The sequence below is a fragment of the Musca autumnalis genome, unplaced genomic scaffold (assembly GCF_047663935.1).
Source record: "Musca autumnalis isolate F117 unplaced genomic scaffold, ASM4766393v1 scaffold_3, whole genome shotgun sequence".
Taxonomy (NCBI): Eukaryota; Metazoa; Arthropoda; class Insecta; order Diptera; family Muscidae; genus Musca; species Musca autumnalis.
Genome location: NW_027411866.1, coordinates 122,884,000 through 123,127,792, shown reverse-complemented (window position 1 = coordinate 123,127,792; position 243,793 = coordinate 122,884,000). Strand labels below are relative to the sequence as shown.

At 34.9% G+C, this 243,793-nt stretch overlaps 1 protein-coding gene across 20 annotated transcripts; it reads right to left on the bottom strand.

Annotated features, from left to right (window-relative positions):
* Window positions 1-3,323: 3,323 nt before the first annotated feature.
* Pkcdelta (Protein kinase C delta) lies at window positions 3,324-239,404 on the bottom strand. 20 transcript variants are annotated; one of them, XM_073974260.1, is made up of 16 exons: window positions 239,108-239,400; window positions 238,009-238,521; window positions 144,848-145,590; window positions 129,727-130,136; window positions 129,550-129,665; window positions 117,857-117,942; window positions 117,648-117,777; window positions 37,560-37,661; window positions 33,240-33,329; window positions 32,950-33,086; window positions 32,703-32,876; window positions 15,555-15,709; window positions 15,326-15,473; window positions 4,838-5,017; window positions 4,624-4,764; window positions 3,324-4,562 (listed from the first exon to the last, which is right to left on the bottom strand). In XM_073974260.1, the coding sequence occupies exons 3-16, from the start codon at window positions 144,962-144,964 to the stop codon at window positions 4,410-4,412; spliced, it is 2,139 nt and encodes a 712-aa protein (XP_073830361.1). In that variant the 5' UTR covers window positions 144,965-145,590; window positions 238,009-238,521; window positions 239,108-239,400; the 3' UTR covers window positions 3,324-4,409. The 20 variants fall into 20 exon arrangements, with proteins under 20 accessions (XP_073830361.1, XP_073830360.1, XP_073830362.1 ...); XM_073974259.1 differs by having other exon boundaries at window positions 239,092-239,330; XM_073974261.1 differs by having other exon boundaries at window positions 238,009-238,322; window positions 239,092-239,330.
* Window positions 239,405-243,793: the final 4,389 nt, after the last annotated feature.

Below are 243,793 nucleotides of genomic sequence, written 5' to 3'. Positions count from 1 at the left end.
CAAACATACACACATTGTCTTTGATATATAAGATTTCACCCAAATTTTTGGTCCATTAAACCCGCTAATAATTATCTGATCACCATGTTAAATTGCAAGCTTATTCTTTGTCTTCAACGCAAATCATTCTTAAAATTTCGCTCCGATCGGAATATTACTGCGATCTACAGGACAGCTACAAAGTCGGGTAAAAATTGTGGGTTTGGTCCATTTCACACCTTTCGATCATAACCAACATCTAATGGGGTCACTTTTGGTCGGAACCCGACCTCTCCACAAAATTTCGTGACGATCGGTCCAAAATTGAGGCCTGGAGTTTTATTACAATTGTTAATGGATGGACGGACACACATAGCTAGATCGCTTTATCTCGTCAAGATATGAAACAATGGCAAGGGGAGGGGGTTTACGACAAATACTTCGCGATGTTACACGAATATTGGACAAAACAAACTTATAATAGCCTTTCCACATTGTTTTGTAAAGTATAAATATTTTTTTTAAACGTCCGTAAATTGTGGGAAAAAGTCGTAAGTCCCTACAAAAATACAAAACTGTACAAGGAAAAGGTCGTAAGTCCAAAGACATCTAATTATCTCCCAAACGCGACGGAATTTTATCAAACAAAGTACAGGTATTTAAGCGGAATAAATAAACGAAGAATACTGCCTTTACCACCATAATAAAATCTTTAACACAGAAAGCGCTGGAATGTTTTTTCTTCCTCCTGAAAAATTTATTGAGAGGGACTTACGACCTTTTCCGACGGAGCAGACGATATGTATATTCTTGATCAGCATAAAATTCTTAGTCGATTTAACCATTTGAGCTGTATCTTGATTTGATTCGCACTTTTTAGGATAGGGCTTTATAATTTGGTACAGAAGTTTTTTTTACTCCTAGTATGTTTGTTATTGAAAATGGACTATATCGGTTCACGTTTTGATATTGACCCCCACAGACCGGTACTTTCCGAGTTTCGGTATTTTGGATGTTTTAGCCTCACGATTACTCCGAAATGGCTGAAATTTAATATATAGTCTTTGTTAGGGGTATAAAACCCTCCAACTGAAACTTGTCGGTATAAGTCCACACCTTCATATAGCCCCCATAGAAAGGTACCTCCCGATTTTCGGTATTTTGAAGGTTGTGGCATTAATATCCCATCGAAATGACTGACATTTGGTTTTTATTATTCGTTATGGGTATAGGTCCACGTCTTTATTTAGCCCCCATAAAACGGTACCTCCCGATGTTTGGTAGATTGTGACCTCAATTTACATATCAAAGTATCGTAATCGCGAGTACTTTGATCCTATTATTTTTTTTTTTTTTGAAGTAGCCGAATGCGCGTCCCAGTTAAATCAAAAACAGAAAAAAACGTAAAACCAAAATGTCAGCATTTTGAAAATCTTCACTTTGTATTTTGCTACTTTTAATTTGGACAGATGTCCGTCATTTATATGGTTTAACCAGCAACCGAATTACAACGTAAAACCCTCTTTAGCTTCATGGTGTTTTTACAAATTTTTATTCATAACTTTCAGCAAATTAAATTTTTTGTCATATTTTTGAACATTGTTCAAAAAGCTTAATTTAATTAAGCAATAGTCATACTACAATAGTTTCCATATTATAAAAGTGCAAACCTTGGCTTCATGCTACTACTTTTTTGACTTTTACTCATATATAAGTTTATATAAAAGCACAAAACCGTGTGCATTATTAAGCATAAGTATGGCACGAGTGCACAATTTTTGGACGATAGATCTTCAATAATTTCACAATTATCCGTTTGACATTTTGATATAGCGTTCGAGTGTTCAGTAGCAGAAGGTGCTAAACAATGTCAGTTTTCCAATTTGAGAAGATTAGATTTATTAGAAATGTATGATATATTTAATTGTTGCACAAACATAAGGCCACATCAATTTTTCAACCTCACAGTAATGTTGGCGACATTTTCTGAGTATTTCAGCCATGTAAAACTTCTCTACAAGTGGTATCTTTGGACACGCCGTTCGTACTCGGCGATAAACTGTAGGTCCCATATCATTGAACCAATATGAATCGGGGTGTTGATTTGAGAGAAGACCCAAGGAATATTTTATTTTTTCACTATTAATAAAATATTCCTTGTTTTTTTTTATCAAACTAAATTAGCTTTCAACGAATCAAAATTCCTTTATGGAACAAATTCTCTTCTTTTCTCTCAAATTAAATTAAATTAAACAATTTTTTCCAAAATATGTCTTTTTAATTTTTTGTATTTTTATATTTTTTTATTGGTGTTTGACCTTTTTAAAATAGTTTGAAAATGTGAAAAACTTAAAAGCAGTCATATTTTGATACAAAATTTGAAAAAAATCAGATATTTAACTTTGAACTTGGATTCTTCTGAAAAATACGCATCTTCCCAAAATTTCCTAGGATCCTAGAGTGATTACATACATATGTACGTACGGACGGATACGCATAGTGGTGGAGCATATACAAATCATACATTGTTGTAAAATAATTCAGCTAAATCTCGGGTTTTGTTGTTTTTAAATTTTAAAACAACAAGTTTTATTTAAAGTGGGATGTAGTTAAAATTGATTTAATTTCGGGAAAGGCAAAGAATACTAGTTTCGTCCAACGCCACTTGGACTCATCAGTTCTCTTAGTTCTTTGTATTGAAACAAGGAACTCTTCCCCAATTTTATGACGACCAGAGCTCAAGAATAAACGTAACCGATGAATTCGTTTAAATGCGAATTCATCAGAAATATTTAAAAAATCTCTTAGCCGCATATGTAATCCAGGTAACTACTTCCCACTGTTATGGCCTTTGCATTGCAAAGAAACGCATAACAAATTTTGATGGTTTGTTGTAAACAACAACAAACTATCGTCACCGTGCTGTGTGTCTATTTTTAGATTCACTTTTGGCAGTTTTGTTGAGATGTGTATTATTTTATTGTCGTAAAATAATTTAGCTAAATCTCGGGTTTTGTTGTTTTTAAATTTTAAAACAACAAGTTTTATTTAAAGTGGGATGTAGTTAAAATTGATTTAATTTCGGGAAAGGCAAAGAATATAAATAAAACTTGTTGTTTTAAAATTTAAAAACAACAAAACCCGAGATTTAGCTGAATTATTTTACAACAATAAAATAATACACATCTCAACAAAACTGCCAAAAATGAATCTAAAAATCATAAATTTTTCACGTTTCGCTCCCAAATTGTGTCCAGTGGCCCAACGGAAATAAACATCATACGAGTGCCCCCGTAGCATTTCTTACATCTTCATTTATTGCTACTAAATAAAAATGCCAAAAATAATTTTTTGTATTTTTTATTTTCGCTATTATTTGTTGGATTCGATAAATTTATATGTATGTATATGATTGCTTATAGTAATTTTATTATTTTCAGTACACTTTTTCATCGATTGACAAATTGTTTGAATATTTTTTCACAAAAACTACAATAGCAAATAATTTTTTGTAAAACATTTCATTAACAATATTGCCAATGCATGAAAACTGTTCAAAAGACTTAGATTTAAACTAGATAAGGAATTGAAGTTACAGTTTTTTGGTTGTTGTTATTAACTTATAAATAAATTAAAAATTTAACTTAATAATAAATCTATACACTAAAAAATATAAGAAATAAATAGAGAGTGAGTGAATAAAATAATAAATTTTGGATTTTTTGTGTTTTAGTTTTAGTTTTTCTGTTTGTAATAAGTTCAACAAATTCTAAATAAGAACAGACAAATTGTTATAAAATACTGGTTTTTATACAAATATTAAAATATTCATAACGATTTTTATAAAGGAAATTGTTTTTCACACACACAAAGAAAAAATATGGAAAATTTACAAAAAATAGGGCTTTTGAATAGGAATTTCCAATAAAGTGTGAAGGCCAATGCATATGAGTTGTACAACAAGTAGCCGTCTTCTGTTGACCACTATGAGAGTCTACTACCCTGGCCTTTCACCATTAAAAACATATCTATAATCAAATAAAAAATAAACACTATTTGAAACCTTTAAGGGTTCCAATACAAAACATGAATATTTTATCTTCTTCTTTTGAGGGGGAAAAAGAGAGGTAGCGGATTATAGTTGCATAAATCCATTCAAAACAAATCACAAAATGGTTTTAATTTATAGCATAACTGATAATCACCAGTTATTATTCTCTTGCCAAAAATATAGCCAATCAGGTGGGATAAACTTCAACAAAAATAAGTCGTTTTCCTATCACCTTAACAAAAAATATATGTATATGTTGAGGGATTTCGATTTTTAAATAAAATCATTTCTCGATAATGTTTGTGGGGAGCGGGAGATACCAAACTCTTGTTTATATTCATATATGTATGTATATGTACGTATTTAGAACAACTATTCATCAATCATCTAACGTTATATGAGGATTTGTATATGTAAAACCTAGGAACTGTTTCTGATCCATGGATTGTAGAATATCCTTATCGATGGGCGTTAAACGTACACGTTCTCTTGTAAATACACGATCAAAGTATTGTGTATCGAGAGGGTGTTTCTGAAAAAGGTATTAATTTTCGTCACAAACGTTATTTAAACAATATTTTAGGGATACTCACCACTTGTGGTCTAAATGGTGGCTCTATTAGCCGTTTCTCCAATAGATTCCAGTCAATGGGTCTGAAGAATATATGTTCTACAACATCTCCAGCTGGACTGTATTGATTACCAATACGTTTTGTGTGATCTTTTTCTAAAAGCTGTAAATAAATCGTTATCGTAAAATAAATTTAAAATAATTTTTGTAATGTTCACTTTTGTTCTATAACTTACCCCTTTCAGTATGCTCGTTGCCTCCGCTGATATATAAACTGGGAACCATGGAATTTCATTGCATATTGACCAAAATAGTTCGTCTTCATCACAACCGCTAAACGGTGATTGTCCAATTAGCATTTCATATAATAAAACGCCAAAGGACCACCAGTCGACATTTTGATTATAATTTTCGCCCTGAAATAAAACAAAACAAAAACAATTCAGTTTTAATTAATTGAGCTATTATCACCTAACACGGTGCTCCTGAACTAACTTTAAATGGAAGGTGTTTACACCTTATAAAACAATTACCAATTCATAAAACAAAACATTTTTGTGAAAAACGACTACCTACGAAACACTGTTTTTGAAAAAACGGTGTTCACTATAGGTCGAGAAGGACTGTACCGATCATTATATATTTTTGTGGGCTTATTGAGCACAACACCGCCCAACCCTCACTTGCCGCTTCTGGGATGTTTGTGGAACAATTATACCATATTATTAAGTACATAAACAAATGAAAATGCAAACAACTTCTAGTGGGCATTTTCTGAAAGTACATATTGAGACTAAAAAACCCCTAGTTGGGTTTCGTGTTTTTAGATCGGGTTTTGATTTTATGGCCTTATCTATACCGGGCTAAAATGACAATTTTTTCCATTGTTCCGGGCTTTATTTCCGAAACTAATAAGAACTTTGCTTTGCGGTCTTCAGCAATATTGTAGTCCTAAAGTAGTAGAATTTAAGTGTCAAATATACGAACTAGAAGAAACCGCACCTAGCGCATCAAAATTGTTAAAATATATGAAAGTTTACATAATTTCTGGAATTATGGTCAGTTACCGCCAAACTATTGAGAGTTGAAACAAGTAACCTTTCGCAAAAATTTGCCAAATAATGTGCTCAGCAATTCTTTAGAACATTATGAAACTGTAAAACACTTATTTCATGTTGTTTAGGCGGTATTTTATATCATACTTTCTACTAAACATATTTCAAATAACGTTCACACAGGCTGTTTATTCTCATATTTGAAATTTCAATGTATTTTTGATATACATATTTGTCAAATTGTAGTTGAAAAATATGCTAGAAACAACGCGATAGAGGCGCTTTAGAACAATGATATGTTCTGAAGAGTTGTGTATTACATTCCAGTGAATATTTTTGGTAAAAATAACATTAAGAAACATTTAACCGTTTTTGAGATACGCTGCGAAATATATACAATTTACGGAATTTTTAGATATATTATAAAATTTGAGGCAATAAATGATTTTATTCATCATCATTATTTATCCAAATACTTTCTTCTTGTTGTTATCTACAAGTTTGCTGCGGATGTCATATAATGACTAGCATTAGTTTCAAAGATATATCCTCGATTTGCTTTAAAAAGTCAATATTTTACCATGTTTAGATAGGGCTATAAAAGCCGAACCCGATTTAACAAAACAAACCCCAAAGACGGTTTTTATATATTAAGTCTGTACATTCATAAAAACAGCATTAGAAGTTGTTTGCACAAAATTACCTTGAAAATGATGCACAGTGTTATTAGATACTTAATAAGCCAATGAAAATATGTGATAATACGTCCAGTCGTTTTCGAGAGATATAGGGGATACCGCTGGTAGATGGCAATTTGCCACACAAAACTATGCAATATTTTTCAATAAAAAATTACCGAAGGTAGATCAAAATGCGCCTTTCCTCATGAAAAAATATCCGTTAAAAAAGTCTGGTACTTTTCTTCGAAAAAAATCATAAAAAATTATGTTTTTTGAGCCGCACGACTAGGTGTTACCCTTTAAACAAAACTAATACAAATATAGTTTTAAAAGGTTAATTAATAGCCTGTTTATATCATAGGGATTTTTCGGGTTAATCTACTTTATGAGGATTTTTTTGACGTATACACAATGAAATTGGCATTTAAATCCCAGTGGCTTTAATAAATTCTGTTATATATAAACGTACTATTATAATAAGGTGATAGATTTATGTAGAGTTGTCTTTCACAATATTCACACAAAACGCAAATTTTATGTGAAAAAGTTGCCATTACTTAAATTCGGCGTTTTATTGGTAAAAATCGTGAAATCGGCTTAGAACCAGGGGTGCCAAGTTGCTGGTTTTCCCGCTACTTGTGGTGATTTTTGACGTACAAAAACCACTGTTTTGGCAGGAATGTCAACTGTTTTAAGGTAAAAATCGCTACAGACCGATGGTGCGTATGTGGCTGTAGCGATTTTAAAGTATGTAAATTATAGATCAGGATACAATTCTAGGACGATCTAACCATGTCCGTCTGTTGTTCCATAGGCGTTAAAAGATTTTCCGCCCAAATCGGCTCCAATTTGGCACTTGGAGTTTCAAGAGGTCAAAAAATTCTGCACCAAAAATTGCGAAGATAGTACCACGTTTTGGTATAGGCCGCATATAACCCTACCACCCAATTTAAAGTATTTTGTGGATTTTAGTTACATTTTTTGACCGAATTACCTGAAATTTGATAATTAAGGTTCTCATTGACCAAATAACTTCTCCACTAAAATTTTCAAGATAGGTCCATGTTTGAGTATAGCCCCCATAAAACGGTACCTCCCGATTTAAGACATTTAAGGCTTTTAGCTACATTTTCTGGCCGAATTAGCTGAAATTTGACATTTTATGTTCCCCATATAATGGTCAAGAGGTCAAAAATTTCTGCATTTTGAACCGAACTAGCTGTAATTTGACATTTGAGGTTCTCAGTGGTCACGAAACTTCTCCACCACAAGTCACAAATCTTGGTATAGCCCCCATATAAGGGTACCCCCGATTTTCGGTATTTTGAGGATTTCAGCTACAGTTTTTGACCGAACTAGCTATAACTTAACGCTTGAAGTTTTCAGAGGTAACGAAACTTCTCAACAAAAATTGTCTACCCAGCATCAGAAATAGGTATCCAGTTGAAGATCATCAGCATGGATTCGATAAGAAGCACAGAACTGAAGCATCGCTGCACGCCATCTCCACTTTTATTAGCCGAGGAAGGCTCAACTAGAACTAGCCATGCGGCAGAACAGTGGTGCTAGCCCTCGACTTATCAAAATTCTTTAATACTGTCAAGCACTTCACATTTTTTGAGGTCAAAGAGCAGTCTACCCTTCGGCCAAATTTGAAACGTTTTCTAAACAATTTTTTATATGTGTGGACGCCAGTCGTAAGTGGAATTCAGGAACAGAAATCGAAGTCCCGTAGGGTGATATCTCCAGATCTGAACATCAAAATTTACGGCTTACATTATTTCAGCCATGTATAACTCCTCCACATGAGTTGTCGCAAAACAAGTCATTCGATAAACAAGTAAGAAAAGCGTTAAGTTCGGCCGGGCCGAACTTTTTATACCCTCCACCACAAATTTCAGCCATTTCGGTGGATTAATGTGACCACAACCTTCAAAAAACCGAAATTCGGAAGGTACCGTTCTATGGGGGCTATATGATGGCGTGGACCTATACCTACAAATTTCTGGGGGAAAGTTTTATAAGCTTAAAGAAGACTAAATACCAAATTTCAGCCATCTCGGTGTGATAATGAGGCTAAAACCTTCAAAATATCGAAAATCGGGAGATATCGTATTATGGGGGCTATATCAACACGTGGACCTATATAAACATTTTATGGTAGAAATGTTTCTTAGATTCTGGAAACACAAATACAAAGTTACAACCGATTCTTTGGTCAAATGGGTCTGATACATTCAAAATATATTAAAATGACGCGTACTTTATAAGGGGCCTTATTGGGGGGCTATACCAAAACGTGAACCTATATAACCCAACTTTGGTAGGAATGTTTTCTGGCCTCTGAAGACACAAAGTACCAAATTACAACCAATTCCGTGGTCAAATGGGTCTAATACGTTCAAAATATATTAAAATGACGCGTACTTTATATGGTGCCTTATATGGGGGCTATACCAAAACGTGGACCTATATAACCTAACTTTGGTAGGAATTTTTTTTGGCCTCTGGAGACACAAAATACCAAATTACAGCCAATTCTGTGGTCAAATGGGTCTAATACATTCAAAATATATTAAAATGACGCGTACTTTATATGGGGCCTTATATGGGCGCTATACCAAAACGTTGACCTATATAACGCAACTTTGGTAGGAATGTTTTTTGGCCTCTGGAGACACAAAGTACCAAATTACAACCAATTCGGCGGTAAAATGGGACAAATGTCTTAAAAAATCCTTAAAACGACGACGCGTCACGCGTCATTTTGTATGGGGGCTATACGAAAGCGTGGACCTACATAGCCCGCTTTCAATACCAAAAGTCCTACGTACATATAATATATTTTCCCAAAGTTTCATCAACCTACGTCAATCCGTTCGGACGCTAGAGTGATTTCCACAGACGGACGAACATGGCTATATCGATGTAGAATTGCACGCTGATCAAGAATATATATACTTTGTGGGGTCTACAATGAGCATTTCGAGTAGTTACAAACGTAGTGACAAACTTAATATACCCCCATCCTATGGTGGAGGGTATAAAAAGTAGCTGCCACGTCATTAAGCCAATATGAATCGGTGTACACTAATTAATATGAGAGAAGTCTCCCTTGTCCCATCGGGGATAATGTGGGAACATATGTATGTATGCCTGTCTCGCTACTGGAGCTACATAAAGGTTAATCGTACAGAGCGATATCGCTTTTGTCGCCCGTAGAAAAGGCTTTTGAGACTTTAAAACTACCTAGCATCAGGAATAGCTATTCGGGTTCTATTTTGGGTTCTCAGGCCAAATTTTTGTATGCCCTTTTGTATGTTACCTTAACCAGAGATGGTAGGCGCCCATATTTAGAGCTATACATCGCAAGATTAGGAATAAAGCTATGAAAATTAGGTGGTGACAGATTGACCTAAGAATTCAAGGCCCTTTTGGGGGTTTGCCTAATACCATTACCTTCATTTCGGACCGTGGACGTGGTAGTTAACGAAAATGCCAAATTAGAGCCTAACCAATGGAAACATCTGGTTAATACTCTCGGAATATGTAAAATCTGGTGATACCTATACCTACGATAAAAGGTATAATAAAAGGTATTAAAGAAAGTCGAAGTCCCGTAGCGTGAAACACGGACTTCGCCGAAGAGGGGTGATATCTCCCGCTCTGTTAAACCTCTATCTTTTTTGTCTTCCATCACCCCCAGACGGAACTGAAATTGTTAAATATGCGGCATCGGGTACCTTCCCTAATGTCATTTGTGAAAGTCTGAACTCTTATTTGATCGACAATGGCAAGCTCTCGTTGCAGTACTTGCTCGAGCGTTGAGAATCATCTTAATCACCGCATGGTAGTAAAGGCATGCCAAGAGGGATTTTCATGATCTCTAGATAGAGCAAGACTACTAAGCATCCACACAGATGGAGTCTCATATGTCATAAACAACTATCGTGTAAAACGGTCCTCGGTGTATATTCCGAAATTATCGCAGCTGAAGAATGATAGCTGTCACGACAAACCAGATTAGTTTTGGCTCAACTACGTTCGGGATGGAGCAGATGTTTAAATTCATATAGAGCAAGGGTTTCATTTTGAGCATCATTAAAAACAACCACAACTAGCATATAGCCTGCGTGAAGAATTTCCGTTACAAATGTTTTCAGCAGTACCACGGTGCTCTTGAATCAAATTTAAATGGGAGGTGCTTACACCTGTGAAGTTTTTGCGGATTTCTAAACTACAATGTTCATAGATAGAAAAATCAAAAAAAAAAAAAAAATCACCGGAGGGGTTGTTTAGGTTTTTGCGATTTTGCTTGGAAACAGCAAATCCTATCAAAATGGGAATAAACAAAATGTTGCAGCTATCAAAATTCTCTACAAGATTGACTTTAATGATATTTTCGAAGGTTTTACAACTTTTGAGATATAGAAGTTGAAATTTGAAGAATTCAAATTCAATTCAATTCTGTGTCGTCTTCTTATAAAACAATATCATGACTGCAATTTCCCAACTTAAATTTATGTATCTAAAAAATAGTACAACCTAGGAAAAATTAAATAAGCCAGTCTTGAAGACAATTTTCATAGCTATAAGATTTTCTCAGGTCCCATGCCGATAAGACTTGCCGTATTCAAGCAAAATCGCGAAACCATAACAAATAAACCTAAAAATGTAAACTGAACTTCTTTATCTCAAAAATGGTGCAGCCTGAGATCAAGTCATAAACGTCAACTTGAATCGCGATTTATTTAAAAACGATCCGGCGTTTTTTTTTTGTTTTTTGATTTTTCTCATCTATGAACATAGTAGTTTTAGAATCCGCAAAAACTTCCCAGGTGTAAGCACCTTCCATTTAAATTTGATTCAAGAGCACCGTGGTACTGAACGTTTTATAAACAATTAAAAAGTATCAGTCGACTTTGCCGACAGATATATACCTTCAGTAGGCCGGGGCGATTTGTATTGAAGGAAAAAACTTTAATGGACCTTCCGCGTTTCTGATTCCTGGGATTGAACTGAGTAAAAAAGTCCACTAGACCGTAGGTCTACTGTGAAAATCGACCATCCCGATTTTGACTTTAAGTTTTTTATCCACGTTTTTTTGGACATTTTGACATATAACAGCCAAACCATTGAGATTTTCAATCCAAGACAAAAATTGTAGCCAAGGCAGCAATTAAGAACTCTCTAATACATCGGAAAAGCATTGGAATGCTCCTCCAGGCAGTTTTGGCCTTGAGAATGTTCAAACTTTCGAACAAGTTATTTTTTTAATTGGTTAACAAATGACTATGTTATAGTGGTTTAAATCTGAAAACCCCCACAAAAAACTATAACTGAATTTCTCACAAACAAAACAAAAAAAAAACATTAATTATATTTTTGAAAATTATGAGAAATTCAGTTATAATTTTTTTGTGAGGTTTTTCAGTTTTAAACCACTATAACAAAGCCGTTTGTTAACCGATTTAAAAAATAATAACTTGTTCGAAAGATATTTTTCACCCCTTTAAAAGGAAGAAGGATCAATAGAAATCCGTTGTGAAAAAAGAAGATATGCCCGTTTAAATTTTAAAATGTAAGAAACCCAGATTTTCACTACTTTTACCGTTGTAAAAAATAAAACGAATTGACCCAAACGAACTAATAGCATTTTCGTTGTGCATGGATCCCAACACGATAGAATTTTTCATCGGAACGCTTGAATATTTTTCTGGTCAACTTTTGTAGCACAGTGCCATTTATCGACATTTTCCGAAAAGTTTGCACCTTCTCAAGGCCAAAACTGCATGAAGGAGCGTTTCAATGCTTTTGCAACGTATTAAAGAGTTCTTAATTACACTCTTGGCTACAATTTTTGTTTTTGTGTCGTATCGAAGATCTCAATGGTTTGGCCGTTATATGCCAAAATGTCCAAAAAAACTTGAATAAAAAACTTAAAGTCAAAATCGGGAGGCTCAATTTTCACCGTAGACCTATGGTCCAGTAGACTGTTTTGCTCAGTTCAATCCCAGGAATCAGAAACGCGAAGGGCCCTTTAAGGTTTTCAAATCGCCCCGGTGCACACTGGTCGAAACCACTGATCTAGCGGCGCGAAAGCCAAAAAATCGAACTATAAAATTGCGAAATATTTTCCATTGTATCGATTACAGACATTTCGCAGACAAAGATTTTGTTATTTAATTTTTGTTGTTGCAAATATTTACTCAGTTATTCACTATCGAATACAAGAGTTTTTGTTGCATCAGATTTTAAAAAATTGTTGCAAAAAAAATAAATTCATATTTGTTTAAATGTTAAATGCATTCGTAATGAAACTGGACAAGATTTATTTTTAATTAATAGCAGAGGGTGAGATTTAAATTATAAAAATTAGTTTGGGGTCTGGAAGTACTTAGTTATATAGCAATAAATTTTCAAAAAATTCATTTTTTTTGTGTTTTTATGGGTTGTACGCGCTTGTTCCATAGAGTGCATCTTGTAAACTTGGCCGAACTTACGTTCGATTATTTTGTGGGGAATGAAATTGGACTCTCTGGATACGGAATAACCACATTAGGGCTGCAAATATTTGCAAGTCTTTTGATGATTGCACTTTTAAAATAAGGGATTTTGCATGAAATTCATACAAATTTAGCTGTGCATTTGTATGGGAGCTAAATCAAAATATGGACCTATCTTGAGAAATGTTTGCAAGAAAGATTTCTACCCCCCGGAGACACTATAATTCCATATTTTAGCTAAATATGGGATAACAAGCAAAAATTCAAGGAATCGGGGGTACCAAAAAAGGGATACATCGAAACATAAATCCGTGTTGAAAATGTTTTGTAAGAAGATTTTACACGCAGTGAGAACACGGAATACAAAATTACAGCCAAGTTGGTTAAAAATGTGGTCATGATATTCAAAATACCTTAAATTGGGAGGTACGGTTACATGGGGGATATATCAAAACGTGCACCTATGTCCATAATTTTTGGTGAAAATATTTTGTGACCACTAGGAACCCTAAGTACCAAATTACAGGTAATTTGCTACGAAATTGTGGCTTAAATCCTTAAAATACCGAAAATCTTAAGGTATCGTTATATGGGGTCTATACCAAAACATCAGCCGATATTGTTAATATTTGGCCCATTATTACCCACAGGTACAAGCTGAGTTTGTGCCAAATTTCACTGACGTATCTCAATTCGTTTGCAAGTTATTAATTTCGCGCCGCTAGATCAGTGCTTTCGACCACCGTGCGGTGTAACCTTCATCCTATGTGAATTGATACTTTCATGTATGTAAAATATAGAATCGAATACCGACTATGCAACCAAAATACAGACGTATGAACTTGCCAAAAAAATATATATTTGGATTGAAACTCAAAAGTGTTGCTGAGGAGGTACCTGAAGGTATGGATCGACATAGTCCATTTTTGTAGGGTGTTTTATTTTAGGAGTCGTTTCAGTTGGTCACCGTATAACTTAGAGGTTTTGGAGCAATACATCAGGAAGCATGGACTTGCCCACGAAAAGATAATATTGCAGGACCACAAGTAGTAGCATCAGTATGAATTTCCAAAGGATTTCGAACTGTCCCTAAATTGCACGTAAACAATAATCTCGAACATTTGTGGGGGAGGTACCCAAAGGAGAAGACCAGTATGAACGATTTTCGAAGTTAAACTAAGTTTGGACAAAATTTTACAAAGCAAAATTTGGAACGAATTAGCTGATACGTTCGAAAGCTACCATGAGCTCCAGCCAATACACGTGGTGCGGTAGGGTTTTTTTCAGATTTCAAGCGATTTTCTCAGAAAGTATGGACTTGTCCCTGAAAAAACTTGTACCGTCTTAATGTATCGAATACAAATATGTACAACTAAAATTTGAGAGGATTCGAGAGCAGATCTTATACTGCAATTTTCGAAATTTTTTTGTGTATAGTACATATTCCAACCTGATATATTTCTTCTAGAAATAAGTATGGAACCAACTCGGTTACTGCCTTCGACAATTATCGTGCATACTACGGATAGTTAACGGAAAGCAATAATCGATTTTTCGATTTTGGACTAAAACTAAAAAGGCGATTTTTCGGTCTGGCGATTATTTCAGTTGTCCAAAAACTTGACTTTCGATTTTTTCATAAAACCAAGTAAAATCAAGTCAACAATCAACTGGCAAACTCGAAAATCGATCACAAGATAATCGATTATGCGATTTTCCCTCCTGACAAAAGTCGACTACGATTTTTAACTTTTGACTGCAAAAAGTCGATTAATCAAATAATTGAAAGTCGTGATATGTTTTGAACTTTTTTGGGGGAGGTACCCAAAGGAGAAGACCAATATGAACGATTTTCGAACTTAAACTAAGTTTAGACAAAATTTTACGAAGCAAAATTTGGCACGAATTAGCTGATCCGTTCGAGAGTTATCATACGCTCCAGCCACTACACATGGTGCTTTAGGGGTTTTTATAGGTATCGGGTCATTTTCTCATGAAGTATGGACTAGCCCCGGAAAAAAACTTTTACTGTCACAATTGCGGTAGCGAATACGAGGTGTTTGCAAAAAAAACTATCTAACTGCACTTTTCCGAAATTTTGTGTGGGAGGTACCTGAAGTTGTGGGCTGATTTAGTCCATATTCTAACCTCATCTATGTCTGAAAGAAATATTACAATGTGCACAATATTAACCAAATCGATTGCTTCCTCTGAGAGTTATCGTGTGCACAATTTTAGCCGAGTAGGTTAAGCCGTTCGAGAGTTATCGTGCGAGCTAGCCAACAGACGGATGGACATGGATAAATCGGCTCCAAATTGTATGAAACAAATTTCGTCCAAATATACTTGGGGTCTAAAACCATTATTTCGATGAGGCACAGTTTTGGTCGTATCAAAGTGTATATAACCTCATTAGCCTAAAGACTGAGGGTATAAAAAGTGTTCTAAATATTTCGACACTTTTGGCCGCAACCCTAACTTACCTTAATTATTTCAGGCGCCATATAATCCGGTGTACCACAGAAACTATCAGCTGTTTTATCCAAATATATTTGTAATTTACACATACCAAAATCGGCAATTCGTACATGTCCTTCGTAATCCAGCAAAACATTATCCAATTTGAGATCTCTGTAGGTAAGGGAAGGCAGAATGAGAGAGAGAGAATATTATAGTATGCTTTTATATTGATTTAATTAAGTCTTTATTTACCTATATATAATGCCCTTTTTATGCAAAAATTTCAGACCCGATATAATTTCAGCACCATAAAAGCGTGCACGTTCTTCTGTAAAACGTCCACTTTCCTGTATGTGAAACATTAGATCACCACCATTTAGATATTCCATAACAAAGAATAGATGGCTCTGGAAATAAAAAAATTAAGATTGCTTTAAAATATACATACATACAAATATGATCTAAGTACATATAAATAATACTACTAAATATAAATTTTACTATTACTTTAGATATAAATATTTCTTGTATATCCATTTTCTAAACTTTTTAAAAATCTACAATATTTCATTCAGGAATTTGCAAAATTCGTTATTATTTTATACTCAGTATTTTTGAAAAGGATTAAATAAAGCTTACTGTCACATTGTAAACATAGCCACATTTTTTTGATGTTTTAATTCTTGGTCTAGCAGATTCTTTTTATTCGAAACATTCATTGCAATATTTATATTAGTGACTCAGAATGTTTTAAATCCTTGAGTGGCATTTCCCTAATATAATGAACATCGTGAATCATCCATCTTAATGTATTTTTGGCCTAGATATTTTTAAATACTGAGATATTTATTTCTGGTAACATAAACACTTCTCATTGATGAATGTCATGACATCTTTGTTATTGATTTGTATCCAATCGCTTTTCCTTTTCTTGTCCGTTCATTATAATTGTTCGTTCTTTCGTCTTCTCAAGGATTTGTGGGTATTATCTGTGTTATATACCTGTGCACTTGACTTAATTTTCACCTACAATGTCATACACAATTAAAATGTTCTGTTTGTTCTCTTTTCTCGTTTTGCTCTATGACATTTAGTGCGTAAAAATATATGTCAATGCGAGCACGTTTCAATTGTTTTCTTAAATGTGAATGAAAATGTAGTTAGAAAAGAAAACTCACAAGAGAGACGCTATTGGCGGCATCATTAGTGCGTGGATGTCGTATGTAAGGAAGTTGAATTAGACACACGATTGATGGAAATTAATTGTTTTTTCATTGATAATTATTCTTAACGAAAATAAATTTCTATTAAATAACAATATTAAAATATTATTATTTGTAAGTTCTTCTTCTGGGTGTCCTTATAGCATTATACATACTTTCCATTCGCAGACGTTTGCAAGAAAGTATCTTTTTTGATTCCGACATAAAAATGTTCATATTAATCAAAGTCAGACGAAGTTCAATATATTGCAGATTCAGGTAGTGATTAAGACCGCAATAGACTCATAGTAACAGCAACTAAACCGTAGCGTTAATCCCTATCAATGGGATGACATGTTAAGGGTCACCCCCATTGTAGACCCCATATTTATACTCTCCGCCATAGGATGGAGGGTGTATTTAGTTTGTTTTTCAGTTTGTAACGCATTGGAGTAATAACTTGCGGCGCTATAAAGTATATGGGGATTTCTAAGTGAAATCGGAAACTTTTTCAAAATCAGGTTTTTGATTTCCTTTTTTGCTGCTCATCAGCAAAACATTTCAGTATATTTTCAGATTTTTTTTACTAACGGTTCCAGAGATATTAAGTTGTATCGCCTTAAAAAAAGTCGAATTCTGTAAAAACTATGTGCAAAGAAATACTCACAACTTCTTTAATATGGCAAAGAGGAAGCTTGCAATTTGAGATGGTGATCAGAAAATATTTAGAGGGTTAAACGGACCACAACTTATGTGTGAAAATAGTGAACATTTTTAATATACAGCTTATATCTTTATTAGAGTGGGGCGATTTGAACACCATCACGGGCGCCTCGAGTTTCTGATTCTTGGGATTGTACTGAGCAAAAAAGTCAACAAGACCATATGTCTACGGTGAAAATCGAGCCCCCGGATTTTGACTTGAAGTGTTTTTCAAAGGATTTTTGGATATTTTGGAATATAACAACCAAACCACTGAGATTTTCGATCCAAAACAAAGACAACAATTGTAGCCAAGACAATAATAAAGAATTCTCTAGTACGTCGCAAAAGCATTGGAACGCTCCTTCAGGTAGTTATGGCCTCGAGAAGGTGCATATTTTTCGGAAAATATAGATAAACGACACTGTGCTACAAAATGGAACTCAAAGTCAGTGGGTGGAAAATTTCTTCTGGAGATGAAAGCCCTTGGTGAGTGTACTGAGAACCCAAAAGGAAATTTTCACCATAGGTCAAGTTTCCGAGATATTGCGTGATTAATGGTTTAATTTTGGTCCCTTAATTTGTGAACAAATAGCTTTATATCTCTCTAAAGCGATATTGTAGCTTAATTTTGACATTACATGTCTTCAGTCAAATCGAATGGTGAATCTTTTTGTAGAATATTTCATCCCTCTAACTCAATTCCTTTCATGTCCTCTTCGTCCTTTATTTTTTGAACCGTAGTAAAAGTACCACAAGGCGAGATTTTACAGCATCCAAATATTCCACAATAATGTTGTTCAGAAGATTTTAGGTACGGTTCTCATTGATGACCAATCGACATTTCCCCGTTTTCATGATCCTTTTTGACATTTTACCGGTTTTTGTTCAGAAAACTATGTTTTGTTTTTATGTATATTCGTTATTGAAATACTGAAATACTTACCATAAAAAGCTCTTGTAATGACGAACACGTTAATAACAAATTTTATTGGAGGAAAGATCCGGTTATCTAAATTTTTTAACCGGATATTCTGATATTAAAACCGATTTTGGAACCGGTTTTAAGTAACCAATAAACCGATTATGTATATCATTAGAAAGCTAATAAAATGGTGAATCAATTGACAGCCAGTAGCTGATTACAACTATGTTGGTTACGAAGCTTTTCAAAATAAATATTGAACAAAACAAAAAACATTATAGTTTTGGATAAAATGTAGGAAAAATAAGAAATAGAACATTTTATAATTCTGCGCTATGGAAAAATGAAAAAATGAGTTATGGCGAAATTAATTCGTTCTTGATGAACTTTAAGTGCATGATAAAAAAACAACATAACACAAATTCATCTCGCCATAACTCAGAAGTTTGACCTATGACATAAATGCCTTTCCAGATTTATAATATTATCTTAATCGACTTTCATCGCCAAAAAGAACCCAGTGATATTTTACATCAAAATCGGTTTAAGAACGCGGTTTTTTGTTTTAACTTCGTAACCAACAAAGTTGTAATCAGCTACTTGCTGTCATTTGATTGACCATTTTATTAGCTTTCTAATGATATACATATACGGTTAATCGGATACTTAAAACCGGTTCCAAAATCGGTTTTAATATCAGAATATCCGGTTCAAAAATTTAGATAACCGGATCTTTCCTCCAATAAAATTTGTTATTAACGTGTTCGTCATTACAAGAGTTATTTATGGTAATTATTTCAGAAGCACCACAGACCAATAACGAATATGCATAAAAACAAAGCACAGTTTTCTGAACAAAAACCGGGTAAATGTCAAAAAGAACCATGAAAACGGGGAAATATCGATTGGTCATCAATGAGAACCGTACCTAAAATCTTCTGAGCAACATTTTTGTAGAATATTTGGATGCTGTAAAATCTCGCCTTGTGGTACTTTTACTACGGTTCAAAAAATAAAGGACGAAAAGGACATGAAAGGAATTAAGTTAGAGGGATGAAATATTCTACAAAAAGATTTACCATTCGATTTGACTGAAGACATGTAATGTCAAAATGAAGCTACAATATCGCTTTAGAGAGATATAAAGCTATTTGTTCACAAATTAAGGGACCAAAATTATACCATTAATCACGCAATATCTCGGAAACTTGACCTATGGTGAAAATTTCTTTTGGGTTCTCAGTACACTCACCAAGGGCTTTCATCTCTAAAAGAAATTTTCCACCCACTGACTTTGAGTTCCATTTTGTAGCACAGTGTCGTTTATCTATATTTTCCGAAAAATATGCACATTTTCGAGGCCATAACTACCTGAAGGAGCGTTCCAATGCTTTTGCGATGTACTAGAGAATTTTTTATTATTGTCTTGGCTACAATTGTTGTCTTTGTTTTGGATCGAAAATCTCAGTGGTTTGGTTGTTATATTCCAAAATATCCAAAAATCCTTGAAAAAAAACTTCAAGTCAAAATCCGGGGGCTCGATTTTCACCGTAGACATATGGTCTAGTTGACTTTTTTGCTCAGTACAATCCCAAAAATCAGAATCTCCAGGCGCCCGATAACACTTTTTTCCTTCCATACAAATCGCCCCGGCCTAATCTTTATTCCTCGAAGACACATTTCGCCCACGTGATTTATTTTGACAGTTTTTTCGGCTTTGACACTTCTGTGCCACTTTTTTATTTTGATACCAAATGCACCACTTTGTGAAATATTATGTCACTATTTTTAAATTAAATATATTGTAACATAAACTCTCTACATAAATCACAAAGAGGAGTAAAAAAATCAAACTACACAATTTTGCAGCACGGTTTTAAAGTACGTGCGGTATGTTTTTGTGTCAGGTTGTTTTTAAGTGGTATTTGCATCTGTAAAAGCATTTTTTCGTTTTGAAGGAATGAGCTATAGTCAGACAGTTTGATCTGCGTAACGGCTACACTCAAGACTCTTTCCTATCAAGTGAAGATATTTACAATGTTATCCTATCTACATTAGAACAACACACAGTGTTGCCGCGTGGACAAAAATCAAAAAATGTGATGTTAACTTTTACATATGTTTATGTTTTTTTTTCTTACCGTAAACACATCCGATACAACGAATCTGAAAGAATCTTGTCGATATGTGCATCCATAATGAAGTTATAGCTCTTTAAATATGAACAAATAAAAAAGTATCAGCCGGCTTTGCCGACAGAGATATACTCTCAGCCTGTATATATTAAAACAATTTTTTCCCAAAAAACGTATGTATTTTGGGGTTTTTAAAAATTTGAACCGACAAAAATGTTCATTAGTATTAAAGATCAAAAGTTTTTGCGGAGGAGATACTAAAAGGAATGGATTTACATTGACCATTAAGTGGATCTCCAACCACTACATATGGTGCCATAGAGGGTTTTTACACCATTCGGGATGTCTGCTCAAGAAGTATGGACTTGCCCCTGAAAAAACGTTTACCATCGTAATTGAGGCAGCGAATGCAAGTTGCTTCAACAAAAATCAAAGTGATTGGATGGCAGGTCTTAAAGTGAACTTATCCGAAATTTTGTGTGGGAGGTACCGGATGGAGTGGAAAAATATAGTCCATATTTGAACCTGATCTATATCTAGTAGATATTTTAGGATGTGTAAAGTATGGACCAATTCGGCCACCCTCTTCAAGAGTTACCGTATGAACAAATTTTCCGAACATTTTTCAACTTTTGTGGGGGAGGTACCTGAAGGAGTGGACCGATATGGCTTATCTTCAAACTTGAACTATGTTTGAACAAAATATTAGTAAGGCCAAATTTTGGACCGAATCGGCAGATCCGTTCTAGAGTTATCTTGCGCTCCAACAACCTCTCACGGTGTCATAGGTTTTTTGCAACTTTCAGGCTATTTTCTCAGGAAGTATAGACTTGCCCCTAATGAAACTTGTACCGTCGTATGGAGGGCAGTGAATAAAAGTTGCTAAAACAAAAATCAGAGCGATTCGAGGGATGGCCCCAAACTGAACTTTCCCGTACGAAAGCGTATATACCCTCGTTAGCATAAATGCTGAGGGTATAAAAATATTTCCCAGGTAATCTAAAGCGATGATCATATGAAAATTAGACAACATTTAAAATACATAACATTTTCTGAAAAGTTTGTTGGGGTGATGGGTGGGCTACAGATATAAAATTTTAGTACAAAAAGTTGACATCAACTGCACATGGGCAAAGTACCGTTATCAAGAATTAAAAATTTAACATTGGTAAAAAAAATATATATTCTTAATATTTGTTAGAGTATATCTTTTGATTGCCACCTATTGCCACCTTGATTTCCGTGAATTGGACATATCTTCCGAAGCCATATGTGTAAAAACATTCAGCCCATCCCTGCAACCTTCTGAGATATATCGGTTCAGACTTTATATAGCCCCCATATATATATTTTCCCGATTTTGCTACAACTTGTTCAATTTTGATCGGATAGCAATCAAATTTGGTACGTGTTATTTTCTTAGGCCCCTGAAGAGCTACACCGATTTTCACCAAAATCGGTTCAGATTTCGATATAGCCCCCATATATATCTATCCCCGATTTTGTTATAACTCGGTCAATTTTAATCGAATAGTCTTCAAATTTTATGCGTGATATTTTCATAGGCCCCTGAATAGATTCACCGATTTTCGTAAAACTCGGTTCAGATTTGGATATAGCCCTCATATATATCTTCCCCCGATTTTGCTATAATTCGCTCAATTTTTGATGAATAGCCTTCAAAGTTCATAACATAACATTCCGTGGAAGAATTTTGTGGGAATTTCTACGGATAATGCACTTAGGGCCATTCTTAAATCTTGTATTTAAAGTACATTAAACCAATGAAACAGCAAATAATTTTTTTTTACTTCTACATGTATAGGATAAGCGCTAGTGTCCGAAATTTCGAACACCATTTTCCGGGAAAACGAAAAATTGCACATTTTGTTGAGTATATTTTTGACATCAATTGGTAATTTTTATTAAAAACTAAATAAAAAATTGTCTCGAAATGGGTTAAAAACATCTTAAAAACAAAATGACAGTTTTTAAGTTTTTAAAAGTCTGATTTTTTATTTATTTTTGTAAAATAATAAATCCTTCACACTGGAATAAAGGAAAATTTGAATTGACAAATTTAAAAAAAAAATGTTAAGAAAAAATGATAATCTAACTACCAAAAAGGACTTAAAATTTTTGTAATTAATCGTAGTTAAATACAAAAAAATTTCAAGAAAATATAAAAGTACAATCATTGTTAAAAATTGTTTTTAAATATTAAATAGAGAAAATTACATCCAAGCCCACTGTCCATTTTTTTCTATTTTGTATTAAATACCTGATGAAACAACAATACATACAAAAACGATAAAGACGTTATGTGTATTTCTTTGCATATAATTTTTTACAGAATTCGACTTTTTCAAGGCGCGATATCTCTGTTAGTCAAAAATCTTAAAATATGCTAAAATGTTTTGCTGATGTGCCGCATCACCATAGCAAAAAATAAAGGATATCAAAAACCTCATATTGAAAAAGTGTCCGATTTCACCCAGAAATCCCCATATATTCTTGATCAGGTTGTAATCACTCTACCGTTCACAATATTTAAGCTAGAACGCTATATTTTGGCACCAGAGTATCCTTTTGCCATAGGCGTTTTGGTGTAGCCCCCATATAACGGTACTTCCCAGAATCCGCAAAAACTTCCCAGGCTTAAGCACGTTCCAATTAAAGTTGGTTCAGGCACACCGTACATTTCAGGCCAATCCTAAAAGAGTCTTTAAAGTGCACTTGTTCCAAAAATTTTGAAAATTGGTGTGGGAGGAACCAGAATGAGTGGACCATATTCGAATCTGTACTATGTGTAGAGGAAATATAAAGACGTGCAAAGTTTGGCAGCATTTTAGCGGAAAAAGAACTTTAGTGTGGGAGGTAGCCGAAGGAGTGGACCGATATGGACCATCTTCGAATTTGATCTATTCAGGGGTCGGAATGGGCACATAACGTTTGTGGTGAAAAAGACAAGGTTTTACTCTAATGTGTATATCTCCGCCTCTATTACGAGCATTCCAAAAGAAGACTTCGATGGAAGATGGAATTATTACATTTACAATGATGCATAGGTGGTCAAACAACGGAGATATCGCAATAGTCTTTAATGAATTCCAGTTTTCCAGGTCGCAATTTTGAACAGATCGGAACAGGAAGAAGCCTATTGACTTTGGTGATGGTTGCATAATATTCATGAATGGGCAAAAAACTAATGTGGAGCAAAATTCAACGTTTTATTCTTCTAATCTAAAGGAAAGTCTGTCTGTCTATTCCAAAAGGAAAGCCTGTCAATGGATGAAGAAAATATCACTTTTATAATAATGCAAGATATGTTGGTGTACATCCCATATTTGCATTTGTATAGCCTAATCGGTTGCTACGTCTATGAGAAATCGCGAATACCATTGTAGCGAATATTTCCGAACTTTTGTGGGGGAGGTACCGAAAAGAGTGGACCTATAAGCACCACCTTCGAATTTCATCTAATATTCGAAGAAATATTACTATATCCAAAGTGTGAACGATCGCAGTATTCGGTTCGAGCTCTCCAGCCACTATATGTATATGGTGTCATAGGGTTTTTTTACAACTTTCGGACTGTTTTCTCAAGAAGTATGGACTTGCCCCTGAAAAAAACTTTTACTGCCGTAATTGAGTCAGCGAATGCAAGTTGCCTCAACAAAAATTAAAGTGGTTCGAAAGCAGGTCTTAAAGAGAATTTATTCAAAATTTTGTGTGGGAGGTACCCGAAGGGGTGAACAAATATAGTCCATATTCGAACATGATCTATATCTGGTAGATATATAAGGATGTGTAAGGTATGGACCAAATCGGTCACTCCCATCAAGAGTTATCGTGCGCACAAATTTTCCGAACATTTTTGAACTTTTGTGGGGGAGGTACTTGAAGGAGTGGACCGATATGGAACTTAAACTAAGTTTGTACAAAATATTACGAAGGTCACATTTTGGATCAAATCGGCAGATCCGTTCGAGAGTTATCTTGCGCTCCAACCACTACACACGGTGTCATATGGTTTTTTGGACATTTCAGGCTATTTTCTCAAGAAGTATGGACTTGCCACTGATGAAACTTATACCGTCGTATGAGGGGCAGTGAATACAAGGTGCTACAACAAAAATCGAAGCGATTCGAGAGCTGGTCCTAAACTGAACTATTCCGAAATTTTGTATGGGAGGTACCCGAAGTAGTGGACCGATTGAGTCCATATTGGAACCTCATCTAACTCTGGTAGTAATTTCACGATGTGCAAAGTATGGACCAAATCGGTTACTTCCTTCAAGAATTATCGTGCGCATAAATTTTCCGAACATTTCTGAACTTTTGTGGGGAGGTATCGGAAGAAGTGGACCGATATAACCCATCTTCGAACTTAAACTAAGTTTGGACAAAATATATTGAATCCAAATTTTGGACCGAATCGGTTGATCCGTTCGAGAGTTATCGCGCGCTTCAGCCAGCCAGACAGACAGACGGACGGACATGGCTAAATCAACTCCAAATTGTCTGAAACACATTTCGTCCAAACATACTTGGGGTTTAAACCCATTATTTCGATGAGGCACATTTTGCCTGTATGAAAGTGTACCCTCATGAGCATAAATGCTGATGATATAATTAGTTATTTTTGTTCTGTATGTTTGTATTTTTAAGTACATTCCTTAGAATGTTATTCCTAAATGTTTAGTGTTTATTATGACGAAACAAATTGTTTTCATCGACCGGGTTGTTAAGTTCCTTTCTCCCTTGCTAAATGAAATGTTGCCCTTATTATTTGCCACCGTTGGAGATTACTTTTCCTTGCATGGGATGAATACCTTAAGTCCGATTAATATTCAAATTACAAATTATCTATGGAAATTGATGAAAACAGAGTAATTTATTTTTTCGGAAGAAGGTCAATCGCATCAAAAATAACCCAATTTCCTACTAACACCTGCAGATAACATTTTATCATTGAAATCAATTTAATTAATCACTCGCATTTATTTTCCTATTTTTCACACTGATAATTTGTGGAAATACGCAGTTCAATTAAATTTAATTGGATACCAAATAAAATCTATGCCAAGAAGAGGGACCAACATGCGGATATCACAATGCATTTAAAATGTGTATAAAACACAGGGTCGTCGCCATTTATTAATAGCTTCTTTCATTAGCACGTAAACACTAAAGGTTTTCGCCATGTACCGCCCCCGCAGAGAGGCGTGCGCTATTCTATTTTTTGTTCGGTTGGTTAATGCGACTTGTGATCTTTTTTTTTTTGATAAGTACGCATAAAAATAACCACAACAAAAGAAACAACAATTTTTCATAAAACAATTCTAAAATAAAACATAGAATTTTATGTAAAAGATACATGCGAACAAATCACTTATATTAACTGTCTGTCTAACGTTTGCCTGCCTGCCTGCTTGTTCGTTTATATTATTGTTTGCTTGTATAAGTATGTTTGATTTGAACGTAATGATGATATATTTTAGCATAGCTTTTCGGTTACGCTATTATATTATGTGCTATACAAAACCTCCCCCATGGCGACGGTGATCGGCGATGATACTAATGCTTTGGCTGCGGTATAACAAACAAAAAACACTTTTGTAGGTGGAAATCAACATATTTTGTTCACAAATCATATGGTATGGCACCGGACGAATTGTACGGAACGGTATGTGTGAGCGAGTAAATTAAGAATTTACTTTAGCATACTTGTCTCTAAGTGCGTGCGTTTGTGTGTGCATGTTTGTCTAGGTGTATTCGTCTGATCCCATTACGAATCTAGTTCAATTTTGCTTGATAGATACCCTGATCCATAAAATGGTCATTGGCACTTGAATGGCGGTAGAGCTGTAGCCGCATCACCCTTATACCTGGCTATAATGAATTGGCGACTGCAACGAACAACAAATGAATGAGTCTCCGCTGTTTGTAGGCAGAGGTGGTTTGTCGAGTTCGGTTTTTTTCGTTGCAAACAAAAAATAGTTTCAATGATGGCCATTTTATTATAAAATTAGATTATTTTACCTTTATTTTTGGGGTCTTTCATTATATTTTTATGTATGTATGTAAATTGATGTTTTATATACTAAGTGGTACAAGCTTGAGACGCGTGTCAAGCGAACACGAAACAGATGGAAGGGAAACGCTATAAAAGTTAATTTGACTATTTTATTTGTTTGTTTATTAATTTAATTCGTTTTTTTATTGGTATTGTTATATGACGTATCTTTAATGACGTAGATTTTCTAAAAAATAATGCGCCTCTGGACATGATGATTACATCCACCACATGCAAACATTTTTAAGTTTTAATACATTTTCAAATAACAGGCATTTCAGACTTTACTCCGGACTTTCTCACTGGGGAGATGATTTGTCGACTTTTTTCTCACAAAAAAATGTTTCTAAATGAACCATGGTGCAAGAAAGAAGGTGATACAGTAATACCAACTGATGTCTTCATTTGCTGTCAAAACATATTTTTAATCAGAAATAAACAACAAATATTTCGCTTATATAAATAATGTCTGTATACAACATCTTTATTTAAGCATCGCGAATAATATTTTGCCGTTTTCTTCAAAATTTTGTGGATATTTCGCGCAAAAAAATTCGACATCAAATGAAGACTACGGCCTGAATTCGCCCGAATTCGCCTTTTGGATCACCTTATTAAATTCGCCTTGGAATGAACTATAAATGACTTGTAACTTGTGTTCCATTTAAATATGGAAAAGGATCACACTCAAACCACGACAACATCATATTTATACCCTCAGCCTTTAGGCTAAGGAGGGTATATATACTTTGATACGATGAAAATGTGCCTCATCGAAATAATGGTTTTAGACCCCAAGTATGTTTGGACGAAATGTGTTTCAGACAATTTGGAGTCGAGCCATGCCCGTCCGTCTGTCTGTCTGTCCTGCTGGCTGGAGCGCACGATAACTCTCGAACGGATGAACCGATTCGGTTCAAATTTTGGCTTTCGTAATATTTTGCGCAAACTTAGTTCAAGTTCGAAGATGAGCTACATAGGTCCACTCCTTCCGGTACCTCCCCCACGAAAGTTCGAAAATGTTCGGAAAGTTTGTGCGCACGATAACTCTTGAAGGGAGTGACCGATTTTGTCCATGCTTTGTACAGCGTAAACTTTCTACCAGAGTAATATGAGGTTCCAATATGGTCTCAATAGGTCCACTCCTTCGGGTACCTCCCACACAAAATTTCGGAAAAGTTCAATTTAGGGCCATCTCTCGAATCGCTTTGATTTTTGTTTTAGCTACTTTTATTCCCTGCCCTCCACACGGCGGTACAAGTTTCATCAGGGGCAAGTCCATACTTCCTGAGAAAATAGCATGAAAGTTGCAAAAAACCCCTATGACTCTGAGTGAGGTGGTTGAAGCGCAAGATAACTCTGAACGGATCTGCCAATTCGGTCCAAAATATGGCCTGAAGATCAGCCAGATCTGTCCACTCCTGCAGGTACCTCCCCCACAAAAGTTCAAAAATGTTCGGAACAATTGTTCGTGCGGTAACTCTTGAAGGGAGTGGCCGAATTGGTCTACACTTTACACATCCTAATATATCTACCAGATATAGATCAGGTTCAAATATGGACTATATTTGTCCACTCCATCTGGTACCACACACACAAAATTTCGGATAAGTTCACTTTAAGACCTGATATTGAATCACTTTGATTTTTGTTGAGACAACTTGCATTCGTTGGCTCAATTACGATGGTAAAAGTTTTTTTAGGGGCAAGTCCATACTTCTTGAGCAAACAGTCCGAAGAGTGTAAAAACCCCCTATGGCTCCATCTGTTGTGGCTGGAGATCCACTTCCATTACGGTCAATGTCGATCCATTCCTCTTAGTATCTCCTCCGCAAAACTTTTGATATTTAATCCTAATCAACATTTTTGTCTGTTCAAACGCCCAACATTTTTAAAACCCCCTAAATACATACGTATTTTGGGAAAAAAATTGTTTCAATATACACAGGCTGAGGGTATATCTCTGTCGGCAAAGCCGACTGATACTTTTTTACTTGTTTTGTAAAAAAAAATTAAATTTTTTTTAAATGACAAATAAATAAAATCGAAAACGGAAAAATAGTTTGAAGTCTTACAAGTTTCACGAAAAGTTCATAGGTAAGCAAAATCAGATATGTATTTATCATACAAATCGATGAATATCTTTCCTTTTTATTTAAGTGAAGGTAGCTCATTTTGAATCGGATAGATCTGTTTGGAAAAAAACGTTGGCGATTTCTTTATGATTCTCGGTCTGGCTGAACTTAACGTCAAACATCCTAGGAGAAATGGAAGCTCCTGTACCAAATTTAAAAGCTCTATCTTAAAAAGTAAGAGCTACATCTTGATTTCAACAGACAGACGGAAGGACATGTGTTTCGGGTTGTGAAAAGAATAAATACCTATAGATATTGGTGATGATCGTAAAAAATTTTGTGGATGAAATGGATGAAGTACATAATTTTTATCCGATTTTATAGTTGCTCTGTTGGACGCAATCCGAACGCTTATATATTTAAATATAATTTGGGTTTATAATAGAGAAAAAAATGCGACGTAGAGGATGGTAGATACCAAAGAACGGTCCTGACCGGCTTTAACATGGCAAAGCCCAGAATTTATCTTGGTCCCTCTTTCATCTCAAGTGGACACTGACCTCCCCGTGGTGTCACCAGGGGAACAGCCTTTAACATCCGTTAAAGTTAGTGAGCTAACATGTGCCGCGTGTTCACCCATAAGCACGTTAAAAACTTTGGTTTGGGCGTCGGGTAAGTAACGCTCCCCAAAAAAAGCAGCCTACTATGAAAAATCGAAAGAAAAGAAAAACATATCCCCATTGTTGTTGTGAAAAACAAAACAAAAGCATTTGAAAGAAGAAAAGTTCGAGGACAGAGAAGCCGCTCGACGTCCGATATGTCTGTGCAGCCTTTACCAAAGGCGAAACATGTCATGTCACATAGTGGTGGGTTCGAACCGTCGGCTTTCCTTTTTCACTTGCATTATTGATTGATCATCCAGCTCGATTCCAACGAGAAATTAATTAAAAATTAATACTAAAAATGATCTTCGCCAAAAAGGCAAAATTTTGTAATAAAAATAAAATCAGCTGAGCCAGGTTCAAAGTCAAACTCATTACTTTCAAAGGCAGCACTAAGCGTTTGTCATGAAAGCACCAATAAATGGGTAAATCTCCATTGTTGTTGTAAAAAACAAAACAAAATGCATTTGAAAGAAGAAAAGTTCGAGGACAGCGAAGCCGCTCCACATCCGATATGTCTGAGGAGCCTTTACCAAAGGCGAAACATGTCATGCCATGGGTTCGAATCGTCGGCTTTCCTTTTTCACTTGCATTATTGATTGATCATCCAGTTAAAGTTGACGATCTCCGCAAACGTTTTAAGGACCATGATCTGCGAATCTGCACCTGGAATGTTCGCACTCTTTATAGAAAAGGTGCAGTTTACGCATTGGCAGATGTACTTGAAAGTACAAGGCCGACATTACTGCCATACAGGAAATACGATGGATAGGGAAAGGCGTGACAACAACACCTAAAGGTGACGCACTGTATTATAGCTGCCATGACACAAAGCATGAATTTGGTTGCGGATTTGTAGTTGGTCGGAGGTTAAAACATCTGGTCTCCAGCTTCACCACAGTAAATGAAAGACTCGCTGCAATTCGATTAAAAGCAAAATGCTCCCACTGAAGACAAGGGCGAACAGACCAATGACGTATTTTACGAGCGCTTAGAAGAATTTTATGACCGTTGCCCTGCCCATGATATTAAAATTCTTTTAGGGGATTTTAATGCCAAAATTGGAAAGGAAAATATCTTTGGCCCAACAGTTGGGAAACTTAGTCTTCACAGTGAAACATCTTACAATGGTATGTAGCTGATAGACTTTGCAGCTTCAAAAAACATGGTAGTTAGCAGTACCAGATTTAAGCATCTCGATATTCATAAGGGTACCTGGCTGTCTCCAGATCAAAGAAGAAGAAATCAATTCCGAGGAGCAAACATAGATTCGGACCACTACATTGTTGCAGCAAAGGTATGTACCCGTCTAAACGTTGCAAATAAAGCACGAACAGATACAACGCGGAAGTTGGACAACGGTAAGCTGCAAACACAACAGATAGATACAGCATATTCCACTCAACTAGCCCAATTGCTTAATGAAAGCACTCCTCGTCCCGATAACATATCAGCACAATGGCAAAATATTGCCCACTCCATGCAAATAGCCACAAAATCCATACTTGGATACCAGAAACCTCCACCAAGGAATCCATGGTATGACCAGGAGTGTCGTGCTGCTGCCGAAGAGAAAAATGCATATAGGGCTACTCTACAATCAGTAGCAACGCGTAGAGCACGAGAGAGTTATCAGGAGAAAAGGAGAGAGGAGAAACGTCTTTTCCGCAGGAAAAAGAGAGAAATGGAAAGGCGGGAGTGTGAAAAAATCGAGATGTACAGGAGCCAGAATGAAGTCCGAAAGTTCTACCAAAGAGTAAAACATCAAACTGATGGCTCTGATACAGGCACATCCTTCTGTCGAGACCAGCAAGGTAATTTGGTAACTGATACCGATAGTGTGCTCAGGATATGGAAAGAACATTTTTCCAAACTGTTCGAAGATACCACCGATCCAATCCCAGAAGGTGGTATTGGATGGCCCGGCCAAGATAAGTTAAAGACAGCAATAAATCGCCTGATGAATAATAAGGCAGTAGTAGCCGATGACCGAGCTGTTCAAAAACGGAGACGACACGCTGGTAAGGTGTATGCATCAGCTAGTTAGCACCATCTGGCAGGAAGAACGCGTACCTGACGATTGGAACGTGAGCATCCTATGTCCTGTCCACGAGAAGGGAGATAAGACTGTGTTCTCCAATTACGGCTATTGTAGAATGACATTAACTGATACTCGCTCCTCAGTTAAAATAGGAAAGAACCTCTTCGAAGAATTTATTGCCAAAAGAGGTTTCAGACAAGGAGACAGCCTGTCGTGTGATCTGTTCAACATCCTGTTGGAGAAGGTCATACGAGACGCGAAGGTCAAATGAAGTGGAACAATATACACGAACAGCCATATATTACTTGCTTATGTCGACGACATTGACATCATGGGTCGATCGGTAAAGGAAGTAACTGACACCTTTGCAAAAGTCGAAAGGGAATCTGCTAAAGTGGATCTGGCAGTAAACGGCGAGAAGACCAAGTTGATGGTGTCGACGCGCAATGCGTCCATAGAGATCAAGCCAACTGTTGACGTTGGTTCCTATAATTTTGAGGTAGTAAAGGACTTTGTCTACCTCGGCACCGCCGTAAACACAACCAACAACATCAGTTGTGAAATACGACGAAGAATAGTGTTGGCCAACAGATGCTACTTCAGAAGTTTAGGAATAAAGCCACATCTCGTCAAACAAAAATAACACTTTACAAAACACTGATACTACCCGTGCTGATTTATGGTTCCGAAGCCTAGGTACTTGCGCAAGCAGGCAAGGTGTGTTTGAAATAAAAATTCTTCGAAAGATCTATGGACCGAACAACGAGCTGTATCTGCTATACAACGACATCAGTATAGATAAACGTATAAAGATACAACGATTGCCATGGCTAGGCTATATCATAAGAATGAGCGATGATGAGCCCGCTAAAAAGGAGTATAAATTCGAGCCACATGGCGGAGATTGTGCAAACAAGTGGATGAAGAGATGAAAAGGAGTGGTATTCCAGAAAGCGAAGTAGCAAACAGCATTGGTGAAAATTACTTGGTTTTGTTCACGAGTAATGTAATATCTCGAAATATTGGTCCTTTAAGTATACTGGTTTTTATACCTTGAGAAGATAAAACAATCTAGATTTGTATGTCCGTTGGTCCGTATGTTCAGTACAAAATTTTAATGAAACCGCAATTATAGACTGATCGTCATAACATTTTATTATTTATTTATAATATGGCTTAAATCATAAACTGTTGAGGATGTAGAATTTTTCTAACTTAATGTCCAAAAGTAGTGGTGTAGGGTCGGTCCCGTCCAACTATAGCCCTCGTTTCGTTGTCAATTAACGACAACTCTATCGGAAACATGTGGACTTACTTTACCGAACTACTACTACTACTGAACACCGTTACTTACACACATAACTTTTAAAAAGATTGATTAAAGGTTAAATAAGACGTGTGTGTGTTATGGCAATTAAATTGTATCCTACATTAATCTTATGCCATTAGTTTCTCTAAATATATTTTTAATTTCCTATAATACTAAATTTGTTGTAGTTTTATAGATATTTAGCTACAAAAAACACATGCAAATAGATTTCTTTTAATTGTCTATAATATGCAAATGTTAGACACTCACCTCTGTTTGAAATGTACAAAACAGGTGACACAAATACGGATGTTTTGTGCCCAAGGCCAAAACTTTACGTTCTATCAGCGTTGAATCGACATCATCATCTTCGAGGACAACATCTTTTTTCAAACATTTAACTGCATAATAATAAGTTGTATCACGTAGTTCAGCTAATAGTACCTAAAAATAACAAACCAAAATCAGGTTAAGGGGTAATGAAAATTATAAATTATCATCGTCATTGGTAACTCACTTTGCCAAAGCTGCCTTTACCTAGCACAGCTAGGAAATGAAAATCATCAACTGAATAATTCTTAAATCTAGGTATAACTGTGGCTGGCGGTGTAAAACGTCCGGACTTTTGGAATTGTGAATATGTATATGAAGTTTCTAAGGAAAAAATAATATTACAAATTAGTTAATATTCAATATAGTTTATAATTTTAAGATCAATATAATCGAAGATATTTTTTACAAAATTGTGATCACTTTTTGGCTGTGAAATTATTAGTTTACAGCATTTTTAAATATTTTTGTCCATACCATCATCTTCTTGTTCCTCATTTGGTTCTATTTTGTATGCAGGATTTGAACTGGGAGGCGTACTTGGTGAATCTCTTGTTTCACGAGCACCTGTTTTAAAAAAATATATATTTAAAAAAAATATTCCTGTGGTTGTCTAGAAAATGTCACGTAAACATTTTTTTTTTAAAAATATGAACATCACATTATTTATGGATTGAGAGACATGTACGTGTTCAAGGTAAGTCATTTGGGTAATTAGAGTAAACTAATTATGTTAGTTCGATTATCGATTATTGAAGGATTCTTGTCAATTGACGTCAACAGTTTATGAGGTTAACGCCACCAAATGTTACTGATGCCAGACAAACACATTTGAAAATTTGGTCAAGGTTTTAGTGATCATTTTTCAATCATATGTCATGAAATTTCCAAAAACTAAATTTTTTGTATGTGTGTTTGTCTAGGATAAATGTATGTATGTACCCATAGCTGAGTTTCAATGTTGGGTTATTGATAATAGTAATTTCCAACAAATGATTATAAAAAGAAATTAAGGGGTTATCCCCATCATTTTATCGTTTTTCATGAATTTTTCAAGGAAACTATCTTCATGTAAGTATGTTGGTGGGCGTTTTAAGCACCTAATAATTTTGTCTTAAAGCGACGCAGAATTTAAAAATACGTATCTACTTTAAAAAAACAGTAAACTGTCAAAATAAAAATTTAAACTTTAACAAAAATTTGCTGTTTTTTAAATTTAGGAAAAATAATTAAAAAATTAATTATTTTTTATTCCCTCCACCATAATATGGACGATATAATTAAACTTGTCATTCCGTTTGTAACACATCGAAATATTCATCGGAGACCCTATAAAGTACATATATTCGTGATCAGGGTAAAATTTTTAGTCGATATAACCATGCCCGTCTGCTGAAATTTGGTCTTTGTAATTCGGTATAGAAGTTTCTATTACTCCTAGGATGTTTGGTATTGCATATGGGCTATATCGGTCTACGTTTTGATATAGCCCCCATAGAACGGCACAACCCGATATTCGGTATTTTGAAGGTTTTAGCTTCATTATCACACCGAAATGACTGAAATTTGGTACTTAGTATTCATTTGGTGTATAGAACTTTCCCTGAGAATTCCATCGACATGGCTGAAATTTGGTATTTAGTCTTCATTTGGGATATACAACTTTCCATATGAAATTTGTCGGTATAGGTCCACGTTTCGATATAGCGCCCATAGAATGATACCTCCCGATTTTCGTAATTCTGAAGGTTTTGACGTCAATATCCCACCGGAATTACTGAAATTTGTTATTTAGTTTTCCATGGGCTTATAAAAAATTCCGGAAGAGAATTATCATTATAGGTCTACGTCTTCCTATATCCCCCATAGCGTCGTATCTCTTGGTTTTCGGTATTTTTTACGTTTTAGCCACATTATCTTACCGAAATATCGGAAATTTGTTATTTAGTCTTCTTTCAGTCTAAAAACTTTCCACCAGAAATTTGTCGGTATAATGTTAGTGAGCTTACATGTGCGGCGCTTTCACCCATAAGAAAGATAAAAACTTGGGATGGGCTTTGGGCTAGTAAAAAAAAAGAAAGAACAAATATGAATGGTGTTAAGTTCGGCTCGGCCGACATTTTTATAACCTCCACTACGGATTGTATTGAAGATAAGAGGCACAATTAGTTTCCTTTCGGGTTTTCTAGTTTTTCCTCTACGTGCTTAATCGTTGGAGGTGTAGAATATCATCACTGATGAAAATCACTTTATATAGATAAAAAATACCAAGTTACATTTACTTCAGAAGGAACATGTAGAAAGACTTGTGTTTTCCGATTTGAGCTCTTATAAAAGTTATAATAAATTGTGGACTGCCAAATTTCAGTCATTTCTGTGGGATATTGACACCACAGCCTTCAAAATACCGAAAATCGGAAGGGACCGTTCTATGAGGCTAGATGAAGACGTAGACCTAAACCTATAAAATTGTGTATCCCAAACGAAGATTAAATACCTTAATTTAAACCATTTGGTTGGATATTGAGTCAAAAACCTTCAAGATTCCGAAAATCGGGAGGTATCGTTCTATGGGGACCATATAAAGACATGGACCTATACCGAAAAATTTCAGGTGAAAAGTTCTTTATCCCCAACGAAAACTAAATGCCAAATTTTAGCCATTTCGGTTGGATTGAGCCCACAACCTGCAAAATACCGAAAATCGGGAGGTACAGCTCTATGGAGACTAAACGTGAAACTTCTATACCAAATTATAAAGCTGTACCTTAAATATTGCGAGCTGTTTCTTTCAACAGACAGACGAACGGACAGACGGAAATAGTTATATGGACTTAGAAGATTTTCTAATCACTTTATTTATCCTTATACTTTATTGACACTCCGACGAATATTTCGATGCGTTACAAACGGAATGACAAATTTAATTATATAGTGGAGGGGTAAAATCTGAACAAAAAATTTAAAATTGGGCCATTTTTTTCCTTTATTGTTCCTCTTGGGAGCATAGGGCTTCTACAAGAAAATTATATCTTTTTTTATCGATACATATTGTTTTTCAATCATTGATTGATTTATTAATTCGTGATAATTCATTTTGGATTGTTCTGCACCATGTGTTTTTTGGACGTCCTGGACGTCGAGATCCTTGAGGGTTCCATTCAAGAGCAGCACGAGAAATACTGGTGACCGGCTTTCTTAAAGTGTGTCCAATCCATCTCCACTTCCGTCTAGCGATTTGCTTTGTAATAGATTCTTCTCTCATCCTGGTATGTAAATCTATGTTTGAAATAGTGTTTGGCCAAAATATGCCACAGATTATTGGGAGACATTTGTTGATGAAGCTTTGCAGTTTTTGGGCTAACGTTTTTGACATGAGCCATGTTTCACTGCCATAAAGAAGTGTTGACTGCACGCATGAGTTGAAGATTTTAATCAGATTTTGTTTAATCGGCCAAATGCTGACCTGGCTTTCTTCAGCCGGTTGTCAATATCGTCGTCAACACCGTTGTTAATCGACATCATGCTACCCAGATAACAAAAACTTTTGACAAACTCTGAGCTATAGCTTATGCTACTGGATTTGAAAAAAACTCGCCAATTTTAGTTAAAAGCACAAAAAATGGTATGAAATAAATTTGTGTTGACCGGTGTAATCAATTCTATTAATTTTTATGGCCCGATTATTTATTCCTTGCCAAAAATTGGTATCAATTGTGTTCATACATACAATATACATACATATGATCCCCCAACAACCCCAAAGGTACAAGGGACACTTCTCTTATATCAATGAATGCGCCGATTCATATTGGCTTAATGTTATGAGATCTACATTTTATCGCTGAGTCCGAACGGCGTGAAATTCTCGGGAAATATAAGCCAGTATTACACTGAGGGGATTTGGCACCGCCGACTATTTCCATCCAAGTGCAAGGCAAGCGTTCTTACCAATGCGCCACATACTATATAGTCTGTCCATAATTTTACACCGATTTGTCTAACTTACTTTGCTCTGTTTCCTTTAATTTTTCAAGTCATTAAACTCGACATACTTTATTTGTATTTACTTTAATGTAATAAATAAATAAAATAATTTATTTGTAGTCTTTCCTTCTGATTCCATAGACATTCCGATTATTTTACGAACACGAACTTTTATCCATTCTTCTGAAATGTAGAGCGATCCTTTAACTCATTTTTTTAATTAGCGACAAAAATTGGTAAAATTAAAACGCACTCTTGCTGCCGGTAGAACTTAACGACTATTTTTTATTGGTCGCTAACTTACCGTAAAATATCGATAGTTACCAAAATTATAAGCATTTTAATATTACCGTTTTTTGTCGGTAACTCAGAAAATTAGTTAGAGAAAGTTTGACATGATTTGAAGAGCTTATTTCTCTCTGTATTACGAGTACACACCCAAAAAGTTAGTCTTCTTTTACATGACAAACAACATAACTATTTTTATAATCTTTCATATCCATTATTAAATATTACTTAATGGTAATCATAAAATATTTAAAAACACGAAAAATATTTCAAATATTATAAGTTGGATAATACGGTGTCTCTTCATATTCAATAAATCATGTGACGTTCATATTTTGGTGGAATGTTTTTTTGTTTTTCTGTTTGTTTTTTTTTTCGTTTTGAGACTTCTTTATCCAGTTGATGATGAAAGTAAAGTATGTATATTTGTCTATCTGCAGACATACAAATTTATTTATTTTATTTTCTTGTACTTCCATCATCTTTTTTTTGTTTTCAATTCTGTTTTGAATTTTCTTTTACCTCTTTTTACGTTGGCCAAAGCTTCAACAATTAATTTCTGATTGACGCCACACAAATTGGCCGTAAGACGTTCACATTTTTTGTGACAATTAACGTCACACTCTGGAAGAAACAAAAAATCCAATCCAAACAAAGTAAGACAGAAGAAAAAGGAAGAAAAAACTTTGATCAGTATTTGGTTGGGGGTGAGTGGTTTGTTTTGCTGGATGGTGGTGGTCAGACAATTGGTTGGTCAAAACTGCCACCATCATCCATACATGACCAGCTATGTTTGTAGTTGTAGTTTTAATTTTTGTTTAAATTTTAACAATTTATATAGAATTTTAAATATACAAATAATGAATTAATTGAATACACGTTTTCTTTCTTTTTGTTGCGAAGATTGGAAGTGTGGGGAATTTTTTCTTGTTATTATTTGTTTAAGTATGTTGTATGTGAAAATGAACACATAACAGATTATGTGTTCTATTCTTTTAGTTTAGAAATAGTAATTAAAAAAGTTCTTACATTTAGTTGATGTAGGACAAAGCATTATAGTATTATGTTGGACAATGAATAAAGTTAATTTGAAAAGAAACATTTATTCATGTCGTTTATATGTATTTTGTTAAATGAAACCTCAATTGGCGATAAAGAGTAAGATTAATAAGTAAGATTAATGTTATATGTTAATATTTTAATGTTATATTTAGCTTTTGGAATAGTCAAGGGCCTAATTGGGGTCCAATTCCCATTTTCTATACATATTGAACGATTTTTGAAAACAACTCGATATAGAATGTCTGGTTTCGCAGCAATGGGATAAGGTAGTGAATCTTCGCATATCGAAGTCCATTTCCAAATTGTAACTTTAACACAAGGAATGGAGTGTACACGATGAAGAATTGGAACCTTATACTTCTGATAATTCCGTTTCCACCAGGGGTTCAGAGTCGAGAAATTTCTGATTGGATTCCGACTCAAACTTCGGATTCGGATGGAAACCAAATTCCACAAAATTAATAAAAATATGTACAAGTTAGTTGGAGTATCCATAATCTGTTCTTTGAACTATCTTAGATCGGAAAGTAGCAAACATACGAAAATGTTCTCCTGTTGATCACTTTAAAAAAGAGTACAAGTAAAACCTAAGTTATATGAAATAAATTACATCGAATGGGCGAACTTTGTACACCTTCCCCAAGACAACTGTTTATACCAGACGTGACCAAAAAGAGAACAGCACAAAATGTGAATGTATTCAAACTATTGGCAACTTATGACTGTGTGTAAGTGTGTTTTTACGCACGCACGCTACAAAAAAAAAAAAAAAAAAAAAAAAGACAAATCAAAACATTATATCGCTCATTTACTCAAAGAGTGACATATTTCAAAAAATTCAGTTTCGAGAAAAACGCGTTTTAATTTGCCGATTGAAATTTGACTTCCCAACTTAAAAACACAAAAACTAAAAGAATTACTTGGACCATACTTTGCAAACAGCTAGCCCGATATTACTGCTAAATTTCTGTGCAAGATCAAGCATGATTTGAAGTGTTTTAGTGCTTCATAAATTCAAAAAACATTTTTGTTGATTTATGCCAAACTCTTAGTAAATGAGCTGCAACTCATTGAGTTTTAGAGATATCAACATGAAAAATTGACACAAGATAAAATAGAAGTCGTAGAAAAAATAGAAACTGCTAACTCAGAAAACGCATTTTTTGACTTATGCCACTCTTTGAGTAAATGAGCGATATCTTTTTCGTACGCTCTTTCTATGCATTCGGGTCGTATGTGTGTAAATTGCCGAAAAACTTCGGCACCGCTGTGTCAAAGAAGAACACATTTGGTTTATACCCTCCACCACCACTGTACTGAAGTAAATATGAACAATTAGTTACTACTAAGCTCTTTCTCTACGTTAAGTATAATTCCTTGGTGGAGAATAAAATCTTAACTGATGATAATCACTTTACTTACTTACTTACTTACTTAGCTGGCCCATTACAGAACATTTGTTCTATAGGCCGAACTAAGAAGAGATCTCCATTCCTCTCTATTTGTTGCTTTGCACACTGGAATACCGCGCCTTGTCATCTCATCATCCACTTGTTTGCACCATCTATTCCTTGGCCTGCCAATTCTGCGTGCACCGCCATGTGGCATGTATTCATACGCCTTTTTAGCGGGTTCATCATCGCTCATTCTTATGATATGGCCTAGCCAACGCAATCGCTGCATCTCGATACGTTTAACAATATTCATGTCGTTGTATAGCAGATACAGCTCGTGGTTCATGCGACGTCGATATTCACCGTCAACGCAGATTGGTCCATAGATCTTTCGAAGAATTTTTCTCTCAAACACACCAAGCACTGCCATGTCTGCTTGCGCAAGTACCCAGGCTTCGGAGCCATACATCAGCACGGGTAGTATCAGTGTTTTGTAGAGCGTTATTTTTGTTTGACGAGATGTGGCTTTGTTTTTAAACTGCTTACTTAATCCAAAGTAGCATCTGTTGGCCAATACAATTCTTCTTTTTATTTCACAACTGATGTCGTTTGTTGTGTTGACGGAGGTGCCGAGGTAGACGAAGTCTTTTACTACCTCAATATTATAGGAACCAACTTCCACAGTCGGTCCGAGCTCAATGGACGCATTGCGCGTCGACACCATCAACTTGGTCTTCTCACCGTTTACCGCCAGACCCACTTTAGCAGATTCTCCTTCGACCTTTATAAAGGTATCAGTTACTTCTTTTACTGATCGACCCATGATGTCTATATCATCAGCATAAGCAAGTAACATGTGACTGTTGGTGTAGATTGTGCCACTTCTTTTGACGTTTGCCTCTCGTATAACCTTTTCTAGCAGGATGTTGAAGAGGTCACACGAAAGGCTGTCTCCTTGTCTGAAACCTCTTTTGGTACCAAACTCTTCGGAGAGGTTCTTTCCTATTTTAACTGAGGACCTCGTGTCAGTTAAAGTCATTTTACAAAGCCGGATGAGCTTTGCGGGAATACCAAATTCAGACATGGCTTGGAATACCTTTGAGCGCAGCGGACTGTCGAAGGCTGCTTTATAATCGACAAAAAGGTGGTAGGTGTCGATCTGCATCTCTTGGGTCTTCTCCAGGATTTGCCGCAGGGTAAATATCTGGTCAATGGTGGACTTGCCAGGTCTAAAGCCGCATTGGTATGGTCCAATAATCTCGTTGACCATTGGCTTTAGTCGTTCGCACAATATCCCTGACACGATCTTGTAGGCAATAGGGAGTAGACTTATGCCCCTATAGTTAGAGCATACAGTCTTATCTCCCTTCTTGTGGACGGGGCACAGGATACTCAGGTTCCAATCGTCGGGTACTCGTTCTTCCTGCCAGATGGTGCTAACTAGCTGATGAATACACCTTATCAGCGTGTCGCCTCCGGTTTTGAACAGCTCGGCTGGTAAGCCATCGGCCCCTGCTGCCTTATTATTCTTCAGCCGATTTATTGCTGTCTTTACCTCATCTTGGCTGGGCGGTATACATTCAATACCATCTTCTGGGATTGGGACTGTGGTATCTTCGTCGTCTTCGCTGCTATTGGATACCAACATATTTGAAAAATGTTCTTTCCATATCCTGAGTACACTATCTGTATCAGTTACCAAATTACCTTGCTGGTCTCTACAGGAGGATGTGCCTGTACCAAAGCCATCAGTTTGATGCTTGACTCTTTGGTAGAATTTTCGGACTTCATTCTGGCTCCTGTACATCTCGATTTTTTCACACTCCCGCTTTTCCATCTCTCTCTTTTTCCTGCGGAAAAGACGTTTCTCCTCTCTCCTTTTCTCCCTGTATCTCTCTCGTGCGCTACGCGTTGCTACAGATTGTAAAGTAGCCTTATATGCCGCATTTTTCTCTTCGGTGGCAGCACGACACTCCTCATCATACCATGGATTCCTTGGTGGAGGTCTCTGGTATCCAAGTATGGATTTTGCGGCTGTTTGCATGGAGTGGGCAATGCTTTGCCATTGCGCTGATATGTTATCGGGATGAGGAGGGCTTTGATTAAGCAATTGGGCTAGTTGAGTGGAATATGCTGTGGCTATCTGTTGTGATTGCAGCTTACCGATGTCTAACTTTCGTGTTGTGTCTGTTCGTACTTTGTTTGCTACGTTTAAGCGGGTGCGTACCTTTGCTGCAACAAGGTAGTGGTCCGAATCAATGTTTGCGCCTCGGAACGATCGTACATCCAACACGCTCGATGAATGTCTTCCATCTATCACAACATGATCAATTTGGTTTCTTGTTTTCTGATCTGGAGACAGCCAGGTGCCCTTATGAATATCGAGATGATTAAATCTGGTACTGCTAACTACCATGTTTTTTGCAGCTTCAAAGTCTATCAGTCTCATACCATTGTCAGATGTTTCACTGTGGAGACTGAATTTCCCGACTGTTGGGCCAAAGATATTCTCCTTTCCAATTTTGGCATTAAAATCGCCTAGAATGATTTTAATGTCATGGGCAGGGCAACGGTCATATGTTTCTTCTAAGCGCTCGTAAAATATATCTTTGGTCTGTTCATCCTTTTCTTCAGTGGGAGCATGAGCGCAGATAAAGCTGATGTTGAAGAATTTAGCTTTTATTCGAATTGCAGCAAGTCTTTCATTCACTGGAGTGAAGCTGGATACAAGATGTTTTAGTCTCCGACTAACTACGAATCCACAACCAAACTCATGCTTTACGTCATGGCAGCTATAATACAGTGCGTCACCTTTAGGTGTTGTTGTGACGCCTTTCCCAATCCATCGTATTTCCTGTATGGCAGTAATATCGGTCTTGTACTTTTCAAGTACGTCTGCCAATGCGAAGACTGCACCTTCTCTATAAAGAGTGCGAACATTCCAGGTGCAGATTTGCAGATCATGGTCCTTAAAACGTTTGCGGGGTTCGTCAACTTTAGAGGGGTTTGTTTTTCTTTTCTTTCGTTTTTTCATAGTAGGCTGTTTTTTCTAGGGGAGGGTTACTAACCCGACGCCCAAACCCAAGTTTTTAACGTTCTTATGGGTGAACGCGCGGCACATGTTAGCTCACTACCTTTAACGGGTGTTAAAGGCAGTTCCCCAGGTGACACCACGGGGAGGTCAGTGTCCACTTGGGATGAAAGAGGGACCAAGATAAATCCTGGGCTTTGCCATGTTAAAACCGGTCAGGACCGTTCCTTGGTATCTTCCATCCCCTACGTCACCACTTTATACTATTAATTTTCTGTTTGGAGGTCCACTGAGATTTCAAAATACCAGATTACATCCACTTCAGAAGGAAAATGTTGCAAAATTCTTTGAAAGAAATCATCGTTGTTCTTTCTATCTTCTGACTAAACACAATACCAAATTACTGCGATCTCGGTTCAAAAATTTGACAAAAACCCCTCGAAATTCATAAATTTGGGCAATACCAGTCCATGGGGCTTGGACTAAAACCTATATAAATGTATATGGATTATGCCGGGCGATTTGTATGGAAGGAAAAACACCCTATTGGACCCATCGCGTTTCTGATTCCTAGGATTGTACTGTGAAAAAAGCCCGTTAGGCTATATGTCTACGGTAAAAATCCAGCCTCCCGATTTTGACTTGAAGTTTTTTATCCACAAGGCCAAAACAATGTACAAGATAGTTCTTAATTATTGGCTATAATTTCTGTCTTAGTGTTGGATCGAAAATCTCAATATATTGCCTGTTATATGCCAAAATATCCAAAAACGTGGATAAAAAACTTCAAAATCGATTTTCACCGTAGACATATTGTCTAGTGGACATTTTTCTCAATACAATCCCAGGAATCAGAAACGCGAAGGGTCCAATAAGGTGTTCAAATAGCCCCACCCTAATTTGGATAGTTTTGTGTGAATAAATTTTCTATCTTCTGGGAACACCAAATTCCAATTAACAAACAATTCGGTAGGAAAATGTAACTAAAATCTTCAAAAAAATCTATAATTGTGTGGTATCCTTAGATGGGGCCTTTGGCAAAACGTGGACGTGATTTTTTGCAAGGATTATTTTGTACCTGTTATAATGATTGGTACCCCTTGCTAAAACTTTCAAAATATCGAAAATCCGTGAGTGTCGTTCTATGGGGGCTATGTAAAGACCTATACAGTCAAATTGCTGGTGCAAAGTTTTTTACTTCCAACGAAGACTAAATACCAAATTTCAGCCATTTCGCTAATTCGAAATCCTCGATAATTAGAAAATGGACGGTCCCTTGGATTACGAATTATCGAAGATCTACTGTACCCAAAATCCGGAGGTACCGTTCTTTGAGAGTAAATTAAGACAAATTTCTGTTGGAAAGTTTTGTACCCTAAACGAAGACCAAATTTTATCGCCATTTCGGGGCGATATTGAGGTCACAACTATTTTTGGTTGTCGCAGACAAAATTTATCGCGGTTTTACTTCTGCTTTTAAGAAAAAATTATTAAAAACGTTAATTATTTTGATGAGCACAATTGTCACTAGAAGGTTATCACGAAGAGACGTCAGTGAGTAGATTGCATAATATTTGTAAAATGTTACTCTGTATTCACGGAATTTACAAAAAAATGGACAAAATGTTAAATGCAATCCGACTTTTTTCAAAACATAGGTCCATTTACCCCTCAAAAAATACAAAAAAATAGTTTTAAATCTAAACTTCACAGGCAGTCGAATGAGACCATAATTATTATAATCGGGATAATAGTAGCCAATAGCCAAAAAAAAACACATATTTGGTTAAAAAATAAATTTTCGTTTGAAGAAATAGTTTTCACATAAGTTGAAAATAACAAAAAACATTTTTCCACAACATCCCATACGGGACAAAGGAGACTTCTCTCATATCAATGAGTACACCCCCATTCATATTTAGCTCAATGATGTGGGACCTACTGTTTATCGCCGAGTCCGAACGGCGTGTCTTAAGACACCACTTGTGGAGAAGTTTTTCAAGGCTGAAATACTCAGGAAATGTCGCCAACATTACTGAGGGGTATTTTGCCACCGTTGAAAATTGTTGATGTTGTCTGGCCGGGGAATCGAACCCACGACCTTCTGCGTGCAAGGTAGTTTTTACCGTTATTGAGATTGGGACAATGCATTGACTGCATCGCCTCCTTATAAAACAATGTCATGACTGCAATTTCCCAACTTAAACTTATATATATCGAAAATGGTACAACCTAGGAAAAAATTACGAAAGCCAATCTTGTAGAGAATTTACAAAGCTAAAAGATTCTCTCTAGTCCCATTTCGATAAGACTTACCGCTTTCAAGCAAATCCTGAAAACCTAACAAAAAAGCTGAAAATGTTACCTGAACATCTATATATCTCAAAAATGGTAAAACATAGGAAGAAATCATAACGGTCACTCCTCTAGAGAATTTTCACAGCTAGAACATTTTCGTTAGCTCCATTTCGATAGGCAAAATCGCGAAAAATTAAAATAAACCTAAAACCGCGATTTATTTAAAAATTCCTCCAGCAATTTTTTTTGTTTTTGGATTTTGCTCACCTATGAACATTGCTGTTTCAATTTCCACACAATCTTCCCAGGTGTAAGCGGTTTTCACTTAAAGTTAATTAAGGCGTACCATGTATGACATTGTTTTATAAGGTAGCGATACAGTCAATGCATTGTCCCAATTTGAACTTCTATATCTCAATAACGGTAAAACCTACGAAATTATGGTAAAGGACAATCTAGTAGAAATCATAGCTATAACATTTTCTTTTGTCTCATTTCGATAGGACTTACGGTTTCCAAGCATAATTGTGAAAACCTAAAAAAACCTAAAAATATCAATTTGAATCGCGATTTAATTAAAAAGCGCTCCGGCGATTTTTTTTTTTTGATTTTTCTCATCTATGAACATTGTAGTTTCAGAATCCGCCAAAACTTCCAAGGTGTAAGCTACTTCCATTTAAAGTTGCTTCAACAGCACCGTGGTACTTCTTTTATTATTCTTGAAAATTGACGGATTTTGCTTTATCTACATACGTTCACATAGAAGTTTTCAAATTAAGGAAAGTTATCGGGATGTTGAGATAAATTATTAGACTTTTTAAACTGAAATAGAGTTCAAATAAATGGCTTTAACTTTAACATCGACATATTTTTATTTCAAGCCGATCAATCAAGAACCTTGGATGTAGCATCACACACGTTTTTTGTGATTAAATGAGGTTTTAAATCTCTGTTTTTGCAAGAACGAAGATGATGTACTAGTTTTTTCATTGCAGTGGAAACCCACAGAAAACGGGATATTTTCCAAAACAATTTTAGGTGATTTTCCTAATTTGAAATTTTTTGTATCTCGCGTTTTTTTAGATGGATTTTCACGACTATTGATTTATTAAATCCGGAACGTAAATATCTAAAATTTGCTATAAAGTACGAGGAAATCGAATGACAATTGTAAGTAAATGTTCACACAAAATTTTCGTATTTAAATGCAGATTTCTGTGAAGCTGCGTAGACTACATTCACGACATATCAAATCACTCAGAATCGTTAGTTCTGCAATCCTATATACGAAAATTTGAAAAAGCTGTTCGCGGAAGGAAGTTAGAACAACATTTAAAAATCACCTAAAATCTGGCTTCAAAATGTTGGCATCATATAATTTTTGAAAAGTTAGACATAAGTGGGATGATCCTTATTTAGTTGTTTTATAGTTTTACTTTGCCAGGCAAATCGTGAAAAATGTGGTTTAATCAAAAATCGAGAGAAAACAAAAAACGACACGTTGGCTTCAACCCATTTTTTTAAACATAAATATAGCCACAGCTTCCACGTAAATTAACTTTTAAGGCCAATATTTGTTGCCAAGTCTAAAAACATTTCAATTTATCCAAAAACATTTAATTTGTATAATAAACACGCACAATTCGCGAGTTATAAAAGGGTAAACCTTGGCTTCAACAAGGTCTCCAACGAATATTTCGATATGTTACAAACGGATTGACAGATATTAATTATACCCTCCATATACTTTGTTTGCTTCTTTTCATTATATCATAGACTGAGTGCATATATCTGCCGTTAAAGCCGACTTATACTTTTTTACTTGATTTATTTCATAATTCATACAAGTGGGATCTCTGTGCTGTGGTAACATTTTCAGGTTCTGCAAAAACTACATTCTTTTCTAATGTATTCTCACGTCATCTCCTGCTTTATTTTCACAACTTTTCGTCTCATTCTCTCAAAATAAAACTGTACCCAATGTACTATTGTTGCAGCTAATCACCTAATCAATCTAATTCCTTGTGACTACCTCCATCTACGAAAACAAATTATCTATGTAAACCATGTGGCGATTTACATCAGCAACACAACAGTACATTTTTCGTTATTCGTTGTGTCAGAAATGTGTACATCTAAAATTAGATCTAATACGAGCGAACAAATATTGGATTAAAAACGACAATTATAAAAACATTACACTAAAGTTTATGTGCCGGATCAAAAGGATTCTTGGAACTGGCGTTAGTGTGGCAAATTATGAACAATAAGTGTTGAAGAACTCAATAAAAATGTTGTTTATAGCATAATTAGTTAATATGTGTGCTTTAACCCTTGATGTGGTAAATGGGGGTTGTTATGATAACATTTGAAAATGTAAACATGTGTAATGTGTGCCTAATAAATATATCGAGAATGCCTCTGCTTGATGAAGAACTTTTTTTAATAAGTCCTCCTACTATATAAAATATATATAGAATAATGCAATAATGACCTATTAGTATTTTGAGGGTTAATACACTCAACAAAGAGAATGGAATAAAAAAACTGATAAACCCAAACAGAAACTACATCGAAATAACATCCGTTTTGGCAACAAATTAGGAAGAAGTGTGAACAAAATATAAGAAATAAAGAAGAAGAAGATATCATTAAATTATCTTGTAAAAAAAACAAGTTTAGAGAGGGGGAAAGGGCACAGTACATTATAGACAATAGCCAGCCTGCCAGCCGTTGTTAGCGTTAAGAAAGTGACCAGAAAAACGAAATATGTTAGTTTTTTTCTCGTTGATTCAGTAAATATACAACAAAATTGACCTTGTAAGCTACATACAGTAAACAATGAGGCAAAAACTATATTGACGCCAATTTGTGGTCACCTAATAATATAACAGGCAGCAATCGCATGATTTTCATCCAAGCAAAACTATGTGGGATGTGTACTCCCATAATCATATTTCAATTTAATTCTCACAAATAATGAACTCATTTTTCTTGTTTGAATACAAAGTTCAATGACTTTTATTTCATTTCTTTTATTTTCAGTTTTTTTTATTAAGAAATCTACCCAATCGCTTTAAGAATTTGGACATCACAATCAAAAACTCACATATCCATTACACAAATATCCACATTTTTTTCTTTTTTTTTTTCTTGTCATTACATTCATTTGTTTATAGTGTTAATATAATTTTATGATTTATTTTATCATATTTAGTGTGTTGGCCATTTTCAAAATAAAAAAAAAAAACTGTTGAAAAATAAATACTAAGAAAGAAAATTGCAATGAGTTCATTTTCTTGAAATAAGTTTTTGTTTCGTGATGTGCCTGAATTTTTGTTTGTTGTGCTTTCGCATAAAAATTCTTTCATTTCATTTGCTTTTTTCTTCTTTTATGACATATTACGCATACGTCTTGGTAGCATACGCTATATTTGCTTGGTCATTATAAAAGCGTGGACGAGTGACTATAAAATGTTTCGTCGGTATTTCAGTGGAGTGATGAAAAGTAATACATATCATCTTTACATGTGAGGAGTGATGACATATATCAGTCGTCAGAGAATATTGATTTTTTTAATTTACAGCGTTTGTTAAAACCCCCTGTAATGCTGACAATATTTCTGAGCTATGTAAAACGTAAATAGATGGCATTGTATTATTTATAGTTCTTAGTTCACATCAAGTAATAACAAAGAGATGGCATATTTCTGGCCAAATTAGAAATTGATTAGAACTCTTCTAGCTATTTAAGGTGAGTGGATAATAAAATATATAATCTTATAATGAAATATAGACACACTTTGAAATTTCAAAATATCTTTCCAAAAAAGCTCCTCTTTTTCATACATCCATCCTATTACAATAAAACTAAATACTCAATATATTTTCTTTTTATGGCGGAAAAATGAAATAAATATCTATTAAATGACGATGGACACGTACTTACATATACAGACACCCAAATATGCACATAAATGAAAAAACAAAAAACACAAAAATAAACGAAAGTGTTTAAAATATCCACATATATTTGTGCTGTGTAAATTGCATGTGACGACAACGAGGAAGTTAAAGTGGTTTCATACGTTGGAATTTTTATTTTTATATGTAGGTGCAATTAACAGTGTGGGCGATAATTTAGGAAAATGAGGACAGAACTGTGGCACGTTCGTTTAGTGCATAGTTGCACTAATGGCGGCAAGGTAAATGACCGACAAAAATTGTTTTTGGGTTGAGTATCAGATATAATATATATCATACTTATATAAAGTATGGTAATTTTCTGAAATTCCCAAAAAATTACTGCCACTCTCTCATTGGATGGGGTATTATCCGGGTAAAAGCTAAATTTTTAAGTACCGTATTATCTGGACCCTTGTCCAAAGAAAAGTTTTATATTAAACAAATTGCCGATAACAATATGAACACTTTTGGGTCATTTATCTTAACGATTAATTTTGCTAATGAATGTGATTTGGATTGAAGAGCAAAATAGTTGAACTTTGCGCTGGTGGTACCTAAAGAAATGAACCAACATAGTCCATTTTGGATGTGGATAAATTTTTGGAAAAAATGTTTATTTCAGTGTAACAGGACCGCAAAGATTACCTTCGTAAACAAATCAAAATGATTTCCTTTAATTACATTTAAGTGGAAATTTAGAACTTTTGCGAGAAATGTGTTGTCCGGTATATAGTAACATGGGACGCCTTCGCCATGTTTTTGTTCAAAATGTTCTAATATCGACACCGTTAAAGTTTTTTAAAATATGTATTATTTTTAGTAAAAATATTAGCATATCTTAATTATAAGTTTTGATATATAAATGGTTATAATTATACCCTCCACCATAGTATGGAGGGTATATTAAGTTTGTTTTCTGTTTGTAGCACATCGAACTAATCATTTGCGACTATATAAAGTATATATGGTAAAAACTACATTTCCTTTGCAATTCAATTTGAAAAAATTCAAAAACAATTTTTTCGAGCACATCTACAATTTTTGGTATAGAGGTTAAGTTTTCAAACCTGTTCGCGTTCACAAAATTGGACGATGCACGCAAAAGTTATAGCGGTTTTTATTCTCATTTAAAGAACAAATATTTAAAAACATCTAATTTATTGTTATAAGAAAATGTATGCATAAATCGTTTACAGCATTCCATATCTATTCGTAGATGTTTAAATATTTATTAAATTTATTACGATTTTCGCGGAATAAAAAAATAATAATAAATTTTTAAGTAAATTTAAATTATCCTGTCCCAGAGTCCATACAAACCCTCAAAAAAATAAATTAAAAAATATATACGGATGCGTAGAAAAATATGAAACCAGATTCATAGAGATTGGGTACATAAATTACATATTTTAGCAACAACAAAAGAGAAAAACTTTTTGTTGGAAAATATTTTTGCAAATATTTTTTTGGTCTGATTCGAAAAATTAGTAAAAAATATTTGGAAGTTGATGGGTACTGCTAAAACTTCATCAGAAATATGGTTTACCATCGTGAAAGCATAGTTGCTTACTGTGATAACTTATATGTATAGGAAATTAATAGCAATATTGAAATTACAATCCTTCAAAAAATGTGAAAATTAAAAAGCTTATTATTCACGATTTAGTTAAAAATAGTTGATGCGCATCCGTTTTTGAATACAGGCAATCAATCTCTTTCAATATTTCTGCATATTTCGATTTTCACTCAGAGGCCAAAGTTTGCCGCCAGTTGCATCTCACAATGCCAAAAACCTTAAAGTGGGTAAAATTGCGCAATGTGCATACGATTTTGATGCGCATCCGGTTTCAGTAGCACCCATCAAAAATACGTCAATATACACATATTTCAATTAGATTCTTCAAGAATCGCGGCTGTGCCTCTACATTCTTTTTTGCGTAAGATACCCATATTACTATGACACGTTTTCGCAAATATTATAATCGCGTATAAAGGATTCCATTTACGTAAAAAATTTAACGAAAATCGCGGTATAGTACTCGGATTTGTCAAAATATTTTTTGCTGATTTTCCAATTTTCAAGGTATTCGATGGAGGAACGGTTCATTATATCCGTCGCTTAAAAAAAATCAAGGACACTTGTTAATTTTTCACGCAAAAAATAGGTTTCTTAAGAAAATTGACGCATCAAATGTTGGTCTTTAGACTCCAATTACTAGGATGCTATATGGAGCACACTCATGAGATATACACTAACCGATGTAAAATCACGAGTTCAGTAATCATATAATGAGTTTTGAATATGATCTTGTTGCGTGTCCGGATCATTAAAAAAGTTCAAAATACCCCGAAATTCCGGCTTCACAATGTCACCCTCAATTTTAGGTGGTTGCAATGGATATATCGAAAAATCATACACTAGTATAATGTTGCCCATGGAGTATTCTATCATTCTTTCTTTGGGCATAGGTCTATAAAATGTAAAGTTAAGCCCGAAATCGGAAGGGAACATAAAAAAACTTGTTGGCTTCAACCCATTTTTAACAATTTTTCTACATTGATGCCAACACAGCTTCCACGTAAATTAATTATAATGGTCTACATTACGGGATCCATCCTAAAACACTTCATTTTAAAGAATTTCAGTCATACTATATAGTTCGCGAATTCTGTAAGGGTTTTGGTATAGCCCCCAAATAACGGTATCTCTCGATTTTCGGTATTTTGAGGATTTTAGCTACAATTTGTAACCGAACAATCTGTTATTTAAAGTTTGAGGTTCCCAGTGGTCACAAAAAATCTCAAACGAAAACTGTCAACATAGGTCCACGTTTTGGTACAGCCCCCATATAACGCTACCTCCCGATTTCCGGTATTTTGAGGATTTCAACTACAATTTCTAACCGAACTACCTGTAATTTGACGGTCGAGGTTCCTAGTGACAACAAAATATCTCCACTGTCAACATAGATCCATGTTTTGGTATGGCCCCCATATAACGGTGCCTCCCGATTTTAAGGATTGTAGCTAAAATTTTTATCCGAACTACCTGTAATTTGACGTTTGAAGTTCCCAGTGGCCACAAAACATCTCCACCGAAAACTGTCAACTTAAGTCTATGGTTTGGTATAGAGTCCCTATTTACCGGTACCTCCCGATTTTTAATATTTTGCGGATTTTAGCAGCAATTTTCAACCGAACTATCTGTAATTTGACAGTTGAGGTTCCTATTGATCACAAAATATCTCCACGAAAACTGTCAACATAGATCCATGTTTTGCTACAGCCACCATATAAATTTACCTTCCGATTTTCGGTATTTTGAGGATTTTAGCTACATATTTGACCGAACTACCTGTAATTTAACATTTATGGTTCCCAGTGGTCACAAAACATCTCCTCCAAAAATTGTCAACATAGGTCCACCTTTTGTTGTAGCCCCCATATAACCTGCCGATTTTCGTTATTTTGAGGCTACATTTTATGACCGCACTACCTGTAATTTGACGTTTGAAGTTTCCAGTGATCATAAAACTTCTCCACTAAAAATTGTGAACGTAGGTCCATATTTTGGTATCGTCCACATAGAACGGCACCTCCCGATTTTTGGTATATTGAGGATTTTAGCAACAATTTTTAACCGAACTATTTGTAATTCGATATTGGAAATTCCCAGTGGTCATAAAATATCTCCAATAAAAACAGTCAACATCGGTCCATGATTTGGTATAGCCCACATATAACGGCACCACCCGATTTTCGGTATTTTGAGGATTTTAGCTACAATTTATGACCGAAGGATGTGCAATTCGACATCTGAGGTACCCGAAAACTTCTCCACCAGCAGTTATCAACATGGGTCCACACTTTGATTTATCCCAATATAAAGATTTGTTTTGGTTTTAAAATATTATTTTTGAGAATTTACAAAAAAATATCTAAAAAGTGGCGATGTCTCTCCACCCATGCACAGTGGATCCACTTGTATGGAGAATGTGGCCAAAAATATTAAGAGTGTAAAAATCTAGCCAATGCGCCGGTTAACGCTTTGCGTTGCTGCGAAGAGTGTTTTAAGAAACCATGAGCGTAACATTCCCCCCCCCCCCCCTTTCCCATCAGGAGGGGGTATACGGTAATAATAATGTCCCGATTATGTTATGATGCAAAAATAGGCTTGGGGAAACAATACAATCTCCAAAAACAACATAAAATCCAATCAATTTAGCGGATTAAAACAAATCAAAATTTTTGTCTGAAAATTGGTAAAATTTTTAATACAGATCTTATAGTGTTCTTCCTGGAAGGCACGTACCGCCAACGTAAGACAAATTGGGAAGAAGATTTCTTCATCTTGCCACTGACGCCAATTATTTTAATGTACGTGATCAGATAACAGAGTTATACGCTAATACATCCATAGAAACCCTATTCTAGGGCAGCTTTAGTCAGCAGCCCACCATTTATAGTCTAGGACTAGATGGCAGCTGATTTTAAATTAAACCCATGAACTACTTTGGAAAATTATTCCCGAGGTGGGCATCATACACTAAGAAAACTAGAATTCCACAACTTACTATTTTTTAATGAAAATTAAGCTATTACCTTCTCCTTCAAAATCCACTATAATATTTTGCTATACGTATTAGTTTCGCGATATTTTGAATATATTTACTTGCACTTAAAATATAGGTTGCACTCACAACAAAAAATATTAGTAAAATGTTCCGAATTTTGAAGCTATTTTTCAGAAGATCGCGTTCGAATGAAACAAAAACTAATATATTTTTAAAAAGGTCCATGTCATAGCTGTCAGTGTTGCCAGCTGTTGTACCAAAATGTTGACATTCATTTTTTTATTTTTGGCCAATGGGTGGATCCACTGTGGACCGGGCCGAAAATTTTCAGGGGGAAGTTTTATACCCCCAACGAAGACTAAATACCACATTTCAACCATTTCGGAGGAATATTGAGGCCACAACCGTCAAAATATGGAAGTACAGTTCTATGGTGGCTATATGAAGGCGTGGACCTACACCAACGAATTTCATATGGAAAGTCTTATACGCTAAGAGAATACTAAATACCAAATGTCAGCCATTTCGGATTATTGTGGCCACAACCTTCAAAATACCGAAAATCGGGAGGTACCTTTCTATGGGGGCTATATGAAGGCGTGAACCTATACCGACAATATTCTGGGGGAAACTTTTATACGCCCAACGAAGACTTAAGTACCAAATTTCAGCCGTTTCCGTGTGATAATGAAGCTAAGACCTTTAAAATACGGAAAATCGGCTGATACCTTTCTATTGGGTCTATATCAAAACGTGGATCATTTGCAATACTAAACATTCTAGGAGTAATAGAAACATCAAGATAACAAATCTCTATCATAAAAATTGCGAGCTGTATCTTGATTTTAACAGACGGAGGAACGGACGGACTGAAGGGCTTGGTTAAATCGACATACTTTATAGGGTCTCCGATGAATATTTCGATGTGTTATAAACGGAATGACAAATTTAATTATACTCTCCATATTAAGGTGAAGGGTATAAACACAACAGTGACAGTACAAAGGTATTAATTATTGTTGATTACAACCAGCTATCCCTATAATTTATGGACCGCATCGGAATGCAGAATTTCGTCGATTTTAAGGTTAACTGTAAGAAAAACAATCCAAACCACAGTTTTTTTTTATTTTTTACCAAATTTCATTAATTTCATTTCATTTTTTTATTTTAACAAAAGCACTTCTCCTTCATATCTTCCACTGTGTCGTGTACTCACAAGATATTTGTTTAATTTGCTTATTTTATATAAATGAAAATTTTACGAAGGCGTTATATATTTCAGTTTCTTGAAAATGCATCTGTTTGTATACATCGTAGACAGCAATTAGTATACAAATTCACACGTTTATGTACGTTGATACAAATGGGAATTAAGGCATAGATATTGTTATTGAAAACAACGCAAAATTGTTCATTGCTAATCTTTTTCGTTTTTGTGGGTCATGGCAATTGAAATCCTTCAAAAAGTGATCACAATTTTGTACCTAAATGCATTAGGCCATTCATTGATGGTCAACCTTAGACTTACCTAGCATTTTTTTCGGACTTGAAGGTGCTGTACCACCTTCAAAACCAGAATCATTGCTGCAGGTACTCATGCGTATAATATTGGGATCACCGGTACTTGTTGGAGTACCAACACCACCCGCACCACCAGAAGCTGTTGCTGAATTCAACTCATCTTCATACTCTTCTGAGGCACTGGTACATTCATCACTTGTGGTTTCATCGGTTTCCTCATTGGAACCGCTCTCTTCACTATCTTCACTATCATCGTCGGAATCCTCATCGGGATAAACGATTTTTTCACGTTTCCAAAGAGGACGCGGTGTAGCGACTAGCGGATAACGCGGTGCTTCTTCTTTAACATATAATTTACGCGTAGTATCGATTTTTACTTTTTTCTGTGGATCGAAACGTGCCGCTTGTGCTGCTGCAGCGGCAGCAGCAGCAGCTGCCTGTTTCTCCTTGCGGTGACGTTGCTTAATTTTCTTTTTCATACTGGGTGTGAAATTATTCCAACCGTCTACACTGTTCCAATCGAAATCACTATCGTCGTCCGAATAATTTGTATTCTCGTCACTATTATTCACGGACGATCCTTTATAATCTTCTATATCTGCGTCAACGTCTTGTAAACACTGTGCCAAATTCGATACTGTGGCGAACTTTGATAGATTACCGCCGCATGTGTTGCTTTGGCTGATGGCATCGGCTTGTTGGTTGTCGGTGCTGATCGTTTTGTTGCCGCCAATTTGCTCTGGTTGGCGAATTGTTGTTGTTTCATTTTCGCCTATTGTGGTTGTAGCCGATGTCGAAGTCACTGCTGATGCTGGTGGTGCTGCTACTGCCACTGCTGTTGACGGCTTTGTTGCGGCGTTAACTTTGCCAGAGCCGGTTGTAGCTTTCAGCAGCTTTTTACTGTCGGGCGTCTTTTTGTTGGCATTTTGTTTTGCCGGCGATGCATTTAATTTTGCAGGTGCCTTTGCAATAAATTCATCGGCGTTAATTACATTTGTTGTTGTTTCTGTTGTTGGTGATTGTTTTGCTTTGGCTTTAGTTGGTGTTGTTGTTGCAGTTTTGGTGGGTGTTTTCTTTTTTAGGGGCTTTGCCTCTGCTGCAGTTGCGGCGTTAGATTTTGTTTCCGCTGGTTTTACTTCCGCTTGTTTTGTGGCCGCTGTTTGAGGTGGCGATTGTACAGCAGTAATTTTGGCATTGCTTTCAGTTTTGTTGGTTGTCAAAGTAAGTGGCTTTGCCAACAATGAAGGGGTCTGTTGGTCATTTGTTTTTGTCGTCGTCGTTGTTGGTGCTGTTGTTGTTGTTGCTGGTGATGTTTTATTAATGTCTAATTCATCTGTTTTGTTGGCGCTGTTGTTCACTTTAGCTTGTGTTGTTTGTTTTGCCATCGTCGTCGTCTTTTGCTCTTCTCGCTCTTGTCGTTCAGGTGACTTGGCCTGTTGCCCGGCTATTTTTGTCATCGGCATCGTAGTAGTGGTCGTTGTTGGGCTATCTAAATTGGTTGTTGTTTTGGTTTCCTTGGAGTCCATAGAAACTGTGTTGCTTGGGGGTATAACTTCAGGCTTTTTGTTGAGATTCAAACCTTTCGTTGCACTGGGTGATAGAGGTGTCTTGGAGGCATCTGGAGTTTTGGGAGTAACTATTTTCGTTGTGGGGAGAACAGCCTTGTTCTCTAATTTGTCTTCTTTTGGTTTCAAATCCTTTTTCCAGGGTACCTCCTTCCTTTCCTTAGCCTCTTCGGGCTTCTTAATTTTGTCTTTTGTATCCTTCTTTAGAGCTGATTCATTTGAGTTCGAACGTTCCATTACAGATTTGGCTGCCTGTTCAGCTGCCTCTTTAAGATCTTCCTGTTTTTGTTCTGCAACTGAGGCCTTAATTTCATCCAGATTGGAGACTTCTTCCGTCGTCGTTGATTCCAGTAACTTTTCTCGTTTCTCCCAAAGGCTGTCCAATAATTCTTGCTTTCTTTTATTCATGTAAAGAGTTTCCCTAGAGCCAATTTGGGCCCAAAAATCTTCTCCGCTGTCGGATTTTTTGATGGCAGCTTTCCTTATGGCCTTGGGTGTTGCCACTTTTGGTTCTTCGGATGTGTTATCTTTTAGAGACTTTTTGGGCGCCGCAATTTCAGGCTCCTCAGGGATGATTTCTTTTAATGGTGTCTGAGGTGTTTTTGGGGTTGCGGGAAGAGATTTTAATTCGACGGTAATGGAGTTTGATTTTTCCAGAACTTTATTAATGGGTTTGGGTTTTGAGACGCTATCCAAAGATTGCGAAGTTTTTAGAGGTCCGCCAAGTGGTTTAAGTTTTTCTTGTTCAGCGATAGGTTTGGGGGAATCCTTTGTTTTTGTCGGAGTTTTCAGTTCTATGGTTATGGAATTAGATTTCTCCAGAACTTGGCCGGCTGGAGGTGGTGTTGAAACTGTTCCAACCTCCAATGATTGTGAATGCTTTAGCATTTTTTCATCTTTGGCCATTGTGGATGTTGTCGAGGTGTTGGGCACCACTTTGAGGTTGTCTTCCTTGGCGAATTTGGCCTTTGAAGGCTTGAGTTCCACTGTAAGTGAATTTAGTTTTTCAAGAGGTTCCTTGGTCTTTTGTAACGCTGGAGACTGTGGCTTGTTAGCAGGGATTGTGGGTGTAGAAACCTTAGGAGATTTTGGTGTTTCCTCATTGGTAATGAGTTTTGAAGGAATTTTCGGACCCCCAGTTGAAGTTTGATCAGATAATTTGGCTGAGCTGGGAGTTGTTGGTTCTTGCTTTGATTTTGTTGCACCTTCTTTTGATTCAGTCTGAGAAAATCTTGGAGTTTTGGTAGCTTCCTCTGGGGTACTGACTTTTGTGGGTGTCCTGGGAGTTTCCTGAGTGGCAATGACTTTCGTGGGACTTTCGTTGGTATTTTTGATTAAAATCTTGCCGGTCTTGGGAGTTTTTGGTTCTTCTTCTTGTTTTGCTTCCTGCCTTCTAACCTCCTCCACACTGGCCTCATCAAAAGTGAAAATTTCAGCTGTTGTTTTTGGCACAGGTTTCTTGGCTTCGCTTAGTAACTTTTTCTTGGGTGATACTTGGGGCTTTGGCAACGGGGACATAAAACCCTCGGGCAATTGTGCCGGTTCCTTTACCTTGGGGGCCTTTTTCACGCTCTTCTTTTTGGGTAATTTGAACACCTTGTGGATTTCGTGATGCTCCTCCACCGTTTCAACATTCGCCGTGAATTTTGGTGTTGTTGTTGTTTCCAATTCAACTCTTTTGGGGGTGGTTTGAGTCACACCTATAGAACAAGAGGGATCATTTTCAATTTCCACAATGGCTGTTATTTTATGCCTTATTTTCTTGCCTTTTTTGGAGAGACGTTTTGAGGATCGTTTCTTCATGGTCAGACCGCCACCGTCCGAGCTATCGTGGCTATCACGACGCTCCAAATTGATAACTTGAAAGGTACCCGAGGGAGATTTTTGCACTTCATTTAGTAACTGTTGCTCTTGGATCAGAGAAGCTCTACGCCTTAAGGCTCCCGCATTGAGATCATCATCAATTTTATCCGAAGAAATATCTTCACAAATATCATGGAAAGTGGGACACTGAGGTATGCTTAGCTTTCGTACCGTTTGCAAATTACTATCCAATTCCAAAATTACTTCTTCAAAAGCTTTTGGTTCTTCTTCTCGTGTTTCGGAAACTTTTTGCTCTGTCTCACTTTCCATATCTTTGAGTTTCTTTTCTTCTGGTTCGGGAGCGTCCGTATAGAGATCTTCAACCTTTCGATTTCGATTACGCTCCTTGCTACGCGAGCGTATGGTTGATAAACGTACTACTGGACGATTACGTTTTATGGTAGAACGATTACGATGGGTTTCATAGGGTTCTTCGGTGCCTTGATTATCGTCGTATAACGATGTTTTGGTTTGAGACTTGATCTCCTCTTGCTGCTCTTGTTGCGCCACACGGTTGTGGCCACTCATTATCTTGGCCATTTCAGACTCATGTTCCAGCTGGGCCTGTCTCAAGGCTTCTTCTTTACGTTTGCGATAACGATTTGCCGATACATCAATGTCGGCTGTATTAATCAATATTGGTTTGGGTGGTGTATATTTTGGAGTGTGGTGATGGTGGTGAATTGGTGTTGAGCTGGTGCTGCTGGTATAACTGGTGTATTTGGGTGAATTTATGCGTGTCAAAGGTGAAAGTGCACTGTGTCGTGAAACACTTATCAAGGGTGATGATTCGGTGATGGTACTTAACTTTGGTTGATAGCGTGACGATGAAGTTAGGCCATGTGTTGAATAAGACGGTGATCGTGGTGCCGATATGGGTACCACATAACTGCCGGGTATGGTCCGATTATATGTTGAGGTATAGGGACTATATGCGGAGGATGTACTTATGCTGCTCGCTCCCGGATAATAAGGGGAAAAGAGGGGCGTACTGCCGCCACTATAGAAATAATTTGAATCACTGTATAAAGGCATGTTTGGTTTGGGACACTTGTTTTGTCGTTTGTTATTTTTTCACTTATATTTTTCTTCTTCTTCTTTAATATTCTCTTTGTAAGCAATTATCTAAAGAATTTATTATGTTATGCACTTTGTTTCATAATTTATTTTTAAACATATCCTCTAACGGTTGTGTTTTGTTTTCTTTGAATGCAACACATTCTTTGCACGCTTGATTCAGCTAGCGTAAAATCGGCGTTTTTTGTGTGTTTCGGTTTCTTAGATATTTTCTGCAGTTGTTGTTGCTGCTGTTATGTTACTCTAAAAATAATTGTAAAATAATTATATTCACACTTGTTTTTATTTTTAAATTTCGAACGGAAAAAATCAACAATTCGTAATTGTCAACTAAACAACCAGGCAAGTGAACGAACGACGACGGAACTCACGGACATACGGAAAACGAACCAAACGAACAGTACGTAATGATTCGTCTAAATGGACTGAGAAGGCAAATTTATTTCCACGGTGAATTTTTTCCACAAACACACACGAAAATTTATTTCCAATTTTATTTTCGCCACTCCGTTGATGCCGATGGCCGCTAGATATTTCACGTTTTTCTCCCGTGTTATTGGTTGTTGTTGTAATTTTTCATATAAAATATTTTTCGTTTTATTTGTAAAATATATGTATGTATATTTTTAATTATTAACTATTCTTCATCAAAAAAATAAATTATGCAATATTTTTTCATTTGCTTGCGTTTTCAAAATTTATTTTGTGTTTGTATATAATTTTCTGTTCTCTTTGTTTTCTTTTCTCAGGGTTTAAATCCGACAGTTATTCTTCTAGATTCTGTTGATTTAAATAAAAAGTCAGTCCTTTATTAACTCTTTATTTTTGATTGGCCAAAAATTGATTGTGTGGAAGTGTGCCACTCTCTCACAGAACGTGCGGTTAATCAAATGATATTTGGTGCAATTTTACTTTGACATGTGCCATGACATCTTTGTTCGTTGGTGTTTTCTTTTATTTATTTTGTGGGCGTGTGGACCATTTTTACGATGATTTAAAGATTTAAAATCCATAAATTCTTGTTGGAAATATTAGGAAATTTTAATTTATGGTTCCGTATGTTACTCGATGACGTTTCTAACTCGTTGAAAGTCATTTGATGATTACTTTCTACAACATTTTGTTTGTTGATTACGACAGATGTCTTGTTTTTGGTATATGCGAAAATATTTTGAAAGCAGAAATACATAGTAATGCAAACGATTTACATCAATATGAAATAGTTTGACGTCTGGTAAAACGAAAGTTCTTTAGCACTGTACTTCAATTTCGATTTAAATTAATTTATAGTAATACACGGTGCTCTTGAACAAACTTTAAATGGAAATAGCTTACACAGGGGAAATTTTTGTGGATTCTGAAATTACAATGTTCATAGATGAGAAAATAAAAAAAAATCGCCGGAGCGCTTTTTAAATAAATGGCTATCAAAGTTCACATTTTTAGGGTTTTTTACGTTTTCACGATATTACTGGGAAACTGCAAGACCTATCAAAATGGAACTAAAGAAAATGTTGTAGCAGTGAAAGTTCTCTACAAGGTTGATCTTTATGATATTTTCATAGGTTTTACCATTTTTGTGATATAGAAGTTCAAATTGGGACAATCCACTGACTGTATCGCCTCCTTATAATACAATGTCATTCATTTACGGTGCGCCTTAAAACATTTTAAATAAAAACCGCTTACACATGCGAAGTTTTTGCGGATTCTGAATCAGCAATGCTCATACATGAGAAATATCCAAAAACAAGAAAAAAACCCCTAAAAATGTGAACTTTGACCGCGATTTATTTAAAAAGCGCTCCGACGATCTTTTTGTTTTTTTTTCTCATATATGAATATTGTAGTTTCAGAATCCACAAAAACTTACCAGGTGTAAGCTCCTTTCATTTAAAGTTGGTTCAAGAGCAGCGTGAATAATGAAGTGAAATGATATACTTTCTGTGATTCTTTAAATACGGATTTTGTTCGTAAAATGGAATAATAAGATTCCTGTCCCTTCCACAATTTCTGATGGAGAAGTTTTTCGACAACGGATACCCCAAATGCCTAAATTAGGTCAGAAAATATATCTATAAAATTTCTTCAAGCAGGCAGTACCATTAATGGGAGTTATATCAAAGTGTGGACCTACATATAAGGAAAATTTTTGGTGGAGAAGCTTTGTGACCACTGGGAACCACAAATGTGAAATTAGAGACAGTATGGTCAATAAATGTAGCTGAATTGCTCGAAACTCCTAAAATCATGTGGTAACGTTATGTGCAGAATGAACCGAAACACGGACCTATTTTGACAATTTATGGTGGTGATGTTTGTGACAACTACCGTTATACCGATATGACCATAAATGCGGATTTTAGAGAATTTTCGTAAAAATGCAAGTGTGGCCTCATACAAATTACTATGGAAACAAAGATCGCCTGGGTGGCACGGGTTTACCTTGACCGATCGTCATAAATTTTCATATTAAGGTTTATGGGTTAAATGGAAAAAAATTAGGGGAATATTTATCTTAACCGATAAATTTGATTTGAATTAATACGAACATCCATTTTTGAAGTGGATCTAATTTTACTTTCCTTGACCTTAACCGATCGTCATAAAATTTCATATATAAGGTTTTTGGGTCAAATGGAAAAACATTAGGGGTAGGAGTTCCAATTAACAAAAATTTTTGATCAACATAAGATTCTAAGTCGATACAACAATGTCCGTATGTCCGTCCATTTTTTGGCCCGTCCATCGGTCTATTGAAAGCAAGTTAAGATGAAGATTTATAATTTAGTACAGAGGTTTCAACAACTGCTAGGATGTTTGGTATTGAAAATGGGCAATATTGGTTCACGTTTTGATATGACCCCATAGATTGGCAGTATTTTCAAGATTATAGCCGCATTATCCTACCGTGTTAAATTTGTTTGAAGATAAAACAAGTAAAAAAGTATCAGTCGGCTTTGCCTGTGCAAATTGAAACATTTTTTTCACAAAAATCTTATGTATTTAGGGGGTTTCAAAATTTTGGTCGTATGAACCGACAAAAATGTTGATTAGGATTAAAGTTCAAAAATTTTGCAGAAAAGGTACTTAAAGGAATGGACCGACATAGACCATGGGGTGCCATAGGGGGTTTTTACACCCTTCGGGCAGTTTTCTCAAGAAGTATGGACTTGCCCCTGACACAACTTTTACCATCGTAATTAAGGCAGCGAATGTAAGTTGCTTCAACAAAAATCAAATTGATTCAATAGCAGGTCTTAAAGTGAACTTATCCAAAATTTTGTGTGGGAGGTACGGGATGGATTGGACAAATATAGTCCATATTTGAACCTGATCTATATCTGGTAGATATTATGCGAATGTGTAAAGTATGGACCCAATCGGTCACTCCCATCAATAGTTATAGTGCGAACATTTTTGAACTTTTGTGGGTGAGGTACCTGAAGGAGTGGACCGATATGGCTTATCTACGAACTTAAACTAAGTTTGGAAACAATATTACGAAGGCCAAATTTTGGCCGGAACCGGCATTTCCGTTCGAGAATTATCTTGCGCTTCCACCCATAATTATGGTGTCATAGGGTTTGTTTTTCAACTTTCAGGCTATTTTTTCAGGAAGTATGGACTTGCCCCTGAGGAAACTTGTACCTTCGTATAGGGGACAGTCAATACAAGATGGTACAACAAAAACCAAGGCGATTCGAGAGCAGGTCCTAAACTGAACTTTTCCGAAATTTTGTGTGGGAGTTACTCGAAGGAGTTTACCGATTGAGTCCATATTGGAACCTCATCTAAGTCTGGTAGAAATTTCATAATGGGCAAAGTATGGACCAAATCGGTTACTCCCTTCAAGAGTTATCGTACGCACAAATTTTCCGAACATTTTCGAACTTCTGTGGGGGAGGTACCGGAAGGAGTGGACCGATATAATCCATCTTTGAACTTGAACTAAGTTTGGACAAAATATTACGAAAGCCAAATTTTGGACCGAATCGGCAGATCCGTTCGAGAGTTATCTTGCGCTGCAACCACTACACACGGTGTCATAGGGTTTTTTGTAACTTTCAGGCTATTTTCTCATAAAGTATGGACTTGCCCCTAATGAAACTTACATCGTCGTATAGAGGACAGCGAAAACAACTTGCGTAAACAAAAATCAGAGCGATTCGAGACCAGGTCCTAAACTGAACTTTTCCGAAATTTTGTGTGGGAGGTACCCGAAGGAGTGGACCGATTGAGTCCATATTGGAACCTAATCTAAGTTTGGTAGAAATTACACGATGTGCAAAGTATGGACTAAATCGGTTATTCCCTACAAGAGTTATCGTGTGCACAAGTTTTGCGACCATTTTTGAACATTTGTGGGGGAGGTACCTGAAGGAGTGGACCTATATGGCCCATCTTCGAACTTAAATCGAATCTGGACAAAATATTTCGATACCCAAAATTTTAACCGAATCGATTGATCCGTTCGAGAGTTATCGTGCGCACCAGCCAGCCAGGCAGACCGACAGACAGACAGACAGACGGACGGACATTGCTAGATCTACTCAAAATTGTCTGAAACGGATATCGTACAAACATACTTGGGGTCTAAAACCATTATTTCGATGAGGCACATTTTTGGTCGTATCAAAGTGTAAATACCCTCTTTAGCCTAAAGGCTGAGGGTATAAATATTACTACAGAGTATCATTGGTACGCTTTGTTTATAGCTCCTGCAAAACAATACTTTCCGATTTTGGAAATGTTTAAGGTTTTAGCTATATTACACTGTGCAACATGTTTAAGATAATCTTGTGCAAACAATTTGAGCTGAGGGTTTTTGAAAGTACAGACCCAAACGAAAAAAACCCCTAGTTGGGTTTTGTAGTGTCAGATCCAGCTTAGATTTTATGGTTAAATATTGACTTTTTAAAGCAATTCTGCGCTATACTTTCTATGGTCAAACGCTGCATATTAAATCCCACAAGAAACTATTTTATTAAAATTGACCGAAATAAAATCAGTTATCCGTGGATGCTTTTATTTTAAGGAATAAAACATAACTTACTATTACTTTAAAATTGTCATAAGAAAAAAAATATTTCTGACGACAATTCCGACAGATTCCCTTTTATGTTTATACCCTACACCACACTGTGTTATGTGGTATTATGTCTTTGGGCATTTATATGTAATTTGGAAAAGGAAACGAGACAGATCCATGGTTGCTTCTTTTGATCCACATAGCATTATATTCTGAGTCGAGTTGTATATGTCCGTCCGTCCGCCTATCCATGTATTTTTGTAAACATTATTATACCCTCCATCATAATATGGAAGGTACAATTAAATTTGTCATTCCGTTTGTAACACATCGAAATATTCATCGGAGACCCTATAAAGTATATATATTATTGATTAGGGTAAAATTACAAGTCAATATAAACATGTCCGTCTGTTGAAATCAAGAGACAGCTCGCAATTTTTAAGATAGAGCTTTGTAATTTTGTATAGAAGTTTCTGTTACTCCTAGGATGTTTGGTATTGGAAATGAGCTATATCGGTCCACGTTTTGATATATCCCCCATACAACGGCATCACCCGATTTTCGGTATTTTGAAGGTTTAAGCTTCATAATACCAAAATGGCTGAAATTTTGTACTAAGTCTTCGTTGGGGGTAAACAACGTTCTCCCAGAAATTTGTCATATTGCCCCCATAGAACGGTACGTCCCAATTTTCTTTATTTTTAAGGCTGTGGCCACAATAATCCATCGAAATGGCTGAAGATTCGTATTTAGTCTTCATTGTGGGTATAAAACTTTCCTCCAGAAACTTGTCGGTACAGGGCCACGTTTTAGTACAGCCCCCACAGAACGGTACCTCAGTGTTTCCGGTATTTTGAAGGTTGTGGGCTCAATATTCCTCAGAAATGCCCGAAATTTGGTATTTAGTCTTCGTGGGGGGTATAAAACTTTCGCTCAGAAACTTGTCGGTACGGGTCCATGCCTTAGTAAAGCCCCCATAAAACGGTACCTCCCTGTTTCCGGTATTTTGAAGATTGTGGCCTCAATATTCCACCGAAATGACTGAAATTTGTTTATTTTGTGTATTAAACGTTCCATATGGAATCTGTTGGTATAGACCCACACCTTTATATAGACCCATAGAACGGTTATGGCTACAATAATCCACGGAATTGGAATTGAAATTTGGTGTTTAGTCTTCATTCGGGATATAAAATCTTCCATATGAAATTTGTGGGTATTGGTCCACGCCTTTATATATCCCCCATCGAATGGTACCGCGCGATTTTTGCAATTCTAAATTTGACTTCTAAATGACTGAAATTTGTTATTTTGCCTTCCATGGGGTTATAACATATTGTAGAAAGGTATTATTAGTATAGGTCCACGTCTTCCTATATACATACCAGCATACCCCTTGATTTTTGGTATTTTTTAGATTTTAGCCACATTATTTTACCGAAATTGCTGAAATTTGGTATTTAGTCTTTTTCATAAACGAAAGGAAACTAATTGTTCCATTTTATTTCAAAACAGATCGTGGTGGAGGGTATAACAAGTTTGGCCTGGCCGAACTTAACGCCATTCTTATTTGTTTTTTAAGATGGGATTTTAAATTTTGTATTTATTTCTACATTTATCGGCAACAATCGGCAAATGGGTCCATATCTATATCTGCTTTATATCAATCTGCATCTTTATATGTAAGTATGTTTATGCTGTTGTTTTCTTTTGTGCTTTTTGTTCAATATGATATTTACTGATTTACTTTTCTATAGAAAACTTAAATCGATTACATTACAAATAATGCCGAACCCAAAATTATTTATCAGCCCGTAGAGAAAACACAATAACATTTTAGTTATTTGTAAAATGTCCATCCCTTTTAGATACTGAGATCATCGCATCTTTTTATATATCGAGTATAAAAAATAATATTTTCGTATCACATGATGGCGATAATGATGACGAAGAAGAACCACATTATGATGCTAATACTGTTGATTATTAAGCAGTCTTGCTTTGTTGGTGGTCTGCATTTATTGAAAAAATTAAAAGCCAATCAGATAAATAATATTTATGATGACAGTTAACATTTGTGCCGTTTAAACGATAATACGTTAAATTCAAATTGACAACGAATTCATGTTTGAACTTTTCTTCATTGAAGACGTCGACGACGACGATCATGATAATTGTCCAAGTCGATAAAACAATATTTATTTTGGCATATTTTTTTGTTGTAGACAAGAAGAAAAATTATAAATTTCTTTTTAAAAATACATTTTGAAAATATTTTCTATTTTTCACAAATATTAGATGTTTGTTGTATGCTGCTGATGTATGTAGCTCATCGCACAATAGTATTCGACGACCAGTTCGACAGGTATACAACAATCACGCAAAATTTTTTCTATGACGTAAGACTCCGTTGGCTTTTGAGTAGAAGAAGTTCTAGAAGATTTTTTGCTCATTCTCAGGAAGATATTTTGTATTGTATTTTTTTATTGGGACATGTCACAGCACTTGTTTTTTAAACACCGAATATCATTTGATTTAGCTTTTGCAAATATTTAAAATATATTTATTTTATGCATTTTCTTTATTGTTGTTTTAAATTCACAAATAAAATTTGATTCATTTTAAAAAAATAGTCATTATTCTCTAAGAGAGACACACACTTGCACGATTTATGTAGTAGGAATTTTTTGTTTTAAAAACGAACCGCTTTTTCAGAATTCACCGCAATAACTGAGACAATATTTCAAAAAATCTGGTCTTCTGTTTGCTGAGACACGACACGAATTTCTTTCTGCAAAATGTTCGAAAATATTTTTTATTTTCATTTTTCATTCAGTGTTAAGTTGATTTTTTCTCCTGTGTCTTCGGCCAACAATAGCAACAACAACAGCAACACATTTTGAGAGTATTATGCGAGTTCATGTGAAAATAGGCAAATTAACAGTGTTGCCATAATACACGATTTAGTAGAAATCATTTGCTTTAAATGACTAGTCTATATGTACAGGAATTGAAAAAATTCAATAAAATAAAAAAGAATTTTTAAAATTCTGCATAATAGGATTTTCGAGAATTAGCAAACGGCAGAATAATACTAATTGACTTCAAACTATAAAGAAAAACAAGTAAAAACAAATATGTTCGGCCGGGCCGGCCCTCCATCATAAAATATTCTGAACTAAAATGGAATTATTAGTAGAAAGCGGAATCCTATGCAAATGGTTAGGATGGTCGTAGAGAAAATCTGATTAGACAGAAACTCGTTTTATGACAAAATAAAACGAATTAGGCCCAGAAAAGTTTTGCATATATTGACATATTTTCATATAATTAGCATATGCAAGGATTTGTGGCCTTGATACCCCACCCAAAATGGCTAAAATTTGGTATTAAGTCTTCGTTGGACGTATAAAACTTTCAACCAGAAATTTGTCGGTATAGGCCCACGTCTTCATATAGCCCCCATAAAACGGAACCTCCCGATGTTTGGTATTTTGAGGGTTGTGGCTTTAATATCCCATCGAAATGACTGAAATTCGGTATTTAGACTTCGTTGTGGTATACAAATTACGACCTCATATTTGTCGGTATAGGTCCACGTCTTCATATAGCTCCAGAGGTATTTTGAAGGTTGTGGCTGTGGTTATACATTTCTTATGTTTATTGACATTGTTGAAGATAATTTTGAAATATTTGCTGCATACGAAAATATGTAAAATGCAAAAATTTTGCATATGCAAAAAATAAAATTTGCGTATGCAAAATTTATGCATTTTGCATATTTTTGCATATTTGATATGTTTCGATTGCAATTTAATCAGAAGCCAAAAATATGCCCAGTCCCAAAATTTGACATTAATCAGATCAAAAATAGTGGTTGCATAAAATTCCGTTCTCTAAAAATTAGTTCCCTGTTAGCTACATAGATTGTTCGACCACGGATATCCCAAATGCCTAAATTAGGTCAAAAAATGTATCTTAAAATTTCTTTAATCTGTTGGTACCTTTATATGGGGGGTATACCAAAACATGGACATATGTGTACGATTTTTTTTTCAAATGTCAAATTACAGCACGGTTTAAAATTCTAGCGAAAATCCTAAAAATACCGAAAACAGCGAGGTACCGTTCTATAGGGGTTATATCACAAAATGCACTTATGTGGACGTTTTTTGGTGGAGAAGTTTCGGGACCACTGAGAAACTCAAATGTCAAATTTTTAGCTGGTTCGGTTAAAACTTGTAGCTAAAATCCTCTAAATATCTTGACAAATTTTAGTGGAGAAATTTCTTGGTCGTTATGAACCTCAAATGTCAAATTTCAGCTAGGTTAGTCAGAAATGTAACTAAAATCGTCAAATCCTCCTAAAATCATATACCAAAAACGTGGACCCGTATAGCCAATTTTCGAACTTGACCTGACTATGGAAAAATATACACCCTGGTGCAAAATTTTAGCGTTCTATCTCCAATATTGCGGACGCTAGAGTGATTACAACGGACAGGCGGACCGACACGGCTATACCGTTTCAGAATTTTATCCTGACCGGGAATATATATTCTTTATATGGTTGCAAATGGTTAGTTTGATGTGTTGCAAACAGAAAACAAACTTAATAATATGGTGGTGGGTATAAAAAAGCGTTAAGTTGTTGGAGATGTTTTTACCTCTGGGTACCTCAAATACCTAAGTTTATCTAATTTGCTTAGCTACAAAATTAAAAGTACCCTAAACTACTTTTGGACAAAATATTACGAGATCCAAAGTTATGCCGAAATTTGTTGATCCGTTCGTGAGTTATCGTGCCCTCCAGACAGACAGTCTGAAACTGTTATTTCGATGAGGCACATTGTTATCGTATCAAAGCCTATATACTCTCGGTAGCTTAAATGCAGAGGGTATAAAAAAGCTTTAACTGCGTTCAAGCGAAATTGTATGAGTTTTAGAAGGAGTGATGTACAAAGGAGTGGACCGGAGTTTTGACTAACATAGTATCCGGTTCGAAGGAACTATTGACTTGTCCTTTAAGTAAAGGTCGCGAGGACAAACTGTTAAGAAATCATGGTGTGGACCAATCCAACCTAATTAATGTCTGGTAGAAATATTACAATATGCAAAGTATGGACTTCAAGAACTCTTCAATAAAAAAAGAAAGAAAGTATCAGTTGGCTTTACCGACAGAGATATATCCTCAGCTTATGTGAATTGAAACGTTCATCTAAGGAGTGATCGAATGTATTTAGGGACTTTTCAGAATTTTGTAGCGCTTTTTGGACACTTGAACTTGCCGATAAAAATGTGGATTAGGATTAAAGTTTAAAAGTGTTGCGAAGTACTTAAAGGAATGGACCAACATAGTCCATTATGGAAGCGGATCTTATATTGGGAGTTAAACTAAATTTGGACGAAATATTAGGAGATCCAAAGCTTGGACCAAATTGGTTGCCCCGTTCACACAATTGTTCGGAACATTTTTGATCTATTCTGGGGGAGGTACCTGAAGGAGTGGACCGATATTGCTTATCTTCGAACATAAACTAAATTTGGAAAAAATACTACGAAGGCCATATTTTGGACCGAATTGGCAGATGTGTTCGAGAGTTATCTTGCGTTCCAGGCTATTTTCTCAGGAAATGTGGACTTGCCCTTGATGAAGCTGTAAATACAACTTGTTAGAACAAAAATCAAAGCTATTCGAGAGCAGGTTCTAAACTAAACTATTCCGAAAATTTGTGTACCCGAGGTACCCGAGGGTGTGGATCGATAGGTTGCATATTGGAACCTCATCTATGTCTGGTAGAAATTTCACGATCTGTAAAATATGGACCAAATCGGTTACTACCTTTAAGAGTCGTCGTTCGCACAATAAATGCTGAGGGTATAAAAATGGTGTGGACCCCATACAGTCCACAATCTAACCTAATTTATGTCTGGTAGAAATTGTACAAAATATTACAAATCAGAAAATCCAGAGGTAGAAAAGAAGCAACTTGGCTCAAAAACATACAGCAATAGACCGCATATCGCAACGCACACAATTTTATCAACACCTCGCGAAATAGACGAAGTTGTGTGAACAAAATATTTCGGTTCCAAATTTTGGATAAAATCGGTTGATCCCTTCGAGAGATGTCGTGTGCTCAAGCCAGCCAAAACGTCAGACAGATGGACAGACACGGCTTAATCGTTCCAAACTGTTTGAAACGGACTTCGTAGAAATATATAAGTTACCATTCTATGGCAGTTATATCAAACAGTGGACCTATACTGACAAAGTTCTGGGGGAATATATTATTGCCTCAAAGAAGGCTAAATACTAAATTTCAACCATGTTGGTAAGATTATGTGGCAGAAACTTTAAAAACATCGAAATTACTATGGGGGCAATATCAAACCGTGGAAAGTTTTGTAGCCTGAAAGAAGACTAAATTCCAATTTTCAGTCATTTTGTTAAGATAATGTGGCAAAAAAATTTAAAAATAGGGAAAATCGGGAGGTCCCATCATATGGGGTCTATATCAAACCGTGCTCATATACTGACAAATTTCTGGGGCAAAGTTTTGTATGCCTAAAAGAAGACTAAAAGCCAAATGTCAGCCATTTTGGGAAAACCTTTAAAACCGTAGACTTGTACATATCAAACCGTAGACCTATACATACAAATTTCTAGGGGAAAGTTTTGCAGCCTCAAAGAAGACTAAGATAATGTAACAGAAACCTTTAAAAATTAGCGAAAATCGGGAGGTGCCATTCAATGGGGTCTATATCAAAAATGTGGACCCATATAGTGCATTTTCAATGCCAAACATCCTAGGTGTAATAGAAACTTTTGTACCAAATTATTAGGCTCTATCTTAAATAGTGCGAGCGTTATCATGATTTCAACAGACGGACGAACGGTCATGATTATATCGACTTAGAATTGAATGCTGATGAAGAATATTTATACTAACAGGTTACAAAGTTAATTATACTACACCACTAAAAATTGCAAAGATAGGCCCATGTGTAGGTATAGCCCCCATATAATAGTACCACCCGATTTAAGGTGTTTTTAAGCTTTTAGCTACATGTTCTGACCGAATTAGCTGAAATTTAACATTTCATGTTCCCTATGAAAATCTTATCTACACAAAATGATCAAGATAGGTCACGTTTTGGTAAAGCCCCCATATAACGGTATCTCCGATTTTTGGTATTTTGAGAATTTAAGGTATAATTTCTAACCGAACTAGCTGTAATTTGACACTTGAGGTTTTTAGCGGTCACGAAACTTCTCCACCAAAAATTGCTAACCAAGGTCCATGTTTTGGTATAGTCCCCATATAACGATATCTCCCGATTTTTGATATTTTAAGAATTTAAGCTACAACTTCTAATCGAACTAGCTATTATTTGAAATTTTAGGTTGTCAGTGAACTCGAAGCTTCTCCACCAAATATCCCACTAAAAGCCTTCAAATACCTTAAACACTTTTAGCTGCATTTTCTGACCGAATTAGCTGAAATTTGACATTTGATGTCCCCACAACCAAAAAGCTTCTCTACAAAAATTATCAATATAGATCCACGTTTTGGTATAGGCCCCGTATAACAGTACCTCCATCGGGTAGTTTGAGGCTTTTAGCTACATTTTCTGACCATATTAGCAGAAATTTGACATTTGATGTTTCCAGTGACCAAAAAACTTCTCCACTATAAATTATACCCCATATAACGGTACCTCCCGATTTAAGGTATTTTGGGGATTTTTTTTGACCGAACTAGTTGTTATTTAACATTCGAGGTTCTCAGTGGTGCCGAAACTTTTCCGCCAAAAATCATCCACATAGGTAAATTTTTTGATACAGCCCCTATAGAACGGTTCCTTTAAATTTTCGGTATTTTGAGGATTTTAGCTACAATTTTTAACCGAACTAGTTGTAATTTTACATTGCGTCGGTGTCATGCTTAAGTATTCCATACGCCATTTTCGACTTTTTGAGATATAGGTGGTTTCTGTGGTTTTCGCGTAAGCTCTTTCTGAATTTTTGGTCGGCAAATATGTTCTATATACTACTACTAATAAATTTAGTCAGGAATATAAATATTTTCTTCAGTCAGTTCCAAGCAGTTGTGATGCAAACATTAAAATGCGATTATGTCAAAATGGTGTATGGAACACTTAAGCATGACATCGACGATTTGAAGTTTTCATAGGTCCCGAAACCCCTCCGCCAAAAACCGTCCACATAGGTCCATTTGTTGGTATATCATCCACATAAAGGTACCAACAGATTGAACAAATTTTTAGATACATTTTTTTTTGCCAAATTTAGGCATTAGGGGTATCTGTGGTTAACGATTTTTTGTCCAAAACACCAAGGCATCCCTGCAAATAGATCAACACACGGAAAACGAAAAAAAGAACACAAATCCATTTCATTGAAGTCGATGATGTACCAAATAAATGGGCAAATAAGATAAAACAGCAAGCTTTCCCAAATTGCGAAAATGCCAGACAGTGGCAGAGAATGTTTGCGAGTTTAATGAGAAACATTTTTATACACTTTTGTTTGCAGTTGACGGTGTGTAGATCTGCAGATGTTCTGTGTTTTTATCTTATACATTTCGAATACAAACATAAATACATGTGCCGAAAAGATCAAGAGAAATGTTAAGTTATTGGCAGTATTTCGTTTTTGGTTATCATTTGTTTAAAAATTCGAATTTATGCCTTAGTTCGAAAATTAAGGTGAATTCTCATAAAAATTGAGAATTTATTTTAATGCAGATTATTTTGTATTGAGGAGGAAAATTTTAATGATCAAAATGATCATAGTTATCATTTTGTATGTATAGGTGTTCATTTTAATATTTGGACAACAAATACTAAAATTGGTAGAAAAAAAAATAGATTGGTCGGTGGATAGAATGGGAGGAAGTTATTACAATTAATAACTTTTGGTTTAAAAAGTGAGAGGCAAACAACACAGTTTTATTAAGTTAAACAAAAAAAAAAAAAAAAAAAACAAGTAAGCAAAGGCTATAGTCGGAAGGGGCGACCATATGATACCCTACACCACAACCTCTAGGAATTAGCAATGTGCAACCGCCTTGCACGCTGATTCCCATCAAATTGTCTACGGTGGCAAAATAACCCTTAGTAATGTTGGCGATATTTCCTGAGTATTTCAGCCATGAAGAACGTCTGTACAAGTGGCAACTTAGGACACGCCGTTCGGACTCGGTGATAAAAACTAGGTCACATATCAATAACTTAATATGAATCCATTGATATAAGAGAAGCCTCCCTTGTCTTTACTAGGATGTTTGTGGAAAAATATATAAATTATACATTTCTAAATAACATTCGAAAATTGGAAAATTCACATTGATTAGCCCCTCCTGCTAAATCTTCAAATTGTTTTGAATATCAGGTTCCGTTTTGGAATACACCTAAAATAAATAAATATATGGTAACATGGGGCGCCTTCGCCACGTTTTTGTTCAAAATGTTCTCATACCGACACCGTTCAAGTTTTTTCAAATATTATTTTTGGTACACATATTAGCATATCTTGACTATAAGTTTTGATATATAAATGTTTATAATGTTGTTTTTAAAATATAATTTTTGAGAATTTACAAAATGTCTAGAAAGTGGCGAATCCTCCCCACCCATGGGGCAGCTTCGCCATCGATATTGAACATTCTCCAACGGATTCTAAAAATGTAATTCACCATACTTCTTCCTTAAATATCAACATTATGCTAACAAGGAACATGTTGTCTATTGAATAATCAAAAATGATTTTAAAATTCACAAAAAGTAACCGATTCTAGCGGATAAATGAAGTAGGTACCTTGAATTTAGGTACAAAAATCATAATATAACTAAAACAATATAAGTGTAGGATAATATTTTATTTTAACTTCACATTATAGTGTGGTTTATCTATGGTATAAAGAATTTAACTTAAACATGATAAATTTCTAACATTAAACCACCACGCCCTTATCATGGCGTAGGCGCCCCACCCCTTACATTTTTCATTATATTAATATATTGACATTTGTAATTGCTTTTTTCATGCGAATTATTGGGATTTATATTCTTCAGTAGTTGTCCCCTAACGGTATAAAATGTGTTTTTGATATCACAATAAGTAAAGAAGATATCACAAAAAATACCTACCATAATTATTTTTCGCAATACCCTGAAAACACAAAACCACGTGCGTCCGCTATCATACCGATGACACAAGTGCCAACTTTTGGGAGATGATAGATCTTCATTAAACTCACAATTTTGCCTTTAACGGATTTTTTCTAGCACTTATATTTTGCGAGAATATCGGCGCTGGCGTAGCCGCCCCAGTGGCGAAGGCGCCCCATGTTACCATATATACCATGCAATTTGGCATATTTGATAATTGGGAAGATTGCGAGTTTATTGAAGATCTATCGTCCAAAATTGTGCACTTGTACCTCACATATGCTCCGAAAATAGTTCATTGTGGGCATATATTGTGATATCAAAAAATATATATATATTTTATACCGGTAAAAATAACTAACAATGTATAGAAATTCAAAAATTTTGCATTCAAAAAAAATTTTAAATCGCAAAATTATTTATATTCAATTACACACCAAAGAAGGTAGTATAAGTCAGCTGCGCTAACGGTGATATATATACCTTCAGCCTCTAAAATTATATTTATTTTGTAACACGAATTTGCTTCAAAATACGTGGAATCTGTAGGTATCGTAATATGGGGCTATACCAAATCAATTTTAGTAATTTAATTTTGAGTTTTGGAAATATTTGAGAATTGTTTTTTCAGATTTGTAATTTGGAATTTGTAATTTGGATCTTTTGGACTATTATCCCAAGAAGTATGACTTACCCCGGGAAATGGACCAGAATAGGGACCGTAAAAATAACCTTCTTCAAAAAAAAAAAAAAGAAAAAGAAAATGATAATCATATAGATCCGATACGGGTCCTCAAACAGCACTTTTCCAAAATTTTGTGTGGGAGGTACTCGAAGGACGGACCGATATAGTCCATATTCCGACCTGACACGTGACTGGATGAAATAATACGATGTGTAAAGTTTCGACCAGTCAGAAAATCGCCTTGAGAGTAGAGTTTGGGAATTCCCGACTTTTTTTCATTCCCGGGAAATCGGGAATACAAGTTTCTCATTCCCGGGAACCCGGGAATTCCCGGGACTATGAGAAATCGAGTTTGTGGGGCATAGACGTGACAGAGAGCAAACATAAAGGAAAGAAATACTCCTTATATGTATAGTTGTATCATTAGTTTTCTCTTTGGAACAAAATGGAACAATATTAAGACGATACGCCAAAATCTTGAACGTGCCAATACATCATATATGGCATCTGTTCAAGCCAACCAATTCTTCCTGACTAATTTGTGGAGATTAGAGCTTTGTTCCTTTACTTTTTTAATAGTAAAAGTAGCAAAAGAGAGAAGTTCTCTCTTCTCTCAGAAAACTGTGAAAATTGCTCTCATGTAACAAGTTTTTCACAAAAGCAAAGAAACGGAAAAATAGTAGATCTGGCAGCAATTTAAAAAAACAAACATGGCTGCTTAAAAAAGATAACAAACAAAATAAATTTCACTGTTTTTTATTTTTGTATTTAATTTTTTTATTTTATTTTATTTCATTTTATTTTGCTTTGAAAAAGCGCGTAGTTTTCTTTTTTCCTTTTGCCTTAATTGTCAAATAAATGTCAAATCAGCAGTTTGACAGATTTTCCACTTTTTACACAACAAAATTTGTCGAGCAGAAAGTAGTAAAAGAGAAAGCCATTTTGGCTCTCTCTCCTCTCTCACTCTCTTAAAAATTGCTTCCATTTTTACTACTTTTTGGGGTTAAGGAACGCTTTCCGAGTTTAAAGTGGTAAACATTTTAAAACTTGAAGAAACTTTAACGTAAGGGAACCAAGCTTATACATATATTGATGTGCGACTCTATTTTTTAGGTCAATGATATGGGGTGTTGTTTTTATGGTTCGAAGGGCGTGTCGACCATAGAATAAATCCGTTGATAATGGATTTTTACAAGGTTGACCTTTTGTGTACAAAGCTTTACAATTGCACCACGGTGGCACCAAAGATATAGAGACGTACTTAGATGAACATACATACTATAGTTATTACTGACTTCCATTCCTAATATACACGATTTGCCACTTGCACATTATACAGTTTTTATACCCTATACCACAATGTGGAAAAGGGTATAATAAGTTTGTTTTCCCAAAAATTCATGTAACGCCGCGAAATATTCGTCGTAGACCCCTCATGTGGTATACCAAACTTCATATCTCGACGAGATAAAGCGATTTAGCGATGTGTGTCCGTCCGTCCGTCCGTCCGTCTGTCCGTCCATTAAAAATTGTAATCAAGCTAGAGGCCGCAATTATGGACCGATTGTCACGAAATTTAGTATGGAGGTCGGGTTTGGACCAGAATAGAACTGATTAGTTTTTGGCGATGATCGTGAAATGTTAAAGGGATGAAATGGACCAAAAACAAAATTTTTGCTCGATTTTGAAGCCGCTCTGTAGGTCGCAATAATAGTCCGATCGGCGCGAAATTTTAAACGTAGTTTTGGTTTGAGATGAAGAAGTAGCGTGCAAGTCAACGGTATGATCGGATAATATTTAGCGGGTTAAATTGATCAAAACTTTTGTGTGAAAATTGGTAAAATTTCTAATGCACATCTTATAACAGCTAGCCCGGAAAGCTAGTGCACAGGGATAGTGGTATAGGGTATCACATGGTCGGCCCCGTCCGACTATAGTCTGTTCTTACTTGTTTTTATTTTAAATTTGGAAACAACAAATATGAGATTAAGCTTGACTTACATACAAATAGTTTGGTAAAAATATCTAAAATAAAGGGTCAACCTGGAATAACAATGAAGAGGCTATAGTCCGTACTTTGATTTTGAAGCACTATCCTTCTACATTTTGCCTGTCAACATCAAATTCAAAAAAATTACCCTACAATCTCCCTGACACCGCAAATTGTCAAGTATTTAAATAAACGCAAATCATGAAATGAATTGAGTGCCACCGTGGTGCAATGGTATGTACAGCCGTCTTGTACGCTGAAGGCCGTGGGTTCGATTCCTCGGCCAGACAACATCAAATTTTTAACGGTAGCAAAATTTCTCCTCAGTAATGTTGACATAATTTTCTGAGTATTTCAGTCATGTAAAACTTCTCTACAAGTGGTATCTTAGAACATGCCGTTCGGACTCGGCTATAAACTGTAGGTTATATATAATTGAGCTAATATGAATCGGGGTGCACCTATTGATATGGGAGAAGTCTCTCTTGTCCCTTTTGGGATGTTTGTGGAACAATTATTATTATTATAATGTAAATCATATGGCTCCCAAAATTCGAGTATTATCAGTAGGGCTTGAGAATATCGGCATAAAGTCCATTTATTCGCATCGTATGAAAATTTTCACAATAGTGTTTCAAATCACCTCCTTTGAATATTTATACCCTACACCACTATGTGGAAAGGGTATTATAAGTTTGTTTTGGGAAAAATTCATGTAACACCGCGAAATATTCGTCGGAGACCCCAATGTGGTGTACCAATCTTCATATCTCGGCGAGATAAAGCGATTTTGAGATGTGTGTAATGTGTTGTAATCAAACTCCAGGCCACAATTATGGACCGATCGTCACGAAATTTGGTATTGGGGTCGGTTTCACATCAGAATAGATCGCTATTTTAATTGGTGATGATCGTGAAATATTTAGCAGGTGAAATGGACCAAAAACATAATTTGTATCCAATTATGTAGCTGCTCTGTAGGTCGCAATAATAGTCCGATCGCCTTGAAATTTTAAATAAGGTAAGAGTATATGACAAAGAAGAAGTTTGCAATTTGAGATGACGATCAGATAGTATTTAGAGGGTTAAGTGGACCACAACTTTTGTGTGAAAATTGTGAAAATGTTTAATAAACAGCTTATATCTTTGTTCCTGAAAGACACATTCCCCACTCGTAAGTTATATTTGGAAGACGATCTCTTGGCCTTTCAATTGATGTCAATTATGTTGATGAACGTGATCAGATAACAGAGTTACAGCCTAATATATCCAGTTTTTTGTTTGTAGTGTAATCATAAACCCGCTAGAGGTCGCAATTATAGCTCAATAATCACGAAATTTTGCACGAGGTAAGAGTTTAGGTTGAAGAAAATGCCTTTAATTTTGCATGATGATCTGATGTTATTTAGCGTTTGACATGCTTTTGTATGAAAAATATACAAATTTTATTTTTGGTCCATATTTTCATTCCTGGAGGGCATATACCGCCAAAGTAGCCTACATATGGAATAATAACTACTGGCCTTTCCCCTGATGCAAATTACAATAATGTGTCTGCTAGATAACGCACCTACTGCCTGATATATAATGTGTTTTGTGTAGAGAACCACAATTTCCTCCCATGCTACAAATTGTCTCTATCATGACAGAGAAATTTTCAGTTCAGTTGTCAAATTGGATTTTTATACAAATATTGCAACATGGGGTCGCCTCGCCACCTATTTTATACCTCAGGATTTAGGGTAAAGGGGATACAAACAAAATAAGACCAAAGATGTGTCTCATCGAAATATTGGTTTTAGACCCCAAGTATATTTGGACGAAATTCGTTTCAGATAATTTGGAGTCTATTTAGCCACACCTCCCCCAAAAAAGTTCAAAATTGTTTTCGAAAAATTGTGTGAACGATAACTGGCGAAGTGAGCAATCGATTTGCTCCAAACTTTCCATATATTATTATTCCTTCCAGATATAGATCGGATAAGACTATATCGGTCCTTAGGGTACCTCCCATACAAAATTCGGAAAAGGGAAATTTAAGAGTCCTCTCGAATCGTTTTGAATTTTTTTCAGCAGATTGTACTTGTGCCGCAAATCCGCAAGTTAACTCTCAAGTAGAGTTTCTGGTCGGGAATTCCCGACCCGGGATTTCCCGGGAATTCTCGATTTTTTTTCAAACGGGTTTTCCCGGGAAATTTTTTTGAAATTCCCGGGAATACGGGTATTTGTATTTTTCATATATAAGTCTTATATTATTTGTCTTATATTATTATTTAATGTTGAAAATATAGTGGAATATCGATTGTTCATGTCCTAATAATTCGTAATTCCAGATCATGTGTAACAAACTTAGGGTCCATAGTAAAAAATCTCGATAATTCGGGTAAAGTACATACATTTTGGTACTCTCAATAATTATTATTTTTTCTGGAATTCGAGGTCTGTATAACCTCTCATAATTCTGAACTTTTTGGAGCCATTTCCTTGTTGTTCTAGTCCATATTTTGATTAAGGGCATTCTTGAAGTATATTATTTTGCTAAGATATAAACTCTGTGATCGATTCGAATTGTTGTTTTCTCCAAAATTATTGTATGTAATATTAAAAACTGTATAATGTGCAAGTGGCAAATCGTGTATATTAGGAATGGAAGTCAGTAATAACTATAGTATGTATGTTCATCTAAGTACGTCTCTATATCTTTGGTGCCACCGTGGTGCAATTGTAAAGCTTTGTACACAAAAGGTCAACCTTGTAAAAATCCATTATCAACGGATTTATTCTATGGTCGACACGCCCTTCGAACCATAAAAACAACACCCCATATCATTGACCTAAAAAATAGAGTCGCACATCAATATATGTATAAGCTTGGTTCCCTTACGTTAAAGTTTCTTCAAGTTTTAAAATGTTTACCACTTTAAACTCGGAAAGCGTTCCTTAACCCCAAAAAGTAGTAAAAATGGAAGCAATTTTTAAGAGAGTGAGAGAGGAGAGAGAGCCAAAATGGCTTTCTCTTTTACTACTTTCTGCTCGACAAATTTTGTTGTGTAAAAAGTGGAAAATCTGTCAAACTGCTGATTTGACATTTATTTGACAATTAAGGCAAAAGGAAAAAAGAAAACTACGCGCTTTTTCAAAGCAAAATAAAATGAAATAAAATAAAATAAAAAAATTAAATACAAAAATAAAAAACAGTGAAATTTATTTTGTTTGTTATCTTTTTTAAGCAGCCATGTTTGTTTTTTTAAATTGCTGCCAGATCTACTATTTTTCCGTTTCTTTGCTTTTGTGAAAAACTTGTTACATGAGAGCAATTTTCACAGTTTTCTGAGAGAAGAGAGAACTTCTCTCTTTTGCTACTTTTACTATTAAAAAAGTAAAGGAACAAAGCTCTAATCTCCACAAATTAGTCAGGAAGAATTGGTTGGCTTGAACAGATGCCATATATGATGTATTGGCACGTTCAAGATTTTGGCGTATCGTCTTAATATTGTTCCATTTTGTTCCAAAGAGAAAACTAATGATACAACTATACATATAAGGAGTATTTCTTTCCTTTATGTTTGCTCTCTGTCACGTCTATGCCCCACAAACTCGATTTCTCATAGTCCCGGGAATTCCCGGGTTCCCGGGAATGAGAAACTTGTATTCCCGATTTCCCGGGAATGAAAAAAAGTCGGGAATTCCCAAACTCTACTCTCAAGGCGATTTTCTGACTGGTCGAAACTTTACACATCGTATTATTTCATCCAGTCACGTGTCAGGTCGGAATATGGACTATATCGGTCCGTCCTTCGAGTACCTCCCACACAAAATTTTGGAAAAGTGCTGTTTGAGGACCCGTATCGGATCTATATGATTATCATTTTCTTTTTCTTTTTTTTTTTTTTGAAGAAGGTTATTTTTACGGTCCCTATTCTGGTCCATTTCCCGGGGTAAGTCATACTTCTTGGGATAATAGTCCAAAAGATCCAAATTACAAATTCCAAATTACAAATCTGAAAAAACAATTCTCAAATATTTCCAAAACTCAAAATTAAATTACTAAAATTGATTTGGTATAGCCCCATATTACGATACCTACAGATTCCACGTATTTTGAAGCAAATTCGTGTTACAAAATAAATATAATTTTAGAGGCTGAAGGTATATATATCACCGTTAGCGCAGCTGACTTATACTACCTTCTTTGGTGTGTAATTGAATATAAATAATTTTGCGATTTAAAATTTTTTTTGAATGCAAAATTTTTGAATTTCTATACATTGTTAGTTATTTTTACCGGTATAAAATATATATATATTTTTTGATATCACAATATATGCCCACAATGAACTATTTTCGGAGCATATGTGAGGTACAAGTGCACAATTTTGGACGATAGATCTTCAATAAACTCGCAATCTTCCCAATTATCAAATATGCCAAATTGCATGGTATATATGGTAACATGGGGCGCCTTCGCCACTGGGGCGGCTACGCCAGCGCCGATATTCTCGCAAAATATAAGTGCTAGAAAAAATCCGTTAAAGGCAAAATTGTGAGTTTAATGAAGATCTATCATCTCCCAAAAGTTGGCACTTGTGTCATCGGTATGATAGCGGACGCACGTGGTTTTGTGTTTTCAGGGTATTGCGAAAAATAATTATGGTAGGTATTTTTTGTGATATCTTCTTTACTTATTGTGATATCAAAAACACATTTTATACCGTTAGGGGACAACTACTGAAGAATATAAATCCCAATAATTCGCATGAAAAAAGCAATTACAAATGTCAATATATTAATATAATGAAAAATGTAAGGGGTGGGGCGCCTACGCCATGATAAGGGCGTGGTGGTTTAATGTTAGAAATTTATCATGTTTAAGTTAAATTCTTTATACCATAGATAAACCACACTATAATGTGAAGTTAAAATAAAATATTATCCTACACTTATCTTGTTTTAGTTATATTATGATTTTTGTACCTAAATTCAAGGTACCTACTTCATTTATCCGCTAGAATCGGTTACTTTTTGTGAATTTTAAAATCATTTTTGATTATTCAATAGACAACATGTTCCTTGTTAGCATAATGTTGATATTTAAGGAAGAAGTATGGTGAATTACATTTTTAGAATCCGTTGGAGAATGTTCAATATCGATGGCGAAGCTGCCCCATGGGTGGGGAGGATTCGCCACTTTCTAGACATTTTGTAAATTCTCAAAAATTATATTTTAAAAACAACATTATAAACATTTATATATCAAAACTTATAGTCAAGATATGCTAATATGTGTACCAAAAATAATATTTGAAAAAACTTGAACGGTGTCGGTATGAGAACATTTTGAACAAAAACGTGGCGAAGGCGCCCCATGTTACCATATATTTATTTATTTTAGGTGTATTCCAAAACGGAACCTGATATTCAAAACAATTTGAAGATTTAGCAGGAGGGGCTAATCAATGTGAATTTTCCAATTTTCGAATGTTATTTAGAAATGTATAATTTATATATTTTTCCACAAACATCCTAGTAAAGACAAGGGAGGCTTCTCTTATATCAATGGATTCATATTAAGTTATTGATATGTGACCTAGTTTTTATCACCGAGTCCGAACGGCGTGTCCTAAGTTGCCACTTGTACAGACGTTCTTCATGGCTGAAATACTCAGGAAATATCGCCAACATTACTAAGGGTTATTTTGCCACCGTAGACAATTTGATGGGAATCAGCGTGCAAGGCGGTTGCACATTGCTAATTCCTAGAGGTTGTGGTGTAGGGTATCATATGGTCGCCCCTTCCGACTATAGCCTTTGCTTACTTGTTAATATTACATACAATAATTTTGGAGAAAACAACAATTCGAATCGATCACAGAGTTTATATCTTAGCAAAATAATATACTTCAAGAATGCCCTTAATCAAAATATGGACTAGAACAACAAGGAAATGGCTCCAAAAAGTTCAGAATTATGAGAGGTTATACAGACCTCGAATTCCAGAAAAAATAATAATTATTGAGAGTACCAAAATGTATGTACTTTACCCGAATTATCGAGATTTTTTACTATGGACCCTAAGTTTGTTACACATGATCTGGAATTACGAATTATTAGGACATGAACAATCGATATTCCACTATATTTTCAACATTAAATAATAATATAAGACAAATAATATAAGACTTATATATGAAAAATACAAATACCCGTATTCCCGGGAATTTCAAAAAAATTTCCCGGGAAAACCCGTTTGAAAAAAAATCGAGAATTCCCGGGAAATCCCGGGTCGGGAATTCCCGACCAGAAACTCTACTTGAGAGTTAACTTGCGGATTTGCGGCACAAGTACAATCTGCTGAAAAAAATTCAAAACGATTCGAGAGGACTCTTAAATTTCCCTTTTCCGAATTTTGTATGGGAGGTACCCTAAGGACCGATATAGTCTTATCCGATCTATATCTGGAAGGAATAATAATATATGGAAAGTTTGGAGCAAATCGATTGCTCACTTCGCCAGTTATCGTTCACACAATTTTTCGAAAACAATTTTGAACTTTTTTGGGGGAGGTGTGGCTAAATAGACTCCAAATTATCTGAAACGAATTTCGTCCAAATATACTTGGGGTCTAAAACCAATATTTCGATGAGACACATCTTTGGTCTTATTTTGTTTGTATCCCCTTTACCCTAAATCCTGAGGTATAAAATAGGTGGCGAGGCGACCCCATGTTGCAATATTTGTATAAAAATCCAATTTGACAACTGAACTGAAAATTTCTCTGTCATGATAGAGACAATTTGTAGCATGGGAGGAAATTGTGGTTCTCTACACAAAACACATTATATATCAGGCAGTAGGTGCGTTATCTAGCAGACACATTATTGTAATTTGCATCAGGGGAAAGGCCAGTAGTTATTATTCCATATGTAGGCTACTTTGGCGGTATATGCCCTCCAGGAATGAAAATATGGACCAAAAATAAAATTTGTATATTTTTCATACAAAAGCATGTCAAACGCTAAATAACATCAGATCATCATGCAAAATTAAAGGCATTTTCTTCAACCTAAACTCTTACCTCGTGCAAAATTTCGTGATTATTGAGCTATAATTGCGACCTCTAGCGGGTTTATGATTACACTACAAACAAAAAACTGGATATATTAGGCTGTAACTCTGTTATCTGATCACGTTCATCAACATAATTGACATCAATTGAAAGGCCAAGAGATCGTCTTCCAAATATAACTTACGAGTGGGGAATGTGTCTTTCAGGAACAAAGATATAAGCTGTTTATTAAACATTTTCACAATTTTCACACAAAAGTTGTGGTCCACTTAACCCTCTAAATACTATCTGATCGTCATCTCAAATTGCAAACTTCTTCTTTGTCATATACTCTTACCTTATTTAAAATTTCAAGGCGATCGGACTATTATTGCGACCTACAGAGCAGCTACATAATTGGATACAAATTATGTTTTTGGTCCATTTCACCTGCTAAATATTTCACGATCATCACCAATTAAAATAGCGATCTATTCTGATGTGAAACCGACCCCAATACCAAATTTCGTGACGATCGGTCCATAATTGTGGCCTGGAGTTTGATTACAACACATTACACACATCTCAAAATCGCTTTATCTCGCCGAGATATGAAGATTGGTACACCACATTGGGGTCTCCGACGAATATTTCGCGGTGTTACATGAATTTTTCCCAAAACAAACTTATAATACCCTTTCCACATAGTGGTGTAGGGTATAAATATTCAAAGGAGGTGATTTGAAACACTATTGTGAAAATTTTCATACGATGCGAATAAATGGACTTTATGCCGATATTCTCAAGCCCTACTGATAATACTCGAATTTTGGGAGCCATATGATTTACATTATAATAATAATAATTGTTCCACAAACATCCCAAAAGGGACAAGAGAGACTTCTCCCATATCAATAGGTGCACCCCGATTCATATTAGCTCAATTATATATAACCTACAGTTTATAGCCGAGTCCGAACGGCATGTTCTAAGATACCACTTGTAGAGAAGTTTTACATGACTGAAATACTCAGAAAATTATGTCAACATTACTGAGGAGAAATTTTGCTACCGTTAAAAATTTGATGTTGTCTGGCCGAGGAATCGAACCCACGGCCTTCAGCGTACAAGACGGCTGTACATACCATTGCACCACGGTGGCACTCAATTCATTTCATGATTTGCGTTTATTTAAATACTTGACAATTTGCGGTGTCAGGGAGATTGTAGGGTAATTTTTTTGAATTTGATGTTGACAGGCAAAATGTAGAAGGATAGTGCTTCAAAATCAAAGTACGGACTATAGCCTCTTCATTGTTATTCCAGGTTGACCCTTTATTTTAGATATTTTTACCAAACTATTTGTATGTAAGTCAAGCTTAATCTCATATTTGTTGTTTCCAAATTTAAAATAAAAACAAGTAAGAACAGACTATAGTCGGACGGGGCCGACCATGTGATACCCTATACCACTATCCCTGTGCACTAGCTTTCCGGGCTAGCTGTTATAAGATGTGCATTAGAAATTTTACCAATTTTCACACAAAAGTTTTGATCAATTTAACCCGCTAAATATTATCCGATCATACCGTTGACTTGCACGCTACTTCTTCATCTCAAACCAAAACTACGTTTAAAATTTCGCGCCGATCGGACTATTATTGCGACCTACAGAGCGGCTTCAAAATCGAGCAAAAATTTTGTTTTTGGTCCATTTCATCCCTTTAACATTTCACGATCATCGCCAAAAACTAATCAGTTCTATTCTGGTCCAAACCCGACCTCCATACTAAATTTCGTGACAATCGGTCCATAATTGCGGCCTCTAGCTTGATTACAATTTTTAATGGACGGACAGACGGACGGACGGACGGACGGACACACATCGCTAAATCGCTTTATCTCGTCGAGATATGAAGTTTGGTATACCACATGACGGGTCTACGACGAATATTTCGCGGCGTTACATGAATTTTTGGGAAAACAAACTTATTATACCCTTTTCCACATTGTGGTATAGGGTATAACAACAAGTTTAAAGCGGGATGTAGTTAAAATTGTTTACTTTAGGGGATGGCAGAGAAGACTAGTTTCGTCCAAAGCCACTTGGACTCATCAGTTTTCTTCGTTCTTACCAAAAATAAATCATCGAAAATGGCAACGCTTGTTTTCTTTGAATGCAGCAGCATTACAACGTGATCACAAGTGTTTTTTATTATTTTTTGCTATTGTTGTACATTTCAGTTTTTCTTCCTTAAAATAAACAAAAATATCATTTGACAATATATATGAGATAGATGACATTTTTCTGACTAGTTGCTTGTTTGCGTTTAATACCCTCTTAGTGAAAATTGTATACATTGATGCAGGTTGGCCCAGTTGTTAGCCAAATGTAGAAGGGATTTTTTCGTCTCTTTTTGTTTTGTTGATTTAATTGTTGTTTTTGTGCCATTGATATTTGTGTGTGGGACATATGCAAAGCTATGAGACCAAATGGTACGTCAACATATCTGTTGTGTGACGAAATATTTGAAAACTACTGGTATAGGCTAGCCAAAAAAATACGACATTTTTAGAATATATAGAAAATTTTTATTTGTAATGCCTTGTAATATTATTGTGAATTAAAATTTCGATTAAATTTAACTATTTATGTTAATATTCCATGATTTAGGAAAATAGTAGAAAACGGGGTCCAATGATTAAGGGGATTTTATTTATTTTTAGGCTAAAGACTCCCCACATAGCTTTTATTGCAGACTCTGAAGTTAACTTTGGCTTATATATTGGATATATGTAAACAGTATTACGCTGATTGTGCAATACCACTTTTAGGGAAGTTTTACATGTGAATTGAAATTAAATTTAAATATAATATTATTGTCAGAATTTTATGATTTGGTAATTTGTAGAGGACGTAAAAACCATTTCCGACAAACATCACCGAATGGTCAAGGAAGTTTTATTTATTTTCATCCAAAAGACTTCACATATTATTGTCAGCACCTAGTCCGAGCGGCATGAGAACACTGTGCGGTTGATAAGTTTTACATGCCATAAATATTGTAGAAATTTTGATATGGTTACACTGACGGTTTTATCATCTGTGTTTTATCCAATGGAAATTACGCATACTCAAGACCATCTAATTGGATTCCCGTCTCTGTGTCGGCAAAACGGAAGGTCAATGCTGCTAATAGAAAATAGTATGAGGAAGGTCAAAATTTCTGATGGTATGGACGACAAAAAGGCCGGCTTTGACATGACAGGCAGGCAGACAAGGGAGTCAAGCTCATCAACTGTCAGGACAAGGGATTTCCTCATCCGGACAGTGAAAGTCTCTGATGAATTTTTTGAAGTTGCAATCTTCCCGCGATTGCTATTGAAACTGATCTGGAAACAAAAAAACATTCACATTTTTTCTGGTCAAAAAGGCGCTGGTTTGAATCGATGTGTGAGAGACTTTATGCAAACAAATTAGTGTACCACTCGGAATTAACCGTCCTATGTTCCTCAAGCCATATATTAGCAAAATGGTGCGTTTATCCAAAGAAACAAATGTACGAAGTACTTGTTCCATGAAAAACTTTCCTTGGATTTGGTTCGGCTTCGAAGATTGTTGTTTTGTTTCGGGCTCATATGCATAGATCCAAGGGTCGTCGTTTGTGACGATCATATAAAAGTCGCTGGAAGCACGGCGATTGTATTTATGGATAAATCGACAAGAGTCTTTTTTTGAGCGATTGTGCTGGATTATGATTATGCCATTTTTGCGGACAGTTGGTGGAACAACAACAACAATATTAAATTAGTTGGTGGAAGAAATGTCCAAAGATGGCTCTATCTCACGATATACAACATCTTACATTATCCGTTCACGCACGGCTTAATTTTTTCTGGCACAACGTCCTTTTTTGAGCGACCCTCCGAAAATGTTCACAAGCAAATTCCATTTTTTGCAAAGTGATTTTTTAAAGTCACTGTAAACAACACAACACAAACCGTCCTGAGTACGCTTAGGCCAAAATGGTCAAACTTTCCAAAAAAATGTCAAATGGCTCCTGGTAACATTGCGTGTTACCTACGCCAGAAACGTTGCTGGTTCCCCTCGTACCAATTACATACGATGTCTTTAATGCATTCCTGCTAAATTGAGTGCGATTCTCACAGCGATGAAGCTGGCTAAAGAATAATATGCTCCTATTACAGGGACATTCGCCTATAAAATCGTAAACAGTATACTGTGAGAGAGATCAATGAAATAAGTGACTTTAGGTCTGGAAAATTTAACATGAGTGAGTGATATCTTGAGATGACTCAAAAGAAACAGATCGAAGCTAATATTTTTGTTGAGGGCACCTCAACATTTGTTTGCTCATAAATATTCCAAACTTTGCATAGTTTGGTATTTCCGCAAGGTTCATATGGCTTCGGAAGGTGGTTTTAACTGACCTGCGGTTCTAGATTAAAATAGAAAATAACCTATTCGAACAGTTTAATGCCAAACTATTTTCAGATTCCGAGGCAACTTTAAAAGGTCTCAAAATAAAAAAAAAACGAATAGAATGTTTTCATCTTTTTTCGTTTTCGAGAAACTGTACCTTTGGCTCCATACGAATTATTTAGGAAACATAGATCGCTTGGTTGGCACATGTTAACGTCTACCGATCGCCATAAAATTGCATATACAAGGTTTTTAGATCAAATGGAAAAAACCTTAGGGGTATGAGTTCCAACAAATGCTTTTTGTGTCACCCTAGTGTACAACCTTAAAACTGCTTAATATCTGGGGAAACCTTCATATTGGGAATATACCAAAAGTTGAATCTATATTCATTATTTACTGCGTGGAGGTTTTCTACCCATTGAGAATTCGTAACATCAAATGTCGATCGCTACAGTGACATTGAAAACCCACAATACCTCTTCTATGGGTGCTTTATCAAAACGTGAATATGTAGCGATCATATTCAGCGGGAACGTTTTATACGCCTAACGAAAGCTAAAAACCAAAATTCAGCCATTTTGGTTAGATAATACCAGAAACCCCTTCAAACTGCCGAAAATCGGGAGATACCGTTCTATGGAGGCTATATCAAAACGTATACCTATACCGACAATTCTCCGCAGGTATATTGTATATCCCCAACGAAGGCTATATACCGTATTTTTAACTAATCATCTAGGATAACGCGGTTAAACCTTAAAAATACTGAAAATCGTCGTTGATGCTCTATGGGGCTATATAAAAAGCACAAATTTCTGAGGGAATGTTATGTAGCTCCAAAGAAATGTCAACCACGTCATGATGATAATGTACCTAAAACGTTCAAAATAAGTTCCGAAATCGGGATGAACCTATTCTATTGGGGATATATAAAAACATAGAACTATACTGACAAATTTCTGGGTGAAAGTTTGGAAGCCCCAATGAAGACTAAATAGCAAATTTCAGCCAGTTCGGTGCGATATTGAAGCCACAACCTTCAAAATACCGAAGGTACCGTCTGATGGGACTATGGCAATACCAAACATAATAGAAACTTCTGTACCAAGTTATAGAGCTCTATCTTAAATATTTCGAGCTCTATCTTGATTTCTTGATATCGACTTAGAATGAATATAATTTATATACTTTAAAAGGTCTCCGACGAATATTTCGATGTGTTACAAACGGAATGGCAAATATAATTATACCCACCATATTATGGAGGAGGGTATAACAGATGGTATTCTAGATTGAAGAAGTAGGATATGTGTACGTCGCACAATGGTTCAAGAATCGATTTTCCTGGCCAAAACCCCAATTTGTTGTCGTCATCGATTTTTAATTTCTGTATGGGATTCGATAGTAAACACAATGAAACTAAGGAAACCAAAAAATTAGGTCAAAATGTTGGAAGGTGTGGGTGAGGCGTACTCCTAAAGACGAAAATGTTTGACCAATTGTGGAAAATACATAAGTTTGTGCAAATTTCTGGAGAAAGGAATAGCTATTTCTCGGAAACTATAACAGATATTGTATTAATTAATAAATTAGGGTAGCGTCTACACGAAGTGAAATTCCAATTTTAGTGGACTAGAACTTTTAGGGAACAGCAAGGAGCAAAGTTCTGTTTGCGCAGAATGATGCCAGAGAGTGTCCTCTTTCAACCCATGTATACTTTTGTACCCGTCCCGATCCGTCTGTTTAAAACTTTTTTTAAATTTATGGATATTGCATGGATAAAAATATGTGTTTTTTTCATACCGTTTCACATATTAATTATAGATTTTTACTTAAATTGACATTTTTGAGTTTGTTCATATTTGAGTTTGTGTATGAGTTATATGAAAACCCAAGGAGCCTTTTTTTAATGTTTGAATAAAAATTTTAATTTTTTGAAAAAAAAATTTTGATTCACTTTGGTATTTTTTTTGTGATGTGTGTTTAAAGTAAGACCAGCTTAATCACAGATTTGTTGTTTTCAAATAAATAAAAACAACAAGTTTTTAAAAGTGACTGTAGTTAAAATTGATTTACTTTAGGGAAGGGCAGAGTTTTGACCAGGAAAAAACGTTTCTGAACCACTGCACTATAGGTAATTTGGCCTGTTTTTGAGGCAAAAATTAATAGCGGTGGACTTATGGGATTTTTATAATTTTTTAATGCTTTATATGCAAACGTAAGATAAAACAAAAAATTACACAGTGAATTTCGGATATAGCGAACATCGGATATAAGAAACTACGTTTATAGCGAACAAAGTTTTTTGCTTCCAAAGAATTTTTCTTAATACTTGTACACACATTCAACTTTTTAAAACGACCACGATTATAGCGAACAAAAATTGTTACACCGCGAGTAGAATTTTTAACAATTTGTTAGGATTTACAGGGCCTCTTTAAAGCGCAAGCGGATAGTGACGAATTTAAGCCCTGTTTCAAATATTTTAACATATGATTTTTAATAGTACGATTTAATAAGGATTTTACAGGTGAACGCATTTATAACGAAAGCTGGATACAACGAACAAATTTTCTTTTTCCTACTCCATATTCTCATTTTACCTATCATAATGAACTAAAATACTGATCCGCCAAAAGATTTTTATAAATATTGTTATGTTTAAAATATTGTTTCGAGGAGAGATCTTAATGAAAATTATTTTTTAAAGGACCAAATAAATCACGCAATCATGATCCCTGGCTAGAACGTATTACGGATATAATTAACAAAAATTTTGACCACAGCACGTCTGTGCATTTTTACAACACATGGTGAATATTTTTTTTTTTTTAGAAAATTTCTATTTAGTTCAAATGGACTACTTTTTTTGTCTTTAATATTGAATTCACCAAACAAAAATTAAATAAAGTAGTTTTTTCTACAAAGAGTGCACCTTCAAAAAAGAGATATAACTCAAAAAATCGCACTTTCGTAATTATGTAGTTGATTCAGAACCCTTTGCTTAAGATATCCCCGGTGGCAGAATTTCAGACAAAGTTGGATAATTTTGTAAAAATCTAAAATATAAAAATTTAATTATGTTAAAAAAAAATTTTTTTTGGTTGAATTCTATATGACGATTTTTCCTTAGTAACAAACATTTTAAAGAAAATTATATATTAAAACAGAAAGTACACACCGGCACCATTCAACTTAATATCCTATATATGTACATATTTGGTTATCACCAAACTCTTACAAATAGCGTTTAAATTCTGCTCTGAGTTTTAATCTTTTTTAATATTTTTTATTTTGTCTTAAAAATAGTTTGTTTCTTCTTGTACATTTTTGCCATCATGTTTATAAAACATATACATGAGACGATACATTTGCTATGTTATAGCTTATTGCACTTGATTGCTTTAATGATGCGTAGAATTTAATTAATCGACTTGTACCACCACCGTAATCATTTATTTCCGTGAGGACTGTTAAAGAAGTGCATACATATAAAGTATAAATAAATTAACAAAAAAATTGTTTGTCAAATTTTAACCTGTCTGTAATGGAATTTTTAAATAAGAGATTTATTTGACCCATCTAAGAGCAATAGATTTGCTTTCCCCTACTTAGTGGGTAATTGTTTTCTCAAACGTAATTCATATTTTCAAGTAATGGGCAGAAATAAAACTTTTGCGAGTAAAATAAAAAAGTGTACAAAATTAGCACTTTGGCTAAGCACCGACTCATAAGGCATAAGTCTCACAAATATTGGGCGTATTTTTCTACAACAAATTCGGACATAACTCCCAAAATTGATTAGGCAATTGTGTTACGGCACAGGTATAAGGAAGTTGTAAAAAGGTCATCTCTCGCCAAAGCAGTGCCTGTAGTGCGATTCTGTAACTTTTTTAATAACGAACCGACATCGGTAGTTAACGAAAATATTCGGTTGAGTTATGGAATGTGCTATTCTGTAACTTTATGTTACCGATTGTAGAAATCGTTAACTCATACCGACGAATATCAATGTGAAGAAAAATGTCAATTATTATATTTTAATATTAATTAAAATATATTTTGAAGCTGAAAACATTATTTCGTCGCAAATACAAAACATAAAGCGTTTAAGAAGGAAACAATTAAGATTTTTGAAGGAATGTGGCTCAAATGTGTGTCTTTTGGATGACTACGGATGCCAGTAAAAAGCATTTCTTAAGATGTTTTTATTGTGTGTGTGATTTAAAAGTAATAAAAGTGATAAAACCATCATTAATCTTTTTTTAAAAGCACAGTTGTATTTTTTTAATTGAAAGTTGGGATCATATTTTGGGTTGTGGGGCTCTGTATGGAAATTCAGAATAGTGTAAACAAAGCTAGTTTCGCCATATGATGATTGAGCTTTGATATTTGACATGACTTAAGCCCCTTCAGTGATCGTGGATCCAAGTTACCGTCATTTGAGTTGATATATTCACATATTCAATTCAGGCTCACATTAAATTAAATTTCTCATAGCGGAGAGTATGTATGTAAAGTTCGAAAATCCAAGCTTATACGCCATTTTTAGCATTCTGATTGTTAGTGATGCTGAGTTTAAATCTATAAGATTATCACAGAACAAAGTAGGTTATAGTAATACTATTCACGTGTTAGCCTCAATGCTAAATTAAAGCCAACGAAAGCCTCTTAGAAAGATAGTGTTAAGGACATTGGTATAGGTCTTACATAGCAGTACCACACTTGAGTTCTTTTGAAAAATTATCTAACGTTTTTCCTCTAAAACAAAGGTTAGCGCAGTCTTCATATGTAAGGTAGCATAGGGGCAGCTTCCCCACTGTTGCGCCTTCGCCAGCGCCGATTTAATTGATGCTACATAAAGGTGGTCCAAGGGAATGTTATAAGTTAATCGAATATCTACAAGTTCTCTTTGATGATCTTTACGCAGCTTCAATAAAATCGGTGCTGTCAAAAGCACAACAGTGGCGAAGCTGCCCCATGTTATTCTACACAGGTAACACTTATGTAAATGCCTTAAGAAGATTTTTCTCAATAGGGCGGCATTTACCTTGTGTGCCCTCTTTATTATCTTCATATATGTTCATTTAAAAACGCCATTGTTAAAAGAAATCATCAAAATACAGCAATAATGTACTGTCGTTAAGACTTAAAGACTACTTTTTTTGGTTGTTAACTTAACAATAATTTTCGGTAATTAACAACAAAATTTACCTACAAAAATCGTTAAAACTGGTTACAGAATAGCACTTACCGAAAATTAACGTTAACTTCCGACATTCGTCGTTAATTCTGTCGTTAAGGAGTTACAGAATCGCACTACTGATGACTTTAAGAGAAGAATAGTGTAAAAGATCTATAGGCCAATAAACGTTGTCATTGTATATCGGTGTCGTGAATTACAACCTGCATCAAGGTCACGGCGGCAGCTTCTTCGATACCGGATTGACCCAGAACCACACAATTTCAGTGTTTCAGTCAGCGGCTGTCACCTCAGCGTACATTAGAGTGACCCAAAAAACAAAAAAACAAAAATAATTTTTGGAACACCCACCATTTTTTCCATTTGATCCAAAAACCTTATATATGAAATTTTATGACAATCGGATAACCCGTGGTAACCTAGGGATCTTTGTTTCCATAGTAATTGGTATGGGACCAAAGGCGTATTTCCACGAAAATTCCCTAAATGCCACAACTATGGTCCGATCGATGAAAAAACTTTACCAGTACATTATTGTGACTAAAAAAGGATTTTACAAAAAAAATTGAAAATCGGATGGGATTTTGATATAGCTCCAATATACATACATATTTGGCATCTATCGTAGCTGAAGAGAGTCTCGACAAATCAGATTAGATTTGGATCAATTACCGGGATGGTGAGCCGTCTAAATTCCTATAGGGCCCGAGTTGTATTGAAGCAAAATGGAAAGTACTGAACTCATTCGTTACTTCAAGGCTTACTCCTAGAAGAAGTAGAATATGCTTCCTACCTCCAATGTGTTGATCCAAAAACCTTATATATGAAATTTTATGGCGATCGGTTAAGGTCAACCTGTGCCAACCTAGCGATTTTTGCATCCATAGTAATTTGTATGGGACCAAAGGTGCATTGCCACGAAAATTCTCGAAAATCCGCATTTATGGTCAAATCGAAAATTTTTACCAGCATATTGTTGTGGCTAAAAAACAAATCCTACAAGAAATTGTGAAAATCGGATCAGATTTCTGTATAGCAATATTGGGTAATGTGCTTCCATCGATCGGACCATAATTTAGGCATTTAGAGAATTTTCGGAAAATTCAACCTTGGCCTATACAAATTACTATGGAAACAATGATCGCTAAGTTGGCACGGGTTAACCTTAACCAATCGCTATCAAATTTCATATATAAGGTTTTTGGATGAAATGAAAAAAAAATTGGGAGAAAGAAAATTATTTTTTGTTGTTGTTTTTTTTTTGGTCACTTTACGTTAAATCGGGATGTACCTTCATAATGGCCAAGAAATTTCTCCACTAAAAATTTTTAAAATAGGTCCACGTTTTGTTATAGCCCCCAACTAACTGTACCTCCCGATTTAGGATATTTTGAGGCTTTTAGCTACATTTTCCGCCCAAATTGGCTCCAATTTGGCACTTGGAGTCTTAAGAGGTCAAAAAACTTCAGCACCAAAAAATGAAGGAGATAGGTCCACGTTTTTGTATAGGCCCCGTATAACGGTACCTCTCGATTTAAAGTATTTTAGCTACATTTCTTGACCGATTTAATTGAAATTTGACATTTGAGGTTCTCCACTAAAATTTTTCAATATAGGTCGTTTTACTATAGCCCCCATATAACGGTACCTTCCGATTTAAGGTATTTTAAGGCTTTTAGTTGCATTTTCTGATCGAATTAGCTGAAATTTAACATTTGATGTTCCCAATGACCAAAAAACTTCTCTACAAAAAATTATCACGCTAGATCCACGTTTTGATATAGCCCTATACAACGGTATATAACGTTACCTCGCGATTTAAGGGATTTTAATTAATTTTTTCTACCGAACTAGCTGTAATTTGACATTTGAGGTTCTCAGTGGTCGCGAAATTCCTTCACCAAAAATCGTCAATATAGGCCCATGTTTTGGAATAACCCCCATATAACAGTATCCTCCGATTTTCGGTATTTTGAGGATCATAGCTAAAATTTTTTTAATTAGCTATCTGAAATTTTACACTTGATGTTTTTAGTGGTCACGAAACTTCTCCACCAGAAATCGTTAACATAGGTCCATGGTTTGGTATAGCCCCTATCTAACGGTATTTTGAAAATTTTAGCTAAAATTTTTAACCGTACTAGCTTTAATTTGACTCTTGAGATTGTCAGTGGTCACGAAACTTCTCCGCTAAAAATCATTAACATAGGTCCATGTTTTGGTATAGACCCCATATAATGGTTCCCCCGATGTTCGGTATTTTGACGATTTTGGCTAAAATTTATAACCGAACTAACTGTAATTTGACAGTTGAGGTTTTCATTGGTCACGAAACTTCTCCGCAAAAAATCGTCAACCTAGGTCCATTTTTTGGTATATCTCCAATATAAAAGTACCAACAGATTTAAAAAAAATGTATATAAAATTTTTGGCAAAATTTAGGCATTTGGGGTATCCGTGGTCGAACAATTTTTGCACCTAACAGGAAACAAATTATTTAATCTTAGTTCAGAATATGTTATGGTGGAGTGTATAAAAAGTTGGGTCCGGTCCAACATAATGTTGTTTTTACTTGTTTGTTTAAATCGTGGACCTATATTAACATATTTTTTGGGGAAAAGTTTTGTAGACCCAAAGAAGGCTACCAATTTCCATTTTGGTCTGATAACACTGTGACACAAAATGGAGGTGATGAAAGCCCTTGGGGAGTATATTAAGAATCCCGAAAGAACATTTCGAAGTGGAAAAACGTCTTCTTGCGGTATTTTTATAGCGGTTCTTAAAAAAGGACGAAAACGACATTGAAGGAAGCTAGTAAGAAGGTCGAAATGCTCTACGAAAATAATTCTCATTCGATTTGACTGAAGACATGTCAACTCATAAATAAGCTAAAACAATAGTTTACAAAGATATAACGCTAATTTCAGATGCCTTACAGGGTCTTCAGCAGAAATTTCATCACGCCATAACTCGGAAGTTCGACTCACGGCGGATCTGTGCTTCGGGATTCTTAATATATTCACTAAGGGCTTTCATCATCATTAGGAATTATATCTGACCCAAAATTTCGGGCTAAAACCTTAAAAATAACATAAAATCTGGAGGTACTTTTCTATTGAGGCTTTTTAAATACGAAAGATCCTAGGAATGATGGAAACTTCTGTACCAAATTAATATGCTCTACCTTAAATATTGCGAGCTGTATGTTGATTTCAACAGGCGGACATGATTATATCGATTTAGAATTTTTGATTATCAGGAATATATATACTTTAATGGGGTCCCCCCTCCGGAGGGGAGTGTATAATTATGGTTTTGGCAGATTTCAACCGTTAAATATTTTACGATCATTACCAGTAACAATAGATGTATGTATATTCTGGTCTGAACACAATCTCCATATAAAATTTCCTGACGATCGGTCCATAATTGCGGCCTGGAGTTTGATTATAATTGATAGCTTGTTCTCGCGGAGATATGAATATTTGTAACCCTAGGAGGGATATTTCGCAGATTTACATGAATGTTTGTCAAAACAAATTTGGCATTGTATTGCATAATGATTTCGTCTACCAAGACAAGTTATGTTTCTGCTTAAAGGGGATAAATTCAGCTTATGGAACAAATGATCTGTGTCGAAGCCTTTCGCCTTCATGTATTTTCAATTTTTGCATATCTTATTTATAAGTTCTCACATTATAAGATTAAACTTTGTATATTCTTATATTTCCGCCGCTCAGAACAGATTATTGATTGCCACATTTTATTAAGTCCCTCAAATAATGTGGAATTGCTGTAAAATTGAAGGCATAATCATTTTTGGTTTTTAAACACGAGCTATTGATACATGAATTTTGTTATTATTTGTTGCACCTCTCTCCCATCATCATCAGTATGTAAACATAAGTATGTGTGTGTGTGTAAAGATGTAGTGCTGCTGTTTTTGGCACAATTTATTTGCATGACAATTGATTTGTTTATTTTTATAGTTGATGTGTAATTTTTTCTGCTATATTTCGATTATATTTTATATCCTATTAAAATCGGCATAATATATGCGGACATGTTTTGGCTAAAGAATTTATTATACTGTTTGATATAAGAAGACAATTAACCCCTTAATTGCGGTGAGGTACCTAGTACAATATCGGGTTGTTGTATACAAATTATATTCAAGCAATTCAAATACGGTAATATGAAAATGCGAGTTGGAATATATTCATTTAGGTTTCTTTTGGCAAAACTTTAAATTCTCAGTTAAAACATATTTTGTGAAAAGGGTTAAAGGATGGTTGTATGCATCGTCTGGTTTAGTTGTAAAACTTTTTGGTTTCCCGTTCTTATTTGCATTTCTTAATTGTCGACAAAATTTGTTTGCATTTTGCGTTAATTTCACTCATTTTGAAACAATAACATTTGATGTCGTTGGTGGCGGCTCGATTTGTTGGTTTAGTCTTATCTGTTGTTTGTCCTGTTTTTGTAATTGTTGTTTTTGTTGGGACAATTTACGTCAATTTAAGTGGTCAGAACTATTTTGTTTTGTTCAATGTGTTGCTGTGGTTGCGTTTGTTGGTTTTTCATTTAATAATTTTCAAATGTTATTTTTATTATTGTCGTACATCAAAACAATACAGAAGGTATAAAAATAGTTTTGCTAATATACGAACATGCCCAAAACATATCGATCATAATTTCAACTAGGGGTTAAAATGTGGACAGTAGTATAATTAGCCAATATAGATTTATGAAGGCAAAACAAAGAATAAAAAATAAGGAATTGAAAGAAAATACATGAGAAAGAAAATCTAGTGAGGTGGATGCAAGGCAAGAAATAGTTACAAATGTATGTAAATAGCAATGGTAAGGACTTATATCAGACCAGGATGTATTTCCCATTTTTTCTTTATACCAAGTGAACGCTGTTCTGTCTGTGGGATCATCATTAACGCACATTATAAATATATAAATATTGAGTTAACATATCTGTCCAACTACTTCGTCCCTCATTATCAAAAAATGTATTGATTGACCACTTCAATCAGTCGATGTAATTGCGGAAAATGCGACTATCGAAACGGCAGGTTTGAAAAAGCTGGTGTCAAACACATTTAACCGTCATATTATTGAATAAATATGTATATATTTCACAATTTCCAATATTCACAAAACACCTAAGGAAAAATCTCAATATTTGAATACTATAATTCATGTGATTCTAAAGAAAAAAAAATAATGAATGCGAAATAAATGAGAATAATTAATGGGAAACAATAAAAGAAGATATATCTTATGAGGGGATTTACGCACTGAGTTATGTTGAAAATGTTGTTGTTTCAATAGTAGAAGAGACACTTGTTTATATGTATGCGTGTTTGTACGTATATGCATAATTGTTCTTCTTTTTGTGATAAAATGATTCATTAAGAAATACGGAAAATATATTTTCCGTGTACAATTTTTAATGCACAAATGTATTAATAGGTAATTTCAATAATATAAACAATATAAAAAATAAGAAAAAACAGCTTGCCAAATTGGCATTTAGACGAAAATAAAGAGACTGTACAAATAATAAATTTATGAAGCAATATTCATAAATGTATAATTCATACACTTTTATAACATATTTTACATTATAATTGACAGACATGGTTTTGTTGTTGTTGTTGGCAAAAAATGTAAAGAAAATCAAAGATTTAAATAGCGAAAATCGCATACAAGCCCACTGTGCATTTTTTTTCTATTTTTTATTAATGAAGTTATGAGTATTTCATGGCATACCGTATTTACAGAATTCGACTTTTTAAATCTAGCGGCGCAAAACTCCGAAAGCTTACCTTATGTTATATGAAAGTAATTTATTGTGTCTTAATCTAAACATATTGCTGGAACCAAAAATACTAAACAATTTTGTATTTTATTGTTGTTGACCGTTATAGCGGTACTTACATTTGGCGATTTTATTCGTGACTGCTAAATCGAATTGTTTGTATTTTTATTAATTTTCTCGTTTAGAGTTAAGCTTGATGATCGGAAATCTTTTGCAAGTGAAAAATGAAAGCCAAGGACTCGAACCCACACAGTCACCAAATTACGTGACCTGGTTTCGCTGTAAGTTGAACAGCTCTTCCCTTTGATGTCATGAGTTTTTTGATTTGAACGCTAACACGCCGCACAGTGTTGCCGCGTGGACAAAAATCAAAAAATGTGATGTTAACTTTTACATATGTTTATGATTTTTTCTTACAGTAAACACATCCGATACAAGGAATCTGAAAGAATTTTGTCGATATGTGCATACATAATGAAGTTGTAGCTCTATAAAAATTAAAAATATATCCCAGATAATCTAAAGCGAAGATATATATGGGGGCTATATCCAAATCTGAACCGATTTTTACGAAAATTGGTGAACCTATTCAGGGACCTAAGAAAATATTACATATTAAATTTGAAGGCTATTCGATCAAAATTGACAGAGTTATAGCAAAACCGGGGAAAGATATATATGGGGGCTATATCCAAATCTAAACCGATATGGACCAAAGTTGAAATATGTCATTCCAATGTCCTCACAAGTACTTGTGCAAAAATTTATCAACCTAGGTCAACTCCTTCTATTTTGGTCCACTTTTGACAAAATTTTTGATATGTTTTCAAGGACGTGGGTTCAAATCCCAGCACGGCTCAGTCTGTTTTTTTATTTTTTGAAATTTTGCCTGTTTGACGAAGATCATTTTTAATGATTTTTTATTAATTTTCTCGTTTAGAGTTAAGCTTGATGATCGGAAAGTTTTTGCAAGTGAAAAAGGAAAGACAAGGACTCGAACCCACACAGTCACCAAATAACGTGACCTGGTTTCGCTGTTAGTTGAGCAGCTCTTCAGACGTATCGACTGTGTATTTGTTTTCGTAGTCATAAATTGTTGGAAACATGAAAGTAAAGAGCAGACTGTTTTTAACTCAAATCACTGGGCCTCAAAGTTTCCATAGTATGGAGCCAAAGGTGAATTTTCACGAAATCGCTCCACAGACCACATTTATTGTCCAATCGTTGAACAAAAAGTACGAGTTCATTTCTGTGGCTAAACAAGTAATCCTACAATTAATTTTGAAAATCGGTTTAGATTTTAATATTGGCTATATGTATATAGGGCCCATGGAAACTTTGGGCCCCTGTGGAAAACATTTGCAACCTTAAAATCTAACAAAACTAAACACTTTAGGTAGGTGCCGCATAAAAAAATTCGACATGGATTTTTTTAAAACCATCCTAGCAAAGAGTGCATAATTTATTTTATTTTTTCAAAAGCTTTGAAGTTCTGATTTAAAAGGAAAGTAATTGCAAGACTATTTACTGTTGTAAATGTTCCCAAAAATAATCTCTCAATATTAGAACACAATTTTTCGACTTTAAGTGTTTTATATGAAGTGCAACAATTTTCATTCACCGGTATTCACGACCGGATATTGTTTTTCTAAGTATACACTCCGAGGTAATTACTCCGAAAATTTCGACTGCTATTATTTGTTACTCTTCATTTTATCGCCGTCTTATTTTGAAGTAAAAAATGCTTTAAGTTCACAGTATCATTATATGGGAACTATACAAAAACGTGGACCTATGCCTAAAATTTTTGGAGCAGAATTTATTTGACCTCTGGGAACACCGTAAATCGGGCGGTACCGTGATCTACACCAAAACGTGGACCTATTTAGACCATTATTAAGATGCATTTACTTCGGGCATCCATTGCATCTCACCGAATTTTGATACGGATGTAACAAATTGAGAACATCCATATTGGTGCTGGGTTCTCCAAAAGAATTCGGAGCAGGCATTCTGGGATATGCTGCTCCCAACACAGAAAAAAAACGATACTAATAAAAACATGTGTACACTAAGCCGCTGGCCGGAAATCAGATGATGTGTGGCACCGTGTTCAGTTCCGGAATCGAAACACACGCTGCCATGAAATGACAGTCGCTCATGTAGCATTAAACACCAGCCGTTGCTGTTCCTACCTCTGAAAATGCATCCTCCGATGTGAGAAAAGAATACCGTAGTCGTGGCGGTACAGGAAACCAAGCTCAATAACAACTACTCGAACAACGGGACGAAGGAAAACCCAACACCAATATGGATGTTTCTCAGTTTGTCACATCCGCAGCCATCACATTTAGGTACCGGAAGTGGGTGCATCTCAGCGATTGCTCTAGACTCGTCCATTCGAAGGACTACGATATGAACTATGCATGCTGCGTGAACAGGCCCCAGTAAGACGACTCCCACGCAGTAGCACTAAACACTTACCCCTGAAAATGCATCCTTCTTGCAATTCAATTGCACTGGACCCCAAGGTAAAATCGAAGAAATTGTGTATTTAATGAGTCGGAACAATATTGTGGAATATCATCACTGCTGCAGCTTCTCGTCATATACCCATCAGGCAAGATGACAAAAGTGAATCGTACAGACCGATTTCGCGTTTGTCGCCCCTACCAAAGAGTCTTGAGGCTTGAGAAATAGCTATTCACCGCACGATAACAGCGCTGTACGCCATCTCCACATATATTAGTAGACAGCGGAATCCTATGCAAATGAATATATGGTTAGGATGGTCGTAGAGAAAATCTGATTAAACGAAACTAGTTTTATTACAAAATAAAACAAATTAGAAATTTTTGCATATTTAGCATATCGTGCATATTTTGACATATTTGTACATATCTGCATAAAATGAGCATATGCAAAACCATATGCAAAAATACATTTAAGGATATGTGGTCTAAATATCCCACCGAAATGGCTGAAATTTGGTATTAGGTCTTCATTAGTGGTATGCAACTTTAAAACTGAATTCTGTCCGCATAGGTCCACGTCTTAATATAGCCCCCATAGAACGGTACCTACCGATTTTCGGTATTTTGAAAGTTGTAGCCTCAATATCCCACCAAAATGACTGAAAATAAGTATTTAGTCTTCCTTGGGGGTATAAAACATTCCACCTTAAATTTGTCGGCATAGGTCCACGTCTTCATATAGCCCCCGCAGAATGGTACCTCCCGATTTTCGGTATTTCGAATGTTGTGCCCTCAATATCCCTCCGAAATGGCTGAAATTTGGTATTAAGTCTTCATTGGGGGCATAAAACTTTCCACCTGAAATTTATCGGTATAGGTCCACGTCTTCATATAGCCCCCATAGATTGGTACCTCCCTATTTTCGGTATTTTGAAGGTTATGGCCTCAATATCCAACCGAAATGACTGAAACTTGGCATTTCGTCTTCGTTGTGTGTAAAAAACTGTCCACCTAAAATTTGCCGGTTAAGGTTCAGGCCTTCATATAGGCCCCATAGAACGATACCTCCCAATTTTCGCTATTTTGAAGGTTGTGGCTGTGGTTATACATTTCTCTATTTTATTGACTTGTCTGAAGAGAATTTTAAACAGAAAAATTGTACACACAAACATTTTTGTACCTATTATTTACCTATTTATTTGTTGCATAAGAAAATATGTAAACTGCATAAATTTTGCATATGCAAAAATTTATGCCTTTTTTCATAAATTTGCATATGTCATATGTTTCGATTGCAATTGAATCAGAAGCCAAAAATATGCCCAGTCCCAAAATTTGACATGAATCGGACCAAAAATAGGGGTTGCATAAAATTCCGCTGTCTATATATTAGTCAAGAAGTCAACCAAAAGAATTTGATACTGATAAGCACTCCACGCTGTTTGAGGACATCGAGTAGACTAACCTCCGGCAAACATTGAAACGTTAGATAATAAATTATAAGTGTGATCGCTAGTCGTATGTGGAATTCTGAAGTAAATAGTCCCAAGTCCGTAGATTGAAACAGGGAGTTGCCAAAAATAATGTGATAAATCCAGAAATGCCCTCCGGCCAATTTTCAAATGTATTGTATGCGTGGTCGTTGGTAGTACGTGGAATTTAGAAACAAGTAGTCGCAGCCATGTAGAGTGAAACAGAATGTTCCCAAAAATAATCTGATATTCCCCGAAATCTCGAACCATTCTGTACTCCATCCCCTCCAGACGGCATTGATATTGTAACGTATGCGGACGATTGTACGATCTTGGCGTCAAGTGCCACCAATTTGGTTGATCTTACTACTCTTTCCGCGCGAGAAATGTGTAAATATCAACCACAAAATCTACGGCCACTCCTCCACCACGAACTGCATTAAACAAATAGAAACAATTAATTTCCTTTCGTTTATGAATGAATTAAGCTTTTCTTCCACGTTTTATTCCTTGGAAAAGCCATTTATATTGATTATTTCCGGTGTGGAAGTTTTCTACGCCTTGAGAGTCCAAATTACCGAGTTAAATCCACTTCAGAAGGAAAATGTAGGTGTTCCCTTTAAAAGAGCTCACAGGGGTCGTCATAGTTGTTCTTTCTAACCCATGGGCCAATACTTACAATTTTGCGAATAAATAAAGCGAATAAAGACTAAATACCAAATTCCAGCCCCTCCGGTGGGATATTGGGGCCACAATCATCAAAATACCAAAATCTGGAGGTACCGTTCTATGGGAGGCTATATCAAAACATGAACCGATATAGCTCATTTTCAATACCAAACACGGTACCGGTAACAGCCTAGCTACATTTTCTGACTGATTTAGTTGTATTTTGAAATATGGGATTAAAAAAACTTCTCCACAAAAAATTGAGGACATATCCACGTTTTGGTGTACCTCTATATATAGGTAATGTCGGTTTTTAAGCATTTTAAAGTTTTTGTCTACATTTTCTGACCGACTTAGATGTATATTGGCATTTAGGGTTCACAGTGGTCAAAAAGCTTCACCTACAATTGTAGACATAGGTCCACGGTTTCTTATAGTCCCCGTATAATGATATCGGAACTTAACGCGTTTTTTACTTCAAAATAAGACGCTGATAAAATGTTTCGGAGTAATTACCTCGGAGTATATACTTTAAGAAAAGTTTTTTGATTATATTAAAAGTTTTGGATGGGGATTTGATGGGTGGGCTATAAATATACAATTTTAGTACAAAAAGTTGACATCAACTGAACATGGGCAAAGTACCGTTATCAAGAATTAAAAATTTAAATTTGATAAAAAAAAATATATATATAAATTCTTTATATTTCGTAGAGTATATCGTTTGATTGCCATCTATGGCCACCTTGGCTCTTGATTTCCGTTTATTAAACATCTCTTCCGGAGCTAAATGTGTAAAAACATTCTGCCCATCCCTGCAACCTTCTGAGATATATCGGTTCAGATTTTATATAGCCCCCATATATATCTTTTCCCGATTTTGTTACAACTTGTTCAATTTTGATCGAATAGCCTTCAAATTTAATATTTGTTATTTTCTTAGGCCCCTGATCGGATTAGGATATAGCCCCCATATATATCTTTCCCCGATTTTTCTATAACTCGGTCAATTTTAATCAAATAACCTTCAAATTTTATACGCGATATTTTCTTAGGCCCCTAAATATATTCACCGATTTTCGGAAAAATCGGTTCAGATTTGGATATAGCCCCCATATATATCTCTCCCCGAATTTGCTATAATTCGCTCAATTTTTGATGAATAGCCTTCAAATTTAACATGGGATGTTCCTCAGGCACAAGTATTTATGAGGGCACACGAATGAAAAATATCAACTTTGGTCTATATCGGTTCAGGTTTGAATATGGCTTCCACATATAACTTCGCCCGATGTCACTCAATTACGGATAATTACGTCATATTTTCCTAATTCAATCAATATCTCACATACATTGCGTGTTAAGTGCATCGAATACATAAAATCGGGCGAAAATATATATGAGAGCAATATCCAAATCTAAACTGATTTTTGTCAAAATCGACGAAACTGAAAAAGGGCTTAAGAAAACATCCCATGTTAAATTTGAAGGCTATTCATCAAAAATTGACCGATTTATAGCTAATCGGGGGAAGATATATGTGGGGGCTATATCCAAATCTGAACCGATTTTTGTGTGAATATATTCAGGGGCCTAAGAAAATATCACGTACAAAATTTGATGGCTATTCGATTAAAATTGACCTAGTTATAGCAAAATCGGGGAAAGATATGTATGGGGGCTATATCCAAATCTGAACCGATTTTTGTGAAAATCGGTAGAGCTACTCAGAGGCCAAATTACATATTAAATTTGGAGGATATTCGATCAAAATTGACCGGGTTATAGCAAAATCGAGGAAAGATATATATGTCCACTTTTGTATGTGTTTTCAAGGACGTGGGTTTAAATCCCAGCCGGTCTCAGCTTGTTTTGTTTTGTTTTTTTTTTTAATTTTGCCTGTTAGGGCAAAGATCATTTTTAATGATTTTTATTAATTTTTTCGTCAGTTGTTTATTATTTTTGGGTCCCTCTAAATCTTTAGACACCATAAATTATTTTCATATAACATAAGATAAGTTTTCGTTTTCTGTTTGATTTGAATTTCGAACACAGTGTAACGGTTCCAGAGATATCGAATTCTTTAAAAACGATATGCAATGAGATGCTCATAACTTCTTTAATATTGGTCCAATTTGAAAAAAAAAAATTGGCTAACTTTCCTCCTTATTTTCTTCATCTCCGCAGCTGCGACAGTAGCGTGAAAAATGTAGGCGCTTTGCATGGTTACCAATTGTACAGCAATTAGTCTTGCCAAACTTTGTCGATTTTGGCTACTCTGGAACTTTGCACGTTACATTCCTAGGCTATCCACATTTTCTGATGTCATTCAGATAATCTAAAATCAATTTTATTTTAATGATCCAATTTTGAAAACCATGACCATTATGGGTGAAAAAACTCATAATGACACAGCATATCGATTGTCCTTGAAATCAAGTTTTTTCTTTGTCCATTTTTTTGTAACACCTCCGCTTGACAGAATGATCTAAATAATCAGACATTTGTTGTGCATCGTTTTATGAAATTTATTTTTAATACGCGGCTAAATAAAGAAACGTCAAATTCGTATACAATACATTAAATATATACATACGTACAGCATTGCATTCTTAAGGGGAATGGTGGAAACATTCTTAACATGACCTATAGCATTCACAAGAACAGAAAGAAATTATGAGATACTTAACCTTTGTGGTCTTGACAAAGAGGAGAAAGTTTTTATATTAACAAACAAAATTAGAAAACCAAATTTTATCATGAACATTGTTAAATCTCTTCCATAAAAATGCATTCTTCTTCGAGAAAAATGTCATTGAACTTGGTTAGCATTTGAAAAATTGCATTCAGGTGGTGAATTTACTGATGGAAGACTTTTTGTCAATTGTCGGAATTGTGTGTGTATATTACGAAAAATTTATAACATTTTGCTAGCCACTGAGTAAGCAGTCCGTCTATTGTGTGTCATCAATGCTGTCATTGTGCCAGCTAACACAACAACCAGTGTGGTCAGCCTCCTCCCCACACAGCCATAATAAATATGATTTCGAAATCAGGTGTGAATTGTTGATGGTGTGTGAAGCTATTTTTTTGTTTCTCTCATTAAATAAGCACAACCACTACACACGAATACTTATATGTATATGTATTTATGGCCAATGTTTGCATGATGTGTTCGTTATACAAGGAAATGTAGATAAAACAACATTTTAATTCTTTTCGATTTATTGCTTTATTTTCTAAATCATTGTGTTTATGCAAGAATCAATCAAAATGTGTTATAGTTGTTTTGTGTTTAGCCAGCAAGCCGACAAATTAAAAAAAAAAACAGAACCACTAACAATTCAAGGAATCCCCCTATACGTATACGTTGTAGCTAGAATTGCTTTTATTACTCATACGACCTGTTTGTCTGAGGGAGAAATGGGTTTTCTGTGTAAAATATTTTTCAAAAGAACACAATTTGATAATGATAAAAACAATTTGAAAAATCATTTGCTTTTTTGAAAATAATCAATATTAACTGCGTAAATATGCCAGCGGCTGTGTATAAATATTGTAATTCACCGAATTTTTGAAAAATATGTTCATCGAATAAATTAGAATTTGCATTTAATGAATTTTACTTTTTGGACTGTTCTGCGTATTGTTGAGTATTTATTGACACATCAGATAAAGATAATATTAACATTTTATGAGGCATATATCAGTGCACTGTGGCCGGACTTGCATGGGAAGAGCGGGCAAAAATACTTACTGTGCATACATCAATACGAACATTTCTGTAAAGGTTACTGTAACAGCAAAAATTGAGAGATAGTCAGCCTGGAGTGGACTGTATAGCGGTTGAGTACAGGTTAAGCGGTGGCAACTTCCTCAACTAACGGTTAAGTTGGACAAAATTAAATGTTTTTTATTTTTAATGGGCTTTTTTGGTCAGATTTATTAATGAATAAAATTAAGGTAAATTCATTAAAAAATCTGACCAAAAAAGCCAATTAAAAATAAATAAACAATCGTTATATTCAATTGGTCACAGCTAAAAGATAAAAGATTTTTTGTTTTGGTAAAGTTGCTGATAACGATACACATTGTTGGGTAACGATTCGCTACTATGGCGACGGTCCTTTATAATGCAATGTAATTAATGAATAGCATGACAAAAACGGAGTGGTGCCACCGTAGTGCGATGGTATGCACGGCCGCCTTGCACGCAGAAGGTGGGAGGTTAGATTCCCCTGCCAGGCAACATCAAACATTTTTTCAACGGTGGCAAAATACCCCTCAGAAATGTCGGCGACATTTCCTGAGTATTTCAGCCTTGAAAAACTTCTCCATAAGTGGTGTCTTAAGACACGCGGTTCGGACTCGGCGATAAACAGTAGGTCCCATATCACTGAGCTAAATATGAATCGGGGTACACTCATTGATACGAGAGAAGTCTCCCTTGTCCCGTATGGGATGTTGTGGAACAATGTTGTTTTTTTTTTTTTTTTTTTTGTTTTGACAACAACAGAGTAATTCTCAGTCGTTTAGTGCAACCGTTCACTTAAGGGGTTATCCCTAGTTGTGCAGACCAAAAAAAGTAATTTTTCATGAATTTTTTTCAAAGAAACTACCAATAATTTTAAGAACACCTTTTTCTACCTAGAAGAGCACATCTTATACTACTTTTGGAATTTTTGTTGTTGAAAAATATTGCATAGCCTTGTGTTAAAAAAATCTGTCTCGCTTAAAGACAAGCTGTTTATGTATATAATAAGCTTAGCAAATCATATGAAGATCGGTCGATTCGTTTTCGAGCGTTTAAAGTTTCTACGCTACATACAAATCACAATAAATTGTTCCCTTCCAATGCTCATATCTCAGGCAATTTTGTTCGGATCGAGTTAAATTTTTTTACGGCCTGTACTTCAAAATAAGCCAACAATATTTTTTTTTTTGATTTTTTGAAAGTGACAAGTAGATGTAACCCATTAAGTATTTCATTATGTAATGGGACTGGTAGGCTTGCTACTGCAGGAAGCTAGCCACACGGCCTTGAGTACAATTGAGTGTTCGTACTCCGTAAACTGACACATGAGTGTAGAGAGTGTTGGGAAGTATTTTTGAGGGCTACTCCACCTTCGGGTGTTGTTCCATTAGTCGGTACTTGTAGTATACTTTAGAAGTTAGCGTAGCACTAGTTCTAACGGATGACGACAGCACGAGCGGCGCACCGAGTGGCCAACACGAATCACCGGGTGGCGGAACATCTGCAACACGAGACCCGAGGGCCCGAACAACCAGTCTGAACGCCGAACCCCGAATTGCCAAACCACCTCAATAAGAGCACTGAATCGCCGACGGCCGATCAACTTGGGGTAACCGGACGTCAGCAAAACGAACAACGAATCATATAGTTCCAGATTAACTTCACATCGTAGCCACGATTCACAGAGTCCTCGATCATCATCAGACCGTCTACTACGATTATTCTCAAATGGTCTACTACTGAACTGCAAACCATCCAATTCCAGAGCATCTTCGCATTCGAACACATAGTCATCGAGTTCCCGGTCGACTGCAAATCGTCTGGATCCGAACCAAAAAACGAATCACTGAACCCGATCACCACATCAGCCACTTATCTTGTAAGAAGCTTCCAACCACCAATACTGAATCCAAGTTGCCGATCGCCCAGTGTCAACTATCCGATCTACCATTTGCTATTTAAACACTTCTTATCGTATTTCAACATCAGTAGATTATAAATTAGTTTGACATCAATAAATATTCGATTTAACCCCTATGAAAGGGAGATTACTTGTCTTTTCATTCCGTAAGGTTTAGTGAGCCCTTATGGTGACTCTGGACACGACTGAGCTTAATCCAGCTAACGACAAACCCACGTTACAGTATGCGGCGGGATTTATTATTTATACTTTTCAGTTTAGCGGTTGTGGTAAAGTTTTTCTTAGTTTACCCTCAGTATTAATGGGTATATACACCTTCATACGAGCAAAATGGTTTTAGACCCCAAGTATGTTTAGACGAAATCCGTTTCAGATAATTTGAAGTCAATTTGGCAATGTCCGTCTGTCTGGCTGGAGCGCGATAACTCTCGAATGGATGAACCAATTTGGTCAAAACTTTGGCTTCATCATATTTTGTCCATACCTAGTTTAAGTTGTTTTTTATACTTTTGGAAACGCATGTTGAAGAAAACTAGACAGAATTTTATCCAAATCATTTCCAAAATTTTAAAATAAGTTGGGTTTCTGCTACCAGGAGCAATACTAGAGGAAGAGGCATATGTGGCCAGTTATTTGGAGTTAATAAAAGTTTGGAAAGCGAAGGATTTCAACATAAAATCATCAATAGAGGGAGGCAAGTAATAATAAAATGCGAGCTAAACTCATTCCGATTCGAAATAGTATCGGTATGTTTAAGAGGCGAAACTTGGGATGAAGATTTTGAAAGCTTGAAATGTGGAGTTGAATATAGTCAATGTAATAAAATAATTATTGGCGACCATAATGCGCGGATTGGATATCAACAAGAGCTTCCAATAGAAGTGGCAAAAAACTGCTTTAACATCCGTAAATCGAAAGATAAAATAACAAACTCCAACGGCAAAAAATATATAGAATTTTGCGGTAACAATGGTCTGGTAATATTGAACGGCCGAGCCAAAGGAGATGAGGAAGGAACGTTCACATTTGCTGATAAAAATGGCAGCTCCGTAATTGACTTGTGTTCAGTGTCCCCGGAAATTCTTGACGTTTTGAGCATGTTCCAAATAAATGATGAAATATGGTCTGACCATTTTCCTGATGTAGTGACGATTTCCATACCATGTGCAAATACCAAGATATCTGAAAAATCCAATCTTTTACAAAAATTAGCGTGGAAAAATGAACACAGAAACTCATACCAAAACGCTTTGAATTGTAAAACTGAGTCACTACCAGCAAATCCACTCATCAAAGACTTAACTGGAGTAATATATGAGTTATATCCAACCAATTGTTGTAACAAAAATATTAACTTCAAAAATAAATGGTTCGATAGGGCATGTTTGACAAGTAGGAGCGACCGAATCCCTTATGAGTTTTTCATGCATTCAACTGATCTATTCTTAGAACGTTTATGTCATCATTTTACACGGATTTTTAATAGCTTCCAGGAATAATATTTCGAATACATAAAAAAGGAGATACTATGGATGTAAACAACTATAGAGGAATAACATTCATGAATTGTATTGGAAAAATCATGATTGGCATGATAAACAGAAGAATAGTGAGATGGATGGATAGAAACCAGATCTTCAATGAGTACCAGGCCGGGTTTCGTAAAGGCTACACAACTGTCGACAACATATTAAATATAGCTGCAATAGTAAATCTGAAGTTTAATGAAAATAATAAAAGTATAAGCCTTCTTTGTAGATTTCAAGGCCGCATTTGACAGGATTCCAAGAGATCTACTAATATACAATCTTTTTGACATATGTCTTCCAGCTAAAACCTTCGTGGAGAAAATATATAAGATTACCAGGTCAGCAGTGTGGTCCGGAAACCAACTATCTGATTACTTCGATACCGTAACTGGAGTAAAACAAGGTTGTCTTTTATCACCAATTTTATTTGCAATCTACCTTAACGACCTTAATGACCATCTAGAGGGAGAACTTTATATTGAAGAAACAAACATCCGATTGCTCATGTACGCGGATGACATAGTAATTATGGCCGGTAATCCTTACACCCTGCACAAAATGATTAATAAATTCGAATCTTACTGCGAAAGATGGGGAATGGAAGTAAACCAAGCAAAGTCAGAAATTATGGTTTTTAGAAGAGGAGGTAAACTGGCGGCAAACGAAAAATGGTCGTTCAAAGTAGAATCGTTGAGAATTGTCAATAAATACAAATATCTAGGAATGGTATTAACCCCAAAACTATCTTTTAGTAAACATCTTAAAAAAAAGAAGAGACAGCTAAAATGGCAGTAAACTCGACTTGGAAAAATTTTATCGCCAAACCGTCAGTACCACTTACGGCAAAATGCAAACTGTTTTTATCTGTTAGCCGATCAATTTTCTGTTATGGAGCACAGGTATGGGGAAGCTCCTATTTTGAAGAAGTCGACAAACTGTACCGCTATTACATAAAAAGAATACTAAGACTACCAGAAAGCACTCCGAATTATCTAATCGCACTGGAGACGGCATACGAACCTGACTATATATACACTTATTCGCTTCACCTAAAATATCTAGCTAAAGTGTTATTTGACCTTGAGAGTCATAGACTGCCACACATTCTTGCTTAACAACTATGTAACAAAAACATCTCTTGGTACAAAGATTTTATGCTAAAACTTGATGAGCACAATATCACAAACAGAAATGTTATCATAAGTAAACGATACTGTAAAGATGCAAGCCAGAAACTTTTCCTGGAAATGAAGAATAAGCATTACAGCTTACACATTCAAAAAGCTGATCAGACTGTATATATATTATTTAAATTCCTTGATTTTAGCGTCGGACCTTTCTATTATAGTAAGAATTACAGTCAAGAATATATCACGCTCATAATGAAGGCTAGAGGATACCTGTTTTGGCTAAATTACAATAGGCACAGGAATGCGGTCGAACAGAGGTGCTCCATGTGTAACATGGGAGAAGCGGAAACATTCGGAAATATGGGCGCTGTCCCATATTAAAAGGTATACGATTAAGAAATTTCCTCAGAACTGAATTGTTATTTGAAGAAATTATTTCAATCTTAAACGGTGGTGAGGTCTTTTGTTGAATTAGTTTATGCAGATTCCTGAAAGAAGCTCTTAATTACCGAAATATTCTAATCAATGAATTTAATTATTAACTAATCAAAATAGTAAAAAAATAAATCACTTAAATTTCCAGCTGACGGTTTTAATATAACCAAGCTGAATAATTTCTTTACTTATTTTAGGAATAAAATGTTATTTTATTAACTATTTATAACGATTTTTGGAAAATAAATAAAAGAAATAATAATAAAAAAATAAAATAGTTTAAGTTCGAAGATAAGCCACATCGGTCCACTCCTTCAGGTACCTCCTCAACGGAAGTTCAAAAATGTTCAGAAAAATTGTACGCACGATAACACTTAAAGGGAGTAACCGATTAGGTCCATACTTTGCACATCGTGAAATTTCCACCAGACATTGAGGTTTCTATATGGACTCTATCGTTCCACTCTTTCGGGTACCTCCCACACAATATTTTGCATAAGTTCGGTTGAAGACCTGCTCTCGAATCGCTTTGATTGGTGCTGCAATAACTTTTATTCACTGCCACTTACGGTGGTACAAGTTTATTCAGGGGCATACTTCCCGAATGTTGTAAAAACCCCTATGGCACCATGTGTAGTGGCTGGAGCACACTATAACTCTCGAACTGATCAACCGATTTGGTCCAAAATTTTTCTTTCGTATTATTTTGTTCAAATTTAGTGTAAGTTCGAAGATGGGCAATATCGGTCCACAAATTTCGGTATTAAAAAATTGTCACTTATATGGTACACGCTATATTTGTTTAATGGACCAACCGATTTGGTCCGAACTGTGGATCTTCTTATATTTTGTAATAATTGTTTCACAAACATCCCATACGGGACAAGGGATACTTCTCTCATATCAATGAGTGCACCCCGATTCATATTAGCTCAATGATATGGGACCTACTGTTTATTGCCGAGTCCGAACGGCGTGTCCTAAGACACCACTTGTAGAGAAGTTTTACATGGCTGAAATACTCAGGAAATGTCGCCAACATTACTGAGGGGTATTTTGCCACCGTTGAAATTTTTGATGTTGCCTGGCCAGGGAATCGAACCCACGACCTTTAGCGTGCAAGGCGGGTGTGCATACCATTGCACCACGGTGGCACCCAAATTCGAAAATGGCCCATATTGGTCTCCCCACTTACCAAAATAAACTAAGTCGATCAATTCCTTCGTGTTCCTCCTCCGCAATACTTTTGAGCATTTAACCTAATCCACATTTTTATGGGCAAGATGTAATGTCCAAAAAAGAACCACAAAAATCTGAAATCCTCCTTAATATATAATTTTTGTGGAAAAGAATTTTGGTTTTGTAGCCGGTATTCGATATGACCGTAAATGAAAGATTCAATTCACATAGGTTAAGGGTATATCTCTGTCGGCAAAGCCGATTGAGACCTTTTTACTTGTTTATTACATCGTCCGATTACCAAAATTACATATGAACCGAACTTCGTCTGAAACTATAGGCAAAATGGAGTATAGTGGAACTTAAGATTTCATGTTTTCTCAGGAGGATGGCCTCTTAAAGGACATTCTCATTTCAAAGGACAACATGTTTCAAAAAATATTTGAAATACACGCACGATGATGATATATAATAATTCTCATTTATTGCATTTAAGGAAAACAAGGACCTCAAAAATGTCCTTGAAAAATTAAATACTAAAAAATCCTTCGAAAACATCCTACAATTGTTTTCAAAAAAATATATGTTAATTCCTTTATGTAGGGCAAAACTTCCCGAAATTTTAACATTCTAGCTTTGTAAGTTATTTTTAATAAATATTTACATGAAATTCTATATCAATGTGCGACACGAACAAAATTAAAAAAGAATATCGAGCAAACCATATTCTGACACCGCAGCATGATAGAAGACCAAAAATAAGAAGACACGTTTCCCATCGTTTTTCTCCATCACTTATATTTTTTCTAGGCTCATATCTTCTAAACTGCTAAGGATTTTAATTTGATCTCGGAGGCAAAGTAGTAGCTCATATCTTAAAGAACTAGTTCTGAGCACATAAAATCCATCCAAACTCATATTCAAGGTCGAAATCGTCAAGGTTAAATTTCGTTTATAATTTTTTTCCTGGGATTAGTCTACATGATCAAAATTGAAACAAACTACCAATTACAAAAATATTCTCAATAAACATGTTTTTACAACATACGAACACTGTAGAAACGGTTCTTACAGATCATAATAAGAAAACAAATTCGATTTTTATCCTTTTCTCTGGTTCCGGTCTATAGATACTAAACCGCTAAAAAAAATCTGAACTAAAATGGAATAATTAATTTTCTTTTCTCTCCATAATGGAGAAGTGGAGAAGTTTTGCTCAAAAGACTGTTCGGTCAGATGTCGGACGCTATAAAGAGATTTCGCGGTCAAACTTCACATTTTTGGGTTTTGTTTACGTTTTCATGATTTTGCTTGGAAACCACCAGTCTTAACGGAATAAGATTAAAGAAAATTATGTAGCAATGAAAATTCTCTACAAGATTGTCATTTATGATATTTTCGTAGGTTTTACCATTTGTGAGATAGAGAAGTTTAAATTGGGACTATGCACTTATTGTATCGCCTCCTTATAAAACAGTGTCATGCACGGTGCGCCTTAACTAACTTTAAATTAAAACCGCTGACACCTGCGAAATTTTTGCGGGTTCTGAAACAGCAATATTCGTAGATGAGAAAAATCCAAAAGAAAAAAAGAAAAATCGCCGGATCGCGGTCTTAGTTCACATTTTTGGGGTTTGTTTATGTTTTCACGATTTTGTTTGGAAACGCCAAGTCCTATCGAAATGGGTCTAATGAAAATGTAGAATATTTTCACTGCTACAACATTTTCTTAAGTTCTTTTTCGATAGGACTTGCGGTTTCCAAGCAATATCATGAAAACTCAAAAAACTCTAAAATTGTGAACTATTACCGCGATTTATTTATAAAGCGCTACCGCGATTTTTTCTTGTTTTTGGATTTTTCTCATCTATGAATTTTGATGTTTCAGAATCCCCAAAAATTTCTTAGGTGTAAGTTGTTTTTTTCATTAAAATTTAGTTTAATGACAATACAGTAAGTGCATTGTCCCTATTTGAACTTCTATATCTCAAAAATGGTAAAACGTACGAAAATATCATAAAGGTCAATCTTGTAGAGAATTTTCATATATAATTGTCTTTAAATCCATTCCGTAAAGACAGCTGGTTTCCAAGCAAAATCGTGAAAACCTAAACAAACCCCAAAAATGTGAAATTTGACCGCAGATTTTTGTAAAAATCCCTCCAGCGATTTTTTTGTTTTTTCTCATTTATGAACATTGTAGTTTCAGAATCAGTAAAAATTTCCTATGTGTAAGCACCTTTCATTTAAAATTAGTCAAGGCGCACCGTGCACCTTCCGTAATATGGTGGAGGGTATAAAGATTTATCAATTTATCCACCTGAAATGTAAGCTGACATTGTCGTTTTTTAGCAGAATAAAATGAATATCGTATGGGATTTTCCCGAAATGGACCAACAAACATTTGCCTCCAAGTTTTCTTATCAAATCAAAAAATTTATTTTTTGAAATAAAATTACAACAATAAGGAAATCTTATTATTTTGTTGTCCCTGTAATATGCATGTTAAAAACCCAAAATTTATAATTTTGGTCTCACATTCCTCTATGCATTTTTTTTAGATTCTGTAGATTTTTGATTTATTTTTTTTATGTTTAAAGGCACTCCGGGGTTAAGATTTTTTATTAATTGTTATTTTGAGAAATATTTAACCATCTACGAAAAGTTATCAAATGCCGTTAACGATTTATACATACATTTTCTCATTACAACAAACAATAAATTTAAATATATGTTTTCTTTGTATAAGAATAAAAACCATCATAACTTTCCACGGAGCATCAACTTTTGTGAACGCAAAGAGTAAATTCGCTGATATACTCGCAAAAAATATCAATTGTTTTCTATGGAATTGTTAAAAAACGGAATTTTCTCATATGTAGTTTACACGGAATTTAGATGTAAATAAAGCCGATATGTTAATAATAAGTAAAATTATTATACATTTTTATTAAAACTTTTAATTGTAATAAATATTCTTAAAATAAAAAAGACGGAAAACATTTGTTTATCATTGTTTATATTCCAAATTATTTTCACCATAGAATTGATTTCAATGGGTTAAGAAAAAATGTTTTTGGTTTGTGTGCTTACTAAGTATACAAGTAGTTATTTAAATATCCAACAGATGGCGCTGCTGATTTTTTCTTTAAATTTCCCACACCACGTGTATTTCAATTAATTCACCATAGTATATATGTATATGTGTTAGTCTATTCATATTGAAACGTTTAATACATATAATGAAACATTTTTACTTACCTTCACATTTCAGTCCTTGTATAAAAAATCCACCCATTATTGAACCACAATGATCACAGAAAGTTGGTGACATAAATGTGTGCGGCTTGAAACGATGTGGCATATCAATTTTAAAACGTTCCCGCAACAACTGGAGTAAGAGACATGTTTGTATTATTGCTATGTTTCAGCTTATCGTACCAAAATTTCAATTCGTTATGATAACTTACAATAGTACTTGCTGAATCAAATACAGATCCTGAACATTTTCCCAAAAGTTTTTCATGGCATTTTTTATGAACAGCAGTTTGACAGGCTGAAAAATTAATTAAATATTAACAGTTAAGTTAATAGAAAACATGTAAATGCAAAATTTAGGTAAATTAATAAAATTTAATAAAAGTTACCAATGGCTATATTCGAGGTACTCCCATCAATAATACACTACACCACTACCCCTGTAGCTTTAGCCATTCATACATCAAAACTCATTAAAAAAAGGTATGTTAAGGTAAGGTTACATTAGGCAAATACTTGCTCCAGCGACCGGCAGTGTGCGCTAACTGTGAGCAAGTGAGCGTAAATAATGCATTGAAATTTATATTACTTTCAGTAAGCGCACACTGCCGGTCGCCGGAGTAAATATTTGCCTAATTCTTATAAAATACCTTTATTCTTATAAAATAATAGAAGTCCATGGAACAAAACATACTATCCACCGCGTATTATGTTACCAAGCTATATATGTTCTAAAGAAATCCGATGAATTGGGAAATGGCCACTATCGGCAATTCACATTGTACTTCCTAACAACTTTTGTTCTTCTTGGTTAACAGGTTATTGCATTATATCCTTAGAATATCTTTGATGTCATACTTGGTATGGATTGGAGATGGACTCTTCTTTCATATTAATGAAAGGACAGCGGAGTTTTATGCAACCACTATTTTTGGTTCGATTCATGTCAAATTTTGGGAGTGGGCATATTTTTGGTTTCTAATTAAATTGCAATCTAAACATAGGAAATATGCAAAATTATGCAACAAATATTTCAATAAAATGTACCAAAATGTTTGTGTGTACAATTTTTCTGTTTAAAATTTTCTTCAGACAAGTCATATGGAAAGTTTTATGTCCCCAAGGAAGACTTTTTACCAAATTTCAGCCATTTCGGAGGGATATTGAGGCCGCAACCTTCAAAGTACTGGCAATCGGGAGGTACCGTTCTATGGGGGCTATATGACGACGTAGACCTATACTGACAAATTTCGGGTCAAAAGTTTTTTACCCCCAACGAAGACTAAATACAAAATTTCAGTCATTTCGGTGGGATATTGAGGCCACAACCTTCAAAATTACGAAAATCGGAAGGTACCGTACTATGGGGGCTATACGAAGACGTAGACCTACACCGACAAATTTCCGGTTGAACGTTTTATACCCCCAACGAAGACTAAATACAAAATTTCAGTAATTTCGGGGGAATATTGAGGCCACAACCTTCAAAATACCGAAAATCGGGAGGTATAATTTCAGACATTTCAGTGTTATGTTAAGACCACAACCTTCGAAATATCGGAAATGGGGAGGTTCTGTTCTATGGGAGCTATATAAAGACGCGGACCAATTTCAGATGTAAAGTTTCATACTCCCAACGAAGACCTAATACCAAATTTCAGCCAATTCGGTGGGATATTCAGGCCAGAAATCCTTGCATATGGTTTTGCATATGCTAATTTTATGCAAATATGTAAAAATATGCAAGATATGCAAAATACGCAAAAATTTCTGGGCCTAATTCGTTTTACTTTGTGATAAAACGAGTTTCTGTCTAACCAGATTTTCTATACGACCATCCTAACCATATATGCATTTGCATAATGGTAGCATACAGAAAATAAAGCACATACATACTCTACATATTTATTATTGGAAAACTTAGGTGTTATTTTCTTTATTTTATAATGCGCAGACTGACTATTTATGTATGTATCCATATAAGAAGAGTGAATTTCCTTTATTTTTGATGCTGCTCATTAGGAAACCAATTGAGTATGTTTAAAATTTTTTATGAGCATCGGTTTAAGAGGTCGAATTCTGTAAAAATTATGTTCAAAGAAATACTCATAACTTCTTTAATATTGGTCCAAATAGATTTTTTTGTATTTTTTTTTTGTTTAGACATCTAATAAAAATAGAAAACAAATTTGCAAAATGGGTTTGGATGCGATTTTCTCAATTTAATATTTAAAATCAAGTTTTATCCGAAGCGTTGTATCTTCGATTTTCTTGAAACTTTGTTTTGTATTCAACTACCGTTAATTATATGTTCTATTTGGTAGTGAGATTCGAATAATTACTATATTTTTTAATTTTTTAAAATTTGTCAACAACGTTTTTCCTATATACGACTGTATAATTCCCAGATGTAGTTTTTTGATCATCAATTTAGTTTATGTCCAACTGGCACAGTAATAGCTATACCATTTTCAAAATCGAAAAATGACGGAGTTTTTAAGATGTTTAAGATAAATTCCCAAATGAAACTACAAATGTTAAAAAATATGTTTTTTTTATTTTTTTTTTGTGAAAACTATAATATGTTCCACACTGGTATAAGGAAAAACTTTGTTGACAATTTTTAAAAAATAGGACTTAAAATTGTTGTAAATAATGGTAGTTTAATACAAAAATTTTTCAAGAAAATCGAAGAGTGCAATCATTGATAGAAATTGATTTTAAATATTAAATCTCTAAAATAGCATCCAAGCCCACTGTGCAAATATGTTTTCTATTTTTACAACGCTTTATTTAACTTGCTTTGGTCCGTTTAGTTAAAATCTGATAACTCATTTTTAACACAGTCGCAGTTGACCAATCGAACTAAAATTTTGCGCAGTTTTCAGATTTAGATGACAATACATGAATATGGAATCAAAGCCAATATTGGTCCATTTTATAGTGTTTTAACGGTGTTTTATTTAAATTGCATTTCAAATCTGGTAACTCAATTTTGACACAGTTGCAGTTGACCAATCGGACTATTACTTTGCACACTTTTCAGATTTGGATGACAATACATGAATATGAAATTAAAACAAGTAAGTACGTATCAGTCAGCTGTTCTTACAGAGAAATACCCTTAGCCACTGACCAAGAAAAAAAAACAATAAAACCAAACCAAACATAATAATTATGCCGTAATTTAAAATATATTGATTTTTATATCACGAGTTTGCTTTAAAATCTTTAGGTACCGTAACGTGGGCTTACACCAAATCATTGACATATACCAAACATTTTTGGCAACCAAACTTCCTCATAAAGGACTCAAAATATTAAATTATGTTAAAATAAGTTTGAAAGAAATTTTTGAAAAAGTTTTAGAGTTAGCTTGCACAATATCCGACAGGGTTTTGAAGCTTTTGGACCATTATCTTAGGAAGTATTGACTTACTCCGAAACAAAATGTACCATGGTAAATGAGGCCGCTCCAACAATCTACTGAAAAAGAGTCTAAACGATGCGAGAGGAGCTCCTAAACTTCACTTTATCCGAATTTTGTGTGGTAGGTACCCGAAGGAGTGGACCGATATAGTCTATATTTCAATCCCATACTGGACTGGATGAAATAATACGATGTGCTAAGCTTGCATCAATCAAAAACTCCCTGCGAGGATTATCTTGCGGATTTACCATTTTGGTTGGTGCCGTCAGGGTTTCTTGGAGCTTTTAGGCCAATATCTCAGGAATTATTGACTTACTCCGGCCAAATATCTCAGGAAGTATGGACTTCCGCAAGAAAAAAATTGTACCGTCATAAAGGGAGCCGCAAGGAAAACTTACTGAAAAAAATAGCAAAACCATCCGAGAGGAGCGCTTAAACTTCACTTTATCCTAATTTTGTGTGGGAGGTACCCGAAGGAGTGGACAGATATAGTTCATATTCGAACCAGATCTATATCTGGAAGGAACAATACGATGTGCATAGTTCAGACCATTTTACAGAAAAATTTTGAACTTTTGTGGGGGATGTACCAGAAGAAGTGGACCGATATTGCACATCTTCGAACTTAAACTAAGTTTGGACAAACTATTACGATACCCAAAATTTTGTTCGAATCGGTTGAACTGTTCGAGAGTTATCGTGCGCACAAGCAAGACAGACAGACATTTTTCGTATCAAAGTTTCACCCATTCAGAATTCCCGAACATATTATATATTGTATAATTGAAATTCTTTAAAATGAAGTGTTTTAGGAGAAATCCCATAAGGTCGACCATTAAAATTAATTTACGTGGAAGCTGTGTTGGCATCAATGTAGAAAAATAGGTAAAAATGGGTTGAAGCCGATTTCTGGCTTAAGCTTACATTTTATAGACATATGCCCAAAGAAAGACTCAAAGAATACTTCATGGGCAATATGATACTAGTGTATCATTTTTCGATAAATCCACTGCATCCACCTAAAATTGATGCTGACATTTTGAAGCCGGAATTTCGGTTTTTTTTTTTTAATTTTTTTAATAATTCGGACGCGCAGCAAGATAATATTCAAAACTCATAATAGGATTATAGAACTCATGATTTTACGGCGTTTAATGCATATCTCATGAGTGTGCTCCTTACAGCATCCTAGTAATTGGAGTCTAAAGGCAAAAAAACCTATTTTTTGCGTTTAAAATTTACAAGTGTCATTCAATTTCCTTTGTACCACGCGTGAATTTAGTTTTTTTTTACGCGACGGATCTAATGAGCCCATCCGCGATCGAATCCATCCACTAAAATCGTGGATATAGATGCCCTGAAAATAGGAAAATCAGCAAAAATTTATTTTGACAAGTCCGCGTACTAAACCGCTATTTTCTTCAAAATTTTTTACGTAAATGGAATCCTTTATACGCAATTATAATATTTGCGAAAACGCGTGTCATAAATTACAGAGATTCGCGAGTAATATGGATTTTTTACCAAAAATAGAATGTGGAGGCACATCCGCGGTTCTTGAAGAATCTGTTTGAAATATGTGTCAAAATCGTATGTAAATTGCGCGATTTTTACCCACTTTAAGGTTTTTTGCATTGTGTGATGCAACTGGCGGCACACTTTGACCGCTGAGTGAAACATCGAAATATGCATAAATATTGAAAGAGATTGATTCGCTGTATCCAAAAACGGATGCGCATCAACTGATATTAACTACTTCGCGAATAATAGGCTTTTTAATTTCCACATTTTTTGAATGATTGTAATTTCAATATTACTCTTAATTTCCTATCCTTATAAGTTATCACAGTTATATTTCTTGATGAAGTTTTCGCAGTACACATTAACTATTGTATGGGATTTTAACGAAATAGTTGGAGAACTCCCAAATATTTTTTTATAATTTTTGGAATCAAACCAAAAAATATATTTGCAACAATAAGTTTTTCTCTTTTGTTGTTGCTATAGTATGCAGTTTATGTACCCAATCTCTGTAAATTTGGTGTCATACTTTTCTACGCATTGTCTAGATTCCGCATATATTTTTTAATTTATTTTTCGAGGGTTTGTACGGACTCTGGGACAGGATAATTTGGATTTTCTTCAAATTTGTTTATTATTTGTTGATTTTCCGCGAAAATAATAATAAATTTAATAACTAATAGATATGGAATGCTATTAACGCTGTTAAAAGATATGGAATGCTGTTAACGTTTTATGCATACATATTCTCATAGCAACAAATAAGATATTTTTAAATATTTTTTCTTTATATGAGAATAAAAACCGCTATAACTTTTGCGCGCATTGTCCAATTTTGTGAACGCGAACAGATTTGAAACCAGAATTTCTTTCTTAATCTCTATGCCAAAAATTGTAGACGTGCTCCCAAAAAAAATTTTTTTAATTTTTTTCAAATGAAATTGCAAAGGATTTTTGTTTTGCGCCATATACCTTTCTAGCCTAAAGGCTGAGGGTAGAACAAAGATTGGCCCATTTTACAGTGTTTCAACGGTGTTTTATTTAACTTGCCTCTCAACTCTGTAAAAAAACTTTGTAAAAAAAAACTTGCATTTGCCTTCGCCTAATAGGCAAAATTTTCAAATAAAAATAAAAATCAGCTTGAGCCAGGCTGGGGTTCGAACCCACGTCCTTGAAAAACACATGGAAAAAAGTGTTGTCACGGCGTGTTAGTGTTCAGAACCAAACTCATAACTTTCAAAGGCGACGCTAAGCGTTTGTCATGAAAGCCATACAAAGATTTGAACAAAAAAATCAACTTTGTAAAAAAAAAACAACTTGCATTTGAAAGAGGAAATAAGTTAGAGGATAGCGAAGCCGCCCCACAGTCGATGTGTCTGAGGAGCCTTCCTAAACCAAAGGCGAAACATGCATGTCACACAGTGGTGATTGTGTGGGTTCGTATCGTCGGCTTTCCTTTTTCAAAAAGCATCTTGGTCAGTACGCTCGTCTCTAACGAGAAATTAATTAAAAAAAATATTTTTTTTTATATTTTTCATACAAAAGTAATGGTCAATTTCACCCGCTAAAGAATATCAGATCGTCATTCAAAATTGTAGGCATCTTTTTCGACCTATACTCTTACCCGGTGCAAAATTTCGTGACTATTGATGTATAATTGCGACTTCTAGCGAGTTTATTATTACACTACAAACAAATAACGGAATATATTAGGCTGTAACTCTGTTATCTGATCATGCACACCAACATAATTGGCATTAATTGCAAGGTCAAGCGTTCCACTTTCAAGTATATCTCACTTGCCCGGAATGTCACTTCCAGGAATTAAGATATAAGCTGTATATTAAAAATGTTCACAATTTTCACACAAAAGTTTTGGTCCATTTAACCCTCTAAATATTATCCGATCGCCATCTCAAATTGCAAGCTTCTCCTTTGTGGTATACTATTACCTTATTTGAAACTACGCGTTGATCGGACTATTATTGAGACCTACAGAGCCGCTAGAAAATTGGATAAATATTATGTTTTTGGTCCATTTCACCCGCTAAATATTTCACGATCATCACCAATAAGAATAGGGATCTATTCTGATCTAAAACCGACCTCCATACAAAATTTGGTGACGATCGGTCCATAATTGCGGCCTGGAGCGTGTTTACAATTTATAATGGACAGACGGACGGACTGATGGACGGACACACATCTCAAAATCGCTTTATCTCGTCGAGATATGAAGATTGATATACCACATTGGGGATCTCCGACGAATATTTCGCGGTGTTACATGCATTTTTACCAAAACAAACTTATAATACCCTTTTCCACATTGTGGTATAGGGTATAAAAAGGATGATGTTAGTTACTACGCTTATAACTCAAGAACGGCTGAACAGATTTTGACAATTCGCACCACTTCGGAATGGTCTCATGGCAGAAAAGGATAAAACCTAAAAAAATCGCGAACATTTGCGAAAAATTAGCAAAAATATTTTTTCAATAAAGTATATTTTTCAACAAATTTCTATCGAGCTTCGCGTTTGGAGTAAATCTTGGCACTTATTTGGACAGTTTTTGGCGAAAATTGTATTTGCACCTACTGTGAGGGTCCATTGTTAGCCTCTGTTTTGTCAATTCACAATCAAATCGATTTTCATTTATTTTCAAGCGTCTTTTTAGTAAATTTACAGCGAAAAATTATTAAAAGGGCTTAGTTTAGAGTTTGTAAAGATTAGTGGTGGTTTCGGTCAGATACCGATTGAAAAGGCTAAGATGATAATGCCAAAAGTAGTTTCCACAGTTTTGAGGAAAAAGGTACAAATCCACAAAATTGGTGGGTTAATCGAAACATCAAGAGCTCCGAGGTTATTTCATTGGAAGTGAAGTTGTGGCATATATGTATACTTTTTAACCGTAGGCAAAAACATCTTCGAAAGATAAACTTCCGATGTATGCGGTATAATATTTAAGCTGTACCAGATATATTTTGATACTGTCATGATACCAACAAATAATGCCGCCACTATAAAAGGAGTATGAATTCAATCAATTTAGTTCCGCCACTGTAAAAGGAGTATGAATTCAATAAATTTAGTTCCCGCAGAGCTGGAAGGCAATTACAAACGACCAAATACATACATACAAACATACATACATACATATGTACATTGGTACTGTTGGTACACTGTATGTATGTCATTCGAAAAAAGGATGATATTCAAAATTGGAAAAAACAAGAAATCGGAAGTACTGGAGTTTTTTTGGTCGAATTATCTAACAAATATTCTTTAACGGCGACATAAGTAGGTAAATACTTATAAATCGTTAATTAGTTTGTGATATTAATTTGACTATGTTATTTACGTCGAAATTAAATATAGGGTGACCAAGTAATCGACAAGTCACGTGTTAGTGTGACAAGGCTTCAAGCATCCGAAACACACAAAGAACGGCAACTAATAGAATAGCTCTGTCCGTGTTACCAGAGCCATTGCATCTAATACCGAATTTGCTATGTTGACGGTTTTTGGTGGAGATGTTTTGTGACCACTGGGAACGCCAAACGTGAAATTACAGGTAGTTCGGTTAAAAATATTAGCTTATATCCTCAAAATACCGAAAATCGGGAGGTAGCGTTATATGGGGGCTATACCAAAAAATCTTGACCGGCCTACGGAAAAAAGACGCTCGGGTGCCAAAATGTAGCACTCTAGCTCAATTATTGCGAACGCTAGAGTGATTACAACAGACGGACTGACAGACGGTTATGGCTAGATCGTCTTAGAATTTTATCCTGATCAAGAATATATGTGCAAATGATTAGTTCGATGTGTTACAAACAGAAAAACAAACTAAATATACCCTCCATACTAAGGTGGAGGGTAAAAAAACAGACGATAACGATCGGATGAAAATCGGTAAATAGGTTAAAATGGGTTAATTGCTTAAAACGTAAATTTAAATAAGCACTATATTCAGCATTAAATTCAAATTCATATTCAATTGCTTTAGTGAAATATCGTGCTCAGTGGTGGAAACAAGAGTTGCAAACAAGAAAACCATCGATTATGAAACGAGTAAGGCGTTATGATATTATTTTGCTTCAACTGCGCTACCAAATATTTTTATTTACATTGCAAAACGTGTTATTTGCTTAAAAAATATATCTTAGTCCCGATTTAGAGTTACCTAATTTTTTTCGCGGCTATTATCAGTTCAAAACAAAGAAATATTTGCCATTGAACACGGTGATAGCAATAATAGTATTATAGGTTTGAACCAAAGCCATAAAGTTCTGTACCTAACAAACTGCGAGACGAAGTTCGCCGGGTCCCCTAGTAAAATATAATTTAAAAAAATTAAGTTTCAGTGTTTTGTTTACAAATGCACTTAAAACTAGAAAATAATTTGTCGCTTAGCCTCAATAAACATATTCTTTCTCATGATGGAATCTTTCAAATAAAACGCTTGCATTTAAATTATAAATGGTGGCAAAATAACGGATTTTTAACGGATTTCATTAGTTTTACCCATTTTTGGGAAGTTGACTAAATTTCATTTTTGCTCAAAGTAAATAATTACTCTATTAGGTATCTTCTATGCAGCTTAGAGCACAAGGAAAATCACTTTACTGTTTTTTAATGTGGTTTTTTCACACTTAAACCACTATAACATATCCATTTGTTAATCGATTTTAAACAATTATGGCTTGTTTAAGGAAAGAAAAAATTATAGAAACCCGTCGTGCAAAAAAGAAGTAATGCCCGTTTAAAGTTGACAAAACATTAAAAATACCGAAAATAGGCGGATATAGGAAGACGTAGACCTATACCGATAATTAACTTATGAAACATTTTATAACCCTATGGACGACTAAATAACACATTTCGGTGGGAAACTGAAAACTTCAGAAAAAATTATAATATATTTAAATTCAGAAAATTAACTACAATATTTTTAATTATGTATATAGTCTGTAAGGAAAATATCCATAGACTAATAAAGAAAAAATTATTGCCTACAGATTTGTATTAGGTCCGAATATGTACTACATCGGATCACTCCTACGGGTACACCCTACCCAAAGATTGGAAAAAATGCACTCGTATTGGATCATTCTGAATTTTGTTGCAACATGTAGTTTTTCCATCCTGGAAAATTTTCCCACTTTTTTCTTCGGGTACGTGGCTGAGGGTATATCTCTGTCGGCTCAGCTGACTGATACTTTCTTACTTGTTTTTTTTTTTTTTTTGGTAAAATAACAAATGTTTCACACTGTTATAAAGGAAAAATTGTATTGACAAATTTTAAAAAATATGAAAAAATAGTAATCATTCGAATTCCACTACCAAAAAGACTTCAATTTTTTGTAATTGATCGTAGTTTAATACAAAATATTTCAGGAAAATTAAAGAGTATTGTCATTGTTAAAAATTGATGTTTAATATTAAATCGCGAAAACTGCATCCAAAAAAATATTTTTTCAAATTGGACCAATAGTAACGAAGTTATGAGTATTTCTTTCCAAATAGTTTGTACAGAATTGGACTTTTTCAAGGCGCGATATCTCTGGAACCGTTAGGCCATGTTTATATTATAGGCTTTTGTAGGGTTAACCTTCTTAATGATGATTTATTTGACGTATTCGCAAAGGAATGGACACTTGAAACCCAGTGGGTTTGTTAAATCCGGTTATATATAAACGTACTATTAGTCAAAAAAAAAAATCTGAAAATGTACTGAAACGTTTTGTTGATGAGCAGCATCACCACAGCAAAAAATAAAGGAAAAACATCATTTTGAAAAAGTGTCCGATTTCACTTAGAAATCCCTATATACACTCTGCTGGATCTCTGACGAATTGCATGGTTTATCTTATGGTTGTGCGTATAAAAGATACTATTATGGAAGTGGTTCCATGCGATGTCATGTTTTCATTATTCTTTTGCATTATTTCAAAAGTCGTGAAAGATCCGATATTTTCATCAACATTTCATAAGAAAAGACAAGAGAGACTTCCCTCATATCAATGGGTGCACCCCGATTCATAATAGCTCAATGATATTGGACTTTTTTTCGCCGAACGGCATGCCTGATCTTAGAATTTATCTAACGAACACCTTTTGAAGGATTAAAGTTTTTACAAATGTAATTTTTATTCGTTAATTAATTAACTTGAGAATAATGTTATATTTCAACTTGAGAATAATATTATATTTTAACTTAAGCATAATATTATAAAATGTACAAACGTTTCAAAGGCTCTCTGAAAATTATTTGTATACATATTTTTGTTGATTGACATTTGTTGATACATATATTCGTTTTCATAAATTTTTTTTTTCGTATTTTGCATCGATCTTAAAATTTTTTATGTGATTAAACTCATATCCGTGCTGTGTTAAAAAAATAATAAATGGAAAAAGTATTGAAAATAAAATCTGTAATAAAGCAAATTTGCAAAGAAGTTATTATCAAAAATTTGAAGTCCGAGAAAAATTCAAGAGTGGTGCTATAAATAGCGGTTCTGATAAAAACAATATTCCGCGTTCTTGAAGTTGTAATGAACAAAGTGAAAGTTATGAATCTTCAATTAATTATATAAATAAAGAAATCAATATTCGAGATGAGTTGGGTAAGTGCATTCTAATCTTTTTGTAATAAGATGCAATTTTAAACATTTTTGTTGAAATGCGGGTTTTTCTAAGGGTTTTATACAGCAATAAATGCCTAAAGTTAAAACATTTTATGTGTGTAGAGTGTGGAGTTTTAAAAAATTTAATTAAAAGCTCTGCATTATTAAGTGGATAGTTCTAGATCTACAAAAGGATACGAGAGCATTAAAAACTCTCTCAGAGATGCCCGAAGTGTTCCGCTTGTTAACAATATTATTCACAACCTGACAAAATGATAATAATGATAATATGTAGAACAACAGAAAATTTTATAACTTACTTATGCACTGATAACCCTGCTTGCCAAAACCCCACAAAAACAAATTACAAAAGGCACAAAATGTTGGTTGGCGAAAAAATTTCGCCACAAAACGATGTCCATTAATATCGTGTGTTCTGAAATAAAAATAAATGGTTTAGTATAAACTCCAATAAGTTATAATGCATTTCTTGATACTTTTGATGTTTAATGGCACCACGACGATTTGTAATACTCCGTGGTCTGGTACGTCGATCCACATAGCCCGTTGTTTTTTCTCCATATGAACGATGTGGTGAATATGAATCCTCTTTGGAGTGTTGGCGGGGTAATTCATAACTTGAATATCTGCTATGCTGGGGATGATGTAGCAATGATGAATTGCTATTGTACAAATCACTGTAATAACCGCTGCTGCGTTCGGCAATACTTGATGTTCCGTCTCTACTATCTCGATCACGATCTCTGTCCCGATCTCTGTCACGTTCTCTCAGACGTACACCACCACCGCTGCTTGATGTACTATTGCTGCTGCCACCGAGGCCTAATAATGCTGCAGCAGAACTACTGGCACTACCTCCCGTGAAGTTTGACGGTTTGTAGCGATTCTAAAAATAAGTAAAAGAAAAAAATATAAATAAATAAACACACTGTGAGCGATCATTGGATTTTATTTGTGGTAAAACACAGAAAAAACATAAACAATGGAATCAATGGTGGAACATTTTATACATGAAATACTTATACAAATACCAATCTAAAAAAAACTGTTGTAATTTTTGTGGCCAGAGATAGACGATGTTTTTTAAACCCTACACGATATATTAAAAGAAAATCAATAACTTGTTGGTGGTAATAGGACCGTTATTTTGGAGCGAAACTATTAGTCGGAATGTTTATCAGGTGGTTACGAAACTTTGGGAAACTTACAGAAGAATTATGTGTTTGTGAATAAAAGCTTGTAAAGAAATATCATATAACGGAATGGACTTCAGAGTGTCAGTAGTGGAAAAATAACTGTAACTATTTTTTCATTACTAAAAAAATCGGTAGAAATTAAAACAGAAAATTATGAATAAAGGCTTAAAATATATGTTAGCAGCACTATTGTTAGCGGTAAGTACCGCCGACAAGTTTATTTTCGTCGCTTACTTACCGAAAAAATCGGTAATATTAGAAGTTATTGACACTTAATGAAAAATAATAAATACAATTTTTCATTTGACATTTATTTCCTTTATAAAAGTTTTCATTTCAAATTTTCATAGAACATGAATTGAGCCCCAGCTCTAGGCTTATTACAGTGTTTTATTTAACTTGCTTCGGTGTCCGTTTAGTTCAAATCTGGTAACTCATTTTTAACACAGTTGCAGTTGACCAATCGAATTAAAACTTTGCACACTTTCAGATTGCGATGACAATACAGATTCAGATTGGATGAAATCAAAACCAATAGTTGTCCATTTTTCCCGTGTTTTTACATTGTTTCATTTATCTTGCTTTTCAAATGTGGTAACTCATTTTTGACACAGTAGCAGTTGACCAATTGAACTAAAACTTTGCACTCTTTTTTGGATTTGGATGACAATACATGAATATGAAACCAAAACCAATATATGTAAGTCAATTTTTCCTATCGCACCATATAACGGTACCACCCGATTTCAGGTAATTTGAAAATTTTGACTTCATTTTTAGCCCGAATTGGCTCAAACTTGGCATTTGGAGTTCCCAATAGTACAGGAATTCCCCCACTAAAAATTGTGGAAATCAAGGTTTAGTATAGTGCCCATATAGCGGTACCACCCGATTTAATTCAAATATATTAACTCATTTTTAACACAATTGCAGTTGTCCAATCGAACTGAAACTTTGCTCACTTTTCAGACTTGGATGACATGAAGCCAAAACCAATATGGGTCCTATAGCCCCCATATAGTGGTACCACACAATATAAGGAGTTTTGAGGATTTTGTCTCATTTTAATCGTAATTAGCTGTAACTTGGCATTTGGAGTTCCCAAATGTACAGAAACTTCTCCACAAAACATTTTGTACATGGGTCAGATTTTGGTGTAGCTCCCATATAACGAAAGAATCCGATTTCAGCCAATTTAAAGTTTTTATCTACATTTTCGACCTAAATTGACTGTAATTTGGTTATGGAGGTTCTCAGTGGTCAAAAAATGTATTTACTAAAAAGTTAAAAATAAAAGATAACACTGTGCTACAGTTAAAATTTGCAGGGGTTCTAATGCGTAAATTCGGTTTTGTGGGAGTCCACAGGAGACGAAAATACCTTTGGTTTCTTTGGGTCACTTCGGTTTTTATTTTATAACGGTAAATGTAGTGAAAAATGGGCTTTCTTGCATTTTCAACTTTAAACGGACATTACTTCTTTTTTCCACAACCGATTTGCACACACTGTTTTTCATTATATAGCGGAGAGTAATGACTTTCGAATAAGCCAAAGATTTTTAAAATTGGTTAACAAATGGCTAATTAATAGTGGTTTAAGTGTGACAAAAACGCATTAAAAGCAGTAAAATGTTTTTCCTTGTGAATGCGTTATGGCATTTTTTGTGTTTCAACTTTTTGGTTTTTTTTTCATATTTTCCTTTATAAAACATTGATACCTTGTTCGTAATTGTTAAGCAGGATAATCACAATTAGAATCATACATGCTAAGATACCCATCTTTTATAAAGGAAAATATGAAAAAAACCAAAAAGTTGAAACACAAACAATGCCATAACGCATTTATTTTTCAACCGATTTCGTTGGTTTTTTCCCATTTTGGAAAGCCAACTAAATTTCCTACATGCTAACTGTAAATAATTGTACTGTTAGGTATCATTTACGCAGCCTAGAGCACAAGGAAAAACATTTTACTGTTTTTAATGCGTTTTTGTCACACTTAAACCACTATTAATTAGCCATTTGTTAACTAATTTTAAACATCTTTGGCTTGTTCGAAAGGCACTTCTCTCCCCTTTATAATGAAAAACAGTGTGTGCAAATCGGTTGTGGAAAACAGAAGTAATGTCCGTTTAAATTTGAAAATCCAAGAAAGCCCATTTTTCACTACATTTACCGTTATAAAATCAAAACCCGAAGCGATCCAAAGGAACCAAAGGTATTTTCGTCTTCTATGGACTCCCACAAAACCGAATTTGTGCATCAGAAATCCTGCAAAACAATTTTGTCCACTTTTGTATCATAGTGTAATTAAAAAAATTAAGTTTCAGTGTTTTATTTATAAATGCACTTAAAACTAGAAAATAATTTGTCGCTTAGGCTCAATAACTATATTCTTCACATGATGGAATCCCTCAACTAAAACGCTTGCATTTAAATTAAAAATGGTGGCAAAATGAAACGGCAAGCGTTTTATTTGAGAGATTCAATCATGTGGATGAATATACCCAGCAAACCAAAAGTCTGATGTCCGACACGTCTGAACAATTTCGGAAGCAAAGTCTTTCAGATTTCGTTCCGATTTCTAAACGATTTTTCGGAGAGGAAATTGTTAAGATTTTGTACCGATATCGTTCCGATTTCGGAATGAATGTCGGCAAGAAATTTCCTTTCCGAATTTCCCAAGGATTTTCTTCAGATTTCGTTACGAAATCGGACCGAAAACGATCCGATGTCGCTCCGACATTTCGTTCCGAAATTATGTCAACCACTTCATACAACTTTCATTAAGATATCGTTACGATTTCGGATCAGATATCGGACGTATCGTCCGAATTTTGTTCCGATATCGTTACGATGTCGGTACGATTGGTTTGCTGGGTAGTTATTGAGGCTAAGCGACAAATTATTTTCTAGTTTTAAGTGCATTTATAAATAAAACACTGAATCTTATATTTTTACAGTGTTTTATTAAACATGCTTTGGTGTGTGTTTAGTTCAAATCTGGTAACTCATTTTTAACACGGTTGCAGTTGACCAATCGAACTAAAACTTTGCACACTTTTCAGATTTGGATGACAATACATGAATATGAAATCAAAACCAATATTGGTCCATTTTTACACTGTTTTACAGTTTTTTATCTAATTTGCTTTTCAAATCTGGTAACTCATTTTCAACACAGATGTAATTGACCAAGCGAACTAAAACTTGGTACACTTTTCAGATTTGGATGACAATACATGAATATGAAACCAAAATCAATATGGGTCCATTTTTCCTGTATCCAGCGGTACCACTCGATTTAAGGTATTTTATCGTAATTTTAAGCCCGTATTGGCTGCTTTTTGACAAATAGGTACAGAAACGTACCCATTAAAAATTATGGACATAGGTCCAGTTTTGGTATAGCCCCATATAGCGATACCGCCCGATTTCAAGTGTTTTTACAGTGTTTTATTTAACTTGCTTTGGTGTGTGTTTAGTTCAAATCTGGTAACTCATTTTTAACACGGTTGCAGTTGACCAATCGAACTAAAACTTTGCACACTTTTCAGATTTGGATGACAATACATGAATATGAAATCAGAACCAATATTGGTCCATTTTTACACCGTTCTACAGTGTTTTATCTAATTTGCTTTTCAAATCTGGTAACTAATTTTTCACACAGTTGCAGTTGACCAATCGAACTAAAAATTTATACACATTTCAGATTTGGATGACAATACATGAATATGAAATCAAAACCAATATTGGTGCATTCGTACAGTGTTTTTACGGTGTATAACTTCACCCCCTTTAAAATCTGGTAACTGATTTTTAAAACGGTTGCAGTTGACCAATCGAAGTAAAACTTTGCACACTTTTCAGATTTAGATGACAATATGTGAATATGAAACCAAAATCAATTTGGGTCCATTTTTCCTATAGCCCCCATATTTTGCTGTTCCCGTATTTTGCTGTTCAAATCTGTAACTCATTTTTCACACAGTTGTAATTGACCAAGCGAACTTTGCACACTTTTCAGATTTGGATGACAATACATAAGTATGAAACCAAAACCAATATGGGTCCATTTTTTCCTGTAGCTCCAATCCAGCGGTACCACTCGATTTAAGGTATTTTATCGTCATTTTAACCCCGTATTGGCTGTTTTTTGACAACTAAGGTTTCCAATGGTACAGAAACGTACCCATTAAAAATTATGGACATAGGTCCAGGTTTAGGTATAGCCCCCATATAGCGGTACCGCCCGATTTCAAGTGTTTTAAGGATTTCATCTTAATTTTTATACCGAATTGCGTGTAACTTGGCATTGGAAATACCAGTGATACAGAAATTTCTCCACCAAAAATTGTGACATAGGTCCAGGTGTTGGTATAGCCTCCATATAACGGCTCCACCCGGAAACTTATATGTTTTTATTTGTTCATGGATGATGGATCATTGAGCCTCACCATTTAAGGAAATTTTTAAATATATCGTCTTTATTGATCGGGGACGCAACTACCGTTGTCTCGAAAATTTTTTTAATTTGCAAGCAGATGCACTCATAAGTTTAGCAAATATAGCGATTATAAAACAATAGGCCCCCGAAATTCGTCTACAAATCAAAGGTTTTGGTGCAAATTTGATGGAAATCGGTTTTTGCAGAAAAAATATATCGAAAAAGTAAAATTTTCTTTCCATAAAAACCTAAGTTGGGTTTGATTTTTATTCATAAAGGTATGGCGTTTTTTTAAATATTGCAAAGGGAAGTACTCCGCTCACTTCGAAATTCAAGAAAATATACATTCTATTTTCAACGAGGGTCATCCCTGTACATTCCCTGAAAATTTCAGGAAAATCGGTTCAATAGTTTTGTAGATGTAACATATTCTAAAATGTGGGCGTGGCCAAGTCTTTAAGTCATTAAAAGTAGGTAAGGTCGGAGACACAACCTTGCCTCTGAAAATTTCAACTGATGTCATTACCAACGAACGACATTTGATTTTTATTTATACTTGCAGAAAAATATATGATAGAAATATGTTTGGATCCAAACAAATATTTGTTTGGGACTGATTGCAAACAAATATATGTTTGGATCCAAACATAATTTGTTTGTGTCCAAACAAATATATGTTTTCAACATTTTGTGACATATCTCAATTTTATATGTTTGGGTACCAACATATTTTTTATGTTAGAACATATTTTTTACGGGTGGAGAGGATTTTTGTCAAAGAGAGTAACAACAAGGCCCCGCAGCTGCGGAATGCTGTTTTATAAAAAAGAGCTGTGTGAATGGTGTAATAGGAGACGATGAAGCTTTGCGGTCAAACAGGTGCATTTCGTGCTTTGTTGTTCTTAACCAACGTAGCAAACGAAGAGGTAAAGAAAAAAAAATGGTATTAATTATGTTGGTAATCTTTCATCAGTGTTCTAGAGAACATCGTTGAGTAAAGACGGTAAAGTGAGTGAATAAATCAGTGTTTTGTTTTTTCTTAAAGAAATTGTGCTTTTTAGTAAATTATATGTCCAATACATTTTATAATTGAATCAAAAAAGGTGAATGGAAATATTTTATTGGACAAGGAAAAAATTGCATTTAATATTGGTAATTACATCAATACATTTTTCATATACATACATACACACATACATACATACATACATAAATACATACATGTATATTTGAAATATGGATGTACCTATTTATTACATTATATAATCATTCCAGATGCCGAGTTAAGATATTTCTCCCATATATATTTTCATCCGATTTGATCTTTATTTACATTTTTAGAGTGGTGTAGGGTATCGTAAAGTCAGTACCGCCCACTTTGATATTTTCCTTTCTGGTTTAATTAATGTTTTACCCTCCACCAAAATGTGGAGAGTATAATTGACTTTGTTATTCCGTTTATAACACATCGATCAGCCTAATATTCTAAGTCGATATAACGATGCCCGTCTATCCGTCCGCATTTTAAAATCAAGAAGAAATTTGGTACAGAAGGTTTTAATACTCTTAGGATGTTTGGTGTCGGTCCACGTTTTGACATATCCCCCATACTACCTCCCGACGGTACCTCCCGAACTCCCAAAAATTTGTCGGTATAAAACCACGTTTCCATATAGCCCCCATAGAACGGTACCTTCTGATTTTCGGCATTTTGAATATTTTTTGATATTTTGGTATTTGGTCTCTTTTTGATGCTACAGAATTTTCCACCAGAAATTTGTCGGTATAGGTCCACGTTTTCAAGTAGCCCCAATAGAGCGGTTCCTCCAGATTTTCGGTATTTTTAAAATTTTAGCCTTATTATTATACGGAAATGACTCAAATTTGGTATTAATTATTCGATATGTGCATAAAACATGCTAACAGAGAATTGTGGGTATCGGTGTGGAAGTGGTATTGCGGGTTCTCAAATTGGAAGGTATACCGATGCCGTTCATCATTGTGAAAGAACTAGTCAGTACACTATTGACTGTAGCGGGTTCTCAAATTGGAAGGTATAAAATAAAAATGGTGGTCGCAGTATTTAAGATAGAGCTTTATAATTTGGTACAGACGTTTCTATTGCTCTTGATACGATATAAATGTGTCTCGTCGATTAGACACCAAGTATGTTTGGACGAAATCAGTCAGAGAGTCGATTTAGCCATGTCCGAATGTATGGTTGGGGCCCACGGTAACTCTCGAACGGATTAACCGATTTGGTCCAAATTTAGGTTCTCGTAATATTTTGTCCCAGTTTAGATCAAGGTACCCGAACCTCCCACACCAAATTAAAAAAAAAAATTCCACACAAAAACGACCAATATAAGTGCATGTTTTGATATATACCTCCCGATTTAACATATGAATACCTCCAATACTGCGAAATTAAGTTCGTCCGGTCTCCTATATTTTATACTACTAGACCCGGGTTCGCGTTGCTGGCCCATCGTATTGAGTTTTAATGACAACTTTTTATGGACTTTATGCTTTACCATGTCCAGGGACGTACGCAGGGGGCCCGGGCCCCCCGAAATGGTTTGGTCGACTACAATTTTTTGAGCTACTTTAACAAATTATTACGTTTTTTCTCTAAAATAACTTTTATTTTTGAAATTTTGAAAAGAAAACTTAGATTGTTCTGAAGTTTATGTACTAATAATGTATTTTATGAACAAGTTGTCTAAGAAATATTTAATTTTTTTTGTTTGAATACTCTTTTTGAGAAAAACTTCCAGTAAAATCTGAAGTACTTCTATATCTCATGTAATTTCATAATCAAATAATAAAGGCTCGAGGAGTTCTGCAATAAATACAAAAGGTCTTGAGGCTTTAAACTCATTCTGTATTCAAAAAATGACGAGTTTAGTATTGTGCGGATTGGAAGTGCATAAAAAGAAATGTTTACTGGACTATATGTACGATATATCAATTGTTTTCCGTGGAGTATATCTCTAAAACCAATTAGACAATTGTTTTACTACCTTCATTTTTTATATCCTTCACCATAGTATGGAGGGTATATTAAGTTTGTTTTTCCGTTTGTAACGCATTGAAATACTCATTTGCGACCCTATAAAGTATATATATTCTTGATCAGGGTAAAATTCTGAGTCGAACTGTGCACGTCCGTCCGTCCGTCCGTCTGTGGTAATCACTCTAGCATCCACAAAAATGGAGATAGGACTCTGAAATTTTGGGAAAATGCGTCTTTTGTTTACAGGCAGGTCAAGTTCGATGATGGGCTATATCGGTCCACGTTTTGGTATAGCCCCCATGTAACGGTACCCCCCGATTTACGGTATTTTGACGTTTTTAGCTACATTTTCAAACCGATTTATCTATAATTTGACATTTAGGGTTCTTAAGTATCAATAAACTTATATAACGAAAGTTGTGGACATAGGTCCACGTTTTGGTATAGCCCCATATAACGGTACCCCCCGATTTACGGTATTTTGACGTTTTTAGCTACATTTTCAGACCGATTTAGCTATAATTTGACATTTAGGGTTCTTAAGTGCCAATAAACTTATATAAGAAAACTTGTGGACATAGGTCCACGTTTTGGTATAGCCCCTATATAACTGTACCCCCCGATTTACGGTATTTTGACGTTTTTAGCTACATTTTCAGACCGATATAGCTATAATTTGACATTTAGAGTTCTTAAGAGTCAATAAACTTATATAACAATATTTGTGGACATAGGTCCACGTTTTGGTATAGCCCCCATATAACGGTACCCCCGATTCACGGTATTTTGACGTTTTTAGCTACATTTTCAGAACGATTTAGCTATAAATTGACATTTAGGGTTCTTAAGTGCCAATAAACTTATATAACAAAGCTAGTGGACATAGATCAATGTCATGGAATAGCCCCCATATAACGTTACCGCCCGATTTCAGGTATTTTGAAGTTTTAACTCGCATTTCTAGACCGAATTAGCTACAATTTCATATTTAGGGCTCTTAGTGACCAAACAACTTATATTCGAAAAAATTATGAACACAGGTACATGTTTTGGTATAGCCCCATAAAACGGTACCTCCTGATCTACTTGATCTACTTGAGCTGTAATTTGTAATATTTGCCATTTGAAGTTCTTAGTGGTCACCACACCTCTCCACCAAAATTGTCTGAAATATTGGGAAAATGCGTCTTTTGTTTGCAGGCAGGTCAAGTTCGATGATGGGCTATATCGGTCCACGTTTTGGTATAGCCCCCATATAACGGTACCTCGGTATAACGGATTTCGGTATCCCCATATAACGGATTTTCGGTATTTTGAGAATTTTACCTACAAGTTTTAACCGAATTATCTATAATTCGAACATTTGACATTTGAAATTCTTAGTGGTCACCACACCTCTCCACCAAAAAATGTCAAGAAAGGTCGATGTATTGATAAAGCTCCCATATTTTCAGTAATTTGATGATTTTAACTACAATATTAAACCGAACTAGCAGTAATTTGACATTTGAAGTTCTTAGTGGTCACAACAACTCTCCATAAAAAGTTGTCAACATAGGTCCATGTTCGGATATAGCTCCCATATAACGGTACCTCCCAATTTTCAGTAATTGGCAATTTTAGCTAAAATTTTTAACCGAACTAACTGTAGTTTGACATTTGAAGGTTGTAGTGGTCACCACACATCTGCATCAACAATTTTCAACATAGCCCCACTATAACGATACTTCCCGATTTTCGCTACTTTGAGGATTTTACTTAAAATGTTTAACCGAACGTAGGTCCATGTTTTGGTATAGCCCCAAAACAAACCTCCCGATTTTCCGTACATTAGCTTTATTTTTTGGACGAACTTTCTGTAATTTGAAATTTAAAAGCCAACAAAAATTGTTCATTTAAGTTCATATTTTCGTATAGCCCACATACCTCCGAACTAGCGGTTAATGACATTTGAAGTTCCCACGTTATGTACCGATTTTCGGTATTTTGAGGATTCTAGCTACAATTTTTAACCGAATTAGGAGTTATTTGACATTAAAGGCTCCCATCAAAAACTGTCAACATAGGTCCATGTTTTATTATAACCCCTATATAACGGTACCTCCCAATTTCTAGCCCACCAAAAATTGTCAACATGCATAGTTAGATATAGGCACCATAAAAAAGGGCATACCGAATGAAACATTTTATGTACATTATCTGACATTTTAACGTAGGAGGGTATGAAAAGTTCGGTCCGGCCGAACTTAGCGCTTTTTTACTTGTTATTATTTATTTAATTTATTATTCTTTTCTGGAGTTAATTATTGGTATACCAATAACATTAATAGGGTTTTTAGATATATTTTCTTATCAGAATCAGTCCTCGCGGTAAAAATGTGTTCAGTTGATAACTTAATAAGGCAAAAATAAGACAAAACTGTTTTAATGGGGCTGAAGTTAATGTCTGATATATGGATATGTACTTTAAAGAAGAAGATCTACTGGAAATCTTTGAAATAGAATCGAAAATGCCAAATAAGAGCTACTGTGGTTACAAATTCTGCGATACATTAAAACATAAACCTATATGGGTAATATTCATTTGAAAGATTTTTTAGTTATTGCGTCAATTCTGTTGGAGAATTTGGTTAAAAACTTCAAACTACCAGGCGGCATTTTTGTATGGGGACTATACTGAACGTGTTCTGATATGTTAAATTTCAAATCTAAACATCCAAAGGCTAATTTATTATACTCTGTTCCAAATTTCAAAGTTATATCTAAAATATTGTAAACTCTCTCTCTATTGGGGTAGGTACCCCACCTCCTCCGAAATTCATAAAATTTACTTTACCACGGCAAACCTTGAGCATTTGCTGCAAATTTCATGGAAATTGGTTTAGTAGTTTTAAAGATATAAAATATTTTAAAAAGTGGGGTCCGTGTTGTTGCAGAACTGATACGAATAAACTAAATGCTTAATGAAAATTTTATGTTACAAATCAAATTCTTAAATCAACAGAAATGCATCTAAATGTACTTATGTCTACCAGTTACACTCGTTACAATATTTTAAAAAGTGGGCGTAGTCAAATTTTCTATCCAAAAACCTATGTTGGGTTATGGCGAACATTAAAAAATATACATACATATATATATATATATATATATATATATATATATATATATATATATATATATATATATATATATATATATATATATATATATCCAAATTGGTCCAGTCGTCCTCAATTAATCCAGTTACCAACGAATGACATGATTATTATTTGTAAAGATATGGCGTTTTTTAAATATGGCATAGGGCATATTTTCACCATGGGCCATGCCATCAGGAAAATCGGTTAAGTTGTTTTTTTAGATGTAACATATTTTATAAAGCCAAGCATTTTGACCCGAATAAGTAGGTAAGATGGTAGACACTACCATAATTGTCTCGCAAATTAATTTCCAAACCGATGTATTCGTTACTATTGTAACTATAGCATTTTAAAAAATATTTTTTTAGAGTGTCATTAGCTTGTAGACAATTTAATGACAATGTCACCGTAAATAGTCAACAAATTGGTGATATGATGGCACTTAGAACTCAAACAAGAATGTGGGACATATATGAGATCTACATAAGTAAATACGATGGATTGGGAAGGCGTCACAACAACAGCTAAAGGTGACGCACTGTGTTATAGCTGCCATGACGTAAAGCATGAGTTTGGTTGTGGATTCGTAGTTAGTCGGAGACTAAAACATCTGGTATCCAGCTTCACCCCAGTGAATGAAAGACTTGCTGCAATTCGAATAAAAGCTAAATTCTTCAAGATCAGCTTTATTTGCGCTCATGCTCCCACTGAAGAAAAGGACGAACAGACCAAAGACATATTTTACGAGCGCTTAGAAGAAACATATGACCGTTGCCCTGCCCATGACATTAAAATCATTCTAGGCGATTTTAATGCCAAAATTGGAAAGGAGAATATCTTTGGCCCAACAGTCGGGAAATTCAGTCTCCACAGTGAAACATCTGACAATGGTATGAGGCTGATAGACTTTGCAGCTGCAAAAAACATGGTAGTTAGCAGTACCAGATTTAATCATCTCGATATTCATAAGGGCACCTGGCTGTCTCCAGATCAGAAAACAAGAAACCAAATTGATGATGTTGTGATAGATGGAAGACATTCATCAAGCGTGTTGGATGTACGATCGTTCCGAGGCGCAAACATTGATTCGGACCACTACCTTGTTGCAGCAAAAGTACGCACCCGCTTAAACGTAGCAAACAAAGTACGAACAGACACAACACGAAAGTTAACATCGGTAAGCTGCAATCACGACAGATAGCCACAGCATATTCTACTCAACTAGCCCAATTGCTTAATCAAAGCACTCCTCATCCCGATAACATATCAGCGCAATGGCAAACAGCCGCAAAATCCATACTTGGATACCAGAGACCTCCACCAAGCAATCCATGGTATGATCAGGAGTGTCGTGCTGCCACCAAAGAGAAAAATGCGGCATATAGGGCTACTTTACAATCCGTAGCAACGCGTAGCATACGAGAGAGATACAGGGAGAAAATGAGAGAGCAGAAACGTCTTTTTCGCAGGAAAAAGATAGAGATGGAAAAGCGGGAGTGTGAAAAAATGGAGGTGTACAGGAGCCAGAATGAAGTCTGAAAATTCTACCAAAGAGTCAAGCATCAAACTGATGGCTTTGGTACAGGCACATCCTCCTGTAGAGACCAGCAAGGTAATTTGGTAACTGATACAGATAGTGTACTCAGGATATGGAAAGAACATTTTTCAAATCTGTTGGTATCCAAAGCAGCGAAGACGACGAAGATACCACAGTCCCAATCCCAGAAGATGGTATTGAATATATACCGCCCAGCCAAGATGAGGTAAAGACAGCAATAAATCGACTGAAGAATAATAAGGCAGCAGGGGCCGATGGCCTACCAGCCGAGCTGTTCAAAATCGGAGGCCACACGCTGATAAGGTGTATTCATCAGCTAGTTAGCACCATCTGGCAGGAAGAACGAGTACCCGATGATTGGAACCCGAGTATCCTGTGACCCGTCCATAAGAAGGGAGATAAGACTGTATGCTCTAACTATAGGGGCATAAGTGTGCTCCCTATTGCCTACAAGATCGTGTCAGGGATATTGTGCGAACGACTAAAGCCTATGGTCAACGAGATAATTGGACCATACCAATGCGGCTATAGACCTGGTAAATCCACCATTGACCAGATATTTACCCTGCGGCAAATCCTGGAGAAGACCCAAGAGATGCAGATCGACACCTACCACCTTTTTGTCGATTATAAAGCAGCCTTCGACAGCCCGCTGCGTTCAAAGGTATTCCAAGCCATGTCTGAATTTGGTATCCCCGCAAAACTCATCCGGATTTGTAAAATGACTTTAACTGACACGAGGTCCTCAGTTAAAATAGGAAAGAACCTCTCAGAAGAGTTTGGTACCAAAAGACAAGGAGACAGCCTTTCGTGTGACCTCTTCAACATCCTGCTAGTAAAGGTTATACGAGAGGCAAACGTCAAAAGAAGTGGCACAATCTACACCAATAGTCACATGTTACTTGCTTATGCTGATGATATAGACATCATGGACCGATCAGTAAAAGATGTAACTGATACCTTTATAAAGGTCGAAGGAGAATCTGCTAAAGTGGGTCTGGCGGTAAACGGTAAGAAGACCAAGTTAATGGTGTCGACGCGCAATGCGTCCATTGAGCTCGGACCGACTGTGGAAGTTGGTTCCTATAATATTGAGGTAGTAAAAGACTTCGTCTACCTCGGTACCTCCGTAACACACAACAAACGACATCAGTTGTGAAATAACACAACAGATGCTACTTTGGTTTAAGTAAGCATTTTAAAAACAAAGCCACATCTCGTCAAACAAAAATAATGCTCTACAAAACACACAAACACAAAACACGCGCAAGCAGACATGGCAGTGCTTGGTGTGTTTGAGAGAAAAATTCTTCGAAAGATCTACGGACCAATCTGCGTCGACGGTGAATATCGACGTCGCATGAACCACGAGCTGTATCTGCTATAAAACGACATCAATATTGTTAAAAGTATCGAGATGCAGCGATTGCGTTGGCTAGGCCATATCATAAGAATGAGCGCTGATGAACCCGCTAAAAAGGCGTATGAATACATGCCGCATGGCGGTGCACGCAGGCCAAGGAATAGATGGCGCAAACAAGTGGATGATGAGATTAAAAGGCGCGGTATTCCAAAGTGCAAAGCAACAAATAGAGAGGAATGGAGATCTGTTCTTAGTTCGGCCTATAGAACAAATGTTCTGTAATGGGCCAGCTAAGTAAGTAAGTAAGAATTAAAAATGCCAAATAAGAGCTACTGTGGTTAAAAACTCTGGGATACATTAAAACGTAAACCTACATGGGTAGTATTCATTTGCGTTACATCGTAGCAAAGTTGATATTTTCTACTTTCATTAGCAGGTTTTGCTTTTATTATACTCCATATAGAAGCGGAGATATTCGCTTTGAAATAAAATGTTGACTTTTTCTCCAAATAAGTTTTTTGCCCATTCCGACCACTGAATATTATCCGACCATCACCAAAATCAATAGGCTTCTTCCCCTGGAAGAAGCGTGATTACAAGGTTTAGATGGACAGACGGACGGACACACATAGCCAGATCGACTCAGCTCGTAGACATTCATTTTATTGTATATATGTATAGGTTTACGACCATTATTTCGATGCGTTACAAACTTTTTGGCCAAAACCCACTTATAATATCCTCCCCACATTGTGGTGTAGGATATAAACATTTTAAGGGGGTAGGGTCATAAAGGAATACTTGAGCAAATAATAATGTATCTGAGTGCGTGTGAGATATATTTTGTTTATACAATTTTTACAAAAACTTACATCGTATGCATACTGTTGTTGCTGCTGCTGCAGACTTCGTGAAGAGCGCGGCCGTTGACCGCTAGAGTTGCTACCATTTGATTTTTGTTTGCGCACTTGGGCGCGTGTAAACATCATCTCGTGGCCGTCTTGTATAGCTTATGGTGCCGCTGCGTTGAAACTATTCAGAGTAGAGAGTGTTGCTGGTCGCTGATGTTATTCTTGTTCGAATTTTCTCAAAGAATTTTTGTCTGTGTGTTGTTTTTATTTTTACTGTAATATTTGGTTTGTGTTTTCGTCAATTTTTTTGTTTTTCTCAACACCTTTTGCTCTTTGGCAATGATTTGTTTTTCATAGTTTTGTAGAGCATCAAATATTTGGACGAAGGAGTGGTTCATTGTTTTCAAATGCAGATTTTCAAATGCAGATTTATTCTCCGTCCACGACACACATGCATATCAGATAGTTCATTTTAATGGTTTATGTGCATGCGTGAATTTTCTCTGTTGGCTGTATTTTAATAGACATATAGGACAAGTGTTTATGTTCCTTTTGTTTATTTTGATTTTTCTCTCTTTTTTGTGTTTTTCTTTAGTTGAAATTTATGATTTCTTCGTGTTGATTTGTTGCTCAATTTTACTTTTAATCACAACAATATTGTTTTATTTTGACCGGTTTATTTTGTCAGCTGTTTTTTTTGGCTATCATTCGAAAATTTCCACAATTAAAAATAATTTCACTGGCAGTTCGTTTGAAAATTGGATCTGCAAATAAATAATTGAAAAAAGAAATATTAATTTTTTAAACGAATAAAATTCAGTTTATGTAAAAACATGCGCAAAAATGACTTCTTTTGACGGGAATACTTTTTCTACACAACACTATTTATAAGTGTGGTAGCGATCTGTGAATGCTCAACCCTAATTACTAATTTTTCATGAATTTATTTAAAAGAAACTACCCATAGTTCTTTCTCTTATCTGAAAGAGCACACCTTATACTGCTTTTGCAATTTTTGTTGCATAGTTTTGTGGTAAATGGCTACCTGTGAAACCCTATTCTTGTAAAAGAGTTTTGCGGTGTCAACGATAGCTCGAAAACGAATGAGACGATCTTCGTACATTTTTGTGGGCGTTAATAATCTTGTTTTTAAACGTAACAGAATTTTAAAAAATCTTTTTAAAAACAAGTAAGAAGGCTATAGTCGGACGGGGCCGACCATGTAATACCCTACACCACTTCCTCTGGGCACTATTTTTTTCCATTAAATTTATTTTATGCGATTGGAACAAGTTATGTGTTAATTTCTTAATTTTATAAGGGACAGACGTGTCTTAAAAAAACTAAAATTTGTATAAGGAAAATAAAAAAATTTTAACGGACACGGTGCCCTTGGACTAACTTTAAATGAAAAGTTCTTACACCTGGGAAGTTTTTACGGATTCTGAAACTGCAATGTTCATAAAGCAACATTTTGTGAACTTTGACCGGTATTTAAAAAACCCTCCGGCGATTTTTTGGTTTTTCGATTTTTATACCCTACACCACCTTGTGGTAAGGGGTATTATGCCTTTGTTCATTAGTTTGTAACAGGCAAAAGATAACGAGATAGACCCATAGTTCCTTTTAGGGATATACATAGAATCACTTTCTGAGTCGATTTACGCATGTCCGTCTGTCTGACCGTCTGTCCATGTATTTTTTTATAAACAAAGTACAGGTCGCATTTATTGCCCGATTCGCATGAAAATTGGGGAAGATAGTTTTTTGGCCAAAGGACGAACTTTATTAATTTTGGTAAAAATCGCTTCAGATTTGGATATAGCTCCCATATATATTTTCGCCCGATTTGAGGTATTTGATGCACCAAACACGCTGTATCTGTCCAATTTTGATAAAATTTGAAATGTGTAATGGAATTAGGTCTATAGATAAATGTGCTAAATTATATCGAAATCGGTTCAGATTTGGATATAGCTCCCATATCAATTTTTGGCCGATTTTTGGTATTTGGTGCACGAAAGCCGTTATATACGTCCGATCTCAATGAAATATGGAATGTGTGACGGAATTTAGTCTAGAAAAAAGTGTGCCAAATTTTATCGAAATCGGTTCGGATTTGGATATAGCTCCCATATATATTTTCGCCCGATTTAAGGTATTTGATGCACCAACGACGCTATGTATGTCTAATTTTGATGAAGTTTGGAATGTGTGACGGCGTTTGGTCTAGAAATATATGTGCCAAATTATATCGTAATCCGTTCACATTTGGATTTAGCTCCCATATATATTTTGCAGTGGTGTAGGGTATCATATAGTCGGCCCCGCCCGACCTTGATCCTTTCCTTACTGGTTTTTATCTATGAACATTGTAATTTTACAATCCGCAAAAACTTCCCAGGAATAAGCACCTTTTATTTATAGTTATTTGAAGCGCACCGTGCGAATCGATCATTGTAATGAACAATATTTCTATTATTTTTTACCAAAGGTACCACAAAAATTTCAAAACCTCGTACAGCATTGTAATTTGCACTAATTAAAACAAGTGAGAAAAGGCTATAGTCGGTACGGGGCCGACTATGTGATACCCTACACCACTACCTCTGTGCATAATTCTTTCACTAGAAAACATTTCTTTTAAGGAGATACGAAAGTGTTCACCTATCTGGCTTTTATACCAAATGACCTAAGGCGAACTGAATCAAAATAATTAATATTTAATTTTATATTTGACTACTATCGACATCACCACCATCAATATGCTTCTATCTCTATGAGAAAGCTTCGTGCTGATCCGATCAAAATTCCGACCTGTAGTGTGATTGCAGAAAAAGTGGAAAACGGCTATTGTGATATCTTTGTTGTTTGATAAGATATGAGAACCTACTTTACATCATTAGAAAAGTGAAACTTTCAACTTTCAATGTCAGATTTTGCTTTTGGCATACCACATATAGAAGCTGAGATATTCGCTTTGGAAAAAAAGTTTTCTTTTTATATAAATAAGATTTTTGCCCATTACGACCTCTAAATTTTATCCGACCATCACCAAAATCAATAGGCTTCTTCCCCTGCGGGACCCCCATCAACACCCAAAATTTCGTGACGATCCGATTAAAATTGCGACCTGTAGCGTGATTTCCAAAAAAATGGATAAATGGGATGTATTACCGACTATTGCAATATCTCCGTTATTTGGCGACCTACGCCGACCTAGTTTGCGTCATTGTAAAGATGGAATCTTCTACTTTCATAGTCAGGATTTGCTTTTGGAAATTCCCCAGCCAAAGCTGTGATATTCGTCATTACAATTAAAATCGCAAAAATGAAAATTTGGGTTTTATTTGCGACTATTGTGATATATTCGTTGTTTGATCACCTACGAAACCCTACTTTACATTATTAGAAAGGTCATATTTTTTACTTTCATTGTCAGATTTTGCTTTTGGTATAACCCATACAGAAGCTGAGATATTCGATTTGAAAAAACGTTGTCTTTTTACCCACATACGTTTTTTTGCCCATTTCGGCCCCTAAATATTATCCGACCATCACCAAAATCAATAGGCTTCTTCCCTTGCGGGACCCCCTTCAACACCCAAAATTTCGTGACGATCCGATCAAAATTGCGACCTGTAGCGTGATTACAAGGTTTAGAAGGACAGACGGACGGATGGACCGACACACATAGCCAGGTCGACTCAGCTCGTCGAGACATTCATTTTGGTAAATATAAGTATGGGTCTACGACCATTACTTCGATGCGTTACAAACTTTTTGGTCAAAACCAACTTATAATACCCTTCCCACATAGTGGTGTAGGGTATAAAGAATGGGAATTTCTCTATCATGATTGAAAATTTTTATACCCTCAGCCTTTAGGCTAAAGAGGGCAAAGTGTAAATACCCTCCAAAAATGTGCCTCATCGAAATAATGGTTTTAGACCTCAAGTATGTTTTTTTACGATATCCGTTTCAGACAATTTGGAGTAGCAGGGACGTACGCAGGGGGGGGCACGGGGGGGCCCGGGCCCCCCCCGAAATGGTTTGGTCGAACAAAATTTTTTAAGCTACTGTAACTAGTTATTATATTTTTTTCTCATAAAAATGTTTTATATATTTGAAGATTTCAAATTAAAACTTATATTTTCTTAATAGCCTAGACAGACGGCAGTCTTAATTTGCATTAACAGCCTTAATTCAAATTAATTTGAACATTATCCCCTTTCTTAATGCACAAAATCGAAGGAAATTTAAACTGAATTAAGCAATTTCAATATGGCAATGCTGTTGAAAATCAATTGTCTTTTGTCAAATTTCCATGTTTAAGAAAATAAAAAGGGAAAGCAAATCAGCAATTTTCGCGTTTCTTCAAAATAAGTAGTGGTCTTTCGCGAGTAGAATAGCAGCTAATCGTTTTTCACGCTTTCTAACAAATCTCTTTTTCAAATTTTTATTTTCACAAAAAATTTCATTACCCACCATACCAATTCTATCGAAAATTATATCTTCCTCAAATGTTTTTTAAAGTTTTGCAATATTTGTATAATATTAAAGACTCAAAAATATCGCGAATAAATTAAATTTATTTTTGCTTCATCGTGGTGAAAATATCAAAGGTAGAAAGTGTATTTGTTTCGCATATTTTGGCGAACTTTTGTAAAGCTTTATGAAATGGTCTGCTGGGTACAAACAAACAACACAAACAGCTGTTTCATAAATGCAGATACTATCGTCTGTCAGGGTGAAAAATTAATTCAAATTAGGACATTTTTAATGCAAATTAACTCTGCCGTCTGTCTAGGGTATAAGTTTCTGAACAGAAAATGTACATCATTAACAAGTTTTGTAAGAAAATATTTAAAACAAATTTTGTTTGTAAGCTGTTTTTGAGAGAAACTTCCAATGAAATCTGAATTACTTCTTCATGTCATATCATACCACTATCAAATGCTAATTCCTCAATGAATATACCCCATGTCAATTACACTGTGCAACAAGGTTTCTGTGCGGTGGAAATTTCCTTTTGGAGAAAATTTCCAAAAGGAAATTTTCCCCACAGGTCAAGTGTCTGAGATATCGCGCGATGAATTTTTTGAATTTTCGCCTATGATGCTTGAGAAAATAGCTTTATATCTCTGTTTGCCGTTATTGTAGCTTCGTTTTGAGATTACATGTCTTCAGTCAAATCGAATGGCGAATCTTTTTGTAGAATATTTCATTAATAAATTACCACAAGATGAGATTTTACAGCATCCAAATGTTCCACAAAAATATTGCTCAGAGATATTGTCATGTTTTCATTGTCCTTTTTGACATTTACCCGGTTTTTGTTCAGAAAAACCCTATGTTTTGTTTTTCTGTATATTCGTTATTTGTTATGTATTGGTAGGTAGACATACCCATTGGTTATCGCTTATATTGACATTTGGGATGTATCTGAAATATTTACCATATATAGCTCCCGATATGCTAAACACGTTAATGACAAATTTTCTTGGAGAATAGATCCGGTCATCTAATATTTTGAACCGGATACAGCGATATAAAACACGGATTTTGTACCGATTTTAAGTAACCGATTAAGGTTATATGTATATCATTAGAAAGCTAATAAAATTGCCAATCAGGGAAAATAATTTTTTTGATAGCATCTTACCTGAGTTCGGTGCTAAAACAAAAAAACCAGTATTCTTGAACCGTTTTTAAGGAAAAATATCACTGCGCGTAAATATGAAGATCAAAGCTTGGTGGGTTAAATATTATTTTTGCCGATGAAAGTGGATGAAGTTATGCCGTAGGTCAAACTTCTGAGTTAGAGTGAAATGGAATTTATGTCATAGGCGAAAATTCAAAAAATTCATCGCGCGATATCTCAGAAACTTGACCTATGGGGAAAATTTCCTTTTGGGTTCTTAATATACTCACTAAGGGCTTTCATCTCCAGAAGGAATTTTCCACCGCACAGACCTTGAGTTCCAATTTGTGGCACAGTGTTATTTATTCGAACTGTATAGAGCTCTCGAGGCTTAAAACTCATCCGGTTATAACAAAAATAACGAGTTCAGTATTGTGGGAATGGAAATATATAAAAAAATCTATTGAATAAAATGTATGAAGGGTCGGTCCTTCGTGGACTACATATTGAAAGCCAATTAGAAATTTGTTTTACTGCCATCGCCAAAATTTTGTTATTCTGTTTTAGACAAATTTGCTGCTAAAAAGTATGAAAAAATAATGAAGACAAATGAATTTTTGTGCGTCACTTGGTTTTTACTTATCATCACCGAAGTATAATTGTAGCCTCAGACTTTAGATAACGAGATTATATACACTAGGATTGTATCGTATAGATTTCATCAAAATAATGATTTAAGTCTTCACATATGTTTGGACGATATTCGTTTCAGCCAAGATGGAAGTACTTACCTCTCTGTTTGTCTGGCAGGTTGGAACTCATGATAACTCTCGGTCCAAGTTATGGATCTCGTAATGTTTTGTCCAAATTAAATTTAAGTCATATCGAGGTATCATAAAAATTCAAAAATGTTCATTAAAATGGTCGAAGAGACTAACCGATTCGGTCTAAAATCGAACCTAATATGGTTCGCAAGTTTACTTGCAAAAGTACATCAAGGTCCAAGAGAATATGTTTGGATAACATCTTCAGGTCTCTTATACAAGTCTAACATAACTGCAGTTTAAAGGCTGTTCGATGATTCTTTGGACATTTTGTAGTCTTGTTTACAGCGATATCCTACTTTTTGTGGACAAGTTTATGCTTCCTGACAAAGCTCTAAATACTACGGTGGCCAACTAAACAGCTTATGGGCGCGGTAACTATCGAGAGGAGTGTCTCTCAAATAATTATGTGGGGTTCAATAAGGATCGATTGTTATTTGTCAAAACTATATAGAACTAAGTCCATTAAAGTGTTTGTTATCGAGTCCAAAAACTTCTAATCGTACAATTAAGAAAACAAATTATAACGCTTCTTTTGTAACATAATATTAAAAGTAAAAATAATCCAGGTATCAGAATCTATCTCTTTCGGTAAATAACACTGTGCAAAATTTTTAAGGTAATCTTGTGCAAATAATTTGAAGTGAGGATTTTTTGAAAGTACAGACCCAAAGTACAAAAGCCCTAGTTCGGTTTTGTTGAGTCAGATACAGCTTGGATTTTATGGCCCCATCTAAACATTGTTAAATATCGACTTTTTAAACAACTCGGGGCTATATCTCTGAAACCAATGCAAATCTTCTTCTGACCTTTGCAGCAAATTTGTAGATAAGGGCCAAAATAAAATATTTGGGGAAATGAAAAAAAAAAATAAATTTTATAATACATCTAAAAATTCCATAATTTGTATACATTTCGCACCATATGTCCAAAACTGTTAAATTTTTCTTAATGTTTTCATTTGGAAACATATCAACGACAACGACAGCTGATATTCTTAAAAATTAGGCTAAGATCATCGAAATAGTGAAAATTTTGCTATAGCAACGACAACTGCAATTCTTTGTGGTTGTAAAATTCTTCGATAAACCATAACGTGGACCTGTATGATTAAAAACTTCAATATACTTCAATAAATTTTACATGGCGACATTACCGAACGTGACCCGATATTGTCTATTTTCAATTCTAAATATCCTACTCTGTAAATATTTAAAATTGTATCCTTAGTCCCAATTTACATTAAACGATTTTTCTTGCGGCAATTTTTCTCGTTCTCTTTTAAACTTGCCTCTTGCGTTTATACAGGCAATTCTGTTTCTGCAAGTTTTGTTTTCAAAACAATGAAAATAATGTTAAAAACGAAAAATATAAAAGGAATTGCCTGAAAATTGTCGGTACGAGCAATTTTTTTCCACTTCCATATCCGTTACGTGTCTCTTCTACAAACTGAGACTTGTCGCAAGTAAACTCGCCTAATGTAAATTGAGACTAAATATTATGAATTCTTTCTATTGAATTTATATACTTTGTACTTTAAAAAAACTGCTGACGGAGTCAGAAAAAATATCAATTTTGTACAGTGTTTTGTTTTTGTTAAAATAGAAATTTTGATTTTAACTGTTCAAAATTTTTAAAAATTGATTTTTTAATTCCTTTTCGATAACGGACAAGATTATTAGGTTCGTAATGATCCCACAAAAATATATGCTGATCGGTTTATTCTTTTTCAAACTACAGTGGGTACCGCAAACTGCTTTAGTAAAAACAGTGCTTTATAAGCGGGCATTTGAATGTAAGATTTTTCAAAAAAAAAAAAAAAAAAAAAAAAAATAGAAGGTAACTTAAGGTTTAATAGATTTCTTATAAAAAATGCATGAAAATGGCTTTTCTCATGCTTATAAGTGGCCATAACCCCTTATAATAGATTTACGTAACGCTACACAACATTTGAATTTTTCATGATTTTTGGTCAAGTTGTGCCCCCCCCCCCCCCGAAATGAAATCCTGCGTACGTCCCTGTGGAGTAGATCTAGCAATGTCCGAAATATTTTTTCCACATTCGATTTAAGTTCGAAGATGGGCCATATAGGTTCACTCCTTCAGGTACCTCCCCCAAAAATGTTCAAAAATTGTCGCTAATCTTGTGCGCACGATAACTCTTGTAGGGAATAACCGATTTGGTCCATACTTTGCACATCGTGTAATTTCTACCAAACTTAGATGAGGTTCCAATATGAACTCAATCGGTCCACTCCTTCGGGTACCTCCCACACAAAATTTCGGAAAAGTTCAGTTTAGGACCTGGACCCAAATCGCTTTGATTTTTGTTTACGCAAGTTGTATTCGCTGTCATCTATACGACACTGTAAGTATTATTAGGGGCAAGTCCATACTTCCTGAGAAAATAGTCTGAAAGTTACAAAAAACCCTATGACACCGTGTGTAGTGGTTGGAGCGCAAGTCTAACATAACTGCAGTTTAAAGGCTGTTCGATGATTCTTTGGACATTTTGTAGTCTTGTTTACAGCGATATCCTACTTTTTGTGGACAAGTTTATGCTTCCTGACAAAGCTCTAAATACTACGGTGGCCAACTAAACAGCTTATGGGCGCGGTAACTATCGAGAGGAGTGTCTCTCAAATAATTATGTGGGGTTCAATAAGGATCGATTGTTATTTGTCAAAACTATATAGAACTAAGTCCATTAAAGTGTTTGTTATCGAGTCCAAAAACTTCTAATCGTACAATTAAGAAAACAAATTATAACGCTTCTTTTGTAACATAATATTAAAAGTAAAAATAATCCAGGTATCAGAATCTATCTCTTTCGGTAAATAACACTGTGCAAAATTTTTAAGGTAATCTTGTGCAAATAATTTGAAGTGAGGATTTTTTGAAAGTACAGACCCAAAGTACAAAAGCCCTAGTTCGGTTTTGTTGAGTCAGATACAGCTTGGATTTTATGGCCCCATCTAAACATTGTTAAATATCGACTTTTTAAACAACTCGGGGCTATATCTCTGAAACCAATGCAAATCTTCTTCTGACCTTTGCAGCAAATTTGTAGATAAGGGCCAAAATAAAATATTTGGGGAAATGAAAAAAAAAAATAAATTTTATAATACATCTAAAAATTCCATAATTTGTATACATTTCGCACCATATGTCCAAAACTGTTAAATTTTTCTTAATGTTTTCATTTGGAAACATATCAACGACAACGACAGCTGATATTCTTAAAAATTAGGCTAAGATCATCGAAATAGTGAAAATTTTGCTATAGCAACGACAACTGCAATTCTTTGTGGTTGTAAAATTCTTCGATAAACCATAACGTGGACCTGTATGATTAAAAACTTCAATATACTTCAATAAATTTTACATGGCGACATTACCGAACGTGACCCGATATTGTCTATTTTCAATTCTAAATATCCTACTCTGTAAATATTTAAAATTGTATCCTTAGTCCCAATTTACATTAAACGATTTTTCTTGCGGCAATTTTTCTCGTTCTCTTTTAAACTTGCCTCTTGCGTTTATACAGGCAATTCTGTTTCTGCAAGTTTTGTTTTCAAAACAATGAAAATAATGTTAAAAACGAAAAATATAAAAGGAATTGCCTGAAAATTGTCGGTACGAGCAATTTTTTTCCACTTCCATATCCGTTACGTGTCTCTTCTACAAACTGAGACTTGTCGCAAGTAAACTCGCCTAATGTAAATTGAGACTAAATATTATGAATTCTTTCTATTGAATTTATATACTTTGTACTTTAAAAAAACTGCTGACGGAGTCAGAAAAAATATCAATTTTGTACAGTGTTTTGTTTTTGTTAAAATAGAAATTTTGATTTTAACTGTTCAAAATTTTTAAAAATTGATTTTTTAATTCCTTTTCGATAACGGACAAGATTATTAGGTTCGTAATGATCCCACAAAAATATATGCTGATCGGTTTATTCTTTTTCAAACTACAGTGGGTACCGCAAACTGCTTTAGTAAAAACAGTGCTTTATAAGCGGGCATTTGAATGTAAGATTTTTCAAAAAAAAAAAAAAAAAAAAAAAATAGAAGGTAACTTAAGGTTTAATAGATTTCTTATAAAAAATGCATGAAAATGGCTTTTCTCATGCTTATAAGTGGCCATAACCCCTTATAATAGATTTACGTAACGCTACACAACATTTGAATTTTTCATGATTTTTGGTCAAGTTGTGCCCCCCCCCCCCCCCGAAATGAAATCCTGCGTACGTCCCTGTGGAGTAGATCTAGCAATGTCCGAAATATTTTTTCCACATTCGATTTAAGTTCGAAGATGGGCCATATAGGTTCACTCCTTCAGGTACCTCCCCCAAAAATGTTCAAAAATTGTCGCTAATCTTGTGCGCACGATAACTCTTGTAGGGAATAACCGATTTGGTCCATACTTTGCACATCGTGTAATTTCTACCAAACTTAGATGAGGTTCCAATATGAACTCAATCGGTCCACTCCTTCGGGTACCTCCCACACAAAATTTCGGAAAAGTTCAGTTTAGGACCTGGACCCAAATCGCTTTGATTTTTGTTTACGCAAGTTGTATTCGCTGTCATCTATACGACACTGTAAGTATTATTAGGGGCAAGTCCATACTTCCTGAGAAAATAGTCTGAAAGTTACAAAAAACCCTATGACACCGTGTGTAGTGGTTGGAGCGCAAGAAAACTCTCGAACGGATCTGCCGATTCGGCCCAAAATTTGGCTTTCGTAATATTTTGTGCAAAATTAGTTCAAGTTCACTCCTTCCGGTACCTCCCCACCAAAAGTTCGAAAATGTTCGGAAAATTTGTGCGTGCGATAACTCTTGAAGGGAGTAACCGATTTGGTCCATACTTTGCACATTATGAAATTTCTACCAGACTTAGATGAGGTTCCAATATGGACTCAATCGGTAAACTCCTTCGAGTACCTCCCACACAAAATTTCGGAAAAGTTAAGTTTAGGACCTGCTCTCGAATCGCCTTGGCTTTTGTTGTAACATCTTGTATTCGCTGTCTCCTATGCGAAGGTACAAGTTTCCTCAGGGGCAAGTCCATACTTCCTGAAAAAATAATCTGAAAGTTGAAAAACTAACCCTATGACACCCATGTTTATGGGTGGAAGCGCAAGATAATTCTCGAACGGAAATGCCGATTCCGGCCAAAATTTGGCCTTCGTAATATTGTTTCCAAACTTAATTTAAGTTCGTAGATAAGCCATATCGGTCCACTCCTTCAGGTACCTACCCCACAAAAGTTCAAAAATATTCGGAAAAATTTTGCGCACGATAAATCTTGATGGGAGTGACCGATTTGGTCCATACTTCACACATTCTCATAATATCTAGCAGATATAGATCAGGTTCGAATATGGACTATATTTGTCCACTCCATCCCGTACCTCCCACACAAAATTTTCACTTTAAGACATGCTATTGAATCACTTTGATTTTTGTTGAAGCAACTTACATTCGCTGCCTCAATTACGATGGTAAAAGTTGTTTCAGGGGCAAGTCCATACTTCTTGAGAAAACAGCCCGAAGGTTGTAAAAACCCCCTATGGCACTCCCATGGTCTATGTCGGTCCATTCCTTTAAGTGCCTTTTCCGCAAAATTTTTGAACTTTAATCCTAATCAACATTTTTGTCGGTTTATACGACCAAAATTTCGAAATCTCCTAAATACATAAGTTTTTTGTGAAAAAGGTGTTTCAATTTGCACAGGCTGAGGGTATATCTCTGTTGGCAAAGCCGACTGATACTTTTTTACTTGTTTATCATAATTGCGACACTTTGTAGCGTGGAAGGTAAATATAGTGCTTTATACAAAAACAAAAACGATAAAGAAACCTATTTATGTATATGTTAAACAGTATTTTCATCAATGGAGAGGTTAAGAGTTAGTTTTCAAGTTTCACGTTCCGGAATATGGACCACGGAATTTAAAATATGCACCAAAACTTGTATTAAGATATTTACCGGCAACAAATTATAGTAAATTTCACCCGCTATATACTATCAGACCATTATCCAAAGTTATTGTCATTTTCCTTGACCAAACTATAACAAACTATATATAAACTATAACTGCGACATCTAGCTTTTTTATGTCCACACTTCCCACAATTAAAACTGTGGGATCTCTGTATATATTAGGCTGTAACTCTGTCATCTGACCATGCACATAAACATAATTGGCTTCAGTGAAAAGGTCAAGAGTTTCTCTTCTGAATAAAACTTGCGTGTGTAGAACATATCTTCCAGGAGTAAAGTTATAGACATTATACTAAAAATTTTATCAATTTTTACACAAAAGTTCTGGTCCATTTAAGCCGCTAAATAGTATCTGATCATCATGTTAAATTGCAAGCTACTCTTTGTCGTAAACCCAAACCTTACCTAAAATATAGCGCCAATCAGACTACCATTGCAACCAACAGAGACGCTAAAAAATATGATAAAAATTTTGTTTTTGGCACATTTCACCCCCTAAATCGACCTCCGTACAAAATTTCGTGAAGATTGGTCCATGTAGTTATACCCTACACCACTATGTGGTAAGGGGTATTATGTGTTAGTGCATTTGTATGTAACATACAAAAGGAAGCGAGATAGGCCCATAGTTCCTTCTAGGGATATACATAGAATCACTTTCTGAGTCGATTTATGCATGTCCGTCCGTCCGTCCGTCCGTCCGTTCGCAACGTACAGGTCGCATTTGTTGACCGATTTCGCTGAAAATTGGGGAATACCATTTTTTTAGCCGTCGGAAGATCAAGTTCGAAGATGGGCTATATCGGTCCAAGTTTTGGTATAGCCCCCATATATATTTTCGGCCGATTTCACGTATTTTCTGTAACACACACGCTATATATGTCCGATTTCGATGAAATTTGGAATGTGTGACTGAATTTGGTCTAAAAATAAATGTGCCAAATTATATCGAAATCGGTTCAGATTTGGATATAGCTCCCATATATATGTTCGTCCGATTTCTCGTATGTGATGTACCAATCACGCTATATACGTCCGATTTTAATGAAATTTGGAATGTTTGACTGAATTTGGTATAGAAATAAGTGTGCCAAATTATATCGAAATCGGTTTAGATTTGGACATAGCTCCCATATATATTTTCGGCCGATTTCACGTATTTTCTGTACCAAACACGCTATATATTTCCGATTTCGATGAAATTTGGAATGTGTGACTGAATTCAGTCTAGAAATAAATGTGCCAAATTATATCGAAATCGGTTCAGATTTGGATATAGCACCCATATATATTTTCGGCCGATTTCGCGTATTTGCTGCTCCAAACACGCTATATAAGTCGGATTTCAATGATATTTGGAATGTGTGACTGAATTCGGTCTGGAAATAAATGTGCCAAATTATATCAAAATCGGTTTAGATCTGGATATAGCTCCGATTTATATTTTACATATTCACAGTGGTGTAGGGTATCATATAGTCGGCCCCGCCCGACTTTGATCCTTTCCTTACTGGTTTTTTTTTTAATTTTATTACGACTGAGTTAAACTCATCAACCAATATTTTTTATAGTTTACATATCAGGAAAAATGTCTAAAATTGTCTTTTCCATTTCTAAAAAATCAAAAAAAATAAAATTTGATACTACATCAATGATTTTTGGTACATAGATTAAGAAAAAAATCTGCATTCCAAATCTGTTTTCGTTACTAACTTTGATCGTTGCGCGCAAAAGATATGACCGTTTTAATTATGATAATTAGAAAAAATTATAAAAAAATCGCGGCTTAATATAGTTAGCTGTTATTTCCTATTATCGTTAACTGAATTCGTAACCTTTGCGATGATGCAAAAAATAATCGCTAAGTCTCAATGGATTCGCGAAAAATCAAATTTGTTAAATAATTTCACGTATTTACAAACATATTTTAGAAACAATAGCGCTCATACTTACGAAAAATATATAAAAAAATTATAACAGCATCCAGACATTTTGAGGAATAAAATGAAACCTAAGTTGTGAAGGTTGGAGCTATAGTATTCATGTTATTTGCAAAAATACGAAGAAAATATTAGGAAAAAAATTAAAATCATATTATTGTAATTTTATTTTTTTATGGTTTTATAGGAAAAGTTGGAGAAAAAATGTTTGAGTTCTTCGGCATTTTCGTGAAAATTTCACGCAATAATGATGATATTCCGTTGTAACAAATTGTTCGCTTATAGTTTTCCTATTGGATAATATTATTAGAATCTTATATTAAATCACAAGGAATTCCAATTGTGGCATAACGTTAAAATAATGTTATATTGAATATTACAACATTTGAGACACACATAAACCGCGTAATTATGAAAATGACATGATGCGCATCCGATTTTCCAACACAGCGAATCAATCCCTTTTATTTGATGTACAGTTTGTCAAATTCTATTTGGCGGCCACGATGTAGCATCTGCTGCATATTAGGGTGCAAAATACTGTAAAATGGTCATAATTTCCGCGAAGTTCATTTACATTTTATGCGCATCCGATTTCAATAATCACCATTAAAAAATACATCATTCTATGCCGTTTTAATGCGATCCATCAAGAACCGTGGATGTAGCATCGCACTCAATTTTTAGAAAAAATCTATTATATCTCTGGATTTACGAGAGTTTTTAAATATCTGTTTTCGCACAGTTTAAACACGCGTATCGATCTATTTATTTAAGTAGAACTGACACATCCAAAACGCGTTTTAATATGCGATATTTTCAAAATAATTTTTTGCAAATTTTCGAAATTTGAGGGGTATCATATCCGCCGATCTAGTGGGTGGATTTTTACGCGTCGTGGCTTGTTAGATTCAGAACGTAAAAAACTAAATTTACGCGGGTTTCCACGGAAATCGAATGACGTTTGTAAATTTTAAACCAAAAAAATAGGTTTTTGAGAAAAATTTACGCACAAAAATTTCGTGTTTGGGCGCAGATTACTGTGATCCTGTGAGGGCTACACCCTCATGTTTTACATTAAAAAATGCGAAATCGCGAGTAATACTATCAAATAATAAGCTTTTAGGGAAATCCAGCTGCGCGTCCCGATTAGACCAAAAATTCAAAAAACCCCATTTTTCAGGTTTCAAAATGTCAGCATCCGTTTGAGGTAGATACAGTGGATATATTAAAAAATCATACATTAGAAACTTCAACTCTGAAGTGCACTCTTTAACTTCTCCTTTGAGCATTAAGCTCTACATTTTGTTGTAAAACCACTAATTGGAAAATAACATAATGAAACTCGTTTAATTCAACGATTTTTCCCGATTTTTTTACATTAGTTCGACCACATCTTCCGCTCAAATTATTATTTTAAGAAACCCCTCGGTGAATCGGGCTAAAACTGTTTATTTTACCGAAATGCGGTCAAAAGTTATGGTATATTAAAAGTGATCGCGAGTTACAATACCCCATACCTCAGTTTCAACATAAGTTAATTTTCTACAAAAAGCTTGATATACATAATTCAGTATAATATTGGTAGGTTTATATGGAGTTAGTAATTCATTAATTACGCTCTAACGGTTAAGCTTTTCGACTTAAATCCAGGGGAGTTTTCCTTCTAAACCGCCTGCTGTTTCTGATCATGATGTCGTGATATATGTTTAACATATATCGGTTTTGGTGATGACGGAGTTTGTTAGCATATGCCCGTGCATGAAGTTTTATTTCGTCTTTAATCGTAATATGAGTTTAGTATTTCGTACATTTCAGTTGGTAGATATTTATGCAATTTATGTAGTAGCCCCTTGTGCCACACTTTGCCAAAAGCTTGACTCACATCCAGAAACACTGCGGAACAAACTTCTTTGCTATCAAAACACTTTTCAGCCATATTTATTATTCTATGGACTTGTTCTATAGTTGAATGACTTTCTCGAAATCCAAACTGGTGCGAAGGAATTAATGGATCTATCTTGTATTGCCACTAAACTTGAGTTGCGTTGTCAGTTGTCTGCGCGACTGAGACGAAATTTTGTACCATTAATGTCAACTCAACTGGGTGGTCGATAAACATGTTATCGATCAGTGTTTTTTCAAACTAGTGACCTCTATTCGCCAAAAAAAAAAAACATTTTAAAAATAATTGCGCTTTGGATAACTCTTTTGTGTATTCTGGAGAATATTTTAATATTTTGGCTGAGTTTTCGAGCAAATTTGGAAAACAACCCAAGATTGAAATATAACCTGCCCATTGAATCTTCGGATCTTCAAGTTTTATTTGCTGTCCCAAAAAATTATAAGTTCGGTGGAATTATTTTTTGATGATGAAGAAAATGTACAGGACATAGCATCTATTAGAAGAAATTTGAGGGACAAGTCGAATCCATTGGAATTGGCATCTGCTCTGTAAGCTGATGATCATGTGGAAAGATCTGTATAATCAGTAAATTATTTCAGGTTTAAGGCGTATTTTCGATTGCCAAAGGATGCCGTAGTTTACATTGTGGAAACGTTAAATGATGACTTCAAAGTAAGTTACAGATCAACAGCAATACCCCCACTTTTAAAAGTGTGCACAGCGTTGCGATTCTTTGATAACGGAAGTTTCCAAAAGTCCCATGGCAATGATTTCAACAATTGCATGGCTCAATCTACATTGTCGAGAGTATTGAAGGAAGTTGTCCACTTGATAGAGGACAAATTGTGCCAAAATTGGATCGTTTCGAAGTTGACAGAGGAGGAAAAAAGACAAAATAAAAACCATTTTTATTCAAAAACGAAATTCCCTGGTGTAGTTGGCTTTATAGATGGAACCCATGTGCACATTGGATTTGCACTCAATTTATCAATTAATATTTCAAACTGTTTTTTTATTGTTATTTTCACCATATTTTTGATACACAAAATTAATTAATTATGCAAATAATCAATAATTGTTAACAAAATGTTTATTTTTCCTTCTATTTTACTTCTTGTTTCTTCGAAAATGTTCACTGCAACTGAAAACTTCAGTTGAGAGTTGTCATACGTGGATCAATTTTGACAACTGGCAACGCCACTCAACGATAATTGTTATCGATGATCGACCCCTAAGTTTCTTGTTTCAATAACTTTTTTTAATCGTGAAGCTAGCAGTTTTTCGAATATTTTTGATAACATTGGAAGTAATGATATTGGTCGGTAGGATTCCAATTTATTTGGTGGTTTACCTGGTTTTTCAACAACGATAACTTCAGCCTGTAGTGTGATTACAATATTTAATGGACTAACGGGCGGGCACACATTTCAAAATCGGTTTATATCGTCGAGATATGAAATTTGGTTTACCACATGAGGTCTACGGCGAATATTTCCTGCTGTTACATGAATTTTTCGAGAAACAAACTTATAATAAATACCCACATTGTGGTGAATGGTATAAAAATTGTGAAACTTAAATTTTATTGTTTTTTTTTTTTAAAAATTGGACAACAAATTCTTAAAAAAATTTGTTTCGCTTAAAACCATGATTTTTATGTTTTTAATAAGCTCACCAAAATATATAAAGATCGGTCCATTCAAAATGTCATTTCGAGAAAAACGTTTTTTAAGTTGCGCCTCTACACACAAAACACATTGGGTTCCCCGCTTTGAACGGTCATGTCTCATCCAATTTTGCTCTGTACTTCGAACTAAGCCAATTTTATTGTGTTTTAAAATTTATTGGTAGAGGTATCCCCTTAAGTTGGCAGAATCGCTCTTCACTACAATTTCCAATAAAGTGTTCAGATTCAGTTCATAATGCGATATTGGTGTTCTTACTTGTTAAATTAAGACATATTTTTCATTAAAGATTCTATCAAAAGTAGAGCTATGTCGACAATTGTTTAGGTTATATTTTCCGTTCAATAAGAACCTAAAATTAAAAATTACAGCTGATTTAGTTCAGAGTTCACCTAAATGTGTTCGAAATAATGAAATCGTAAAGGTTTCGCTTGAAAGAACAAGGATGAACAGAGACATGTTTGAGATAGTTTGACAATAAATTCCATGGCAACACGAAATGAACGTTCAAAAAGTAAATGTAAAAAACTTCCCAAAGTATGTGGGTATTTATAGACGTAATACTGTTAAAAATATTTGCCGGTAGACCATTTTTGATAATAAAGAAGAGGAAGTATATATGTATATAAATTGGATTCAAAAAAATTTTGAAAGTGCACCCCAGGAATTCAAAGGAATAAAACACATAGCCAGAACGACACTGACTGTCATATACAAATTTACCGAATTTGTACCTGTAAAGACTTCCAGACCATACAACATGTAAGGCCCATCTAAAGCGTACAAATGCTATAGCATAAGATTCACTTAGCAACAGACCCGAGCAATATGGCCGGAAAAAATTGAATCCGACCAAACACTGCACATTTTGTCTTGTTTATGTTTATGCGTATGTTATTACGAATGCATAACTCAGAGACTGAGCTGAGAATTTTGGATAGACACACAAAGATCATTCACATATAACATAAAAAGAAATAAACTTACAATTGACCCCTGAGGAACGCCACAGTGCAAAGAAGTGTTGGATTCACAGCCGTTCACAACAACAAATTGCTATCGATTGTACAGAAATGATCGAATGAGATCATAGGACAAAAATGAAAACTCAGTATACAGTTTGTGAAAAAGGACACTCCCTGCAAAAATCTATACTAAATAAATAATGGGGTTTTATAGTATGTACTTTTTGGAAGTCGTAACTACTTACAAAACCCAATACCAACCTATTATTTAAGCGAAATCCAGATTGACAGCTGCTTATTAAGGACGACGAATCAATATGGACACAAATTTGATCTTTTAGTAAAACCTCTAGGACCTTAGATAAAGCAGGTAACATAGATATATGCCTAAAGTCAGAACTCAATCAACCCGAAGTTCCTTTTTTTTCAAGATTGGAACAATCTTCGTAAGCTCCTATCCTAAGGGGAATTTCCAAGTCATAAAAAGTTTGTTATAAAAATTTAGAAGATGTGTAAGATGGACACGTTAGTTCATGTTCATTAACATTGCGAAAATTTAAGTCATTGTCACGAGGTGTTGAGTAAAAAGACATAGATTTGGATGACATCGCAGTAAAATAATCGTTCATTTCATTAGGACTAATATCACAGATGAAGCTATCACTTTTTACATAACCACATTGGCAAATGCGCGACCAAAAGTTCCTAGAGCTGGTAACATGAGTGGGAGCTTCAAATGGAAAATGCAAATCATATTGAATAAGCAGGAACGCATGGTAAAAGTTAACTGCTGAAAAACAGAACTGATTGCTCTTTTAGATAGACGGATGACAACTAACGAGATAAACATCAGTAATAGAGTACGGTGGATCACCGTAATTATGACGGACCATCCCTGCAATTTAACCCCCATCATCCATTTAAATATCTTATTATGTATGTACTCGTGTGTAACGTAGACGATAACAAGTTATCACTACCTAAGAAGGCATGTGTAATGAAATGTGGCTGTGTATTTTATTTTATTGTATACACCCAGCAAACAAATGTCTGATGTCCGACAAGTCTGAACAATTTCGGAAGCAAAGTGGTTCAGATTACGTTCCGATTTCTAAACGATTTTTCGGAGAGGAAATAGTTCAGATTTTGTACCGATTTCGGAACGAATGTCAGAAAGAAATTTCTTTTCCGAATTTCCCAAGGATTTTCTTCAGATTTCGTTACGAAATCGGACCAAAATCGATCCGATGTCGCTTCGACATTTCGTTCTGAAATTATGTCAACCACTTCATACAACACAGATATCGTATCAGATATCGGATGTATCGTCCGAATTTTGTTCCGATTTCGTTACGATGTTATATATGCATATCTACTCACATAAAGTAAGTATTTAACAGAACACATCCGTTTCGTACATTATTCTTTTGTTGGTTTTGTCAAAACTGCTTCCGTTAAGTTTATCTATTTAATTTTTTTTTGCAAATGTATGTTTTGTTTGTTTTTTATATATAAGTATAAAACACATATACATAAATAGACGTTGAGGGCTTGTTTAGATCACTAAATATATTTGACAAGATGCCCACATGAAATATTTATTTTCAATGTTAGCATTAAAAGCTGTTTCTATTATTAAAAAAAGAAAACAACAAAACGGAAACTATGAATGAAATTTCCTTAACTCACTTTCTAGGTTATTGGGAAAAATTGTATAGTAGAACAAAATTTTTAAATTCACTTTTTGTTCAGTAGTGCGATTGTCTAAGTCATTTTTTGAGTTACCGACAATTGTCGGTAAAATTAAAATGCTTATAATTTCGGTAATTACCTATGTTTTTCGGTAAGATAGCGACGAATAAACAGTAGTCGTAAAATTCTACCGATAGCAAGAGTGTTGTCAACTTTTACTTGTACTTTTCATTCATTATTTTTCGTTTTAATTTTACCGATTTCTGTCGTTAACTCAAAAAATGTGTTAGAGAATCGCACTACTGATGTGTATTACTTTATTATTGTAAGGTATTTCAGCGTAATCTTAGTTTTTTGTTGTTTTTAAATTTTAAAATCAACAAGTTTTTTTATGTGTGATGCAGTTAACATTGATTTAATTTCGAGAAAGGCAGAGAGGTCTAGTTTCGTCCAACGCCACTTGGACTCATCATTTCTCGTAGTTGTTATTGAAACAAGGAACTCTTCCCCAATTTTATGACGACACGAGCTCAAGAATAAATGTGACCGACGAATTCCTTTAAATGCGAACAGAAACATCTAAAAACTCCCTTAGCCGCATATGTAAACCAAATAACTACTCACCTTTGCTGAGAATCAACATAACAAGTTGATGGTTTGATGTAAAGCAACAACAAACTATATTCCACCGTGCTGTGTGTGTCTATTTTTAGATTCACTTTAGCAGTTTTGTTGCGATGTGTATTACTTTATTATTGTAACCTCTGCTGGTCTTCTTGATAAGTTGTTGTATTGAAGTAAAATGGAACTATTAGTTTCCTTTCGTTTATGAAGAAGACTAAATACCAAACTTCAGCTGTGTGGCTAACCTTCAAAATACCGAAATTCGGGAGATACCGTTCCATGGGGGCTATATCAAAACGTCGATCTATACCTACAAATTTCTGGAGGAAAGTTTTTAGACTCAAAGAAGACTAAATACAAATTTTCGATATTTCGTTAAAACCTTCAAAATACCGAAAATCAGGAGGTACGCTTCTATGGGGGATATAGAAACCCGCGGACCTATACCGATAATTCTCTTCTGGAATATTTTATAAAAAATTTCAGTCTTTCGGTGGGATATTGACGTCACAACCTTCAGAATTACGAAAATCGGGTGGTACCGATCAGAGAAATACAAACAAAACAAATGCATTTGTGAATGTATGAGTGAAAAAAAGCAACAACCAAATAATTTTTATACCCTACACCACTATGTGGTAAGGGGTATTATGTGTTAGTGCATTTGTATGTAACATACAAAAGGAAGCGAGATAGACCCATAGTTCCTTCTAGGGATATACATAGAATCACTTTCTGAGTCGATTTATGCATGTCCGTCCGTCCGTTCGAAACATACAGGTCGCATTGGTTGACCGATTTCGCTGAAAATTGGGGAATACCATTTTTTTAGCCGTCGGAAGATCAAGTTCGACGATGGGCTATATCGGTCCAAGTTTTGGTATAGCCCCCATATAACGGTACCTCCTGATTTAAGGTATTTTAAGGATCTTAGCCGCATTTGTTGCCCAAACCAGCTGAAATTTTACATTTGAGGTTCCCAAAGGCCGCGAAATTGCTCCACTAAAACTTGTCAAGATAGGTCCACGCTTCGGTATAGTCCCCATATAACGATACCTCCCGATTTAAGGTATTTTATGGATCTTAGCCACATTTTTTGCCCAAACTAGCTGAAATTTTACATTTAAGGTTCTAAATGGCCGCGAAATTGCTCCACTAAAAATTGTCAAGATAGGTCCACGGTTCGGTATAGTCCCCATATAACGATACCTCCCGATTTAAGGTATTTTAGGGATCTTAGCCACATTTTTTGCTTGAACTAGCTGAAATTTTACATATGTGGTTCCCAGTGGCCACGAAATTTCGCCACTTAAATTGAGCCAAATTATATCGAAATCGGTTCAGATTTGGATATAGCTCCCATATATATGTTCGCCCGATTTCACGTATTTGCTGCACCAAACACGCTATATACGTCCGATTTTGATGAAATTTGGAATGTTTGACTGAATTCGGTCTAGAAATAAGTGTGCCAAATTATATCGAAATCGGTTCCGATTTGGATATAGCTCCCATATATATTTTCGGCCGATTTCACGTATTTTCTGTACCAAACACGCTATATATTTCCGATTTCGATGAAATTTGGAATGTGTGACCGAATTCAGTCTAGAAATAAATGTGCCAAATTATATCGAAATCGGTTCAGATTTGGATATAGCACCCATATATATTTTCGGCCGATTTCGTGTATTTTCAGCTCCAAACACGATATATAAGTCCGATTTCAATGATATTTGGAATGTGTGACTGAATTCGGTCTGGAAATAAATGTGCCAAATTATATCAAAATCGGTTAAGATCTGGATATAGCTCCGATTTATATTTTACATATTCACAGTGGTGTAGGGTATTATATAGACGGCCCCGACCGACTTTGATCCTTTCCTTACTGGTTTTTTGTTTGTTTTTGTTCATGCACAGCGTACGTGAGGGAGAAAGTAAGTACCAAATTTCAGCCATTTCCAACTTTGGTGGGGGAGGTAACTAAAGGAGTGGGCCGATACGGCCCATCTTCGAACATAAACTAACACGAGAGTTATCGTGCGCACCAGCCAACCAGACAGACGGACAGGGCTAAATCGACTCCAAATTGTTTGAAAAGAATTTACTCCAAACATACTTGGGGATCTAAATCCGTCATTTCAATAAACATATATTTGGTCGTATCAAAGTGTATCTATCCTCGTGAGACTAAAGGCTGAGGTATAAAAATACCAATATTTCGAGGTATTGCATTGCTTTTTATCAAAGGTGGTACCCAAACTTCAATTTAAAAGACTGGGAATTTTTCTATCATGGTTTTAAAAACTTTTCTATGATGATTGCGACCTTTAACGTAGTTAACATTGTGCAACATTTTTAAGGTAATCTTGTGCAAAAAGTTTGATCTGAAGATTTTTTGAAAGAACAGACCCACACGACAAAAACCATATTTTGGTTTTGCAGGGTCAGATCCACCTTGGATTTAATGGTCCCAATCTCAACATGGTTAAATATTGACTTTTAAAGGAGTTGGGGGCAAATGTGTAGATAAGAGCAAGAACAAAATATTTGAAGAAATAATGAATTCGAATAACTGCATTTATTGCCTCAAATTTTTTATTATATCTAAAAATTCCATTAATAAATATGTCAATAATGTGGTGATATTCCAAATACGAGAATAAACTGGTCGTGTGAACAGTGCACAGTGGTCCCACTTGTATGGGAAGGTGCGACAAAAATATTTATAATCGTCGATAATCTGAAGTTTTCAGTATATGCTAAAAATAAGTAAAAAATACTTTAGCCAAAAAATCATCAATATGGGTCCGGTTTTTCCTATAGCCCCCATGTAGCGATACCACCCGATTTCAGGTATTTTGAAGCTTTTATCTACATTTTCGCCCCTGATTGGCTGTACTTTGGTATTTGGGGTCCCCAATAGTCAAAAACCTTTTGCGCCGAAAGTTCGTTTCAAGAATTAAAAAAATATGGAACAAATACTAAACTTGAATATATTTCCCACAAAAATTATGGCCAATTTCATCCGCTGTATACCATCCCACTATTATCCAAGAGAATTGACATTTTCCTTGACCAAAAGCCTTACCTCGTGCAAAAATTTTTCAGTATTGAACTACATATAACTGCGAAATCTAACTTGACAATGACAGTGTGGTTTCCATGTATAAAATAGGCTGTAACTCTTTTATCTGACCACGTACGTATTTGTATTAATGGAAAGGTCGAGAGTTCCTCTTTCAAATATAAATTACGTGGGTGGAATATATCTTCCAGCAATGAAGTCAAAAAAGTTTTGGTCCATTTGACCCGCTAAATATTATCTGATCATGATTATCTGGTCATGTTAAATTGCAATCTTCTTCTTTGTCGTAAAGACAAACTTTACTTAAAAATTCGAGGCAATCAGACTACTATTGCGACCTACAGAGCCGCTTCAAAATCGGACAAAAATTTTGTTTTTGGTCCATTTCACACCCTTAATATTTTGCGATCATTGCAAGAAACAATAAGGGTATACTCTGGTCTGAACCCGACCTCCATACAAAAGTTGGTGAAAATTGATCCATAATTGCGGCCTGTAATTTGATGGGCGGACAGACGGACGGATGGAAAGACGGATACACATCTCGAAATCGCTTTATTTGGTAGAGATATGAATTTTGGCATAACACATGGCGGGTCTACGACGAATATTTCGCGGTGTTACACGAATTTTCGGAAAAAAACAAACTTAAAATACCCCTTCCACATTGTGGTGTATGGTAATACTACTTTTAGGGAAACTTTCTTTTCTATCTCAATTACAATTACTTTCAGCAAAATGCTTCATTTGACTCAGAAAATTTCAGGAAAATCCGACTTTTGATTCGCTAAGGAACTAACAGACAAACCAACAAACAATTTTCTGTTTTACATGTATAGATGAAATCTTGAAACCCTATTGTTAACATTAAACATTCCTAACGATGTGTGTAGTAAGTAGTGGCACCTGTTCGACTAAACGATTTGTTGGACGTGTGCGTGCCATTGCCAAGACTATAATCATGAATACATATATGTATATTCTCGTATGTACATATATGCCGTCTATGTCTTCCTATTTTCAATTATATTTGACGTTGTTGTTGTTGCCATCGATGTCATTGGGCGATGTCGGTGTGAATTGTATACTTTTGAAAAGTTGTTACATCGTAGGTATGACGTTGGGATAACGTGTTTTCATTATTTATAAATAAATATTTGTTGTGCGAAAAGAAAGAACAAAAAAGTTCAACGGAAAATATAAATAAATAAAACACAAACATCGACAAATCAAAAAAAAAAAAAAAAAAAAAAACGCGCAATAAAACCTAACAGATTTACATTCAATTCAGACATTGGAATGTTAGCTATTACGTATGAACTACGCAACAGTTGGTTGAAAACGAACTTTGCTGTGCGGTGTGCATAATATCCGACATTGAAATTAAAAGTATTTTAATTGCGTAATTTTTATGGACTATCTGGATCAACCTATGATGGGGCATGAACCAAAAGTGTAATTGGTGGATTGTAACATCTCACATTTTAACGGTATATAAACTTCTTACAGTAATGGTAGGCTGGATAGGATAGACGTCACGTCAGGACAGAAAACCTTATCAGTAATTGCAACGATCTTTCGGCAATGAGAGAAAGTCGAACAAATAAGATGATTGCTGTTGGAGGAACGTCCGAGAAACATAGTTTGGAAAGCATTACAGCTTGCAAAAGATACATCGATGTTCCTTGAGAAAAGAATACATGTTCTTGGCAAGAAGGAAAAAACTGAATGTCAAGTTTTTGGTACAATATCTGGCAACTCCGAAAGCTATGACATGGACATTCTTTAAAATATATTTGAATTTGTTTCATTCGGACGCGATCTGGTTAAAAATAGCTTCGGAACATTTGACTATTTTTTGTTGTTGTGAGCACAACTTACTATTTACGTGCAAGTAAATACATTCGCAATATCGCAAAACTAATACGTATATCAAAATATTATAATGGATTTTGAAGGAAAATGTAATAAGTTATTTTTTTAACAGATAGTGTTAGCTGTATGTTTTTTAGTGTATTTTTAATGTCATTTCGATCATATACTTAAATATGACCGAAGGTTTCAGTCATGAAGCCAAGCAGTGCCCACTTTGGGAATTATACGATTTTAAGATTATCCCGTATTAATATGAGCTGCCATCTAGTGCCAGACTATAAATGGTGGACCGCAGAATAATGCTGCCCCAGAATATTGTTTTTATGGAAATATTAGGGTATAACTCTGTTATCTGACCAGGTACATTAACATAATTGGCATCAATGGAAATGTCAAGGTCCAAATATGACTTACGTGGGTGGTACGTGTCTTCCAGGATGAATGCTATAAAATTCAACCTGCTAAATTGGTTGGTTTTTATCTTGTTTTATAGATTATTGAAAGGGGGAGAATGCTATGCTCATGGTTTCGTATAACAATCTTAGCAGCAGCACAAATTGTACCCAGCTCATTAGCTTCATATTTACACTGGAAATATTTTTGGTCACTTTTTCCATACAAGTGGATCCACTGGAGGGACTTGGAGAAAATATAAGATTACCTGTGATGCCAATAACATTGCCATACAATTAGATTCATTCTGCTAGTGGCGCGTGAAAATAGAGCGTAAATTTGAAAACACGAGTCGTCGCGATTGTTTATATTAATTCGAGTTTTGCAAACTTCGAACGTCGTGTAAAAAAATTGATCTAACGATGCGATACGGTTCTTCTAATTTACCCTGAATTTGTTCCACAGTGTTATATTGGATCACACTGTGATATGAGGAAGGCACTTATATTGGATGTATAATCGATTCAGGGAGAAAATATCGACTAGGAAACTACCTTGTTGCAGCAAACGTTCGCACTTGTATTAAATAAATTACAGAGTACCCGAGAGAGGTTTCGGCAGGAAAGGAGGGTGGAATAAGTTATTTTCCGCAAGACGTAGGTAAATGAGAGACATTGAAGAAATAGGAGTGTGAAAAAATTGTGGTGTACAGGATTCAAAATAAAGTCCGAAAATTCCATCAAAGAGTGAAGCATCAAAATGATGTCTTTGGTGTAGGCAAGAGGAGATGCGGTCAAGATATTGTCCCAGCAAAAAAAGTCCTCCCAAGGGTTTTGTAAGGGATTTTTGGCAGCCGTAACTACTCGCAAACCCCCTTTCTTCCCCATTATTTTAACAAGGGCATGTCGCACTCAGTTTGTAGTTATTTTATGACCACTAGAATAACTAGTTATTCTGTGGTCACTAGAAGTTGAAAAGTAAGTTGAAAAAAATTCTATTTTTAGAACAGTTAATGAAGAGATTTTTTTTAATTTCATCACATTTCTTACTTTTATTTTACTTTATTTTATTTCGCTCGCTATGCGAGTTGAACACACGAACCCTCTGATTTCTAGCCAAAGACACTACATACTATGTCACGCACACGAACATTAAGGGTTGCTTAAGAACATAAATGTGCAGTACACATGTGCACCACGAACTGTTATTTTTTAATTTAAAAAAACTCGCGTGCCGACAGTGAGCGTTGAACACACAACCCTAGGATTTATAGTCGGACACACACTCACTGTGCCACCGTCCTCATTACTTAGTGGGGAGCAAAGTAAGTAGGTTTGCCTTGTAATTTTTTTAAGAAGTATCCCATTACTTTTCAGATTACTTGTAATGGGAAAAGAAGCTTGTTTACATTACTTTGTAATGGGTTACGTAATGACTAACGGATCCAAATTTTTGCTGGGGTGTTGGCAGAAAAAGGGAAAATCCCTTTTTCAAGTTACTAGTCCAGTAGTACCGACGACAACGACGCCAGAATACCGTACTGAATGTTAGACGTTAGCAATTGTCGGTGGATTTCCAGCCGAGGGATGGCGATTCGCTGGTAATCTGTACTGTAGAGTAATTCGGCTATGAAAAAAGTTTATAGAACTAGAACTAAGATAAAAATAAAATCTGACTGTAATCATTGATATGAGAGATTATATTTTCGAGTATCGATCCTTTTCTCAAAAGGAACTAATTCCTTAGAAACTAGTTCCTAGAAAAATAGAGTGTATTCGTTTTCTTTTTTTCGACTCATAGCACTGCTCCCTCTCGAAATGCATCGATAATTTCGGAGCTCTGATTCTAAGCTATGTATGGATTTCTGCAAAGTTTATACAGCTCAGATTTAAAGAGCCGGTTCTCTGCTTAAATAGGACAAACGAAGTTTCAGTCAAGGAGACATTCTTTCATGTGATATTTTCGACATCCTGCTGGAGATGGTTACACGAGAAACATAGCTTAAATTCATTAAGGAAAGAATCGAAGTCGGGCGTGGCCGACTATATGTATATGATACCCAAAACCACCATGATTTTAAATTAATTTTTTCAAAAATTTGTTGATACCCTAAGCATTTATGCTAACGAGGGTATAAACACTTTCGTACGGGCAAAATGTGCCTCATAGAAATAATGAAAATGGGCCGAAAGCTATGGCACCATGTGTAGTGGTTAGAGAGCACGATAACTCTTTTGTAACATTTTGTCCAAGCTTAGTTTATGCTTAGACCACTCTGACCTAACACCAACAACTGCATTTGGAATTTTCACCACCCACATTATATTAGTTGGGAACGTGGACTTGGGAGGTACCTTTATATGGGGACTTTAACATAAAATGAAAAATTGGCCTGAGAGTTTAAAACCCTTTTTGGGGGTTTGCTCTTTTGACTTAAACCCATCAACGACATTTGGAATTTACCACACCCAATACCAAATCAGTTCGGAGCATTGACTTGGGAGGTACCGTTATTGTGGGGATATACCAAAATATATACCTTTATTGAAAATCCTCTGCAGGAAGGTTTTCTATTCCCACAGAAACCAAAAATACAAATTTTCAGCCTAATCGATTGGAAAAGAGGTACTTTTATATTGGCGCTACTGCGAAACATGGACCTACTTTGAACATTTTCTGCAAAAGAGTGTTCTTCGCCCTTGGGAAACGAAGATGCCAAATTTTAGCCTAATAAGAAGGTAATACCAAAACGTGGTCATATATTGATAATTTTGGCAAAGATGGTTTCTATTTACTTAGAACTCAAAATACCAATATTTGGCGAAATTTTTTAGAAAATGTGGGTAAAACGTAAAAAATACTGGAAATCGGGGTATACCCTTATATGTATGTGGGTTATAAAAGGTCTCTATGAATTTTCAATGCGTTATCTTTAATCTTGTGAAGTGTAGCGCATAATATTAGGGTCCCATAGCCTTTGGTTAGGGTGATATATATACATACATATTTAAGAGACTCTAAAAAACAAGTTTGGTATGAGAATCCAACACTTTTTTGGGATTTTGATCTACTAACCCCCGCTTGGAATTTTACACTAAAATATGTCGCAATCATATAAAATAAATTCCGTGGAAACTAGTGCCCACGTGTAGTCGGCACCGTCCTTCTCTTGATTGATCTTGTGTAAAATTTTTGCTAGTTTAGTGAAAATTTTCTGGTTCTTGAACAAACAACTATTCCAACAAATTTTGCAACGTTTTTGGGATACCAACATGAAATGTTAACACTATATGAAGTTAAATGTGGTATAAAAAAGATATTAGTATTATATACCATTTTTTCAAATTTTATGCTAGGAAACCGTTCCCGAATTCCAAGAAGTAAAACAAATCATATTACACCTTCTTAACACATAGGGTAAGTGCACCTAATGTCGGCATATACCAGTAGTCGGCACCTTTTGAATTTGAAGTCAAATAACTGAAAATTAAGAAAACAAAATAGGAAAATAATCTTAAAAATGCTTCAACAATATTGTCAGCTAACTTTATATAAAATTTCATTGAGCTAGGACCAATTTTTATATCGAAATTTAAGTTTTTGTCAGTGAAGGGTTTTCACTACAACCGAAAATGCATGTTTCTTAAGAAAAAAATTGTGGAGATGTTAACCTTATAAGCTCTGTAATTATATTAAAATGAAGAAATGTTCCACAACATTTTTGTTGTATAGGTAGAGAACAGTTAAAAGAACACTTTAGGAAAAGAAATTTTTAAAAAATATTTATAATTGTGCAATTTTTGCTGATGCCGACTTTAGGGACAAAAAAATATAAACTTTGCCTGAAGTCGGCATGGGGTTGTAAACATTGGTTTTTATCGATTACTTTTAGCTAGAAATTATAGAAAATACTAAATAAATACTTTAAAGGCTAATTAATAAGAAATTGTTTCAATTTGAAAGGAACTTTAGCCATGATTTGAAGTACGTACGTTGTGGGGTGCCGACAACTGGGTAATAGATGCCGACTATTGGTACGAACTAATTCTTTTAAACAATATGTTTAAATTTCCTTATTTTTTGAAGTAAAATCAATAGAAATGTATATAATAAACTAGAAACGTCTAAATAACTAATCCTTAAGCTATTGTTCTTTCAAATATTTAAGAAAAATATAAAGTATACATTTGTTCTTTGTTTAAATATAACATGCCGACTACTGGATCATATCATGCCGACTATTGGGTAATGGTGCCGACTACTGGTGAAAAAGCAGTATTTCACTAAAATTGTAATTTTTGCATGTTGAACAGAAATAATCAAAAAAATTGTTTACATATTCTAAAACTACACAAAATAACGAATCATAACAACTTAAATTCAATTTGATTGGACATTTAGACTCGGAATTACATACGGCTAAAGATGCGATAATCCTTAAAGTGCCGACTACTGGTGCACTTACCCTATCACCAAAAAATCAAATTTACAATAGAGAAAGAAGAAAACAATAGACTAGCCTACTTGGATATGTTGATAATAAGAGACATGGATAAAATCAAAACAGATTGGTACACTAAAAAAATGGCATCTGGACGAATAATAAACTTCCATTCGACACAACCAAAAAATATGAAAGTGAATACTGCAAAAAGTTTACTGAATAAAATCCTTTTCTTAAGCGACGAGCAATTCAAAAACAACAACATACACAAATTTACCGACATTTTAACCAAAAACTGCTATCCACCTGCACTAATAAACCAAATCATAAATAGTACAAACACAAACGATAATAAAAACATTGAGAAAACGGAAACATGTTTCCTAAGTTTACCATATGTTCCTAAACTTACAAAGACTAAATGTATGAAACAAAGACATAAATACAACTAAGACTAGACAAAATGCATGCAACAACAAAATGTTTACGAAACTTTGTATAGACACATTACCCTTAACAGGTTGCAGTTAATTCAAAATCGCAACCAAGGAGGAACATTTCATGTAATGGTATCAGAAACGAAATTTATGAATTCAAGGATCTATTCAAGAATAGTTCTATGTCAATTGGATCGGTAAATTCGGTTAAATACGTAAAAATGTATAAAAGAAAAAAATGTTATATCACCATATCGTGATATAACATTATGTTAAATTCAAAAGCCATTCACTGAAGAATGATAGCAAAAAAAATGTCTTATCTTGTTGTATTTATGTCTTTGTATGAAAGACATCATTGATAACACAACAACATCACTAGCATACAAATCAAACGAAACACTTCAAACACTATTTAAAAGGCGCAAAACAAAAGGAGACACATTACAGCAGAGCAATGTTGTTTACGAAATTACATGTAAAGGCAATGACAAAGAGGAATGTGGAAAAGTATACGTTGGCACAACCAAACGAAAGCTAAGTATACGAATGAGCGAACATCAAACTGACATTAGGAATGGTTCAGAAAAAACAGCACTTTCTCAACACATTAAAGACAGTGGACACACAGCGGACTTAAAAAATGTCAAAATACTGGATAAGGAAAGAAAAGAGAACAGAAGATACACACTAGAAAGTTTAAGGATACAACAACGAATTGACAGATCAGTAAACACAAAAGAAGATAAAGACAAGACAAAACATCAGTATTCCATTGCAATCAAGTAGTAACAGTTCTGTGATATTAGCTTAGTTTTAACTTTAATTATTTTTGCAATTATTTTTCTATTATTTATATTAATTTATGTGTGTGCAGTCCCGTTTTTTAATATAAGGAAAAAAGTTTAAAATAATGTGAAATATCTAATGTAAGTTAAAACAAGTGTAATATCTAACAGAAAAAAGTCTAATAAGAATCCCCCTTTTTATTTTGTTAATAGAATTTCGCCAATAAAATAACGCTCTTGAGAAAGTTGGAATAAAACCAACGAAACGTCGAGTGGAAATGAAATAAAACTTAGTTTTTTATTCTCATTAAAAATACCTGACCAAAAAGCCCAACAACAACACATTTCAGTGTAAAACTTTCACTTCTATTTTATCTAAAATGGCGCTGAATGACGTTCTCGTCTGCTAGCAGCTTGTTTGCTGGCATCTGATTGGCTGATACGATGGTTTAGACATTTCGGCCAGATTGTTTGCAAGTTTTATTTTTTTCCCGTACATTTTGGATAAATTTCTATGGTAAAGGAAATTTTGACGGTGTGCTCTTTTGCTAGTTTTACCATTAAACAAGTAAGAGAGGGCTATAGTCGGACGGGCCGAGTGGTGTATGGTATCACATCCACTTCCTCTGTTTTCAGTTTTCTACGGAATTTATTTTATATGATTGCGACACGGTAAGTTATTAATATAGTTAACTGATATTTTTGCATCATTTATTATACCCTACACCTCTACGAGTATGTGGGGAGGGAATTATAAGTTGGCTTTCGTCAAAAAGTTTGTAACGCATTGAAATAATGGTCCTAGGCCTATACTTATATATCGACCTTTTTGTAGAAAATTAACTTTTGTTGAAACTGAGGTATGGGGTACTGTAACTTGCGAACAGTTGTACTATACCATAACTTTTGAACGCATTTCTGTAAAATAAACTGTTTTAGCCCGATTCACCGATGGGTTTCTTAAAATAGTAATTTGAGCGGAAGCTGTGGTCGTTTTAATGCAAAAAATGGGAAAAAATCGTTGAAGGAAACGAGTTTTTTAAGTCAATTTTCAATTAGTGGCTTTACAATACAATGTAGAGTATAAGGTTCAAAGAAGAAGTTAAAGAATACACTTCAGAGATGAAGTTTCTAATGTATGATTTTTTAATATAACCAATGCATCAATCTCAAACGGATGCTGACATTTTGAAGACTGAAAAATTGTGTTTTTTGAATTTTTGCTCTAATCGGGACGCGCAACTGTACTCGTTTAAAAACTGATTATGAGATTGTAGTACTCGCGATTACGCATTTTTGATGTATAACTCGGGCGTGTAGCCTCCAAAGGTTCACAACAATCTCAGCTTAAAGACGAAATTTTTGTGCGTAAATTTTTCTAAAAAAACAGTTTTTTGGATTCAAAATTTACAAATGCCATTCGATTTCAGTGGAAACCCGCGTGAATTTAGTTTTTTTACGTTCTGAATCTAACAAGCCTTTGCGCGTCTAAATCCATCCAGTAGATCGGCGGATAAGATACCCCTCAAATTTCGAAAATCTGCAAAAAATGTTTTTGAAAATATCGCGTATTTAGACCCGTTTTAGATGTGTTATTCCTATTTAGATAAATAGAGCGAAACGCATATTTAAAATGTGCGAGAACAGATATTGAAAAACGTTCGCGAATCCGGAGATATAATAGATTTCTTCTAAAAACTGAGTGCGATGCTACATCCACGGTTCTTGATGGATCGCATTGAAATGACATAGGATGATGTATTTTTTAATGGTGGTCATTGAAATCGGATGCGCATAAAATGCAAATGTACTTCGGGGAAATTATGGTAATTTTACTGTTTTTTGCACCCTAACATGCAACTGATGCTACATCGTGGTCGCCAAATGGAATTTCACAAACTGTACACCAAATAAAAGGGATTGATTCGCTGTGTTGGAAAATCGGATGCGCATCATGTCATTTTCACTATTACGCGGTTTATATGCGTTTCAAATGTTGTAATATTCAATATAACATTATTTTAATGTTATGCCACAATTGGAATTCCTTGTGATTTAATATAATGTTCTAAAAATATTCGCCAATAGGAAAACTATAAGCGAAAAATTTTTTGCAATGGAATATCTTCATTATTGGGCGAAATTTTGACGAAAAAAGACGAAGAACTCAAAAATTTTTTCTTCAACCTTTAACCATAAAAAAATAAAATTAGAATAACATGATTTTTATTTTTTCGTCATATTTTCTTTATATTTTTGCAAATAAAATGAAACTTCACGACTTATGTTTCATTTTATTCCTCACAATGTCTGGATGCTGCTATAATTTTTGTATATATATTTTTTGTAAGTATAAACGCTATTGTTTCAAAAATATGTTTGTAAATTCGTGAAATTATTTAACAAATTTTATTTTTCGCGAATCCATTGAAGCTTTTCGAATTTTTTTTTTTTGCATCATTGCAAAGGTTGCGAATTCAGTTAACGATAATAGGATACAACTATATTAAGCCGAGATTTTTTTAGAATTTTTTCTAATTAGCATAATTAAAACGGTCATATCTTTTGCGCGCAACGATCAAAGTTGGTAACGAAAACAGATTTGAAATGACTATTTTTTTCTTCATCTATGTACCAAAAATCATAGATGTAGTATCAATTTTTTTTTTGATTTTTTTGAAATGGAAAAGACGATTTTAGACGTTTTTGCTGATATACCAAACTTAGTGCCCCACAAGCTGAGTCGATCTGGCTATGTTTGTCCGTCCGTCTGTCCATTTAAACCTTGTACTTACGCAACAGGTCGCAATTTTGATCGGATCGTCATCAAATTTTGTGTGTTGATGGGGGCTTATTGGTAATGGTCGGATATTATTCAGCGGTCGCAATGGACAGAAAACTTATTTATAGAAAAATTCAGCGTCTTATTACAAAGCGAATATCTTCGCTTCTATAAGGGGTATACCAAAAGCAAAACCTGACAATGAAAGAGGAAAATATCTCTTTTACAAGTATGTAAAGTAGGTGGTCAAACAACACGGATATCGCAATAGTCGCTAATCCAACCCAACTTTTCATTTTTGCAAGTTTAATTATAATGACGAATATCGCAGCTTTGGTTGGGGACCTTCCAAAGGCAAAGCCTAGCTATGAAAGCAGAAAATCCCACCTTTAAAATGATGCAAAATAGTTTGGCGTAGGTGGTAAAACAACGGAGATATCTCAATAGTCGATAATTCATCCCATTTTTTCATTTTTTGTAATGTCACGAAATGTTGGTGGTAAATGGGGGACCCAAAGAGGTAGAAGTCTATTGAATTTAGTGATGGCTGGATAATATTCAGGATCGAAATGTGCGAAAAAATTATGTGGAAAAACTTCAACGCTTTAGTCTTATGCGAATATCACCGCTTCTAGTAGGAATATTCCAAGAAAAGCCCGTCAATGAAAGAAGAAAAAATCTCCTTTATATTGATGCAAATTAGTTTGGCGTAGGTGGTCAAACGACGAAGATATCTTAAGAGTTCGTAATACAACCCATGTTTCCATTTTTTTTGTAATCAGGCTATAGGCCGCAATTTTTCATCGGATCTTCACGAAATTTTGAGAGTTGGTGTAGGTGCCACAGAGAAAGAAGAAAATATCGCTCAAACAAGGTAGATCACAATTATCCGTAATGCATTAAATTTTTCCATTTTTTAATCTATTTTAAAGGTCAAGAGTTCCTCTTCTAAATACAACTTACAGGGGTGGAACATATCTTCCTGGGAGAAAAATATTGTCAATATACTAAAAATTTTACCAATTTTCACACAAAAATTTTGGTCAATTTCACCCGCTAAGTATTATCTGAATATCATGATAAATTGCACGCTTCTTCTCGCGATGACCATCAATGCGACCTACAGAGCCGCTACAAAATCGTATAAACATTTTGTTTTTGGTCCATTTAAGCCCTTAAATATTCATCATCGCCAAAAACTAATCGTTTCTATTCAGGTTGGAACCCGACATCCATACCACATTTCGTGACGATTAGTTTGATTACAATTTTTATTGGATGCAAGGACACAAAATCGCTTTATTTCGTCGAGAAATGAATTTTGGTATACCACATGAACTTTCGGAAAAATAAAACTTATAATACACTTTCCACATAGTGGTATGAAAAGTGCGGGAACAAAGCAATTGTTTTCTCCAAAACTGCATATTTTTATTTAAAACACTCTTTGAGCGAATGAACGATATATGTATATATATGTATATGATCTACACCCATTATTTCAACAAATCACAGTTTTTATCATATCAGAGTGTATTTGCTAGATATGTATGAAATGTGGACCGATTCAGGTGAACTAAGGTATATTCGTTTTTATTAATAAAACGAGATGTAGGGTGAAACTGGGCTGTTTAAATCCCCTGTTTCCATTTTTACTTTGTATATTTATAGTATTTAAAATATATTTGTATAAATCTCTATTGATTTAATTTAAAACTAAATCGATGAATGATACGCCGCTGTGGAATGTATATACATACATATGTATGCAAGTATATATTTGCAAAAACAAATGAAATCAAAGACCAACAAACAGACACTTTTCATTTCAATAGATGATACTTGCTTTCATTTTTGAATTGCTATTTTTTGTGTTGCCTTATTTTTCGCATTTGTTTACTTGAATTAAAACGGTTTTGTTTTCTTTCAATTAACTTGAATGGGAAAAATGGTCTTTTTAATTTCGTGCCGCTTTTTTGTTAACCATGAAATAACAAAACACAGATTTTAATTTAAACAAAATTATTTAATATATTTTAATTGGAAGTGTATTTAGTCAACTTGATGTATATATTTATGCTGACCTTGAAAAAGTTCAATGAATTTTAATACATATACCGCACTTTTATATGAATCAGTTTGCTTTATGTTCAGGATGTTTTAATAGATTACTTTTAATAAAATAATATTTGAAATAAAATGGATAATGAAATATATAAACTTAAGCATTTATTATGGGTCAGAATATTGTTTCATCAATTGGGTTTTAATTTACTCAATCGCTGAGATAATATAATGATACTAACCTTTGTTTATTTTTTTAAGATACTGTGAAAAAGGATATAAAAACAGAAATTAAGAATGAAAAGTATGTTTTGTCTGTAAAATACACATGACGGGTATAGGAGGAGTATATAACTGATTAAAAATCGACATAGGAGGGACACAAGCGATAATGACATAAAAGAAACTGCCCTGCGGAGGCTAACGAATACAACTATACAGATCATCTCAAAATATTTGTTTGGTATTAAATCGATATAATGGAATATGAATAATATAAAAATATGTATATGAAGGTTTTTCGGTTTAAGACTTTCATGGCATGACATAAAATTTATTACTATTGCTGCTATAATTTCCATCCCACGCATTTCTCAAAATTCGATCATATATTGATAGCAATCGATTTTTTATCGTAGTATCTACAATGATCATAAAATGTCTATTAAAAATATTTATTGATATTTGTTGGGTATATTTGTTTCTTTTTTCTTCGAGCAATAATAGAAAATTAACTGTTTCTTTTAAATTATTGCATTTTTGTATAAACTTGGCAAGTTTATTTCGATATTGAAACAAATTGGAAAATTTATTATTCAGTATGTTTAAATTGACATTGAATATAAAATGACATAAGAATTATTAATAGAATGACTTCAATGAAGAATAAGTATTGATCGATTTTAAGTATAGAGAAAAGTAAATTTTCCATGAACTTCCAAATACTCGAAATCGAAGTGAGTCGATATAGTTGATCTTCGAACATAACCTGTCAGAAAACAAAAGACACAGTTTTCCAAAATTTCAGATTGATCCAAAAAGATAAAGCACAAAAAATGCACTTTTTAGTATCTTTTAAGCAACCTAGAACAGGAGGAGATGCATCTCGCTGTTTTTAATGCATTTTTGTATACCCTCCACCATAGCACGGATGGTATATTAAGTTTGGTTTTCCCCTTTTTATACCCTCCACCATATGGAGGGTATAATTAAATTTGTTATTCCGTTTGTAACACATCGTAATATTCGTCGGAGACCCTATAAAGTATATATTTTATTAATCAGCATAAAATTCTATGTCGATTTGACCATGTTCGTCTGTCCGTCCGTCCGTCCGTCTGTCTTTGAAATCAAGATACAGCTCGCAATTTTAAAGATAGAGAGTCAAAATTTGGTACAGAAGTTTTAATTACTTGCAGGATGGTTGGTGTTTCTTCTCGAAACTATTTGGGCAAAATCCCAACAACAAAAAGTAGCGGCAGCTGGGGAGCAAAATTGGAGCCAACGAAGAGAGGAAAAAAAGGCACAACACTTGCAAATGAAACAAAAAGAATAAAAAACACTTTTTTATTTCCGAACGATATCGGCTTCAAATAAGAACACTTTTTTTTTTATTATTATTAAAAATTCACAAAATATTGTTTATTTAGAGAATTCAAAGTTATTTTATTTTAATCGAAATATTAGTTTACAAAAAAAAAAAAACGATAGCGCCAAATATAAATACGCGCTCAAAACAACGAAATTCAACTATTAATTTTTTCAATCAAAAACGCGTCTTTGCGCTCAAATAGCAAGATCAACTATAAGTATAAATCTTATTACAACAAAAAATATGGCCAGTGACATCTTCATAAGGTGTTGCCATATAAGAAATTGATCCTTTGATACAGGGTTACCAGATCGGTTCCGCCGCCCGCTTATCCGAAATCAACGGCGCTTCACGAACGTGAACATCCCGGCCCCCGTTCAGTCTTTGGGAATCACGATTTCTGAAAAGACTTGAACCAAAACACAAACAAAAAATTAAAATAAAGAATGTGGCTCTGCCACAATTACCAATCTATATATACAGCGACCACACAAAGCAAGACACGATCCCGAACTCGACTTCAAAGCAATCTTCTAGATTTGCTCACAACCGTTTGTCCTTTAGCAAATGGTCCATCGATTGGCATCATTAAATTCGGTCTGTCTCCATCCGTAAAAGTCTTCCTTTTGTAAAAGGCTGGCATACTATTAGTTGCAACCTCAGGGCATCTAGGTTCCATTCCAGCTACGCCTTTGAACGAACGATTTTCACCATTGGCATTATCATTGGACGAACTAGGTCCATTTTCGGTTTTCTCCTTCGACGAACTAGGTCCATTTTGAGAAACAATTTTCGAAAAATTATTCGATTTAACTTTGGACGAACGAGGTCCACTATTTAGAATGGCTTTGGACGAACGAGGTCCTTGCCCAGATAATGTATAGGACGAACTAGGTCCTTTTATTGATTTGGATACGGACGAACTAGGTCCCATTCCCTTTAAATGTGGCATTATATCAACTGATCGTACAACCATATCATTTTTCTCTTCACAACGTTTAATTTGTGGACTGTATTTCAAAACATGAGGTAGCTCACTATCTACCAAAGTGCAACATGAGATCAGAGAACTTGCCTCAGAAATTGGTCCCGTTAAAACCCAACCAAAAATAGTTTCTTGGGCCACTAGAGAATTCAAAACATTTCTGCGAACCCCATCCAACAAAATCTGAGGATAAATGTCTCCTCCAATCAGAATATCTATTTGGCTGCTTTTTCCAAATTTGGGATCAGCCAACGGTGCAATTCCCAACGAAATATAATTAGGTATATCTATTGTATAACTGGGCAAATTCCCCGTTAACCTGGGCAAAACATAAGCAGAGACGTCAACATCGCATTCTACACTATGGGGAGATTTCAAAACAAAGTTACATTGTTTCACTGAAGATCCGGCAATGGCATCATTCAGTCCTGAAACCCTGGTATTGACTCGTCTAACTGCCAAATTGAGACGCCTCTGCAATTTTTCGGTTATGAACGTAGCCTGAGAGCCTGGGTCAATTAATGCTCTTGCAGTATAAATAACACCGACAACTTCTATGTTAACAAGAGCTGTATCCAATAAGACTTGGTTGCGGGCATCAGCAAAACAATTTTGTATATTCGCCTGTTGGATGGTATTAGGCCTAACATTCACATCAGCATTAGAATCCGAATTTAATTTTTGTGATTCTCTATGCAACATTGTGTGATGTTTGCCTTTACATATGGAACAACAAGATGTACTTGAACATTTTTTCAACAAGTGATTGTTGCCAAAACATCTTATGCAAAGATTGTTTCTCTTTACCGCTCTAAACTTTTCACTTTGGGTCATTTTCAAAAATGTGGGGCAATATTTCAATATATGGTCTTCTTTACTCGGAGAAGGAATCTCTTCAGAATCAGCTATTTCTAGAGACTCGGTGTTTTTCAAATCAAAAACGGTTTCCAACGATTGAAACCTGGCAGTTAAAAAATCATCCAAATCGGACCATTTGGAAATATCAGTCTTATTTCTGACTGTTTGTTCCCACAACGACAAAGTATTAATAGGCAGTTTGGTGGAGCACAAAAACACAAATATTGGGTCCCAAATATCAATATCAATTTGGTGTAGCTTTAGGGAAGTAATGCAATTATTGACATCCCTTTGAAGCCTTTTGATTTCGGAAGCAGATTCACTTTTAACAACAGCAAGGTTAAAGAGATTTTTCAATTGACTATTTACCAAAATTCTCTTATTCTCGTATCTATCTCACAAATTCGACCAAGCACTTTGAAATCCATCATTTGTCAAAGGTGATTTTTTAACTATTTCCAAAGCCTCCCCTTGAGTACTTTGGCGTAAATAAAACAATCTTTCCACCGGCGTGATAGATTTACAATCAATGTATACCGCGGTGAACATGTATCTAAAAGACGGCCACGACAAATAATCACCATGAAAAATTTCAGTCGTACACGGAGGTAGACGCAAACGATGGTCGGAAACATTGTTTTCCGAGAACCTTGCTCGATGGCTGGGGCTAGCTATTGTGGATGACAAAGTAGAGTTGTCCACAAAGGTTTGGGATAATTCACCCATATGAGCAGAACAACTCATATAAGCTTCCCTACACTGTCTATAGAGATAAGCTACTTCATCTTTCGATCCACTACACTCAACACAGACATTTTCATAAATTGAGTTAATCCTTGCCCAAAGTCTTTTCAGTTCAACCTTACGAGGTTCAACATCAAACATAGTGACACTACTCTTGGTGGCATTAAAATCTGCATCAAATTCTAAAAGCAAACCAGCAAGCGCTTTAAATTTAAGAAACACTTTCGATTCTGCCATTTTATTTTCAAAAAATTCAAAATTTCAACAAAAGGAAACTCACAAATATTTAAAATAGCTATAAAAGGCAACGATATCAACAAATTCCAACAAATTGACTTATTCCACAATCAGCACACCAATAATGTGTTATTGCAAATTTAAGGACGACTCACCTTGTTATTACAAGTCTCCTTCTAGCTTGGACTGCACCTGTCAATAGCATTAAGCAATGGGCAACAACAAACAGCCCAGAGAAATTTGCATGAAAACACACAAACTTGCTATTTCAATATTAGCGATCACTCTCACCAAATTATTTATATTTTTATTTTGCGTTTTCCTTCAATTTTGCTTCTTCACTTTTTAAAAATATTTTAACTTAATAAAATAATAAAACTGATTTGCAAAAATAATAATAAGAAGGAAAATGAAAATACAAAAACACACAATCAACTAACAAAAAGGAGATCAACGAGAAATCCACTGTTAGTTGTTGGTGTTTATCAATCAAAGTAAAAACCTAATTGGTAAATACAAACACCAAAAAATAAATCGCAAACGCTGTAAATACCAATGTACGATTTAAACCTAAAATTGTGACACGCCAATAAATAAAAAGAGAAAATTGCAATATAAAAATTCCACAATGTTGCAATTTGTAGAAACAATACGACAGACCTTCTTATTGCAAGTCTCCTATGTGACTTGTCAATATTGTGAAGAGCAAATATTCCACCAAATAAGTATCCAAAAAACACAGAGTTCTTATATTTTAATCAAATAATCATAAATATGATTAAACACAATGGATTTAAGTTAGAACTATTGCCACTTCAATGATCCAATAAACAAGTATTTCTCCACAAGAAATTGCAATAAAATTATAAAATTGTCCGTCCGCAAGAAGAAGAACACAACAAAAAATTGTCGGTAGAATAATTTTTAAAAACACAAATATTCCAACTGGCAACAAATTATTTATTATTAAAAAAACAAATTAATTTTGCACTTATTGAATTCTTTAAATTATTAATTTAATTTAAAAGAATTTCTACTTCGCCACTTGTTCTCCCGATGGAATGAAAAACCAAAACAAAACTAGAAGAGAGAACAGGGAAGAAGAAGCACAACAGTGATAGTTGTTTGTGCTTTTCTCTCACAACGTCGATCAGTTGAACAGCGTTGCCAACCACTAATCTGAAGTATTAGGTGGCCGGTCAACAATGCAATATTATTGCAAATTAAATAAATTTTTATTTTAATTAAATTTCAATAAAACATTTGAAATTTATATAAAAATGCATGCAAATAAAATACCTTTTTCCCAAAATAAGACAAATTTACTCCTCTTGCTCCGGATCCGGCTCGAAGGACAATGTTTCTTCTCGAAACTATTTGGGCAAAATCCCAACAACAAAAAGTAGCGGCAGCTGGGGAGCAAAATTGGAGCCAACGAAGAGAGGAAAAAAAAGGCACAACACTTGCAAATGAAACAAAAAGAATAAAAAACACTTTTTTATTTCCGAACGATATCGGCTTCAAATAAGAACACTTTTTTTATTATTATTAAAAATTCACAAAATATTGTTTATTTAGAGAATTCAAACTTATTTTATTTTAATCGAAATATTAGTTTACAAAAAAAAAAACGATAGCGCCAAATATAAATACGCGCTCAAAACAACGAAATTCAACTATTAATTTTTTCAATCAAAAACGCGTCTTTGCGCTCAAATAGCAAGATCAACTATAAGTATAAATCTTATTACAACAAAAAATATGGCCAGTGACATCTTCATAAGGTGTTGCCATATAAGAAATTTATCCTTTGATACAGGGTTACCAGATCGGTTCCGCCGCCCGCTTATCCGAAATCAACGGCGCTTCACGAACGTGAACAGTTGGTATTGAAAATGGGATATATCGGTCCATGTTTTCATATAGCCCCCATAGAACGATACCTCCCGATTTTCGGTATTTTGAAGGTTTTAGATTCATTATCACACCGAAATGACTGAAATTTGGTACTTAGTCTACGTTGGTTGTATAAAACGTTCCCGCAGAACATTGTCGGTATCGGTCCATGCCTTCATACAGCCCCCATAGAACGGTACCTCCCGATTTTCGGTATTTTGAACGTTGTAGCCTCAATATTCCCCCGTAATGGCTGAAATTTGGTATTTAGACTTCGTTGGGATACTCAAACTTCCCCTTTAAATTTGTCGGTATAAGTCCACGCCTTCATATAGCCCTGATGGAAAGGTACCTCCCGATTTTTCGTTTTTTGAAGGTTGTGTCTTCAATATTCAACCAAAATTTGAAATTTGGTATTTAGTCTTCAATGTGATACAAAACTGTTCGCCAGAAATATGTCTGTACAGATCAACGCTTTCATATTGCCCATTTCTGACTGAAATTCGTCGGTATAGGTCCACGTTTCGATATAGCCCCCATGGAACGGTACCACCCGATTTTCGTAATACTGAAGATTGTGACGTCAATATCCAACCGAAATTACTGAAATTCGTTATTTCGTCTTCGAAGAGTTATAAAATATTCCAGAAGAGTTTTATCAGTATAGATCCACGTCTTCCTATATCCCCATAGAAGCGTACTTCTTGATTTTCGGTATTTTTTAAGTTTTAGCCACTTTCTCTTACCAAAATATAGGAAATTTGGTATTTAGTCTTCTTTGAGCCTAAAAACTTTCCATCAGAAATTTGTCGGTATAGATCGACGTTTTGAAATAGCCCCCCATAGAATGGTGCCTCACATTGTTTTATTTGCTGAAATTTAGTATTAAGTCTTCTTCATACACGAAAAGAAACTAATTATTCCATTTTACTTCAATACAACTTGTGGTGGAGGGTATAACAAGTTCGGCCCGGCCGAACTTAACGCCATTCTTACTTGTTTAGCATTGAAATAATCAATTGCGATCCTAAATATTATATCGTCTGCTCCGTCGGAAAAGGTCGTAAGTCCACTTTTTTTGGAAATCGCGTTTTTGTTACAGGATGATAGTACAAGTCAAAACTCGTAGTATGATACAAAGAAAATGGTAGTATGTCGCGTTTTTCTATATGTTTTGTCCCTGTCGGAAAAGGTCGTAAGTCCACAAAACGTACAAATTTGAGTACGAAAAGGTCGTAAGTCCACAGGAAAATGTATACTTTAAAAGAATACTACAGCTAATGTAGTTCAGATATAATGTTTAACGTCATCCATGGTTGGGGTACAATATAAAGAACTAGCCTACACCTTTGGATGATAATCGGATGATACTTGGCTGAACCTGTGGACCAAACTTTTGAACAAAAATTTGATAATTTGTATATTGCAACGAAAATTTACATTTGAAATTTATTTTCCCCTATAAGCGAACTGATTATGTAAGATGGACTTCTGGCCTTTTCATTGATACAAATTGGGATGCTGTATGTGTTCAAATACCTCATATATTGAAAAATTTGTAAAAAACATCAACATTTTTGCTGTCGTATATCTTACTTAACTTTATCAACTGGTAATTTGTGGTTTCTCTAGGGATATTTATTCACATGGAATTAGACGATTGTGTCATGGGTCTAGTTCCCTATTTTAACAGTGATTCTGAAAGCTCTGATGATAAGCTTCCTAAACACAGGAAAACATTACATGCTGAAGATTCCACATGATTTGCAGACAAAAACAAAAGATGCAGGGAGTTGGGGCAGAAATACTTGGGAAGACAAAAAGGACACTATTTGGGATTACAATGTAGCTAAGAAACCACGTACATTAACGGAATTAATCATGAAATCGTAAAGCAAAAATGCAAGGTCGTAAGTACAACGTGTCATGTTTTATATTAAATAAACCGGTCCACGTTGCTGGCCCTTGAAACAGTTTATGTTACCTTTTCTTATGTGAATTATATTTTTTTGCATCGCAAATTAGTTGGGGTAGGCAAGTGACTATCAATAACAAATAAGAACGTCGTTAAATTCGGCCAGGCCGAACTTGTTATACCCTCCACCATGAGTTATATTGAATTTCACTTCAATTAGTTTCCTTTCGTTTAAATACCAAATTTCAGCAATTTCGGTAAAACAATGTTGCTAACCATCAAAATACCGAAATTCGGGAGGCACCGTTCTATGGGGCTATATGAAGGCGTGGACCTATATAGACAAATTTATGGGAGAAGTTTTATACCCCAAACAAAGAATAAATAACAAATTTCAGCCATTTCGGAGGAATATTGAGGCCACACCTTCAAAATACCGGAAATCGGGAGGTACCGTTCTATGGGCGCTATATGAAGGCGTGGACCAATACAGACAACATTCTAGGGGAAAGGCTAAATACCAAATGTCAGACATTTTGATGGGTTAATGAAGCTAAAACTTTGAAAATACCGAACATCAGGAGGTACCGTTCTATGGGGCTATATCAAACCGTGGACCGATATACACCCTTTTCAATACCAAACGTCCTAGAAGAAATAGAAACTTCTATAACAAATCACGAAGAGCTATCTTAAAAGTTGGGAGCTGTATCTTAATTTCAAAAGACGGACAGACGGTCATGATTATACCGTCTTAGAATTTTACTCTGATCAAGATAATATATAATTTATAGGGTCTCCGCTGAATATATCGATATGTTACAAACTGAATTACAAATTTTATTATACCCTCCATATTATGGCGGAGTGTATAAAAATCTTCAGAAATGTTGGTGTCGATATGCAATTTTAACATACCGCCAAATAACTGATGACTTGAGGCATGCCGACTGTGTCCACATTTATATAATGTATATCTTATATACCTGATGAAACTATAGCTATCGATATTTTTCCTTCTAATCTAAACACTTGCTTTCCAAGAAGACCAAAGCTTCGTTATGCATAACATCTGGTATTTCCATTGATTTGTAGCATATTTAAGAAAGTGGGAGTGGTCGGGTCTTATTGCTAAAATATGTACCCAGGATTGGGGAAACGGAATCGATCGTAAATTTTTATATATATATATATATACTAGCAAAATGCCCGCTACTTCGTATGCGGAAAGGATATAAAAAAAACAAATAAACAATATATAATATGGAAATGACAAACACTGAAAATTTGGTCGCACTTAGTACTGTACGTACCCCTTAAGTTCGATTTTCAAAAAGATCAGCCGTATCTCACCCTTACACATTATCAGCGAGATCACCGTTGCACACCAATACACACCCTAACTCCAAAAAATAAAAATTCCAGCACTGTCCCTACACCCAAAAACAAATTGAGTACCATTAAGTAATTTTCGTATACTTATGGTACGTATTTCGACGACATATCTCAGCCATACACGGACATTAATACAAAATAATTACAGTAAATTCCATAATAATTACAGTAATTCCAAATCTCAAGATTCCAGCTGTATCCGTTCGTCCAATTCCAAATTGTACCAAACTTAGTATCAAGTCGAACTCTTCGTACCCATAAGTAAGATTTTCCAAAACTACCTCAATCCTTCACTTTAGTAGTAATCTTACTTCCAAATTTCAGGATTCAAACTCTATCCGTTAAATCAAATTAAAATTGTACTAAATTTAGAACAATTTAGAATTTTCGTACCAATTTTCAAAACTTCCTCAACGCAACAGGGCTACAATAATCATACTTTCAAATTGCAGGATTCCACCGCTATCCGTTCACCTACATACAAATTGTACTAAATTTAGTACCATTTAGTGCTTTTCGTAACCATAAGTTTGCTTTTTCAAAACAACCTGAATCCTACTCTTCGACTGTAATCGTAATTCCAAATTTCAGGATTCCAGCTCTATTAATTCACCCGAATCCAAATTGTATCAAATTTAGTACCATTTCTTTCCCAAACAAAAATTTCAGGATTCCAGCTCTACCCGTTCACCCAAATCCATATTGTACCATATTTAGTACCATTTAGTACTTCTCGTACCCATACGTACGACTTTTCAAAATTTCCTCAATACTACACTCCTACAGTAATCTTAATTCCTAATTCCAACACTATCCGTTTACTAAAATTCAAATTGTACCAAATTTAGTGCTTTCTGTACCCATAAGTACGAATTTCCAAAACTACCTCAATTCTACTGTCCGGCAGTAATCTTAGTTCCAAATTTCAGAATTCCAGTTCTATCCGTTCATCCAAATCCAAATTGTACCAAATTTTGTAATATTTAGTACTTTTCGTATCCAAAGGTGCGAATTTCCAAAACTATCTCAATCCTACACTCCTACAGTAATCTTAATTCAAAACTTTAGGATTCCAGCTCTATCCGTTCACCCAAATCCAAATTTATTACTGCTCGTAATCATAAATACGAACTTCCAAAACCATTTCCTTATTTCAACGCCATTTCCCATCCTTGATTCCCATACCAAATTTGAAGATTCTAGCTTTATCCATTAAAAATATGCAATTGGCTCCAAATTTAAAAACTTTTAGTACTTTTCGTACACTTATAGGTCGAGTTTCTAAATACCCTTTGGTACATCTTCCTAACTCTCCATCAATGACCACTCGTTCAAAATTTTAGAATTCTAGCTCTTCGCGTTTGCCTAATACAATGGATTCCATATTTAGTACACTTTAGCACTTTTCGTACCTTTCTACGACGAATTTCCAAAAACCCCTTTACACAAAAACAAATTGTACCAAATTCTGTACAATTCGATTTTCCAAAACAACCTTAATCCTTCACTTCAACAGTAACAATAATTCCAAATATTCCAAAATTCCAAGTTGTACCATTTGGTACATTTCGTACCCATAAGTACGAATTTCAAAAACTACTTCCATCTCAATCCTATACTCCAACAGCAGTCTGACCAAATTCCAGGATTCCAGCTCTATCCGTTTCCCCAAATCCAAATTGTACCACAGGTAGTACCACTTAGTAATTTCCGTACCCTTACTACCTCAGTCCTACACTCCAATAGTAATCCTAATTTCAAATTTCAGGACTCAAACACTATCCGTCACCCAAATCCAAATTCTACATCTATAGCCTGCCGCGAACGGGTTGCAAATTCTAACTCTTTCCGTTTACTAAAATTCATACTTCAAATTAAAATAAATAAAATTAAAATACTTAAAATTCAGGATTCCAGTTTTATCCGTTCACCCAAATCCAAATTGTAATAAATTTAGTACCATTTAGTACTTTTCGTACACATAAATACGAATTTCCAAAATTTCCCCAATCCTATGCTCCAACAATAATCTCAATTTCAAATTTCAGGATTCCAGCTCTGTCCGTTCACTCGAATCCCTATTGTACCAAATTTAGTACTTTTCGAACACATAAGTACGAATTTCCAAAACCACCCTCATATCTCAGTCCTACACTTCACAGTAATCTTAATTCCAAATACAGTTTCCAGCTACATACATACGTTCACCCAAATCCAAATTGTACTAAATTTAGTACCATTTAGTACTTTTCGTACCCATAAGTACGAATTTTCAAAACTACCTCAATTCTACACCCCACCAGTAATCTCAATTCCAAATTTCGAGATTCCAACTATATCCGTTCACCCAAATCCTCATTGTCCCAAATTTAGTACCATTTAGTACTTTTCATTCACATAAGTAAGAATTTCCAAAACTTCCCCAGTCCTACACTCCAACAGTAATATCAATTCCAAATTTCAGGAATCCAGCTCTATCCGTTCACCCAAATCCAAATTGTACTAAATTTAGTACCATTTAGTACTTTTCGTACACTCAAGTTTCCAAAAACTCTTTGGTGCATCTTTCTTACTCTTCATCAGTGATCCTCAGTCCAAATTTGAGGAATCAAGCTCTATCCGTTCACCCAAATCGAAACTGTACCAAATTTAGTGCTATTTAGTATTTTTCGTACCCTATGTACGAATATCCAAAACTTCCACAATTCTAAACTCCACCAGTAATCTCAGTTCCAAATTTCGAGATTCCAGCGGTATCCGTTCACCCAAATCCCCATTATACAAAATTTAGTTCCATTTAGTACTTTCCGTACACATAAGTACTAATTTCCAAAACCACCCTCATATCTCAATCCTACACTTCAACAGTAATATTAATTCCAAATTTCAGGTTTCCAGCTCTATCCGTTCATTCAAATCCAAATTGTACTAAATTTAGTACCATTTAGTACTTTTCGTACCCATAACTACGAATTTTCAAAACTACCTCAATCCTACACCCCACCAGTAATCTCAATTGCAAATTTCGAGATTCCAGCTATTATCCGTTCACCCAAATCCCCATTGTATCAAATTTAGTACCATTTAGTACTTTTCATACACATAAGTACGAATTTCCAAAAGTTCTTCAATCTTACACTCCAACAGTAATCTCAATTCCAAATATCAGGATTCCAGCTCTATCCGTTCACCCAAATCCCTATTGTACCAAATTTAGTACTATTTAGTACTTTTCGTACACATAAGCACGAATTTCCAAAACTACCCTCATATCTCAATCCTACACTACAACAGTAACCTTAATTCCAAATTTCAGGTTTCCAGCTCTTTACGTTCAACCAAATCTAAATTGTACTAAATTTAGTACCATTTAGTACTTTTCGTACACATGATTGGTAATTTTCCAAACCATTTCCTTTTAGAAGCACCACTTCCCAACCTTGACTCCATACCAAATTCCTATATTCCTGGTGCCTATTATTGATTTCATTACTTATTTAGCGATTTCTTCAAATTACAGATTTTGAAATTGAATAGTTATGACTGTACATCTCCATATACGATAAAATTCTTAATTGCAAATAAATCGTGGTAATATGCACAATTTTATTGCACTTTCATTGATTTGCAAACATTTAGTTATTACCAAAAAGTGAGGTCCATACAGTTTTTAGTTGTTGTAATTTCTGGCCGATTTCTGAATTTATTCCCCTAATGTTGTCTTCAACAGCAACTCATTTGTTCAACAAACCCAACATCATTTATTGAAAGAATTTTTGTTTTAATTTTAAATTGAAAATCATCAATCTTTTCTAACTGTATTTTAACGAATGAAAATGTTTTGTGCGACACCTGTTTATACCATTATCACCAACTGCGACATCTGTTGCAATGGAAGATAACAAATGTCTTGTCTTTCCATTATTTAGTGGTTTACGATAAAATAAGTGCGCCTAGAAGTAAACTACAAAATTTGAAATTATGTGTGATCGTTTACGGTATCATGAAGTTATAGCATTGTTAATTTGACACATGTCTTGCAGAGGGCCAACTAAGTAAATAAGTACGTAATAGTAATGAAAAATAAGGATTTTTGTTGTTGTTATTTTTTGTGGTTCCAGGACGAATTTTCTAAAACCCGGCCTTATCTCGCACATTTGCATCAACAGTGACCCACTGGTAAAATTTCAAGCTCCTAGCTTTAGCCGTTTTGGCTGGGCGTTGATGATGAGTCAGTCAGTCAGTCAATCACTTATCACCAAGCTCATTTATATATATAAGATACTAGCAAAATGCCCGCTACTTCGTATGCGGAAAGCATATAAAAAACAAATAAACAATATATAATATGGAAATGACAAACACTGAAAATTTGGTCGCACTAATACCAATTTTAATCAATATTTTTATCTTACAGTACGTACGTACCCTTTAAGTTCGATTTTCAAAAAGATCAGCCGTATCTCACCCTTACACATTAACAGCGAGATCAACGTTGCACACCAATACACACCCTAACTCCAAAAAATAAAAATTCCAGCACTGTCCCTACACCCAAAAACAAATTGAGTACCATTAAATAATTTTCGTATACTTATGGTACGTATTTCGACGATATATCTCATCCATACACAGACATTAATACAAAATAATTACAGTAAATTCCATAATAATTACAGTATTTCCAAATCTCAAGATTCCAGCTGTATCCGTTCGTCCAATTCCAAATTGTACCAAACTTAGTATCAAGTCAAACTCTTCGTATCCATAAGTAAGATTTTCCAAAACTACCTCAATCCTTCACTTTAGTAGTAATCTTACTTCCAAATTTCAGGATTCAAACTCTATCCGTTAAACCAAATTAAAATTGTACAAAATTTAGAACAATTTAGAATTTTCGTACCAATTTTCAAAACTTCCTCAACGCAACAGGGCTACAATAATCATATTTTCAAATTGCAGGATTCCACCGCTATCCGTTCACCTACATACAAATTGTATTAAATTTAGTACCATAAGTTTGCTTTTTCAAAACAACCTGAATCCTACTCTTCGACTGTAATCGTAATTCCAAATTTCAGGATTCCAGCTCTATTAATTCACCAGAATCCAAATTGTATCAAATTTAGTACCATTTCATTCCCAAACAAAATTTTCAGGATTCCAGGTCTACACGTTCACCCAAATCTATATTGTACCATATTTAGTACTTCTCGTACCCATACGTACGACTTTTCAAAATTTCCTCAATACTACACTCCTACAGTAATCTTAATTCCAACACTACCCGTTTACTAAAATTCAAATTGTACCAAATTTAGTGGTTTTCGTACCCATAAAACGAATTTCCAAACTACCTCAATTCTACTGTCCGGCAGTAATCTTAGTTCCGTTCATCCAAATCCAAATTGTACCAAATTTAGTACCATTTAGTACTTTTTGTACCCAAAGGTACGAATTTCCAAAACTATCTCAATCCTCCACCCCTACAGTAATCTTAATTCAAAACTTTAGGATTCCATCTCTATCCGTTCACCCAAATCCAAATTTATTACTGCTCGTAATCATAAAAACGAACATCCAAAACCATATCCTTATTTCAACGCCATTTCCCAACCTTGATTCCCATACCAAATTTGAAGATTCTAGCTTTATCCATTAAAAATATGCAATTGGTACCAAATTTAGAAACTTTTAGTACTTTTCGTACACTTATAGGTCGAGTTTCTAAATACCCTTTGGTACATCTTCCTAACTCTCCACCAATGACCACTCGTTCAAAATTTCAGAATTCTAGCTCTTCGCGTTTGCCTAATACAATGGATTCCATATTTAGTACACTTTAGCACTTTTCGTACCTTTCTACGACGAATTTCCAAAAACCCCTTTACACAAAAACAAATTGTACCAAATTCTGTACAATTCGATTTTCCAAAACAACCTTAATCCTTCACTTAAACAGTAACCATAATTCCAAATAACAGGATTCCAGCGCTATCCGTGCACTAAAATCCAAGTTGTACCATTTGGTACATTTCGTACCCATAAGTACGAATTTCAAAAACTACTTCCATCTCAATCTTATACTCCAACAGCAGTCTGACCGAATTCCAGGATTCCAAATTGTATCACAGGTAGTACCACTTAGTAATTTTCGTACCCTTACTACCTCAGTCCTACACTCCAATAGTTATCCTAATTTCAAATTTCAGGACTCAAACACTATCCGTCACCCAAATCCAAATTCTACTCTATAGCCTACCGCGAACGGGTTTCAAATTCTAACTCTTTCCGTTTACTAAAATTCATACTTTAAATTAAAATAAATAAAATTAAAATACTTAAAATTCAGGATTCCAGTTCTATCCGTTCACCCAAATCCAAATTGTAATAAATTTAGTACCATTTAGTACTATTCGTACACATAAATACGAATTTTCAAAATTTCCCCAATCCTATGCTCCAACAATAATCTCAATTTCAAATTTCAGGATTCCAGCTCTGTCCGTCCACTCGAATCCCTATTGTACCAAATTTAGTACTTTTCGAACACATAAGTACGAATTTCCAAAACCACCCTCATATCTCAGTCCGACACTTCACAGTAATCTTAATTCCAAATTTCAGGTTTCCAGCTACATACATACGTTCACCCAAATCCAAATTGCACTAAATTTAGTACCATTTAGTACTTTTCGTACCAATACGTACGAATTTTCAAAACTACCTCAATTCTACACCCCACCAGTAATCTCAATTCCAAATTTCGAGATTCCAACTATATCCGTTCACCCAAATCCCCATTGTCCCAAATTTAGTACTTCTCATTAACATAAGTAAGAATTTCCAAAACTTCCCCAGTCCTACACTCCAACAGTAATATCAATTCCAAATTTCAGGAATCCAGTTCACCCAAATCCAAATTGTACTAAATTTAGTACCATTTAGTACTTTTCGTACACTCAAGTTTCCAAAAACCCTTTGGTGCATATTTCTTACTCTTCATCAGTGATCATTAGTCCAAATTTGAGGAATCAAACTCTATCCGCTCACACAAATCGAAACTGTACCAAATTTAGTGCTATTTAGTATTTTTCGTACCCTATGTACGAATTTCCAAAACTTCCACAATACTAAACTCCACCAGTAATCTCAGTTCCAAATTTCGAGATTCCAGAGCTATGCGTTCACCCAAATACCCATTATACAAAATTTAGTTCCATTTAGTACTTTCCGTACACATAAGTACTAATTTCCAAAACCAACCTCATATCTCAATCCTACACTTCAACAGTAATATTAATTCCAAATTTCAGGTTTCCAGCTCTTTCCTTTCACCCAAATCTAAATTGTACTAAATTTAGTACCATTTAGTACTATTCGTACACATAAATACGAATTTCCAAAATTTCCCCAATCCTATGCTCCAACAATAATCTCAATTTCAAATTTCAGGATTCCAGCTCTGTCCGTTCACTCGAATCCCTATTGTACCAAATTAAGTACTTTTCGAACACATAAGTACGAATTTGCAAAACCACCCTCATATCTCAGTCCTACACTTCACAGTAATCTTAATTCCAAATTTCAGGTTTCCATCTACATACATACGTTCACCCAAATCCAAATTGCACTAAATTTAGTACCATTTAGTACTTTTCGTACCCATAAGTACGAATTTTCAAAACTACCTCAATCCTACACCCCACCAGTAATCTCAATTCCAAATTTCGAGATTCCAGCTTTTATCCGTTCACCCAAATCCCCATTGTATCAAATTTAGTACCATTTAGTACTTTTCATACACATAAGTACGAATTTCCAAAAGTTCTTCAATCCTACACTCCAACAGTAATCTCAATTCCAAATATCAGGATTCCAGCTCTATCCGTTCACCCAAATCCCTATTGTACCAAATTTAGTACTATTTAGTACTTTTCGTACACATAAGTACTAATTTCCAAAACTACCCTCATATCTCAATCCTACACTTCAACAGTAATATTAATTCCAAATTTCAGGTTTCCAGCTCTATCCGTTCATTCAAATCCAAATTGTACTAAATTTAGTACCATTTAGTACTTTTCGTACCCATAAGTACGAATTTTCAAAACTACCTCAATCCTACACCCCACCTGTAATCTCAATTCCAAATATCGAGATTCCAGCTATTATCCGTTCACCCAAATCCCCATTGTATCAAATTTAGTACCATTTAGTACTTTTCATACACATAAGCACGAATTTCCAAAACTACCCTCATATCTCAATCCTACACTACAACAGTAACCTTAATTCCAAATTTCAGGTTTCCAGCTCTTTACGTTCACCCAAATCTAAATTGTACTAAATTTAGTACCATTTAATACTTTTCGTACACATGATTGGTAATTTTCCAAACCATTTCCTTTTAGAAGCACCACTTCCCAACCTTGATTTCCATACCAAATTCCTATATTCCTGGGGCCTATTATTGATTTCATTAATTAGTTATCAATTTCTTCAAATTACAGATTTTGAAATTGAATAGTTATGACTGTACATCTCCATATACGATAGAATTCTTAATTGCAAATAAATAGTGGTAGTATGCACAATTTTATTGCACTTTCATTGATTTGCAAACATTTGGTTATTCACGACATCTGTTGCAATGGAAGATAACAAATGTCTTGTCTTTCTATTATTTAGTGGTTTACGGTAAAATAAGTGCGCCTAGAAGTAAACTACAAAATTTGAAATTATGTGTGATCGTTTACGGTATCATGAAGTTATAGCATTGTTAATTTGACACATGTCTTGCAGAGGGCCAACTAAGTGCATAAGTACGTAATAATAATGAAAAATAAGGATTTTTGTTGTTGTTATTTTTTGTGGTTCCAGGACGAATTTTCTAAAACCCGGCCTTATCTCGCACATTTGCATCAACAGTGACCCACTGGTAAAATTTCAAGCTCCTAGCTTTAGCCGTTTTGGCTGGGCGTTGATGATGAGTCAGTCAGTCAGTCAATCACTTATCACCAAGCTCATTTATATATATAAGATAAGATAGCACATTTAAAAAATAGAGCACAGGTGTAACCCGCTCCTCCGAAATTCAACAAAATATGTAGCCTACTTCATCCAAGGGACATCCCTGCGAATAATTTGAAAATTACATGGAATACGTACTTAGGGTCGGAAATTCAACAGCCGTTGCCTCGCAAATTTTCAAAAAAATCGGTTCAGCCGTTTTTGAGTCTATGCGGAACATACACACATTGTCTTTTGTATATAAGATTTCACCCAGAAGTTTTGGTCCATTAAAACAAGCTTCTTCTTTGTCTTAAATTCTATTCATTCTTAAAACTTCGCGCCGATCGGAATATTACTGCGATATACAGGACATTTACAAAGTCGGGCAAATATTGTGGGTTTGGTCCATTTCACACCTTTCGATCATAACCAACATCTAATGGGGTCACTTCTGGTCGGAATCCGACCTCTCCACAAATTTGCGTGACGCACGGTCCAAAATTGAGGCCTGGAGTTTTATTACAATTGTTAATGGATGGAAGGACACACATAGCTAGATCGCTTTATCTCGTCAAGATATGAAAAATTGGCAAGGGAAGTGGGTCTACGACGAATACTTTGCGATGTTACACGAATATTGGACAAAACAAACTTAATACCCTTTCCACATTGTTTTGTAAAGTATAAATATTTTATTTTAAAAACGTCCGTAAATAGTAGGAAAAGGTCGTAAGTCCCTACAAAAATACAAAACTGTACAAGGAAAAGGTCGTAAGTCCAAAGACAACCAATTATCTCCCAAACGCGACGGAATTTTATCAAACAAAGTACAGGTATTGAAGTGGAATAAATAAACGAAGAATACGGCCTTTACCACCATAATAAAATCTTTAATGCAGAAAGCGCTGGAATGTTTTTTCTTCCTCCTGAAAAATTTTATGAGAGGGACTTACGACCTTTTCCGATGGAGCAGACGATATATATTCTTGATTATATATATTCTTGGTATCTTGGAATATCAATGGTTAGGAAGCCTCACCGCAGAAATCTATATAAATAAAAATCAAATGTCGTTCGTTGATAATGGAACTGATGCCAAAACATGTACAAAACTACTGAATCGATTTTACTGAAATTTTCAGGGAATGTACAGGGATGGCCTCCGGTGGAAATAGGATGTATATTTTCTTGAATTTCTAAGGGGGCGGGATACTTCCCATTGTAGTAGTACTTCTTTAGATGTTATATCTCCAATACTTCTGGAGCAAAAGCACAATATACATATGCCGTTGTTATCTATGTATATATTATGAATTTCGGAGAAGGTGGGATACCTTGCCCACGCCTTTCTTTTAAACGCTATATGTAGAAGATAAGCTTATGATTATATCGATTATTCCAATTTGGTCTTTGTCTAAAGGGGGTATTAGGTGTATTACATCCTCTCAATATATATGTATGTATGATCTATATCACTGTTACTTGTTTGTTAATGAACATCCACCAAAGAGTGACAACGTGGTCGGTCCGGTAAGATTATAGAACTTTGTTATGCATTACAATTAAACTGGTAAAATAAAAAATCAATGTAATAACTGTTAAAGGTTCAGAGCCAAACACATAACCTCCGAAGTCTGCGCTAAACGCGTTTGTCGTGGAAACCATACAGGTTGAATTCGAAACCAGTAAGGATGAAAGTCGGGCGGGGCCGACTATATAATACCCTACACCACTGTGAATATGTAAAATATATATGGGAGCTAAATAACTAACTACCGTCACACATTCCAAATTTCATTGAAATCGGAAAAATATAGCGTGTTTCGTGCATCAAATACCTCAAATCTGCCTAGAAAAAGAGAGCTATATCCAACGATATAATTTGGCACACTAATTTCTAGGCCAAATCCCGGCAAACATTCCAAATTTTATTGTACGATTTCAATATAGAATATATATGGGAACTATATCCAAACTTGAACCGATTTCTATATAATTTGGCTCACTTATTTCTAGACTAAATTCCGTCGCACATTCCAAATGAAATCGGACATATATAGCTTTTTCGTGCACCAAATGCCTTAAATCGGGCGAAGATATATACGGGGGCTATATCCAAATTTGAACCGATTTTTACCAAAATAAATAGCGTTCGTCCTTTGGCCAAAGAAACTATCTTCCCCAATTTTCATGCGAATCGGAGAATAAATGCGACCTGTACTTTGTTTACAAAAATACATAGACAGACGGACATGCGTAAATCGACTCAGAAAGTGATTCTATGTATATCCCTAAAAGGAACTATGGGTCTATCTCGTTTCCTTTTCCATGTTACAAACCTGTAAGGAAAGGATCAAAGTCGGGCGGGCCGACTATATAATACCCTACACCACTGTGGATATGTTAAATATATATGGGAGCTAAATCCAAATCAGAACAGATTTTGATATAATTTTTCACATTTATTTATAGACCAATTTCCGTCACATAGTCCAAATTTCATCAAAATTGGACATATATAGCGTGTTTCGTGTATCAAATACCTCAAATCTGTCGACAATATATATGAGAGCTATATCCAAATCTGAATCGATTTCGATATGATTTGCCACAGTTATTTCTAGACTACCCACCGTCACACATTGAAATTTGGACATTGAAATCGGACAAATATAGCGTGTTTCGTGCATCAAATACCTCAAATCTGCCTAAAATATATATGAGAAATATATCCAAATCTGAACCGATTTCGATATAATTTGGCACACTTATTTCTAGGCCAAATCCCGGCAAACATTCCAAATTTTATTAAAATCGTACATATATAGCGCGTTTCGTGCATCAAATACCTAAAATCGGCCGAGAATATATATAGGAGCTTTAGCCAAATTTGAACCGATTTCTATATAATTTGGTACACTTATTTCTAGACTTAATACCGTCGCACATTCCAAATTTAATTGAAATCGGACATATATAGCGTGTTTCGTGCAGAAAATTCCTTAAATCGGGCGAAAATATATATGGGGGCTATATCCAAATCTGAACCGATTTCTGTATAATTTGGCCCACAAATTTCAAATTTCATTGAAATCGGACATATATAGCGTGTTTCGTGCACCAAATGCCTTAAATCGGGCGAAGATATATATGGGGCCTATATCCAAATCTGAACCGATTTTTACCAAAATAAATAGCGTTCGTCCTTCCCAAAAAAACTATCTTTCATGCGAATCGGACAATAAATGCGACCTGTACTTTGTTTACAAAAATACATGGACAGGCGGACAGACAGCGTAAATCGACTCAGAAAGTGATTCAATGTATATCCCTAAAAGGAACTATGGGTGTATCTCGATTCCCTTTGCATGTTACAAACTAATGCACAAAGACATAATACCCCTCACCACAAGGTGGTGTAGGGTATAAAAAGTACATCACTGTAAAAAACAATGAAATGAAAAGTTCGATGACAGAGAAGCCACTTCAAAGCCAATATGTCTAAGAAGCTAATGCAAAAATATCAAAATAAATTCCGTTGGAAACAATGCCCAGAGTAAGTGGGTGGTGGGGCCGGTCCCATTATAGCCCTCTCTTACTTTTTTATGCTATACATAACACTTTCTTAAAGACTAAGAATAAACATACTCACATAGTGAGTTCATCCCAGCAAAATGTTCGATGCCAAAGATGCTATTCAAGAATGGGTGCAAGTGAAATGGAATGTCATTTTTTCAGCATCTTCACTCATTCTTTTTACAAGAGCGTAACCCCCAAAAGATGCAATTCATTTTCAGATCCTAAGCATGTCATCTTTACTAACTCGATGGAATGGCATCTTCAACAATTCTTTGGCATGGCATCTTAACCAATGCCCAAGAATAGCATTTTCACTAATCTTTGGCATGTCATTTTCACCAACCCTTTGGCATGTAATTTTCACGTCTTGTTCGGAAAATGGAAAATGCTGTATTGAAAAATGATTTTCATTTTATTTTATTAATTCAAAGGAATTAATGAAATAACTATAATTTATTTATCATCATAAAGTTTACATCTATAATTGCAGTTTGTTCTCGATGTTGTAACAGTAGTTAATATGTTTGTTTTCTCATTTTTCTGCTTAATCTGTATTTCGCTATTTGTATGGTTTGTAACCACAAAGCTGCAAACTTAAGTTTCTTAGCAGGATTGGTAGGACAATTGAAAAGGAGCAGCGTGTCGTGTCATCAGTACTTCCCCTATAGGAATTTTGACGGCTGCACCATCCCGAGCGTATTGATGCAAAACTACTCTGGTTTGTCCTGACAGCTGGCGCTTCTCAGCTGCGATAGATGGTGGATGTTCTCCAAGGACCGCATTCACACGATAACTGTTTACTGCATCTGTGACTGCATTCGTGTGAATGCTACTTAAACCTGGTTGAAAGGCTTGGTGATCTAGAGGTTCTCTCTTGTAACGTTAGACTTCTCTTTCTAGATTATGAGCACGGCTTGCTCTGAGTGAGTCCTCTGCTAATACGGAGATGGCCTTCAGCGCAGTTGTTGTGCTGCTTACGAATCCTGGAAAGTTATTTCTGATGCTGGAAGAACTATAGCCACAAGGGTCCTTGCTACGGGCGACAAAAGCGAAATCGGTTTGTAAGATTCACCTTTGCTGGCATCCTTTTCGGGCTTCAGTAGCTGGCCTATTTTCCAGACTTCGGGAATAGAGGGGGGCGCGTGTCGTGCCGTGAGTAGTGCGTGTTCGTGCCTTCTCGAAAAACGCCGTGTTTGTGCGTGTCGTGCCGTGATCGTGTTTTTTTTGTTCGGCACGGTTTTGCACGACACGACTAAACACGATCTGCACTATGTGACACGATCGTGCTAAATTTTTGGTCTCCCTTTAGAAGTCGTGCAAAATAACTTACTAAACACGAACATCGAACAGGAATATAAAACCGACCAAAATATTCCTAAAATTATTAGCTTCGTTTTTGTAGTCTGGTACTTATTGCCGTTTTGTTATGGAGAGGCCAGAGTATGAGTGAAAAATGATGATGATTGTTTGCCATTTGTTTTGTTTTGAGAGAAGCAAATACAACAACTACTCTGAGGGTTAACGCAATATATTCTCTTTGGATGATGTTATTGAAAAACATCCTCTTCCCGAATTGAGAAAACTGATTGACTGCGTTGTAAGATATTTTAAACACCCGGAGCTAAATAACAAATTGTCGAAAATGTTAAAACAAGATATAAGAACACGTTGGAATTCAACATATATTATGCTTGAGAGCATATACCAAGCCAAGAATGAGATTAAGAGTATTTTGCTAGAAAAGAATGAGTTGGATCGTATATCTGACTTAAAGTTTTCATTTCTAGAACTTCCATTGGGTTTTCATAAAATATTAAAAGATACATTAAGCTCGGAAAAATACCCTACTATGCACATATTTGCCCTTTGGTCTAAAAAAACTTTTGAAAGTCTGCTCAATTGCTACCATTGCCTCTTAATTCATGAAAGTTTTGAAAGCTAAAACTAAACAATCATTAGAGATGATAGTCCGAAAATTTCCTCTTGAGGAAGAAAGGCCTTGGTGAGTATACTTAGAACCCCGAAGGACAGATCCGCCTTGAGTCGAACTTCCGTGTTATGGCGTTATGAAGTTTTTGCTAGAACAGGGTCTCTAGCCGCGACAAAATCGATTAGTTGTCAATGAGAGCTGTACCTAAAATTTTTTGATCGACATTTTTGGAGAACATTTCGAAGCTGAAAAACGTCATCTTGTGGTACTTTTATAGCGGATCTTAAAATAAAGGACATTGAAGGATGCGATTTAGAAGGTCGAAGTGCTCTACGAAAATAATCCTCATTCGATTCGACTGAAGACATGTCATCCCAAAAATAAGCTAAAACAACAGTGAAAAAAGATATAACGGTAATTCCAGATGCCTAGCAAAAACTTCATCACGCCATAACGCGGAAGTTCGACTCACGGCGGATCTGTCCTTTGGGATTCTTAATATATGTACTCACCAAGGGATTTCATGCACAAAAGGAATTATCTCTGCCCCAAAATTTGTGTTCACAGTGTTATTAGAGTTTTTGGATAAAAATGGCATAACGACGAAAAATGAAAAAGTCTCCAATTGATACAGAAATTGATATATATTATCGAGTGCCGTATCTAGCCAGACTGATGTTTTAAACATTTGGAAATAGTCTAATCTAAAATATTTAAAACAAATAGCCAGGAAATGTTTGACTTAGAGGTGGGCGCGTGTCGTGCCGTGAGTAGTGCGTGTTCGTGCCTTCCCGAAAATCGCCGTGTTTGTGCGTGTCGTGCCGAAATAAATTTTTGGCCGTGCGTGATCGTGTTTTTTTGTTCGGCACGATTTTGCACGACACGACTAAACACGACCTGCACTATGTGTCACGATCGTGCTAAATTTTTGGGCTCCCTTTAGAAGTCGTGCAAGAGACCATACTAACAAGAAAATCGAACAAGAAAATAAAACGACCAAAAAATTTACCAACTGTGGTTTTCCAAAAATACTTTGCCGTTATGTTATAGAGAGGCCAGAACAAAAATTTGATGTTTGTTTGCCATTTGTTTTGTTCATGAGAGAGAATCAAATACAGAAACAACTCAGCGGGTTAACGCAATATACTCCCAGCAAAATTTATTTTATTTTGTTCTATGTGAAGTAGTGATTGAATAGCTTTTTTTAAAGCAGTCCACGCAGAGTCATGAAAAATGCATTCCGTTCTTCACATTTCGACAATGTCCGATTTGAATCCATTTCATAAAAATTTCACATTTTAGCAATGTTTACATTTATAATAACTTTTTGCAAGAACACAAGAAACAATTTATTTTATGGTATTTTAATTACTCAGCAAAATGTTTGTATCCAAAAAGATAATCATGGGTGCAAGAAATATCAGACTGCATCTTTGTTTGTAGCCAAAAAAGTAATTGAATAATGAGTGCAAGTGGCTATGTCCTTTTACGTGAAAGAAGTCATGATTTTTACATGGACATGATGCAGCTAGAATGCAATCAATTTTAGATAACTCTATGCAAGAAGCATTTTAAGATGTTTTTGGGTATTTTTGAGTAATAAAAGCTAACTTTCTAGAATAAAAGTATATGATTTATTTGAGATATTCCATTTTTTTATATTCATTATATTATATTTCGATCGAACTATTATCAAACTACTGTTTTTTTAAACAAAAATGTTTTACAAAAACATGAGTTTGGTAGTAATTTGAACGAATTTTAATTCGAATCACCCCACAGCACAGTGCGAAATTTGGGAAGTTTAGTTGAACTTTAAGGGATTTTCAACGAAATGAAATTAATTAAACTTTTATTGAATTCGTTAGCTAAGTACTCCACTGCAAATGGTCCATACTCAGTTTGCCGATTTACTCCACGAAACGACTAAAAAATGCACTTAAAGTTGCACTTTTGTTTAATATATTTTTTTTGTAAGAAATATATTTTTGATTCATTAAAAAAATGGAGTGGCGCGGACAAATGGAAAGTCAGTATGCCATGATTTATTTTTCTTAATATTTTACAAAATAATAATGATATTTTACATTTAAAACAAATGCAAAAAACTCTTATTGTTTTCGTACAATTTTAGTCGGAAAGGAGTTTTTTTTGAAGTTTTCAAATTTGTAATTTTTTATTTTCCGTGGTCATTTCAAAAGTGAATTACGTACATTCACGTGTTAAGATATATATAATCTGAAAGATTGGATTCTCCTCTGTTCGCAAAGCTATAAAACTGGTGCGGTATCGCGCGGTCTTTGGAGATATTCAAGATTTTCTAAAAAGACTTCGGGAATTTCATTCAGTTGCATTTTCCAAAAGTGGAAGGTAAACGGACAATGAACGCCATTGTTTACTGTGTTTTGAAGAAATGGACTCACTAATTCTAACATTGATAATTTCTCTAAAATTAAGAAACCTCTCGCAATTTTTCATAGTTTTGACCTCTAAATGTTGGTGATTTACATATAGTGCAACATTTTTAGATGCTGCGGTACAAATACCAAAATACGTTAAAAATTGTAATGCAGTGCAGACCCGAACTTGATCTGAGAGACATTATTACCAAAATTAATGGTACAGACCCGCTGAATGGACCAATAAACATTATAGATACAAATGAAAACAACAAATATTGACATTTTACTCGTTAATAGATGTGTAGGGTTGTGGGGCTGCACCCAGAACTGGACCTATGTTGACAGCTTTTGTGTGAGGAGATTTTTTATTCGCTAACATCTTAAAATTTACATTTGCTTCAAAATCGACTGCAATTTTTGTCTTTAACCTTTAAAATACCCAATATGAGGGAACCCGGCATGTGGGGCTATTCCAAAACGCGAACCTATATTGAAAATATTTTGTACATAAGTTTTCTATTCGCTGAAAACTCAATATACCAATTTGCATCAAAATCGATTGAAAAATGAATGTAAAACGTAAAAACGGCAGCAACCGTTACATGACTGCTACAGGAATCCGCGGGTCTATGTGGCCCAATTTGAGTCCCACACTGTCCACTAATATAAGAAACACTTGTGCAAAGTTTTAGGAATCTACACCTTTTCCTTTAAAAGTTATTAGTAAAGTTCCGCTAAAGTGCTCATATTTTGCACTGTGCACAGAGGGGAAATTTGTGTTAAAAGTTGATCAAAAGCCCTAGAAAGCTCATTTATAGTCCGATTGATATAAAATTTTGCACAAAGCATATCTTCTGTATAAGGATTAATCCTATAGAAAATAATGAAAATCGGTCCAGATTTAGATGCAGCTTCCATATATATTCGCATCTGATATGAGATAAAAATGCACCAAAATCACTGAAATTTGACACATGCAGCCTGAACTAGCCTATAAAAACATTGAGCCAATTTTCAACAAATCGGTACAGATGTATATATAGTCCCATATGCATATATTTCATTCCAAATTTTATTTTTTGAAACTTACTTAAATTAAGTTTTTCTCAATTCACATGAGAAAAGCCGTGGATGTTTCTGAATAATGCAAACATATTTAATAGGTGTTGGTTTAGTCCGATAAATAAGAGCCACGGTTATAAGGCGGAGCAAAATTTAGAGTGAGCAAACCTTGCAATTCCACATAAAAATATTTCATATTTTAGTTGAGAAAAATTAGATTTTTTCGGAATGGCGCAAATATGCGCAATTTTTTATGATTGAATCTGATATTTAAGACTCAAGCGCATAAAACATTAGAAGAAACTATGATCGGGAAACGACGAGGAAATAGACTTTTTCACTATTGAAATTGTAGTAATCTTAAAAATTATCATAAAGAGGATATGTATCACCATTATTAAAGAGCAAAGATGTAAAGTCAATCTGAACATTTTAAAAGCTAATCTTGTTCGGAGACTGTACAAAAACAATAAATCTTGAAAAATATAAATTTTCGCGAAAATAATGTCATTTTAATGTTCACCTAATTTCTTAGTTTTCGAAAATTTACTTTTTGTTTTCAGTATGGCTGAGTTCAATCGACTGCTGCATTGGATTGGTTAATCTTACAAAGTCGAGGATGGTTATAGCAAATGTAGAAAAGAGTCTGGTTGCCGTTTATCAACATTTTTTCATAAAAAAACGATTTTCATATTTTGAGTTTTGAGCAACTTTAGGCCTATGTTTCCCCTCTGTGCGTCCTAGAGAAACAGATCATAAATATTAATTAAATGTTACCTCATCTTTTTTAAATAATTTTTCCAAATGGCCCTGAGGTTTCACATCAGTGAAAAATCCTCGCTTAATAGATGTTAACTTTTTCAATATCCTCGCTTGCGAATCAATTTTTAAATGAATCGAAAATTCAATTCAAAATACTTTCCATGGAATGTATATTTATTCACTACAAAGAACTAATGCAAAATATGTGCTTAAGAAGCAAATTAGACAGTATCCTCACTGCACCAGGCCCTTGTAGTCGTTAGTCCGAAATCACTTGCACTCATGATTCAACTACTTCTTTGGCTACAAACATTTTGCTGGGACTGTCTTTGAAAATCAGTTGTTTATCATTCTAAATTTGATATTGAAGACAAGTTCGGAAATTCTGTATTTGTAACCGACAATGGCTCCAACGTTGTTTCGGATTTTAAAAAATTTAAAGGTATACCTTGAGCTTGTCACAATTTGAATTTAGTTATGGATGATGTTGTTAAAGAATTGGGAAAACTGATTGACTGCTCCAAAAAGCGTGTAAGATATTTTAAACACTCGTAGCTAAACAACAAATTGCCGAAAACGTTAAAACAAGTTATAAGAACACAATGGAATTCATATATATTATGCTTGACAGCATATACCAAGTCCAGAATGAGATTAAGAGTATTTTGGTAGAAAAGAATGAGTTGGATCGTATATCTGACTTAAAGCTACAACCTCTATTGGGTTTTGTCAAAATATGCAAAGAGTGTTCCGAAAACTTAAGGTCGGAAAAATACCCTACTATGCATATTTTTACCCTTAGGTCTGAAAAGCTATTGAAAGTTTGCTCAATTGATACCTTTGACTCTCAATTCATGAAAGATTTGAAAGCTAAAACTAAACAATCATTGCTTAAACGCTTTGTGCCAATAATGGCACATCTTATAGGGACGTTTTTATTTCCGCTGTTTAAGGAGCGGAATTTCTTATTACAAGATAAAAGAAATGACGTAATAGCTAATGTAAAAGAAATGTTACTTGATTTACAAGGTGAGAACATAGAGTGTTCTAATGATGAGGAGGAAATAACAATGCGACATTTACACGAATTTTCAGAGTTTTTGGATCAAAACTTGGCAAAAAGACGAAAAATTGATACTGAAATTGATACATATTTAGCGAGTGCTGTATCTTGCCAGACTGATGTTTTAAACTTTTGAAAACAGTCGAACCTAAACTATTTAAAACAATTAGCCAGGAAAATTTTGGCTATACCCGTCAGCTCAGCAACGAGCGAGAGATTTTTTTTCCACATCTGGAAATATTCTCAACGAAAGACGAACTAGACTTTTGAGCTCTAACTTGGACAAAATAATGTTTTTAAATAAGAATATGTAAATGTTTGTTTATAAGTAATTTTGCAATATGTATATTTTAGAACATATGCATTTTTTGAACAAATAAATGTACAGCTATATCGATATATCTTTTCTTTAATTTCGTGCGTGAGTGTGCGTGTTCGTGCCTTCTGGAAAAACGCCGTGTTTGTGCGTGAAAGTGCATAAAAATTTTGGTCCGTGTTCGTGCATGTTCGTGCCTAATTTTTTAGGCACGCGCCCATCTCTAGTTTGACTATACTCGTCAGCTCAGCAACGGGTGAGAGGTTTTTTCCATATCTGGAAATATTCTCAACGAAAGGCGTACTAGACTTTGAAGTCGAACTTGAACGAAATAATGTTTTAAAATAAAAATAGAAAAATTAGAAGTACATATGAATATTTTTTAAAAACAAATAAATGTACACCTATATCGATTTTTTTCTTTTTGTAATTTCGTGCGTGAGTGTGCGTGTTCGTGCCTTCTCAAAAACGCCGTGTTTGTGCGTGAATGTGCATAAAAATTTTGGTCCGTGTTCGTGCATGTTCGTGCCTAATTTTTTAGGCACGCGCCCATCTCTATTCGGGAATGATGTGTTTGGCAAGCAACAGGTTGTAAATTTAAGTGAGAAACTTGACTTCCGGCCGTCCCAGATGTTGCAGTCTAAACAACGCCGCTGCACGCAACAGAGTTTACTTCCTCCGCAACAGGTTTTGATTCATCTTACAAAAGGATTTTACTTCCCATCAGTGCAGTGCATATTTCGACATTGACTCCAACTGCAGATTACTATATCGTGAATTTTATTTTACAACGTTTTGGAAATGTTTGTTGTTTTGTAGGGATCTACAAATCGACTTGTTGAGCAGGGTTCTCCAGAGCAGGCAAGGAAACTTTTATAATTGGCCTGTTCCTTTACTTTAAAAATGGTAATTATTGCAAAAATGGTAAAAGTGGTGAACTGTTCTCATATAAATTGTATGCTTTTAAATTGTATGCTTTTAACCTCAGGCACGTAAAGGAACACAACTAATACCAAAGAGTGCAGTCCGAGTCTACTTTTAGCTCAATGGTTGGGACTTCCTAGCATAATAAATCTTACATTGCTTTAAACGTACATATTTAGATAAATAAAAGAATATATACATATGTTAATATAAAACAAGTATAAAAGTATCAGTCGGCTTTGCCGACAGAGATATACCCTCAGCCTGTGTATATTGAAACAATTTTTTCCAAAAAACGCATGTATTTAGGGAGTTTTATGAATTTTGGGCGTTTGAACTGACAAAAATGTTGATTAGGATTTAATATCAAAAGTTTTGCGGAGGAGATACTAAAAAGAATGGATCTCCAGCCACTACATATGGTACCATAGGGGTTTTTTACAACTTCAGGGATGTTTGCTCAAGAAGTATGAACTTGCCCCTGAAACAACTTTTACCATCGCAAATGAGGCAGCAATGCAAGTTGCTTCAACAAAAATCAAAGTGATTCAATAGCAGGTCTTAAAGTGAACTTGTCCAAAATTTTGTGTGGGACGTACCGGATGGAGTGGACAAATATAGTCCATATTTGAACCTGATCTATATCTGGTAGATATATTAGGATGTGTAAAGTATGGACCAATTCGGCCACTCTCTTTAAGAGTTATCGTACGCACAATTTTTCCGAACATTTTTGAACTTTTGTGGGGGAGGTACCTGAAGCACTGGACCGATATGGCTTATCTTCGAACTTAAACTATGTTTGGACAAAATATTACTAAGGCCAAACTTTGGACCGAATCGGCAGACCTGTTCGAGAGTTATTTTGCCCTCCAACCTCCTCACACGGTGTCATAGGGGTTTTTTGCAACTTCCAGGCTATTTTCTCAGGAAGTATGGACTTGCCCCTGATGAAACTTATACCGTCGTATGGAAGGCAGTGAATACAAGTTGCTAAAGCAAAAATAAAAGCGATTCGAGAGATGTTCCTAAACTGAACTTTTCCAAAATGTTGTGTGGGAGGTACCCGACGGAGTGGACCGATTGAGTCCATATTAAAACCTGATCTAAGTCTGGTACACGCTCCACGATGGGCAAAGTATGGACCAAATCGGTTACACCCTTCAAGAGTTATCGTGCGTACACATTTTCCGAACATTTTCGAACTTTTGTGGGGGAGGTACCGGAAGGAGTGGACCGATATAGCTCATCTTCGAACTTAAACTAAGTTTGGACAAAATATGACGAAAGCCAAAATTTGAACCGAATCGGTTCGTCCCTTCGAGAGTTATCGTGCGCTCCAGCCAGCCAGACAGACAGACACACAGACAGACGGACGGACATTGCTAAATCGACCCCAAATTGTCTGAAACACATTTCGTCCAAACATACTTGGGGTCTAAAACCATTATTTCGATGAGGCACATTTTGCCCGTATGAAAGTGTATATACCCTTCATAGCCTAAAGGCTGAGGGTATAAACACAAAATTCATCTCTATTGGATCGATGGAATGCTAAGGAAAAGATCGGATCTATCACGACTTCCTTTGAATTGGTTCAAATGCTGATGAAACGATCGGATCTTTCACGACTTCATTTGAACCAATGCAAAAGATCCAGTGAAATCATGGCATCTCATGGAACCACTTCCATAAAATTTTGCTGGGATGTATAAAAATCACCGGCTGGGAAAATTGTTGGTTTTGCTTCTTTGAAAAATTAATTCAATTCTTTTAAATGGAAATTATCTGTACGATCACCGCAAACAATGACTGTTTTGATAAACAATAAGAAGCGCACTTTTTAATGTTAATTTGCAAATAATTGTTTGTTTTCAAAACAATTTCATCATCATTCTTTCACACAAAAATGTACCTCAAGATATAATGACGTGTTATACTGAATAAGCTGAAGAGCATCATCATTGCTTCCTAACACTCTGTATGTATAAAAATATTTTTGTGCAAACGGAAATGTTTTATTTCTGTCGGTTTTCCTTCATTACTTCATTGATTTTTTTGCTTGCCATTTTGTATTGATTTTAAGAAATACCTATTTAAATGCTATAAATAGTGGGCGGTAATACCTCCAAAAACATTGAATTTATGAGGTAGGTTTTTCGAAATGCAACACAAACCACGGTTAAGAAAATTAGTTTTCACTGCGATATGCAGAAACATCCATATAGAAATAAATTTACATACGTATATGTATGTATGTACATACATATGTACATATGCATAAGCTATTCTGTCTATAAGTGGTGTTGCGTGGTCCATTTAGTTTCTTATTAATGGCTTTGGCATAATAAAATCGTAAAAATTCCTCTTAAATTTGTGTTGTTTGATGTTACTGTTGTTGTTTTCATTTGGTTGTTGCTATTCAATAAAGTATCTACGTCACATGACAATAATATTGAACATTTTCTTTCACGGTTGAGCATCAACAGAAACAAAAGCGTGAAATTATTAAACAGCTTGCCAACATTTGATGTTTTCTCTTAAAAAAAATGCCCATGATAATTGTATTCAGGAAAAGCTAAATTTGTTTTTACTGAAATATGATTTGATGTTGTGATGTTTGATTTCGGTACACACGTCCCAGAACACCATTTGGTAATAAATCTTCAGATTTTAATGCAAATATAAAATATGTAATTTTATATATGATTTTTATTGTTCTTTTTTTATGAGCAATAATTGTTATTGAAAATCACAAACCATAACAAACTAACATAAACAAGTAAGAATTACTTAAATTCGGCCGTGTCGAACTGTGTAAACATCTTCTGGGGTATATACAAAAATATAGATAAGTTGTTGGTTTCCTTTATTTTTTGCTGTGGGGATCCTGCATCAGCAAAACATTTTAGTATATTTTCAGATTTTTTTGCTAACGATTCCAGAGATATTGCGCCTTGAAGAAATCGAATTCTGTAAAAACTATATGTAAATAAATACTCATAACTTCTTTAATATTGGCCCGAATAGAAAAATCTTTTCTTGTATTTTTTTACCCACCACCATAGTATGGAGGGTATATTAAGTTTGTCATTCCGTTTGTAACACATGCAACTAATCATTTGCGACCCTATAAAGTATATATATTATTGATCAGGATAAAATTCTAAGGCGATCTAGCCATGTCCGTCTGTCCGTCCGTCTGTCCGTCTGTTGTAATCACTCTAGCGTCCGCAATAATTGAGATAGAGTGCTGAAATTTTGCACCCGAGGGTCTTTTTTCCATAGGCAGGTCAAGTTCGAAGATGGGCTATATCGGTTCACTATTTGATATAGCCCCCATATAACGGTACCTCCGGATTTGAGGTATTTTGACGTTCTTCGCCACATTTGCATACCGAATTAGCTATAATTTGACACTTAGAGTTCTCAGTGATCAACAAACTTATATCCCAAAGCATATAGGCATAGGTCCATGTTTTGGTATAGTCCCCATATAACGCTACCTCCCGATTTTCGGTATTTTGAGAATTTTAGCCACAATTTTTAACCGAACTATCTGCAATTTGACATTTGAGGTTCTCAGTGGTCATCAAACATCTCCACGAAACATCGTCAACATAGGTCCATGTTTTGGTATAGCCCCCATATATCGGTACCTCCAGATTTTCGGTATTTTGAGAATTTTGGCTACAATTTTTAACCGAACTAGCTGTATTTTGCACATTTGAGGTTCTCGGTGGTCATGAAATATCTCCACCAAATATCGTCAACATAGGTCTATGTTTTGGTATAGCCCCCATATAACGGTACCTCCCGATTTTCGGTATGTTGAGCATTTTAGTTACAATTTTTAACCGAACTGGCTGTAATTTGACATTTGAGGTTCTCAATGGCCATGAAACATCTCCACCAAACATAGTCAACATAGGTCCATGTTTTGGTATGGTCCCCTTATAACCGTACCTCCCGATTTTCGGTATTTTGAAAATTTTAGCTACAATTTTTAACTGAACTTCCTGTAATTTGGCGTTTGAGGTTCTCAATGGTCATAAAACATCTCCAACGAAACATCGTCAACATAGGTACATGTTTTGGTATAGCCCCCATATGACGGTATCTTCCGATTTTCGGTATTTTGAGAATTTTAGCTGCAATTTTTAACCGAACTGGCTGTAATGATCGGTATTTTGAGAATTTTAGCTACAATTTTGTCTATTCAAAAATAATCGTCAATATACGTCCATGTTTTGGTATACCCCCCATATAACTGTACCTCCCAATTTTCGGGAATTCTCAGCGGTCACGAAGTTTCTTCACTAAAATTCGTCAACATGGGTCCATTTTTGAGGGTCTACATTGTTTTGTTGAAACTACCCTCAATTTGACTCTTGAAGTTCCCTGCAGCTATAAAACATTTCCGCCAAAAAATTTAAAGATAGGTTGAGTCTTTGATATAGCCCCGTAGGTGGTACCTTTCACCTAGCTGAACACATTGTTTTAGATTAGATTAGATAACACTGTGCAACAAAATGGAGGTGAAAGTCTGGGGCACGGAAAAATCCTCTAGGGGAAGAAAGGCCTTGGTGAGTATATTATGAACCCCGAAGGACAGATCCGTCGTGAGTCGAACTTTCGCGTTATGGCGTGATGAAATTTTTTTTAGCGACCCTGTGGGCCATCAGGAATTAGCGTTATAGTGGGAGGCAGTAGGAGTCTATCCATTGTCGAAAAGTTGTTCCACCTAAAATTTTGAAAGGACCCTAATTATTCAATTTTAATTAAGACTATTTTATGGTGGAGGGTATAAAAAGTTCGGCCCGGCCGAACTTACCAACTTTTTACTTGTTATTTTTTACTAGCTCACCCGGTTCCGCGATGTTGGGCCATCGTTTGGAATTTCCTCTATATTTTTGAACCGAATTGTCGATAAATCGATGTTTCGGAATAACCCTTATGCAATGGTATCTCTAAATGTAAAATAGAAAATTACTTTAATTATAGCCTCCACCATAAGATGTATAACTCTATGATTCTGCTTGAAACACATCGGAATAACATAAAAATAAGTCGATATAGCAAGATGCATCTCGATATATTTAACAAAGAGCTTTTCAATTTGGTACAGAAATTATCCCCCCGAAATTTGGTATTTAGTCTTCAGTGTGGGTATAAAACATAGAATATTCGGTACAGGTTTTGTAAATAGTGTTCATATATGTATTTAGTCTCCCTTGGATGTATCAAATATTTTAGCAGAGAATTGTCGTTATAAATCCACGTTTTCATATGGCCCCCATAAAATAATACCTACCGATTTTTGGCGATTTTGAATGTTTTATTATTCAACCGAAGTGGCTGAAACCTGATTTCAATATAATTTATGCGGGTGGGTATACAAATTCGGACCGGTCGAACTTAACGTTGTTTTTAATTGTTGTTAACAAAGTGCTGTTTCAATGAACACGTTATTATTTTACAATCCTAAACATGAAAAAATCAGTGATTCATAAAATGACTTCAAAATGCTAGTTGGATTTATCTAGACTGTGCTGTATAAGAAAACTTGGCCTTAATTCCAAGCATTAAGTTCAATGTTCATGGCGTGGATGCTGTCCCACTTACTAAATTTGTAAATCTAATCAGTAAGAAAAAGTTTTCAAAATTCAAAAAGTTTCCAAAACGCCCACTAATTAAAGGGGCCACAATTTTGGGTATTCTCACACCTAATGAACCTACACACACAATTTCATCAAATTCGGTCTAGTCGATTCGGAAGTTTAATTTAGAACATCATACACAACGTTTAGCCTTTAATTGTGATGGTGTCCGATAATGATTTGGATATAGTACTATAAATACACCGCGTTGCTGTCCCATCGTTTTAGTGACCAATGCACAATTAGGTTTTGCCTGATTTCTCAACCGTTTTTTGGAATTTCGGTCATGCGACGTTTTACATTATCGGAGTTGTACTGTATTCCAAAACATCGGGTTGATGGCGTTTTCCCACCTATTGAAGCCACTGTTTAAAACATTTTTGTAGTCACGCTTACTAAAAAATTAAGGATATTATCTATAATTATACATTTTTGAAAAGTTGGACTGACCGCGATTTTCGACTTCCATTCAGAATCAGAACCATAGTATTGCAAACAATTTTTAAGCAACACGTTCAAAAATATCTTTGATTTTACGTTTTCTTAAAAAAAAATTGTGGGGGAGGTACCCTGGTCACTCCACTAAAAACCTATTCTCAGACCTAAAAACACAACATACAAAATTTCATCGAATTAGGTCCATCCTTTTAGGAGGAGTTTAATTTCGAACATCATGGCAATCTCGTAGAATTTTATATACATATATCTATATAGATAGATAGATAAATAAATAGATTAAAAATTGCACAGTGGGCTTGGATGCAATTTTCGCTATTTAATATTTAAAATCAATTTTTAGTAATGATTGTACTTTAAGATTTTCTTGAAATTTTTTTTAAACTACCATCAATTACAAAAATTTTAAGTCCTATTTGGTAGTGGGATTCGGATAATTACTATTTTTTTCTAAACTTTTTAAAATTTGTCAATAAAGGTTTTCCTATATACCACTGTACAAAATATATTATTTTACCACAAAGATAATATGTTGCATTTATTAGCATTTGTTTTGTTGTTTTATTTAGGAATTTATGTTAAACTTCTTAAAAACTTATTCAATTTGCGATTTTACTTTACTTTATTATTTGGTAGATTATTCGATTATTCATATAATTCCCGAGTTGTTGTTATTTATTATAACCTACACCACTATGTGGGGAGGGTATTATAAGTTGGTTTTGGCCAAAAAGTTTGTAACGCATCGAAATACTGGTCGTAGACCCATACTTATATATACCAAAATGAATGTCTCGGCGAGCTGAGTCGATCTGGCTATGTGTGTCCGTCCGTAAACCTTGTCCGTAAACCTTGTAATCACGCTACAGGTCGCAATTTTGATCGGATCGTCACGAAGTTTTGGATGTTGATGAGGGTCCCGGAGGGGAAGAAGCCTATTAATTTTGGTGATCGTCGGATAATATTCAGGTGTCAGAATGGGCAAAAAACTTATGTGGATAAAAAGACAACGTTTTTTCCAAAGCGAATATCTCAGCTTCTATATGGGGTATACCAAAAGCAAGACCTGACAATAAAAGTAGAAAATATCACCTTTCCAATGATGTAAAGCATGTTCTCGTAGGTGATCAAACAACGAAGATATTACAATAGTCGCAAATAAAACCCAAATTTTCATTCTTGTTATTTTAATTATAATGACGAATATCACAGCTTTGGTTGGGGACTTTTCAGGCTATGAAAGTAGAAGTTCGCATCTTTACAATGATGCAAACTAGGTCGGCGTAGGTGACCAAATAACGGAGATATTGCAATAGTCGGTAATACATCCCATTTTTCCATTTTTTTGGAAATCACGCTACAGGTCGCAATTTTGTTCGGATCGTTACGAAATTTTGGGAGTTGATGGGGGTCCCGGAGGGGAAGAAGCCTATTGATTTAGGTGATGTTCGGATAATATCTAGGGGTCCGAATGAGCAAAAAAGTTATTTGGAGAAAAAGTCTACATTTTATTCCAAAGCAAATATCTCAGCGTCTATAAGGGGTATATTAAAAGCAAAACTTGGCAATAAAAATAGAAAATATCACCTTGAAACGATGTAACGTAGGTTGTCGTAGGTGGTCACACAACGAAGATATCGCAATAGTCGCTAATAGAACCCAACTTTTCATTTTTGCGATTTTAATAATAATGACGGATATCACAACTTTGGTTGGGGACTTTCTAAAAGCAAAGCCTGGCTATGAAAGTAGAAAATCCCATATTTACAATGATGCAAAGTAGGTTGGCGTATGTGGCCAAATAACGGATATATCGCAATAGTCGGTAATACATCCCAATTTTGATCGGATCGTCACGAAATTTTGGTGATTATTGGGGGTCCTACAAAGGAAGAAGTCTATTGATTTTGGTGATGGTTGGATAATATTCAGGGGCCGGAATGGGCAAAAAAGTTATTTGGAGAAAAAGTCAACGTTTTATTTCAAAGCGAATATCTCCGCTTCTATAAGGGGTATATCAAAAACAAAGAACAAGAAAAGTAGAAAATATCACCTTTACAACGATGTGAAGTAGGTTGTCATAGCTGGTCAAACAACAGAGATATCGCAATAGTCGGTAATGAATCCCTTTTTTTCATTTTTTGTGCAATCACAATACAGGGCGGAATTTTGATAGGATCCTCGAGAAATTTTTGGGGTTGATGGGGTCTCACAGAGAAAGAAGCCTATTGATGGTTGGCGTACATCCCACTTTTGCATTTTTAATTTAAGTTGTACTGACGATGTACTTAAATGCGTTTCAACAAAATTGACCTGTATTAATGGACACTCAGAGCAAAGGCACTAAGCTATCACAATTTTAATATTTTGAATTTTACCAGTTAAAAGCTTGTACACAGGAGAAGTGGTGAGGGTATCACATAGTCGGCCCGGACCCGACTATAGTCTTGGCTCACTTGTTTGATTATAAATTTAGTTAGTTTATTGTCCGGCTGGTACAATAATTGCTAATCCATTTCCAAAATCGATAAAGATATCCGTTTTTACGATATTTAAGATAAATTCCTAAATAAAAAAGAAAAAAAATGTTTTTTATACCCTCAGCATTTATGCTAACGAGGGTATATGGAAAATGTTGCCAATTATTTCATATTCCATTTCCAAAAAATTGCATTTTTTCTTTTCGCGCTACATTAACGATTTTTGGTACATAGTTTAAGAAAAAATTCCCCAGTACAAATCCGCTCGCGAGCAAATTTTTGGTTGTTGCGGACAAATGTTATCGCGGTTTTACTTCTGCTTTTAAGAAAAAATTATTATTAAAACGCTAATTATTTTATTGAGCACAATTTTCACTAAAAAGTTATCACAAAGCGACGTCATTAAGTAGATTGCATAATATTTGTAAAATGTTACTCAGCATTCGCGGAATTTACAAAAAATCTACAAAATTTTAAATGGAATCAGAATTTTTTTTTTAAATATAGGTCCATTTACCCGTCAAAAATTACAAAAAAGTAACAGTTAAAGAAAGACTTCACGGGGAATCAAATGAGACCAAACTTATAATCATCGGGATAGTAGTTAGGATATTATAGCCAAAATAAGCACATATTTGTTTTACAAAAAACAAATTTTGGTTTGGAATAATAGTTTTCACATGCATTCTAGAGTTAAAAATATTTGAAAAATTCTATAGGAGTACATCTTTTATTTTTCTTGAAACTCCCAAGAAAATGGGCGGATTTTGCTTTATCTACATTCACATACAAGGAAATAGAGTTCCAATAAACCGCTTTAACTTATATACATTATTAAAATATGTGTAAATCGCGTAATTATCAAAATCGTTAATTTGTATATATTTTTCGAAATATAACTTGGATGCTTAGATGTAGCATCGGCTGCATCTAAGCATTAAAACTCTTATAAAACATCGCTAATTTGCGCAAAGTTCATACAATTTCGTTCCGCATCCGGTTTTAGTGTCACCATGAAAATCTGCATCGATATATACCTATTTCGAGGCAATCAGTCAAGAACCGTGGATGTAGCATCACACACTATTTTTGGGATAAAATGAATGTAGTTCTCTTAACAGTGAAGTTTTTAAATCTCTGTTTCCGTAAAAAGGAAGATGCTGCACTAGTTTTTTCATAGTAGTGCAAGCGGCCGACAGAATACGCGATAAAATGCGCGATATTTTCAAAAACAATATTAGGTATTTTCCTACCTTGGAATTTCTCCTATCTCGCGTTTTAGTAGATTGATTTTAATGAATAATGATTTATTAGATCCGCAACGTAAAAATCCAAAATTTGCAATCATGCACGTGTAAATCGAATGCCAATTGTACAAATTAGACCCGAAATATATGATTTTTAGAAATTTGTTCGCACAAAATTTTCGTATTTGGATACAGATTTCACTGAAGCTGTGTAGGCTACATTCACGACACATATATCAAATAAATCAGAATCGTGAGTTCTTCATTCCTATATATGATTTTTTGAAGAAAATTTCAAAAAACACTTTAAATCTGGCTTCAGAATGTCAGCATCATTTAATGGTAGACGCAGATCAAATTTTGAAAAGTTATACATTGGTGGGATGATCCTTATTTAGTTGGCTTCTACTTTAACTTTGACAGGAAAATCGGGAAAAATGTGGTTTAATCACAAATCGAGAGAAAACAAAAAAGTCACGTTAGCTTCAACCCATTTTTTTAACATAAATATAGCCACAGCTTCCACGCAAATCAACTTTGAAGGCCAATATTTTTTGCCAAGTCTAAAAACATTTCATTTAATCCAAAAGCATTTAAATTGTACAATATACAACCACTATTCGCGAGTTATGAAGGGATAAACCTTGGCTTCAACGATGTTAAATTTTCAATAATATTGCCCATAAACACTTTCATACGGGCAAAATGTGCCTCATCGAAATAATGGTTTTAGACACCAAGTATGTTTGGACGAAATGTGTTTCAGACAATTTTTAGTTTATTTAGCCATATCCGTCCGTCCGTCTGTCTGTTTGGCTGGAGCGCACGATAACTCTCGAACGGATTAACCGATTCGGTCCAAAATTTGGCTTTCGTAATATTTTGTACAAGCTTAATTTAAGTTCGAAGATGGGTTATATCTGTCCACTCCTTCCGGTACCTCCCCCACAAAAGTTCGAAAATATTCCGAAAATTTGTGCGCACGATAACTCTTGAAGGGAGTAACCGATTTGGTACATACTTTGCACAGACTTAGATGAAGTTTCAATATGGACTCAATCGGCCCACTCCTTCGGGTACCTCCCACACAAAATTTCGGAAAAGTTCAGTTTAGGGCCATCTCTCGAATCGCTTTGATTTTTGTTTTAGCAACTTGTATTCACTGCCCTTCTTACGACACTACAAGTTTTATCAGGGGCAAGTCCATACTTCCTGAGAAAATAGCCTGAAAGTTGCAAAAAAACCCTATGACACCGTGTGAGGTGGTTGGAGCGCAAGATAACTCTCAAATTTCAAGAAAATCGAAGAGTTCAATCATCGATAACCTATATATAATAATAATTATTGTTCCACAAACATCCCTTGCGGGACAAGGGAGACTTCTCTCATATCAATGAATGCACCCCGATTCATATTAGCTCAATGATGATAACGGCGTGTCTTAAGACACCACTTGTAGAGAAGTTTTACATGGCTGAAATACTCAGGAAATATCGCCAACATTACTGAGGGGTATTTTGCCACCGTTGAAAATTTGATGATGCCTGGCCGGGGAATCAAACAAGCGACCTTCAATGTGCAACGCGGGTGTGCATACCATTGCAACACGATAACCACTGTGCAAAACTTTTTTCTTTTTTTATTACATGGCTGATAAAAAATTAAAAATGCAAAAAAAAGATTTCTTGTATTTGGACCAATATAAAACTAGTTATGAGTATTTCTTTGCATATAGTCTTTACAGAATTCGACTTTTTCAAGGCGAGATATCTCCGGAAATTTTAATAAAAAAAATCTGAAAGTATACTAAAATGTTTTACTGATGAGCTTCAAAAAATAAAGGAAATCAAAAACCCCTTTTTGAAAAAGTGTCCGATTTCACTCAGAAATCCCGAAATGTACATTGTGTGGGGACTATACAAAACATACACGCAGAGAAAAAATATTTTTCGCTTTTGTTGGAACAAAAATATCTGTTTTGGTTTCAAAAATGTATTTGTTTTGTTCAAACATTGTAATCCAAATCCAAAAATACCATCTTTTGTTCCAAACATAGAAAACAAAAACAACTTTCGAATTTCCGCAATATTGTAAAAATCGTTAACAATACCGATTGTAGGAACTATCATAATCTAATTTTGTTTACAAAAAGTGTTGTCAACCCAGAAAACCAGCCCAGAAATTTTTAATTTGAGTGTATATACTTCTCATATACACTTTTCACATAACTTGGATATACATGTCGCGTATAATATTGCAATCATTGATGAACACAATACATGGTTTGCTGCATTGGCTGACAACAAAGACAAACAAAAAGCCACAAGCACCCACCACAACATAAGGAATAACACCAAACCTCAAAGCACAATGAAGATAGAAGAATGAAACAAAACAGAAACAAATAAAAACAAGAGTCTCATTGTTGGTATACATACACACAAAAACAAAGATAAAGGCATCATGTCATACAAACAAACTCACCATAATTGTTTTTTTCAACACGGCATCGAATAGCGAGAGAAGAGAAAAAATTGTCGAAGAAAAGAGAGAACTATTGTCCAGTTGACAAAAACTATTTTTGGATTTAACAAAACCCAATTGTTGGAATTACAATACCACATTTGGAATTTAACAATATCTTTACAATACATATTTTGCTCTTCGAATATTGTTGGATCAATCATATTTTTTTCTCTGCGTGTAGATAATATGGATAATTTTTGTAAGGATTTTTTTACATTCTGGGAACACATAAGTTAAATAACTACCAATTCTGTAGGGAACTGTGACTAAAATATTCAACTTATATGGAGGCTATCTTGATTTTAACATTTGGACGGACATTTTTCGATCAATCGATTATTAATTGTATGCCGATCAAGAATATTAAAACATAATGGGGTCTCAGACGGATATTTGTTGGTGTTGCGAACGGCATCACAATTTTAATAAACCCCATCTAATGGTGGAGGTTATGAAAATTAATAATGTTGCTAAAAACCTCACAATACCGCAAAATCGGGTGGAAGTCTATAATGAAAAGGCGACCTCTTTTTACAATTATACATAAGTAGGAATATTTAATACCCCCTAGCGAAGACTAAATACTAAATTTCAGCCACTTCGGTTGGATAATAAGTCTAAAATCTTCAAAATACAGAAAATCGTCGGTACCGGTCGATGTGGGCGATAACAAAACGTGGACCTATACCTCTGAATAAATATTTTATACTAGCAAAATGCCCGCTACTTCGTATGCGGAAAGTATATAAAAAAATAAACAATATATAATATGGAAATGGCAAACACTGAAAATTTTGTTGCACTTATACCAATTTAAATCAATATTTATTTTTATTTTAGTACTGTACGTACCCCTTTATTTCGATTTTCAAAAAGATCAGCCGTATCTCACCCTTGCACATTAACAGCGAAATCAACGTTGCACAGCAATACTCAGCCTAACTCCAAAAAATACAGATTCCAGCACTGCCCCTACACCCAAAAACAAATTGAGTACCATTAAGTACTTTTCGTATACTTATGATACGTATTTCGACGACATATCTCAACCATACACTGACATTAATACAAAATAAATACAGTAATCGTAATTCCAAATCTCAAGATTCCAGATGTATCCGTTCGTCCAATTCCAAATTGTACCAAATTTAGTATCATTTCGTACTATTCGTACCCATAAGTAAGATTTTCCTAAACTACCTCAAACCTCAATTACTATTAAATCTTAATTACAAATTTCAGTATTCCAACTCTATCCGTTAAACCAAATCCAAATTGTACCAAATTTAGAACAATCCAAATTGTACTAAATTTAGTACTTATCGTACCCATAAGTATGATTTTGGAAAACTACCTGAATCCTACTCTTCGACTGTAATCGTAATTCCAAATTTCAGGATTCCAGCGCTATCAATTCACCCAAATCCAAATTGTACCAAATTTAGTACCATTTAGTACTTTTCGTACCCATAGATACGACTTTCCTAAACTACCTGAATCCTACACTTATACAGTAATATTAATTCCAAATTTCAGGATTCCAGCTCTATCCGTTCACCCTATTCCAAATTTTCAGCTCTACACCCCATACCAAATTTAAAAGGATTTAGTACTTTTCGTATATTTATGGTGTGCACGTATTTTTTAAACCACCTCCATATACCAACGCTACACACCAAAACTCTCCCTGACTCCAATAACAAATTGAGTGTCATTTCGTAATTTTCGTATACATATGGTATGTATTTCGACAACCACATATATCAACCCCACACTGACATTTATACCAAATAATAAAAGTAATATTAATTTCAAATTTTTAGAATTCCACCTCTATCCGTTCGTCCAATAATAAATTTTACCAAACTTAGTACCAATAAGTACTCTTCGTACCCATAAGTACGATTTTCCAAAACTACATCAATCCTTCACTTCAACAATAACCGTAATTCCAAATAACAGGATTCCAGCGCTATCCATGCACTCAAATCCAAACTGTACCATTAGGTACATTTCGTACCAATAAGTACGAATTTCAAAAACTACCTCCATCTCAATCCTACACTCCAAATTCCAGGATTCCAGCTCTGTCCGTTCCCCCAAATCCAAATTGTACAAAAGGTAGTACCACTTAGTACTTTTCGTACCCATAATTACGGATTTCCAAAACCATCTAACTCCTACACCCCAAAAGTAATCCTAATTTCAAATTTCAAGACTCAAGCGCTATCCGTCACCCAAATCACATTTAGTACTTTTCATATCCATAAATACGAATTTATAAAACTACCTTAGTCCTACACATTTCAGGATTCCAGCTCTATCCGTTCACCCAAATCCAAATTGTACTAAATTTTGTACTTTTCGTACACTCATAGTTTCCAAAAACCCCTTTGGTACATCTTTCTTAGTCTTCATCAGTGACCCTCAGTACAAATTTGAGGAATCAAGTCTATTCGTTCACCCAAATCCTAACTGTGCTAAATTTAGTACTATTTAGTACTTTTTATATCCATAAGTACGAATTTCCAAAACTTCCACAATCCTAAACTCCACCAGTAATCTCAATTCCAAATTTCGAGATTCCAGCTCTATCCGATCCCCAAATCCCCATTGTACAAAATTTAGTACCATTTAGTACTTTTCATACACATAAGTACGAATTTCTAAAACTACCGCAATCCTATACTCCAACAGTAATCTCAATTCCAAATTTCAGCATTCCAGCTCTGTCCGTTCACCCAAATCCCTATTGTACCAAATTTAGTACAATTTAGTACTTTTCGTACACATAAGTACGAATTTCCAAAACCACCCTCATATCACAATCCTACACTTCAACAGTAATCTTAATTCCAAATTTCAGATTTCCAGCTCTATACGTTCACCAAAAACCCAAATTGTACTAAATTTAGTACCAATTAGTACTTTCGAACACATAAGTACGAAATTTCAAAACTACCTCAATCACACTCCACCAGTAATCTCAATTCAAAATTTCGAGGTTACTGCTCTATCCGTTCACCCAAATCCCCATTGTACCAAATTTAGTACCATTTAGTACTTTTCGTACCCATAAGTACGAATTTCCAAAACTACCCCAATCCCATACTCCTAGAGTAATCTCAATTTCAAATTTCAGGATTCCAGCTCTGTCATTTCACCCAAATCCCTATTGTACCAAATTTAGTACTTTTCGTACACATAAGTACGAATTTCCAAAACCACCCTCATATCTCAATCCTGCACTTCAACAGTAATCTTAATTCCAAATTTCGAGGTTCCAGCTCTATCCGTTCACGCAAATCCCCATTGTACCAAATTTAGTACCATTTAGTACTTGTCATACACATAAGTACGAATTTCCAAACCTATATCAATCCTACACTCCAACGGTAATCTTAATTCCAAATTTCAGGTTTCGAACTCTATCCGTTCACCCAAATCCAAGTTGTACTAAATTTAGTACCATTTAGTACTATTCGTACACATAACTACGAATTTGCAAAACTACCGCCATCTCTCAATCCTATACTCCGTCGGTAATCTTAGTTCTAAATTTCAGGTTTCCAGCTCTATCCTTTCATCCAACTCCAAATTGTACTAAATTTAGTACCATTTAGTACTTTTCGTTAACATGAGTACGAATTTCCTAAAGCATTTCCTTTTATAAACACCACTTCCCAACCTTCATTTACATACCAAATTCCAAGTTTCTAGCTAAATCCGTTCAAAATATACAACTGGTACTAAATTTTGTATCTTTTAGTACACTTAGAGGTCGCTTTTCCAAAAACCCTTTGGTACTCTCCATCAGTTACCCTCATTCCAAATTTCAGAATGCTAGCTCTTCCTGTTCGCCTAATACAAAGGGTACCATATTTAGTACCTTTTAGTACTTTTCGTACCCTTCTAGGTTGAATTTCCAAAAACCCAGCCTTATCTCACCCCTACACACCAACAGCAACCCACAGTCAAAATTTCAGCTTTCTAGCTTCAGCGGTTTCGTCTGGGCGATGATATGCCAGTCAGTCACTCACTCAGTCATCACTAAGCTCTTTTATATGTATAGATTCCTAGTAAAGACTAAATACGACATTTTAGCTACTTTCTTTAAATAAGTTTCTAAAGCCTTCATAATAATATCAATCTATAGCCCTATCGAACAATAAATACCAAATTTTAATGTGGCTAAGCCCTTAAAATACCGAAAATCGGGCGGACAGTTTCATTGGGGCTACACCAAAAGACAGACGGACGGAGAGAAACGGGAAATCGTTATAACGACTTCGAATTTTATGTTAATAAAGAATTAATAATTTATAGAATTTCCAACGAATATTTCCATATTTTGCAATCTAACTACCCTTCATTTATCGTAGAGGGTAAAAAAGTTTAAACAATCATAACTAAATGTTGAGAAGTTTACCCTCGGCGTTGCAATATGCTAATATGGGGCGCCTTCACCACGTGTTTGTTCAAAATGTTCTCATATCGACACCGTTAAAGATTTTTCAAATATTATTTTTGGTAAAAATATTACCATATATTGACTATGAGTTTTGATATATAAATGATTATAAATTTGTTTTTAAAGTATTATTTTTGAGAAATTATAGAATGTCTAAAAAGTGGCAACAGACTAAAACGGTGGTCAATTTAAACCGCAAAAATGGTTGGTTTTTATTGCTGTTTTGCAGATTGTTTTGTTTCCCATGCCTATTTTTGCATCATAAGATAATCGGTACTTTTGTTAATAACGATTTGTATTAACAGCATAAAACAGTTAAAGAGGGAAGATTATTATGTTCATAGTTTCTAAAACAGTCCTCTTGATATTAACACTGGAAAAAATTTTCGCCACTTTCTCCATACAAGTGGATTCACTGTGAGTTGAAGTGAATTTGTGTTCAATTTTAAAATGCTCCGGTAATGGTAATATACTGCAATCGGGGTCAATTGCATGAGGACCACACTTGAACCTAGGCCTGTAATTTTTGGTACTATATTTTGAAGTCAATTGTATATATTTATTGAAATCATAGTGAAAAGCTATTTTGCCATTTTAAACATTTTTATCTTTCTATACCCTCAGCCATAGTATAAGAGGTATATTAATTTTGTTTTTATACCCTCAGCATTTATGCTAACGACGGTGTATACAATTTCATACGGGCAAAATGTGCCTCATCGAAAAAAATGGTTTTAGACCCCAAGTATGTTTGGACGAAATCCGTTTCAGACAATTTGAAGTTGATTTAGCCATGTCCGTCCGTCTGTCTGTCTGGCGGGCTGGAGCGCACGATTACTCTCAAACGGATCAACCGATTCGGTCCAAAATTTGGTTTTCGTATTGCTTTTTTTTCAGAACTTAGCTTAAGTTGCGATACATCCCCCACAAAAGTTCGAAAATGTTCGGAAAATTTGTGCGCTCGGTAAAGGGAGTAACCGATTTGGTCCATACTTTGCACATCGTGAAATGTCTACCAGACTTAGATGAGGTTCCAATATGGATTCAATCGGTCCACTCCTTCGGGTACACGCCACACAAAAGTTTAGGACCTGTTTTCGAACCTCGTTAATTATTGTTGAAACAACTTGCATTCACTGCCTCCCATACGACGGTACTATTTTCATCAGGGGCAAGTCCATACTTCCTGAGCAAATACCCTGAAAGGTGCAAAAAAAACCCCCATGGCACCGTGTGTAGTGGTTGGACCGCAAGATAACTCTCCAACAAATCTGCCGATTCGGTCCAAAAGTTGGCCTTCGTAATATTTTGCCCAAACTTAGTTCAAGTTCGAAGATAAGCCATATCGGTCCACTACTTCAGGTACCTCGCCCACAAAAGTTCAAAAAAGTTCCGAAAAACTGTGCACACGATAACTCTTGAAGATAGTGACCGATTTGGTCCATACTTTACACATCCTTATATATCTACCAGATATAGATCAAGTTCAAATAGGGACTATATTTGTTTACTCTTTCGGGTACCTCCCACATAAACTTTCGAATAAGTTCACATTAAGACCTGCTCTTGAATCACTTTTATTTTTGCTGTAGCAACTTGTATTCGCTACCTCAATTACAAAGGCAAAAGTTTTTTCAGGGTTAAATCCATACTACTTAAGAAAACAGGCGAAAGGTTAAAAACCGCTATGGCACATTATGTAGTAGCTGGATATAACTTTCGAACTGATCAACCGATTTGGTCCAAAATTTGGCCTTCGTCATATTTGTCCAAATTTAGTTACAGTTCGAAGATGAGCAATACCGGTCCACAACTTCCGGTATTTTCAATTCGAAGATGGGCAATACCGGTCCATAACTTCCGGTACTTCCCCCCAAAATTTAAAGAATGTCACTAAAATGGTATGCACTATATCTCTTGAACGGGGCAACCAATTTTGTCCAAACTGCGGATCTTCTAATATTTTGGCCAAATTTAGTTTAACTTCTAAGTTCAAATGTCCAAAAAGGGCCACAAAATACATTCGATCTGTCCTTAGATGAAAGTTTCACTTCTCATAGACTGAGGGTATATCTACATACATTTTTACTTGCTTTTGTATAAGTTTCAGCTAGTGCTTGAAACCGGTTTTTGGAGTCGGAGACTGGAGTCGGAGTCTAGCAAATTTTGCTGGAGTCGGAGTCGTGAAAAAAGCTTTTTCCTAATTTTATCAAAAGAATCTTTATTTTATTTTTATATGGTAGAGAGATTAACATTAATAAATTTAGGGAATCCATTATTCATTTTATAAGAAAACTATGAGAAAATATGTAAGCAAAGGCTTAATTATAATTATTTTGTGGTCCAATTTATCCACATAATTTTTGCAAAAAAATGTAAAGTTCCATGACAATATAATTAAATGAACCTTTGCGTGAGTGTTCAAGCTGAGTCGATTCCTTAACGTACCACCACATTTATGGCAAAACTTATATACACTTTGGAACTCTGGTTTTATATCTGGTTTATTTGCACCCTACACTATAATGTGGAAAGTGTATTACAAATTTGTTTTGACCAAAATGCATGTAACACTACGAAATAGTAGTCCTAGTTCCCCTTTTGGTAAACCGTTCTTCACATATCGACAAAATGAAACGATCAAACTATGTGTGCCAGCTCGTCTGCCCAGTCGATCTCTCCATTAAATTTTAATCAAACTTAAGAACTGAATGTCGCGCAATTTTGTATGGAGGTCAGTTTCCGATAATAATACAAGCAAATACACTAACTCATACGGAAAATCAACCAAAAATGTTTTTTATTAAATTTCTCGTTTAGAGTTAAGCTTGATGATCGAAAATTTTTTGCAAGTGAAAAATGAAAGCCAAGGTCTCCAACCCACACAGTCACCAAATTACGTGACCTGGTTTTGCTATTAGTTGAGTAGGTCTTCAGACGTATCGACGGTGCGATGGCTTCTCTGTCCTAGAACTTTTGGTTTTTCAAATGCAAATGTGTTTTTATACATTTCACAGATATTTGGCAGTAGAATTGCATTTCTTCATGAAAAACAAGCGCTGCCTTTGAAGTTATGAGTTTGGCTTTGAATGCTACCACGCCGTCACAACATTTTTCCATGTGTTTTCAAGGACGCGGGTTCAAATCCCAGCCGGGCTCAGCCTGTTTTTTTATTTTTTGAAATTTTTCCTGTAAAGGCGAAGATCATTTTTAATGATTGTTATTAATTTTCTCGTTTTGAGTTAAGCTTGATGATCGAAAATTTTTTGCAAGTGAAAAAAAAATGTTTTGCACTTAAAATATATTAAAGAAAATATTTTAAATACTTAATATTTCTAAGTTTGATCGGTAAGGTCTACACTTCAATCCAAATATATCATTGTTATTACCATTGTCATTGAACTACACATTTCACAGAGGTCACAGTCAAAGTGAACCATTTTAATGAAACCTCAATTTTGTTATTACTGAACATTTCATAGTACGAATTTTGGTTAGAAAACATGAGTATTATCCATATGGCATCGATTTTAAGATATAAGTTGCATATTAGAATTAACAGTGTGCCAATGTTCTTGCTATGGTTGTTAAAGGCTTTTATTGAAAGAAGAAAACATTGTCGGCTTAATTTTTGGATCTTTACTGAAGTTAGGTGCTTGAAAACTTTACTTAATATTTTAGCCACATGACTGAGAATAGATATAGCCATCTATATAATGGTATTTTGTAGTAATTTTGTTACATATACATATCCTGACTGCAGGAAATGCTGCACATTATCCGGTCATTGCCGTAATATCTATTTCACTTATTACACTGTGCAACAAAATGGAGGCGAAAGTATGGGGCACGGAAAATTCCTCTTGGGGAAGAAAGGCCTTGGTGAGTATATTAAGAACACCGAAGGACAGATCCGCCGTGAGTCGAATTTCCGCGTTATGGCGAGATGAAGTTTTTGCTAGAGACCATGTAAGCCATCAGGAATTAGCGTTATATCTTTGTTCACTGTTGATTTAGTTTATTTTTGAAATAACATGTCTTCAAAATGAATGAGGATTATTTTCGTAGAGAACGTCGACCTTCTAACTCGCTTCCTTCAATGTCCTTTTCGTCCTTTATTTTAAGAGCCGCTATAAAAGTACCACAAGATGACGTTTTTCAGCTTCGAAATGTTCTGCAAAAATTTTAGGTACGGCTCTCATTGACAACTAATCGATTTTATTGAAAATGTCTATAAATGGCATTGTGCTACAAAAGTTGATCAGAAAAATATTCAAGCTTTCTGATGCAAAATTCTATAGTGTTTTGATCCATGGAAAACGAAAATGCCTTTAGTTCATTTTGGCCACTTCGTTTTATTGTTTTATAACGGTAAAAGTAGCGAAAATCTGGGTTTCTTACATTTTCAAATTTAAACGGGCATATCTTCTTTTTTCACAACGGATTTCCATTGATTATTTTACTTTTAAAGGGGTGAATAATTTCAAAGACATAAATACAACTAAGACTAGACAAAATGCATGCAACAAAAAAAATGTTTACGAAACTTTGTATAGAAACATTACCCTTAACAGGTTGCAGTTAATTCAAAATCGCAACCAAGGAGGAACATTTCATGTAATGGTATCAGAATCGAAATTTATGAATTCAAGGATCTATTCAAGAATAATTCTATGCCAATTGGATCGGTAAATTCGGTTAAATACGTAAAAATTTATAAAGGAAAAAAATGTTATATCACCATATCGTGATATAACATTATGTTAAATTCAAAACCCATTCACTGAAGAATGATAGCAAACAAAATGTCTTATCTTGTTGTATTTATGTCTTTGATAATTTCTTTCGAACAAGTTATTAATTTTTTAACGGTTTACAAATGGCTAAGTTATAGTGGTTTAAGTCTGAAAAACCCCACAAAAAAGTATAACTGAATTTTTCAGGTAAGGCTTGGTTTTTGGAAATTCGAACTAGAACGGTACGAAAAGTATAAAAAGGTACCAAATATGGTACCATTCGTATTAGGAAAACGGGAAGATCTAGAATTCTGAAGTTTGGAATGAGGGTCACTGATGGCGAGTTAAGATGTACCAAAGGGTTTTTGAAAATTCGACCTATAAGTGTACGGAAACTACTAAATGTTACTAAATGTAGTACCAATTGTATATATTGAACGCATATAGCTAGAATTGTGAAATTTGGTATGGAATCAACGTTGGTAAGAAGTGTTGATGTAAGGAAATTGTTTTGGAAATTCGTACTTATGTGTACAAAAAGTATAAATGGTACTAAATTTAGTACAATTTGGATTTGGGTGATAGAGCTGGAAACCTGAAATGAAGAATTAAGATTACTGTTGAGATATGGAAGTAATTTTGGAAATTCGTACTTATGTGTACCAAAAGTATTAAATGGTACTAAATTTAGTACAATTTGGATTTGGGTGATAGAGCTGGAAACCTGAAATGTAGAATTAAGATTACTGTTGAGATATGGAAGTAATTTTGGAAATTCGTACTTATGTGTACCAAAAGTATTAAATGGTACTAAATTTGGTACAATTTGGATTTGGGAATATTTGGAATAATAGTTATTGTTGGAGTGGAAGATTGAGGTATGGAAGTAGTATTGGAAATGCCAATTAAGTTGTAGGAAAAGTACTAAACGGTGCTAAATTTAGTACAATTTGAATTTGGGTGACCGGACAGAGCTGGAATACTGAAATTTTGAATTAAGATTACTTTTGGAGTGAAGGATTGAGATAGTTTTGGAAATTCGTATGGGTACGAAAAGTACTAAATGGTACTTAATTTGGTACAATTTAAATTTGGTTGAACGGATAGAGCTGGAATCCTGAAATTTTGAAAAGTTCTAACTGGTGGAAATTAGATTGATTATATTCTTATTAATAAACGCTTCAGCTCAAGCGTAAAAAAGACTTCGACGTACCCGGGGGCGGACGTGCCATCGGATCACAACTTATTAATGTCTAAATTACGAATTAAACTTTCTGCACATGCCAAGCGGGCCAACCACAAGAAAAAGATTGATGTACAGAAACTACAGGAGCCAACAGTTCGAACAAAGGTATTGCAACTTTTAAGCAACGAACTCACCTCAGTAAACAGTGAAGATGGAGAAAATATTTGGGAATCCATAAAATGTGTCATTAAAACAATAGCTGACAACAATCTTTCCTACACATGAAAACCACAAAAAAAGATCGGATGACAAAACAGATACTGGACTTAATGGAAGCACGGCGAAAATATAAAAACACGAATTACGAATTGTACTACGAAATAAACAGGGAAATACAAATTAATATACGCCATGCCAAAAAATGAATACATTATTGACCAATGCAGGGAAATAGAGCGACTGCAAAAATTACACGACGACTTCAATCTTCACAAAAAAATTAAGGAAGCTGCTGGGATATACTACAGAGGAATATCAAAAGTATTATATAATGAAAATAATGAAGCCGTCTTGGATACTACTGAAAAGCAAAATATATGGAGCAATTACATAAAACCATTTTTACTGACGAAAATCGGTCAATCTATGAAAGACGGGTAGACCAACAATTATCCGGGAGACCAATCACAAGAACAGAGGTTGAAACAGACATAAATGCATTAAAAGATAAAAAGCGTGCGGTCCAGACGAGATTCCTTCAGAATTGTTGAAGTTAATTGATGGTGATAACGTAAACCTTCTTACGAAACTTTTTAACTACGTTTACGAAACTAGTAAATATCCCAAAGATTGACTCACATCAACTTTTATAACCATCCCTAAAAAAAGTCGTCCAGATTGACCACTTGCAGCGAAAAATACGGTCTTAAAATTAACATAAAAAAACGAAATACATGGTCATCAGTAAACATCATACATATGCTAATGCGGCCCCATTAAAAATAAATGAAATAAATGTAGAAAGACTCCAAAGCTTTAAATATCTTGGAGCGATAATCAACGACGAATGGGGCATTTCTAAAGAAATAGCCTGCAGGATTGAAATGGCCAGAGACACATTCTTTAAATAAAAGTATAAAAAAAGTATAAGTAAGTATAAGTATATATATATAAAAGTATAAAAAAGTTTTTACAAGCCATAATGTAAACTTAAAAACCAAATTAAGATATATGAAAACATATTTATGGTCTGTCCTATTGTATGGCATGGAACCATGGACCTTAAAATCGGTAGATATGAAAAAAACTGGAAGCATTTGAGATGTGGACACAATTCATATCAAATAATGAGTTTCTAGGAAGATTCAATAAAGAAAAAGAACTGATGAATAACATAAAGAGACGGAAAACGGCATACTTGGGCCACATTATGAGAAATCCGAAATACAAACTGCTGCAAATTATTATCCGTGTAAACATTGAAGGAAGGCCTATTAGAGAAGAAATGGTACTAAGTTTAGTACAATTTAGATTTGGGTAAACGAAAAGAGTTGGAATCCTGAAATTTAAAATTAAGATTACTGTTGGACTGTATGATTGAGTGAGTTTTGGAAATTCGTACTTATGGGCACGGGAATGGAACTAATGTGTTACGAACAGTACTTTAATAAAAATAAATATTGATTTAAATTGGTATTAGTACAACAAAATTTTCAGTGTTCGCTATTTCCATGTTAAAATATCTATATTTGTTGTTTATATCTTTTCCGCGTACGAAGTAGCGAACACTTTGCTAATATAAGTACATATGGTCCAAATATAGGAAAAAGTTAAAAATGGTGTATGTTTTATTAATTTTCAGTGTTATAGGAAATTACCATCGGAGTCGATTCCAGAGTCGGAGAATTGAATAAAACTTGCCTGGAGTCGGGGTTGAAGGAAAAATGGCTCGACTCCGAAGCCCTGGTTTGAAAAGATCAATTGAGCGTTAGTGATTTTTATCATATTTTTCAATTTCTATAGTTATTTTTTATGGTCGGAGAAAAAATCTCAATTGGCGGATTTGCATTTAAAATGGTTTCCAGAACAAACAAAAGTTAAGAAAAAAAAAAACATTTATTCCAACAAAATATGTGTATTAGAGCAAAATATTTATATAAGAAGATGCTGCACTAGTTTCTTCATTGCAGGGGAAACGACGCACAGAAAACGCGATAGAATACGCGATATTTCCAAAAACAATTTTAGGTGATTTTCCTACTTTGGAATTTCTCATAACTCGCAATTTTGTAGATGGATTTTCACGAGTAACGATTCATTAGATCCGGAACGTAAAAATCTAAAAGTTGCAATCAAGTTCGAAGAAAGCGAATGACAACTGTAAAAATTAGGCCCGAAAAATATGATTTTTAGAAAAATGTTCGCATCAAATTTTCGTATTTGGATACAGATTTCTGTGAATCTGTGTAGACTACATTCACGACACATATATCAAATAGTAAACGTTTTTGTAAAGTCGTATAGTTTTAGTATACTAATTTTATACTTGTTTATTCCTAACATTTTATTAATACTCACCTCAAAAGTGATAGCTAATATGTATCCACAGTGGCAGTGTTTACAGAATATGTGATTGTAGGCGAGAAAACCGAGAAAAACAAATTAAATCACTCAACTTCTTGAAATTCATGGTAATCTTTTTTAAGCATACACGAGATATTGCAATTTTTTTGATAACTTTTACTTTCACAAAACATATTAAGACTCGTGTGGTTTAATTTTTGTTTTATTATTCACTTTTTTTCCATCGGCTCTTAATGTTGGATTTATCAATTAAAGAGATGAAGAGATAACGCCCATATTTCTTTTTCTAAGATAAACACTGATAATCTCTTTGATTTTTCCTCGTTTTTTGTTGGTGCCGTGATGAGGTGAAAACACAAAAGGAAAAACACAAAAAACAGGCAAAAACAAAATTTTATGATGGTGGTCTGAGCAATCGAAAAAATATGTATGTATCGATTGTTTTCGTTAATTATTTATATTTACTTCACTTTTTTATTTATTTTTTAAGTATACCATGGATATATGCTGGAAAGATTTTCTTTGGGTTATTTTAGGAACATTTTATATTGGGGCTTTTTTCCTTTATTATAAATAAACCATTTAAATAATTTTCCTTTTAAATGAAATTAATTATTTAAAATTTTCTTTTTTGTTTATTCACAATATGACGTCACCTGGGACATCATGTTCGTTTCGTTAGTCGTTTTTGTTTAAATTGGATACAGGTGGATTTATAACAAGACTTTTTTTATTTAAAGATATTCTTCTTTTTCTAAGAGATTTTCATTTATTGTTGTTGGCTCGAGAGCGATACTTGCCACCCAATTTTAGATATTTATTAATATTTTTCGAAAATTATTATAATTTTGTTTCATCTAATTTTTTCTTATTAAAATTTCTTCATTCACTTTAAAATAAAAAAAAAAACATTAAAAAAATTTATTCTTTATTAGATTTTTCGTATGATCTGTTTTTTATCACAATTTTTTTCATCAGCTTTTCAATTTTTTTTTGTTGGGCCTATAATGGCCCTGATACATTCAATTTATAGGCCACAATATTCACAGAAATACTCATTTCCACACACACACACACCCGCGAATGGAAACACCTAAATATTTGTATTATTGCCACATTTCCATGCCGCTGTTGTTCTTTTTTAGCCACCGACAACGACGAGGTAACTGTATAATAGGTTTTTCCGAAAACATTTCGTTGCCTTCAGATTTATATTTTTTGTTTTGTTTTAATTTTTGATGTATTTTTTTCGTTGGTTCTCCGTTTGTTCTATATTCCTCCGCACATTTGTTCAGTTGCAAGTATGGCCCGTATCTAAAAGTGATCTCCACATTTCCTCGATCTTAATGCGATGGACGCTCATCACTGAGCACCATCTCGAGCGTATTGTGTCTAAAAACGTTTAGGATGTTGTTTTTATAAAATGAGGGACGGAAATGTTCTCTCATTTATTTTCCGTGTGCCATATAGTACTCTGTGCATGGAAGGCGAAATGCTGGGAAATATTGTCGAGTAAATGAGTTGTTTTTTGTTGGTGTTGCTGTATGCATTGGAATGCTTTGAATTTTGTTTATACCACTTGCTCTCGTAGTAATAATATTGTGGCTATGAAATTGGGGAAAAAAATTTAAATAAAGGTACTGGATACCCTTTGAGGCATATGTATATAATCCACTTTAGGGTTAAAAGATACCAAGAAATGATCCTGACCGGCTTTAAGATGTCAAAGCCCAGGATTTGGTCCCTCTCTCAACTCAAGTGGACACTGACCTGCTCGTGGAGTCACCTGTGGAGCTGCCTTTATCTCCCGTTAAATGTAGTGAGTTAACATGTGCCGTGCGTTCACCCATAAGAGCAATAAAAACTAAAGTTGACTGCCCCCGCAAACGTTTTAAGGACCATGATGTGCGAATCTGCACCTGGAATGTTCGCACTCTTTATAGAGAAGGTGCAGTTTACGCATTGACAGATCTACTTGAAAAATACAAGGCCGATATAACTGCCATACAGGAAATACGATGGATTGGGAAAGGCGTTACAACAACACCATGACAGAAAGCATGAGCTTATTTGCGGATTTCTAGTTGGTCGGAGCTTAAAACATCTGGCCTCCAGCTTCACCCCTGTAAATGAAAGACTACAATATGGATAAAAACAAAGTTCTTCCATATTAGCTTTGTTTGCGCCCATGCTCCCACTGAAGACAAGGACGAACAGACCAAAGATATACCTATGTAAAATAATTATATGTGCAAACTAATATTGTGATATTTATTGTCGAAAACAAAATATATTTCCAATATTCTTTTTACATTGTAGTTAGTGCTTACGATTGCTTTTAAAATATAAAAGAAAATTGCGTTCTTATTAATTTCATATTAAAGAAAAATACTTTATAAAAAAATTTTCATAGAAAATATTTATATGTGCAATAACAAAAATTTTTAAAAAATACATAATATGAACAAGATTGGTGTACATTTAACATGATATTGTATTGCCCTTGTAGATTAGGACTTGTAGCCTTCGTGTCATAGAACCGACTAGGTTTCTTAAGGTGTTAGTGGTGATATACTACCATTCCGCCAATAATGCACATTTCAATTCTTTCAGCGTAGTGCACTCCTTTGACTTCGCGAAAACTTTGGCGGATAGTATGCCCCGAAGGTCTTCAATGGGTTTGTGACCATGAGTTATAGCTGGCCACTCCAATAACGGTACATTTCGTGCCTTTAAAAACTTCTTTGTAGGTCGAAGAAGGTGATTCGGGGCATTGTCCTGGTGGAAAGTCCAATTATATCCGTACAGTTCTCCAGCACAATCTATTAAGTTGTTCTCTAACAACTAAATTTATGTTTCGGCACTCATTTTTGTCGGAACAAAACTTAAAGTAGACTTTCGTCGATGTTATGTGTTCCCTTTATGACGTGGCAGACGCAAATGTTTTATAATTCTCATATGATTATTTTTTATTGGCTTGTAAATTAAAATCGACTGTCTCAACTAAAGGGATTACAAATTAAATCCAAGGAAGATATTACCATTAAACAAAAAGTGAGAGGACATAAGCAAAATGTAGAAAAAAATTGAAATTTTATACCGTTAGAATTTATTTGAGAATTGGGAATTTTTCGCAGAGGATCTCTTATGGTATGCGCTGCATTCGGAGCTGGATGAAAGCCTAATTTAAGTTTTGTTCCGACAATAATAAATACCGAAACATATGTTGAGTTGTTAGAGAACAACTTAATAGATTTTGCTGGAGAACTGTACGGATATAATTGGACTTTCCAGCAGGATAATGCCCCGAATCACCTTCTTCGACCTACAAAGAAGTTTTTAAGGCACGAAATGTACCGTTATTGGAGTGGCCAGTTATAACTCATGGTCACAAACCCATTGAAGACCTTCGGGGCATACTATCTGCCAAAGTTTTCGCAAAGTCAAAGGAGTGCACGACGCTGAAAGAATTGAAATGTGCATTATTGGCGGAATGGGAGTATATCACCACTAACACCTTAAGAAACCTAGTCGGTTCTATGACACGAAGGCTATAACAAGTCCTAATCCACAAGGGCAATACAATATCATGTTAAATGTACAACAATTTTGTTCATTATTATGCATTTTTTAACTATTTTCGTTATTGCACATATAAATATTTTCTATGAAAAATTTTTTATATATTATTTTTCTTTTATATGAAATTAATAACAACGCAATTTTCTTTTATATTTTTAAAGCAATCGTAAGAACTAACTACAATGTAAAAAGAATATTGGAAATATATTTTGTTTTCGACAATAAATATCACAATATAAGTTTGCACATATAATTATTTTACATAGGTATTTTACGAGCGCTTAGAAGAAACTTATGACCGTTGCCTTGCCCATGACATTAAAATTATTCCAGGCGATTTTCATGCTAAAATTGCAAATGAGAATATCTTTGGCCCAACAGTCGGGAAATTCAGTCTCCACAATGAAACATCTGACAATGGAATGAGGCTGTTAGACTTTGCAGCGGCAAAAAACATGGTAGTTAGCAGTACCAAATGTAAGAATCTGTATATATTTATAAGGGCACCTTCATGTCTCCAGAGCAAAGAACAAGAAATCAAATTGATTTCGTTGTGAGAGATGGAAGACATTTATAGAGCGTGTTGGTTGTACGTTCGTTACGAGGAGCACACATAGATTAGGGCCACCACTTTGTTGCAGCAAAGGTACGTACCCGGTTAAACGTAGCAAATAAAGTCACAACACGAAAGTTAGACATCGGTAAGCTGCAAGCACAATATATAGCAGCAGCATATTCCATTCAACTGACCCAATTGCCTAATCAAAGCACTCCTCATCCCGATATTAGCAAAGCGTAGCGCACGAGAGGGGTATCGGGAGAAAAGGAGAGAGGAGAAACGACTTTTCCATAGGAACAAGAGAGAAATGGAAAAGCGGGAGTGTAAGAAAATCGAGATGTACAGCAGCCAAACTGATGGCTTTAATACAACAAATCCTCCTGCAGATACCACCAAGCTAATTTGGTAACTGATAAAGATAGTGTGGTCGTGATATTGAAAGAATATTAAAAAAACTGTTGGTATTCAATAGTAGCGAAGCCGACCAAGATCCAATCATAGAAAATGGTATTGAGCGTATACCGCCCGGCCAAGATGAGTTAAAGGCAGTAATTAACCTGTTGAAGAATAATAAGGCAGCAGGAGCCGATATCCTAAGAGTCGAGCTGTTCAAAACCTGAAGCGACACGCTGATAAGCTGTATTCATTAGCTAGTTAGCACCATCTGGCAGGAAGTACGCGTAACCGACTATTGGAACCTGAGCATCCTGTGTCCCGTCTAATAGAACGACTAAAGCCTATGGTGAACTTAATAATTGGGTCATACCAATGCGGCTTTAGACCCGGCAAGTCCACCATTGACCACATATTTACCCTGTGGCAAATCCAAAAGAAAGAATCCTGGATCACAGCAGAGATTCTAGAACTTCGCGAAAAACGAAAGATATACAAAAACAGCAACTACGAAACTTATTGGGAAAATAAACCAAGAAATTAAAAACGCCACACGAGCTGCAAAGAACGCTCAGTTAAACAAACAATGCGAAGAAATTGGAAAGTTACAGAGATGACATGACGACTTCAACTTACACAAAAAATTAAAAGAAGCATCCGGAATATGCCCGAAAACTCATCCCGCTCTACTCATAGATGAAAACAATAAAGCTATTTTCGAGACAGAAGAAAGAACGTGTGTTTGGTACAAATATATTAAAACCACATTCACTGATGATGAAAGACCAGAAAATAACAGTAACGCCGAATCGGACATGACAGGAAACCCGATCACCGAAGACGAAATTAATTCGGCAATTCAATCAATGAAAGATAAAAAAGCCGCCGGCCCTGATGAAGTACCCGCTGAAATTCTGAAAAGTATAGAAGATAACAACATTCAGCTACTGTTGAAACTCTGCAATCATATTTATGACACAGGACAATACCCAAATGACTGGCTAAAGTCCACGTTTATAGCTATACCAAAAAAAGCAAATGCCCGAACATGCGGTGATTACAGACTCATTAGTCTAATGTGCCAGGTCCTAAAAATATTCATTAAAATACTACACAAAAGAATATACCCCAAGTGTGAGGCATATATGGGGAAGACACAATTCGGCTTTAAAGAAGGCATGGGAACGCGAGAAGCACTGTTAAGTATTCAAGTCCTTATCCAAAAATGCAGAGATGTCCAAAAAG

Bases quoted from the DNA above. Each gene is read 5' to 3' on its own strand.
- Pkcdelta (XM_073974241.1), bottom strand. From the start codon at position 59,349: ATGCCTTTATACAGTGATTCAAATTATTTCTATAGTGGCGGCAGTACG. The intron at 32,877-32,949 runs GTGAGTTACCAA...TGTTATTTTTAG, and splicing joins GTAAAGGCAGCTTTGGCAAA to GTACTATTAGCTGAACTACG. The intron at 15,474-15,554 runs GTAAATAAAGAC...CCTTACCTACAG, and splicing joins AAAAAGGGCATTATATATAG to AGATCTCAAATTGGATAATG.